Genomic DNA, 277,616 nt, shown 5'->3' with positions numbered 1-277,616 from the left:
TCATCAGAGCTGATGTGATCTCTCTGATCCTTGATGCGTCCCTCAGATCCTACCCTGGGACAAAGGGCAAAAATAAAATATGAATGAAAGACCAACTCAAAAGTGAAGTAATTAATGCTGTAGTTTGGCACATGTTGTGTCCCCTTTAAGTGGGGGTGTCTACTAATCTGGTCAATCAGATGTTGTGTCAGGATCCTGTTCTTCTAGTAACTGATTGATAGACTGTAAAAAGGTCAGTGTGGCTGTAATGTGAGCACATATACACACACACATTAAAGGTATGTATTGTCATAATGAATAGCTGTGAGTGCAGAGTGAATTAGTAACCGTGCTCTGAGGAGGGTTTATTCCGATCTCCTTCTTTGCAGGAATTGACGGATAGTTGGAAAATCATGGCCCGGCTTGTGGAATGTGTTCCAAATTTCTCCAACGGTCAGAATAAGGAGGTAAGGCTGGGATTAGTGTTTGCTCAGTAATTTACCAGCTATCTTACCAGGACTACATGCAGAGATCAATCTGAAGACACAGTAAGACCAACATTAGTTGAAGCTGAGGAGCTGCTGCTTATCGAGAGATGATTCCAAGATCAGCTTTCAAAATAAATTGGTGGATTTCAGGATTCAGACCAATTAGCTTCCTGAGTTGGGGATACATGAAATAGGCAGAATTTCTTCTCTTTTTGTTGTCACCCACTGATCCCTGTCTCTTGTGCTGGAGCATCCCAGCATAGCATGACACTGGTGATCATTCAGCCCATTAGAACCTGCCAGCTCTTTTGAAATGTTAGTCCTATTTTTCCTGCTACTTCCCGATGCAATTTCTTCCCTTTCATGTTTATATCCAATTTCTTTTTGAAGGCTAGTGATTAATCAAAACATTTAATCAACTGTATCTAATCTCTTCTCTCTCTTGTGGTCAAAAGAGGACAATTGCCCTCACCAATCGATTGAAGTTTCTACAAGCCCTCCTAAAACCTCTTCTAGTCAATCTGATCGAGAAGGAGAGGTGTGTGTGGTCTCAGAGGGTGAGGGAGTGTCAAGTCAGGCAGGAGATTTAGAGGGGATGTGACGAAGATGTCTTTCACCCAGAGGGGGCTGGAGATGTGCAATGCATTGCCCAAAATGGACGTTGAGACAAGAAACATCACAACCTTTAAAATGTACTTAGATGAGCAGTTGAAGTGCCATAACATTCAAGGCTATAGGCCTCATGCAGGAAAGTGGGACTAATGTAAATAATAATCCTGTATATTTTTGGCAGTATAGATTTGATGGACTGAAAGGCCCCTTGTGTACTGTACGGAGAGGGGATTGTCAGGCCACAGAAAGAGAGGGGGTTGTCAGGACTGAGGGGGAGGGAGGTACTGGTCAGGATCCAAAGGGAGAGGAAGGCTGTTGCCTATTGGAGAAAGAGGGAGGTTGCCATGTCCAGTGGTGGGTTTTGGGATTTCATGCCCCAAGTGGTGAGGACAGTGTCAGGTCAGGGTCCAAGGTATGTAAGGAGTTGGGGTAAGATATCATTGGAAGGAACCTGTGTAAGTCGAGGCTTTAGTTTAATAGTTACCTAGGAGTTAGAGAAGGTTGTTAATTATCTAATTGTTCCTGGGTAATTATTTGTCTAACTGCAGTGAACCCTCTAAACTCTCTGATTTAAATGGAGAATTTCTGAGAGTTACAGGCGCTGAGGAACTTTCAAATGCAATCTTCAATTTCCTGGGCAATTCCCTCAGAGTCAGAAGGGAAGTGCAAGGGCGGGGATGTGTGGTGCAGAAATCCAGACTTGGGAAGTAGCATCAACACCTCGGAGACAACTGGGAGGGACATGGGTTTAAGGAGGAATTTGGAGGGAGGGTGGAGTAGGGGGAGGAAGCGAAGTAGGGAGGGAGCATGGACAAAGACAGACAGAGGGGCAGAGGGTCTCCTGAGCCATGAACCTGCCTTGTCTCCCAATGCCACCCACACCTCTCTACACAGACCACACTCACACCGACACACCCACTCAGCCCCAAATCCACACCCCTTCCCACAAGCCTACATGCACACGCCCACACCCCCAACCATACCCCCACACTAACACCTACATCCCTACCCACAGCACATCCCGACCCAGACACCCACATCCACATATCAACACCCACTTCCAAATTGCATGCATTACCCTGTGCGTGATATCACATGTGATGCGTATCCGTGCGCAGGCCAGTTCCTGAATGAGCGCATGTAGGCAATTGTCCGCACTTGCAGCTGTCTGCAAACATTGCCTCAAAACAAAAGCAAAGAATTCTGTCAAGCCAATTTTCCTTCTGGGATTGGACTTATCCATATTAACATCATCTGGCACCATAATTACATACAAGGTGCCAACTAGATTTGTCGAGATAATGTGCCCAATTAGTATCTCTTTCAGGTTTTGTCAGTCTCTACATTGTTTTTTAAAGTGTTTTACCTGTAACTGTTCCTCTCCACTCTCTGAATAAGGCCTTTCCTGAATCCTCGCTGCTAGGTTATTGATGCCATCGCAGATGCTATTTCACGGACTAATGGCTGCTCTCTGTTGGATGTGGATCCTGGTCCGTCCACTAATCGGACGGTGTATACATTTGTTGGTTCTCCCGAGGCTGTAGTAGAGGGAGCATTGAATGCTGCACAAGTGGCCTTTGACCTCATCGACATGACGACACACAGAGGTGAGCTGGCAGGTGGCTGATTGTGGGGATCAGACAAGTGATGCCTGCCTAGTTGATCAATAGCACACTGGTGCTAAAGGAGGAGTTGAGGATTGAGGGCTTCTCCTCAAATTCTGTGCAATCCCCTGCAGTGTTTATAATGCAGCCTGGAGTTTGCTCCTCACTGACCCCTCCCCTCCACCCCCCAATAACACTGTGTTCCTTAGCATTCCTGTTCCACACAATCCTATGGACCCAAATTCACATGTATGTAAGTGCAAGCACAAGAATGCAATGTTTATCCAATAACTTACTTTAAACCGAAACAAATTGTGGCTAGCCCAGTGGGTGTGGTAAACTCTGACCGTACCTAAGCACAGAGTTGTGATCCTCAACAAATCTTGCAAGATAATAGTGATCTATCCTGTCTGTGATTAATTCAGGGTAAGTTTCCTGCACCATTGGGTGTATTGATTTAAATGGCTCTGTTTACACTCTCTCAGCAGACTGAGCTCAATGTGGCTCTAACTTAAGCAGTGTGTTGGTTTGGGTTTAGACCATTAAATGTGGTTTGAAATAAACACAGCAGGTTGAATCCTCCCATATTTTGATAAGCTGTCCTTTTCAGGAGGCTGGTTGGAAGGTTCTTTCTGTTGGACTGTGGGTTTATTTCTCAAACCAGTTTCCACTGCTCACCTCATTAAATATACCACCTGTGTCCATGGCAACCTTCAATCATGTGGTGTCAGAGGGGCAGGCCCTAGTGACCATTGTCACTTTACAGCAGAACCTATCTAGCCTCTCTTCTTCCCCGGCTCACTAGAGCAACACTCCTCTTATCTACCCATGTTTGTTTTATCTCTGTCTCTGGGCTCCCTTTGCATCTGTATGCTCACACCTTTCTTCCCCATCCCTAGTCAACAGTTCCTTTTTTGAGCTGCTATCAGTTCTGAAGAAGGGTCACAGGTCTCAACATTTACAATGTTTTCTCTTCAGAGGTGTTGCCAGACCTGCTGAGTTTCTCCAGCAATTTGTCCTTGTTTGTCCCAGATTTCTAGCATCCACAATTCTTTGTTTTATTTTAGTAAACTGAATTTCTGTCAATGGTAAATCCCCCCAGGATGCGGATAGCGAGGTAGTTCAGTAATGGTAACGCCATTGAATGTCAAAGGACAATGGTTAGATTCTGTTTTGTTGGACAAGAGTCATAGAATCACAACATCGTAGATGTGATAGTGATTTAGAATTTGAGAATTGAAAACTCCCATCTCTAACTTGGAATTAATCTGAATTTCTCCTGTTCTGAATCAATGTTTTAATATTGCTTTTGGTCTTTTCCAAATGCATAGTTTTGAATGGTTAAGAACTCCAAACTGTTTTGATTTTAATTTGACAATTTTTGCTCTTAGGTGAACATCCCAGATTAGGTAGTCTGGATGTTTGTCCCTTTATCCCAGTCCGGAATGTCGATATGGCTGATTGTGTTTGGTGTGCAAATGAGTTCGGCAAACGGCTTGCAGACAACCTGGAAGTGCCTGGTGAGTGCTTTTGAGAAAAACAAATGAGGATAATGATGGCCCATAAACTGGTGGGTGGGTGAGTATGTGTATGTGTGTGTATGTGGACTAGGAGGTCTGTGTGTAGGCCCAAATGTCAGAAGGACTGAGATGTATTGTGAATGTATTTATGTGTGAGAAAGAGAGGATGTTGTGAGTGTGTGTTTTTGTGGGAGTTTGTACGTGTGTATGTTAGTGTAATTGTGTGTGAGGGAGAGTGTGTGGGTGTCATTGGAAGTATGTGTAAGAGAGTTTGTAAATGAAAAAAGAAAGATTGCATATGTCTGTGCAATTGTGAATGTAAAAGAGAAAGGGAGAGTATGTATTAGTAAGTATGTGAGTGAGAAAGTGGGTGTGTTAATGTGAAAGAGTTAAAACGAGATTATGTGTGTATATGAGAGAGAGAGATTGTATGGAGCTTATCTGTGTGTTTATTAGTATGCGTGAGTCTCACAAGAATAAGATTGGACCACTCGGCCCGCCAGCCTGTTCTACTATCAGTCAAAATCCGATCGCCCAAATCTTACCAAATAAATATCTCATCCCTTTTGAAAATGTCAATGGCTCTGAGTCCACAGCCTGGTGGGGATGGAGATGGAGACGGAGACAGGTATAGAGATGGAGACAGGGATAGAGATGGAGACAGGGACAGAGATAGGCCAGGGTGGGATGGGAGGGTGGGAGGTGGTTGGGACAGAATTCCAGATTTCCACAATCCTTTGTGTGAAATGGTACTGCCAAAGTCCCTCCTTAAATCATTAAGCCCGGGATGCTTGGAATTTCGTTAGCTTGGGTGGCTGATTTGCAATACAGAGTGATGCCAACAGTGTGGGTTCAATTCCTGCACCAGTTGAGGTTACTATGATGTCCTATCTTCTCACCTTCACCCGTCAACTGAGGTATGGTGATCCTCAGGTTAAACCAATACTAGACTACAGTGGCTTTACTTCTATGATCATGCTCTTTATCCAAGATTCTCTTAAGAGAGGAAATAGATTCTCTATAATTTACCCAAATCCCTTTATCATTTTACATCAATTAGATCACCATCCCCACCACCAGTCCTTCAAGGAAACACAAGCCTCATCTGCCTGTCCCGATAATCCACCTCCCAACGCCGTGCCATTGTGCTTGACGATTGGTACCTGGAACTGAACTCAGGACCCTGAACGAAGCATAAGGCTCTGTGCCCAAATAGAGCACAGAACCTTCCCCTTGGTATTCCCCGACCACTGAAACCAAAATCTTTCCCTTCGCCTCCTCACCTATCCTGGTGTTGTTTTAGAACATAGAACATAGAACATAGAACAATACAGCACAGAACAGGCCCTTCGGCCCACAATGTTGTGCCGAACTTCTATCCTAGATTAAGCACCCATCCATGTACCTATCCAAATGCCGCTTAAAGGTCGCCAATGAATCTGACTCTACCACTCCCACGGGCAGCGCATTCCATGCCCCCACCACTCTCTGGGTGAAGAACCCACCCCTGACATCTCCCCTATACCTTCCACCCTTCACCTTAAATTTATGTCCCCTTGTAACACTCTGTTGTACCCGGGGAAAAAGTTTCTGACTGTCTACTCTATCTATTCCTCTGATCATCTTATAAACCTCTATCAAGTCACCCCTCATCCTTCGCCGTTCCAACGAGAAAAGGCCGAGAACTCTCAACCTATCCTCGTATGACCTACTCTCCATTCCAGGCAACATCCTGGTAAATCTTCTCTGCACCCTCTCCAAAGCTTCCACATCTTTCCTAAAGTGAGGCGACCAGAACTGCACACAGTACTCCAAATGTGGCCTAACCAAAGTCCTGTACAGCTGCAACATCACCTCACGACTCTTGAATTCAATCCCTCTGCTAATGAACGATAATACTCCATAGGCCTTCTTACAAACTCTATCCACCTGAGTGGCAACCTTCAAAGATCTATGTACATAGACCCCAAGATCCCTCTGTTCCTCCACCTGACCAAGAACCCTACCATTAACCCTGTATTCCGCATTCTTATTTGTTCTTCCAAAATGGACAACTTCACACTTGGCAGGGTTGAACTCCATCTGCCACTCCTCAGCCCAGCTCTGCATCATATCTAAGTCCCTCTGCAGCCGACAACAGCCCTCCTCACTGTCCACAACTCCACCTATCTTTGTATCATCTGCAAATTTACTGACCCACCCTTCGACTCCCTCATCTAAGTCATTAATAAAAATTACAAACAGCAGAGGGCCCAGAACTGATCCCTGCGGAACTCCACTTGTAACTGGACTCCATGCTGAATATTTACCATCTACCACCACTCTCTGACTTCGACCGGTTAGCCAGTTTTCTATCCAATTGGCCAAATTTCCCTCTATCCCATGCCTCCTGACTTTCCGCATAAGCCTACCATGGGGAACCTTATCAAATGCCTTACTAAAATCCATGTACACTACATCCACTGCTCTACCCTCATCCACATGCTTGGTCACCTCCTCGAAGAATTCAATAAGACTTGTAAGGCAAGACCTACCCTTCACAAATCCGTGCTGGCTGTCCCTAATCAAGCAGTGCCGTTCCAGATACTCGTAAATCCTATCCCTCAGTACCCTTTCCATTACTTTGCCTACCACAGAAGTAAGACTAACTGGCCTGTAATTCCCGGGGTTATCCCTATTCCCTTTTTTGAACAGGGGCACAACATTCGCTACTCTCCAGTCCCCTGGTACCACCCCCGTTGCCAGTGAAGACGAGAAGATCATTGCCAACGGTACTGCAATTTCCTCTCTTGCTTCCCACATAATCCTAGGATATATCCCGTCAGGCCCGGGGGACTTGTCTATCCTCAAGTTGTTCAAAATGTCCAACACATCTTCCTTCCTAACAGATATCTCTTCTAGCTTATCAGTCCGTTTCACACTCTCCTCTTCAACAATACAGTCCCTCTCGTTCGTAAATACTGAAGAGAAGTACTTGTTCAAGACCTCTCCTATCTCTTCCGACTCAATACACAGTCTCCCACCACTGTCCTTGATCGGACCTACCCTCGTTCTCGTCATTCTCAGGTTTCTCACATACGCATAGAATGCCTTGGGGTTATCCTTGATCCTATCCGCCAGGGATTTTTCATGCCCTCTCTTAGCTCTCCTAATCCCTTTCTTCAGGTCCCTTCTGGCTATCCTGTATCCCTCCACTGCTCTGTCTGAACCTTGTTTCCTCAACCTTATGTAAGCCTCCTTCTTCCTCTTTACTAGACATTCAACCTCCCTCGTCAACCAAGGCTCCCTCACACGACCATTTCTTTCCTGCCTGATCGGTACATACATATCAAGGACACGTCGTATCTGCTCCTTGAAAAAGTCCCACATTTCCACCACATCCTTCCCTGACAGCCTATGCTCCCAACGTATGCTCCTCAAATCCTGTCTTACAGCATCGTAATTTCCCTTCCCCCAATTGTAAAAACTTCCTTGTTGTGTGCACCTATCCCTCTCCATAACCAAGGTGAAAGTGACAGAATTGTGGTCGCCATCACCAAAATGTTCACCCACTAACAAGCCCACCACTTGTCCCGGTTCGTTACCGAGTACCAAATCCAATATGGCCTCCCCTCTGGTTGGACAATCTACATACTGCGTTAGAAAAGCTTCCTGGACACACTGCACAAACACCGCCCCATCCAATCTACTTGATCTAAAGAGCTTCCAATCAATATTTGGGAAGTTGAAGTCGCCCATGACTACGACCCTGTGGCTTCTGCACCTTTCCAAAATCTGTTTCCCAATCTGTTTCTCCACATCTTTGCTGCTATTGGGGGGCCTATAATAAACACCCAACAAGGTGACTGCACCTTTCCTATTTCTGACTTCAGCCCATACTACCTCCAGAGGCAGATCGCCCTCAAACTTCCTTTCTGCAGCCGTTATACCATTTCTAATTAGCAATGCCACCCCCCCTCCTTTTTTACCACCCTCCCTAATCTTACTGAAACATCTGTAACCAGGAACCTCCAACAGCCATTCCTGTCCCTCATCTATCCATGTTTCCGTGATGGCTACAACATCGTAGTCCCAGGTACCGATCCATGCCTTAAGTTCACCCACCTTATTTCTGATACTCCTTGCATTGAAGTATACGCACTTGAGCCCATCTCTGTGTCCGTAAGTAGTCCCTGTCAGTGCTACCTTCTCCACAGCCTCCCTACAGTCTTGGACATCCTGACACACAGCTAGCTTACTTGCTGGACTACAAGTCCGGATCCCATCCCCCTGCCAAATTAGTTTAAACCCCCCCGAAGAGTGCTAGCAAACCTACCCCCCAGGATATTGGTGCCCTTCTGGTTCAGGTGCAACCCGTCCTGTTTATACAGGTCCCACCTTCCCCAGAATGCAGTCCTATACCTGCATCTTTAGTAATTTATGTAATGTCTCTGTGCCATACAGGTTTTGACATTTAAATATTTGTCTTTTTCGGATCTAAAGTGGATGATATTTCTCTTCTCCACATTGAACTCCATTTGTCACAGTGCTCCCCTCGCAACTGTGACTGTTTATATCTTTTAGTAACTTCACAGAGTGGAATTCAATCCAGATAAATTCAAAGTGCTGTACTCGGTCAAGACAAACAAGACAAGAGGAACTTGGGAAGTACTGAGAATCGGAGTATGTGCATGTTCACTAGTCCTTAAGGTATCAGAGTAGGTGAATAAAGCATACTTGCCTTTATTAACTGAGGTGTAGGGTTTAAGAGTAGGAGGCTACGCTGGAACTGTATAAAATGTTGATTGAGCCACAGCTAGAGTATTGAGTACTGTTCTGGAATGCACATTCTAAAAGGGATGTGATAGCACTGGAGAGGGTACAAAGGAGATTTACCAGGATGTCGCCTCAGCTGGAGATACTCATTTATGAGGAGAGGTTGTACAGATTTAGGGCTGTTTTCCTTAGAGCCTAGGAGATTGACTGGGGACATGATTGAGATGTAGAAAGCTGTGAGGGGCATAGATATGGTAGACAGGAAGAAACCTTTCCCCTTGATGGAGGGATCAGTGACCTAGGCCATGGATTTAAGGTAAAGGGCAAAAGATTTAGAGGAAATGAGGGAAAACCACTTCGTCCAGAGGATGGTGGTATCTGGAACTCACTGCCTCTAAAGGTGATAGAGACAGAAACCCTCATAATATTTAAGAAGTATTTCAATCTGCAGTTGCAGTGCCAAAGCATACAAGACTTACGGGCCAAATGCTGGAAAATGGGATTACAATAGTAACTGGGCATGATGGGCCAAAAGATCTTTTTCTGTGCTGTTGATCTCTAGGACTCACAAATGTAATGTTAACTGTAGCTTTAGATAAACATGCCTCTTCGTTTGTGCGGGTTTCTGACATAGAACCCTGAAACAGGTCTCCAGAGACATCAACTATGACATTTACCCAGTTGATTGTGTGTATGTCATGTATGTGTGTGTGTCTGTCTCAGTGCCAATGTGTATGCGCATGTGTGTGTGTGTGTGTGTCTATCTGTCTGTTGCATCTGTGTGTGGGTGTTATTTGTGTACTTCTGCAAGTGTCTCTGTGTTGACACATGTGCTCCCCAGTTGGTCTCAAGCACAATCTGCTTGCTGTATATATTGACCTTGATTGTGACAGGGGAATGAGAGGATGCAGGGGCCTGGATACTAGCTAAACTATTTGCTGGGCCAGGGACACAGACGTACTCAACTCCAGAATAATATGGTCTCAACTCAATAGCTTTTGTCCCAGCTCCACTCTACCAACTGCCTAGAAGAAAATCCAGTAAAGAAACAGTAATATTTGGACATGAATGTACTGGTCATACTGCAGCACTGTCTGAAGTATACAAGGTATGGCGAATCTGTCTGCACCATTCGCAAGATTTATTGTTTTTTTTCTTTCTGGGCAGAATCTGCTGTGATTTTGCCACTGACCGAGTGTTTTATCTGATAGTGCAGTTGTCGTGGAGTCATAGAGATGGACAGCATGGGAACAGACCCGTTGGTCCAACTCATCCATGCCGACCAGATATAATAACCTAATCTAGTCCCACTTGGTAGCACTTGACTCATATCCCTCCAAACTGAAAATGTGTTGCTGGAAAAGCGCAGCAGGTCAGGCAGCATCCAAGGAACAGGAGAATCGACGTTTCAGGCATCAGCCCTTCTTCAGGAAGAAGGGCTGATGCCCGAAACGTCGATTCTCCTGTTCCTTGGATGCTGCCTGACCTGCTGCGCTTTTCCAGCAACACATTTTCAGCTCTGATCTCCAGCATCTGCAGTCCTCACTTTCTCCTCATATCCCTCCAAACACTTCCTATTCATATACCCATCCAGATGACTTTTAAACTTTGTAGTTTAAAAGCATCCTCCACTTCCTCTGGCAGCTCATTCCATTCACACACTACACTATGTGAAAAAGTTGCCCCTTAGGTCACTTTTATATCTTTCCCCTCTCACCTTAAACCAATGCCCTCTAGTTTTGGACTCTCCCACCCCAGAGAAAAGACCTTGTCTATTTATCCTATCTATCCTCATAATTTTATAAACCTCTGTAAGGTCACCCCATCAGCATCCAACACCTCAGGGAAAATAGCCCCAACCTATTCAGCCTCTACATATAGCTCAGATCCTCCAACCCTGGCAATATCTTTGTAAATCTTTACTGAAGCCTTTCAAGTTTCACAACATTCTTCTGATAGGAGGGAGACCAGAGTTACACACAATATTCCAACAGTGGCCTAACCAATGTCTTGTACAGCCGCAACATGACCTCCCAACTCCTGTACTCAATGCTCTGACCAATAAAGGAAAGCATACCAAACGCCTTCTTCACTATCCTCTCAACCTGCGACTCCACTTTCAAGGAACTATGAACCTGCACTCCAAGGTCTCTTTGTTCAGCAACACTCCCCAGGATCTTACCATTAAGTGTATAAGTCCTGCTAAGATTTGCTTTTCCAAATTGCAGCACTTTACATTTATCTAAATTAAACTCCATCTGCCATTCCTCAGCTCATTGACCCATCTGATCAAGATCCCATTGTAATCTGAGGTAACCTTCTTCGCTGTCCACTACGCCTCCAACTCTGGTGCCATCTACAAACTTACGAACTATACCTCCTATGATAACATACATAGAACATAGAACATAGAACAATACAGCGCAGTACAGGCCCTTCGGCCCTCGATGTTGCGCCGATCAAAGCCCACCTAACCTACACTAACCCACTATCCTCCATATACCTATCCAATGCCCGCTTAAATACCCATAAAGAGGGAGAGTCCACTACTGCTACTGGCAGGGCATTCCATGATCTTACGACTCGCTGAGTGAAGAACCTACCCCTAACATCAGTCCTATATCTACCCCCCCTTAATTTAAAGCTATGCCCCCTTGTAATAGCTGACTCCATACGCGGAAAAAGGTTCTCACTGTCAACCCTATCTAACCCCCTAATCATCTTGTACACCTCTATCAAATCACCCCTAAACCTTCTTTTCTCCAAAGAAAACAACCCCAAGTGCCTCAGCCTTTCCTCATAGGATCTTCCTACCATACCAGGCAACATCCTGGTAAACCTCCTCTGCACCCGTTCCAGTGCCTCCACATCCTTCCTATAGTATGGCGACCAAAACTGCACACAATATTCCAGAAGCGGCCGCACCAGAGTCTTATACAACTGCAGCATGACCTCAGGACTCCGGAACTCAATTCCTCTACCAATAAAAGCCAGTACGCCATATGCCTTCTTCACTGCACTATTTACCTGGGTGGCAACTTTCAGAGATCTGTGTACATGGACACCAAGATCCCTCTGCTCTTCCACACTACCAAGTAGTCTACCATTAGCCCAGTAATCCATCTTTTTATTACTCTTACCAAAGTGAATCACTTCACACTTAGCTACATTGAACTCCATTTGCCACCTTTCTGCCCAGCTCTGCAGCTTCTCTATATCCCGCTGTAACCTGCCATATCCTTCCTCACTGTCTACAACTCCTCCGACTTTCGTATCATCCGCAAACTTGCTCACCCAACCTTCTAACCCTTCCTCCAGGTCATTTATAAAAATGACAAACAGCAATGGTCCCAAAACAGATCCTTGCGGAACACCACTAGTGACGGCACTCCAAGATGAATCTTTGCCATCAACTACTACCCTCTGTCTTCTTCCAGAGAGCCAATTCCTAATCCAAACCTCCAACTCACCCTCAATGCCATATCTCTGTATTTTCTGCAGTAGCCTACCATGGGGGACCTTATCAAACGCCTTACTAAAATCCATATATACTACATCTACCGCTTTCCCCTCATCTACCTCCTTCGTCACCTTCTCAAAGAATTCAATAAGGTTTGTGAGGCACGACCTGCCCTTCACAAAACCATGCTGACTATCCTTGATCACATCATTCTTATCCAGATGTGCATAAATCCTATCCCTTATAATTCTCTCTAAGACTTTGCCCACAACAGAAGTGAGACTCACTGGCCTATAGTTACTAGGATTATCCCTACTCCCCTTCTTGAACAAGGGAACCACGTTTGCTAGCCTCCAGTCCTCTGGCACTACTCCTGTAGACAAAGAGGACACAAAAATCAAGGCCAATGGCTCTGCAATCTCCTCCCTTGCTTCCCAGAGAATCCTAGGATAAATGCAATCAGGCCCAGGGGACTTATCTATTTTCACCCTTGCCAGAATTTCCAACACCTCTTCTCTACATATCTCAAAGCCATCCATTCTACTTATTCGTGCCTCAGTATTCATATCGACAACAATGTCCTGTTCCTGAGTGAATACTGACGAAAAGTATTCATTCAGCGCAAAAGTAGTGGACCCAGCATCGATTCTTGTGGCACTCCACTGGTCACAGGCCTCCAGTCTGAAAAACAACCCTCCATCACCACCTTCTAACTTCAAGCCAGTTCTTTACCCAAATCACTAGTTCTCCCAGTATTCCAGGAGATCTAACCTTGCTAACCAGTCTACCAGGAGAAACCTTGTTGAACACCTCACTGAAGTCCATATAGATCACGTCCACCGCTCAGCCCTCATCAATCCTCTTCATAACTCAATCAAGTTTGTGAGACATGATTTCCCATGCAAAATCAGTCCTTGCCTTTTCACATAAATGTGAGTCCTGTCCCTCAGGATTCCCTCCAACAACTTGTCAGGCTCAACAGTTTATAGTTCCCTGGCTTGTCCTTACCACCTTTCTTAAATAGTGGCACCATGTTAGCAAACCTCCTCCTTCGGTACCTCACTTGTGACTCAATGATACAAATATCTCAGCAAGGGGCCCAGCAATCACTTCCCGAGAGTTCTCAGGTACACCTGATTAGGTCCTGGGGATTTATCCACTTTTGTGCATTTCAAGACATCCAGCACCTCCTCCTCTGTAATCTGGACATTTTTCAAGATGTCACCATCTGCTTCCCCACATTCTATATCTTCTATGTCCTTCTCCATAGTAAACACTGATGCAAAATCCTCACTTAGTATTTTCACCATCTCCTGCAGCTCCATATTTAGGCTGCCTTGCTGTTCTACTGGGTTACCCTTTTGTTCTTAATGTATTTATAAAATCCCTTTGGATTCTCTTTTTGCCAAAGCTATCTCATGTCCTCTTTTTGCTCTCCTGATTTCCTCAGAGTACAACGGGATCTTGATCAGATGGGCCAATGGGCTGAGGAGTAGCAAATTGAGTTTAATTTAGGTAAATGTGAGGTGCTGCATTTTGGAAAGACAAATCAGAGCAGGACTTATACATTTACTGGTAAGGTCCTGGGGTAAGCAGTATATTCCTACCACCTTTAGACTCTTCTAAGGATTCTCTCGATCTCTCCTGTCGAAACCTGACATATGCTTCCTTCTTTTCCTTAACAAAAACCTTAATTTCTTTAGTCATCCAGCATTCAGCCTTTCCTTTCACCCTGACAGGAATATACTTTCTCTGGACTCTTGTTATGTCATTTCTGCAGGCTTCCCATTTTCTAGCCATCCCTTTACCTGCAAACATCTGCCCTCAATCAGCTTTTGAAAGTTCTCGCCCAATTACATCAAAATTGGCCTTCCTCCAATTTAGAACTTCAACTTTTAGATCCTTTCTATCCTGTTCCATCACTATTTTTAAACTAATAGAATTATAGTCGCTGGCCTCAAAGTGCTCCCCCACTGACACCTCAGTCACCTGCCCTGCCTTATTTCCCAAGAGTAGGTCAAATTTTGCACCTTCTCTAGTAGGTACATCCACATACTGAATCTGAAAATTTTCTTGCACACATTTAACAAACCCCTCTCCATTTAAACCCTTAACACTATAGCAGTCCCAGTCTGAAACTAAAAATCCCCGACCCTAACCACCCTATTATTCTAACAGATTTGCTTCTCAATTTCCTGCTGACTATTAGGGGATCTAATAGTCAACATGTGCCTATTTTTAAATTTCTGCCTAACTTTCCATATTCTCCCTTCAGATTTCCAATCGTTTCCCTTCCTGTGTTATTAGTTCCAATGTGTACAATGACCTCTCTCCCAATGGTCCCTCTCACTTTTGAGAACATTCTGCACCCTCTCTGAGACATCTTTGACCTTGGCAACAGGAGGCAATACACCATTCTGATTTTTTGCAGCTGGCCGCAGAAATGTCTGTCTGCCTCTGACTGGAAAGTTCCATATCACAACTGACCGCTTGGAACCCAAGTATCCCTCATTACATTACAGCCATTCTTGGTACCAGAAACCTGGCTGTTCATGCTGCATTCCCCGAGAGTCCATTACCCCCTACATTTTCCAAAACAGCACACGTATTTGAGATGGGGCTAGCCACAACAGACTGCTGCACTACCTGCCTATTTCTCTTACCTTACCTGGAGGTAACCCATCTACCTTACTGTATTCCTGATGAAGAGCTTCTGTTTGATATGTTGACTCTCCTGCTTCTAGGATGTTGACTGACCTGCTATACTTTTCCAGCACCATCTCCAGCATCTGCAGTCTTCAGGTTTTCCTACCTGATTGTAGATGATGGACAGGCTTTGAGGAGTTAGGCGGTGAGGTTCCTCAATGCAGTATTCCTACCCTCTCGCCTGCTCCTGTAGCCACTGTGTTTATGTGCTGAATCCAGTTGATTTCAGACTATCTCTAGCTTCCTTTGTAAGGTATGGTTTGGCCACTATTCTCTTTGCACCCTTGCCAGACTGGGATAAATAATTTTTATTGTTCACACATTTGCTCTTTGAATGTTTGCCTTTGCCTATCCACCATAATATTTTCCAATCCATCACAGCCAACTCACACCATCATAGCTTCCTTTATTAAGATTCAGGACTCTATTGTCAGGACCTCACTCTCCATCCTGGGGAAGAATTCTATCATATTGTAGTGGTATTCTTCAAAGGATTGCTCACAATCTCTCATTACCAATTTTTCCTTTCTCAATACATAGTACTCAGTTTAAAATGACCTGTTCTGTAGTTATTTTCTCAATGGATTGATCCAAACAAAACATCCTATATACGCTCTAGGAATTCCTCCTCTATGGTATTTTGATTAAATGATTTGCCTGATCTATATGCAGTTTAAAGTCATCCATAATTACAGATGGTCCGTCACCACATGTAACTCTGGTTTTCTGTTTAGTGCCATTCCCAACATCACCACTACTGAGTCTCTTGAAGGTGTACTGTCATACTCACCATGAGACATAATACAAGATGGGCAGCTCCTCGTGAGGCTGGGTGGTGGGGGACACTCCTAAAGAAAATTCAGCTCACTGCTTCTGCAACTTGTGCTTATTCTAACAGCCCCTTTACTCTCCTTACAGTGTATTTATACGCAGAAGCAGCTCGTGATGAATGTCGGAGAACATTGCCTAGCATTCGTGCTGGTGAATATGAAGGGCTCCCGGACAAGGTACGGGAACATAGGAATTAGCAGCAGGAGTAGGAAGTTCTGCACTTTGAGCTTACTCTGCTGTTTTACATGATCATGGCTGATATTATCTTGGTCACAATTCCATTTTCCTGCCTGCTCCTTTTTATCCTACTTTTCATCAGAAACATATCAATGTCTTTCTCGAATCTGTTGATTGATTTTTCGTCAGTATTCACACTGGAAAAAGACAATGTTCTGGAAGAGAATACTGAGATACAGGCTACTAGACTAGATGGGATTGAGGTTCACATGGAGGAGGTGTTAACAATTCTGGAAAGTGTGAAAATAGATAGGTCCTCTGGGCCAGATGGGATTTCTCCTCGGATTCTCTGGGAAGCCAGGGAGGAAATTGCAGCGCCTTTGGCTTTGATCTTTATGTCATCATTGTCGACAGGAATAGTGCCAGAAGACTGGAGGATAGCAAATGTTATCCCCTTGTTCAAGAAGGGGAGTAGAGACAACCCAGGTAATGAGAGACCAATGAGCCTTACTTCGGTTCTGGGTAAAGTGTGGGAAAAGGTTATAAGAGATAGAATTTATAATCATCTAGAGAGGAATAAGATGATTAGGGATAGTCAACACGGTTTGCGAAGGGTAGATTGTGCCTCATAAACCTTATTGGGTTTTTTGAGATGGTGACCAAACAGGTGGATGAGGGTAAAGCGGTTGATGTGGTGCATATGGATTTCATATGGTTTCTCATGTAAGGTGTTTGACAAGGTTCCCCACATTGGGATATCGTACAAAATACGGAGGCATGGCATTGAGGTGATTTAGTGGTTTGGATCAGAAATTGGCTAGCCGAAAGAAGACAGAAGACGGTGGTTGATGGGAAATGTTCATCCTGGAGTTCAGTTATTATGGGATACTGCAAGGACCTGTTTTGGGCCACTGCTGTTTGTCATTTTTATAATGACCTGAATGAAGGTGTAGAAGAATGACACTAAGTTCGGTGGAGTTATGGATAGTGCTGAAGGATGTTGCAGGTTACAGAGGGACACAGCTAAGCTGCAGAGTTTAATGCAGAAAAGTGTGAGGTGAATTACTTTGGAGGGAGCAACAGGAATAAAGAGTACTGCGCTATGGTAAGATTCTTGGTAGTGTAGATGTTCAGACAGATCTTGCTGTCCAGGTACATAGATCGCTGAAGGTTGCTGACCAGGTTGATAGGGTTGTTAAGAAGGCATACGGTGTGTTAGCTTTTATTGTTAGAGGGATTGAGTTTTAGAGCCTCGAGGTCATGCTGTAGCTGCACAAAACTCTGGTGCGGTCGCACTTGGAGTATTGCATAGAGCTCTGGTCACCGCATTACAGGAAGGATGTGGAAGAGTTGGAAAAGGTGCAGAGGAGATTTACTAGGATTTTGCCTGGTATGGAGGGAAGGTCTTATGAAGAAAGATTAGATTAGATTCCCTACAGTGTGGGAACAGGACCTTCGGCCCAACAAGTCCACAGTGACTCTCCGAAGAGTAACCCACCCAGACCCAATTCCCTCTGACTGATGCACCTAACACTACGGGCAATTTACCTGACCAATTCACCTAACCTGCACATCTTTGGACTGTGGGAGGAAATCGGAGCACCCAGAGGAAACCCATGCAGACATGGAGAGAATGTGCAAACTCCACACAGACAGTTGCTGAGGCCGGAATCAAACCTAGGTTCCTGGTGTTCTGAGGCAGCAGTGCGAACCACTGAGCCACTGTGCCACCCTGGTAAAGGCTGTTTTCATTACAGAAAAGAAGGTTGAAAGGTGACTCAAATTCAGACATATAAGTTAATCAGAGAGTTAGATAGGGTGGACAGTGAGAGCCTTTTTCCTTGGATGTTGACGGCTAGCATGAAGAGACGTAGCTTTAAATTGAGGAGTGATAGATAAAGGACAGATGTCAGAGGTAGTTTCTTTACGAGAGAGTAGTAGGGGCGTGGAACACGCTGTCTGCAACAGTAGTAGACTCACCAATGCTAAGGGCATTTAATTAATTGGATGAAAATATGGATGAAAATGGAATAGTACAGGATAGATAGGCTTCAGATTGGTGCAACATGGAGGGCTGAAGGGCCTGTACTGTGCTAGAATGTTCTATGTTCTATGATTCTGCCTCCACCATACTCTGTGGCAGTGGGTTCCACAGATTCCCAACCCTTTGAGAGGGTAGGTTCTCCTCATCTCAGCTTTGAACCTACCTCCTTTCACTCTATATTTATGACCCACAAGGGGGGGTGGGGGCATCTGTTCAACATCCACCTTATCAATCCCCTTTCGCATTTTACACACCTCAGTCTGATCCTGCAAACTTCTGAACTTCAGCAAATATAAGCCCAAGCTATTCAACCGCTCCTCATACAACAGCCCTTTCATCCCTGAAATCAACCTTGTGAACCTCCTCTGAACTGCCTCCAATATCCTTTCTCAATATTCCAAATGTTGTCTCACCAATGCCTTATATAGTTGTAACAATACTTCTTTATTTCTATAATCCAGTCCTTTACAATAAAAGCCAGGATTCCATTTGCCATTCCATAGGCGGCACCTGCATACACACTTTCTGTGATTCATACACAAAGATACCCAGATCTCTCTGCACTGACACACTTTGAATCTGCTTCCCATTTAAATAATAATTTGCCCTTTAATTTTCCAGCCAAAGTGGACAACCTCACACCTCTCCACATCAAACCCCATCAACCAAATTCTGGCCCATAATGCAGGAAGGATTCAAGGCCACACATTATCCTAAGGGTGGGAGGGAGGGGTGTGCTTGAGCCCGCCCCACCAGCCAGCTGCTCCACATATTCGTCAGCCTTAAGTTCAATGCAGATTAATTCTCGGTCTCTCTCACTTTCTGATGCTTTCTTAGCTGATCACACTCCAACTTTTCAATAGGAAACTGTGCAGCTTCAACCTCCTCCTACACCTTCCAGGTTGACAGATTGGTGCAACAGTGAATGAGGGAATGCTGCATTGTCACAGCAGTCATTCCCAGGATAAGATGTTCCCAGATATGTTCTGATCTAACGGTCCAGAGGTGTTTATGAATCAGGTGGGACTTGAACCCCAGCCTCCTGTCTCATAGGTAGGGACACACGACACTGCACAACAAGAGCACCCAAGATAACAATTCAACTGAGGTCAAAAAACCTGTTCTGACTGGGTAGACATTAAAAATGTCAAATATTTGAGATTCTTAAAGAGGGGATGAATATAGATTTGAAAACCATGTTCAAGAAGGCCACTAGCTCTTGAACCAAACCGGGAGGCAAAAGATGAGTGGGAAAAGGCTGGTAGCCAGATGAGGCCTAGCCATTAGAGACCTATTTGTTTGTGGGAGCAGGCAGACAAACTGTCTACCAGTTTACCAGTCATAGAGGTCTACAGCATAGAAAAAAGGTTCTTTGGCCCATCGCGTCAGTGCCAGTTAAAAACAACCACCTAACTATTCTAATCCCACTTTCCAGCACTGGGCCCAGAGCCTTGTATGGCATGGCATCACAAGCGTACATCTAAATTTTTTTTTCAATTGTTATGAAGATTTCTGCCTCTATCATCTTTACAGGCATTGAGTTCCAGATTCCCACCACCCTCTGAGTGAAGCAGTTTTTCCTCACATCTTCTCTAAACCTTCTGCCCCTTACTTTAAATCTATGCCCCCCGAATCATTGATTCCTCCATCAAGGGGAAAAGTTTTGTCCTGTCTTTGCTCATTATAATTCTATACATATTAATCATGTCCCCACTCAATCTCCTCTGCTCTATGGAAAACAACTCCAGTCTGTTCAATCTCCAGTCCAATCTGGTAAATCTCCTCTGCACGTCCCTCCTATATTGTAGATTCCAGAACTGCACACAATACTCTCACTGTGGCCGAACCAACATCTTCCACAGTTCCAGCATCACCTCTTTGCTCTTAAACCCGATACCTTGGCTAATAAAGGCAAGTTACCATAAGCCTCCTTAACCACTTTGTCCACCCATCCTGATACTTTAAGGGACCAGCGTACATGCACACCAAGGTCTCTCTGATCATTGGTGCATCCCAGAGTCCTATTGTTCATCAGCTCTGATGGAAAGTGCACATAGGTGTCATTCGTTTTTGCCTGAAAACTGCTGAGTTCATCAAGAGAAAGTAAAGTGGCTCCATTCCACAGCTAGTTTAGGATGCAACTTGAATGTTCAGATGCTGTGTGAACATTGGCACCCCTTCAGCACAAATCTAAGAACATAAGAATTAGGAGCAGGAGTAGGCCATTCAGCCCCTCTCAAGCCTCCTCCATCATACAATCATGGCTGATCTCATCTCAGCCTAAACCCTCTTTTCCTGTCCATTCCCCATAACTCTTCAAAACATGACTAATCAAAAATCTATCTTAAATTTATTCTCCTTAAATTTATTCAATGTCCCAGCATCCACCACACACTTGGGTTTTGAATTCCACAGATTCATAACCTTTTGAGACCAGTAATGTTCCATTCTTATTTCTGTTTTTTTTAAAATGAGGGCGATCTCACAGAAAGTAGTTGAGGCCAAAACACTGATCCCTTTAGCCCCTAGAATTATATCCAACTCCTTCTTGAAAACATTCAAAGGGTATCATGTAGCATCGGTCGCCAGAGGAAGGGGAGGGAGGTTTCCGAGATGGTCCAGGTGAATTTGAGGTCGGGGTGGAAGGTGTAGGTAAAGTTGATGAACAGTTCAACCTCCTTGTGGGAGCACAAGGCAGTGCTGATACAGTCATCGATGTAGCAGAGGAACAGGTCAGGTGTGGTGCCGGTGTAACTGAGGAAGATGGACTGTTCCACATGTCTGACAAACAGGCAGGAGTTGGAACAAGGTACTGAGAGTTGGATGATCAACTTGAATGGCAGAGCAGGCACTGCTTCATTCTTCTTCCATTCCTCACTCAACAGACTGACTGGCCGACTCCCGCTTTTATTTTCTATATTTCCATGCAACAGCAATATACAAATTGACCAGGGAAAAAAACCATCAAACCAGAGTAGTGGGAGCAGTTTAGAATTTAGCAAAGGAGGACAAAGGGGAACCAGTCAGTGTAACGTCAAAAGTGTGGGAAATCCTAAGGTCCATTGTCAAAGTTTTATTCTGAGCATTTGAAAAACAGTGGCAGGATCAGATGAAGTCAGCGTGGACAATGAAAGGGAAATCATGTTTGACACACCTACAGGAATTCTTCAAAGATGTACCATGGAGCTGAATGGAGGAGTCAGTGGATATGGTTTATTTGGACTTTCAGAACACTTTTGACAAAGTCCCACGAAAGAGATTAGTGTCTAATATTAAGGTGCATGGGATTGTGGGTAAAGTATTGAGCTAGATAGGAAAGTGGTTGGCAGACAGCAAACATAACGTAGGAATGAGTGTGTTTTTTTTCCAATTGGAGAGTCGGGTACCACAGGGATCAAGGCTAGAACACCAGCTATTCACAAGATATATTTAATGATTTATTTGAGAGAAATAAACTTAACATGTCGAAATTTGCGAAGGGACTATTTGTTTTTTTTTCCCTCAGACTCAGATTTGCAGGAAGAACAATTAAGTGGTTCCTCAGTTGGGACTGCAGAGTTTGGAGGCTGTTTGTTCTTCACTGTTCCTGTCACATGGGCGGGTGGCTTTCTGTGGATCAAGGTCTTGGAGCAATTCTTGAAATCTCACTGGGGCTGGGATTGATTTGGAAAAGTTTGTATTTTTTTTCACTGGAGGCATCTGCAAGAAGAGGCTGAGGGAAGCCTCCTTTCCCTCACAGCCCAGTGGCATGTCTGTGTAATACAACAATTTGTCCTGTTACAGCTGAAGAATCCGGAGTGGAGTCCGGACTTTGGGAGCACGACCTTTGTCCCGCGCTGGGGAGCCACAGTGACTGGAGCCCGGAACTTCCTCATCGCCTTCAATGTGAATCTACTGAGCACGAAGGAGCAAGCTCACCGCATTGCCCTCAATATCCGAGAGCAAGGTCGAGGCAGGGACCAGGTTAGTGTCCTTCAACATTCGGTGGCAAGAGATTTTAGTGGACCCTGCAATAAGTTACAGAATCACTGAATGGTTATGGTGCAGGAGGAGGCGATTTGGCCCATCATGCATTCGCTGGCTCTTCAAATAAGTATCATTATCTATTGCCAATCTCCTACCTTTTCCCCACATCTCTGCGCACCATTTATAACCAAATAACAAGTGTCTTGAATGCCTCAATGGAGCCAACCTCCATTATATTTCCAGGCAGTGTAATCCAAGGAAATCTGCTGTCCCTACCCAGTCTGACCTACATGAGACTCCTGACCCACAGCAGAAAGGAAATGAGGACTGCCGATGCTGAAGATCAGACTTGGGATAGTGATGCTGGAAAAGCACAGCAAGTCAGGTAATATCTGAGGAGCAGGAGAATCGACATCAGGAATGATGAAGGGCTTATGCCCGAAACGTCGATTCTCCTGCTCCTGGGATGCTGCCTGACCGGCTGTGCTTTTCCAGCACCACACTATCGACTCTGATCTCCAGCATCTGCAGTCCTTACTTTCTCCTAGTGTATTCCACACCCTTACCACTCGCAGTATGAAAAAGATTTTCTCACATTGCCCATTGCTTCATTTGCATATTACTTTAAACCTTGTTCCTTTTATGAGTGGGAGCAGCTTCTTCCTCTGCACGCTATCCAGTCTGCTCATAATTTTGAGAAACTCTATCAAATCTCCTTTCACACTTCTTCTGTCCAAGGAGAACAGTCCCAACTTCTTTAACCTATCCTCATTACAGACGTTTCTCATTCTTGGAATCATTCTTGTAAATCACTTCCGCGATGCATTCATACCTTTCCTATAACAGCATGCAATACTCCAGCTTGTACAAGTCAGGAATATAAATGCCAGCCTCGGTGATGGTGATCGTGAAAAAGCCCACCTGGTTCCCTAATGTCCTTTAAGGAAGGAAATCTGCCATCCTTACCCAGTCTGGCCTACATGAGACTCCTGACCCACAGCAGGAAGGAAGTGAGAATTGCAGATGCTGAAGATCAGAGGCAGGATAGAGTGCTGGAAAAGCATAGCAGGTCATAGAATCTGAGGAGCAGGAGAATTGACATGTAGCAGGAATGATGAAGGACTTATACCCGAAATATCAATTTTCCTGCTCCTCAGATGCTGCCTGACCTGCTGTGCTTTTCCAGCTCCTGACCCACATCAATGCGGTTGACTCTTAATTGACCTCTGAGATTATCCTAGTTAATCATACAGTTCGAGGGGCAGCTAATGCCAGCATTGCCCACATCCCAGGAACAAATGAAGAGAAAGATCCCTTTAAAACAAATCTGTGTGTTCTTGGCCCCTCATAACAGACTGCATATGACATCCAAAAGTATCCAGTTTAATTTAAATAAAAGATGTTTTCCTGACAAAGGATTCATGTACGGCATCTGCACGTCAACCAATGTGCACATGCCAACATCATACCCATGTTATTTTTATCCAACACATAAAGTGGGAATCACAAGTCAGGGATTCACTGCTTTTCTCGCAAATCTGATTGTAAGGGTCATTGACTCAAAAGGAGTGGAACAGCATGTATAAATCCAAGGTATGGAATCTGATAGTCCAGCACTACATTGAGCCGCAGTATGCAGATAAAGGTCGGCTGTTACATCAGGCCCTACCCCCTCGACACACATGGTGTCAGATACATGGCAATCACAGCTATGTCATCACGGAGACCTCCATCAGGAGGCTGAAAGAGCCAGTGGTTAGGTCACAGGCAGAAATGTGCTGCTACATGTCAAAAGCCCTGACAAACTGGGGCAACAGAAGAACACACAGCAAGCTCTCGATTAACTCCCAAACCAGTAGGATTCAGCAAGCAAGGTGGGTCCCATTCTGGAGCTCAAGGGCTGGGGGAGGAGTGAAGCAGAGTGAGGAATGAAGGAGGAGTGAAGAATAGTGAGGAATGGAGGTGGAGTGATACAGAGTGAGGAATGGAGGTGGAGTGAAGCAGAGTGAGGAATGGAGGTGGAGTGAAGCAGAGTGAGGAATGGAGGTGGAGTGAAGCTCAGAGGTAGAGGGCATGATGTTTGAATATGAGCTGGGCTGCCATGAGGTGGGATAAAGACAGTGTTTCAAGAATGTCACATCAGATATTGAGAACCTGTGAGGGGAGAGCAAAGCAGAACTTGTTGGAGAAACTCAGAACATCTGGCAGCATCTGTGAAGTGAAAACAGGGTTAACGTTTTGAGTCTGATGACACTTTTTCAGAACCAAGAGTTCCCAAGTGTCAGTGTGGCTGAGGTGATAACTGTCACTGTTTCTGAGTTCAAACCTATCGCGCGAAGGTCTGCCTGAGAATTTATTGTAAGTTAACATTTTGAACCATTTTTGAGGTGTCACTTTCTGACTGATTGCTTGTGTTTTGCAGCCTGGACGTCTGAATAAAGTGCAAGCTATTGGCTGGTACTTAGAAGAAGCTAATATTGCCCAGGTCTCCACTAATCTTCTTGATTTCGAAGTGACTGCACTGCACACAGTATTTGAAGAAGTCTGTAAGGATGCCAAGGTACTGTGAAAAGCTACTCATACTGTCAATTGTGCAGCCTCAGTTCCACAGCTGCACAAAGTAAACTGCATTGTCAAGAGCATGTCCTCACCACTCAGACTATTTTTAGCAAAAACAAGAAACAGTGACGACAGGACTCACACACTTCAACTTCAAATAACATTTATCACTCAGAGTAATGGGATTTGAAAAGTGATTTGCCAGTTAGTACGCCATATTTCATGAATGAAGACAGGAGCTCCATTGTTGCTCTAATAATGTGCTGTCCTCCCCATAGGATTTAGATTTGCCCGTCGTTGGCTCTCAGATTGTTGGTCTCGTCCCCTTGAAATCCATAATGGCTGCCGCGGAGTTTTATATCAAGAAAGAAAACTTATTTATCCTTGAGGAAGAGCACAAAGTCCGACTGGTATGTGTGCTGACTGGAGATGACTTTGGTGGTGGTGGGAGGGGTGAGTGGCACTGGTTTGATGCCTATTCATATTAGCAGCAGTCATGCTTGAGAACCAAATGATTCTTAGATCCCCTTCCCAGCTCAGGAGGTTTTGGTAATTCACTTCAACTGGTTGCAGGCAGGTGCAGGGAAGCAGAGATTCTTCAGCAGTCAATGACCTGACCATGTCTGGGAAGGGAATCTAATCCTTACATTCGCATAAGCAGCACAGAAACAGGCTATCCAGCCTTTGTTCCCCACAAACCTCCTGAATCACACCTTCTTTAACTCTATCACCAGAGCCATCTATCAAGTACTTGTGTCAGTATATCTGTGAGAGAGTTCCCACAATGGCTGTGAGGAGGTTGTGTTTCTCTGGGTAAAGATGATTTTCCTGAATTTCCTCATGGACCTATTAATAAATAGTTAATGTTTACAACCTTCAACACTAGTGAAATCTTATCAATTCCCAAAACAAAAATCTCAGTGCTTTGTCTGTTTGTCATTATATAACTTATGTTTGTAAAGTTTGAGCACGAACAGGGGTCACTCAGCCCCTTGAGTGCATGCTAGCTCTGTTCAAGATAAATCAGTGGTCCCATTTCCTGAGCCTTCTCCTCTGCTATTTCTCTCATTTCCAATTTGAATGTCTCAATTAAACCTGCCTCCATTGTCTCTCTCAGACACAGCATTTGAGAACTTAACCATTTGCTGCGTAGGAACTACATTTTTCTGTTATCATTTTGTATTTTATCCATCCATGTTCCACTTGTTTCTTCTGATTCCCTTTGCCAAAGAGAACATTTCTTTTAACTGAATTCCAAACGGATCAAAATACCTTAGGATTTTAAAAACCTCCATCAAATCTCTCAATATACACTTCTCCAAGGAGAACAGTCCTAGCTTCCTTAGTTCATCATCATAACTGAAGTACCCTCATTTCTGGAAGCTTTGTCTCTGTGTCTTCTCTACACCTTCCTAAACCGATCAGTTTAACTTTTTAGTTGAGGCTGAATCAATGTTTTAGCAAGTTTCATTAAAACTTCCCTGTGTTTGATCCCGATTTTGAGTTATGAAGTCCAGGGACTGATATTCTTCTTGCCCATGTTCTCAAGCTTATTCAGTCACCTTCCATCATTTGTACTTATATACCCCAAGATCCTTTGGAAATGCCACCTTTTGTTTTGTGCCTCTTTATTCTTCTCACCGGTGAATATGAATGGTTTTGCATTGCTCTGCATTTTGTATCATCTGCCACAGGTCCCACAAACTCACCACACTGTCTATGTCACTCTGAATTTAATACCTTCTTCTTCACAGTTCACAGTGCTTCCTTGTGTCATCTTCCCTCACAGACTCTGTCTACCATTTGGCCACTGGATGTCTGTGCTCCTCCCCTGAGGCCACTATGTCCCACCTCGTTTGCCTTTGACCTGGTTCTGCTGCATCTCTACCCTAATCTTGGCGAAGAGTAACTGTCCTCCCTTTGTTTACACAATAATACACAGAATACTGATCACAGTTCTCAGGTGCATGTGACTGTCAAAGTTAGAGCAGCATCATCAGTAACATGTTTGCTTCCCATTATACTACAGCACCCACCCAAACCCCCAGCCCAAACCCCATTCCTCTTGGACTTTTCCAATTGGGGTGGCATGATGGCTCAGTGGTTAGCACTGCAGCTTCACAGCACGAGGGACCCGGGTTCAATTCCAGCCTCGGGCTGTGTGGAGTTTGCACATTCTCCCCGTGTCTGCGCGGGTTTCCTCCGGGTGCTCTGGTTTCCTCCCACAGTCCAAAGATGTGCAGGTCAGGTGAATTGGCCATTCTAAATTGCCCATAGTGTTAGGTACATTAGTCAGAGGGAAATGGGTCTGGGTGGGTTACTCTTCAGAGAGTCGGTAAGGACTTGTTGGGCCAAAGGGCTTGTTTCCACACTGTAGGGAATCTAATCTAATCTTTTCCAGTGTACATGGATTGCATTACTTCATATATAGAATGAGGTTACTATAGGCTATCCGACCATATTATATGTGAGTGGTACACTTCCATCGGACCATATCAGGTATATGTGGGATAACTCCATGCTTGCCATAATCAGCAAAGTACAAACCGATTTTTAAGATGCTACTGTTTTTCCTAACTCCATGTTCATTTGAACTGCACTCACCTTAGCTTTTTATTTCTGTTAAAAATTTGGGTGACTGAATGGAATTAGAATACTGGTCAGCCATGAAAACTCTAAAGAGGGGCTGAATGCTCTTCTCTTTGCGTTATTCTATGTTCTCAAATTCAGACTTCACAGTACACCAGTTATAGTCTAACAGGTTTATTTAAAACCACAAGCTTTTGGAGTGCTGCTCCTTTGTCAGGTCAAGTGAAGGGAGGTGCATAGGCACAAAATACATAGACGGAGAAATAATGACAAGATAATTCCAAGTAATTAAGAGTGTCAACAGATGAGTACAAATAGCGTGAGTAGAGTGTTGACAGGCTGAATAACAAGTCTTTGCAGGTGAATAAAGTGTTGACAGCTGAATAGCAAGTGAAAGGATGACCTATGAACTGATTAATTAAGGCAGGGAGATAATTACTAATTATCAAATAAAAGATGGCGCTCGAGACAAACTAAATGGCTGGGAATAACATGAGTAGGTATCAGAGTCACATGAAGAGGGTTAACCAAAGTAACAAGTAGTGAAAAACTGTACAAACTAATTAAGGTAGCGAGATAATTACAAGTAATTAGTAATCACTGGTATCTCCATATCTATGTTCCCAATAACAATGTGACTGCATCTAATTTGCTGCAGGTCATCAGCCGACTGGGCCTCGATTCTCTTGCTCCTTTCAATGCTAAAGAAAGAATTATTGAGTAAGTGATGGTGCTAATGAAGAATTAGTTTGCATTGTTTCGAAACAGAACGTGGAACTTTGCAGCAAGAAACGGGCCTTTCAGCCCAAGACGTTGTGTCAAACATGATGCCAGATTAAATAAATCTTTTCTGCCTGCCCTTGGTCCATATCCCTCCATTCCTTTTATATTCATGTGCTTATCTAAAATCCTCCTATCGTAGCTGCCTCCAACACCATCCCTGGCAGCACTTTCCACATGTCCACCACGTTCTGTGGAAAACAAACTGCCCCTCAAATCTCCTTTGAACTTTCCCCCTCACCTTAAATGCATGCCCCCTATTTTTAGGCATTTCAATTCTGGGGAAACAATTGTGACTGTCAATCCTATCTATGCTTCTCATAATTTTACAGACTTCTATCAAGTCTCCCCTCAGCCTCTGCTGCTTCAAAATAAAACAACCCAATTTTTCCAGCATCTCCTTTTAGCTCAAACCCTCTAAGCCAGGCAACATTCTGGTAAACCTCTTCTGCACCTTCTCCAACACCTCCATATCCTTCCTGTAATGTGGCGACCAGAATTGAATGCAATACTCTAAGTGTGGCCTTACCAAAGTCTTATAAGACTGCAACATGACATCCTGACATCCTGACTCTTGTACTCAATTCCACAAACAATAAAGGCAAGCATGCTATACGCCTTCACTACTACCCTACCTACTTGCATGGCTACGTTCAGGGAGCAAAGGACTTGATCCCTCTGTACATCAATGCGGTTCAGGGTGCTGCCATTAACTCTCGACTTTTTCTTAACGTTTGAACTCCCAAAGTACAGCATCTCACACTTACCCAGATTAAACTCCATCTGCCAATTGTCTGCCCACATCTGCAACTGATCTATACCCCACTGTATCCTTTGACAACCTTCTACACTATCTACAGCTCCACTGATGTTTGTATCATCTGCAAACTTACTAACTCACCCATCTACATTTTCGTACAAGTCATTTATACAAATCACAAACAGCAGAGGTCCCAGTATAAATCCTTGTGAAACACTACTAGTCACAGACCTCCAGCCCAAGAAACACCCACTGTGGGTAAGCAATTCTGAATCCACGCAGCCAAGTCACCATGCATCTTAATCTTCTGGATGAGCCTACCATGAGGGACCTTGTTGAAAGCCTTATTAAAATCAATGCAGACAACACTCACAGCTCTACCCCTCATTTATCACCTTTGTTACCCCCTTGAAAAGTTCAATCAAGTTAGTAAGACATGACTTGCCCTGCACAAAGCCATTCTGACTGTCCTTAATTGTGCCATGCTTTCCCAAATGCATGTAAAGTCTATCCCTCTCTCCAATAGGTTCCTAACCATCGATGTGAGACACCCCAGTCTATAGTTCCCTGGATTATCCCTATTTCCTTCTTGAATAGAGAAATAATGTTTGCTCCTTGCTGGTGCTCTGGGACCTCCCCAGTGGTTATTGAGAAATCAAAGATCCTGGTCAAGGCCCCAGCAATCTCCTCTCTGCATCTCTCAATAACCTGGGATAGATATCATCGGGCACTGAGGAATTGTCCATCTTAATGCTCTTCAAGAGACCCAGTACCATTTCTTTCTTGATCTCAAATAGCATATTAGCATTCTGCACACATCCTTCTCCTGGGAGAAATAGCATTTTGGTGACCCTGTCATGTTATGTAAAGGAACAACGAGCAAAGATCTGCAGTTGTTTGATGTGAGACTAGTCAAACTATAAGAATATACACGTGTTTCCCAAAATGTCATCTAAGCAGACCTCCTCTTTGAGTGTCATAATCCCTCAGTGAGATTCCAGAAGGAAAGACTGATAAATCAAACAAAATTACATTTTGTACACACCAACGTATCTGTCCAGTATCACCAGGACCCTCACTTCCAAGTGTTACCTTGGAAGTTTATCTGGTGCTTCCCTGGACAGGGAAAAGCAGGTCAATGGGTGACAAGAGACCTGAGGGTGTGGGAGGAGTGGGGAGAGGTAGGCCAGTGACAGCAGGGTTGGTACGTAGTGTAAGGTCAATGAGGAGAGGTGGGGTTGATGAGAGGAGAGAGTGTGGCTGATGAGGAGTGACTGGATTGGTGAGGAGGGAGTACGGTGGGTGACGTGTAGAATGGGGTTTTTTGAGGGGGAAGCATGTGGGTTGGTGAGCTTGGGAGAACAGCTTTTGTAACGCAGTAACGGTGGCACATTCTCTCAAAAATTTGCCAAGCCAAAACAAATGTCGAACCAGTAAATTGGCAATGACAAAAATAGAATTTGGAAAAGATGAGCATTAAAAGGTGCCAAGCAGCAGAGCTAATTAATAAAACAATTTTTGCATTTTTACTTAAGAAGGGGATATACTAAATCCTTATCAGCAGGGAGGGAGGACAGAGGTTGAGCTGAGGACACATTTGTGAAAGGTTCACTGGCCTCATCGAAAATTTGGGTGGGGGAGGGATTAAAACCGATTGGTCTTTTAGCCTGGGTTCTCATTCTGTCCCTGATCAGCGTCTGAATAGAATTTTGGAGCAGGAGGAGGGGAAGGAAGAGGAGGGACAATGTGTTTAAGCACTCAGCCCTGTGTATATATATATATATATTTTTGTGTATATGTCTGTGATTCTGTGTGCGTTTGTGTCTCTGCATGTCAGTAATAGAGCCACAATTATTTACAATGTACATTGCTGACTTTGATGAGAAAAGTGAATGTACTAAAGCTATGTCAGCAGATGACATAAAAACAGGTGGGAAGCAAGTGATGAATATGACACCAAGAGTGTCATGTAGACAGGTTTAGTGAGTGGGCACAAGCTGGACAGATGGAATATAATGTGGGAAAATGTGAGAAACTTTGGCAGGAAGAATGAAGAGCTGAGTAACATTTAAATGGAGAAGGCTATAGCCCAGAGGGATTTGAGAGTTCCTGTCTGTGAATCATAAAAGCTAGAATCCAAGTTCAGTGAGTAATAGAGAATGCAAATTGAGTATAAACGTAGGAAGGTTTTACTATTCCAGACCATTAGGGGGAAGAGGAGAGATTTACAGGATGTTCCCTGAGCTGGAAAGTTTCAGTCATGAAGAGAGATTATACACACCGAGGTTGTTTTCCTTAAAAAAGAGGTGATTGATAGGGGACATGATGGAGATGTATAAAATTATAAGGGATATAGATAGGGTGGACAGGAAGAAACTTCTCCCCTTGGTGGAGAGATCAATTACCAAGGGCATAGATTTAAGTTAAGGTGCAGAAAGTTTAGAGGGGATGTAAGGAAAAATGTTGTTACCCAGGGGGTGGTAGGAATCTGGAACTCACTGCCTGTATAAGGGCAGTAGAGGCAGAAACACTCATAACATTGAAGACATTTTTAGATGTACATTTGTGATGCTGAGGAATACAAGACTATGGACCAAGTGCTGGAAAATGGGATTAGAATTGCTAGGTAGTTATATTTGACTGGCATAGATGCAATTTACCAAAGGAATGCTTTCTGTGCTGTAGATTAGATTAGATTCCCTATAGATCTCTGTGATTCCATGACTATGTAGTTTGTGAAATCACAATATGATACATTCCCAAATCAATTTCAGTAAAAGAGTACGAAGGTTGATTGGAGCCTGAGAAATCAGCGATTACACTGACACTAGTTTATCAATGATTAATTGAGTGTTGTTGAAGCATGGAACATTATGTCAAATTTTCCTTTCCTATGCTCATTGGGAATGGAATCACAAAACCAAACCTCAAAGTGGGCCACAATTTAGTTGCCATGGAGAATTTAGCAAGGTACAGTAAACTGACAATCAAATTCAAACCAGACAGACCAGGGAATGTCTCCTTCCACACCAAAGTTACTTAGTTGGAAGAACATAGAGTCATAGAGATGTACAGCATGGAAACAGACCCTTCGGTCCAACCCGTCCAACATGTTCTTTGTATTTGCAAGGACAGAGCTCCATGTAAGAACAGAGCTCCATATATGAATATATGCAATTTCTAACATGCATAGTTATCTCTGTGAGCCTGACTGATCATGCTGAATTGCTGGTTCAAGTAATTCTCTGCATACTTTGGATTGTTCCACAAGTCCTGTCCAATTGCATATCTAACTTTGGACATTATGTCATTATGGGCTGATCTGTAAAAATGAAGCACTCTGCCTGTTGCAAACAGCGAAGGAACAAGAATATCCCCATCTACTACCAGTTGCATCACATCTGTCATAAATTGACCGTTTGATGGCTCTACGACCAATCCGATGTTATACAACCCTGTTTGATGACCTTTGTGGTTCACACACCAGAGTGATTATCATTGCCAATATCCGTCTGGGTTATTACAAGTAACATTAACAAAATATGCACCCAGCAGTTAGAAAGATTTTCAGTTTTTCAAACTAACAGTGTATTTTGTTTAGTTTACAACACTATTTTCGTAGATTGACGATTTTTGAGTATTCCTCGTGATTTGAGAAAATTGCAGTCATTGCGTTTCCCTGTTTTCACCAGATACATGGTGCAGGAGGAGCAGGAGAGTCGCCTGGTTTCTTTGCCTTTGCGGGAATTTATTAAAAATGTTGGAGCTCGGTCTGCAGCTCCTGGTGGAGGCTCCGTCACTGCAGCCGTGGCTGCCATGGTTTGTACATTAAAGTTTCCAATCAATCCTCAGTCCAAGAGGCAACTAGGCCTCAGCCCGGTGAATTGATGCTGGGATGTGTGTGCTGCCATGTGTGACACTATTGGTATGCTTCATTTATTGTAAAAGTGGTGGTGCCACATTCACAAAGACAGGACAGCATTCACAATTATTAATTTTAAAATTACCGATACTCAGTTTTTGAGTTTTTCAGTGATGTGTGTCAGTGACCAACGAACCAATGCCTCAGCAAAATGAGACACAATCGTTCTCACATAAAGACACATAAAATAGGAGGACTAGGCTATTCAGTCCTTCATGGCTGATCAGCCAACTCAATACTGTGGTCCTGCTTTCTATCCAAGCCCTTTGATCCCTTCAGCAACAAGAACTATGTCTGAACCTGCCTTGAAAACATTCAATGTTGTGATCTCAACCACTTTCTCTGGCAAAGAATTCCACAAGTTCATCACTCTCTGGGTGAAGAACGTTCTCCTCGTATCAGTCCTGACTGTCCTACCCTGTATCCTTAGACTGTGATCCCTAGTCATCGGAAACATCCTTCTTATGTTTACCCAATCTAGTCCCGTTAGAATTTTATAGGTGACTATGAAATCCCCCTTATTCTTCTAAAGTTCAGTGAATATAGTGCTAACCAATCCAGTCTCTCTTCATGCATCAGTCTGGTTAGTCTGGTAAACCTTTGATGCACTCCTCCTACAATGTGAAAATCATTCCTCAGATAAGGAGACCAAAACTGCACATGATACTCAGGTGTGGTCTCACCAAAGCCCTGTACAACTTCAGCAACATATCCCCACTCCTTACTCAAATCCTCTATGAAGGCCAACATACCATTTTCCTTCTTCACCATCTTCAGTACTTGTATGCTTAGCTTCAGCAGTGGGAGGAGAAAGATTTAAAAGGGACCTGAGGGGCAACTTTCTAACACAGAGTGGTGCATGTATGGAATGAGCTGCCAGAGGGTGCGGTGGAGGCTGATACAATTACAATATTTAAAAGGTATCTGGATGGGCACCTGAATTGGAAAGATTTAGAGAGGTATGGGCCAAGTGCTGGAAAATGGGACTAGATTAATTTAGCAATCTGGTCAGCATGGATGAACTGGACTGAAGGGTCTGTTCCATGCTTTACATCTCTATGACTGATACCTAGGTCTCACTGCATCTCCTCTTTTCCCAAACTCTCATCATTCAGATAATAATCAATGTGGATAACCTCACATTTATCCACATTACGTACTGCATTCGCCCATTCACTCTGCTTGTCCAATTCGTACTGGAGCATCTCTGGATGCTCCTCTCAGTTCACCTTCTCTCCCAACTTTGTGTCATCTTTGTTGCAACAAGAACTATTTTTTGCTATATCCTAATAGCACTGTCCTCCACTGATGCCATAGAAACCCTTAAGGATTTGCCTTGACACAAATAGATGTGCCTATTCCTCACCACTCCATTTGTGTCTCGCTGCTTGCCAAGAAGCATTTCTGACAATGAGAGTTTGGCCTCAGTGTCTCTGTACAATGGTTCTTGACTTCTGGGTCTCAATTGTTTCACTAGGGTGCAGCCCTGGGCTCAATGGTTGGATTAATGACTTACGGCAAGCGACAATTTGATCATCTGGATGGTTCAATGAGGAAACTGATCACTCCTTTCCATCGCACAATGAATGAGCTCATCACCATGGTGGATGATGACTCCAACGCGTTCAACAGCTACATGGTGAGTGGTGTACCAATAATCGATAAAGAAAATAAATTTATTTATTCTGGGTACAGTATTGCACCCAGTTCCAGTACACTTTTGGATCCAAAACTGGCTGAATGACAGGAGACAGAAGGTAGTGGCAGAAGGATGTTTGTGTTACTGGAGCACACTGTTGAGTGGTGTACCACAGGGATCAGTGCTGGGTCCCTTATTGTTTATGATATTCATAAACAATGTAGATGAGAATGTTGGGGGAAGGGGAATTGATAATTAAGTTAGTGCATGACATGAAGATTGGCTGGTGACTGACAGTGTGGAAGAAGGTCTTAGTTTACAGGAGAATATAAACAGATTGATCAGATGGGCAGATCAGTGGCAGAAACAGTTAAACCCTGATGGGTGTGAGGTGATGCACTTTGGAAAAAGTAACAAGACAAGGGAGTACAAAATGAATGGCAGGATACTAGGAAACTCAGAGGAAAAGAAGGATCTTGGAGTGTTTGTCCACAGAACCCTGAAGATGGCATGACAAGTTAACAGAGTAGTTGAGAAGGCATATGGGACACTTGCCTTTATCAGTGGTGGGTTAGATAATAAGAGCAGGGAGGTTATGTTGGAGCTGTTGAGGACTTTAATTCGGCCACAGCTGGAGCACTACAGGAATAATGTGATTGCACTGGAAGAGGGTGCAGAAGAGATTTACCATGATGTTTCCTGGGATGGAGCATTATAGCTGTGAAGAGAGGCTGGATAAGCTCAGGTTGCTTTCTTTGGAGCAAAGATGATTGAGGAGAGATCTGACAGAAATGTGTAAGATTATGAGGGGCCTGGGTGGATCGGATAAGGAGCAGCTATTCCCCTTTGTTAAAGGGTAAATAACAAAAGGCATAATTTTAAAGTGAAAGGCAAGGGCTTTAGTGGAGGTTTGGGGAAAATTGTTTTCACCCAGGGGATGGTAGGGTCTCAAATACACTACCTGGGAGGGTGGTTGAGGCAGAAAACCTCTCAACCTTTATAAACTACTTGGATGAGCACTTGAAATGTCATAACTTTCAAGGCTTTGGGCCTAGAATATAAAATGCAGAGTAGAATGCCTGTTGGCCCACACTGTTGTGCTGAACTTGAAACCAAGTTAAACTAATCCCTCCTGTCTGCCCTTGGTCCATATCCCTTATTTCCTTGCTTATCTAAAAGTTCCTCAAACATTCCTATTATAACTGCCTCCACCACCACTCCTGGCAGCACTTTCCAGAGTCCTACCACTCTCTGTATAAAACTTGCCCCGCACATTTCCTTTGAACTTTCCCCCTCTCATGCTAAATGCATGCCCCCTAGTATTAGACATTTCAAAACTGGGAAAAAGATTTTGACCATCAACCCTGTCTATGCTTCTCATAATTTTATAGACTTTTATCAAGCCTTCCCTCATTCTCTGCTGCTCCAGAAAAAGCCTGAGTTTTTCTAGCCTCTCCTTATAGGTCATACCCTCTACTCCAGGCAGCATCCTGCAGGACCTCTTCTGCATCCTCTCTTAAGCCTCCAAATCCTTTCTGTAATATGGTGACTAGAATTCAACGCAATTCTGGCCTAACCAAAGCCTTATAATGCTGAAACATGACATCCTGACTCTTGTACTCAATTCCCTGACTCAATTGCCCAATAAGGACAAGCATGCCGTATGCCTTCTTTACTACCCTATCTATGTGTGTGATCATTTTCAGGGAGCTATGGACTTGAACCCCAAGATCCCTCTATACATCAATGCTGTTCAGGGTCCTGCCATTAACTCTGTACTTTTCCTTTACATTTGATCTCCCAAAGTGTAGTAGCTCACAATTACCCAGATTAAACTTCATCTGCCATTTCTCTGTCCATGTCTGCAACTGATCTATATCGCACTGTATCGTTTGACAAGCTTCTACATTGTCCACAACTCCACTGATCTTTGTATCATCTGTAAACTTACCAACCCACCCGTCTATATTTTCGCCTAAGTCATTTACATATATCATAAAAAGCAGTGGTCCCAGTACAGATCACTGGGGAACACCTACTATAGACCTCCAGGCAGAAAAACATTCTTCTACCACTACCCTCTGTCTTTTATGGGCAAACCAATTTATGGGCAAACCATGTGGTCACATCACTGTGGATCCCATACATCCTAATCTTCTAGATGAGCTACCATGTGGAACCTTGTCCAAAGCATTACAAGAATGCATGTAGGCAACATCCACTGCTCTAACCTCATTGCTCACTTTCGTCACCTCCTCGAATAATTCAATCAAGTTAGTAAGACATGACCTGCCCCACACAAAGCCATGCTGACCATCCCTAATTAAAAATTATGCGATTTTTAACATTGTCTACCCACACCTCCACATCATGTCCCTAATTAGTCCATGCTTTTCCAAATGTGCATAAATACAAATCCTAAGAATTCTCTCCATTAGCTTCTAAATTACGAATGTGAGACTCACTAGTCTGTGGTTCCCTATTTCTCTTCTTGAATAGAGGAATAACATTAGCTACTTGCCAGTGCTCTGGGACCTCTCCAGAGGTTAATGAGGATACAAAGATCTTAGTCAAGATCCCAGCAATCTCCTCTCTTGCATCTCTCAATAACATGGGGAGATACATCAAGCAGTGGGGACTTATCCACCTTAACACTCTTCAAGAGACCCAATACCACTTCTTTCTTGATCTCAAAATGCCCCAGCATATTAGCATGCTCCACACTAATCTCACTGTCCTCCATATCTTTCTCCTGGATGAATACCAACGCAAAGTACTCATTTAAGATTTTGCCTACTGTTATGGACCAGGCCAGACCCCTCAAGACTTTTTAAGAAGGTAGCCCAGACCCTAATTTTGATAGTTGTTTTAAGCAAGTGAATAGTGGGTATTCCAGGAGAGAATCAGATGGTCAAACCACTTTGTTTTAAACAAAACAGAATTTATTTACAATATTACTGAATGAAACAAAAATGACAGAAAACAGAATACCAAATAAACTGTCCTATCCAAAAACACAACAGACTATCGCACCTTAATGATGCTGTTTCAAAATACTTGCAACAATCCCCATAAACATCCCTTGGCACAAAATGAAAAAAATCAAACAAGTTCTTACAAGGGAAAAGTCAGAGAGAAAGAGAGAGACAGAGAGAGAGTCCAGCAGCCTTTCTTTTCTCTCTCTCTCTCTCTCACACTCACACACACATATACACAGACACATATACACAGACACAGACACACACATACACAGACACAGACACACATACACAGACACAGACACACACACACACACAGACACACACACACCTGTATTAAAACCAACCAAAGCAGAGAATAGCTGAGCTGGGAGAACTGGCCACGCCCCTTTCATTAGACAAGTGTTTGTTTTTAAAACTTGAAAGCCTTCTGCCTGAGGAAATATCTCTTAACTATTATCAAATTGGCCCTAAAACCCATCCAAACTCAGACTTTTCAGAACCTGTGTTGTTTACAACCGTTCTGAAAAAGACCAATGACAACCTAACCTTGTTAAAGGAACAGTTTCATCACATCACATCCTCTGTCTACAAGCACAAAGTCCCTTCTTTATCCTTGAGCGGTCCTACCATCTTCCTAGTTATCCTCTTGTTTTTAATGTTTGTATAGAATACCTTGGGATTCTCTTTAACCTGACTTGCCAAGGTCTTTTCATGGCTCCTTCCTGCTCTCCTAATTCCCTGCTTGAGTTCTTTTCTGCTTTCTTTATTTATCTCACGGGCCCTGTCTAATTTTAATTTTCTAAACCCTACCTGTTATTTCTTTTCTCCTTTTGACTAAATTCACAACTTCCCTCATTATCAAATATCCCTTACCATGCCATCCTTGTCCTTCCTCCTTCCTGGAACATGCTGGTCCTGAACTCTGATCAGTAGGTCTTTGAAGAATGTCCACATGTCAAATGTGGACTTTCCCAATAATAGCGCCTCCCAATTAACGCTCTCTATCTCCTTCCTAATACTGGCATAATACACATTCCCACTGTTCATAGCTATCTCAAAACTTAAGGAGTTGTGATCACTGTTTTCAAGATGCTCTCCCATTGAAAGATCGATCACCTAGCCAGGCTCATTAGTCAGCACAAGATCCAGTATGGCCCCTCCTCTAGTTGGACTATCCACATACTGTTTCAAGAAACTCTTTTGGATACACTTAACAAATTCTGCACTGTCTAAACTTCCTGTTCTAGGGGAGTCCCAGTCAATATTGGGGAAGATAACAAGCCCCACTATGACAACCCTGTTGTTATTGCATCTTTCCATAATCTGCCTGCATGTTTTTTCCTCAATGTCTCAGTGGCTGTTAGTGAGAGGAGGGAGAGGTGCCACTTATTTTGAGCTCTACCCATATTGCCTCACTGGATGAGCTCTCCAATAAGTCCTCTCTGAATGCAGATATGACATTCTCCCTGATTAGTAATGCAACTCCTTCAACTCTTTTACCTTCCTCTCTATCTCATCGAAAACAATGAAACCCTGGAACATTGAGCAGCCAGTCCTGTCCCTCTCTCAACCCAAGTCTCTGTAATGGCCACAACAACATAGTCCCATTTACTGATCCAAGCTTTAAACACATCTGCCTTACCTATCATACTCATTGTGTTGAAATAAACATGCTTCAGTTCATTAGCACCATCATGTTCATTTACCTGTCTCTGCCTGTCCTCCCTTTTAGACTTACTGGTCCTTACATCTACCTTCCCCTCAATCCCTCTCCTTGCTGACCTACCTCTCTGGTTCCCAGCCCCCTGTCACTCTGGTTTATATTGATTTGGAGATGTCGGTGTTGGACTGGGGTGTGCAAAGTTAAAAATCACACCAGGTTTGTTTGGAAGCACTAGCACAGGGCAACCACCTGACGAAGAAGCAGCATTCTGAAAGCTAGTGCTTCCAAATAGACCTGTTGGACAACCTGGCGGTGTGTGATTTTTCACTCTAGTTAAAACCCTTCCAAGTAGCACTAGCGAACCATGATGTGAGGATTTTGGTTTCCCTCCAGTCTAGGTGCAACGCATCCCTCTTGTACAGGTCACCTCTGTCCAGAAGAGGTCACAGTGATCCAATAACCCGAAACCCTGCCCTCTGCACCAGCTTCTTACTCATGGATCCATCTGCCCTATCTTTCTAACCCGAGAGGTCCTGCTTTGCAGCTCTTTCCTTTCTCCCTGTACACTTTCCACAGGACTTCATCCCTCTTTCTACCTATGTCGTTAGTGGCAATGTGATAATGACCTCTGACTGCTCACCCTCCCCCTTGAGAATGTAATGCCACCACTGCACAATGACCTCTGACTGCTCATCCTCCCCCTTGAGAATTTCATGCCACCACTCAAGAGATATCCTTGACCCTGGCACCAGGGAGACAACTCACTGTGCTGGAGTCTCAAGCACAACCGCAGAAACATCTGTTTGTGCCCCTGAGTAGCAAGTCCCCTGGAACTATCACGCACTTGGACTTTCCCAACCCTGCTGTACCACAGAGCCAGTTGTGGTACCACAAGCCTGGCTGCTGCTGTTGTATTGTCCTGAGAGCCTATTTGCCCCCCCCATCCCCCAACGGTATCCAAAACAATACACCTATCAGAGAGGGGAATAGTCACAGAAGACTCCTGTACTACCTGCCTGCCTATCCTGGCAGTCACCCATCTACCTGACTGAATCTGCAGTATGACCACCTCCCTATAACTACTGTACATTACACTCTCTGTCGCCAGTATGCTCCCCAGTGGATCCAGCCGCTGCTTGGATTGAACACCGTGGTTTATGAGGAGCTGCAGCCAATCACACTTCCTGCAGACATTGTCGTCAGGGACACAAGACTGCTCCCTGATCGCCCACATCTGGCAAGAAATGAATACCATTGCCCTAAACGCCATCTTTGCCCCTTTACACCAAGAAAGACAAAAGAATCTTACCTTGCATATTTTAATCACTCAAGTTCAGTATTCACTTAAGCTCACACTTATACCAACTGGCACCACTTCTGTCACACAGCAGCCCCTCTCAAACTATTTTGTTAGTAACTTTCAATTATTTGGCTATTTAAATTACAATGCAATCTTTACAAATAGACCAAGTACCTTCCAGGCTACAACAAAATTTCTAACAGCCTCGCTCAAGCCTTTTCTCCTCTTTTTTTGATGAGGAGGTGCTGGTGTTGGACTGGGGTAGACAAAGTTAAAAAATCACACAAACACTAGGTTATAGTCCAACAGCTTTATTTGGAAATATTAGCTTTCAGAGAGCTGCCCCTTCGTCAGGTAACTAGTGGGGCAGGATGATAAGACAGAATTTGTAGCACAAGATGACTGGTGTTGTATGATTTTTAACTTTTGTTCAGTTAGAGGAGGGGGGGGAAGGATGGAAACACTACTGTTTGAGGTTTACCATTCCTTGACCCCCGGTTCAGTCGTGGTGACTGAGCTGACTTCTCCCAGATTGCTCCTCAGTGAAGTCTCTCTGCCACCATGTGTTGGGAGGGAACATGGGACTGATGTAAACAGCAGTAGAGTTTTGCCTTTACAGACTCATTGAGCTGTACTGTATGATTCTGTGATTCTACAGAGCTATGGGTATACAGCAAGGAGAGCAAATCCCACAATCAGCAAGAAAATAGTTACTGACATTAGTGGTTGGTTGGGTGGGAGCTGTGGGTAGCTGTGGAAATTTTATTAGTGGGTTCAGATGAGTTATCTGGGGCAAGGATGCAGGAAGCACATTCCAATATTGAAATACCCTGCAGAGGACCATTTTACCAGATCATTGGCATTGTGTTGATGGTACGCAGCTGCCACCATCTGATGGAGACGCCGTTAGTTAAACATGACACACACATAGGGGAAAGATAGTTAATGAAGTGGGTTTGATAAAATACAGTGGAAATCCCTCCAAAACAGCTCAAACATTACCAAAACAACATAAGATTTAGCCAATACGTCTACACTCTTCTAAGTGTCAGTAACCAGACACAGACTTTATTAAACTATTTACAAAACATGGTCAGCAACGACATGTTGCTCTAACCTGACAAACACAATCTACAGTTCCCAGGCAATCTGCCATTATTTTCACACATGCTCAGTAGCTCTCCTTAAAACTCTTTTTAGCCCTCTACACTACAATCTATACACTGAAGATTTCATTTTGCATTGCACACATAAGACCATAAGACATAGGAGTGGAAGTAAGGCCATTCGGCCCATCGAGTCCACTCCGCCATTCAATCATGGCTAATGGGCATTTCAACTCCACTTACCCGCATTCTCCCAGTAGCCCTTACTTCCTTGTGACATCAAGAATTTATTAATCTCTGCCTTGAAGACATTTAGCGTCCCAGCCTCCACTGCACTCTGCGGCAATGAATTCCACAGGCCCACCACTCTCTGGCTGAAGAAATGTCTCTGCATTTCTGTTCTGAATTTACCCCCTTTAATTCTAAGGCTGTGTCCACAGGTCCTAGTCTCCTCGCCTAACGGAAACAATTTCCTAGCGTCCACTCTTTCCAAGCCATGTATTATCTTGTAAGTTTCTATTAGATCTCCCCTTAATCTTCTAAACTCCACTGAATGCAATCCCAAGATCCTCAGCCATTCCTCGTATGTTAGACCTACCATTCCAGGGATCATCCGTGTGAATCTCCGCTGGACACGCTCCAGTGCCAGTATGTCCTTCCTGAGGTGTGGGGACCAAAACTGGATGCAATACTCCAAATGGGGCCTAACCAGAGCTTTATAAAATCTCAGTAGCACAATGGTGCTTTTATATTCCAACCCTCTTGAGATAAATGACAACATTGCATTCGCTTTCTTAATCACGGACTCAATCTGCATGTTTACGTTTGAGAATCCTCGACCAGCACTCCCAGATCCCTTTGTACTTTGGCTTTATGAATTTTCTCACCGTTTAGAAAGTACTCCATGCTTGTATTCTTTCTTCCAAAGTGCAAGACCTCGCATTTGCTCACATTGAATTCCATCAGCCATTTCCTGGATCACTCTCCCAAACTGTCTCGGTCCTTCTGCAGCCTCCCCACTTCCTCAGTATTACCTGCCTGTCCACCTAACTTCGTATCATCGGCAAACTTTGCCAGAATGCCCCCAGTCCCTTCATCCAGATCATTAATATATAACGTGAACAGCTGCGGCCCCAACACTGAACCCTGCAGGACACCACTTGTCATGCAGGCCCTTGTTGTCCTTTTAGCCTCAATATGTGTGTGTCAACGGAAACACAGGTGCTGCAATGACACACTGAGTTTGTGTTTGTTCAATGTTTTCTTCAGGCTGCCCTCAAGATGCCCAAATCAACCTCAGCAGAAAGGGAAAGGTAAGTTCCAGACATTCTGACTCAAACCAATTCAATATATTTTGTATTGGCATTATAATACACAATCTCTACTAACTCACTAAATATAATAACTAAGATCCAGTTTCAATTCATTTGCAAATGAAAGCTTATTGTATTACTGGTTTCAATCCCTTTGTCTCTGTCTCATCCTCATGAGCAAACTGATTCGGGTACACAATCCTTTATCCAAAATTCTTGGGGCCAGTTGTTTTTTTCGGATTTTGGAATTTTTCAGATTTCAGAATAAATGACGTTTTCACAGTGAAATTTTAAAAAATCCTACCGAACAGCAGACCGGCGTGTGACCAGTACAAGCGCTGAGACACAATGGATGCCTGCCAGTGCTAGGCCACGCCACCATGTCACACCCGAGTAACGTGCATCAAGTGAGTGTGGAGTTGGGTCACCTGTTCGCACGTCAAACAACCTTGTTATGCAAAAAACTTCATGAGACAAACTTCGGGTTTTGGATTTCGGATAAAAGATTGTGTGCCTGTACTCTAATAGTTGGCTGAGTTTCTGACACTCTGGATACTTCCTTAGTTGAGACATTCATTTTCTAGCAGGTTTACAGGAAGCCATGAATTCTGTTGTTTTGTGGATGTTGTCGGCTGGGCCAGTATTTGTTTCCCATCCCTAGTTGCCCCTAGATACAACTGAGTGTCCCCACTCAGCCATTTCAGAGGGCAGTTACGAGACAACCACAATGCTGTGGCCATGGAGTTACATGGAAAACGTGGCAGATTTCTTTCTCGATATGAAAATCATGGGACACTACAGCTGAGAGGTATTAATGCTAGGCTGTTAAACCAGCTAACAATCTGGTTACCTAGGTTTGAATCCTGTCAATGGTAGATGGTGGAATTTGAATTTGATGAAAATCTGGAATTAAGAGTCTCATGTTGACCATGAATCCATTACCAATTATTGGGGGAAAAAAACCATCTGATTCACTAATGTCCTTGAGGGAGGGAAACTGCCATCCCTACATGCTATGGCTGATATGTGAATCCAGACCCACAACAATGTGGTTGACTCTTAACTGCTGTCTGGGCACTTTGTGATAGGTAATAATGCTGTCCTAGCCAGTGACACCCTCATCCCATGAATGAATGAAAAAGAACACATTAGTGAAACTGTTGGTTTTTTTTCGACAATTGATGAAAGCTGTCATAATCACCATCATTGAGACTTTCACTTTCAAATTGAGATTCTTTTATTAATAATGTTTAGATTCCACTAACTGCTGTGATGGAATTTGAACCCATGTCTAAGAGTATTAGTCTGGGCCTCGGGATTACTAGCACAGTGAGATTGTCACTCATCCATCCCCTCCTCTATCTGCTGAGGAAATCGCACTGCTGCTGCAGAGAGATTCATGTGAAGATGCTGCTTAGCCTCACTCCTTGGGTTCCTCAGAAAAGTTGCAGCACCTGGGAGTTCATAATCATGTTCGCATTGTAACTGCTCCCATGGTGACCACCCCATGGTGACCAACCCCATAGTAACTGCTCCCATGGTGAACTCACATTTTGAACACTTCCATGGTGATCATTCCTATGATGACCGTTCCCAAGGTAACCACTCCTATTGTGACTATTTCCATGGTACCATGTACCCTGACAAGGTGGACTGAGAGAGGATGGTAATCCTTTCCAACCAATTGTGGGTGGCACGGTGGCACAGTGGTTAGCACTGCTGCCTCACAGCGCCGGAGACCCGGGTTCAATTCCCACCTCAGGCGACTAACTGTGTGGAGTTTGCACATTCTCCCCGTGTCTGCGTGGGTTTCCTCCGGGTGCTTCGGTTTCCTCCCACAGTCCAAAGATGTGCAGGTCAGGTGAATTGGCCACGCTAAATTGTCCGTAGCGTTAGGTAAGGGGTAGATGTAGGGGTATGGGTGGGTTGCGCTTCGGCGGGGCGGTGTGGACTTGTTGGGCCGAAGGGCCTGTTTCCACACTGTAAGTAATCTAATCTAATCAATGCAGTCTGCTGGTTGGTCAAAACTTTCATGATGGCCACACAGGTGCAGTAGATGGAAATTGGCAAGGCTCAAGTAATTTTGCCAAAACCTCTTGCTCGCTCGGTATGATGACTCTCATAAGTTCAAAATCTTCTTTATAGGTTAGAATCATAATGATCTACAGCATAGACAAAGATCCTATGGCCCATCATATCTGCTTCACTCAAAAGCAACCACCTAACTATTCTAATCTTAATTTTCAGCACTTGGTCCATAGCCTTGTCTACCTTGGCATGGCAAGTGCACATGTAAACTTCTGCCCCTTATTTTAAATTTATACCCACAGTCTTTGATCGTTCCATCATAGGGAGATGTTTCTTTCAACTATCCTATTTACGCCCCTCATAATTTTATAGATCTTAATCATATCCCTCTCAGTTTCCTCTGCTTTAAGGAAAACAATCCCAGTCCGTTCACTCTCTTTTCAGAACTGTAACTCTACAGCCCAGCAACATCCTAGTAAATCACCTCTGCACCCTCCTCTAATGTGGATGATATTCCTGAGGAGATTCTTGTTCGCTATCTCAATGCAGCGATCTTGATTCATTGGGAGAGGCCATACGTGTTGCCAAGAGGCCCCAGGAATGCGCCTGAGATGCAGGAATTCAGAGTCACTGTATCACCATCATCATACATCTCAGTTTGGACATGGCCTCTCAGAGCAGGATCAGTTTATAGTAACGTTGTCACCCCTCAATGTCACTGTCAGCAAACCCAGGCCCCTGAGTTGCCTCAGGCTCTCTAATGGTCTGTGCCCACGACCCCCATCTGCTACTCCCCTAATACAAAGCTGTCGATAGAAGTGGCAAAGCTGCTGTCTGAATTCGTGGGCCTGCTTCTCCCTCTTCAGCTTCCTCCTTCACTGGACAGCACCTCTTCAGAGTCATTGCTGGGCATTACCAGCCCAACGGCAAATCTTTCCTGAAGGAACAGAACCCAGGGCTCAGACCATTCCCATTATCTCACCACTCCCACAAACCCAATTCCCGGTCAGTTCACCCCCTTCCAAGAGAAAGGAACTCCTGAAAGGGGGAGTTTAATTCGGATCAATGGCTGCTTTGATCTGTTTTGGACGAGAAAGTAAATTGCCTCGCTGCATGACTGCTGGGTGGCAATGCCAACTACTACCACCTCTTTGCCAGCACTTAGTTAATCTTGACACCATTGCACCTCAGCTCACTCTGTATTTGAAGATCTTGCTGGGACTTCAGTTTACGTTGAGGTAGCTGGACAGGTTAGACGAAAAGACACCAGTATGCAAACAAGGGTTATTCACTTGGTCCCTTGAGCCATTGTGGATGATTCTGATTACCCCACATTCCCACCTATTGTGATAACCTTACAGCCACTTGTTTATCAAGAATCTACCTCTCCCTTCAAGAGTATTAAAGGACTCTGCCTCCACGAGCTATTCAGTAAAAGTTCCAATGACTCACGACCTTTCACCTGTTTTCTAGATTTCCCATTGGCAGAAGGGCCTCAAAGCAGAGGATACATAACCCTAAGCTGTTTAAGGCAAGGGGGAATGAACAAACAGGAATATGGGGAAAATCCCTATCCCAGAAAGTGGCTCTTCCTAAATTTTTCTCAAATGTTACAAATATTTAATGTGTGAAATTGGTGTGACCCCATACAGAGCATGAGATGAGGGGTCAATGAGGTTGTTCAGTTGTGACAGGGAAGGAGGGAGTTGTTAAAATGTTGTGAGAGAGACAGTTCTTGTGCCCATAACTGTCATAAAGATTTCTGATGTAGCCATCATGTGCAATGGCTCCTCAGCTCAGCTCTGATCCTGGAACTCCCCTGTTGGACAGTTGCCATTGCTAACTCAGAGCTCTCAGATCATATGGTCACCCTACTGTCTCACTGGGGGGCATGAGCCATAATTTGGAAACCCCTGGGGTTAGGATCTTGAGTGCACTACCCAGTGGCATGACAAAGACAAGGACAGACTCATCTGGGGCTTTCAAAAGAGGACCAACACCTGAAGATTGACCAGGAGTTGCAGGGAGATGGGGAAAGGTCAGGTGAGTAGGATTGAACCAGGTAATCTGTAATGGTGACCATAACAATTATCATTGCTTGCTGTAATAAACACCTAACTCCTTTTAGGGAAGGAAATCTGCTGTCCTTCACTCCAGTCTGCTGTACATGTGACTCCAGATCCATAGCAGTACGATTGACTCTGAAGTGACCTCTGAAATAGCCTCGCTCCATTTTGGGAAAGAAAGCCTCACTATGTGGCTACTGAGTGGCAATGCTATCACTCTTTGCTAGCACTTAGCAAACTATTAGGATGCCACTGCACCTCACCTCACCTGTAAAACCTGTGGTGTTGCAAAATAATGCTTGTGTTTTAAAACTCAGTTTACACTGAGGAAGCTGGACTGGGTAGATAAAGAGACACCAGCATGCAAGCAGGAGTGTGCCACTCGACCCCTTGAGTCCGATCTGTCATTCAATGTGGCTGATCTGATTCAGTGGCCACTCAGTTCAAGGGCAGTTGGAGATGGGCAATAAATGTTGGCCTAGCCGGTGATGCCCACATACCATGGACGAATTTCTAAACATTCTAGGAAAGTGGACTTCTGCTCAAATGGCTCATGTCATAAACTGCTGAGTTGTTGTCTTAATTCCTTTCTCAGGCGAGAAGCTGCAATGCAGGACGGTTTGAAGACAGCAATCAATGTCCCCCTGGCCTTAGCAGAGAAGGTGAACAGTCTCTGGCCTGTCTTAAAGGAGATGGCAACATGTGGAAACCTGGCCTGCAAATCAGACTTGCAGGTACACCTGGCTATGGGTGGGGTAGGCGTCTTTAAAATCAACGTGGATGTTGACTTTAAAATCAACTTTGGAACTGGGAGTATTTGGGGCCCCTTACAACATCATCATTAACCTCAAGGATATGAAAGACCAGGATTTCAGCACCAAGGTATGATAAAATGGAGAATACGGTTTCTAAAGGATGGGGAAATAAATTGTGAGAAGGCTAGGAACAACTGTTACAATTCCCAGATTATACCAATATTTTTACAATCCTGGACCAGATCCCATCCCTGAAATTTCATTACAATCTCGTTCAGGATAAGTAACGCTTTTTTTCCCTCTTTCACAATGCGGCTTTAAAATCAACACAATTTCCAGATGCAGTTAGTTCCTTCTGCGTCTTGTGTTGATTCAGCTTTAAAAGTGAATGAGAGACCCAGCTTTAACAAGTTTTGGTTGGTTCTTAACGGTGGTTACCTAAGTATATAAACAGGAGTAGACCACTGTGCACCTTAAGCCATCATTCAATAGGATCATAGCTGATATGATTACTGCATAATCTCAACCATCTTGATAACTTTTCATCCCCTCACTTATTGAGAAGTTATCTCTCCCTTAAAAAAAAAGAGACTGTCTCCATCAGCTTCTGAGGGACAGAGTTCCAATGACTCACAAGCTTCTAAGAGAAAAAAAAACCCACCTGATTTTGAAACATCGGCCCTTCATTCTAGAATCCCCCCAAGAAGAAACATCCTCTACACACCCATCCTATCAAGTCGCTTCAAGATCTTAAAGATCAACCATTGTGTCTGAGTGGAAGCTTCTGGTTTTGGGAGTTGTCTGGTTTTAAGGATATCAAGTCAAGTGAGGCATAGTGGTAATGTCCCTATTTCTGGGCCAAAGAATAGGGGTTCAAGCCCCACTTGCCCCAGATTAATGTTGCAGCATGCCTGAACAGATTTAAATGTTTGTAGAGTCAGCAAGTATGTTGGTTTTGGGCTGTCAAGTCCTATGAGCTTATCTAAGCTTGGAATCTGATTGAAATGGAAAGAATATTTTGGACATGCTCTCTGCAAGAAGTGTTCCCCATGGAGTTCCTCTGATATTTGAATTTGACCCACCCAGAGAACAGAAGACTACCCGTGGGGATAACAGATGTACCAACACCTCTTCCCACTTTGCTCTCAACTGTCTGTCTCTGTCTAGGTTGCTGCTAAAGCTTTGGAACTGGGAGTATTTGGGGCCCATTACAACATCATCATTAACCTCAAGGATATGAAAGACCAGGATTTCAGCACCAAGGTATGATAAAATGGAGATCACTGTTTCTAAAGGATGGGGAAATAAATTGTGAGAAGGCTAGGAACAACTATTACAATCCCAGATTGTACCAATATTTTTACAATCCTGGACCAGATCCCATCCCTGAAATTTCATTACAATCTCGTTCAGGATAAGTAATGCTTTTTTTCCCTCTTTCACACAAGAAAATAAATCTACAACATTCCAGTTTTAAACCATAAAAATAAACTTTAATGTACAATGTTAGAAAGCAAAACAAGCTAGGAGTTAAAACTCATTATCTAGCATTCAGTATTAACATTATGTAAATATTGGTTAATATGCAGAGTACACCAGATAGCAGATGTGGTCAAGATAGATCCCATGGATTCCTCAACAATAGCACACCCAGATGCTAGTGCAGCATGGTGGCTCAGTGGTTAGTGCTGCTGCCTCACATTGCCAGGGACCTGGGTTTGATCCCACCTCAGGTGACTATCTGTGTGGAGTTTGCACATTTTCCCTGTGCCTACATAGGTTTCCTCTGGTTTCTTCCTACAATCCAAAAATGTGCAGGTTAGGTGAATTGGCTATGCTAAATTAGCCATAGTGTGTAGGGTAGGTGTATTAGTCAGGGGTAAATGCAGAGCAGAGGGTCAGTGTGGACTTAAAGAGTCTGCTTCCACACTATACAGATTCTAGTGACACTGTAGGTTACCAGACCTCATTAAAACTCTACGTCTTCCAATTCTTTGCTGTTGAAGATCTTGCCTCAGAATTCCCACTGCAATATCTCCTATTCAACCTGGAGGGCTTCCTGTTTCTTCTTTGGCTGCAGTGATGGTGTAGTGGTAATGTGATTGGACTAATCCAAAACACCAGGCCAGTGTGTCAGGTGACAAGATTCAACCTTACAATGCTCCAATAATTGCTCACTGCCCAGCAGCTTAACATCTCATTCCACAATTGTGTCTCACTGATTAATTAGAGTCCAACCCCACCCCACAGAGCAAACAAACTACTCAGCTTAGGTAGGTTTGCACTGCCCTCAGTCTCTCTAAACACAAGTTGCTCACCTCCACTGATTTACAGCTGTGTATAGCCTTCTCTGGCTAGCTTTAAAAAAAAAGCCTGACTGAAGCCTAAAGCTTGAATTATTACTGTTCAAAGACTCTTGAACTTATTAAAACACTAAGCCAGCAATACCCACATCCCATGAAAGATGAAAAGAGAGAAAAATAAAAATAGCCCTAAGGGAATGTTAATAAATACTGCCAAAGCAATTATACCAGCTGGTCTCTCAATTAAAGAAGTCCAACAGAGGTTTGGTTTTAACAATCACTGACATCTGAAGCCAATTTGTTTTTCTGTTTAAACAGTGGGACATTCCCTCTCCAACTCCATTCTGATTCGCTTCCTGCTCTCTATACCCTAATCCCTCAACTTTCATAATGGGCTTTGCTTTCACATACAGGTAGTTTTTCTATAGTGCCATAGTTGCATTCTTGTGCAACCCCGCATCAAACAAAAATCACACAACAAAAATAGCACTTAAAGTGTTACTGATACAATTGCATTATAGCCTACACACATTTAAAAATTTCATGCTTTAGAAACAGCGTCTCTATTTGTCAATAGTGTTACAGCCAGTTCACATTGACGAAATGCATGTTATAGCAGAATGACCTGTACTCAACTGGATGTTTTTGCTAGTTGTGGTTACCAGTTAAGTCACTGTGATTTTGATGGTGGGCAGGCACTCTTATGTGTGTCTTAGCACTTTTGGGTAGACAAAAATAAAGAGTGCGAGTTTATGTTTGTGCCTGGAACCCCTTGGAAGGGGAGCATGTGGTGTTCACGAATGCTGTCAATGCCTTTAGAGAGGGATGGGCACAACAGGGATGCAGAGCTTTATTGTTCTTCCAATCTCAGTTTGATTTAGTCCCTTTCCACTTTCCCTACCTCTCCCTCACTTTTGATGGTTTGCATTCCCCATAATGGGATTTGGTTGTCATTATCTAATTGGCTGTACAGGTGATTTATTAGTGGTGGTTAACAGTTAAAAACAAAAAAAAAGTCTCAATGATTTGGTGATGGGGAGAAAACATTCAGTTATGTGTAAGAACACTATTAGATATATAAAACAAGAACAAGAGGTTTAACATGTTTCAGATCATGTTGTATGTGTATTCCATCAATTTGTGATTCCCACACCTTAGATTACAGCCAAAGTGGGGTGTGTTTGAATTCAACACTGAATTGAAATAGCTGTGCTTAGTTCAGATTTTCCAAATATGAAAATTAGGACTTGCTCGCTCTCTCTCTCCACTCTAACACCCCACCCCCATAGGCAAAAATGGTATCTGTGTGAAATAGATGCAGGACTTTCACATCCAGGTCAACACCTGCCAGTTTTAAAGATCCCAACTCTGCAAGACTGCCCTTCGGACTTAAAAGCAACTTAGTTATGCTAAATTTTTAGGAATCTCTATTTAACACAAGCTGGGTATTATATCCAAATCTGGGCACGACTCTTTAGGGAGGATGGCAAAGCCTCAGACGAATGACTCCATGGACAAGCATCTTCTATCCTGTAGGCTGCAAATGAGATTGTTCTCCTTGGAGCAGAGAAGGTTAAGGGAAACTCAACAGAGGTGTTCAAAATTACTGAGGTTTTTGTTAAAGAGGGACAAATAATTTCCATGGCAGCAGGTCAGAAAGCACAGTCTGAAGCCAATTGACATGGAATTGAGAGAACCTTGGCAAATAGATCAGAAACTGGCTGAGTAATAGGGCATGGAGGGTACTGGTAGAAGGCTGTTTGAGTGATGGGAGGCTGGTGTACAGTAATGTACTACAAGGATTAGTACTGGGACCCTTATTGTTTGATATATGCATAAATGATACAGGTGAAAATGTCAAGGAAATGTTAAGCAAATTTGCAGATGACACCAAGATTGATAGAGTGGTTAATAGAGAAGAAGACGGTTGTAGATTACAGGAAGATATAGATGGGTTGGTCAGATGGGCAAACAAGTTCAGATGGTATTTAACCCCGATAGGTGTGAGGTGATGCACTTTGAAGAACAAACAAGATGACAGAGTATTTAATGAATGGCAGGGCACTGGGTAGCTTAGAGGAACAGAAGGATCTTGGGGTAATTATTCAAAGATCCCTGAAGTGGGCAGAGCACATGCACAGGATAGCTAAGAAGGCATATGGGACACTTGTTTTCAACAGTCATGGCACAGAGTATAAAAACAAAGATGTAATGTTGGAAGTTGTACAGAGCATTGGTTAGGCCACTGCTAGAGTACTGTGTGCAGTTCTGGTCACCTCACTACAGGAAGGATGTGACAGCATTAGAGGGAGTACAGAGAGGTTCACTAAGATGTTGCCTGGGGTGGAGAACTTGAGCTATAAGTAGGGATTAGATAGGTTTGGAGTGTTTTCTTTAGAGCAGAGTGGACTGAGTGGGGACATGAGTGAGGTGTGTAAGATTATGATAGGTATGAACGGGTGAATAGAGAACAGCTGTTGCCTTGGTTGAGGGATCAAACATGAGAGGGCATAGTTTTGTGGTAAGGGGCAGGGGTTTCAGAGGGAATTTTGGAAAAAATGTTTTTCACTCAGCAGGTGGGGGAAGTCCGGATAGCATTGCCTGAAAGTTAGCGGAGGCTGGAAACTTTACAACTTTTAAAAATATTTGGATGAGTAGTTCAAATATCATAACATTCAAGAGTATGGGACAAGTGCAGGAAATTGGGATTAGCGCAATTTTAGTGGTAATTATGTTGATGAAAACTTGATGGGCCAAAGAGCCTTTTCTGCACTGCACGATTTTATGACAATGATAAGGAGAATTTTTTCTGCTCAGTCAATAGCTGAAACTGCATTGCACCATTGGAATCAGATTCATTAGTCTCGCAAATGGGTACTGGTTACATACAGGATAGCTGATGAGTTACTGCAGGGCTTTGCGGAGGTTGGGCAAGGGACAGCACACCAAGAAATGGTGGCTCCTTTATTCATCAGGATAATTAGGAGAACCTCCTGTGCAAGAACATATCTTCAATCATGTGTAGAACAGTGCTACGTGCAGGTTGATAGTTTGGTCTTGAATGTAATTGTGTCATGAGGTGGATGGAGATTTTAGGTGATTCCTTAGTTTGCAAAGATAGTGCATGTGCAAGGTTTTATCACTTTCCACCTGTTCACTGTCCTAGTGCAGGACACTCTGTGTGGTTTCAGTGTTGAAGAGCTGTCAGTGTAACCTTAGAAAGGTTAGCAGTTAACATTTTCTCTGCTTGTCCGCAGGCCAGAGCAAGGGCTCTTGACCTCCTGGAGGAGGCGAGACGAAACACAGTGCAGGTCTTAGAGCTGATGGACAAACGGAAGGAGTGAGAAATAAGCTACAACAGACAACAACATGGTTATGAACCATCCACCAGCAGTCCATAAGAGCACTCTTATCCAAAGTGAGAAAGAAGAGTATTCAGTGTAAATCCTTATGTTTAGCTGCAGTGTGAATAAAAGACTAATATTGCTCATAACGTGTACGAGCGTTTTTCTGCAAAACAGCAGCCTTTGATAGTGTACTCACCTCATGTGTTCTTGGGGTAGGTGTGGGTGGGGGCAGTTGGCGTTGGTGGTGACAGGTGGGAGAGGTCCAAAGAGCACCATAGTTCATTCACTCCTGTTCTGATGCTTTCAGAATATGTAGCACCAAAAGTACTGCTCCTTCAGTACTACTCCTTTACATTGATGGAACTGCAAAACAAATGAAGGTTACTGTGCCTAGTGAACCCATGGTGGTTCTTTGAAAGAGCTACCCAATTAATTCTGCTCCCCTCCCCTTTCACAAAGCCCTGTGTATGTTTCTCCTTCAATTTCATTTAGAAATTTATACTGGGCCCTATATCTTTGTCAAAACACTTTTGGCTTTCATTAGCAGGGGGATTGAGTTCATGAGCCGCGAAGCTATGCTGCACCTCTATAAAGCCCTGGTTAGGCCACACTTGGAATATCGTGTTTAGTTCTGATTGCCTCATTATAGGAAGGATGTGGAAGCTTTGGAGAGGGTGCAGAGGAGATTTACTAGGATGCAGCCTGCACTGGAGGGTGCATCTTCCGAAGAAAGGTTGAGAGAGCTAGGGATTTACGGGCGATGTCAGAGGTATGTTCTTTTCACAGAGAGTAGTGGTTGCGTGGAAAGCAGTGGTAGTAGACTCAGACACATACATTAGGGACATTTAAACAACTCTTGGATAGGCACGTGGATGATAGTAAAATGTAGGCTATGTAGGAAGAAAGTTAGCCACCAGGATACATGAACACCAGCTGGCCACAAAAAGACACTACCCTCTCTCCCTCGTAGTCCTACATACGGATGATAAAAGCCACCATTTCGACTGGGACAACACATCTATCCTGGGACAGGCTAAGCAAAGACATGCCAGAGAATTCCTAGAGGCCTGGCACTCCAACCACAACGCCATAAACAAACACATAGATCCAGATGCCATCTATCAACCCCTCAGAAAATGAACAGGAAATGACATCACCACAAACCCCAGGAACCCCATCCAGGAGAAAGATATAAATAGAAAGCAGGAGACAACAGCTTCACTTCACTTGGAGGTCGCCACTGACGATGTTACCTCGCCAGGTAATGAAATGTCTGGATATCAAACCTACAGCTCAGCAAGCAAACCTACACCCTGAACCTCAACCTGAGCTACAAACCTTCACAAATCTTGCAAAATGTAGGCTATGTAGGTTAGTTTGAACTTAGAGTAGGATGAAAGGTCGGCACAACATCAAAGGCCTAAGAACCTGTACTGTTCTGTTCTATGTTCTATACTGTATACAGTCCCGAGGGATCTTGATCAGATAGACGTTGAAAGCATATTTCCTCCTGTGGAAGAATCTAGAGCTAGGGGTTATCATTTAGAAATTATTTTCTCACACACCCACTCTCTTTCTCTCTCAATCTGTCTTTTACAGACACAATCTTTCACATATACACATCCTCTGTCACACAAACACTCTCACTCACATTTTCTCATACACAAACTCTCTCACACATACACTCTCAAACTATCTCTCTCACTCACACTCTCTGACCCAACCTGTCTGTCTCTCACACACACACACAGATGTATTCCTTCTGTTTTACACATACACTCATTCAATACTCTGCCCTACTTCTCCAGTATGCTTCAGTAGTCAGTACTTGTGTGCTTGGGTGGGAGTGTGGTCAAAGTTGGGCTATGTTTCCCAGTCTGCAACTGGCTGTCCAAACCAATAGCCACAAGGCATTGCTCCAGGATAATTGAATCTAGTCCCCTGTCCTGGAGCTGCATACTCACTGGGAACTGGTTTCCCAGCACATTGCGATACCCGAGAGAGTGCAGTGCTGCCCAAGACCACAAACCTTCCACTCCAAAAGTATAGGCGCTAGTGACGAGCACTGTTTTTAATCTTTCTCCTGGGCACTGGTTAGGCCACATAATTATAACCTCTCATGTCCCATCCAGATTATGAAATTCAGTTGTGTTCTCCCAGTGAAGTTCAATGAGGCATCCTTCAGCCATGTCATGTTCACTAGGTTATTGGGAGGAGCTGTGTTTAAGATGATCTACCAGTTTACTTTACAAAATGTATGTAGACATGGTCCAAAGTCCAGGCAAAGTTTGGTAGAAATTTGAAACACTCAGTTCCACAGACATTATTGCTGCCATCTCAACTGTTACATAGAACGTTACAACACAGTACAGTCCCTTCGACCCTCCATGTCATGCCAACCTGTGAAATTAATCTGATGCCCATCTAACCTACACCATCCCATTATTATCCATATGGATGTCCAATGTCCATTTCAATGCCCTTAATGTCGGCAAAACTACGACTGTTGCAGGCAGGCCGTTCCACGTCCCAACTACTCTGAGTAAAGAAACTACCTCTGACATCTGTCCTAAATCTATCACCCCTCAATTTAAAGCTATGCCCCCTTGTGTTAGCCTTCACCACCTGAGGAAAAAGGCTCTCATTATCCCTGATTATCTCATACGTCTCGATTAAGTCACCTCTCAACCTTCTTCTCTCTAATAAAAACAGCCTCAGTTCCCACAGCTTTTCCTCGTAAGACCTTCCCTCCATACCAGACAACATCCTAGCAAATCTCCTCTGAACCCTTTCCAAAGCTTCCACAACCTTCCCATAAATGCTGGGACCAGAACTGTACATAATACTCCAGGTGCGGCCTTGCCAATGTCTTCTGCAGCTGCAACATGACCTCGTGGCTCTGAAACTCAATCACCCTACCAATAAACACATGACCTCTTAACAACCCTACCCACCTAGGTGGCAACTTTCAGGGATTTATGCACCTGGACACTGAGAACTCTCTGTTTATCTACACTGCCAAGAATTTTACCGTTAGCCCAGTACTCTGCATTCCTGTTTCTTCTTCCGGAAGTGAATTACCTCACACTTTTTCACATTAAACTCCATTTGCCACTTCTCAGCCCAGCTCTGCATCTTATCTATGTCCCTCTGTAACCCACAATATCCTTCAGCACTACCCACAACTCTGCCTACCTTAGTGTCATCCGCAAATTTACTAACCCATCCTTCTACGCCAACATCCAGATCATTTATAAAAATGACAAACTGCAGTGGCCCCAAAACAGATCCTCACCACATTCCACTGGTAACTGAGCTCCAGGATGAACATTTCCCATCAACCACCACCTTCTGTCTTCTTTTAGCTAGCCAATTTCTGATCCAAATGCTAAATCACCCTCAATCCCGAAACTCTGTATTTTGTGCAATAGCCTATGTGGAACCTTAGCAAACACCTTACTGAAGTCCATATACACCACATCAACTGCTTAACCTTCATCCACCTGTTTTGTCACCTTCGCGAAGAACTCAACAAGGTTAAAGAAGCACGACCTACCCTTCACAAAACCATGTTGACTATGCTTAATCAAATTATTCTTTTCCAGATGATTATAAATCCTATCTCTTATAACCTTTTCCAAACTTCTTACCCACAACCGAAGTAAAGCTCACTGGCCTATAATTACTAGGGTTGTCCCGTCTCCCCTTCTTAAGCAAGGGAAAAACATTTGCTATCCTCCAGTCTTCTGGCACTACTCCTGTCGACAATGATGACATAAAGATCAAAGCCAAAGACTCTGCAATCTCCTCCGTGGTATCCCAGAGAATGAGATAAATCCCATCCTGCCCAGAGGTCTTATCTATTTTCAGATCTTCCAAAATTGGTAAAACCACCTCCTTGTCAACCACAATCCCATCTAATTTAGTAGCCTGTATCTCTGTATTCTCACTAACATTGCCCTTTTCCGATGTGAACACTGAAGAAAAGTATTCATTAAGCACTTCACCTAGGTCCTCAGATTCCACACACAACCTTCCACTGCTATCCTTGACTGGCCCTCATCTTACTCTAGTCATTCTTTTATTCCTGAGTTACCTATAGAAGGCCTTAGGGTTTTCCTTGATCTTATTCGTCAACAACTTCTCATGTCCCCTCCTGGGCTCTTCTTAGCCTTCTCTTTAGATCTTTTCTGGCTAACTTCTAACTTTCAAGCCCCCTAACTGGGCCTTCACGCCTCATCCTCACATAAGTCATCTTCTTCCTCTTGACAACAGCTTCAACTTCTTTTGTAAACCATGGCTCCCTCTCTTGACAACCACCTCTCAGCCTAATAGGTACATACTTATCAAGGATCAGCAGTAGCTGTCCCTTGACTAAGCTCCACATTTCAAGTGTGTCCATCCCATGCAGTTTCCTTCCCCGTCCTTTTGCATCCTAAATCTTGCCTAATCACATCATAAGCCTTTCCCCCAGTTATACCTCTTTCCCCGCAGTATATACCTATCCCTGCCCATTGCTGTTGTAAACATAACCGAATTGTGGTCATTATCGCCAAAGTGCTCACCTACCTCCAAATCTAGCACCTGGCTGGATTCATTACCCAGTACCAAATCCAATATGGCACCGCCCCTTGTTGGCCTGTCTACATACTGTGTCAGAAAACCATCCTGCCCACATTGAACAAAAACTGACTCATCTAAACTACGCGACCTATAATATTCCCAGTCAATATTGGGAAGGTTAAAGGCCCCCACAACAACCACCCTGTTACTCTCGCTCCTATCGAAAATCATCTTTGCTCTCTTTTCCTCTACATCCCTGCAACAATTCAGAGGCCCATAGAAAACTCCCAACAGGGTGACCTCTCCTTTCTTGTTTCTAACCTCAGCCTAAACTACCTCAGTGGATGAGTGCTCAAACGTTATCTCAGCTGCTGTAGTACTACTCTTGATTTACAATGCTACACTCCCCCTCTTTTACATATTTAAAACTGAGATTGATGGGTTTGAGCTAATCAAAGGGAAGATGGGATATGAGGCAAAGGTGTGTTTGTTCAATGATCTCATTGAATGGCAGAATGTGCTGGACGAATCAGATAGTCTCCTTCTGCTCCTCTATTCATGTCAGAGAGATTGAAGAAAGAATCTCTAGCATTCTGAAGAATGAGAGGTAATCCCTTTTAAAGTTACAAAATTCTTCCAGGGCATGACAGGATGGATGGAGATAGGATGCTTTCCCTAGCTAATGAATCTAAAACCAGAGGACATAGCCTCACATTGGGGCAGCACGGTGGCTCAGTGGTTAGCACTGCTGCTTCTCAGCACCACGGACCCAGGTTCGATTCCCGCCTTGGTTGACTCCCTGTGTGGAGTTTGCGTGGGTTTCCTCTGGGTGCTCCGGTTTCTTCCCACAGTCCAGGTGAATTGGCCATGCTAAATTGCCCATAGTGTTAGGTGCATTAGCCAAAGGGAAATGGGTCTGGGTGGGTTACTCTTCGGATGGTCGGTGCGAACTTGTTGGGCCGAAGGGCTTGTTTCCACACTGTAGGGAATCTAATCTAATCTAAAGGCAAACCATTTTGGACTAAAATAAAGAAGAATGCCTTCATTCATAGTGTGGTGAAATTTTGTAATCTACTGCTCTGCAGAAGCTCAATTATTAGACAGGGTTAAGAGATACATTTCTGGAGACCAATGACGTGGAGGGATAAGGGGATAGTGGGAATAATATGGTTAACAAATTGGCCATGATCTGTTTGAACAGTACAGTACACTTGATGGGCTGAGTGGTCTACTCCTGCTCTTATTTCTTACGTTCCAATCAAAGTTTCGTGATGTCTGAAGCTTAGAGACTGTAAACTTCTTTTAAATATCTGCCCCCGCCTGCCAAGAAAGGTATAAGTTGATCTTTGCCTCATTCACTGTTCAACGGATCGATTTAATACATGGAGTTTAATTCATGGATACAGTGAATTGTTGTTCGAGAAGCAATATTTTAAAATAATTTTTAAGATCAACTTCCTTTCTACAGTTTTTGGTTCAGTCTTCAGTTCTCTATTTTTCTTGTACCTCATTTAGCATTGGATGCACCCACTTCAACTATGTACAGTTCTGGTCACCACATTACCAAAGGATGTGGACGCTTTGGAGGGGGTGCAGAGAAGGTTTACGAAGATGTTGCCTGGTATGGAAGGTGCTAGCTATGAAGAGAGGTTGAGTAGGTTAGGTTTACTTTCACTAGAAAAAAGGAGATTGAGGGGGGAACCTGATTGAGGTTTACAAAATTATGAAGGGTATAGACAGGGTGGATAGAGATAAGCTTTTTCCCAGGGTGAAGGATTCAATAATGAGAGGCTTTCAAGGTGAGAGGTGGAAAGTTTAAGGAGGATACATGTGGCAAGTACTTCACACAGAGGGTGGTGGGCGTTTGGAACGCGTTGCCAGAAGAGGTGGTAGAGCAGGCACGGTAGATTCATTTAAGATGTGTCTGGACAGATGCATGAGTAGGTGGGGAGCAGAGGGATACAAATGCTTAGGAATTGACCAACAGGTTTAGACAGTACATTTGGATCGGCTCAGACTTGGGCCTGTTCCTGGGCTGTAAATTTTCTTTGTTCTTTAATTCACCCTCTTTCTCTCACACACAGTAACTCACTGGTGAAGGAAATACAGTGACGAGTCTATATTTCACTAACATTCAGGACATCCTACTACCTTCCCCATGCTGTTATTAGTTAGCACAGCCAGCAGCTGACAGTTCAAAAATGCTTTGGACAGAAAGCCGTGAGAACAAATCAAGTTAACTGGACACGCCATGAGGTAACCTGCTCCAGAAAATTCTAAACCAAAGAATACTTCAAGATTTTCTCATCTTCAAACTTAAATTAAAGGTGAAGACTAAATGACAATGCCTAGATAAGGGCAATCTGGAGATGTGGCATCATCCTAGAATAATACTACATAAGAATAAAAGAATACCAAACATATCCTATAGAAATACTCAGTTAGTGGTACAGAGCTTGAACATTGCTGAGAAAACAGACAGGCTGTTGAAACCTTTCATCTCACTGTCATCAGGACAGATGCAAGAATGACAAATTTCAAAGGGAGCAACAATTTACACTGCATGAGGAAAAGGTGCTAATTAGTTGATAAATGGTCTAAGAACAACAAAAATGATTTAGGTGAAGGAAACCATTAGGTTCTGTACTATGTTTAAGACATATTTCCTGCAGGTGGCAGAGTTATCCCTCACAGTTTTAAGGGAAATTTCAAAGAACAAGTTGATTGAGTTGGCAGGTAAACTGGAGGTGTATTACCTGGCAGATTTAGGAAAGCAAGGGATAATTGAGGTACTAGCATGGCACTTCAGCTTAGAGGAAATACAAGAGAGATCAAGTACTTCAGATAGTGAAACATCAGAGCCAGGTAATATACAGTTACAAATAAGGTGCTTTAAGCATGAGGAGAAAACAAAGGAACTGGAGAGGGCAAATAAAACAGAAGAGCAGAAAAAGACAAAGGAAAAAGCAGACAAAGACATAGAAAGGGAGAAGGCTGTGAACATGAAAAGACAGGAAACAGAAATAAGAAAACTAGAATTCAAAGTACAAGAGAGAAAGAAAACAAGAGAATATAAAGTCAGCTTAAAACAATGCAATTGTACCAGCAGATGCAGGCCCTGTTCGGGAAAATCTGAGGCATAACTAGAAGTCGAATAATGAAATGTATAAGCTTGTACAGGTCCTACCAACATTTAAGGAGTAGGATGTGGAGAAATTCTTCTTATCATTGAAGAAAATGTCTGGGATAAATTAGTTGGACAAACCTGGGTTCCCTCTGGGTGCTCTGGTTTCCTCCCACGATCTAAGGAAGTGCAGGTTAGGTGGATTGGCCATGATAAATTGCCCATAGTCTCCATGGATATGCAGGCTCAGTGGATTAACCATGGGTTACAGGGATAGGATGGAGTGGGTGGGTCTGGTTTGGATGTTCTTAATTCAGTTCTTCATTCGTTGGACCGAATGGCCTGCTTCCACACTGTAGGAATTCTATGATTTGATGAAAAATGGACTGGATATTACTTAGGCAGACTAATTTTCTTTTTATTCACTCATCAAGGTGCGATGGTCATATTTTCTCTTGGTGGACATGGTCATTGCCTGGCATTTGTGTGGTGTGAATCTTGTTTGCCACTTTCAATCCAAGCCTGGTTATTGTCTGGGTCTTGCTGCATTTGGACATGGACTGCTTCAGTACCTGAGAAGTCATGAATAGTGCTGATCATTATACAGTGAACATTCCCACTCCTGATCTTATGATGGAGGCAAGGTCATTGATGAGGGCGGCACAGTGAAGCCTCACAGCATCAGGGCCCCAGGTTTGATTCCAGCCTCGGGTGACTGTCTGTGTGGAGTTTGCACATTCTCCCTGTGTCTGTGTGAGTTTCCTCTGGGTGCTCCGGCTTCCTCCCACAGTCCAAAGATGTGCAGGTCAGGTGAATTGGCTATGCTAAATTGCCCATAGTGTTAGGTGCATTAGTCAGAGGGAAATGGGTCTGGGTGGGTTACTCTTCGGAGGGTCGGTGTGAACTGGTTGGGCCGAAGGGCCTGTTTCCACACTGTACGTAATCTAATCTAATCTAATCAGCTGAAGATGGTTGGTCCGAGGACAATACCCTGAAAAACCTCTGCAGAGATGTCCCTGGAACTGAGTTGACGGATCTCCAAAACTACAACCATCTCCCTATGTGCCAGATTTGACTCCAACCAGTGGAGAGTTTTCCACCTGATCCCCATTGATTCCTGAATGTTCTGAAAAAGTATTGTAGGACCTAAAATGTTAACATAGTTTTGTCTCCACAGGTGTTTAGTTTCTCTCCCACTTTCTGTTTTTGTTTCAGAATTTCAGCAGCTGCAGTCCTTTATTTTATTTTCACATTGATTCCAGTTTTTCTAGGGCTCCCTGATGTCACACTCAGTACAGTCTAGATGTCAAGGACAGTCACTTCAACTACAGAATGCAGTTCTTTTGTCCACGTTTAAACCAAGGCGGTAACGAGGCCAGGAGCTGAGTGGCCCTGGCAGAACACAAACTGAGTTACTGTACAGGTTGTTAAATGACAGGAATTTTATGCTTCGTTGTCAGAGGACTTTTCTCAGGATTATGACACTATAAAGAAGACAATACTGGCTAAATGCCTGAGGCAAAGGTTTCAGAATTTAAGGGAACAATCTATAATGTATTCAAGAGGGTTAAGCAAACTAATTTTGACAGGAAGATACAAGCATAAGAAGCTGAATCCACATATGAAGCTCTTAGATAAACTTTTCTTGAGGAATTTCAAAACTCTCTACTTTCTGTAATAACAACCATATTGAGGACCAACAGGTTGCAATATGGCTGATGGTTATGAACTAATTCATAAAACAAAGTGATTTTTTTCCATCATACTCATAAATTCTAAAGGAATAGAAAATGGGAGAGTGAAAGGAAGGCAGGTTGCCAAGATAAAGAATGAAGAGCTGAGAATGTCCAGAGGTCACCTCCTCAGATCAGAATGGAAAGTACTGAGGGGAGCGATGGAAATTGGAAGCTGAAGTGTTTCCATTACAACCAGGTGGGGCACATTCAGAATGCTGGGAGTTGAGATGGAAACCCATGGGACTTACTGGAGTTTGTAAGAATGAGGACGAAAAGAAAACTCAGAAGGAGAAAGCCATGGTGTAGATTGTAGTTTAACGACAACTGAGAGACCAGAAGTAGAAAATAGAATAGTACAGCACAGTACAGGCCCTACGACCAACAATGTTGTGCCAAGCATTTATCTTAATCTAAGATCAACCTAACCTACACACCCCTCAATTTACTGCCATCCATATGCTTGTCCAACAGTCGCTTAAATGTCCCTAACTCTACTACCACTGCTGACAGTGCATTCCACACATCCACCACTCTCTGCGTAAAGAACCTACCCCTGACATCTCCCCTATACCTTCCTCCAATCACCTTAAAATTATGATTCCTCATGACAGCCATTTCTGCCCTGGGGAAAAGTCTCTGGCTAGGTAAAAACATTACCTTGTCAAGTCACCTCTCTTCCTTCTTCTCTCTAGTGTGAAAAGTCTGAGCTCACTCAACATCTTCATAAGATAATCCCTCCAATCCAGGCAGCATCCTGATAAATCTCCTCTGCACCCTCTCTAAAGCATCTACATCTTTCCCATAATGAAGCGACCAGAACTGGACACAATATTGCAAGTGTGGTCTAACCAAAAGCTGCAAAAAAACTTCATGGCTCTTAAACTCAATCCCCCTGTTAATGCAAGCCAAAACAACATATGCCTCCTTAACAACCCTATCAACTTGGGTGGCAACTTTGAGAGATCTATGCACATGGACCCCAATATCTCAGTGTTCTTCCACACTGCCAAGACTCTTGACTTTATGCCTGTATTCAGCATTCAAATTTGACCTTCCAAAATGAATCACTTTGCATTTATCCAGGTTGAATTCCATCTGCCACTTCTCAGACCAGGTCTGCATCCTATCAATGTCTTGTTGTAGCCTGCAACAGCCCTTGGAAGGATGTTGTGAAACTTGAAAGGGTTCAGAAAAGATTTACAAGGATGTTGCCAGGGTTGGAGGATTTGAGTAATAGGGAGAGGCTGAATAACCTGGGGCTGTTTTCCCAGGAGCGTCAGAGGCTGAGGAATGACCCTATAGATTGTTAGGGGCATGGATAGGATAAATAGACAAGGTCTTTTCCCTCAGGTGGGGGAGTCCAGAACTAAAGGGCATAGGTTTAGGCTGAGAGAGGAAAGATATAAAAGGGATCTAAGGGGCAATTCTTTCATGCAGTGTGTGGTACATGTATAGAATGAGCTGCCAGAGGAAGTGGTGGTGGCTGATACAAGTACAGCATTTAAACCGCCTTTGGATGGGTACCTGAATAGGAAGGGTTTAGAGGAATATGGCCAAATGCTGGCAAATGGGACTAGATTAGGTTAGGATTACTGGTCAGCATGGACAAGTTGGACCAAAGGATCTGTTTCCGTGTTGTATATCTCGATGACACTATCTACACCACCGACCTTTGTGTCATCGGCAAACTTACGAACCCACTCTTCCACTTCTTCATCCAAGTCATTGATAAAAACAACATAGAACAGAGGCCCAAGAACAGACCACTGCACGACACCACTGGTCACCGACCTCCAGGCGGAATACTTTCCATCCACAACCACTCACTATCTTCTTTTGGCCAACCAATTCTGTACAGCCAAATTTCCCTGTATCCCATACGTCCTAACTTTCTGAATGAGCCTACTGTGGGGAACCTTATGAAATACCTTTCTGAAATCCATAGACATCACATCCACTGCTCAACCTTCGTCAACTTGTCTCATCATGTCTTCAAAGAACTCATGTGAGACATGACCTACCCCTTAACAAAGCCTTGCTGACTATCTTTAATCAAACTATGTTTTTCCAAATAATGCTTACCACAGACATAAGCCTGACTGGTCTGTAATTCCCAGGGAGTTCCCTATTCCTTTTCTTGAGCAGAGGAATAACATTCACCTCATTTAAGGCCTCCCCTACCTCTTCAGACACCAGGCACAAGTTCCCTCCACTATCCCTGATTGGCCCTACTCTCCCTCTAATAATTCTATTATTCCTCACATATACATAGAACGCCTTTGGGTTTTCTGTAATCCTTCCCATCAAAGATTTATCGTGCCCCCTCTGGCTGTCCTCAGTCCACTTTTGAGTTCTTTCTCAGCTAGCCTGAATTCCTCTAAAGCTCGCTCCTTAAACATTCTCCATTTCTTGTACTTGTTTCCAATTTATACTCCATAACTCCTGTCTAATAGCAGTATAATTTCCCCTCCCCCAATTAAATATCTTCCCATACTATCTGTTCCTATCCCTGTCCAGGTCTTTGGTAAAGGTGAGGCAGTTGTGGTCATTGAAATGCTCTCTCCTACTGAGAGATCTGACACCTGGCCTGGCTCAAGTTGGCCCTTTGGTCCAACTTGTCCATGCTGACCAGTAATCCTAACCAAATCCAATATAGCATCCCCCCCCCAGTCGGCCTATCTACATATTGAGTCAGGAATCCATCCTGGACACACTTGATAAAATCGGCTCCATCTGCACTAAAGACTTTCCAATCAATATTGGGGAAGTTGAAGTCATCCATAACAACAACTCGGTTACATCTGCACCTTTCCAAGATTTTCTGTCCAACATGTTGTTCCATCACTCTGTTGCTATTGGGGGGCATGTAGAAAACACCCAATTAAGTGACTGCTCCTTTCCTGTTACTGACTTCCGCCCATACTGACTTAGTAAACAAGCCTTCCTCAACAGCCTCCTTTTCTGCAGCTGTGATGCACTCTCTAATTAACAACTATACTCCCCCTCCTCCTTTAACCCCCACCCTATTCTTTTTACAACATCGAGCAACCATGCCTGCACCTGTGAAATCCATGTCCCCGTTATGGCCACAACATCATAGTTCCAAGTACTGATCCTTGTTCTAAATTCATCACTCTTATTCATTACACTCCTTGCATTAAAACACACACTTTAACCCACCCCTTTGCCCTATCAACTGTGTATCCTTCTTGATACTCTCTCTGCATTCTATTTCTGACCGTTCAATGACTAACCTCTCCTATGATCTGTGGCTCTGTTTCCCATCGCCCTACCAAATTAGTTCCAACCCTTCTGAAGTACTCTAGCAGATCTTCCATCCAGGACATTGGTGCCCCTCCAGTTTAAGTGCAACCTGTCCTTCATGTATAAGTCCCACCTTCCCCAGAAGATACCCCAATGATCTACATATCTGAACCTCCTGCACCAGCACTGTAGCCACGTGTTTAACTGCATTCGCCCTCTGTTGCTCGCCTCACTAGCACGTGGCACCGGTAGTAATCCTGAGATTACTACTCTGCTTGTCCTGCTGTTTAGCTTCCAACCTAACTCCCTGAAATCACTTTTTGGGTCCTCATCCCTTTGCCTGGCTATGTCATTAGTGCCAATGTGCACCACGACTTCTGGCTGCTCACCCTCCCCTTTCAGAAACTTGCAGACTTGATTAGAGACATCCCAGACCGTGGCATGTGGGATGCAACATACCTTCCGGTAGTCCCGTTCATGACCACAGAATCGCCTGTCCATTCCTCTATGAGTGTCCTACCTGTAGACACTGCTGTGAGTGGATAAGAAGCACCACAAGTAGCTGAGGCATATTAAAGGTTTATGATCAAAGGGAAAATAACCCCTTTCTCTTCAAAGAAGCAGCCAAGCCCATAAATATATGAAGGGACTACTCAAAGTTTCTTGCTGGGAAAGCATTTCGTTTTCCTTTTGGAGGTTTAATTGAAAACCAAAGTGTTGATAAATTGGATAGTTGGAGAGTATATACCAGTTCCATGGTACAAATACCAATTAGATTGTGATTTTGTTGTTGTTGTTGTGGTAGTTAAGAAATACTTGCAGTATAAAGCCCTAGGGAGATCAGCAGATGGAAGATTGAAGACAACAGAAACTGTGTGGACTTAAATTAATGTAATGTTTAATAATTGTGTTATTGGAGCATTACTTTTATAAAGTTGGGATCAGATCGTCATTACATAAGGGGCTTGGATTTGTTAATGGTTGTGTTTATTGTTCACTATTAAGAGCTGGAAAAATACATTGTTATTTTTCTTTAAGTAGTGGAAATTAGGAGTTCCCACTCACTCTCTAACACTATTAACAGAGAGCTTTTCTGGGTGATTGGCTTTAATTACCAAAGAGGTCCAACCTCCTCGTTGTAGCGGTCTGCTCCATCTCTTCAGCTTGAAGTGGGTTTTCCGCCATCACCTTGAAACCATCCCCACGCCCACAACCACTGATCACGTGCTCTGACTCGCAGAGCATGCCGGGGTAAAGGTCTGAAGTAGGTTTGCGGCGGAGGAGAGGAAGGGCGCGGGCCAGGCTGGGTAGAAGCCGGGTGAGGGTGCGCGGGGCAGGCTGGGGAGAGGGTCAGAAGTGAAGTGAAGGCGCGGGGCAGGCTGGGTAGAAGCCGGGTGAGGGTGCGCGGGGCAGGCTGGGGAGAGGGTCAGAAGTGAAGTGAAGGCGCGGGGCAGGCTGGGTAGAAGCCGGGTGAGGGTGCGCGGGGCAGGCTGGGGAGAGGGTCAGAAGTGAAGTGAAGGCGCGGGGCAGGCTGGGTAGAAGCCGGGTGAGGGTGCGCGGGGCAGGCTGGGGAGAGGGTCAGAAGTGAAGTGAAGGCGCGGGGCAGGCTGGGTAGAAGGTCAGGGATGGCGGCTGGTTGCAGGATCGGACCGTCGATTTTAAACAGCGACCTGTCCCGGCTCGGGGCTGAGTGTCAGAGGATGATGGACTGCGGGGCCGACTACCTTCACCTGGATGTGATGGACGGGTACTAGTTGTGTGTCGTGTGAGGAAGAGGGTTGTTTAGAGGAGGGTGTGGAGTGAAGGGTTTGCGATGCACAGGAGGGACCAGTTTGACTGGGGTTTTCCTGCTGGTTCCACCCGGGGATACTCCTCACAAACTGGGGGGTGGGGGAAAGAAAACTACTTTCCTATCAATCCATGTTTGTGTGTCCAATTAACTCTTGCTGTTATCGATTAATTCCAGAACAGCAGCAGGTTTTTCAGTTTCCCTGAATCCCATTTCCCTGAATCCCATTTCCCTGCCTTTCCCCTGTATCATCCCAATTTCGTTAAGGGCACAACTTCTACCATCGGGGAGAAGGAACAGAAGCCTGAACACACGCACCAGCCAGTTTCGTAACAACTTCTTATTAGAATACTGAATGGACTCTCAAACTCTTAACATTCACCTGTACCTGTGTTTTTGTTTTTGCCGCTGTTTACCTATTATTTACTTATCTGTGCTGCTTAACTCTGTGATCTGCCTGTATTGCACACAAGACAAAGCTTTTCACTGTGCCTCGGTACACGTGACATCAGTTCAGTTCAATTCAGTTGGAATGTACCTTCACCAGGGCCTAGGAAAGTATTAATCATTGTGACCTTGTATCCTTATGGAGCCTGGACTTGTGCACCACCCCCCTCAATGACTGCAGAATGTCCCCACATGTAAGAGTGACAGTGAGTGAGGTGCTGGCTCTTTCAGTCTCAGGTTATTTTACATCCACATTTCTTCAACAACAGATGCAGGAGAGAACCAGCCTGTGATTGGGGGAGTAGCTGGGAATTCAAGTGGCTGAATAAGTTATTGGGATTGGTGTGAGGGAGTCCAGTCCTCAGAGTGCGAGAAAGTGCTGACAGCATGGTCTGGGAGTGTGATGTCCAGTGTTAGAAAATCAAGGAGTCAAAAAAGTTTTAAATCTGTTAGTAAAGGCAATTAGGGACTGGCAATAAATGTTGGCTGGCCAACGATGCTCATGTCCCACGAATGAATAAGAGAGATCAAAGCATATTCAGCTCTCTAGGAGTCAGGGAAACTTAGTCTCTCTATTGCAAACGAATGCAAACTGTCCTCTAACTGCATAAGTTCAGGAGCTACTATGTGGGATAAATATTGTAGATGTCATTGTAACAAATAAGATTTCACAGCTTGTTTTTCCAAGTGACAGTCAGTTGGAGTTACCATGGGAATCAGTGCTTGAACTCCAGCTATTTGTATAATTTGTGAATAAGATGAGGGAACTAAATATAACATCAAATTTACAGATGATAAAGTTGGGTGAGAGGGCGAAGAGAATAAAGGAGAAAGGGAGATCAGGGGAATTTGGATGATCAGCCATGGTCAGATTGAATAGTGGAGCAGGTTCCAAGGGCTGAATGGATTACGTGTCCTGTTCTCCATGTTTCTATGAAAATTAACAATTGTAAGGTTTAAATCTTTGGTTGAGATTTAGAAGCAGTAGATCTTCCCATTTTGTAAATATGGATTGGAAATGCATCTAATGCACGTGAGGTTTGATCTTATCAGTCGGCATGATTGGCATGTTGGCTTTTCCTTTGTGTAGAAGTGTCACTTTGTGAATATAAGGCCTGTTGTTTTGTGCTAATTTGCATACTTTGGTGTTTAGGAAAGTGATGCTTTGTTTGATGGAGCAGTGATGATTATTGAGGATATTGATCAAATCTTCTAATGCTGCTTATGTATTGCACAGAATACATAAGGTACAGTTACTTTATGACTGCTTCACATAATCATAGAATCCCTACAGCGTGGAAACAGGCCGTTTGGCCCAGCAAGTCCACACCGACCCTCCGAAGAGTAACCCACCCAGACCCATTCCCCTATTCTGGTTATTCTATGTTTACCCCTGATTAATGTACCTAGCATACACATCCCTGAACACTATGCCAATTTAATATAGCTAATTCACCTGACGTGCACATCTTTGGATTGTGGGAGGAAACCCACACAGACTTGGGGAGAATGTGTAAACTCCACCCAGACAGTCGCCCGAGGCTGGAATTGAACTCAGGTCCCTGAAGCTGAGAGGCAGCAGTGCTAACCACTGAGCCACCTTACTGTACTATTGAGAAAGAGGCCCCGAGAAACAAAAACACAGCTTCTGAAAATCAAAAAGTAGCCTGTAAGAAGATTTCCAGAAGTATGAGCAAGCAAAGTTATTTTGACATGGGGCAGGGTTTAATAAAGTTGGTTGCACAATAAATGACTGTAATTTGCAAGTGGTCATGGTTGTAAAGTGTATCCTACTGAAACCAGTCATTTCATTGTGCTTTATAAATAGAGGCATAAGTACAAAAACTGTTGTTTTGCTGATTCTCAATAACACCGCTTAACCCCTTGTGTCTTTGATTTCTAATTCTGGGCACTAAAGGATTGTCCAGAGTTGTAGTAAAGGGTTTATAGAATCATATAATGCCTACAGTGTGGAAGCAGGTCGTTTGGCCCATCAAGTCTACAGTGCCCTTTTGAAGAGCATCCCACCCAGACTCACCACCCCCACCCTATCACGGTAAGCCTAAATTTCCCATGGCTAGTCCAAATATTATGGGTAATTTAGCATGAACAATCCAGCTTACCTGCATATCTTTGAACTGTTAGAGGTCTGCACTCCCCTGTGTCAGCCCACTGAATTTCTGCTGTACTCCTTCTCTGGCAAGTATATCCTCCCTTAGGTAGGGAATTCATAACTGCACGCAATACTCTTAAGTATTGGTCTCAATAAGGCCCGGTATAACTGCAGTAAGACGTTTCCATATTGGAACTCCAATCCTTTCGCAGTGGAGATCGATACACAATACTTTCCAAGTTGCTTGCTGCACCTACCTGTCTAGTTTAATTGACCAATAAGGACACCCAGATCTCTTGTACATTCATGCCACCCAAGGTATCACCATTTGAGTAATGCTTGGCCTTTTATTTTTCACACCAACATCACATTTATCCACGCAATATTGAATTTGCCATGTGGTTGCTCACTCATTCGACTGTCTTGATCATTTTGAAGCCTCCTTATATCTCCTGGCAACTTTCACTGTTGCCCAGTTTTGTATCATCTGCAAATTTGGAAATGTTGCATTTAGTTCCTTTTATCCAGATTGTTTATCCACTAATTATATTTAATTAGTGAATAGCTGGTCCCCCAACATTGATTCTGATGCATCCCCAGTAGTCTATGCCTGCCACCTATTCTCACTTTCTGCTTCTGAACTGTCAACCAGTTCTCAATCCATGCCAGTATATTGCCCCCAATCCCATATGCATTAATTTTACCTACTACTGTTTCTCCCTGATCTAGTAGTACATCTTCAAAAAATTCCAGAAGGTTAGTTAAGCATAATTTTTCTTTCGTAAACATATGCAGACTTCAAGATTTCCAATATTCTGTTATCACTTCTTACATAATAGACATAAGCATTTCCCCCACTACCGATGTAAGGCTAATGGGTCTATAATACTGTTTTCTCTCTCACTCCATTTTTAAAAAGTGTTTGTCACACTTTATTCTGCCGAAACTGCTCCAGAGTGTATTGAATTTTGGAAGATGGTCACGAATACATCAGGGTCATTTCCTTTATTATTCTAGAATGTAGATTGCCAGTCCCTGGGGAGTTTAACATTAATTTCTCATGCACTTTTTTTTATACTAATACTGATTTTCTTCAATTTCCCCTCTTCCACTGGATGGCAGGTTTCCTCATGTTTTTCAGAAAGTATTCATACCAAATTTTGTGAAGTCAGAACAAAGTATGTGCCATTTCTTTGTTCCCTATCATAAGTCCCTGGCCGAGCTCTTCCAGTACATTCGCAACACAAAAATCTTCTTGACAATGTCGAAAACTGCCTAGGTGTATCCTGTCCCGAAAAAGCAGAGCAAATCCAATTTGGCTAATCAGTTTACTTAAATAATGGTGCCACATTAAATAATGGGGGGGGGGGTGGCATTTTTGAGGGTTGACATTATAGCTGCATTTAAAGAGGATATTTCTGGAAATACGTGCAGGGAAGTTGAGTGGAACTGAGAAATAAGAAAGGGATGATCACCTTATTAAGATTGTACTATAGAAGTCAGTGGGAAATTTGAGAAAGGAATTTGTAAGGAGATTTCAGTTATCTGTGAGAATAATAGGATGGTAATGATAGGGAGTTTTAACTTTCCAAACGTAGACTGGGACTGCCATAGTGTTAAGGATTTAGATGGAGAGGAATTTAAGTGCGTACAAGAAAATTTTGATTCAGTATGTGGATGTACCTACTAGAGAAGCTGCAAAACTTGACCCACTCTTGGGAACCAAGGCAGGGGAAGTGACTGAGGGAGCACTTTTGAGGCCAGCAACCATAATTCTATTAGTTTTAAAACAGTGATGGAAAAAGATAGACCGGATCTAAAACTTGAAGTTCTAAATTGTAGGAAGGCCAGTTTTGATACTATCAGGCAGCACTGTTGCAACCAGTTCTGGTCACTGCGTTTTAGGAAGGATGTGGAAGCTTTGGAAAGGGTTGAGGAGAATTACTAGGATGTTGCCTGGTATAGAGGGAAGGTCTTATGAGGAAAGGCTGAGGGACTTGAGGCTGTTTTTGTTAGAGAGAAGGTGGTTGAGAGGTGACTTAATTGAGACGTAGAAGATAATCAGAGGGTTAGATAGGGTGGACAGTGAGAGCCTTTTTCCTTGGATGGTGATGGCTAGCACGAGAGGACAATAGCTTTAAATTGAAGAGTGATGGATATAGGGCAGATGTCAGAGGTATTTTTCTTTAGTAGTAGGGGCATGGAATGCACTGCCTGCAACAGTAGTAGACTCAACAACTTTAGGAACGTTTAAGTGGTCAATGGATAAACATATGAATGAAAATGGAATAGATAGGCTACAATTGGTTCCATAGTTTGATGCAACATCGAGGGCCAATGGACCTATATTGCGCTATAATGTTCTCCGTTTTATAAAAATTGATTGGGGACAGATGTTCACAGGTAATGGAATGGCTGGAAAATGGAAAGTCTTCAAAAATGAAATAAGAGTCTAGAGACTGTATATACCTGTTGGGGTGAAAGGCAAGGCTGGTAGGTTTGGGGAATGCTGGAAGACTAGAGAAATTGAGGTTTTTGGTTAAGAAAAAGAAGGAAGCATATGTCAAGTATAGACAGGAGAGACTGACTGAGTGAGTCCTTGGAGTATACCTAAGAGGGAAATCAGGATGGCAAAAAGGGGACATAGCTTTGGCAAATAGGGTTTTGGACAATCCAAAGGGATTCTACAAATACAAAAAGGTAACTAAGGAGAGAATAGCACCCCTCAAAGATTATCAAGGCAGCCTGTGAGGGGAACTGCAGGAGATGGAGATATTAAATGAGAATTTTGCATTAGTGTTTATTGTGGAGAAGGACATGGAAGATGTAGAATGTTGCGAAATAGATGGTGACATCTTGAAAAATGTCCATATTACAGAGGAGGTGGTGCTGGATGTCTTGAAATGCATAAAGGTGAATTAATCCCATGGACCTGATCAGGTGTAGCCGAGAACTCTGTGGGAAGCTAGGGAAATGATTGCTGGGATATTTAGATTATCGATAGCCACAGGTGAGGTGCCGGAGGTTGACTAATGTGGTACCATTATTTAAGAAGGGTGCTAAGGAAAAGCCAAGAGACTGTAGACCTGTGAGCCTGACATTGGTGGTGGGCAAGTTGTTGTAGGGAATCCTGAGAGACAGGATTGACATGTATTTGGAAAGACAAGGACTCATTAGGGGTAGTCAACATGGCTTTGTGTGTGGGAAATCATGTCTCATGAACTTGATTGAGTTTTTGAAGAAGTAATGATGAATTTTGAAGAAATTGAGGGCAGAGTAGTGGACATGATCTGTATGGACATGATCTGTATGGACATGATCTGTATGGACATGATCTGTATGGACATGATCTGTATGGACATGATCTGTATGGACATGATCTGTATGGACATGATCTGTATGGACATGATCTGTATGGACATGATCTGTATGGACATGATCTGTATGGACATGATCTGTATGGACATGATCTGTATGGACATGATCTGTATGGACATGATCTGTATGGACATGATCTGTATGGACATGATCTGTATGGACATGATCTGTATGGACATGATCTGTATGGACATGATCTGTATGGACATGATCTGTATGGAGTTTGACAAGGTTCCTTTTGGTAGAGCGGTTAGTAAGGATGGCATAGTGACTCAGTGTTCAGCACTGCTGTCTCACAGTGCCAGGAACCTGGGTTAGATTCCAACTTCGGGTGACCATCTATCTGTGTGGTTTGCATGTTCTCTCCATGTCTGTATGGGTTTCCTCTGGGTGCTCCGGTTTCCTCTCCACAGTCCAAAGATGTGCATGTTGTATGAATTGGCCATGCTAAATTGCCTGTAGTTTCAGGGATGTGTAGGTTAGGTGCATTAGTTACGGGTAAATGTAGAGTGATAGGGTAGAGGAATGGGTCTTGGGTGGGTTACTGTTCAGAGGGTCGGTGTGGACTTGTTGAGCCGAAGGGCCTGTTTCCACACTGGGGATTGTATAAGATGACTTGAAATACAGGGAGAATTAGCAATTTGGATACAGAACTGCCTCGAAGGTAGAAGACAGAGGGTGGTGGTGGAGGGTTGCATTTTAGACTGGAGGCCTGTGGTGTGCCACAAGGATCAATGCTAAGTCCGCTACTTTTTGTCACTTTTATATAAATTATTTGGATGTGAACATAGGAGGTAGAGTTAGTAAGTTTGCAGATAACACCAACATTGGAGAGGTGGTGGATGGCAAAGAAGGTTACCTCCGAGTAAAACAGGATTTTGATCAGATGGGCCAATGGGTCAAGTAGTGGCAGATGGATTTTAATTTAGATAAATGTGAGGTGCTACATTTTGGAAAGACAAATCAGGGCATGACTTGTACACTTAATGGTAAGATCCTGGGGAGTGTTGCTGAGCATTTGGAGTGCAGATTCACGGTTCCTTGAAAGTAGAGTCACAGGTAGATAGGATGGTGAACATAGAACGTGAAGGTGGTGTTCAGTATGCTTTCCTTTATTGGTCAGACAGTTGACTGTAAAGGTTGGGAGGTCATATTGCGGCTATACAGGACATTGGTTAGGCCACTGTTGGAATATTGTGTGCGATTTCTGGCCTGCTTCCTTTCGGAAGGATGTTGTGAATCTTGAAAGTGTTCGGAAAAGATTTACAAGGATGTTGCCAGGGTTGGAGGATTTGAGCGAGAGGGATAGGCTGGGGCTGTTTTCCCTGGAGTATTGGAGGCTGAGGGATGACCTTCTAGAGGTTTATAAAATCATGCGGGGCATGGATAGGATAAATAGACAAGGTCTTTTTCCTCAGGTGATCGAGTTCGTAGTGAGAGGGGGAAAGATTTAAAAGGGACCGAAAGGGCATCTTTTTCATGCCAAGAGTGGTGTGTATATGGAATGAGCTGACAGAGGAAGTGGTGGAGGCTGGTACAATTACAACATTTAAAAGGCATCTGGATGGGTATATGAATAGGAAAGGTTTAGCAGGACATTGGCCAAGTGTTGGCAAATGGGACTAGATTCATTTAGCAAATCATGGACAAGATGGGCCAAAGGGTCTGTTTCTGTGAAGTGATGGGAGGTGTCATCAACAGTGCTAACGAGCAGCACTTGCTCAGCAATAACCAGCTGAAAGATGTCTAGTTTGGCTTCTGCCAGGACTACTCAGCTCCTGACCTCATTACAGCCTTGATTCAACCATGGACAAAAGAGCTAGGAGTCCTGGCAAAACTGGAGTCAATGGGAATCATGGGACAAACTCTCCACGGTTGAAGTCATATCTGGCTCATAGAACATAGAATAATACAGCACAGAACAGACCCTTCGCCCCTCGGTGTTGCGCCAACCTGTGAACTATTCTCAGCTCGTCCCACTACACTATCCCATCATCATCCATGTGCTTATCCAAGGGTTGTTTAGATCTCCCTAATGTGGCTGAGTTAACTACATTGGCAGGTAGGGCATTCCACGCCCTTAACACACTCTGTCTAAAGTACTTGCCTCTGACATCTGTCTTAAATCTATCACCCCTCAGTTTGTAGTTATGCCCCCTCGTACAAGTTGACATCATTATCCTAGGAAAAAGACTTTCACTGTCTACCCTATCTAATCCTCTGATCATCTTGTATGTCTCTATCAAATCCCCTCTAAGCCGCCTTCTTTCCAATGAGAACAGACCCAAGTCTCTCAGCCTTTCCTCATAAGGCCTTCCTTCCAGACCAGGCAACATCCTGGTAAATCTCCTCTTCCACATCCTTCCCGAAATATGGCGACCAGCACTGTACGCAATATTCCAAGTGTGGCTGCACTAGTGTTTTGCAGCATGATATTGTGGCTCCAGAACTCAATCCCTCTACTAATGAAACCTAACATACCGTATGCCTTCTTAACGGCACTATCAACCTGGGTGGCAACTTTTAGGGATCTATGCACATGGACTCCAAGATCCCTCTGCACATCCACACTACCAAGAATCTTTCCGTTGACACAGTACTCAGCCTTCCTGTTATTCTTCCCAAAGTGAATCACCTCACATTTAGCTGCATTGAACTCCATTTGCCACCTCTCAGCCCAATTCTGCAGTTTATCCAAGTTCCCCTGCAACCTGTAACATTCTTCCAAACTGTCCACTATTCCACCGACTTTAGTGTCGTCTGCAAATTTACTAATCCATCCACCTATGCCTGCATTTATAAAAATGACAAACAGCAGTGGTCCCAAAACAGATCCTTGTGGCACACACTAGTAACCGGACTCCAGGCTGAATATTTTTCATTAACCACCACTTGCTGCCTTCTTTCAGAAAGCCAGTTTCTAATCCAAACTGCTAAATCACCCTCCATCCCATGCCTCTGCATTTTCTGCAACAGCCTACCATGTGGAACCTTATCAAAGGCTTTATAGGTTGTGGTTATTGGAGGTTAGTCATCTCCGCTGCAGGCCATCTCTTCAAGATTTCCTCAGGGTAGTGTCCTAGGTTAACCTGTTTTTTTTTTTGCTGCTTCCTCAATGAATTTCCCTCCATCCAAAGGTACGCAGTGGAAATGTTCACCAATGATTATTCAAGATTTGTCACTATTTGCGACTCAGATTTTGAAGCAGTCCATTTGCAAATGCATCAAGATCTAGACAATATCCAGGTCTGGGCTGACAAGTAGCATTCACTCCACTCATATACCAGGCAATGACTATCTCTAGTAAGAGACAATCTAACCACCGTCCCTCGAGATAGTGGTTTTACAATCACTGAATCTCTGACCAGCTGATCCCTTGGGATTAGCAACGATCAGAAACTCAACTGGAGTTGTCATAGAAATACAGTGGCTACAAGAGCAGGTCAGAGACTGACAATAACTCACTTACAAGGCCCATAATGGAATACGCCCTACTTGCAATGGATGGGTACAGCTCCAATCCCTATGTAGATTAAAATCACCCATGATTACAGTTGTACCCCTATTGCTTATGTCTCTCCAATGTCCTGTTTGATGCCTTCCCTTGCATCTCAGCTACTGTTTGGGGTCCTATGGAAACCACCACCAACAATGTTTTCTGCCCCCTGGTGGTTTTTTCACCTCCATCCATACAAATTCCACATTTTGATTCCTAATCAGCAATCCACCACAATCTCTTCCTGCATCTATTTCTTATCTATGGGCTGCACCTCCAATAGCTCGTGGGATTTAACATCTGACACATAGCTCGAAGTGCCACCACCTTTACTGTCTCTGAATGAGCTGACATTTTACCTGGGTATTTGCTACACAATAAGCAGAAATTTGCTCTAACTAAATATCAGGAAGAATGAAGCCATCATCTTAAATCCTTCCCACAAGCTCTAGTTGTCAGCGTCTAACTCCATCCTCTCAATTGAGAGAGTTTAAATGTAACCTGATATATTATTTAGTCCAGACATGAGCTTGTAGCCATCATTAACAATACCCCTCTTTTACTGCTCCCTCTGCACTCTATCTGCTTCTGAAACCTCTGAGCAAACATTTGTTTCCTTGAGGCTACAGCTCTATACTCCTTAGTAGCCCCTCACATGCAATCCTCTTGTGAATATATATCTTGCTGTATTCAGACGCACCAAGTCCTGTTCACCCTTGATCCCTGTACTCGGTGATGGTTTTGGTTCCCAGGTCTGCCTTGATTGTAAACTTATCGTTTCTTTGAATTTCAAATCCTTCCATGGAAGCAACCAAAATAATCTGCTCCAATCTGGTCCTCTTGTGCATTCCCATTATATATTGCTACACCACTACCTTCCGATACAAGCTTTTTGACTAAGGTTAACATAGTCTGCCTGAGTGCCCTTTTGATTTGTCGAGTTTTACTTGATGAGGTGAAGTATGGGCTCTGTGTAAGTTCATGTTGGAGTACTCTGGGCACATGTCACCCTATTAATTTGTGATTTGGAGATACTGGGGTGTACAAAGTTAAAAATCACGCAACACCAGGTTATAGTCCAACAGGTTTAATTGGAAGCACTAGCTTTCGGAGTGACGCTCCTTCATCAGGTGATTGTGATGAAGGAGCGTCGCTCCAAAAGCTAGTGTCTTCCAATTAAACCTGTTGGACTATAACCTGGTGTTGTGATTTTTAACTTTGATAAATTTGTGTTTTTCTAACTTCTATCTTATTCCTTCTGTGATCAATGATTTTACTAATTTCAACAGATAGGAGGAGCATTTGGGAAGAAATATTCATTCAATACACGAATTATCTTCTATTTAGTCGCAACTTTAGAACCACCAATTTAGGGTTTTACATTGAAACTCAGAATACTGAGAGACCTGCATAGAGTGGACATGGAGTAAATGTTACCACAAGGTTTCCACTGGGACACCAGGGCCAGCCTATCCAGCCATTCCTTATAACGCAAAGTAACATTTCTTGTAAATCTTTCTTGCACAGTTTCCAGTTTAATCTCATCCTTCCTATAGCGGGGCGACTAGAATTGTACACAGTACTCTAAATGTAGCCATACCAATGTCTCAACTGCTGCACATAATACTCTGACCTTCTTCACCACTCTGTCTCTCTGTGACACCACTTTCAAGGAACTACGTACCTGTACCCCTAGGTCTCTGCTTGACAACACTTCTCAGGGTTTTACCATTAACTGTGTAAGACCTGTCCTGGTTTTGTCTTGCCAAAATGCAACACCTTGTTTTTACCTGCGTTGAACTCCATCTGCCATTCCTTGGTCCACTGGCCCAGTTGATCGAGATTGTGTTGTACTCTTAGATATTCTTCTTCACTGTCCACTATAGCACCAGCTTTGCTATCGTCTGCAAACATATTAACCATGCTTCTGATATTCTCATCCAAATAATTTATATAAATGACGAACGACAGTGGAGGCAGCACGGATTCTTGTAGCACACTCCTGGTCTCGGGCCTCCAGTGTGAATAATAAACCTTTACCGCCATCCTCTGTTTCCTGCCATCAAGCCAATTTTGTATCCAATTGACTGGCTCTCCCTGGATCCCATGTGGTCTAACTTTAACCAGTCTACCATATCAAAGGCCTTCTCCTATTGTGTAGAAATATATGGTTGTAATGGTAAGGTGGAACTTTGAAAGTAAAAGACAGAAGCTCCTGGTGAATGGAGAGCAATTTGATTTAGTTGGCCTGGGATGGGTACTTTTATTTTCCCACTTATCATTTATATAATATATTATATGTATAAATGACTCTGGGCTAAGGAGTGCAGTTATGGAGTTTGTGGCTGAAAGAAATTAGATGTGATTGATCTGCAACATAAAAGTAGCAGGGTTCAGAAATACATTGAAATCTCAGTGGGTGGATGCTTGCCACGTGACCATATTATGTAAATAATCTGACTTGTTTAAGTGATTTCATTTTTACATGTATTTTATAGTGAGAAATATCAGTAAAATGCAGTGCAAAGCTTTCATTCATCACCACAATCCAGCTCTATTTTAAATAGTTTAAGAAAAACGAAAAAGTATAGCTTAAGGAGAAGTCCCATCTCCATTCCGCTGCCTCCTATGTGAGTCCTCAGCTGGCTCAGGAGCACCACCGCTGAGCACCACTTTGATCCTTAGGTGCCATCTTTCACTACTTGGGCACGCCTCACTGGCGTTGCCTCTGCCGATAAAGCAGCCACCAATTCCAGGTCCTGTGCTCGCCCTGCAAAAGTAAGTAATGGCTCACTCGAGTCTGTGCAGACTCACTCTGCTCCACTACTAATCCGTGCTGGGATAACTCAGCACTGTTGATGCTGTCTGAGTTCTTCAGAGAACCATAGGTACAAAAGCTAAGTAAGGAAGGAGAGAGTAAATAGGAAAGCAGATGAGCCCTGAGCTCAGGAGCCCTACTCCACCATCGTCTTGGGCGTCACCTAAATTGGAGGCAAAAATAGAAATTGCTGGAAAAGCTCAGCAGATCTGGCAGCATCTGTGGAGAGAAATCAGAGTTAACATTTCTGGTCAAGTGACACATTTCGGGTCTGATGAAGGGTCACTTGACCAGAAATGCTAACTCTGATTTCTTCCCACACGTGCTGCCCCGACCTGCTGAGCTTTTCTAGCAATTTCTATTCTTGTTTCTGATTTACAGCATCTACAGTTCTTGCAGTTTTTACTTGGTCCTAAATTGGAGGAATGATGCAGAAACATTGCAGCCTGGGGAGTGAAAATTTGAGTTCCTTCTAGGTAAAGTTGATGAGGCGGTTCAGTAAGCAAGTGCAACACTGATGCCACAGACATGAGGGAGAGGTGAATGGAACCTTTGAACGACATCCCTCTTCTATCTGAAATAAAGGTGGTTTGACTTTTCTAATATTTTTCTCTTTGAAAAAATAGGCAGTCATGTGTCTACCCAAAAGACTCTGTTTGTGAAAGCCAATTTAAAAAATGGCCCAAGGCAAATTACTTGGGGTTAATGCAAAATGTGTTAATGCATTGAAAACACAGGGAATTAGACACTCTCTCTTGGATGTCCAAGAGGACGGTATCAAAAATTGTATACTTAAAAGCAATTGCGAAAAGGTCATATGTTTGTCATGTAACTGAGGCAGCTACCAAGTTGGCTTTTGATGTCCCGGTCAGAATTTGTTGTTGCAGCGGATACCTGGAGTTATTAGCACCAGCTTGTGCGCAGTGTCTTTCACTAGTTTCCTTTGTTCAGAACTGACATATTGTCTTCTATTTCTTCGTATCTAGTCTTCTATTCCTATACTAGAATGCTCACACAATGGGAGGTGAGCCATGCCAGAGATGATTTTTGATTTGATTAGAATTACTGGAAGTGTCTAGAGCAGCCAACTTGCTCATTATTGCGTGGGCTTTTTTAATGGTTTTTTCAAATAGTTGCTAAATATATGTGTGGAGAAAGAGAACTGCAGATGCTGGCGATCAGAGTCAAGAGTGTGGTGCTGGAGCAGAAAAATAGACTTTTCGGGCATATGCCCTTCATCAGGAAACGTTGATTCTCCTGCTCCTCGGATGCTGCCTAACCTGACCACACTCAACTCTAAATATAGATTTTATTAGATTACTTAGTGTGGAAACAGGCCCTTCGGCCCAACAAGTCCACACCAACCCGCTGAAGCGCAACCCACCCAGACCCATTCCCCTACATTTACCCCTTCACCTAACACTACGGGCAATTTAGCATGGCCAATTCACCTAACCTGCACATTTTTGGATTGTGGGAGGAAACCGGAGCACCCGGAGGAAACCCACGTAGACACGGGGAGAATGTGCAAACTCCACACAGACTGAGGCGGGAACTGAACCCGGATCTCTGGCGCTGTGAGGCAGCAGTGCTAACCACTGTGCCACCCATATATGTCTATATGATAAAGTTTTTTTTAATCTGTTCATAACACTGACATATGGAATGTAGAAAACAAATCTGAGGAATCATACTTGGCCTTTACGAAACCATTGTTAGATCTGAGTTGGGTTATTTTGTACGTATCTGGGCTTCATGCTTTAGGGAGGATGTCAGACCTTGGGGAGGGTTTACTGGAATGGTACCAGAAATGAGGAACTGCATTTATATGGAGAGACTGGGGATGCTGGGATTGTTCTCCTTCGAATGGTTGGGCCAAAGGGCCTGTTTCCACCATGTAGGGAATCTAATCTAATCTAATCAATTAGCTGCACCTTTTGTTAGAGCCTAGTGAGAAACTGTTTGCTCTGACAAACAACTTGCTAGTCAGTGACCACTGATTTGAAGTGATTGGGGAAAACGATGTGAACTATTATCAGGCTAAGGGTTGGTAGTCTTTGGGACACCCCCTGAAAGAATGGGGGGAGTGCAAATTCCAAATTTTCACAAGACATCCACTTGAAGAGAAATCATTTGCAGGGTTGTGAGGAGAAAACTGGAGTGAGAGGGGAAATTGGACAGCTCTTGCAAAGAATTAATGCTGACATGACTGGGTAAATAGCATCATGCTGTCTTGTGAAACACCTTGCTTCAAGACTTGCTTTTAAGAACTTGTGTCCTCTCTCTTGCAGACATTTTGTGCCTAATATCACGTTTGGTCATCCTGTCGTAGAATGTCTTCGGAAGGAACTTGGCCAAGAACCCTTCTTTGGTAAGACTTCTGAGTTTCACTGTGGTGTTGTCAGTGATGTTTTGGAAACTGTGGCATATAGAAGTGTTTGGATGGGATTGAGGCCAGTTATTGTCAGCACCTGATAATGCAGCCTCACTGCAGTGAGCTACTTTCCTTCTTTGAAATTAGTGGGATGGTTTCCAAAAGTCCTAAGCATTTTGGACTTCATGCAGAAATGATGAAGGACATTATTTAATTGGACACTGAGCTGTTCATTGATAGCACAAAATTAATTCCTGTGGTCAGGAGGTTGCTGGGAGCCAGGTTTTCTTTGTCTCCTCAGAATATTTACATGCTCACTGCCTGACTACCCTGCAGCCACAGGAAGTTCATTCCAATTCAGGTATAAACTCACTGTTCAGAACTTGAAATCACAAAGCCACTAAATATTGAGATGCTTTCAAGCGATTAGCTCAGATTCAGACTTGTATACTCAGTGACAGCATCAAAAAATAAATTTGAACTCTTGTACCTCTGAAACTCCGAGTGAGGGCGACTGAGAGACAAATAGTGTCCTCTAAATGAGCAGTAAATACTGTTGAGTGCGAGTAATTGAGAAGAATGCCATCTTCATAATGAGAATAACCAGCATAAACACTTGCCAAATGCGAGGGACTGAGATAAATACTGACCCCAAGTGACAGTAACAGAGAATCCAAGTTGAAAAGTGGTGCTGGAAAAGCACGGCAGGTGCTTTTCATGAGAGGAGCAGGGGAGTCGATGCTTTGGGAATGTGATGAAGGGCCTATACCTGAAACATCGACTGTCCTCCTCCTCCTCCTCTGATGCTGCCCGACCTGTGCTTTTCCAGACAGGTATTGTCCCCAACTAGCATAACTGAAAAATAAAATTCTAGTTAGAGTACTGTCCCCTAGTCAGAGTAACTGAGGTACTGTCCAGAAGTGGGAGTAATGGAGAGAAAATGCTATCCCTTCGTGAGAGTAACAGAAATGCATACTGTCTCCAAATGGGAGTAACCGAGTTGCAAGCTGTTCTTTTGAGATATTAAATGGGAGAGCTATGTTATCCTCCTAGTAACTGTAACTGAGAGTTCTATGTTAGTCATCTGGCACATGCTATGTTGAACTGTATTATTCAACCCACATTTGGGATACGCTTTCTACACTTGCACCTGTTTCCTCACTTTTTGTGGAAGATTAAAGAGAATAATTTGACAATCAGACAACCTTGATTTTGAAAGCTGCCTAGTATTCTTTATAATTTTGTGGAATTTGTCCAATTGAGTTACTTGATTCCTTTTATTTAAAAATTGGGTTGAGGTTAAAATGTCCTTCGACCTTTGATTCTTGTGAAACATGTGACCCATGTTGTGTGGCAGGCAACATGCTGCACGATGGTACAAAGGAAGAACATTGAATTGTAATCAGACCATTCATTCAGAGCTGATTCTCTCTGGAATTGTAGCAGCAAGATGCAGCTCCCCAGTACCCTCTTATTTCTTTTAAACTTTGTCATAAGTAGTTCAGCAACAAAAGCAGGCCTGGTGCTTTGAATATGCCACAGGAATTTGTTGTGGTGTGTTGTTATTGTGTGGCTATTGTTTTCAGCAAGTTTCAAACAAGTACTTTTGGCTCCTGAATTAAGTAGTTGCAGTGCTAGCGCAGTCACTCCTTAACACTGATACACTTATTTCTGAAAGGTAAATAAATGATTGTATCTATTTACATTAGGATGATGAATTTTTCTCTCTCCTTTTGCTTTTGAAGCTTGTAACTAAAGTTGGGTAGGCCTCACTGGGAGTGGAAGAGGTTGAAAAACTTCAAACAAGTTCTGACATCATGCGGTATAGTACAAATGAACACGACCTTTGAATGTCGATTTTAAAATGACAGCAATGGGGAAGGGGCTAGGTTAGGCTGCGTCTGCCTACACTCAAGGCATTTTTAAAAAGTGATAAAAAGCCAGAAAACATTAAAACTACAAGAATTGAAAGTATTTTTAAATGTAAGAAAAGTGTCAATTAAAATAGATTTAATTTTTTTTTAAAACTGCTTTTATTGCGTGTGGTAGGGCCTTTAAGGAGTGTAGAGGAACAGAGGGATCTTGGAGTTCAGGGTCACAGTTTTGTGAAAGTGGAGTCACAGATAGACAGGGCAGTGAAGAAGGCTTTTGGCACACTGGCCTTCATCAGTCAGGGCAATAAGTATAGTAGTTGGGAAGTTATGTCACAGTTGTACAGGACTTTGAGGCTGCACTTTGAATATTGTGTTCAGTTTTGGTCACCTTGATATAGGAAGGATGTTATTAAACTGGAAAGAGTGCAGAAGGAATTTACAGGATGTTGCCTGGACTCAATGGTCTGAGTTATAGGGAGAGGTTGGGCAAGCTTGGACATTTTTTCTTTAGAGTGTAGGAGACTGGGGTGGGGTTCTTATCGAGGTGTATAAGATCATAAGAGGCATAGATAGGGTGAATGCACTCAGTCTTTTCCCCAGAGTTGGGGAATTGAGGATTAGAGGACATCAGTTTAAGGTTAGAGGGGAAAGCATAAAAGGGAACCTGAGGAGCAACCTTTTTTTTATACACAGAGGGTGATACACATGTGGAATGAGCTGCCAGCGGAAGTAGTTGAGGCAGATATATTAACAGCATTTAGACAAGTACATGGATCGGAGAGGTTTAGAAGGATATGGGCCAAGTGCAGGGAATGTGGTTAGCATGGAACAAACATTTCAGTCAGCATGGATCAGTCTCCATCTAAAGGACCTGTCTCTGTGTGCTGTAGGACTCTGACTCTATGTGCAGAAGAAGAGAGATCAGACTTGAGCATACACAGGCAGCAATTATTGTTGGATTGTTGTTGCCAGCAAATGTTTTGTTGCCAATTATATAGCTGTAAATTGTTTGTAGCCCAGTATGAGAAATGGGTCAACTAGGCTGCTTAAATAACTAACAATCTAATTCTAATAAAAATTATTAACACCAGGTTTAAGCTGTGCCAATACATACATCCTTGCTTGAAAAAATGCACACAGGCACTTTATGCTTAAGATCTGAAATGAAAACAAAATGCTGTAGAAACTCAGTGGGTCTGGCAGCTTCTATGAAGACAAATACAAAGCTAACAGTTTGAGCCCAGTGACACGCCTTCAGAATGAAAGGAGCTGGAAAATGTTGTATTTTATACTGTTGAGAGAGTGAAGGAGAAGCGGGTGGAACAGATAGTGACAGTTGTTAAATAATGGCAATGATTAAGAAATTAGATCATGGCTCGCAACAAAAATGTACCCAAGTATGACGCAAGGATTCCAGGAAAGAGATAAGCTAGCCATGGTTAACCGGGAAAGTTAAGGAAAGGCATCAGATTGAAAGAAAATGTACAATTTGGCAAACATTAGTGGTAAACTAAACAATGGGAATATTTTTAAAAACAAAAGTGGACCAAAAAAAGGAAAGGAACTTTGTGGCTAGCAAGTAATAGCCAAATGGATAGCAAGAGCTGCTTTTAAAATCATAAAAGGAAGAATGTGACTAAAATGAACATGGCCCCCTTGAGAATGAGGCGAGGGAAATAATGGGAGACCAGGAAATGGCAGAAAAGTTGATTAAATACATCTGTCCTCGCAGTAGAAGGCGCTAAATAAAAGAATTGCTAAATAATTAAGGGGCAAAAGGAGGAGAAGAAATAAATGCAATATCACCAGAGAAGAAGTGCTAGAGAAACTAATGGTGCTAAAGCCCAGTGAGCCCCTTGGACCTGGTGGGTTGCATCCAGGATATTAAAGGTAGTAGCAACAAAGACAGTGGATGCACTTGTTTAATTGGACACTGAACTGTTTGGTTTGATAGTGCAAAATTAATTCCTGTGGTCAGGAGGTTGCTGGGATCCAGGTTTTCTCTTTGTCTCAGAATATTTACATGCTCACTGCCAGACTACCCCGCAGCTCATTCCTATTCAGGTATAAACTCACTGTTAAGAACCTTGGAAACGTAATCACAGAGCCAAATCCTTCTAAGGATTCTTGGAAATCTGCCAGTGTAACCTGCTTATTCACAAAGGGAAGGAGACGAACCTGGAACTGTAGGTTTATTTTAAATCACAAGCTTTTGGGATGCTGCTCCTTCATGGGGTGAGGTGAAGTGCACAGACACAGAACTTGTAGACAGACAGATCAAAAGATCATACAAATAGTATGAGTGGAGCATAGACAGGTGGCATAACGAGTCTCTGCAGGGGATCAGAAGTGTCAGACGGTGTGTTTAAATTCCCTACAGTGTAGAAACAGACGGGATAGAGAGGGAGGTAAAAGGGGTGGAGGAGTTGTTTTACTGGTCAAAGAAGCTATCACAGCAGTGCTAAAGGAGGGCACTGAGGATGACCCAAGCAGTGAGGCATTATGGGAAGAGCTCAGATATAGGAAGGGTGTGGTAACAATGTTGGGGCTGTATTACAGGACTCCCAACAGTGAGTGAGAGATAGAGGTACAAATATGTAAACAGATTATGAAAGATGTAGGAGCAACAGGGTAGTGGTGAAAGGAGATTTTAATTTTCCCAACATTGACTGGGATTCATTTAGCATTAGAGCTCTAGATGAAGCAGAATTTGTAAGAACCATCCAGGAGGGTTTATAGAGCAGTATGTAAACAGTCCAACTGGGGAAGAGGCCATACTGGACCTGGTGTTGGGGAATGAGCCCGGCCAGGTAGATGAAGTTTCAGTAGGGGATTACTTTGGAAATAGTGTTCACATTTCTCTAAAGGTTTAGAGTATACATGGACAAAGAAAGTGTGGTCCTAAAGGAAGAGTGCTAACTTGGGGGAAGGCCAACTATAGCAAAACTCGGCAGGAGCTTGCGGATGTAGATTGGGAGCAGCTGTTTGAAGGTAAATCCACATTTGATATGTGGGAGACTTTTAAAGAGAGGTTGATTAGAGTTCAGGAGAGATATGTTCTTGTGAAAATGAGGGACAGAAATAGCAAGATTAGGGAACCATAAATGATGGGTGAAATTGTGAGACTAGCTAAGAGAAAAAAGGAAGCGTACATGAGGTCTAGGCAAATGAGACAGACAAAACTTGGGAAAAATATCAGGAATGTAGCACCAATCTGAAACGAGGAAGGAGTCACGATATGTCTTTAGAGTTGGGCGGAGAAATGGCAGATGGAGTTCAATCCGGGCAAATGTGAGGTGATGCATTTTGGAAGATCCAATTCAAGAGCGACCTATACAGTAAATGGAAAAGTCCTGGGGAAAACAGATGTACAGCGAGATCTGGGTGTTCAGGTCCATTGTTCCTTGAAGGCGGCAACACAGATCAATAGAGTGGTCAAGAAGGCATATGACATGTTTTCCTTCATCAGATGGAGTATTGAGAACAAGAGTTGGCAGGTCAAGTTACAGTTGTATAGGACATTGGTTTGGCCATATTTGGAGTACTGCGTACAGTTCTGGTCGCCACATTACCAAAAGGATGTGGATGCTTTGGAGAGGGTGCAGAATAGGTTCACCAGGATGTTGCCTGGTATGGAGGACTTAGCTGTGAGGAGAGGGTGAGTAGATTAGGATTCTTTTCATTCAAAAGACTGAGTTTGAGAGGAGATCGACAAAATTGTAAGAGGTATAGACAGGGTGGATAGCAAGAAACTCAATTACTAGGGGTCACAAGTTCAAAGTGAGAGGGGAAAAGTTTAAGGGAGATATGTGTGAAAAATTCTTTACGCAGAGGGTGGTGGGTGCCCGGAATGCATTGCCAGTGGAGTTGGTAGAGGCGGGCACGTGAGTGTGAATTAAAGACCTATATCTGGACACATTTGAATGGACAGGGAGCAAAGGGATTAAGACCCTTAGAAAATAGCCAGCAGGTTTAGGTAGAGGATCTGGATCGGTACAGGCTTGGAGGGGCGAAGGGCCTGTTTCTGTGCTGTAATTTTCTGTGTTCTTTGGAAGCGTATGGTGAGGTTATATGTAATGTGGCATAAACCCAAGACCATGACCAAGGCTGTCTTTATGGGTACAGAACTTGGCTGCCTCAATGCCAGAAACCCAGGTTCGATTCCAGCCTTGGGTGACTGTGCTGGCACATTCTCCCTGTGTCTGCGTGGGTTCCCTCCCACTGTTCAAGATGTGTGGGTTAGGTGAATTGCCCATAGTGTTCAGGGATGTATCGGCTAGGTGCATTAGTCAAGGTAAATGCAGAGCATTAGGGGAATGGGTCTGTGAAGGATACTCTTCGGAGGGCCGAATTGGACTTGTTGGACTAAATGGCCTGTTTCCACACTGTAGGGAATCTATGAAATCTATGATTCTGCATTGTTGTGTATTCCCTAAGGCCACCTTAGAGGAAACCTATTTGAAGATCAGAGGCTGGGATGTACTTGACCACTGAAATGTTCCCTGCCTGAGAGGGAGCATTCCTGTTTGGTGATTAGAGCACAGAACACTACAGTGCAGTATAGGCCCTTCGACCCTCTGGTTCCACAGACCGCCGCGACAATTTGAAGCCCATCTATCCTACCCTATTCCATTTTAATCCATATGTTTTTCCAATGACCATTTAAATGCCCTTAATGTTGGTGAGTCTATTCCTGTTGCAGATAGGGCGTTCCATGCCCCTACTATTCTGACATCTGTCTGATCACCCCTCAGTTTAAGGCTACGTCCCATCATGCTAGCCATCTACACCAGAAGAAAAAGATTCTCACTGTCTAACCTATCTACCCTCTGATTATCTTGTATGTCTCAATTAAGTCACCTCTCCACCACCTCCTCTCGATCAAAAGCAGCCTCAAGTCCCTCAGCCTTGCCTCATAACACCTTCCCTCCATATCAGGCCACATCCTAGTAAATCTGTTCTGAACCCTTTCCAAAGCTTCCACATTCTTCCTATAACGCAGTGGCCAGAATTGTACGCAATACTCAAACTCTGGTGCTGCTGCACTTTTACAGCTGCAGCATGACTTTGTGGCTCTGAAACTTGATCCCTCTACCAATAAAAGCTAACATACCCTACGCTGCCTTAAGAATTCTATCAACCTGGTGGCCACTTTCAATGATCTATGGACATGCACACTGAGATCTCTCTGTTCATCAACACTTCCAAGAATCTTACCATTAGCCCAGTACTCTTTATTCCTCTTGCTCCTTCCAAAGTAAATCACCTCTCACCTTTTTGCATTAAATTCCATTTGCCACCTTTCAGCCCAGCTCTGCAGCTTATCTATGTCCCTCTGTAATTTGCAACATCCTTTGGCATTATCCACAACATCTTAGTGTCATCTGCAAATTTACTAACCCATCCTTCTACACCCTCACCCAGGTCATTTATAAAAATGACAAACAGCAGTGGCCCCAAAACAGATCCTTGCATTACACCACTAGTAATTGAACTCTACGAGTTCATTTCCCATCACCAACCACCCCCTGTCATTTTTCAGCTAGCTAATTTCTGATCCAAACCACTAAATCACCCTCCATTCCATACCTTCGTATTTTGTGCAATAGCCTACCGTGGGAAACCTTATCGAATGCCTTACTGGAATCCATTTACACCACATCAATCACTTTACCCTCATCCACCTGTTTGGTTACCTTCTCAAAGAACTCTAAGGTTTGTGAGGCATGACCTACCCTTCACAAAACCACGAGGAGAAAGTGAGGACTGCAGATGCTGGAGATCAGAGCTGAAAATGTGTTGCTGGAAAAGTGCACCAGGTCAGGCAGCATCCCAGGAACAGGAGAATCGACGTTTCGGGCGTCAGCCCTCCTTCAGGCCTGTCTACATACTGTCAGGAAACCATTCCTGAAGAAGAGCTGAAGCCCGAAACGTCGATTCTCCTGTTCCTGGGATGCTTCACAAAACCACGTTGACTATCCCTATTCAACTTATTCCTCTCAAAGGTGATTATAAATCCTATCACTTATAGCGTTTTCCAACACTTTTGCCTGCAACTGAAGTAAGGCTCACTGGCTTATAATTACCAGGGTTGTCTGTACTCTCCTTCTTGAACAAGGGGACAACATTTTCTGTCCTCCGGTCTTCTGGCACTATTTCTGTAGACAATGGCGACATAAAGATCAAAGCCAAAGACTCTGCTATCTCCTCCCTGGCTTCCCAGGGAATCTGAGGATAAATCCCATCCAACCCTGGGGACTTGAACCATTTTAACACTTTCCAGAATTGCTAACGCCACCTCCTTGTGAACCTCAATCCCATCTCGTCTAGTAGCCTGTATGTCAGTATTGTCCTCAACAACGTTGTCTTTTTCCGGTGTGAATACTGACGAAAAATATTCATTTAGCACTTCTCCCATCTTTTCTGACTCTATGCACAATTTCCCACTACTGTCCTTGATTGGCCCTAATCTTACTCTAGTCATTCCTTTTATTCCAGATATACCTGTAGAAAGCATTATGGTTTTCCTTGATCCTATCTGCCAACAACTTTTCATGTCCCTTCCTGGCTCTTCTTAGCTCTCTCTTTAGGTCTTTCCTGGCTAACTCTCCAGCACCCCAACTGAGCCTTCACATCTCACCCTGACATAAGCCGCCGCCTTCCTCTTGACGAGATTCAACTCCTTTAGTAAACTATGGCTCCCTTGCTTGACCACTTCCTCCCTGCCTGACCGGTACGTACTTATCAAGGGCATGCAGTAGCTGTTCCCTGAATAAGCTCCACATTCCAACTGTGCCCATCCCTTGCAGTTTCCTTCCCCTTTCTTTGCATCCTAAATCTTGCCTAATTGCATCAGAGTTTCCTTTCCCCCAGCTATTACTCTTGCCCAGTGTTATATCCCTATTCCTTTTCACTGCTAAAGTAAACATAACTGAATTGTGGTCACTATTACCAAAGTGATCAAGTCTAACACCTGGCCAGGTTCATTACCTAGTATCAAATCCAGTGTGGCCTCGCCCCTTGATGGCCTGTCTACATACTGTCAGGAAACCATCCTGCATGTGTTGGTCGAAAATTGACTCCTCTCGAGTTCTCGAACTATAGTATTTCCAGTCAATATTTGGAAAGTTAAAGTCCCCCATAACAACTACATGTTACTCACTCCTATCCAGAATCATCTTCTCTATCCTTTCCTCTACATCCCTGGAACTATTCGGAAGCCTATAGAAAACTCCCAACAGGGTGACCTCTCCTTTCCTATTTCTTATCTTGGCCCATACTACCTCAGTAGACAAGTCCTCAGATGTTCTTGACTAACAATGCCACACTCCCCCCCCCTTCCCCCCCCCCCCCCCCCCCCCCCCCCCCTCTTTTAACACCTTCTTTGCTCTTACTGAAACATCTAAATCCTGGAACCTGCAACCACCATTCATGTCCCTGCTCTATTCATGTCTCTGAAATGGCTCCAACATCAAAGACTGTTGCGTAGTGTTCATTCATCCATTGTTGTAGAATCTGCATGGTCTCGCTAATATACCATGCCTCCTGACATCCTTGCCTGCAGCGTATGAGACAGATTACATTGTCCAAGTCAGGTGAGTATCTGCCATGTATGTGATGGATGGTGTTCCCACATGTATAGTAGCATCCATGCTGATGATCTGGCATGTCTTGTACAGGTTACCGTGGCAGGTTTGTTTGGTGTTGTGGTTGATGTTGCCGTGAAAGCTGGTTTTCTGAAGGTGAGACGTGGAGGTGAAGGGATGACCTTGGCAAGATGTTCGTCGTTATCTAGAATAGGTTGCGGGATGCAAAGAACATGGTGTAGTTTCTGTGCTCTGGGCAAGTACTGGACAAAGAAGGATACTCTATCGATCTTGTCTTGTGTCTATCTCCTGGGGAGATTGTTGCAGTTTTAACTGTGGCACGTCAGAACTGGCGATTTGATGAGTTTAGCACCATATCCCATTCATATGAGGGTGTCTTTCAGCACCTTTAGGTGGCCGTCACATATTTCATCGTGGTATATTCATCACTTTATACAGTTCGAGCATAACCTCCCTGTTGTTTGAGTCTCAGTCTATAATTGTATGTCTCCTTAACCACCTTGTCTACTTGACCTGTTATTTTCAGAGGATATGCATACGAAGGTCCCTCTGATCTTCAGTACTTACAGGGTGCTACAATTTATAATCTTTGTTTTATATTTGACTTTCCAAAACGCGTTTTATGGGTACCATATTTGAGGCAACAATGGAATGTCTTTTAGCTTGGATAGAAGATTGGCTAAGATGTAAGAGGCAGTTAGGATTCGGTGGGTTGGTGGGGGGTTGCATTTTCATGGTGGCAACTTGTAACTAGTGGAGTGACGCAAGGATCAATGCTGGGCTACAATTGTTTACAATAATGTTAATGACTTGGATGAGGAAAATGAATGTACAATAGCAAAGTTTGTCGATGACACCAAAAAGGTGGGAAAGTAAGTGATGAGAGTGGCAGAGTCTGCAGAAGGATATATAGACTAGACAAAAACTTGGCAGATGTAATGTCGGAAAGTGTGAGGTTACGCATTTTAACAGGAAGAGGAGAGCTGAATGTTCGTTAAATGGAGAAAGGTTGCAGAAAGATACAGCAGAGGAACTTGGGAGTCCTCATTGAATCACAAAAGCTCTCGTCTAAGTTCAGTGGATAATAGGAAGGTGAATGAAATCTTGGCCTGTATTTCAAAGGGAATGGAGTATAAAAGTAAGGTGGTCTTACTAAAACTACACCAGGCACAAGTCAGACCACAGCCTTGGGTCCCTTCTCTAAGGAAAGATGTTGGAGATCGGCCAGAACGTGTTCAATAGACTTTTACTGGGTAGGGAGGGACTTTCTCATGAGAGGTTGATCCTCTAGTCGTTAGAGTTTAGATGAATAAAAGGTGACCTTATTGAAACACAGAACAGTCCAGCACAGTCCAGGCCCTTCGGCCCTTCGATGTTGTGCTGAGCATTTATCTTAATCGAAGATCAACCTAAACTACACACCCCTCAATTTACTGCCGTTCATGTGCTTGAGCAGCAGTCACTTAAATGTCCCTAATGTCTCTGATTCTACCTCCACGCACCCATCACTCTCAACGTAAGGAACCTGCATCTGACCTCTCCCCTATACCTTCCTCCAATCACCATAAAATAATCCGTCGTAACAGCCATTTCTGCCCTGGGGAAAAGTCACTGGTTATCTATGTATGCCTCTCATTACCTTGCACATCCTGATCAAGTCACCTCTCTTTCTTCCTTCTCTCCAGTGTGAAAAGCCCTAGCTCACTGAACTTCTCTTCATAAGATAATCCCTCCAATCCAGGCAGCAACCTGGTAAATCTCCTCTGCACCGTCTCTAAGGCGTCCTTTCTATAATGAGACGACCAGAACTGGACACAATATTCCAAGTGTGGTCTAACCAGGGTTTTGTAGAGCTGCAGCAAAACCTCGCAGCTCTTGAACTCAATCCCCATGTTAATGAAAGCCAAAACACTATATGCCTTCTTAACACCCCTATCAGCTTGGGTGGCAACTATGTAAAGGGACCCCAATATCTCGGTGTTCCTCCACACTGCCAAGAATCCTGTCACCTCCCTCCAATCATCTGGTACGACCCTGTGGACAGTGAGGATGCAAAGATCATCACCAGAGGTGCGGCACTCTCCTTCCTCACTTCCCGTAATAACTTTGCTTATATCTGGTCCAGCCCAGGAGACTTTTATTTCTCTTGATGCTTCTCGAAATTTCCAGCACATCCACTTTGTTAATATCAATCAGCTCAAGCCCATTAACCTGGTCCACTGTATTCTCACTCCCAACAGGGAATACTGAAACAAAAACCTAATTTACGGCCTCCCCTACCTCTTCAGACACCAGGTACAAGTTCCCTCCCCATCCCTGATCGGTCCTATCCTCTCTAATCATTCTCTTGTTCCTCACATAAGTGTAGAACGCCTTTTGGGTTTTTCCTAATCCTTCCTGCCAAGGCTTTTTCGTGTCCCCTCCTAGCTTTCCTCAGTCCATTTTTGAGTTCTTGCCTAGCTACCCTGTAATCCACTAAAGCTGTGCCAGATCCTTGCTTCCTCAACCTTAAGTAAGCTTCCTTCTTCCTCTTGACGAGAAGCTCCTCTGCTCTTGTCATCCAAGGCTCCTTCACCTTACCATTCCTTGCTTGTCTCAGTGGGACAAAGTTGGCGCAACAAGTGCTCCTTAAGTAGCCTCCACGTTTCTGTTGTGTATTTCCTGTAGAACAATTGTTCCCAATTTATAGACCACAGCTCCTGTCTAATAGCAGTATAATTCCCCTCCTCCAATTAAATACCTTCCCACATTCTGTTCCTATCCCTCCCCATGGCTGTGGTAAAAATGAGGCATCTGTGGTCACTGTCACCAAAATGCTCTCCCACCGAGAACTCTGACACCTGGCATATAAGATCTGAAACATGTAAGATCCTTTGGAAAACTTGACAGGGTAGATATGAAAAGGTCATTTCCCTTCATGGGAGAGGCTAGGATCAGAGGGCATAATCTCAGTAAGAGGTTGTCCAGCTGAGAGAGAGAGAGAGAGATGAGGAACTTTGTGCGAGGGTGGTGAATTTGTGGAATTCTTTACACCAGAGGGCTGTTTCGGTCGGCCTTAAGTATATTTAAAGGCCAAGATAGACAGATTTTTATTGTAGAGTCATATAGCACGGAAACAGACCCTTCCAGTCCAACTCCTCTTGAACCAATCTAGTCCTGTTTGCCTGTATTTGGCCCATATCCCCCTCAACTCTTTCCTGTCCATGTATCCATCCATATGCCTTTTAAATGTTATAACTGTACCTGCCTCTGCCAGTTTCTCTGGTAGCTCATTCCATACATGTATCTCTGTGAAAAAGTTGCCCCTCAGTTACTGTTTAAGTCTTTCCTGTCTCACCTTAAACCTATGCTCTTTTTAGTTTTTGACTTGTCTACTCTGGGGGGGAGGGAGGGAAACCTTGGCTTTGTTGACCAGAATTGACTTTATCCATGCCCTTCATGATTTTACAAATCTGTATAAGATCACCCCTTAGTCTTTGACACTCCAGTGAAAATAGTAAGGGAAGTATATTGGGAAAAGACTGGAATGTGGAGTTGAGGATTATCAAATCAGCTATGATCTCATTGATGGACCAGAATTGTGGGCGGCACGGTGGTACAGTGGTTAGCACTGCTGCCTCACAGCGCCAGAGATCCGGGTTCTATTCCCGCCTCAGGCGACTGACTGTGTGGAGTTTGCACGTTCTCCCCGTGTCTGCGTGGGTTTCCTCCCACAGTCCAAAGATGTGCAGGTCAGGTGAATTGGCCATGCTAAATTGCCCATAGTGTTAGGTAAGGGGTAGATGTAGATGTAGATGTAGGGGTATGGGTGGGTTACGCTTCGGCGGGGCGGTGTGGACTTGTTGGGCTGAAGGGCCTGTTTCCACACTGTAAGTAATCTAATCTAATCTAATCAATGGATGGAACGGTTTTGCTTTTGCTCCTCCATCTTGTGGTCTTAAAATAGGTCACCTCTGCTGAGTATAAACCCATGCAAACAAGATACCAACATTGGGGGGTGTATAAGAATAGGACAGAGATCCAGATGTGATGTAGTTAAACTTGAAGTTGAGTCTTGATGGCTATCATATGCCTAGGCAGGAGTGCCCAAGTTATGCCTCTGTTTTGTTGTATGTAGAACCTCCCTTGCTTGAATACTACTGTGAGGGGGTGGTCAGGGGTGAGAGAGCTGAAAGTTGACCAGAGTTGACAAACACTGTTGTAAATCAAAGGTCATTCTCACCATTTCCAGTGTGCTTATTGTGTTAATTTACAGGATCCAGATTTATTGCTAGAATGAATTTTATAAGTATAACCTTTTTGAAACTATTGGTTGAAATGCTCCCTGCCATGGTGTCTTGCTTATTTTACAGATATGCATATGATGGTCTCAAAGCCAGAGCAGTGGGTGAAGCCAATGGCAGTAGCAGGGGCTAATCAATACACATTCCATCTAGAAGCAACAAATAACCCAGGACCACTCATCAAAGACATACGTGAAAACTGCATGAAGGTAAGTGTGGAAAAAATAGTGTTTGAGTTGGTATGAATCACTTCATTTCTGTCTGAGATTTCAATAAAGGGAATGCTGACTGTTGAAAATGAACTTTGTTAAAAAGCTATCAGTGAAGTCAGAGGATAGAGGACCACTCCCTCCAAATTCAGGTTATGGGCTGTTTAGAGCTGTACGGTTCTACACTTTCATATTGGAGCGCACGTCTATAATACTGCAGTGATTACCTTCCATTGCAGTACAGTATTTCTAATCTGGAATTACACCGAATATACTGAACACAAACAGACCAACCAGTACGTGCTGACGTTTATGCTTTACTCAAGCCTCCTCCCAGGTTTCCACATCTAAATCTATCATAGTAAGCATTTATTCCTTTCTCCCTCATATGTTTCATTAGCTTCTCTTTATATATTTCTATACTATTCATCTCAGCCACTCACACATACAAATTGCTTTCCAAATAAAATGCTTTTCTAAATTTCCTGCTTGATTTCTTGGTAACTACATTATGTTGATTTGTTTCTTATTTTGCTCTTCTTCACAAGTAGAAACGCTTTGTCTGTGCTCCCTAAAAGTATCGTCCATTATGTTCACCACTCCCATATGACGAGTGCTCCAGTATAACAGCTGTGTTAGAGTTGTAGTAAGTAAGCAAGCACCAGCATCACACAACCATTATTTATTATCTGTCCCTAAGTGAGCGAAGAGTAGTAAATGTACTGATGTTAACCATGATCACACCAGACTGCAACTATATCAAATCATTTATGGGATAGAAGGCCACTCTGCCCATTTGTTTCCTTCTGGCTTTCCACAGACCAATTATTCCCATTCCTCCATTCTTTCCCCATTGCCCTACTAGATTATTTCTTTCAACCACTGCTTTTCAAATACTTACTCCTTCTCAATTTTCTGTGTCTCCAAAATCTGCTGCTACCACAGATTCTCCTTCCTTAGTAAATACCAATAAAAATGACCTATAAAGGTATGCTGGACATATTGTGTACTAAACATAGTACTGGTGGGGACAGCAGTGTTATTATATAATACTGTAGTACACTCCTGGTGGGGTCAGATCTGTCACTGCATAACACTGGGGAAGAGTACTGATAGGGACAGAACTGTCATGTGTAACACTGGGATACAGGTACTGGTGGAGCTAAATCTGTTACTGTATAACGCAGAGATACAGAATTAAAGGGAACAGAATGTCTAAATCTCTAGACTATTCTGAGGATTACCTTGTTTATGTTCTCTTTCAAGCCATTTCCAAACACTTAATTTAGTTACAGCTCATGGCTGATATCCTGAAACTTCTCATTTATACCAGTGTCATCCTATACCTTTTCAATCATTCAACATATTTATTAAGATAAAGGCTGAACCCACTTTCTATCCTGTCCCACCATTCCACTAATACACGTTTAACTCCCATTATGCATGTGAATACTGCCAACTTGTGAATACTGCCAACCACCAGCTTAACAAAGGCATTTGCTCAGTTTAGCACCCAGGTATCACTAGATTCTTAAAGAAAATAATGAAGATCAGTTGGACCACTGTCCTTTGTGAAGAACAGCAGTTTGAATATGGGGTGTAAGAGGTAGAATGGGTGCTGTAAGGGATAAAGATTATGCTAATGTGTTTAGTACACAATTATGTCCAGTATACCTTTATAGGTCATTTTTATTGGTATTTACGAAGGAAGAAGAATCTGTAGTAGCAGCAGATATTGGAGACACACAAAATTGAGAAGGAGTAAGTACTTGAAAAGTAGTAGTTGAAAGAAATCATCTGGTAGGGCAATGGGGAAAGAATGGGGGAATGGGAATAATTGGTCTGTGGAGATAGTGGAGACAAATGGGCAGAATAGCCTTCAATTCCATAAATGATTTGATGTAATTGCAGTCTGGTGTGGTCCTGTTTAACATCAATATATATAAATGTATATATTACTCTTTGCTCACTTAGGGACAAATAACAGTCTAAGTGTGGTGCTGGTGCTTGCTTATTTACTGCAACTGTAACTAACAGCTGTTATACTGGAGCACTTGTCATGTGGGAGTGGTGAACATAATGGACAATACTTTTAGGGAGCACAGACAAAGAGTTTCTACTTGTGAAGAAGAGCAAAACGAGAGACATCAACATCATGTAGTTACCAAGAAATCAAGCAGGGAATTTGGAAAAACATTTTATCTGGAAAGCAATTTGTATGTATGAGTGGCTGAGAGGAATAGTACAGAGATATACAAGGAGAAGCTAATGAAACATATGAGGGAGAAAGGAATAAATGCTTAATATGATAGATTTAGATGAGGAAACCTGGGACGGGGCTTGAGTAAAGCATCAACATCAGCACGTACTGGTTGGTCTGTTTTGTGTTCAGTATATTCTATGAAATTCTAGATTAGAAATTTCACTTCTGGAACATTGGAATTAATTTGATCGAAGCAAACAGCCTCTAGTTTGATATTAAACTTTCTGCATTTAAACTGCTGTATCTGACCTGTGAATGAGTGGTCCTGGCTGCTAGGAGAAAGCTTCACTTTGGTACTTCATATAGAGCAAAATAAGCAAACACATGGAATTTATTTTAAACCCAAATGTAGGAAGTTTCTTGGTTCGCTCTTTTTCAAACAGTACATCCAACAAGGAGGACCAGAGTGGGTGTTATCTCTTCTAACTTCCAACAGAAGCCTTGTAGAACTGGACAGCACTCTATTAAAATAAGCAGTCCTTTATTTCACTGCTGCATGGACACACAATAGGTGAATAAACTTTCAAAACTTGATGTAAATCCAAACCCATATACTATGGCAATCACACTCTTAATATATCTTGTTTTCTTCCTTTTAAAGGTGGGGCTAGCAATTAAACCAGGTACAACAGTAGAAGACTTGGCACCATGGGCAAATCAGATTGACATGGCTCTAGTGATGACTGTGGAACCTGGGTTCGGAGGTCAGAAATTTATGGGTGATATGATGTCAAAGGTATAATTTCTATTTCATATGCTTGAACTTTTGTGGCCTGTCATGGTGTTTGATCAAAGAAGGAATTGGTTTAACATCTTAATAGATCCTATTACTATGGTTAGTATAAGTGGTTGCAAGATAATTCATTTTTATATCTGCATTAGGGCAGAAAAAAAGTCTTGCATTCGCTGTTACAAATCTGTTCCCATTTAGCTGTGGAACCTGTTTGCTGAAATAATTCCGTCCACTGGATTGTTAACTAGAAGAGATTTGGAACTGAAAGCCATTGTTTTGATTTTAGGTCCACTGGTTGCGAACACAGTTTCCTTCTCTGGATATTGAAGTTGATGGAGGTGTGGGACCAGACACTATTCAGAAATGTGCAGAGGTACTACTACACTGTGACCAAAAACTAATCTGGTACATAATCTGTATTTAATTACTTCAACAGGATGAATTTTTTCCATGTTCATTTTAGTAATGCCACCTTACAGGTCATCCATTACATGCTCTCAATGTCTGCAGTATAATGAGTTTAAGGTTATGGGTGTAGTACGCCAGATGGCTCCCTCGTTTTCTTCTCTGCTGAAGGTGATAAACTTGGTGGGGTTGTGAGTTGTGACACACTGACTCCATGTCAGCAGGCTTTGATGAGATGACCGCACAGACAATAGCGATCCTAATATACAGTGCACGTTGCTGCCTGAGTGGAGATCAGCTATCTGTGTGCGACGCAAATGTAACTGATTTCTAGTCAGATTTTCTGCAGATTCATAAAATACTTCCCTATCTCAAACTGAGCTTGGCATTTACCTTCACAGTCCCTATATCATGATTCTGCAACATAAATAAATCAACCGGTTTTGAATTAAAAATATAAAGTAGAAAATCAGGTATTTTTCAGGCTTATTGAGACTCTGTACTCTTTGCTGAAAATAAAAGCATGACACCATTCACAGATGAGCTCATCGGCTGACCTTGGGGTAGGGACACTCTCAAAGCTGTTAGGAAGCAAACTCCAGGATTTCGACCCAGGGACACTTGAACAAGAATTTATTTCCAAGCCATACTGATTTGAAGGGTACATACAAGTGGTGGTATTCCCATGTATCTGCTCCCCTTGCCCTTCTAGATATTTGGAAAGTACTATATAAGAAGCTTTAGTGAATTTCGACTGTGCATCTTGAAAATTGTATACACTTCCGCTACTGAGCATTGGCCAATCACAAACATTCATTCCCTCCATGACTTCACAGTATTCAATGCATACATAACAGATTTACCAAAAAAAAGAGCTTTGTTATGATATTGAACTTAATTCTTTCTTTCTTTCTTTCAGGCTGGAGCAAACATGATTGTATCTGGCAGTGCAGTCATGAAGAGTGATGACCCCAGATCTGTAATAAATCTGCTCCGCAATGTCTGTGTTGAAGCCATGCAAAAGCGCTGTCTGGACAGGTGAAATAACAACAGTGCGACTCCAGGAAATTCAATTGTGCTTGCTGCTGCTGGTGGTGGTGGTACAGGAATGAATTTCAAACACTTGTGTAAAACTAATAATTGTTAACCCAGCTGAAGCAGTAAAGAAATTCAGGTGGTTATATAAGCAGAGTCTGTGAACATAAAACTCTGACTGAAACATCTTCTATTGCTCTCTCTTTCTCTATACTCTTTGTTTGAATAAAAGCAAATAGCTATGTTATACTGTTTGTGTGTGATGCGGAAGCAAGAGCTGGTAATCTGAAGTAAAAGACCCTTGAGACAAATCCATCTGGTGAGAATTAGGAAGCAAGAAAGGAATGGTCACAGCATTAGGGTTAGTAATGTCATTTAACAGGATAATTTACAGATTGAGAATAAAAACATTTTCATGTGAAATTTTAGTTTTCCTTTGGGCTTTCACAGTGCAATGAATCAAGCATAATGTGGAAAGGGGCTCTAAATGAAACTGGCACTTTTTTTGAAGCCAGTTGAAAGCCAGAAGTGTCAGATTTTATTTCTGCAATGTTTTATAAGCAGGTCACCATTTAATAAAAAATGTAAACACCTAAAGTAAAATGTTATTCATCATTTTAATCCTACCCTCAAACCCATTTAGTAACAGTTAGTTTAAATCAATAGCTAACAGATGGGCGAAGACCATAGGAGCAGAAGGAGGCTTGAGTTTGCTCTGCTACTGACTTCCTGTAACCTTTGATCCCTTTACTAATCAAGAAATTTCCTCTGTCTTAAGTATACTCAATGACTTAGCCTCCACAGATTCATTGCCTTCTGGTTGAAGTAATTCATCATCCCTTCACTGAGGCCATGCCATTGGGTTCTGCAGGAGAGACGAGTGGAAACATTTTCTGTGTCCACTCTAGCTGTGCTTCTCAGTATTCAGGTGCCCTTACCTCATCTTCCAAAACACCAAGTACAGAAACAGTCCTCAGCCCTTCATTCTTGGGAAACATTCTTGTAAACCCAAGACAAGCACATCCTCCCTTAGAATCTATAACCTCAGAATATGATCAGTACAATCTGGAAGTGCCTAAAGGAACAGCATCTCATTTTCCACTAAGTTACCTTTAAACTGTTAGGACTCAACACTGAGTTCTGCAACTTCAGAACATGATCTTGGTGTTCTATTTCCATTCTAATTCTCTCTGCTCTTGTTGGCTTTGCTTGCAGCAGAGAGGACCCATTCACATTCTCCTTTCCACACTGATAATTTAAACCTATTTTATACATCAATCTCTCATTTGCCACTATTAACAATCCCTTTGACTTTTGCTCTGGGTACCCGCACTGTCTGTTCCACCCACACTCCTCTGATCCCTCCGTCAACTGCATTAAACTACTTTTCTTCCAGTTCTGAAGAATTAAATCAGACTCAAAATGTTAATTCTGTCTCTGCACATCGAAGTCTCCAGCACTTGACTTTGTTTTCTCAAGATGAACCTGGGATTGTTCTGGATCAGTAATAATTTATTAGCATAGGTCACAGGTTTGACTGTAAAAATGGTTAAAACACCAATTTTATTCTTCGATGCAAAAGTGAAATATTTCAACAGGTCAAACAACATCTTAGGTGAATATCTTTTGTCAGGACTGGCAAAAGAGGTAGAAGTAGTTTCAAAGTAAATACAGAGACAGATGACAGAAGAGGCAACAATAAAGGGTTGTTGAGAGGCAAATCAGTTGGCATTAAATAGGTCACACAAGGAGCGCCTGGAGTGAGAGAAAATGGGAATAGCAGAAGGAACAGCAATAAGTATGGCCCACAAAACAAGATTGGATATTGATAAAAATAACATTTCACCTGACATTGATCGAAGATGAGATGCTGTCAACAAAAAAAGATCATGGCACAGAAGGATTGGAGATAAAAGTTCATTAGAACTGAAACAACCTCATTACCTGATTTTAAAAAAAAAAATCAAAATGCTGGAAATATTCAACAGGTCAGACCGCAAAGGTGGAGAGAGAAACAGTGATGGACAAGTCTGTGACCGTGCACCTGAAACGGTCATATCACTGGGAGGTTTGAGATGTATGAACTGCACATTCAAAAACAGGTGCAACATGTTATACTCTCTGCCACAGGAGACCATGTGCTTGAAAAGTTAAATACTGGTAGAATCTAGGTTCAACTCCTAATATCTACTGGTAATAAATGGTGACTAAAATTAATTAGCTTCATGCCCTAAATTGAAGTGAAAATAAAATCTTCCCAAATTCCTGAATGCTTTCCCGTAATATCTGCTGAAAGTGTCAAAGTCTGGTTGTTAGGTGGAGCAAGGACCCAGCACAGTGAGGCATTCACAATCTGTAATTAGCCCTGAATGTTGCCAGCAGTCATGTATTGAATTATAACCACAAGGGAGACATTCTGGTCAGTCAACAGTCATCCAGGTCAGAATCCACACTTGCAGAAAGGGCAGGAACAACAAAGGTTTGCTCAACATTGATTAGGAGGAGGCTGCTTTCAAAAGATCAGTTATAAAAGTTACTATAAGTTACCTTATGATCATCCAATATTTTCTGTTTGTTAAATAAACCTCAGGTTTATCAGCACTACTTCGTCATATTGCTGTGTCCCCAGAGTGAGTGTTTACATTCTGTTTCTTTAGTAACTGTGTGTCCATTAGATGGTACTCTATCTGAACTGCCAGTGGCAGATGGTGATTGATTAGTTGAGCTATTCCCACTGAGTGCCAAGTTACACCTTGTAAGCGGCTGAGAGCCAACTTTACCACTTATAGCTCCTTGGGATGAGTTAAGTGTTTTGTCTCTTCGTCATTGAGAGGGAAAGTACGACAATTCCAGGGTAAAAAGACCTGGAAAAATGAAGAACAGTTCTCATTATAGATAATGATTTGGAGATGCCGGTGTTGGACTGGGGTGTACAAAGTTAAAAATCACACAACACCAGGTTATAGTCCCAACAGATTTAACTGGAAGCACTAGCTTTTGGAGCGCTGATGAAGGAGCAGTGCTTAGGAAGCTAGTGCTTCCAGTTAAACCTGTTGGACTATAACCTGGTGTTATGTGATTTTTTAACATTATACATTTACATTTTAACATTTACATATTTTCCATTACAACTTATATATTTAATAAGCTTCACAAAATTTTGAAACTACATCAAAATTATTTCAAGGAGAAAGTGAGGACTGCAGATGCTGGAGATCAGAGCTGAAAATGTGTTGCACAGTCCTGAAGAAGGGCTGATGCCTGAAACGTCGATTCTCCTGTTCCTTGGATGCTGCCTGACCTGCGCTTTTCCAGCAACACATTTTCAGCTCAAAATTATTTCACTTCTGTACATTTTGGGTAACTGAGTCTGACCTCTCACACCCATCTTGAACACATATTAGTAAACATTGTTGAATTCCAGAATTTAAAAAAAGTGCTTGAGAAGACTTGGACAGACAAAGAGCAATGTTAAAAATTAACTGCAGTTTAAATTGCCCAAATCTTATTTCAATAAAGGTATTTAACAGGCTTGTAATTTCATTACAACTATTTAATCTATACAAGTCATATTGACCCTCCATACATCAATCCAGTCAGTCCCACTCCTGCTAGATCACTGCAGCCCTTCCAAGTTTATTTCCTTCAGGTGTTGATCCAATTTCCTTTTCAAATCATTCATCATTGCCAATACACTGACCAACTAAGACACTATAGAATCTTTCATAAAATGTTTCAACATTCCTTCCTCTCAAACGGCTACAAATTAGTGACCTCTGGTTCAAACAAAGCAAATGTTAATTTTTGGTATTATTCAGTTCTCTGAATTCTGGCATACCATTAGAGTGTAACTCAAAGGGAAACACAATTTCATTAGAGTAGGATGGCAAGTTATATCCTCGTCATCAAAATGTATTGGCAGGCAAAATTAGGGAGAATCCCAAGATACTCTTCAAGTATATCAATGAGAAGAGAATAACCAGGAAAAGAGTAGGCACCAAAGAGAAAATCTGTGTGTGCTGCCACAGGACGTTGGGTAGAGTGTTAAACGAGAACTTCAAAGCTGTCTTCAATAAGGAGGAGTATGTATGTACAGATTTGAGGAAGAGGGACTGAGATGTTCTTGAGAAGATTGATACAGGGACTAAGGTATTGGAGGTTCTGGCAGGTTTGGAGGACTGTGTCCCAGGTTGCTGAAGGACAGGGGGGATAAAATTACAGGGGCCCTGACAAATTTTTAATTTCTTTCTGGTCACTGGAGGTTGTGCCAGAGGACTGGAGGATTGCTGATGGTTTTTTTTAAGAAGGGTGGTAGAGGTAGTTTCCTTACCAATGGTCTATCTGAGAAAATCGTGAAGCAGATTAATCTCTATTTAGAGAAGCAATGTTTGACCAAGGACAGTCAGCGTGTTCTTTTTCCATACAGGGTTGATATCTAACAAGGTAGTTGAGGCAGGTCACCTCAACCTTTAAAAACAACATGGAACAGCACTTGTAATGTCATAACTATGAGCCTTGTGCAAGAAGATGAGGCTAGTGTAGATTTAGTGTAGCTTTGGCAGTACAGACGTGATGGCCTGAAGGGTCTCTTCTATAATGCAACATTCTATAATTTGTTATAGTGGATTTTGCAAGATGTTGCTGAGGTGACAAATGGACCTAGTTTTGGAAGTACTAGAGAAGGCATAAAAGAATGGTGAATGGGGAAGTGAGGAAAGTCTGAGTATTGACAGTGAACAAGAAAATAATTGTCTTCCAAGAGATAAAGGCAGGGTTAAATTATATGTATGCTAACACTAAGGATATAGTGAACAAAATTGGGGAACTGGAAACAGAAATTGCTATGTCATATCCCCCTACAGCATTGACAGACACGTGATTCAAGCTAAAACAGGACTGGATACTTAACATGCCAGGCTTTTAGTAGAAACAAGGTGAGTTAAAGGGAGGTGGTGTAGCAGCCTTGACAAAGATAGTATCATCACCCTTGAACAGGATCTAGTTCCTGAATTAGAATCTATATGGTTGGAGGTGAGAAACAGAAGGGAGCAGTGGCTTTGTTGGGTATTTATTATATCTCTCCAAACAGTGGGGAGGAAGTAGAAGACAGCATTTGTCAGCAGATTATGGAAATCTGCAGAGCAAGTAGGGTTGCAACAGTTGGTGATTTCAATTACCCGAGGGTAGAGTTTGAAAAAGATAGACTGTCAGGCACAGGATGAGAGAAATTCCTGCAGTATGTGCAGGAGAACTTGCTAGAAGAGTACATTTCCAGTGCTGCCAAGGAGGCAGTTATGCTAGATCTGGTCCTAGGAAATGAGACAGGCCAAATGGAGAACCTCACAGTGGGGGAGCATTGGGGAAATAATGATCATAATATAATAAAAGGTTCAATGTTAAGTCAAAAAAGGATTAAGATTCCAGTCTAGAAAAGGTCAGATTTTAAGGTTCTAACAGAATATTGCGTGCAATTCTCATCTCCTTCCTATCGGCACGGTGGCACAGTGGTTAGCACTGCTGCCTCACAGCGCCAGAGACCCGGGTTCAATTCCTGCCTCAGGCGACTCTCTGTGTGGAGTTTGCACATTCTCCCTGTGTCTGTGTGGGTTTCCTCCGGGTGCTCTGGTTACCTCCCACATTCCAAAGATGTGCAGGTCAGGTGAATTGGCCATGCTAAATTGCCCGCAGTGTTAGGTAAGGGGTAAATGTAGGGGTAAGGGTGGGTTGCGCTTCGGCGGGGCGGTGTGTACTTGTTGGGCCGAAGGGCCTGTTTCCACACTGTAAGTAATCTAATCTAATCGGAAAGATGTTGTGAAACTTGAAAGGATTCAGAAAAGATTTACAAGGATGTTGCCAGGGTTGAAGGATTTGAGCTATAGGGGGAGGCTGGGCTGTTTTCCCTGGAGCGTTGGAGGTTGAGGGGTGACCTTATAGAGGTTTACAAAATTATGAGGGGCATGGATAGGGTAAATAGGCAAAGTCTTTTCCCTGGGGTCGGGGAGTCCAGAACTGGAGAGCATAGGTTTAGAGGAGAAAGATATAAAAGAGACCTAAGGGGCAACATTTTAACACTGAGGTGGTACGTGTATGGAATGAGCTGCCAGAGGAAGTGGTGGAGGCTGGTACAATTGCAACATTTAAGAGGCATTTGGATGGGTATATGAATAGGAAGGGTTTGGAGAGATATGGGCCGGAAGCTGGCAGGTGGGACTAGATTGGGTTGGGATATCTGGTCGGCATGGACAGGTTGGACCGAATGGTCTGTTTCCATCTCTTTGACTCTATAACTGGAGCAAATTGATTGCATTTTGGTGGATAAAACAGTGGATTTAAAAAAGGAATTTCACAACAGTATAGAGAGGTACTAAAATGGCTGACAGCATTCCAGTTATAGAGAAGTTTCGGATCCGGTGGGATGCATACAGTTAAGGGAGAAAATTTTGGAGAAGAAATTTCAGGCTTCAGTTCCAGGGGACTGGAACATTTCAAATTTGACACCAATATTAAAAACGTGCAAGGATAACTCAGGAACATACAGACCTGTCAGCTTGACATTAGTATTGGGAGGCCATAATATGGGACAAGGTAAATATATACAGAAAAAATAAGTTCATACTAGACGGTGCTTTGTCAAGGGCAGGTCATGTCTGACAAATTTAATTGAGCTCTTTGACAAGGTGACACAGGGTATAGTGCTGTGGATATGGTATACTTGGACTCTCAGAAAGCATTTGATATTATGCTATGTGGCAGATTGGTCAGTAAATTAGAAATGTTTGTGATTAAAGGGTCTTTGGCAGTATGGATTAGATGTTAGCTAAAAGATGGGAAACAGAGGGAGGTATAAATGTAAATTTGTCAGATTGGAAAAGAGTTGGAAGTGATGTTCCCCAAGAAGCAGTGTTGGGGGACCCTTGCTTTTTCTGATCTATATAAGATTTAAAAATGGGATGGTGGCAAAATCTCTAAATATCCAGATGATACTAACTAGGGAGAAGAGTGAATCGTGAGGATGATGCTGAGCAACTTCAAACAGACATTGACGAATAGGCAGGTACCTAGCAGATGAATTTCAATGCAGAGATATTTGAAATAATGCATTATGATACAAAAAACATGGAAAGATAATACAGGGTCAATGGCACAACTTTGAGGGAAGTACAGGAGCAGCCAGGCAAGTTGAATCAGTTGCTAAGACTGCTTATATAGGTTCCTAAATTTATAAAGTATAAATGCAAGAAAGTGATGCTACATCTCTACAAATCATGTTTGGAATGTTGTGTTCAGTTCTGGACACTTTATTTAACGAAGGATATTAAAACCCTGGAGAGAATTCAAAGGAGATTTACTAGAATGATAACCAGGAATGAAGGATTTTAGATACAAGGAAAGATGAGAGATTGGGCTTATTCTCCTTGGAGCAGAGAAGAGGTGACCTTACTGAGGGTGTTCAAAATGATGAACAATTTTGACAGGGTCAAAAAGGATATTCTGTTTCCATTACTTGGTATGGCAGTTAGAGAGCTAGGAGCAATAGGAGGAGAAACGTCTTTACTCAGAGTTGTTAGGATTTGGAATGCACTGCCTCGGAGAGTCATGCAGGGAGATTTCACTGGAGGTTTCAAAAGAGAGCTAAATATATATTCAAAAGTGATGAAATTAGAGACATGCAGAGATAGGAGGGTGGGATTAGCTGGGTAGCTCTTCTGGGAGACGGTACAAATATGATGGGTTGAATGGCCTCCTTCTAAACTGTAAAATCCTATGGTTCTTTTATTTAACAGAAACCGGAGATAAGAACAGTTGGTACCATAAATACTGACAAGCACAATTGGGCAGAATGACCTACTTCTATGCTGTATGTTATTCTATTGGTTTTCTCTTATATGCATACATTCCCATATTCTAGGATTAATGGGAGTGCAGATCAAATAGTTTCCGATCTGTTACGCTGATCGCATCTATATCTTGCTCGTGGTAAGGTGTATTATAATCAACATGACAATCATTATAGAGTCATAGAATCATACAGCACAGAAACAGACCCTTCAGTCCACTCAGTTCATGCTGAACATAATCCCAAACTAAACTAGTCCCGCCTGCCTGCTCCTGGCCCATATTCCTCCAAACCTTTCCTATCCATGTACTTATCCAAATGTCTTTTATACATTGTAATTGTACCCACATCTACCACTTCCTCAGGAAGTTCATTCCACACACGAATCACCCTCTGTCGAAGAAATTTGTCCCTCGTGTCTTTTTTAAATAACTCTCCTCTCACCTTAAAAATGTGAGGAAATCCTCCATTCTTGGGAAAAGACAACTCCCATTAACCCTAGCTATACCCCTCATTTATTTTATAAACTTCTACAAGGTTGCCTCTCAATCTCCCTACACTCCAGTGAGAAAAGTCCTAGCCTATCTTTACAACTCAACCCATTCATACCTGACAACACCCTGGTAAATCTCTTACGAACCGTCTCCAGCTCGATAATATCCTTCCTATATCTCAGCAACCAGAACTGGACACAGTATTCCAGAAGAGGCCTCACCAATGTCCTGTACAACCTCAACAGGTCTTCCCAACTCTGATACTCAAAGGACTGAGCAATGAAGGCAAGCATGCCAAATGCCTTTTTAACCACGCTATGTAATGCAAACTTCAAAGAATTCTTTACCTGAACCCCTACGTCCCTCTGTTCTACAAAACTAACCAAGGCACTACCGTTAATTGAACAAGCCCTACCTTTGTTTGTTGTACCAAAATCAATACCTTGCTTTTATACAGATTGAGCTCCGTTTGCCATTTTTCAGCCCATTGACTCATTTGATCAAGATCCCTTTGTAATTCTTTTCTAAATCATTCATGAGATGAGGGTGCACTGGCTAGGCCCAGCATTTATTGTCCATCCCTCACTGCCCCCAGAGGGTAGTTAAGAGTCAACCACATTGCTGTAGGTCTAGAGTCACATGTAAGCCAGATCGGGTAAGGATGGCAGTTTCCTTCCCTAAAAGACATGAGTGAACAGATGGGGTTTTCCAACAATTGGTAATGGATTCAGGGTCATCATTAGACCCTTAATTCCAGATGTTTATTGACTTCAAATTCTAACATCTGTCATGGCAGGATTCGAAACCAGGTCCAAAGGATATTATCTGGGTCTTTAGATTAACAGTCCAGAGAGAATACCAATAGACAAGCAACTCCCCAATTCCTCCTCCTAATCTTAGGGAGCCTTCTTCACTGTCTACTATGCCACCAATTTTGGTGTCTTCTGCAAACCTACTAACCATGCTTCCTATATTCTCATCCAAATCAGTTATCTAAATTACAAACAAAAGAGGACCCAGAACCAATCCCTGTGGAACACCGCTGGTCACAGGCCTCCAGTCCGAAAAGCAACCCTCCACCATCACTCTGCCTCCTGCTGTTAAGCAAATTATGTATCCAGTTAGGAAGCTCACCCTGAATCCCAATTGACCTAACTGTGGATGGATGAGCCATTCCATATGATGGATTTATGAAAAATGGACAATAAATAGGGATGCTAGGAAATTGAGACAAGCCTTGATCAAAGTGACTGCTCTCAAAGACTCTAGAATAAGCATGCTGCAGAATCTAGACAGACTGCAGCTGTAGACAATACAATGCACACTCGAATTTGGAATTGAATAGAATCAACCTGAATGCCATCCACAGGATAATTGGAACCTTGAGTTGTTTACCAGAAACGGGCACCTCACACTCTTATTTGGAGAGGGCTACCTGACCTAAGTACAAGAATCGCCACAACACCACCCTCAGGAGAAGTAACTCAAGACCAACTATTGTAAAGAGAAGACACCCTGGGACCAGTGGGAGAAGATGACCAGATGGTCATTGCCAGGTGGAGCAAGGCCAAGACCTAGTGTGGTGGCATATGATCAGAGTTAAGTTAAAGCACAAGCTAGTCGATTAGATTTATGTGTAAATTGTTAGTATTTTGTTGTTATGGTGCTGTGTTAAATAAATGAATATTATTGTTTACTATTAATAAAGAGCAGACTGTCAGTTTCTTTGCTAGATATAAGAGTTAAACACACCATGTGGCAGGCGCAACATAACTTTACTAATTAGCCAACCATGTGAGACTTAATTTTCCTTGCACAGAACCACGCTGACTAACCCTGAGCAATTTTTCCCTCTCTAAACCTTCATAAAACCTATCTTTTATAATCACCTCCAGCAACTGAAATTAGAAGTATGGCCAACAGACAAGATGCAGAATGTCTTTCTATAGTAAATCTCCTGTGACAATACTCAGTCAAAAGATGAGCTGTGTTGGATACTGGGCATAACTCACTTCACAAAGTGAACACAGGCAAGAAGTATGGAATAATACAGGAGATAATTCCAATAAAGTGCTTCTATTTTACGAGGTTTAAAAGGGTGAACATCAGGAGGACATTGGGTAATGAAGAGAATGTTGCCAAAGACCACATTAGCACAAAGATTACACTAACAGGTAAGAGAAACACATTTTCTCCAATCTACCTTTGCACTGGTCACTCCCTCTACAAGTAATCCTGAGGGTCGTCAGTCTGTGCCACCTCAGAAACACGGCACACTGAGCTAGTACGGTTGAGTTGGTTTTGAATTTCTGGAGAAGCTGGAGGATGAGGATTCAAATGCTCATCATTATTCTTACTGAAGGATGATGATCTAAAAGGAAAAAAATAAAGATTGATAAACTAAAAGGTTATGAAAAATGATTTCAAAATCAGGAAGAGACCACTTCCCTCGAAATAATACATTTGGGGGTGCAGTTTGTAAAGTTGGTGTGTCTGGAAATTTCCAATGACACAAAAATAGGAACATTGTAACAACTGTCGGCAACAGTTTAACATCGTACTTATAAGTCAAGAGAATGGACAAAACTGCAGCAAAAATATTTCAGACAACACCAGTCAGGCAACTGACCCTGGTTTAATGAAGACTGCAAGATAGCATCAGGCAGGAGATGTCAAGACCAGTGGCATGACAAGCAACATGTAATACACAGGGCTAAGCAAGAATAGAAAATGCCAGAGAAACCCAGCAGATCCAAGCCCTGCAGTCCTGCCACATCCAATCATGAACTGTAGTGGAAGATTAAATTACTAACAGCAGGGAGAGATTCCATTTCTTAATAATGGGGGAGCCCACACCATCCGTGCAGAAGACAATCTGCAGTCACAAGTGCCAACTGGATGATCCATCTCAGCCTCTAACAGTGGTCCTCAGCACTACAGATGCCAGTCTCCAGATAGTTTGATTTACTCCATGCAATATCAAGAAACGGCTGGAGGCACTGGATAATGCAAATTCTCTGAGCCTGACAACATTCCAGCAATAGTATAAAAGATATGTGCTCAAGGAAGTGCTGTGCATCTCAATAAGTTGTTCTCGCCCAGCTACAACTCTGTCTAGGTTTGTTCTATACACAAAAAAAGTGGGACAAATCCCTTTTCTCATAACCTTGCATATTATTTTTAGTAATCACCTAATGCCTCCTGAATGCCTCAACTGAACCACAATTGATGATTTACGTACTGGTTCATGGTATTTTAACGATCACTACACCTACATCTCTATTAGAAGGTACTTCATGTTTAAAGTCAACATGTTTACTATTGTTTCATCTTGATGTCAGTACACGATTAAGACTGTGACAAATCGCTCCATGAGATTTCCAATGTTATCTATGGCAGCACTTTGTCATACCTGACCCATCAGTGGGACTTAAATCAGCAGCAACATCAGTCTCTAAAAACAGAGACGTGACCACAGTCATGAGGACAAGTCCCATAAAGCAGCGACCCTAGTCAACTATGGAGGCATCATACAGCAAAAATGTATGCAGCCCAACAGCAAAAAAAACCTACCAGGCAGCAGCTGGGAACAAGCAACAAGTATCCCCACTAAAATCCTTCATTTTGAGGAAAACAAACCTGACTTGAAGTAAGGACACCCTGTATTTCTGCTTTCTAACATTTGTGTTCTATCCTTTCTCAGATCCAAAGTGGTGACTTCTCATTTATTGCCCGTCCCTAATTGTAGTTATTGTGATGAGCAACCTTTTTGAATTGCTGCAGTTCTTGGAGTACACCAAGGGTGTAGCAGAGGGAATGAGCTGTTCCAGAATTGTTCCAAGTCAGACAGTGAGTGAGTTGGTGGGGAACTTGCATGTGGTATTATTCCTATGGATCTGCTGCCTTTTGTTTCTAGATGGGAAAGGTCACAGGTTTGAAACATACTGTCCAAAAAGATGAGTTGCAAGATCACTCTATTCCCTAATTTGTAATCTCTAGTCATATGAAACTGTGTGTTAAATCTACAATTGCATGGCTGACTCCTGTAAATTCTTTAGAGAAGAGGAGATTGAGAGGGAACACGATTTGAGATATAACAAATTATGAGTGGCATAGATAAACATGAAGAAACCTTTTCCCCTGCATGGAAGCAGACCCTTCAGTCCAAGTAGTCCCACTTGCATATGTTTGGACCAAATTCCTCCAAACTTTTCCTTTCGCATTTATCCAAATTAAACTCCATCTGCCCCTCCTCAACCCATTGGCCCAATTGATCAAGAGCCCTTCGGAATCTTAGAACACCATCTTCATTGCCCGCTATATCAACTCTCGCGTCATCTGCAAACTTACTAACAATTCCTCCTAAATTCTCACCCAGCATCGATCTCTGTGGAACACTGCTGTTGTCATCAAGAACTCTTCATATGTAAATAAAGGGTGACTTGGTGATGGGACACTGGCCTCCACACAGAACTATTTCAGTAGCAAATAGAAGTAAACCTGTAGTCATCCAAAACTCCACTTAACTCATACCAATGACCAGGGGCAGAGATTCAAGGTAAGGGGCAGAAGGTTTAGAAGGAATAGGAGAAAAACATTTTCACTCAGAGTGGTGGGAAACTGGAACTCACTACCTGTAAGGGTGGGAGAGGCAGAAACACTTATGACATTTAATAAGTGCACTTATGATGCCAAAGTATCATAAACTACAGGCCAAGTGCTGGTGAATGAGAATAGGATAGTTGATTGTTTCTGACTAGCATGGACACGATGGGTCGAAGGGCCCTTTTCTGCGTTGTAGATTTCTATAACTCCATGGCATTCTTCTGTTTTAACATTGTGTAGAGGTCAGAGATGAAACAGAAACTTCAAGCAATCTTTTTGAAAAAAAGCTTCACTGACCCTTTGTTGGTCTGTGATTCCATAAGCACTGACAAGCCTTTGGTATTGAGTACTTTCCATAAGCACTGACTGCTCTTGGTACCTAGTACTCTACAAAGCACTGCCGGCCCTTGGGTATCTAGTACTCTTCATAAGCGCTGGCAGCCCTTGGGAGCTAGTATTCTTCAAACTCTGACAGCCCTTGGGTAGCTAGTACTTTTCATAAGCCCTGACAGCCCTTGGGGTAGCTAATACTCTTCATAAGAGAGAGAGTGAATTAATGCACTCACATGAGGGGAGGCTAGATGAGTGAGGTATCAAGGTTTGAGCTAAGCAAGGGATTAGCAGTTTTAGGAGATGAAAATCTTGAACAAAATGACCGCTTGCATTACAACTAAGTACGGTACCAACTTAAAAAGAAATATGTCAAGGACAGATGACAAAAAGAGATCAATAGAGAATAACAACACAGCAAACAATACTGGATCAATACACTTGCCTGTTCCCTCTTCGATGACATCGGCTCTGCTCCCACAGAAACCATCTTGCCTGCTCCCATTTTTCATGCTTCTTATGCCGTAAAGAAAATGCTTCATCTGAAATGTCTTCTAGCTGTGAATAAAGTGGAAGTTAACTAACAGAAATTAGAATCTTGTTTAATTAACATAAATTTGGTTAAAATGTCTGCACAAGAAAAAACATGAGAGTAAGGAAATAGAAAATAAAAGCAGAAGCAGCAATGACAAACAAAGGCAGGGGATGCTTATGTCCTCAGGCGACTGACTGTGTGGAGTTTGCACGTTCTCCCCGTGTCTGCGTGGGTTTCCTCCGGGTGCTCCAGTTTCCTCCCACAGTCCAAAGATGTGCAGGTCAGGTGAATTGGCCATGCTAAATTGCCTATAGTGTTAGGTAAGGGGTAACTGTAGATGTAGAAGTAGGGGTATGGGTGGGTTACGCTTCGGCGGGGCAGTGTGGACTTGTTGGGCCGAAGGGCCTGTTTCCACACTGTAAGTAATCTAATCTAATCTAATCAAAATAAATGCCAAGACATCAGTAGTTCTTGTCTAAGAAGGCAACCCAATTGGACAAGAGTTTCTGCCTCTCCAACCATATTAGGGTGGAAGTCTGGTATTGCAAATCTCCTAGCAGGACATCCAAAAACCACTGTCATGAAAATTACAGCTGAAATCGCTCAGCAGTTAGGGAAAACATTTTGCATTGAAAAGAACAAGAAAAAGCCCACTAGGTAGAGGGATGGTGGTTAATAGGGAGATGAAAATTTTTGAAAAAGGCTCAGATGGGTGATTAGTATTGATTGTACAGTTCGTAACCTGCTGGCACAATGACAGCAATAACAATGGTATAAAATATCAGGTGGGACCAATGATCTGAAAAAGGGTAGTACTACAGTAAAAGGAAATGTAACTGATCTAAATCAGCTTGACAGTTGCAGCATCAGCATCACCAGTATGATTGAGGGGTCATTGGTAAAAGTCACTACCAGTTATTGCAACTGTTGCAGTTGACTTCAAACATACCACTTCCCTTTGTGGGAGTCGTTCCTTCGATGGTTTAATGGGCACAATTCGCCAGCTGTTGATAGAAAGGAAAGCAAATTCAGTCAACAGATCCATGAACTGCACAAGACAGAAGTGAGCTATAGGTTTGTTGCTCTTGTGCCAGCTACTTAGTCTGTCTCCTCTGTCCTTTCCACAGCCCTGTGAATATCCCCACTCTTCAAATTTGTCTAATGCACTATCAAACATTACTGCTGAATTTGCATCCAACATCATTTAAATGCAGTGCATTTCTGACTATTCCGAGATTTACTGTATAAAACATGTTTCCTCATCTCCTCCTTGGTACTTTTGCTTATTTTAAATTTGTGCTGAGTAATAGAACCAGTCTGACTCAAGATTGGGATACAAACTCTAACCTCACACCTTTAAGACATTGTCTGAGCTGTGATGTCATCTTTTTTTTAAATAAAGCCTTAAGTTATCATGAGAATGCGACTTAAAAGTATTTCTGGGATTTACATATTAATGAACCAAACTCTGCAATCTATTCTAAAAGACAAACGACTGAACAACAATCTAGATTTGTTCAATATATCATTTCAATGGCATGACACTAATCTTTTGCCATAAATTCTGTATCTTATGGTCCTGCTTCACAACCACCTTATGAAGGAGCAGTACTCCGAAAGTTAGTGCTTCCAAATAAACCTGGTGGACTATAACCTGATGTTGTGTGATTTTTAACTTTTTCTAGTTTTACTATCACTTTTAAAACTGACATATCCTGAAATATATTGCTCCAAATCTAGGTCACTTTGTAACTATATCTCTATAACAACCATTAGGTCAAACCTATTCATTTCCATCTGTGCTATTGTAATGTCTGATTTGTTGAAAATGCTTGATGTTCCAAAATCATGCGATTAGCATTGAGATTATTGTAGCTTCACTTTATCTGCCTTTAGTCAGAAATGCCCATTACCTTTTGTTCATTTCGCGATCCATTCACTTTTTCTTTGGAAATGGTGCACAGTCTGGGCTTCAAGTTTTCAACTTTAAAGCCTTTGAGGATATGCAAGGATGGAACAGAATGGTACCAACCAGAGGAGTTATGTACAGAGATTAAGAAACTGACATCTGTCTCCTTAGAGAAATTAAGATTTAGGGAGGTTTAGGGGGTAATCAAAATGTAGTGAGGGCTCTCAGATACAGAGGGAGAAACTGTTTCCACTGCTGCGTGGGGACACACACTGAAGATTAGATTACATTACAGTGTGGAAACAGGCCTTTCGGCCCAACAAGTCCACACCAACCCACCCAGACCCCTACCCCTACATTTACCCCTTACCCAACACTACAGGCAATTTAGTATGGCCAATTCACCTGACCTGCACATCTTTGTGACTGTGGGAGGAAACGGGAGCACCCAGAGGAAACCCGCACAGACACGGGGAGAACGTGCAAACTCCACACAGTCAGTCGCCTGAGGTGGGAATTGAACCCAGGTCTCTGGCGCTGTGAGGCAGCAATGCTAACCACTGTGCCACCGTGCTGCCCACATGATGATTGAAAAGGAACCAGAGAGACATGAGAAAAGCTTTTAAATGCAGTGAGCTGCATTTAAGATGAAAACGCATTGCCTGGAAGCAGATTTATTAGTAACATGGAAGAAGTGAACTAGAAAGAAACAAAATAAAATTGCAGGCTGTTGAAGAAGATGGGAATACCGAATTGGACTGTTCTTTCAAAGAGGGAGCACGTGCATTGTATACTTCCCAGATTACATGATCTGATCAACAACCTAGTAACTCAGTCAGTGCTGAACATTATCCAACGACTGACATGAGAGAAAAGACGTTCACATTATGAAATAGCCTGTCATCACTCAGTGAAGGACGACGAGTTAGCAAAAGTGACTGCTGTCTAGAGATGGTGTGTGTATGTATACTTTACAATGAAAAAAATATATACTTAAGTTTCATGACCAATATGACTCAAAATAATCTGCTATAATGTACTGTTTTATATTTACTCAGGTTGTTCTCAAAGAGTTGGACTGGTTTAAAGTCAATGGTAATGTGAGGTTAAAGTTACAGCTTGAAACAATACTTGGAGAACTCTTGTGGTCCCTTAGTGCTAGCCTTCTGCTAAATACAACAATAAAATTGTTAATGAAATCTACCTTGGTGTAATTATTTCATTATACTGCAGTTTCTCGATCTTGGAGCTGGCAACCAATGACATCGGTATGACAATGTTATCAATATCGTAACAACATTCACTTTGCTGTTTTTGCCATGAAGGAATCTAGAATGGCACAATATAAAGAGCTTTTCATAATATATACAATAACTTGCTTTACTACTTCCCTGAAAACAACATTTGAGACTAAAATAGTGATGATGGTGACATAGCAAGAGTATAATCCTGTTAATTTTCTGCTGCACTTCTCTCCCTCACTAGGCTCAAGTTTTTTGCTACATTGCAATTCAATGAACACAAAACAATCATTTCATAATACACACTTCAATACTGTTGAAAAAGATATTCAAAGCTTTTTTAAAGCAAAAAAAAACCTCTTCTCATGTTGTTCTCCCTTTATACTGATATTTCTTGTGAATTGTTCTGATACATGTTTTGAGAAAATACTACTTTTCTTTTAAGCAATATTTAAACAACACTGTGCTCAATACTTCAACAAATAACTGATCACCATTGTGTGAAGACAGAAAATAAATACCAACAGACTATTTGGCTAAATATGGTGGCGAGGAAAATCCCATCCCCACTTGATGAAATCCAAGGAAAGTCACTAGATAGACTGAGAATTTCCAGTCTAGTTTCCCTTCCCTAGTGTGGAAATAACTAAAGATCATCTCTGACGATCTTTCTCATTTCAATTAAGTTGCATGCAGATCAGCAATGAAATCTGGAAGCAAATGATCCATGTGACTCACCTAATTACAAAAAGTCTTAATCAATTAGGTTACAGGAAATAAAAGTCTATCAATCAGAATCAAATTAACATATAAAGTGATCACATTTCATTTCTTTTCTTTAAAAGGGTATTTCTTTGCAAACCCAATCAATTCTTGTGGCTGCAGATGTGGTGATCCTTTGTATGGTCAATTCACAAGGACAATAACAATTCGAAGCTCTTAATTAATCCTGCCTAAGTTTATCCTTGTTGTTTCCCCTCAAATTCATCCTGACAAATAGTACATACAAAAAGCTACTTTGCCCGCTGGCTTGGATGAATTCATCTTTATACCAATCCCATCTAAAAATCATAGAGTTAACATAGAGATGTACAGCATGGAAACCGACCCTTCCGTCCAACCCGTCCATGCCGACCAGCTATCCCAACCCAATCCAGTCCCGTCTGCCAGCACACGGCCCATATACCTCTAAACCCTTCCTACTCATATACCCACCCAAATGCCTCTTAAAAGTTGCAATTATACCAGCCTTCACCACTTCCTCTGGCAGCTCATTCCGTACACGTACCACCTTCTGTGTGAAAAAATTGTCCCTTAGGTCTCTTTTATATCTTTCCCCTCTCACTCTAAACCTATGCCCTCTAGTTCTGGACTCCCCAATCCCAGAGAAAATACTTTGTCTATTTACCCTATCCATGCCCCTCATAAGTTTGTAAACCCTCAGCCTCCAACGCGCTAGGGAAAACAACTCCAGCCCTATAGCTCAAATCCTCCAACCCTGGCAACATTTTTGTAAATCTTTTCTGAACTCTTTCAAGTTTCACAACATCTTTCCGATAGGAAGGAGACCAGAATTGCACGCAATATTCCAACAGTGGCCTAACCAATGTCCTGTACAGCCGCAACATGACCTCCCAACTCCTGTACTCAATACTCTGACCAATAAAGGAAAGCATACCAAACGCCTTCTTCACTATCCCTTCTACCTGTGACTCCACTTTCAAGGAGCTATGAACCTGCACTCAGAGGTCTTTTTGTTCAGCAACACTCCCTAGGACCTTACCATTAAGTATATAAGTCCTGCTAAGATTTGCTTTCCCAAAATGCAGCACCTCGCATTTATCTGAATTAAACTCCATCTGCCACTTCTCAGCCCATTGGCCCATCTGGTCAAGATCCTGTCGTAATCTGAGGTAACCCTCTTCGCTGTCCACTACACCTCCAATTTTGGTGTCATCTGCAAACTTACTAACTGTACCTCTTATGCTCGCATCCAAATCATTTATGTAAATGACAAAAAGTAGAGGGCCCAGCACCGATCCTTGTGGCACGCCACTGGTCACAGGCCTCCAATCTGAAAAACAACCCTCCACCACCACTCTGTCTTCTACCTTTGAGCCAGTTCTGTATCCAAATGGCTAGCTCTCCCTGTATTCCATGAGATCTAACCTTGCTAATTAGTCTCCCATGGGGAACCTTGTCGAATGCCTTACTGAAGTCAATATAGATCACATCTACTGCTCTGCCCTAATCAATCTTCTTTGTTACTTCTTCAAAAAACTCAATCAAGTTTGTGAGACATGATTCTCCACGCACAAAGCCATGTTGACTATCCCGAATCAGTCCTTGCCTTTCCAAATACATGTACATCCTGTCCCTCAGGATTCCCTCCAACAACTTGCCCACCACCGACGTCAGGCTCACTGGTTTATAGTTCCCTGACTTGTCCTTACCACCCTTCTTCAACAGTGGCACCACGTTAGCCAACCTCCAGTCTTCCGGCACCTCACCTATGACTATCAATGATACAAATATCTCAGCAAGAGGCCCAGGAATCACTTCTCTAGTTTCCCACAGAGTTCTCGGGTACACCTGATCAGGTCCTGGGGATCTATCCACCTTTACCTGTTTCAAGACATCCAGCACTTCCTCCTCTGTAACATGGACATTTTGCAAGATGTCACCATCTATTTCCCTACAATCTATATCTTCCATATCCTTTTCCACAGTAAATACTGATGCAAAATACTCATTTAGTATCTCCCCCATTTTCTGCGGCTCTACACATAGGTTTCCTTGCTGATCTTTGAGGGGCCCTATTCTCTCCCTAATTACCCTTTTGTCCTTAATGTATTTGTAAAAACTCTTTGAATTCTCCTTAATTCTATTTGCCAAAGCTATCTCACGTCCCCTTTTTGCCCTCCTGATTTCCCTCAAGTATACTCCTACTTCCTTTATATTCTTCTAAGGATTTACTCGATCTATCCTGTCTATACCTTACATATGCTTCCTTTTTTTTCTTAACCAAACCCTCAATTTCTTTAGTCATCCAGCATTCCCTATATCTACCAGCCTTTCCTTTCACCCTGACAGGAATATACTTTTTCTGGATTCTTGTTATCTCATTTCTGAAGGCTTCTCACTTTCAAAAGCTGATTGGGGGCAGATGTTCGCAGGTAAAGGGACGGCTAGAAAGTTCTTGCCTAATACCGTCAAAATTGGCCTTTCTCCAATTTAGAACTTCAACTTTTAGATCAGGTCTATCCTTTTCCATCATTATTTTAAATCTTACAGAATTATGGTCGCTAGCCCCAAAGTGCTCCCCCACTGGCACCTCAGTCACCTGCTCTGCCTTATTTCCCATGTTACCTCAGCAATGCTTTAGCATCTTAAACAAATAAGACTGGCACAGACATTTATAGGTCAAATAGGATTAATCAGAACCTTGTGAATTAATCAGAATCATGGCCCTGTCAGACAAAGAATAAATCAGTATTAGTGCCAAAATCTGTTGGGAAAATTGCTGCTTCATCCTTGATATGGCTATATTGAAAATAAAGTTTAATTAATATATAGAACTGTACAGCACAGGAACAGGCCCTACAGTCCACAATGTTGTGCTGAACATGATGCCAAATTAAACTAATTCCTTCTGCCTGCCTTTTGTTTAGATTACTTACAGTGTGGAAACAGGCCCTTCGGCCCAACAAGTCCACACCGACCCGCAACCCACCCATTCACCTACATTTACCCCTGCACCTAACACTATGGGCAATTTAGCATGGCCAATTCACCTGACCTGCACATCTTTGGACTGTGGGAGGAAACCGGAGCACCCGGAGGAAACCCACACAGACATGGGGAGAATGTGCAAACTCCACACAGTCAGTCGCCTGAGGCAGGAATTGAACCCGGGTCTCTGACGCTGTGAGGCAGCAGTGCTAACCACTGTGCCACCGTGCCGCCCATATCCCTCCATTCCTTGTATATTCATTTGCTTATCTAAAAACACCTTAAAATGTTCCAATCTTAACTGCTTCCACCACCACCCTTGGCAGAGTACTCCAGACCAGGCAGCATCCAAGGAGTAGGAGAATCAACGTTTCGGGCATGAGCCCTTCTTCTCCTGCTCCTTGGATGCTGCCTGACCTGCTGCGCTTTTCCAACAACACATTTTCAGCTCTGATCTTCAGCATCTGCAGTCCTCACTTTCTCCTAGTGTACTCCAGACCCCTATCATTCTCTGTGTAAAAAAACTGCCCCTCACATTTCCTTTGAATCTTCCCCCCGCCTCACCTTAAATGCATGCCCCCTAGTATTAGACATTTCAATTATGTGGGAGGAAAAAAGATCCTGACCATCAACCTATCTATGCACCTCATAATCTTATAGACTTCTATCAAGTCTCCTTTCAGCCTTCACTGCTCCAAAGAAAACAACACGAGTTTTTTTAGCCTCTCCTTACAGCTCATTCCATCTCATCCAGCAGCACACTGGTAAACCTCTTCTGACCCTATCCAAAGCCTCCACATCCTTCCTAATGTGGCAACTAGATCTGAAAGCAGTATTCTAAGTGTGCCCTGACTAAAGTCTTATAAAACTACAACATGACATCCTGACTCTTGTACTCAATTGCACAACCATTAAGGCCATACATATGCCTTCTTTACTACCCTATCTACTTGTATGGCCACTTTCAGGAAGCTATGGGCTTGAACCCCAAGATCCCTCTGTACATCAATGCTGTTCAGGGTCCTGCCATTAACTCGATACTTTTCCTTAACATTTCATCTCCCAAAGTGCAGCACCTCACACTTACCCAGATTAAACTCCATTTCTCCAACCATATGCAACTGACTACGTCCCACTGTATCCTTTGACAACCTTCTACACTATCCACAACTGCACTGATCTTTATATTGCCTGCAAACTTACTAACCCACCCATCTACAGTTTCATCCAAGCCACTGACATATGTCACCAATAGCAGAGGTCCCAGTACAGATCACGAATCATGGACCTCCAGCCTGAAAACACCCTTGCACCACTACCCTCTGCTTTCTACGGGCAAGCCAATTTTAAATCCATGTGGCCAAGTCACCATGAATCCCATGCATCCTAATCTTTTGGCTGAGCATTCCATGAGGGTTCTTTCTCGAAAGTGTGACTAAAATCCACGTAAAGACCACCCACTGCTCTATCCTCATCAATCACCTTTGTCACTTCCTTGAAAAATGCAATCAAGTTAGTAAGATAATGAACTGCCCTGCACAAAGCCATGCTGACTGTCCCTAAGTAGGCCCTGCACAAAGCCATGCTGACTGTCCCTAAGTAGAATTCTCTCCAATATCTTCCCAACCACCAATGAGACACTCACCGGTCTAGTTTCCTGGATTATCCCTTGCCGGTCCCCTGGGACCTCTCCAGCGGCTAGCGAGGATGCAAAAATCTTGGTCAAGGCCCCAATAATTTCCTTTCTTGCCTCTCTCAATAACCTGAGGTATGTCCCATTGGACCCTGGGGACTTCTCTACCTTAACATCCTTTAAAAAACCCAACATTACTTCTTTCTTGATCTCAAAATGCCCTAGCATATTAGCATGCTCCATACAAATCTCACTATCCTTCATAAAAGCAAATTACTGCGGATGCTGGAATCTGAAACCAAAAGAGAAAATGCTGGAAAATCTCAGCAGGTCTGGCAGCATCTGTAAGGAGAGAAGAGAGCTGACGTTTCGAGTCTAACTGGCCCTTTGTCAAAGCTTGACAGAGCTTCGACAAAGGATCAGTTAGACTCGAAACGTCAGCTTTCTTCTCTCCTCGCAGATGCTGCCAGACCTGCTGAGATTTTCCAGCATTTTCTCTTTTGGTTTCACTATCCCCCATACCTTTCTCCTGGGTGAATACCAATGCAAAGTACTCATTTAGGATCTCACCCACATCCTCTACTGCCAAGCACAAGTTCCCTCATTTATCCTTGAGTGGTCCTAACATCTCCCTAGTTATCCTCTTGTTTTAAAGCATGTATAGAATGCCTTGGGATTCTCTTTGACCAGAGATTATTTCATGGCCCCTTACTGCTCTCCTAATTCCCTGCTTGAGTATATGATTCCATGTGATATACAGGAGAAATTGTTTCATTTACGCTACCTTCTTCCTTCCCGCATTGCAGTGGGAGGGATAAATTCAATAAAGAAACATACAAGGACTGAACAACAGCAGCAAGTTTAGGCAATTTTAATAAATTACAGACATGAAATCTTACGTCTTTTGTCTGCAAAAGTGGTCTTTGGCACAGTGTTGCTCTGGATGCCCGGGTATCTGTTGGGCTGGAACGTGGAGTTTGTTGAATAGGAAAAGAGACTGATGTCTGTGCTGATTTCACTAAAGTACCAGGAGTTTCTCTGGGATTTATCAGAGAACAGTGCCGTTTACTTAGAGCTGAAAGACAAAACGATGCACAGAAAATAGGAGAGATTATGTCATTATAATAGCAAGATTCTACAAAGCTATTTAACTCATTTGATGTTAGAAACTAGTGCCAGTACTCTTAAAACACCTATTCAGTAATTCTTAGTTGTGATTTATGAAGTTTACTTCATTTTAAATCTAAAACAATATAAGTTATTATGAAAAAATAAAAGTAAATGATTTTCAAATAAACCTTTCAACAGAAAATAAAATGGGCATTAAATATCATAAAGCAGATTAACTAGAAAGGGCCCAGACAAATTGGGAGATATTGTTTAATGTGGCAAAATGCAATACAGTCAAACTGGGGAGGGGAATTACAAAATCAGAGTTGTGAGTGTCTGTTCAGTGGAATTGAAAGGAGGATCTGGAGGAGTCATGGCCAGGGCAGAAATAAAAGGCAGAAAGTATAGCTTCAGAAATAGAGGCAAGAACAATCAAACAAACAAGTGTGCATTTTATATAGCCCCTTTCACAGCTTCAATGTGTGACAAAGCATTGCATAGCCAATTCATGATTCTGAAGTTATCATTTATATTGGCAAACAGGACAGCCAAATTGCACACAGCAAAGTTCCAAAAACAGAGACATGTGATGCTCAGGAAACTGAACAAACTCACGACCTCCTCTTTGATAAAACATTTCATCTAACAGACAACATTTCCAACAATACAAGATTCACTCAGTAATGCAGTGGAGTATCAGCACGGGTTATATGATTGAGTCCTATAGTGAGATCTTCTGACTCTAAGAAAATGTAAACACCAGTGTCATTTCATTTTTGTGCTTTTTAAAACATTGGCCTGAAATGAAAATAAATAGCTTTAAAACCGAGGATTAGAAGGATGGCTGTATGCGTTTAAAGTAAGAAACTTGATACCTAATGAGAACAGGAGCTCAGGGGTCATTCACACGTGAGGCTGATTGGCTTGTGGACTAGAGATCAATTATCAATGACAGTAGTCCTGAGTGAACTTCTTGAGGAAGTGCTGGATGTAGGTACAATTACAACGTTTAAAAGACATTTGTATAAGTACATGAATGGGAAAGGTCTGGAGAGATGTGAGGCAAAGAGCAGGCAAGTGGAAGTAAATAGTTTGGGATTATGGTCAGTTTGGACTGGTTGGACCAAAGGTCTGTTTTCATGCTGAATGGCTCTATGTGACTTGTCAGATAACTGAACATCTTCAGCTGTGAATAATAGAGATGCTAGTCAGACCTGGAAAGAAATCAAGTCTAGGGTGTAGGTTTGCTCGCTGAGCTGTAGGTTTGATATCCAGATGTTTCATTACCTGGCTAGGTAACATCATCAGTGATGACCTCCAAATGAAGCGAAGCTGTTGTCTCCTGCTTTCCAGTTATATCTTTCTCCTGGATGGGGTTCCTGGGGTTTGTGGTGATGTCATTTCCTGTTTATTTTCTGAATGGCTGATGGATGGCATCTAGATCAATGTGTTTGTTTATGGCGTTGTGGTTGGAGTGCCAGGCCTCTCGGAATTCTCTGGCATGTCTTTGCTTAGCCTGTCCCAGGATAGATGTGTTGTCCCAGTCGAAATGGTGGGTTTTTTTTTCATCCGTGTGTAGGGCAACAAGGGAGAGAGGGTAGTGTCTTTTTGTGGCTAGCTGGTGTTTGTGTATCCTGGTGGCTAACTTTCTTCCTGTTTGTCCTACGTAGTGTTTGTGGCAGTCCTTGCATGGAATTTTGTAGATGACGTTGGTTTTGTCCATGGGTTGTGCTGGGTCTTTTAAACCAGGTCTGCAGCAGCCAAGAACTCTCACTCTCTCTCTCTCTGTTCTTGACAGTAAGCACTTTAATCCTGATTAAGTCGACTTATCTTTTCTTCAGATGCTGAAATTTGTGACTTTGAATTGGACTAAGTCAGACTTTTCATAAGCGAACCAACCAACCAGTTTGCCTTCTGCAAACCAGGGAAGCATTTGGAAAAAGGGAAGTCAATCAGCAAGAACCCTAGCCCTTGAAATATTGTTATAAAAATCATCTTTATTCAAAAGTTTTCCCACTGCTCATGGTTTTCTCCCCCTATTCATTTTTATCTGTTGTGTGCAAGGTGAGTTCATAAGGGACTTTGAATTTAAATGTGTAGACTTTACTCAGTGTAATTGGCTTACCTGTAGCGAGAATTTAATGATATATAATAAATAATAATTCTAGTCAAGTACAGAAACCTGGCCTGTGTCTTTGATCAATGTGGAAGTGAAAACCAGGCAGTTTGGAAATTTTGTGTAGTTCTTTTTGTGAGAACTCTGTAATGCGCTATCTGGCAAATGAGTGAGTGAGAAGATAGATAACAGGTCACAAGTGTTGGCAAGTGTGAGAGGTCATAGAGATGTACACCATGGAAACAGACCCTTAGGTCCAACTTGTCCATGCTGACCAGATACCCCAACTCAATCTAGTCTCACCTGCCAGACACGGCCTATATCCCTCCAAACCCTTCCTATTCATATACCCATCCAGGTGCCTTTTAAATGTTGCAATTGTACCAGCCTCCCCCATATCCTCTGGCAGCTCATTCCATACACATACCACCCTCTGCATGAAAAGTTGTCCCTTAGGTCTCTTATGTCTTTCCCCTCTCACCCTAAACCTATGCCCTCTAGTTCTGGACTCCCCCACCCCAGGGAAGAAACTTTGTCTATTTACCCTATCCATGCCCCTCATGATTTTATAAACCTCTACAAGGTCACCCCTCAGTCTCCGATGCTCCAGGGAAAACAGTCCCAGTCTATTCAGCCTCTCCCTATAGCTCAAATCCTCCAACCCTGGCAACATCCTTGTAAATCTTTTCTGAACCCTTTCAAGTTTCACAACATCTTTCCAGTCAAGTGGAAGAGAAATATTAGCCTAGACAGAGAGAGTGAAAAAGAGAAAGAAAACAATTGCAGAGACACAAGGTTCAGAGGGAGTCAGACTCTATGGATGCAAGAAATAGATTATTTATTGCACTTTTCCCTCAACAGGGCATCCGCATCAGGCTAGGTACCAGTGTGAGCTGTGTACCGGCAAGGTTGGGTTGGAGTCAGTGTACAAGCTTCATGTGAATCTGATTTTTTTTTTCAAAAACATCATTCATGGAATGCAACAACCACTGGCTGGACCATCATTTATTGCACATTGCTAATTGCCGTGAGAAAGTGGTGGTGAGCTGACTTCTTAAACCACTGCAGTACATTTGGTGTAGGTACACCCACATTGCTGTTAGGATTACCCAGTAAGTGTTGTCCAATTGCAGAATCTAATGTTAAACACTGTTGCAAGTTTTACAAGAATGAGATGTTTGAGTATGGTCAGTGTGTTGTTGAGAAGACTTTAAGGGAAATGGTGTTGGATTTGATCTATCAGTCTTTGGGATAGATGGCCTACCTAACTGGAATCACACCAACATTGTCACTCATACACCACCTTATATGTAGGACAGGGAGACATCTTTATGGTTTGACGGCAATATCCTGCTAGAGGCAAATACCATTCATTTTGTTACTGCATACCTCATCTTCACCTGTTGCTCAAATCTTTCAAATACTTTGCCCTTCTGAGATAGAATAAGCACTTTTCAGGACTAACAGACCCCACCTGAGAGCCTTTAAGGACTTTGAGAGATACGTGGAGAGAAACCATCTGATAAGGGTAGCTATTATCATGCAAGATGGCTTTTAATGTGCACAGGAGTTTCATGTTTGCAGGGTAAAAATGTGACTGTGGCTTTATTTACAAGGTTGCTGATTAGGCCAACCTTACAACACATGAAACTGTAGGAATCTCACCATGAAGATAGGTTTGTGGTAAGGCACATAATTTGACTGTTCCACTTCAAATGTGAATTTAAACACAGAATAGAACTCATTAAGATGTGCAAGGATTCAAATACAGTAAATCTATAACCTACATATCAAAATATGCAAGAGATAAGTGTCATTCCAATGAAAGGATTTTTCATGGAAATTAAAGATGCTTGGAAAACTGGGCCTAGCAGGAATCCTATGGCAATGTCACCAATGTGGATTTGCATGGTGCTGTTACTAAACTTAACTGCACGAGTTGCTGAGTTTGCAAGTTCAATGATATTGATTCACACAATGGACGCAGGTCTAGATTGCCATGACATAATCCTGCAGTACAAATGTCTACAGCTTCCATGAGTGATAAATTAGTGAATAGGTCAGCAATGTCAAACGAGCACATATTCCATTGCTAGCAATATTCAAGTCCTATGTGGTCCTCATAAATGTGAAGGAACTCTTCATTACATCGGCAGAAAACTCAATTAAGGCTTTTCTACTCGGACAGTATGTGCTTGAGGAGGGAATTTCATGAACTTTGTCAGCAAATTTGCTTCAACACATCACATGGAAGAATGATTTAGGATTCCTTAGCTGAGAGGAATGCATTATTTTACCCTATATTCTCAAAAATGCTGTTATGTGAGCACAACAAAGTTAATTGACAATTTATGTCATTTGAAAGATAAGCATGAATTCATAAATTGAACTTACAATACTAGTGAAAAAAGTTGCTTCAAGTAAGGAGGGTGTTTTAAATGCAGCACAAATATGGCAACTAGAAAATTCAATGAGATCACCAATATAGGGATAGTTATTATATTTATTTCATTGTATTTCAGTGCTTTAACCAAAAGTTTTTCAAAACGTTTCCAGCTTATTACTATTATCAAGTTCAATTGCATCTTCACGATCGAATATAGGCTTTTCCATGTGCACTTCTCCTGTATCCTCAACAGAAGCCAAGGCACCATTTGGATCATTAGCAAAAGTCTCTCAGGAAGCATGATCATCATCTACTTGCAGGTTCGGTTCCTTAATAACTTGTTTCACCTTTTTCCCAATGATGTGTCACCTTTTTTGGCTACTTTTTTGCCTTTATATTCTCTCTGATTTTTGTCATAAAACATGTCCTTAAGTTGGTCTTGAGTGTTGCTTGGCATATTTTTCAACAATTGCAAGTTAACTCCACCAGGTGTTCTTCTGCAGCTGCCACCAATAATCATGAGTCCACAATTCTGCTTGACCTCGCTGTTTGAATCAGGCATTCTAATGATTTCTTCCACCCAAAAGTTTTAAATAACCATTTGAATCAGATCAGTTTTTGATTACTGAAGCCTGTAAGCTATTTCAACTGAGATCTTTTGTGGACTATCGCCTTCTTTAATATCATAGGTTTCTTTATAGTTCATTTCAAGCCTTTCCCCTAGCCTCTCCTTCACTGGCCTTTTTTGCTTGAAATTGCTTTGATTACATTCTGCCTGGTCTTTGATTTTCCTTCCGTCCTGTACAGAGAGTCAGAGTCATAGAGATGTACAGCATGCAAACGGATCCTTTGGTCCAACCCATCCATGCCGACCAGATATCCCATCCCAATCTAGTCCCACCTGCCAGTAGCCAGCCCACATCTCTCCAAACCCTTCCTATTCATATACCCATCCAAATGCCTCTTAAATGTTGCAATTGTACCAGCCTCCACCACTTCCTCTGGCAGCTCATTCCGTACACGTACCACCTTCTGTGTGAAAAAGTTGCCCCTTAGGTCTCTTTTATATCTTTTCCTCTCTCACCCTAAACCTATGCCCTCTAGTTCTGGACTCCCTGACCCCAGGGAAAAGAGTTTGTCTATTTATCCTATCCATGCCCCTCAATTTTGTAAACCCCTATAAGGTCACCCCTCAACCTCCGACACTCCAGGGAAAACAGCCCCAGCCTGTTCAGCCGCTCCTTATAGCTCTAATCCTGCAACTCTGGCAACATCCTTGTAAATCTTTTCTGAAGCCTTTCAAGTTTCACAACATCTTTCCGATAGGAAAGAGACCAGATTCTGCTTCTTGCTTGCTCGTTTCCTCCTCCTCTCACTGACGCTGCTTTGCTGTCACCTTTTTTGTCGGTGCATAATGAGTAGTCTCAGACTGTCACAAGTTCACATCAAAGCTTCCCTTCATTCCCAAAATTCCCAGCTCTGTTGCCACAATGTCTTGCTTTTGCTCACGTAACACAGAACTCCAAATATTAATTTTGCCACCGCCTACTTTTGCAGGATTTCCTGGCCCCGTAAAACCATCACCAACTGGACCAGAAGGCATGACCAAAAAGTAGGCTTTAAAAGGTAGAATGTTTTCACTATTTAAATACTTCTGACATTTCCTTCACCACAAGAGTCTCTCCTCATCACTGGAATCAAGATCACTCTCTTCACTTGAATTGTCAGATAGGAATTGCTCAAATCGAATGAAGATGGATAAGCTGGCATATCATTGTGTGCTTTAAAGGATGTAGTTGGACTGGGACCACTCCTGTTTGTGATATTATATAAATCATTTGGATGAAAATGTAGATGGGTGGGGTTAGCATAATTGCAGACGACATAAAGGTTGGTGGAATTGTGAATAGTGTAGAAGGCTGTCGAAAGATACAACAGAATATAGATCAGTTGCAGAAGGTGGCATGTGGCATGCTTGCTTTTATTGGTTGGGGTACTAAGTACAAGAGTTAGGATGTCATATTGCAACTTTGTAAGACTTTGGTTAGGCCACACTTAAGAGTATTGTGTCCAATTCTGCTCGCCACATTACAGCAAGGATGTGGGGCTGTGGATAGGGTGCAGAAGAGGTTTACCAGGATGCTGCCTGGATTACAGGGTATGAGCTGTAAAGTGGCTAGAAAAACTTGGGTTGTTTTCTCTGAAGCAACAGAGACTGATAGAAATCTTTAAACTTATAAGATGCATTGATAGGATTGATGGTCAGAATCTTTTTTCAGTTGAAATGTCTTATGGGGGCATGCATTTAAGGCAGGGGGGAGTTCAAAGCAGATGTGAGGGGCAAGAGGTTTTTTTAAAAATGCAGAGTGTTAAGAGTCTGGAACGGTCTGTCATGGGTTGCTAGTGGAGGCAGATACGATAATGGCATTTAAGGGACTTTTAGATAAGCACAGGAATATGCAAGGAATGGAGGGATATGGGCCAAAGGCAGGCAGATGGGATTAGTTTAATTTGTGTCATGTTCAGCACAACATGATGACCCAAAGGTCTCGTTCCTGCGCCGTACACTTCTATGTTCGACAAACTTTGAAAAAAAGCTGCACTTTCAATAGCAAATTCAACAATGGCATATTACACACCTGACAGCAGCTTTCCCAAAACTACCATTATGTCCTTACCAGCTACTTCCTCATTTGAATGTCTCCTCTTTCTTAATTCTTTAAGGGGCTTCCCCAACTCTGGAGTCTGTAACTCAGAAGCTGACTGGTCCCAGTGCTGTGTGAGCATCTTTGTATAATGGTTTTTCTTCACGTTAGACCCTGGATATCAATAAAAAATCTGGGTCATACGAACTAAGATACAAATATGATTTTAGAAATTCTACACAACCCAACCTACAAATTTCTACACAACCTAATATTAAACAATTTTAGATTAGATTAGATTAGATTAGATTAGATTACTTACAGTGTGGAAACAGGCCCTTCGGCCCAACAAGTCCACACCGCCCCGCCGAAGCGCAACCCACCCAACATCTACCCCTTACCTAACACTATGGGCAATTTAGCATGGCCAATTCACCTGACCTGCACATCTTTGGACTGTGGGAGGAAACCGGAACACCCGGAGGAAACCCACGCAGACACGGGGAGAATGTGCACACTCCACACAGTCAGTCGCCTGAGGCGGGAATTGAACCCAGGTCTCTGGCGCTGTGAGGCAGCAGTGCTAACTAGAAATCCTACACAACCTAACTTAATTACCATTAATTTTTACATCTGTCAATATTGACAAGCTCTTCAGGGACTTTTACATTATAACTAAATTACAACAACCTTCTGTACGCTGCCTCTGATTTCTATTCAAGCATCCTCTGCTAGAAATGCATTAATACATAGAGTTCTGGCACTTTGACACATTACACACTTGAACTACTAGACACTTGGGTAATCCCCCCTCCAGAGGGGCAGAACTTTACCCCAGCAAGGACCTGACACCATTAAAAACAGGGAATGCAGAAACACACTGTGCAAACCAGTAAACTTCAGAGTAGACAATAAGTTCCTATTGTAATATCATCCAAATCTGGCTACAAGAACATTACCAAACCAGCACCACAGAGTTAGCTATTTCAATATCAGGGCATTGTGCACATAAAGTGAAAATTATAATCTATAAAACAATTCAAAGAAGGTCTGCACAAATGACAGCAAACTATACACATTGCTCTCACCACCAGAGTTAGTCTCAAAGAGGATGTATGGTGCACACCAACCTGCAGAAACCTTTACAGGAATTGCAATTAAAAAAATTAGGAGAACCTGACAAATTTAATTTTCGTTATGACAATAATAACATTCAAAACAGATCAGTGATCCAAAATGTTAACCCAAATTGCCTCTGCCACACCTGCTGTGCACTTCTAGTGTTTTTTTATTTGTATTTCAAAGTCTGAGCGTCTGCATTATTTTGTTCTGGGATTCCAATTAAGTATTTGTGCCGTTACCTATAAAATTGCTTTTAAGAAAATGAATACATCAAAATGAAAAACTAAAACAGGCAAGTTCCCACTTACTGATTGAATCAAAGGTATTCTCACATGGGTGACTTTTACAGGGTGTACTGTTTGATAAGGAAGCCTTTAATTCATTAATTGATGGAAAAGGCTGCTTGTTCCAGTCTTCATTATGTAATAAAGATTGAACATGTACACTAACAGGCATATCTACAAAATGTTAAAAATAAGATCATTTCCTCAGTATATGATTTTATTTACAAGCTGTAAAAAAATGTAAATGCATTTTGTACACAATATCACATTACAATTGTGAATTCACTCTTTGGGTTCTAGATGAAGTTAAAATACTGCTAAACAAAGAAATATACAATAAGAACAATTAAAGGTAGCTGATTTACACTTTCAGAAGGGAGCTTCTGGATTCAAAATCAATCACTTTGCTGTAAAATGTCAGGCAGGTATCCCACTGCACTGCAATCTTTTCAATTTATTCTATCCTCCTTAGAGACAGTGCCTCAACTTACTCTATTTCCCCCTTAGACACCAAAGGGTTGGTAAACTTTGGCCTGTGGATATTCTCAAACGTAAAAAATGGAATGTGCTAGAATTCCTTTGATTGCATCTCAGAAGATATGCTTGGAATTACATAGAACCTTTTATTATCTTCCAGTATTTTGTAGCCAGTGAAGTATTTCTGAAATGTAGTATGTTGAAATGCAGGAAATAGCAGCCAATATGCACACATCAAGCTCCCACATAGAGTAATATGATAAATGTCTTGCGGCGTTGATTGAAGGAAAACATTGGACCAAAGGGCCTATTTCCACACTGTAGGGAATCTAATCTAATCTAATACTCTGAATAACTCTGCTTTCACTTGAGGTTGTAGGTGGCCTTATCTGAATGGAAAATGGAAAATGAATCAATAGCAATGGAGCCAGTGCTCTTCTATATACAAACTGCACCCAAATAAAATACAAATATTCAACAAAACTGTTCTAGTGAGATAGAATCATAACCTAGAACTAGAATGACTAGGGATTTTTAAAAATCCTCCACTTTGTAAGGACAGCTTTCATACAGAATGGTTAAGAGTCATGAGACTTAAAACATTAACTCTGCTCTCTCCCCACTGAGGGGAAAGTGAGGACTGCAGATGCTGGAGATCAGAGTTGAGAGTGTAGTGCTGGAAAAGGGCTCTTGCCCGAAACGTTGACTCTCCTGCTCCTTGGATGCTGCCTGACCGGTGGTGCTTTTCCAGCACTACACACTCTACTCTCTCTCCACTAATGATGCCAGACAAGAAGAGTTTCTCCAGCAATATTTGCATTTTCTTCAGATCTTCAACAAGTGCAGTTCTTTGTTTTATTAAAAACAAAAAAATTGTGGCTCATTGATGATTACTCCTTGGGAAACAACAAGTTAGCACTATGGGACTGAAAGGTTCATTTTGCATTTGGCTATCGTGGAGTTCAAATCAAGTGCCAGCACTAAATACAAAGAATGTTACTATTATTTCTACAATTAAACGACATCCATAATCCAGCCATAGCTAGGAAATGCTTGACAAAGAAAAATGGCTGCAATGTATGACGCTAGTGCATCATTTATCATTGATATTTGGCGAGCAATTAGCAGGGTTCATTTATCACAGGAGTTGTTGAAAGCAGAATCATTGCCAATTGTTTATGGCACTAAATCTGTCTTATTGCAAGCATCAAAGAAATAATTGTATTTGAACATCCCAAACTAATGGATAATCCTTGAATGATTTTGATAATGGTCAAGCTCTCTCAACAGTTTTCAACAGGGAAAAAAAACAGAAAAGTTCAGAGTGCAGGAAGACTGTTGCACTGGAATTTCCAAGGCATAAGACCATAAGAATTAAGAACAGGTGTAGGCTGCTTGGTTTCTCAAGCCTGGTTGCCATTCAATAGGTTGATCACACATCCCTCATGTCCACTTTCCTGCCCTTTGCCCATAATCCACCTATTGATTAAGAATCTGTCTCAGCCATAAGTACACACAAGGTATCCTGCTGCTGCAAGGCAGCAGTGTTTAGCACTAAGCCACTGTGCTCAATCTTAATCTCAGTCTTAAAAGTTGCAACTCTTAATTTTAAGACTAAATCCTCCAATTCTAGACTCTCCCAGGAGGTTAAAAACATCCTTTCAGCATTTACCCTGTCGAGGCCCTTAAGAATTCAAAATGTTTCAATGACATCACCTCTCATTCTTCTAAAATTCAATGAGTAGAGTCCCAACCTGTTTAGCATCAGTCCATAAGACAATCCATCCACACCAGGGATCATGCTAGTGAACATTCTCTGATGCTATGAAACAATGTCTTCAATGAAACAATGTTTTTAGACCGACCATATGATATGGGAGCAGAATTAGATCATTCAGCCCATCAAGTCTGCTCCATCATTCAATTATGGCTGATAGGTTTCTCAACCTCATTCTCCTGCCTTCTCCCTGGAATCCTTGATCCCCGGTTAGGCCACTGTTGGAATATTGCGTGCAATTCTGGTCTCTTTCCTATCGGAAAGATGTTGTGAAACTTGAAAGGATTCAGAAAAGATTTACAAGGATGTTGCCAGGGTTGCAGGATTAGAGCAATAGGGAGAGGCTGAACAGGCTGGGACTGTTTTCCCTGGAGCGTCAGAGGCTGTGGAGTGACCTCATAGAGGTTTACAAAATCACGAGGGTCATGGATAGGGTAAATGGGCAGTCTTTTCCCTGGGGTCAGGGAGTCCAGAACTAGAGGGCATAGGTTTAGGGTGAGAGGGGAAAGATATAAAAGAGACCTAAGGGGCAACTTTTTCACACAGAGGGTGGTATGTGTATGGAATGAGCTGCCAGAGGAAGTGGTGGAGGCTGGTACAATTGCAACATTTAAGCGGCATTTGGCTGGGTATATGAATAGAAAGGGTTTGGAGGGATATGGGCTGGGTGCTGGCAGGTGGGACTAGATTGGGTTGGGATATCTGGTCAGCATGGACAGGTTGGACCGAAGGGTCTGTTTCCATGCTGTACATCTCTATGACTCTAAATCAAGAACTTACCTCTATCTTAAAGATATTCAGTAACTTGGCCTCCACAGCCTTCCGCTGCAGTGAGCTCCACAGCTTCATCACCTTTCCCTCACTCTGAAGCCGTGCCCTCGGATCACAAAAACTCCTACTCCATGAAACATTTCCATGTCCACTCTATTCAGGCCTCTCAGTATCCCGCAAGTTTCAGTGAGACTCCCCCTCAACCAGGCAGTATATGACAAGCCCTTCATTCTTAAATAAGGGGACCGAAACCATACACAGTACTCCAGATATGGTCTCACCAACAACTTGCACAGTTGCTGTAAGACTTCCCTACTCTTATACTCCACCCTCTAAGGGCCAACATTTTATTAGCCTTCCTGATTATCTGCTGCACCTATGTGCTCAATTTCTACCTTTCACTGAAGTTCTACGGGAGAATGCTGGAGCTGGTGAGATTGAGGAAGAGAAGGTACAAATGAGTGGATGTAGAAACCAGATGCATCAGGAGATTTCAACCCAATTTAATGAAATGCTGAAGGAGTGGATGACAGGCACTGAGTATTGAGATGGAACTGTATCTGCACTATGCAAAATTGACAACATTAATGGAAGATTTTGTTGCAAGTAGGAAATACAAAAATCAATTAGCTTTTTATTAAATGACCAACATTGCATTGCATAGCATCTGTACTGCTCACATTTGAGCATATGGATTAACTGAAAGGTCAAAGGTCGATTATGTTTTTCCATTAGCTGTTTTACTTAAATTGCTGAATCCAAACTATTGTAGTAGGCATGGATTGTGATAAACTGAACAATAGTGAAATCTATCAAGCAGCAAAAATCGTTCACCTGAGAAATATTTAATCTCAACTGAAAAATTATATGGCAAAATCTTCAATAATTCAACATAAACCTTAAGATATACAATTGCAACATCACACATTTGTTACAGAACTTTTCTGAGCCTATGGGCACCACAGTGCATTCAAATGACAGAGGTACCTGGATACTAACATTTAGGTTGCAGTCACCAGACAGAGAGGAAATGGGTGACCACCAGACAGGTAACAAGGAAATCTCCCCTGTAAAGCCTTTCTCTCCCTCAGAAAACAGGGAGAGTGATGACTTTTCTTTAGAGGCATAACACTGAGGCTGGTCCAGCTGCTTTAGGGGCTGTGAACAGAGAGAGGAAAAGAAAAAGAGGGGGAGAAGAGACATGTGAAAGGACAGGAATGGTAGGGGAATCATGAGTAACGGGAGTAGATAGACACATCTGTCTACCATAGATGTGTCACCAAACCGGTACTTTGTTTCCCGTATATCAGGTTCAAGGACATCTGGAATGGTTACAGGACATTCTGAAGGGGGAGGGTAAACAGGCCTAGTCACAATTCATGTTGGGACCAATAACATAGAAGAAAAAAAAAAGAAATGACATTCTGTAAGCAGACTTGAGGGAGTTAGGTAGGAAATTTAAAAGCAGGACCTCAAAAGTTACATAGTAGTATAAAAATAGAAGGATAGAGCAGAGTATCATAGAATCATACAGCACAGAAAGAGACCTTTGGGTCCAAATAGTCCATACTGACCAAAATCCCAAACTAAACTTGTGCTTGGCCCACATCCTTCCAAACATTTCTTATTCATGTACTTCTCCAAATGTCTTTTAAACATTAGAAGTGAACTGCATCCACAACTCCCTCTGAAAATTCATTCCACACATGAACCACTAAAAAAAGGGCTTCTTTTTATTGAAATGTCTTTCTCCTCTCACCTTAAAAATATGCCCTTGAGACTGGACATTCCCCACCCTAGGGAAAAGACACCTGCCACTCACCTTATCTATAGCTCTCACGATTTTGTAAATCTCTATTAGGTCACACCTCAACCTTTCCATGCTCCAGTCCCAGCATCTCCCTATAACTCAAAACCACCATTCCCAGCAACATCCTGATAAATCTCTTCTGGACTCCTCCCAGGTTAATAATATCCTTACTAGTAACAGGGCAACCTGAATTGGACACAGTACTCCAGAAAAGGCTTTGCCAACATCCACTACAACCTGAACATGAGATCTTGATTCCTGTATTCAGAAGGTCTGAGCAATGAAAGTAAGCATGCTAAATGCCTTCTTAATATGTGACGCAAACTCCAAAGAATTATGTACCTAAAACCTTAGGTCCCTCTGCTCTATAACACTACCAAGGTCCTACGTTTAATTGTATAAGTCACGCCCTTGTTTGTTTTACCAAAATGCAATACCTATTTATCCAAATCAAACTCCAGCTGCCACACCTTAGCCCCTTGACCCAACTGATCAACATCTCTTTCTTCACTGACTACTAAATCATCAATTTTGATGTCATCCACAAATTTACTAACTATGTTGTCAACCAAATCATTTACAGAAATGACAAACAAAAAAGTGGAGCTACCACCGATCTCTGTGGAACCTCATTGGTAACAGGCTTTCGACCCAAAAAACAACCTTCACCACCATCCTCTGTCTCCTAGCAGAAAACCAATTTTGTATCCAATTGGCAAGCTCACCCTGAATCCTACGTGATCTAATTTTACTAATTAGTCTGCCACATGGGACCATGTCAAAGGCTTGACTAGAGTCCAAGTAAGCAATGTCTACTGCTCTGCCCTCATTAACCTTCTTGGTTACTTTCTCAAAAAACTCAATTAAGTTTGAGAGACACGATTTTTCTCACACAACACCATGCTGATTATTCCTGATCATCTCTTGCCTCTCCAAATGCATATAATTCCTATCTTTCAGAATCACCTCCAACAGCTTACCCATTACCAAAGTCAGATTCACAGTTCCCAGGCTTCTCCTTACATTCCTTTTTAAACAAACACACAACCTTAGTTGAATCACTGAATGGAGAGATTGTTGCAAGGAGGGCTTTAGGTATTGGAGGAACTGGGACCTTTTCCAGGAGAGGGTGAACAGTACAGTGAGGCTGGGTACATGTGAACTGGAATGGGATCACGTCCTCACAGAAAGTTTGCCAAAACTGTTGGGTGAATTTCAACTAGACTGACAGGAGGGGAGATCCTGGCAAGCAGATCTTAAGGGGTAGAAGCAGAGTTATAAATAAAAGTGCATATGGAAGGCAGAGGAAACGTAGTCTTGATAAGAAAGTATCGAGTTTAATAAGGCTAAATCGAACATACACTTTAAAGCAAGGAGCCCAAGGAGTAAGATATACAAGCAGAGGGCACAGATAAGCACATGGCAGTGTGATATCATGGCTATGACCCAGGCTTGGCTGAAAGATGAACATGATTAGCAACTCAACATTGCTGGTTATTGAGCATTCAGACGAAGGACATGGAAGGGCATGCAATATTGATTAAGGAGCAACTAAAGCAGTGAGGAGGGATGATGTAGAAAAATAGAAAATAGGAGGAGAAGGCCATTTGGCTGTTTGAGCATGCTCTGCCACTATGATCATGGCTGATCTCCAACTGAAAAGCTTTTTCCCATATGTCCCCCACATCCTTTGATCCTTTCAGCACCAAGTTCTATATTCGATTCCTTCTTGCAATCATATAATATTGTGGCCTTGACTGCTGTCCATGGTAGTGAATTTCAAAGGCTCACCACTCTCTGGGTGAAGAAATGTTTCCTTAGTTCTAGTTGGTTTACCCTGTATCCTTGGATGTGACCCTGGTTCTAGACATCCCTGCCATAAGGAAAAACTCCCGTAACATCTGTTATTTGTGATAATATAATTTTTTTGGATGAAGATGTAGGTGGTTTATTTGTTTTTATTTATTTATTGGGACACGAGTGCCAATGGCTGACCAGTCGCCTGTTCCTAGATGCCCTTGAGAAGGTGGTAGTGATTTACCTTCTTGAAACCGTTGCAGTCCATGTAGGTACCTTCACAATGTCATCAGGGAAGGAATTCCAAGAATTTGACCCAGTGAAAGAACACAGATATAGTCCCAAGTCAGGATGATAAGTAGCTTGTAGGGGAACTTACAAGCGGTGGCATTCCCATGTACATGCTGTCCTTGTCCTTCTACATGGAAGTGGTTATGGATATAGAGTTGTTGTCATCTAAGGATCTTTGGTGAATTTCTGTAGTGTATCTTGTATACAGTACAAACTGCTGCTATTGAGTATTGGTGGTGAAGGGTGTGGATGTCTGTGAATGTGGTGCCAATCAAGTGGGCTGATTTGTCGTGGATGGTGTCAAGCTTCTCGAGTGCTGTTGGAGCTGCACTTATCCAGGAAATTGGGGAGTATTCCATCACACTCCTGAATTGTCCTTCAAAGATGATGAGAGGCCTTTGGGGAGTCAGGAGGTAAGTTATTCGCCACAGTATTCCTAGCCTCTGACCTGCACTATATTATAGCTGGTGAGTCCAGTTCAGCTTCTGCTCAATGGCAACCTCCAGGATGTTGACACTGAGAAATTGAGTGATGTTAACACCATTGAATGTCAAGGGGCAAAGGCTAGATTGTCTCTTATTCGATTCAGAATCTGTTGTATTTGTTGAGTATGTAGGTCACATCCTTCTCTGATCATCTGGCACGTCTCCTACATTTTGGATGAGTTAAACATTATGGTGAGACCCTCCCCTATCTCCACTTACACTTTGTCATCATCATAGAATCATAGAATCCCCACAATGGGAAACAGGCCATTAGGCCCAACAAGTCCACACCGACCCTCCGAATAGTAACCCAGCCAGACCCATTCCCCTACCCTATTACTCTACACTTACCCCTGACTAATGCACCTAACCTACACATCCCTGAACATCATGAGAAATTTAGCATGGCCAATTCACCTAATCTGCACATCTTTGGATTGTAGGAAGAAACCGGAACACCTGGAGGAAACCCACGCAGACACAAGGAGAACGTGCAAACTCCACAGAGACAGTTGCCTGAGACTGGAATCGAACCTGGCGCTGTGAGGCAGCAGTACTAAACATTGAGCCACCGTACTGCCCTGCCATCATAAAAGCCATCATACCAGGTGACACAGCTACCCTACACACAGTCAAGACTTTCCAGTACATCCTTACAACAATTTTCATCTTATTCATTACCTCTTCCATCACTACTCCCACTAACAGTAAGTTTGCAGACAGCAGAAAAATTGGTGAATTTGTAGATATTGAGGAAGGCTGTCAAATGCTGCAGAGGTTGGCAAATATTGTAGTTGGAAAGCTGGCTGGAGAAATAGCAGACAGAGTTGAACTCAGACAAGAGTGAGGTGATAAAATTTGGGAGGTCAAATGCAAGAGGAAAGTACACAGGAAATGTCAGGAAATCATGAACATTGATATACAGAGTGGGATCTTGGATTGTAAATCCATAGATCCCTGAAAGTGGCAACATAAGCAGTTAGATGGTAAAGAACGCCTTCACAGGTCAGAACGTTGAATATAAAAATGGGCAAATCATGTTGCAGCTGTATAAAACTTTAGTTAGGCCACATTTGGAGTCTTGGGTGCCATACTGGTCACCACATAATAGAAAGGATATAGAGGCTTTGGAGAGAGTACAAAAGAGGTTTACCAGGATGTTACCTGGATTGGAGTGTATTAGTATAAAGGAGAGGTTGAACAAACTTGGATTGTTGACACTACAGCTTCAAAGGTTGAGGTGCAACCTGGTAGAAATATATAAAATGATGAGAGGCATGGATAAAGTGAATAGTCGGAGCGTTTTTTTAAAAATACTATGGGAAAAATGTTTAAGATGATTTATGAGGCAAGTTTTGTTTTTAAAAACAGAAAATGGTAGGTGCCCGGAACCTGCTGCCAGGAGAGGCAGTAGAAGCAGTAACAGTTAAGAGGCATGTGGAAGACAGGGAATAGAGGGATATGGACCATGCACAGGAAGACAGGATGTTTTCAGACTGCCATCATGGTCAGCAAGATGTTGTGGGCCAAAGGACATCTTCCAATGCTGAACTGTTCTGTTTTATAAATTAAGCCTGTCTAGTCCTGTTAGACATTTATAGATTTCTGTGAGACTCCTCTCTTCTAAACTCCAGCAATTATAATCCTAATCAAACCAACCTCTTATACATCAGTCCTACCAAATGAGGAATCATTTTCTGATGAAGGGCTTATGCCCGAAACGTCAATTCTCCTGCTCCTTGGAAGCAGCTGACCTGTTGCGCTTTTCCAGCACCACACTCTTGTAAGTAGGAATCGGTCATGTAAATCTTCACTGCCCTCCTTGTGTAGCAAGAGCATCCCCTCCTCTGGTAAGGAGGCCAGAACTTCACACAATATTCTGGCTATGGTCCCATCTTTACCGCCTGCTGCACCTGCTTACATTTTCAGTGACTGGTATACAAGGACACACTGTTGTCACACATTCCCTTCTTTCAATTTATAGCCAGATGATAACCTGCCTTCCTGTTTTTGAAATCAATTATTTATCGCACATATCCACATTATAGTGCATTTGCCCAATATCTCAACTTGCGCAAATCACACTGAAGCATCTCTATCTCCTCATGCTTACCCTTCCACCCACAGAATCATAGAATCCCTACAATGTGGAAACAGGCCAGTTGGCCCTATAAGTCCACACTGACTCGCCAAAGAGTATCCCACCCAGACCCATTCCCCCTACAAACACTGATTCCCATCAGTTCCTCCCTCTCATCAACATTTCTGGTATGCTATTTCTGTCCTTGTTTGGAAATCAGCCATTTCTTTGTTTTCCATTCTAAATCCCTCTACATGATTAGATTCCCTACAGTGTGGGAACAGGCCCTTCGGCCCAACCAGTCCACACCGACCCTCGGAAGAGTAACCCACCCAGACCCGTTTCCCTCTGACTAATGTACCTAACACTATGGGCAATTTAGCATGGCCAATTCACCTGACTTGTACACCTTTGAACTGTGGAAGGAAACTGGAATACCCAGAGGAAACCCATATAAATCACGGGGAGAATGTGCAAACTCCACACAGACATAAGCATAAGCCCTTCATCAGAAAATGATTCCAAGCCAAGGGTGGAATTGAACCCAGGTCCCTGGCGCTGTAAGGCAGCAGAGCTAGCCACTAAGCCACCGTGCTGCCCCCATCTGATCATAAGGATCCTATGTTTGTGTTCACCAATTTTTTTCTCTCCACATGCTGTGTCTATTAAAACTTCAACGTCAATTTTTATCTTCTGAACAAGGATCACTGAATCTGAAATGCTGACTCTGCTTTAATTCCAAAGATGCTGCCAGACCTGCTGAGTTTCTCCAGGAATCTGTTTTTATTTCAAGTGTTAAGCATCTGAAATTTTTTTTTTGTTTAGTGGTTACACTAGAATTGTACAAATGCTGCTGAGGCCACAACTGGAACACCACCCCAGGTTGGGGTTATGTTCCTTGGAGCATCAAAAATGTTGAGGGGGGGCATCACAAAACCACAGAATCCCTACAGAACAGGAGCAAGCCATTCAGCCCATCGAGTCCACACTGACGCCCCCCCCCCCCCCCGCCGAAGAGCATCTTAAGCAACCCATCCCCCTACCCTATTCCTGTAACCCTACAATTCCCATGGGTAATCCATCCCTTCACATCCCTAGGCACCAAAAGCAACTTAGCATGACCAATCCAATTCACCCACACATTTTTAGAATGTGGGAGGAAATCAGAGTACCTGGAGGAAACCCACACAGTCACAGGGAGAATGTGCAAACTCTACACAAACAAACAATCACCCAAGGGTGGAATTGAACCCAGGTCCCAGGTGCTGGGAGGGAGCAGTGCTAATCACTGAGCCACCATGCTGCAACTTCAAAGAGGTATGCAAGATTGAGGGCAAAGATAGGGCAGATAGGAATACAATGTTGCCATTAGTAGAAGAGTCAATAATCAGGAGTATAGATTTAAGGGAAGAGACAGAAGGCCAAGAGGAGAGTTGAGGAGACTTGTTTTTAAAACACAGAGGATGACGGAAATCTGGAACTCACTGCCTGAAAGGGGAAGTTGAGTTAGGAACTCTCAGCCTTTGCTGACCAGTACAAACACAATGGCGAAATAGGTACAATGGCTATTTGGATGATGCACTATTGGCATATTGTTGTGTAGTACAATACCTTAGCCAGAATCATTAGATTTGGTGAAAATGCAAAGTTAAATACAACAGAATAAACTGGAAACATTTCGAATACTCAAAAGAATAAAAAAGGTACAGTACTTTGAAAAAAACTTTTGTAATAGGAAAATATTGCTACATAACCAGTCTTACCAGAATGGAGTGGCAATACTGGATGAAAACAGGGGTCCAATACAGCCACTTGTTCTTCCAGTGTCATCTTTCTTGGGTCTATTGCATCAGTTGTGCTGTTAGGACCACACATTTCACAGTAATGTTTACACTGTGCAGGTGTCACCTGTTGAACCTGGAAATGTAATTACTAGTTTAAAACAATTTGGAAAACAGCAATTTCACTTACATATTTTCATCAACTGGACTCACAGCAGATGACAATTTGAACCAAGCCAAATGTTCAAAGGAGTTACTGACCGCAACTTAGGAGGAAGGAAAATCACTATAAATTTTGTTCATTGCCAATATTCCACTGAACTACATTAATGTTCCCATTGAATGTAACCATTTTCATTATTCACAATAAGGAAAGAGATAGTGTCCCTGAATAATAATTTCCTTGCAGTTTATCTTTTCATGTAGTGTACTTCAATCGGCATTTATAAAGAAAACAGACTTTCATACTGTCAGATATCCTAAAGTAATTGATAACCAAATGAATTATCTGGCATTGAATAATTGTTTTATGGCTAAATATTGCAGTCAATTTATACAAAACAAAGTCCTGACACTAATGAGAAAGATTATGAGTTCACCTATTTTAAAATGGTATTGTATAAGGGATTACACAAACAAGAACACCAGAGGAGCTCCCAGTTCCTTCAAAATGTGCCTAAAGGTTTGCTGACATCTCTTCAATAAGCAAGTGTTCTTCTTTCAATAACTCATTTGAAAGTAATACCTCTAACGTACAAGAGAAATTGCTGGAAAAGCTCAGCAGGTCGGGCAGCATCCGTGGAGAGAAATCAAAAGTTAATGTTTTGGGTCTGGTGACCCTTCCTCAGAACTGATGATGGCTAGGAAAATATTGGTTTACTTGCAGAAGTAAGGGTTTGGGCTGGCCAGGGGTGTAAGGAGAAAGCGTTAGGTGTGGATAGAGCCCAAAGAGAGAGAAGAACAATTAGACTGACAAAGGAGTGGATAACGATCTGCTTGGAGGGTGAATAGCTGTTAATGGCAACTAGTAGTGACTAACAATGGATGACATGTAATAGGAGACTATATGATAATAACGCCTGGTTGTAGAGATTGGGGTGAGGATATGGGAGAGCTTAAGCCCCAAAGTTATTGAATTTGATAATTATTCCGGAAGGCTGCAGGGTCCTCAGGCAGAAAATGAGGTGCTATTTTTCCAGATTGTGCTGAACTTTGCTTGAGACAGAGATACTGGTCAGGGAGCAGGGTGGTATGTTGAAGCGGCAGGCAACTGGAAGCTTTTTTGCAAACAGAAAGCAAAGCAGTCAGTCACTTCGTCTATGCTTCGTTTCCCCAACACAGAGGAGCAAATGCAATAGATTAGATTGCACGAAGTGCAGGTAAAGCACTGCTTCACTTGGAAGGTGTTAGACCTCATGTCTTCCAATGAAATTCCCAGGGTGGTTTCAGGAGATCTTTACTGCAGCTTTCATTTTTAGTACAGCTTCATTTCTCCAGAGCAATAAGTTCAAGCTTACCTCAGCACTTTACTTGATGCAGTTTAACTGTTGATAGTCCTTAACCTGAAGGAAGTACTGCCACAGTCAGCAATTTGAACATAAAAAGTTCTGTTATAACACATCTTTCGTTAACGTGAATTGGCTGTAATGCAATTGGGTGAATAGGGAACACTTCAAAAACGCAAACTTTTGAAGTGTGGGTTGGCTATAACTCAATTACATCGCCAACACTAAGTATATTTGTATTATGTGATCTGTGTATATTGCAGGGTTGTACAAGGACGTAACGATCACCTAATAGTACAACTACTTGTATTTCTAATTAATCTAACCTTATTGCTGAATGACAAGGGGATGGACTACAGGCCTGTCCATCTATGATTTCATGATGTTACCAGACTCTCTCACTGGAAGGAAGAGTGGGTGAGGGCTGAAGTACGGGAGATGGGTCTGACCAGCCGAGGACCCTGTCAACAACAGTGCTGGGGTATCCTCGATTGAAGAAGAAGGTGGACATTTAGGCGGCTCCTTGTTGAAGTTTGCATCATCAGAACAAGTGTGACAGTCTCGGAGGAACTGGGAGAATTGAATGGAGTCTTCACGGGATGAAGGGTGCGAGGACATATAATCCAGTAAACTGGGAGTCATTGATTTAGCGTGGATATTGGTGGCCAGTCTATCTCCAGAAATGGGAACAGAGATGTCGAGGGAGGGAAGATTCAGAGATGGACCAGGTGACGGTGAGAGCAAGGTGGAAATTGGAAGCGAAACTGATAAACTTTTCCAATTCACGACGCAACACCGATATCATCGAAACCACCGGAGAAAGAGTTGTGAGTGGGGGTTGGAATAGGACTGGAACAAGGAATGTTCCACATACACCACAGAGACAGGCATCACTCGGGTCAAAGTGCCACCCCTCTGTTTGAAAAAAGATTGCTCAGGGTGAGGACAAGCTTGGCCAGGCAGGAGGCAGGGTGGTGGATGGAGACAGCTCAGGTCTTTGTTCCAGAAAGAAGCAGAGAGCCCTGAGACCACCTTAGTGGGGGATGAACATGTAAAGGGATTATACATGCAGAGTAAAGGAGGTGGCAGCTAGAGCCTAAAACTGGAAATTCTGAAACTGGTGTAAAGCATCCAAGATATTGCAGGGATGTACTAGAGCAGGGAAAAAAGACTGAGTCAAGGTAAGAAGAGATGAGTTCAGTGGGGCAGGGACCAGCAGAAATAAAGGACTACCCAGGCAGATCCAGTTGATGAAAGTTGGGAAGGAGGTAGAAGTGAGCTGTGGTGCAGAGGTGTAACACCTGTCAGTTTACTTGCTCCCACCTCACTATCTCAGGGGCCATACAGACCTTTACCTGTGCTTCACACAATCTAGTCTACTACACTCACTGCTGACAATCTCTTCTACATTGGGGAAACAAAGCATAGACTAGGTCACTGCTTGCTTTTTGTTCGCAAAACAAAAAAAAACTGGAGCTTGCAATTACCTGCCACTTCAACATACCACTCTGCTCCCTCGCCAACATCTCTGTCTCAAGCTTTCTACAATGCTCCAGCAAAGCTCAACACCTCATTTACTACTTGGGGACCCAGAAGCCTTCCAGTTTCAATATAACGTTCAATAACTTCAGAGCTTGATCAGAAATCATACAACATCAGACTATAGTCCAACAGGTTTATTTGAAATCAACAGCTTTTGAAGGGCTGCCCCTTTATCAGGTGCAGTGAGAGAGAAGAGCACATAGACCCAGAGTTTATAGGCAGAGAGATCAAAGGATCATACAACTGGTGGGAGTGCAGTGTCAGATAATAAGTCTCTGCAGGTGACTAAGATTGTTAGACGGTGAGTAAAGTTTCAACAGCTGAATAAAAAGCGAAGGAATGACCTATAATCTGAATCAGTGAAGCAGAGAGATAATTACAGAAAATTAAAAATAAGGTGGTGCTGGAAACAAAATAAATGACCTGAATAACGTGATTGGTAGAAGAGTCTAACCAAAGTAATAAGAAATTCAAAACTATACAAACTAATTAAGATAGAGAAATCAGAATTTATCAAGATGATGGTGTCAAAACAGGTCAGGAAGGAAGATTTTACAGATACACAACAGTGTGGTGGGGTCTCATGCAGCACAACATGAACCCAAGATCACAGGTGAGGCCATCTTCACGGATACGGAACTTGGCCATCATTGGCTCTGTGATACGGCGTTGTTGTGGATCTCGAATTCCGCTGTAGTGGATGCTTGTTTGAATATCGGGGTCTGAATGCCCCCGACTGCTGAAGTGATTCCCAACTTGGAGGGAACATTCTTGTCTGGCGATTGTTGAGTGGCAGAACCTTCTGCATATAAGCTGACATTTTCTTAGCTACCATCAGTTCTGAGGAACACGCACTCGACTCAAAACATTAACTGATTTCTCTCCAGCTGCTGTCAGACCTGCTGAGCTTTTCCAGCAATTTCTATTTTTGTCTCGGATTTTCAGCAACCGCAGTGCTTTCAGTTTTCCTCTAATGTGCAACTCCCTTAGTGTTGTAAATGAAGAATACATCTGGAAGATGTGCTTATGCCCTTGCATTTGTGAGGGGAGTGATGTATGAAAAAAAAACTCAACGGTAGAAACAATAGACATTGTCAAACTACACAAATTTATTCTATTGATAAAAAGAAAAAAAAGAAATAAAAGCAGATCACTGCAGAGTGGTTTATGAAGATAACCAATGACATATTAACAATGGTTTAGTTGGTCTCATGAAGATCATGACAATGAAAGCAAAATTTATTTACTTCCATAAAGATCAGGGCTGATTCATTTTTAAAAAACCATAGATGCTGGAAATAAGCAAGCCAAGTAGTATCTGCAACCACCAGCGATAGCTATAGCTTCAATGTAAAACTTCAATCCCCACAATGTAAATGTGGGGTTACGTGGATAGCGCGGGATGCTCTTGAGAGGTCAGTGCAGACTCAGTGGGCCAAATTACCTCTATCTGCTATGTAGGAATTTTGTAATTCTATGAAATAATTATTATTTTTATTGTAAACTTCAATGTAAACTCAGGAATCTCCTCTCAAAAGGTCAGCACCTCTCTAACCTGGAGTTCCTTTAAATGTAAGTCTTTGACCAAGCTTTGGTACATCTTTCCTCACATTACAGTATGTCTCAGCATGAAAGCTTGCTTTATTATACTCCAGTGAAGCATCTTTTGATATTTTGTTAAAAGCGCTACCATGGGGTGGCACAGCAGTTTGCACTGCTACCTCAAAGCGTCGGGGCATGGATTCCATCCACTCTTCGGTGACTGTGTGGAGTTTGCACATTCTCCCTATTTGCAGGAGTTTCCTCCAGGTGTGACAGTTTCCTCCCACAGTCCAAAGACGTCCACGTTAGGTAGATTGGCTAAACCAAATTGCCTTGTAGTTTGCAGGGCTAGGTCGGTTAACCATGATAAATGTGGGGTTACGTGGATAGCGCGGGATGCTCTTGAGAGGTCAGTGCAGACTCAGTGGGCCAAATGACCTCTATCTGCTATGTAGGAATTTTGTAATTCTATGAAATAATTATTATTTTTATTGTTTGGGAGAACCTATTCCAGACATGGGTCCAGACAGAGAATCTGAAATGTTAGTTTCCCCATTTTATTGGGACACTGCTTAGCTACTGAGGTTAACTTCTAAATTTTTCATTTCAAGAGTCCAGTTTCCCAGCCAGTTGATGTCATGTCTAATCACATTCACCCACCATGTTTCCACATCCATTCATGTCATTCTCCTTCACCCTCCCACCTAAACTAATATGGACTATTGACTATTTCTGCCTCAACCACACATCAAGCATCTTAATCAATGTGCTGTATCCTCCCTGGAGGTCAATACTGAACTCTTCACCCCTGCTAACGGAGTTGTTAAGATTCCATGTAGTGTTTCCAGTTTTCTTTCTCTAAAAAAAAATAGATCATCCCAGCCACCGACCTTAGTGAATCTTGGAAATCTACTCACAGAAATTCTGGAAATACCCAACAGAGGAGTCAGCATTTGAAACATGGTTTTGGGGTGTGCATTCTTTCATGAGTGCTGTCATCCAGTCTATTCTATTTTCAGAAGTTGACTGCACTACCATCTAGTTACAGCATTTGCAGGTTTTATTTCTGTTAATTCAAATTTGCAATCTTAATCCTCAAGTTTACGTTGCTGCCTGTTGCGAGACCCCGTCCCTAAAAACCCAGACGCTAAACAGCAAAAAAAATCAGGAGTAGAGTAGCTTGGAGAACTGGTTTTTTTTATAATTTTAGATTTCATTTCATATATATTAGAAGTTTAATTTGTCTGCACATAAGTACTCAAGAAACTCATGTCAAAATTGCTGAACTGAATGTGTACAATTAAGTTGCTTACAAATTATCTTTGTAAACAGTTGCTACCAAGGAAGATACACATAGATAAGAGAATTAGAACAAATTTGTAATTTAGACTCCAAATTTCCTTTCTTGATGTTTTGCCATTCACGTAATGAAGGAAGTCAGGTTTAATTAACTGTTTAGTGAGTTGGCAGGAGGAGCAATTTCCAGTAATGTCAATTGCTGCAAAAAGCCCATTCATGAATTATACTGTTTCCAGGGTAGCAAACATGCGTGCAAGCTTCCTAATGGAAATAGTCTGGCATTTGCTAAGTAATACTACACTAGACAAGTTCTTTTTAAATATCTTTGGGGTTTAAATTCTTCCACTAGCTCACTGTACGATGTCCTCAGTTTTATATTAAATTAGCACAAAAGGAACATCAGCAGTTTAGCACCAAGAAAACTAAATTCCTGTGTGGACTCTATTTCAATAACATGAGATGCAAGGCAATTTTATGGAAAAAAACACATTAGAAAGCAACTGCCAAATCTCATTCAGTTATCAGACCTGTGGATCTAACTTGCAAAGAATGAAGAATAATAGAACAGGCCCTTCGGCCCTCCAAGCCTGCACTGACCCATTTTGCACATCCCTACTAAAAATTAATCTTCACTTACAGGATCCACATCCCTCTATTCCCTTCCTATTTATGTATTCATCCAGGTGTCTCTTGAATGCTGCTATTGTGTCTACTTCCACCACCTCCTCCGGCAGTGTACTCCAAGCATTCACCACCCTTTTTGTGATAAACACGCCTCGTACATCTCTTAAACTCTTCCCCCCCCCCCCCCCCCCCACCACCCTCCCCCCACTTTGAACATATATCCGATAGTAATTGACCCGTCCACTTTGGGGAGGCTGCCTCATACTTTCCACTCTATCCATGCCATTCACAATCTTATAAACTCCAATTAGGTCATCCCTCAATCTCCTGCATTCCAGTGAAAACAGACCCAGTCTGGCCAACCTTTCTTCATAGCTAAAATCCCCAGACCTGGTAAAACATTTTTGTACCTTCCAAAGAATCCACATACTTCTGATAGTGTGGAGATCAGAACTTGGCTATCCTTACAGTCAAAGTCCATTCCAATGAAAGTAAGCATGATTCTGTCATTCACTGTATAATATCCACCTGTCACCAGAGACGGAGTATAAGTAGCATTTTAAATCAGCAGGAAAGTGAATATGTCAAATAACAAAATAAGCAGGTGTGGTTATGCACAAAGGTAGTTGCAAGGGTATTGTAGAAGCCTTACCCCACAATATGTAGTATAATCGGAACATGCAAAAAGATGACATGAATTACTGTGGATTTGAAAATGCAGGAGTATTTGCTTTCGGCTTCTCTTCATCTCTTTGTCCTTTGTGGTTAATTATTGCTTCCTCCCAATTACCACCAATGGAAGAGTTTCACTTGACAGCAAGTTGTACACAACGTTGATCAGCTGTTAGTACAACAACAGTGTCTATCAGCCGTTCTGACGACAGGTCATTAACCCAAATGTTAACCCTGCTTGCTTGCCACAGATGCTGCCAGACCTGCTGAGTTTCTCCAGCAATGTCTGTTTCCGTATCCACAATTCTTTGTTTGTTATATATAACTGTACATTTTTTTTTGCCAAACATCTGACTAAAGGAGGAGTGGAAGCTACGTAAACAAAACTGCTTCGATAACTGCTTTATTGCCACAAAGGACAAGGATTTATTTCAACGACATAGATAGAAAGAGGGGTGTACTAAGTCCTGTGGAGTGAGTACAGGGAGTTAGGAAAGACACTGAGAAGCAGGATCTCAAGGGAGTTAAAATTAAAGTTAATGCGCCAAAAATCTCACTAGCTATTTAAGTCCCCAAGATAAAGTTCATCAAGACTTGTCAACCCACAGCTCCAAAAATTTACTCAAGTTTCTGATAGAGTCAGAGTTATACGGAATGGAAACAGACCCTTCGGTCCAAATTGCCCAGAGGTTAAAGATGTGTGGGATCCAAGGTGACTTGGCTGTGTGGATTCAGAATTGGCTTGTCCATAGAAGGTAGTGGTGGAAGGGTGTTTTTCAGGCTGGAGGTCCAATGCTAGTGGTATTCCATAGGGATCCATTGGGAATCTCTGCCATATGTGAGATATTTATATACATACACGTAAATGACTTGGATGAAAATATACATGGGTTAGTTAATAAGTTTGCAGACTACAGAGATTGGTGGGGTTGTGGACAGTGGAGAAGGTTGTCAAAGGATACAGTGGAATATAGATCAGTTGCAGATATGGACAGAGAAATCACAGATGGAATTTAATCCGGGTAAGTGTGGAGGTACTACACTTTGGGAGATTACATGTTAAAGAAAAGTATACAGTTAACGGCAGGACTCTGAACAAAAATCTTGGGATTCAAGTCCATAGCTCCCTGAAAGTAGCCACACAAGTAGATAGGGTGATAAAGACGACAGGTGGCGTGCTTGCCTTTATCGGTCGGACAATGGGAGTACAAGAATCAGGATGCCATGTTGCAGTTTTATAAGACTTCGGTTAAGCCACAGTTAAGAGTATTGCGTTCAATTCTGGTCACCACATTACAGGAAGGATGTAGAGGCTTTGGAGAGGGTGCAAAAGAGGTTTACCAGGCTGCTGTCTGGATTAGAGGATGAGAGCTATAAGGTGAGGCTAGAAATACACAGGTTGCTTTTGTCTAGAGTGGTGTAGACGGAGGGGAGACTTGGTAGAAGTTCATAAAATTATGAAATACATAGATAGGTCTGTGAGTCAGAATCTTTACCCCACAGTTGAAATGTATAAAACTATGGGGCATGCATTTAAGGAGAGAGGGGGAAAAGTTCAAAGGAGATGTGAATAGCAAGATTTCTTTTTAAACAGTGTAGTAGGAATCTGGAACACATTGCCAGGGATGGTGGTGGAAGCAGGTACGATAGGGGCGTTTAAGAGATTTTTGGATAAAAATTTTTGGATTTTTGAATATGCAAGGAATTACAGGAAGAGGACCAAGGGTAGCAGAAAGTATTAGTTTAATTTGGCAGCATGTTTGGCACTACAGCATGGGCAGAAGGGTCCATTCCTGTGCTGTACAGTTCTATGTTCTATAATTAGGAGAAAGTGAGAACTGCAGATGCTGGAGATCAGAGCTGAAAATGTGTTGCTGGAAAAGCGCAGGTCAGGCAGCATCCAAGGAGCAGGAGAATCGACATTTTGGGCGTAAGCCCTTCTTCAGGATTCCTGAAGGAGGTCTTATGCCCAAAACGTCGATTTGCCTGCTCCTTGGATGCTGTCTGACCTGCTGCGCTTTTCCAGCAACACATTTTTCAGCTATGTTCTATAATTGTTCTGCAGAAGAATTCAAGGAGTTAATCACAGGAAAGCTGTGTCTTCGAACAGAAAGTGAAGGCCAAAAGTAAAAAGGAACAAAGATCCTACTGCTGATAAAGGCGGCAAGCTGCAGACTTGCAGTAATCTGGACAAAAGAGTCTATTGAATCATCAATAATGTCACACTACAAACTTGAAAGAGAGAAAATTGTATACAAATACACTAGAACAGGAAGCAGAACTCTGGAGAAAACTTTGAATAAAGGTCGAAACCTGGACACTTCCAGATACAGACTACTGTTGATGGAATCATGGCCAGGTTCCACTATTAATCAGGTAATAGCCAAGTTGGGCTGAGAGGCTTAACTTAAAGGGTCTTATTTTGGTTGCTACATGCAATAAGTTTAAATCTTTGCTTCAGTACTTGATTATGAGATTTCTTACTAAGTAGCTGCTTTAAAAAAGTAACGTGTGGCGATTTACATACAACAGAAGTAACTCCTGCTGTGTCATAGCTTAACTTGCAGTTTCCATCAAATGGAAAAGCAGCTAATCAGACAGCATCATTGACAGTCTCGTCCCTAATCTGTGTTAATATCCAACAGGGCTAAAAGATATCAAGAGTGGATTCTAACTGATTTGTTCTACCTCAGTAGAAAATAATTGGGCCTGTGCAGGTCAATACAAAACATCTTCAATAGAAAGAACCACCAGAGGTAAAATGTGACTTGCATTGAGATGTCAAGTCATATAGTGTAGAATGTGAGAATCAAACCTTTGACACTAAAGTGCCACTACAAACCTCAAAAGCCCCAAATAAAATTCAACAAGAGTTGATACGCTTTAACCTCTGCTTGGAAATAAATGTGAGCCATCAACAGAAGACAAATGCAGGTTAACACTGTTCATCCCCACAAAATAATTTTCCTGCTACTACTAAACATCAGTGCAATATCAAAGTATCAGACAGATGTCAGATAGATTAACAGTTCCTCAGTAGTAGTTGAGACAAGGTGTCAATTTCAGTTCCATTTATCTGCCTTTGCAACATGCCATTAATACTATGTCTAACAAATTTGGGTGAATCTCAGAACTCAAAGTTCCAACTGTCTTTCCCATTTTGGGTCAGCTTTCCCAGACCTTCATTAAAGGAATGGTGAGAAAGAGCTTCCTGATTTCACTCCTGAATGGGTCTCACTCCAATTGAACTCTTCCATCCAAAGACATTAGATTGCGTAAACACATTACCTATTAAATTTTTAATATTTTCAACACCTTGATCAGGTTCTGGATTAGTGGTGCTGGAAGAGCACAGCAGTTCAGGCAGCATCCAAGTAGCTTCGAAATCGACGTTTCGGGCAAAAGCCCTTCATCAGGATTCTGATTGTTGATTTCCAACATTACAGCAAATCAACTTTCTAACAGCAATGTGATAATTACCAGATAATTTGTTTGTGTGATATTCATTGAAGGTTAAATATTCACTGGGACACAGAATAACATGTTCTTCTTCAAAATAGGACAGATTGGCATTTGCTTTAAGATCACATTACACCAAGTTTGCATCTCTGACCAATTACTCAGTCCCAATGAGCACTAATTTTGGTTTGTAAGTTCATTAGATATAGGAGCAGAATTAGGCCTTTTAGCACATTGAGTCTGCTCCATCCAATCTTGTTTGCACCCTCCCTTGTAGCACTAGCAAACCTGGCTGCCAAGGTATTGGCCCCCCTCCAGTTCAGATGCAACCTGTCCCTCTTGAACAGGTCACCTTTGCCTCAGAAAACATCCCAATGATCTAAAAATCTGAATCCCTGCCCCCTGCACAAATTTTTTAGCCATGTATTCCTCTGGCATATCATCCTGTTATTTCCCTCACTAGCACATGGCACTGGAAGTACCATATGTACTAGAGTAATAGTCAAATTGTTTTGACTACTTCTTAAGGTTCAACTGTTATATGGATACAATTTTTGAGGGGCTGAAATTCGTGCCCATCAAAATTCAAACCGTATCATTAGCTGAAGCCCAATTGATCTCTAGACGAATAAGGAAAACAAATGAATTTTGGTAATTCTAAAAACCCAAAGCAGAACACAACAGTCAGTGGACTGGAAGACTGGGAGTGGATCTGAACAACCGGCAGACTGGAAAGCTGGAGCTGAACGTGACACCGGCACACTGACTAATCAACATTGATCCATTATCTGGGAAGAACTAGGGTCAACGTTTACACGAGATATGGAAAATTCCAGATTATTTAGCCAAAAATAGGGAGTTGATTTTTACATGAGATCGACTGAAACTTCAGTATATACGATAATCCAGAGATTACCGCCGACTAAATCCTGGTTTTTATCTTCTTTTCTATCTCTCTATAATCATTCTGCAGGACCTCATCCCTATTTCTACCTATGTCATTTGTGCCGACGTGCACAATGACTTCTGGCTGCTCACCCTCTCCCTTCAGAATGTTCTGCAGCGCCTCCAAGACATCCTGGACCCTGGCACCCGGAAGGCAACACACCATCCTGGATTGCTGTCTGTGGACACAATCTCCTGTCTCTCTTCCTAACTATCAAATCTCCTATCAGTATCTTTACCCTTTCCCACTGTGCTCCAGAGCCCATCATAACGACACTGACCTGGCTTTCCCCTGAATGGAACCCCACCCACCCCAAACTGTACGTAAAAACAATATATATCTGTACTTGTTCGAGGGGAATGGCCACAGAGGATTCCTGCACTCTCAGACTACTCCCTTTTCCTTTCCTAGTGATCACCCAGCTACCCTCTGCCTGCACCAGAGGTATGACTACCTCACTGTGAGAAACAAAGCCCACTCACTTCAATAATTTCAGTCCGAGACAAGATCTGAATCAATAGTGTCATTTATTTTACACTTGCAAGTGGGTGCGATGTCCACTTTCTCAAGGCAAGGGACATACACACACCAAGTTCAATTCATACATAACATTTATATGATTTGATGTCTATTGTTTTACACTGCTCCCTCCCCTGCTTACATCGTCCACTTCCCTAAGACCGGCCCCCATTACCCCTGTTTACCTTATCCGGCCTTGTCTGTGACAAAATGCTTATTTCTGGTCTCACAAGGCTGTTTGACCTCATCCTGTTGTAGGTCATTGTTAGGCATATTCTTTCTTCATCATTATCTACCCCCTTCATCTGTGCCTTTCCCGAGGCCGTTCTGATCCCTATGACCCTTTTAATTGGGGTTTGTTCCTGTGTTTTTGTAAAAGTGGGAAGCACATGTTTATACCTGCTGTTTGTACAGGTGTATCTAGCTTAACTTCATCCTCTCACAACATCTTATCTATTTGCCCACCATGCCTACTATTGTTCATTGGCACATTTCATTCTGACATACAATTTTAGCTAATACAAAAACAATTATATATTTCCTCCACATCGTTTCCATTCTTGTTGACTCAGCTCTTGGCTAAAACAATTACACACTGGTGTGAGTTCATTTTACTTTGTAAGATGGAATTGCAGAATTGCAGAAGTAACATTAATTTACCTATATCCCACAATTTCCCCCTTTTCTTTAATTACCATTTGTTATCTTCTGCATTTTTCTTTTAGGGGCACCTGTTTCATCTAGGCTGTTTCAATCAGTCTTTGGGTGAGCCCTCGCATACAGCAGCCAATGGCTACTAATGATACAGCAGCCAATGGCTACTAATACCCCGACTACTACTATTAGGGAAGTAAGGATAGAAACCACCACCCCCTTCCATTTCCCAAACCATCTTTCCAGCCATCCTACTTGTCGCATAAAGCTGTTCTGATATTCCTTTAACCGCATCTCTTGTATAATTTATAAATCGCTGTTGATTATAGAAAATGTAATTTATCCAATCTACATTTTTATTAATTGTTACCCACCAAAAGAGAGCTGACTCAAAGCCTGCTGCAATCTGGTTACGAGCCTTAAATTCATCCGGTACTCCCCTAGGGACTCCTACCGAATCAAGATAAATTCTGTCATCGAAAGAAGTGTCTAACAGTAATCTCTTACCCCTTCCCTTTTTCCCTCCTATCTTTTCCTTCTCAAATGCCAGGGTAAATGGAATTGCCAATTGTACAATTGCACATATCCCTCTCCAATCCGGAGGTAGCGTGGGTCTCAATATTTTGCCTCCACAGTCCCACCACAGATCCGCTCAGGGAACCTTTAATGCTGAGTAGTTCCCTCCCTTCTCCATTTCGGTGACATTCTTAATCTCTGTACATAATTTCAGCTCCCCCAAATCTTTCGACCGACTTATACCTCGTCTACACACACGATGTGTGATTTCCAACTGCAGCAGAAAACAGGGGGGGAACTTTTACATCTTTCTTCTCCAAGGGAGGGAACATCAGTGATAGGGAGGTACAATTCCTATCATTCCATGCAGTCTCATCCTGATACAGGGCTATCATACATTTCATGCCCTTCCTGTCTCGCTTCCACCCGAGCGGAAAGGGAACCACCTGGGCCACTGGCCGACCGGAGGCACATGCATAGCAATTGCTCTTGTTCAGACTTTTTACAGTATACTTTACCCATTCAACCCAGGCATTTGCATCCCCGTACCCAGTTTCTATTTCAATGGTCTGTTTCAAGTCCTTTACCTCTATAAATTTTACTACTTTAGGATCAGCGGGAGGGGTGAAAGATTGTATCTTATTACCCAGTAGTTCTACCCATTTTCCCTGTCCTACGCTAATTCAAAAACAATAGCCCAAGAAATCCTTCCCATTTGCTTTCATTTCTATCCCAAACATTTCACTTCATTGTATCTCATAGGTGCCCCCCCACCCCACAGGATTGTTTCGTGCCATGTGGTTTTCCTTATCATTAGGTATATTGGGTTACACTTTTTATCGGGACAATCGCGAGCTGGTCGGAAGGGGGTCCGGTGTACTGTGACGAGACCATTATACTAAGTACCATCCCCAAGGCCATCCCCATAGGACTTAAGATGTATCTCAGAGCTGCGGTACTGTCTCTGATTATTTACATCCCCACAATTTACTAAGCTGCATACATCAGCGTCTATTACTTGTGGATTATCAGACTTGGGGACCGTTAATAATACATATGAAAATGATATTTGACAAAATCCCAATACTAAAAGGGCTAGCATCATATCTCTAGCAGCATTCCCAGTATTCTAAACATCATGCTGAATATACAATCTTACAGAAATAATCCCGCGCTCGCGTCGCCACTGTATAATCAGTTACTCAAAGTCTCTTTAGCCTGAGTTTCAGTGAATCTTGCGTTGATTCGGCTGTCCAGACTTCTTCCTCAACTGGAGGGTCCACTGGCCCTTTGATCCGAGTGTAGTGAGTCCAGCCTTTCTCTGCTGTCCTTATCGCTGTTTCAGTGGTCAAAAGAGCCTGGTAATGGCCCTTCCCAGTCCGGCTGCAATTTAGTCTCTGTCCATGATTTTACTAAGATTCAATCGCCCGGCCGGATGGGATGAATGGTGAATTCAAGGGGTGGAGTCTGTGCCAATAAACCCTGTTTCCTGAGGAAAGACAAAGAGGAGGACAAACCCAGTATATACTTCTTTAAAAACAAATCTTTAGTTTCGGGACTTGGCAATTCTCCATTCGTTCCCAAGTAAGGTAATTCAAATAAGATGTCATAGAGGGATAGTCCCAAATCTTTCCTTGGGGCTGTTCGTACTCGCAAGAGAGCTATAGGTAAACATTTGATCCAAGGGAGTCTGGTTCCTATTATCAATTTAGAGAGCTGTCGTTTGAGTGTTTGGTTCATTCTCTCAACCTTTCCTGATGATGGCGGGTGCCACGGAGTATGGAACTCCCAGGAAATTCCCAACCCTTTCATTACCCCTCCCCGTAACACTTTAGAGGTAAAGTGAGTTCCTTGGTCGGAATCAATATGGTTCACGAGCCCATATAGGGGAATTATGTGCTCCAATATTGTTTTAGACACTCCACTCGCAGTGGCGGTAGCTAGGGGGTATGCCTCAACCCAACCAGATAAATGATCTACTATGACTAGCATATATTTTAGTCTCCCTACCCTGGGGAGCTCAGTATAATCTACTTGTATACTCTGGAAAGGTCTCAGTCCTGGGTCTCTTCCTCCTGGGGTCTGTTTTCTCAAGACTTTCTTATTTACCTTTTCTGCATATGATACATCCCTCACATATTTGTTTAGCAATTGTATATATTCCTTTACATCCATATTCCCTAAGAACCAAATCACACATTGCTTGTACTCCCCAATGGCTGCCTTGGTGTAGGACAGCCATAATCTCTCGCATCATCATTTTGTTCAACATTCTCCTTCCATTAGGTAACATCCAATGCCCGTCTGCTGTTTTTACAGCCCCTAAATCTCTCAATTCTTTTTCTCCGCTTTCAGTAAATATAGGAGTTTCCCGAGGACCTGGGACAGTAGGTATTAGGGAATGAATCACCACTTCTTGTGGGTTCAGGGCTGCTTCCTTAGCCACTTCATCGGCTAATCTATTTCCCCTAACCTCTGGTTCATTTCCTTTCTGATGACCATTTACATGCACTACTGCTATTTCTCGGGGAAGTAATAGGGACTCCAAGACTCGTTTAATCAATTCTTCATGTACTAATTCTTTCCCTCGGCTATTGATCAGCTGTTGTTCCTGCCATATCTTACCGAAAGTGTGCACAACACCAAATGCATATTTAGAGTCAGTGTATACTGTTCCCTCTTTATTCTCTAATGCCCTAAGGGCTCTTTCCAATGCATAGAGTTCACAAGTCTGAGCTGACCACCCATTTGGCAACCGTCCTCTGCCAAGGGACAAGCCCAAAAGGCATCCTTTAAATCTATCACACTAAACCATTTGTGGTCATGAGGGATCTTACTTAATAACGTAGAGGGGTTTGGCACCCTGGATGCCTGATCTGTACTATTCGATTTAATGTTCTCAAATCCTGCACCAATCGATAAGTTCCATCGGATTCCTGCACTGGTAGTATTGGGGTATTATAAGGAGACATACATGGCTCCAACAGTCCATCTCTAATCAATCCCTCAATTACTGGCTGCAGTCCTCGTTTACCTTCTATGGAAATGGGATATTGTCACTCACAGACAAAGTCCCCTTTCCTTTTTTTTTAAAATTTACTTCAAGGGGAGGGATCTGTAGTTTTCCACAATTCCCTTCCCTAGCCCATACAATAGGGTCTATCTCTCTCTCCACATCCTCTGTCAACATTGCCTTTTGTACAACTAATTCTTTTTCCTGAATTCCAATCCCCAGTCCTAAGAGGATAATTAAATCTCTCCCTAATAAGTTACTTCCTATATCAGGGATATACAGCAGTTCCGCTGTGACCCTATCCTTAGGACCTTCTTTCATCATAGGTTCAAATACTGGAACAGTAAATCCTTCCCCTTTTTACCCCCGAAACAGTAATTGACCGTGTTGGCATTCCTACTTTCTTTGGTTTAAAATTCAGCGATGACCGTGCTGCCCCCGTATCTATTAGGAAGACTACCTCTTCCCTCCAGGGTCCCACCTTCAGGTTTATCAAGGGTTCCTGGTGGGTCCCCGGGGGCAGGAACCCCTGACACCCCTATACTTCATCAAAATTCATAAGCGGAATTGCCCTCTCTTCCCTTTTCAGAGCAGGACACTCCCGCTTAAAGTGCCCTATCTTTCCGCAATAATAGCATCCTGCCTGTGGGGACCTCCAGCTCTGCCCCTGTCACTCGAACCCTCTATCAAACGCTCCCCCTTGTCCTCTCTGTCCGACATGCTGCCACCCACCGCTCCGGTTGGTCACTATTGGTTCCATTCTTTTCTTAACTACCTCATCAACCGCAGCTACCATCATTTTCACCTTCTGTTTCTGTCTCTCATCCTCTCTCTTTACAAACACTTTCTGTGCCTCTCTTAACAATTCATCTAATGGCTTTTCACTCCACCTTTCTATTTGCTGTATCTTTCTCTGTATGTCTGGCCATGCCTTTGTCACAAAAATGTACTTTCAAAAGGCCCTGTGCCACTGGGTCCTCAGGGTTCATTCCAGAATATTTCCACATCAAGTCTCTTAATCTCTGCAAAAAAAAAAGCTGAAGGAGTCTCATCTTTCTCCTGTCTAACTTCAAAGACTTTAGTCAAATTCTGTGACTTCGGAACTGCCTCTCTTATACCTTTTAGAATCAGGTCTTTCAATTCCTTCATTTCTTCTCTATGCTCCGGATTTTGGTTTTCCCACTGGGGGTCTCTGAGGGGAAACTTCACCTCCCCCTGTCCAGCATCCCCATCTCCAATGGGGTGTTCCCTGTCCCATATTTTAATGGCTGCTCCCCATATAAGTCCCCTTTCTTCCCTAGTAAATAGTATATTCAAAATAGACATTAACTCAGCCCAGGTATACAGACTGGGCCCCAAAAATTGATCAGTTTGTTCAGACAACCCTACCGGATCCTCAAACAGGACCTTCATTTCTTTTTTTTTAAATGTTCTGACCTCCCCACTGCTGAGGGGGACACTTACAAACCCAATCTCTTTGTCCCCTATTGGTACCTCCCCTTTTTCTTTTTTTTAAAGAAATATTGCAATATTTCTAGCTCCCCATAACTTCAAACACCAATTCATCAATTCATGCTTGACTAACTTTAAAGCCTGTTCCAAACTTGTAAATATATTTATATATTTACGTTCATTTATTCAGTATTTAATATTCAAAATGTAGAATGCATACAGTTCTCAATTTTGAAATCCACTGTAATCACCCAGTTTTAGTCCCTTAATTTAAATCCAAAATTAGTTTTCTTAAGTAGTCCTGACCAATCATTGCTCAATTACAATACTATAGGTCGTGAAATAATCAGAGCTGCCTTAAAATTATTTGTCAATTCAAGTTTTAAAAAAAATTTCTAATGCATGAACAATGGCCGAATCCAAGGTCACAGATATTAACCATAGGATCTTGTTTTTACTACAATCTAATGTTGAACTGAAACTTCAGTTGTCCTCCATAAATCGCTTTTATGTAAAGATAAAAGAGATTAGTTAGAAACTGATAGTAAGGCAGTCATGACCTGTAAGAAGAACAGGAGTTATCATTCTTTTTTTTTCATAATCTCGATAGAATCCTTAACCTTTAAAGAAATCATGTTAAGTTTCCATAATAAAAATCAGATTCAAAACAGTCCCGGAACTCAAGCTCCAGGGAATAAAACGCAAACATTCAATCACCAACAAACAAATGTGCATTCAAACCAAATCACAAAGGGTTAAACTTTCTACCAGCTGTACAGCTCTTTTCATTCTCTCTCTCTCTCTCACTCATTGACAAATAAATTCAGATATTTACAAACCCAGTCTTTGTCCGACCTGAATCTTTGGCCAAAAGAGGCGGGACGAAGAATGGATTCCTTAGTCCATATGAAGCAACAATATTTAATCATCTTTTTCCCCTGTACAAGTATTATTTTGCCAATTCCACAACATCCTCCCCAAAGAACTTTCTGGAGGTATGTTGTAATGGACCCCGCCTCCAATTCCATTGCTTTTTCCTTCTTTTGTTTTTCCCGGAGGCTTTTTCCTTACCCACGGCACAACCCATATTGAGTTCCTTCGTTAGTCCCTTATTAACTACTAAAACTCAATCCGGGCCACCAAGGCAATACTTAAAAGTCAGGTTTCTTACCTTGGTCTGTGCACAGAGTTGCCTGGCCCCTTTGTGCCGTATTGTCTATCGAGCTCCTATCACTGTCTGATTCAGATGTCTCTCTTGTGGGATTCGTACCAGTCGCCCAAGGGAGCAGACCAAACCAGGACACGAGACCGCTCCTCAATGGGGAACGGGACACGTCTTCCCAGTGTCCAAGGCCAGCCACTCCCCCCGGTGATGGAAGAAAATCCCGGACGAGCCCCCAATTGTGAGAAACAAAGCCCACTGACTTCAATAATTTCAGTCCGAGACAAGATCTGAATCAATAGTGTCATTTATTTTACACTTGCAAGTGGGTGCGATGTCCACTTTCTCAAGGCAAGGGACATACACACACCAAGTTCAATTCATACATAACATTTATATGATTTGATGTCTATTGTTTTACACTGCTCCCTCCCCTGCTTACATCGTCCACTTCCCTAAGACCGGCCCCCATTACCCCTGTTTATCTCTTGCCTTATCCGGCCTTGTCTGTGACAAAATGCTTATTTCTGGTATCACAAGGCTGTTTGACCTCATCCTGCTGTAGGTCATTGTTAGGCATATTCTTTCTTCATCATTATCTACCCCCTTCATCTGTGCCTTTCCCGAGGCCGTTCTGATCCCTATGACCCTTTTAATTGGGGTTTGTTCCTGTGTTTTTGTAAAAGTGGGAAGCACATGTTTATACCTGCTGTTTGTACAGGCGTATCTAGCTTAACTTCATCCTCTCACAACATCTTATCTATTTGCCCACCATGCCTACTATTGTTCATTGGCACATTTCATTCTGACATACAGTTTTAGCTAATACAAAAACAATTATATATTTCCTCCACATCGTTTCCATTCTTGTTGACTCAGCTCTTGGCTAAAACAATTACACACTGGTGTGAGTTCATTTTACTTTGTAAGATGGAATTGCAGAATTGCAGAAGTAACATTAATTTACCTATATCCCACACTCACTAAAACTCTTATTTATTTTAAACAGTTAAGGTCAGAATTATGGAAAGTTGACTATAATAGTTTGTATTTATGTAACAGCTCAATAAAGTACTTCATGCAGCGCATTGCTTTTGTTGCTCACTGGCAGTAACGCAGATAAACTTTAAAGGTCAGATTTATGCTACAAATTTAAGTATGCAAGTGCTTAGTTAAATTATTGCACTGACATAGGAAAAAGCTTTATACAGGGTATTAAGAAAATTTACTAACATTACCTTTTGGAACTCCTTTCTGCAAATGATAATTGAAAGTAGACAAACTAATAATTAGATATCTGGGATTGACAGATTTTTCTTAAGAGAATAGGACAAAGGTCATAGATGAGCCACGACCTCAGTAAGTAGCTGATGAGGCTTGAGGGCTAAATGACTTACTTCTGTTCTTAACAATAAGTTTATATTGCCACTCAAACATGAGCTCCAAGCCAATCTTGAAAGACATCAGGACTAGAAGGGATTAAAAAAAGTGTATTGAGATACTGGGACAATGTCAATTGTACAGAGAAGACTAAATAAAGATTTAGGAAAACAGAATAATTCATTTTAACAAAATAAGCGGAGAAACACTATCTTCCGGAACCGGAAAGCCGTGAAAAAGGAGCCATCAATTGAAAACGATCACGGAACCCGCAGTGATTCCTGAATCAGCCCAGAACAAAAATGTAAATTTCTTGTTGCTCACTTTATAACACTAATTATCTCTGCCTACCTCAAGCCTACACTTTCATGACTTCTGGTCTTCAACTCTGCTTTCTGTCATCAAAACACCTTCATCACAACTCTAGCAGAAAAGCCCTCAGCCATATTCACCCTACTCTCTGAAACTCCCTACCTGCATCCTTGTGTGACTGGATTTCATTTTTCAATTAGAAATTCATTTAACAATGTATCTTTTCAATTAAATTTCAATCAGCCTCAACACCGAATTCACCAGTTTCCAAATCTCCCCAATCCATCCTAGATCCAACCCTCTGACTCAGCATTGTCCTCCTGACCTGGCCTACTTCTCCATCTTCCTTCCCACTGACCTATCATAATTACCTACCTGTATGCACCTATTGCCATCCCACCTACCTTCCCCCAGTCTCACCATCTCTCTCTCTCTCTCTCTCTGCTACCTCCCCATCCCGCACCCCCCCCCCCCCCCCCCGCCAACCATCCCACCCATTTACTTCTCAGCCCCCTCCCCAGTTCAGATGAAGGGTCCTGCCTGAAATATCAATTCTCCTGCTCCTCGGATGCTGCCTGACCTGCTATGCTTTTTCCAGCACCACACTTTATTGACTCTGACTCTCCAGCATTTGCATTCCTCACTATCTCCTGGTCAAAAGGAGTACAAATAAAGCAGGCAGGTTTGTCCTGGATGGTGGTGAATTTGAGCTGTTGGAGCTGAACCTATTCAAGCATGTGGAAAATATTTTAACATACTGCTAATTTATGCTTTGTATATGAACAGGCACTGGAGGACAGGAGGCAAGTTACTTAACAGATGCCTAGTCTGTGTCAAAAGTGTGGGGCAGGTCAGGCAGTATCCAAGCAGGAGAGTCAATGTTTTGAGCACAAGCCCTAGTTTGTGACCTGCTTTTGTAAGCCAATGGCTGGTTCACTTCAATTTTTGGTGAACGGTAACCCCTAGGATGCTGCTGATTGAAGATTCAGCGATAGTAATGCCATTGAACATTCAGGTGATATGGTTAGATTCACTCTCACTGAAGATAGTCATTGCCTGGCACTTGTAGTGTAAATGTTACTTGCCATTTGTCAGCCCAAAACTGCATGTTACAGTTTTGCTGCATAAACTGCTTCAGTATTGGAGTCGTGGTGAATGATGCTAAGCATTGTGCAATCAGTGAATATCTCAAGTTCTGACCTTATAAAGGGGAGGTAATCAAGAAGCAGTTCGTCTCAATCATCATCATGAGGAACTCCTCCAGTAATGCCCTGAGGCCAAGATGATCAACCATCTTCTTTGCTAGATAGGACTCCAGCCAGCACAGAGCTTCTCTCCGCCTCCTGATTCCCAGTGACTCCAGTTCTGCTATCACAGTAATCTATAAAATGCAATTGGTAAAATACTTGTGCTTCTACTTACAGTTACAAAAAAACTTTAATTAATCTTTTTGGCAAAAAAAAAGCCCAGATAATTTAAATGATTAGATACTTACTTTTATTTCTAATCCTGGCTCAAATCAGCTTAAACTGATAAGAAGGATGTCTCCTTCATCTATTGTCCTATTGGGAATTGATTTGGGAAGTTTTAAAGTTTGCACATCATGCATACAGGCCCACAGTTGAAAACGACTCATCATTTGACTTGAGATACCTCAAATGCGTTTCAATTTTAATGCACACAAAATTCACAAATTAACCTGGTAGATTCAACCACAAAACAAACTCTTTCTTAACTTAGTTCAACTCACTCGTTTGCTAGTGTCATAAACACAAGAGAGAGGTCTGTGCTTATGATGCATCCGGAGGGGCCTGGTTTTGGCTGATGTGTCATCCACAGAAAGAGGTCGCTGTGTAGTCCTGTCTGGATGCTCTGTTTTAGGCTGATAGTCCTCAGAACCAGAGCAGTTTGAAGAGCCAGACATGTCATCACCTAAAACACTAACAACCACAGTTATTTTTATAATGTGACTATTAGACAACGTAACAAAAACACTGGCTTTTGTGAACTGCTTCAAACAAATAATTTTCCACAAAGTCAACTGTAGCAGCTAGAGATACAACAGTAAAAGAGGTGGTGAGCTTTAGCCTTAAGGCGCTGCCTACTCATCGCTTTGCAAAAACAAATTCTTTGTGCATGCTGAAGCCCCACAATAATTCAGATTAACTGTCCATGGCTCTGCTCGAACCATAAACAAATTGGGATTAGGAATCTTTTCAAATCTTTGTATGGATGGAACTTTCAAAACAAATTCTACAACTTTCATGAAGAGTTAAACATTTCAAAGAACACTACAGTACCGAACAGGCCCTTCAGCACTCCAAGCCGGTTCTGACACATTTTGCCCTTCCATACTTACAGGATCCATATCCCTCTATTCCCTTCCTATCCATATATTTGTCCAGGTGCTACTTGAACGTTACTATTGAGTCTGCTTCCACCACCTCCTCTTGGCACTCGCCACCCAGTAAGAGAAAAATATGCTTTGCATATCTCTTTTTAAATTCTCCCCAACCCCATCACGGAGCAGTGTCCCATAGTAGCTGACACATCCACTCTGGGAAACAGCCTCACACTTTCCACTCTATCCATGCCATTCATAACCTTGTAAATGTTTATCAGTTTGCCCCTCAATCTCCTGTGTTCCAGTGAAAACCAACCCAGTCGATTCCACCTTTCTTCATAGCTAAAATTCCCATACTATGCAATATCCTAGTAAACCTTTTCCGTACCCTCTCCTGAGCATCTTTCTGGTCGTGGGGTCACCAGAACTGTGTGCAATACTTCAAGTGTGGCCTAACTAAAATTTTATAAAAGCTGCAGCATAACTTGCTTATCCTTATACTCAATGCCCCTTCCAATGAAGGTAAGCCTTCCATCGGCCTTTTTTTAAAAAAAACTACCTTTTCAAGTTACACTCTCCCCTTCAGTGATCTGTGAACCTGCACACCCAGATCCCTCGCCATATCAATACTCCTAAGGATTCTGCTATTCAACGTATAATTTCCACCTACTCTTGACCTTCCAAAATGCATCATCTCACGTTTGTCCAGATTAAACTCCATCTGCCATTTTTCTGCCCACACCGCCAGCTGATCGATATCCTGCTGTATCCTTTGATAACCCTCCTCACTGTCCACAACTCTACCAATCCTTGTATTGTCTACAAACTTACTAATTAAACCAGCTACATTTTCCTCCAAATCATTTATGAAGACCACAAACAGCAGCAGTCCCAGCACAGATCCTTGTGAAACATTAGTCACAATGCTCCATTCTGAAAAGCACCTTTCCAATGCTACTGTCTCTTATAACTGAACACAGAACTGGTTCTTCTTGCCAGCTCACCCATGATACCATGTGACTTCACATTTTGTACCAGTCTGCCATGAGGGACCTTGTCAAAGGCCTTACTGAAGCTCATGAAGACATCAACCGCTTTTCCCTCAATCAACTTCATTACCTTCTCAAAAAACTCCATTAGGTTAGTGAGGCACACCTCCCCCACATAAAACCTTGCGTCTATTGCTAATAAGTCCATTTTCTTCCAACGTGCACAGATCTTGTAAGAGAATCTATTCCACTAAATTTCCCTACCACTGACATGAGACTCATAGGCCAGTAATTTCCTGGAAATTTCCCTGCTCCCCTTAAACAGTGGAACAATTTTGGCTATTCTCTGGTCCCCTGGGACCACACTTGTGGTCAAAGAGAATACAAAGACGTATTCATACACATTCACCTTCTCTATCCTTCTATTCCTACTCACTCGCGCATGGCACCAGCAGTAATCCAGATGTTAATATCCTTGAGGATTTTTAAAAATTCCTGCCTAAATTTCCTGTATTCTCTCCTCAGAACCTCACCCTTTTCCTATGTCATTAGTTCCAACATGTGCAACGATCTCCTGCTGGTCCCTCTCCCCTTGGAGAATATTCTGCACCCTCTCAGAGATATCCTTGATCCTGGCACCAGGAAGGTAACAAACCATTCTGATGTCTCATTGTTAGCCGCAGAAACATTTGTCCATGCCTCTGACTAGAGAGTTACAATCGATTGCTTGAAATCTGACGTACCTCTCACTATATTAGAGCTAGTCTCAGTACCAGAAACCTGGCTATCATTGCTACATTCCCGAGTCCATCCTATGGTTTCTAAAACAGCACACTTGTCTGTGATGGGGATAACCACAGGAGACTCTGTACTACCTTTCATGAAGGTAACCCATCTACTGGACTATATCTGCGGTTCTGCTACCTTCCCGAACCTGCCATCCATCACATCTAGCTCCTGTAAATTTCCCCATTACCTCTAACTGCTGTTCCAACTGATCCATGCAATTTGATAGGATTCACAACCAAAGACAATTCCTCCAGACATAAACCATCAGGAACATGGAAACTCTTCTTAACCTTCCACAACCAACAAGAAGAGCACATCACTCTACTAAAGGTCACCTTGTCACCTTAACAGAAAATAGCACATCTCATTGCTCTAAAAACACTGCTCCAGAATAACAGTACCATTGTTTTATATTTTTAAAAGTTTAATCAAGAGCCAGACCTCAAAACATCACAGAAGAAATTTTTTTTTAAAAGAAACGCCACTTAGCTGTCCCTGTTGTGCCCCCCCCCCCCCCCACAGGTTTCTCCAAGGATAGCTGTGAATTTCATTAATCATTTATTTTTCATACAAGGAACTCCAGTGGCCAGAGATACTTGAAACCAACAGAAACAAACAGTCAGATGTGAAGATTCACTTTTTTCTTCCCACTTCCCATATCGTACCTGCTTTCTCTCTCCCTCTTTTATAAAACAACATGCCATTAGTTTAATCTCTTCTTTTCCAAAGTTTCAAAACAATGCAATGCAATATCTTATAAAACCATGATTACCGCTCCAAGAATGCAAAGAAATCAGTTCGAAGTCAGAAAATACTTCAGAAAAGGAACAGCTGTTATAACCACAATTTCTTTTCCATCCTGCATTTTGGATTACCCAGAATCGAGAGAGAATCCTGGATGCTTGGGTAGCAGATAATGGCATTTTTACAATATTGTGCATTTCTGTTTTTCCTACTAATGTGAATAACCTACACTTCTCCGTACTGAATGCCATTTAAAGTGTGGCGTACTGGTAATGTCCATGGACAAGCGATAGACTAACTTCTGTGATATATTTAAATGACTTGGATGAAAATTTAGATAGGTGGGTTAGTAAATTTGCAGACAAAGATCAGTGGAGTTATGGATAATGTAGAAGGTTGTCAAAAGATACAGCAGGATATAGATCAGATGTAGATATGGTTGGAGAAATGGCAGATGGAGTTTAATCCGGGTTAAGCGTGAGGTGCTGCATTCCGGGAGATCAAATGTTAAGGAAAAGTATAGGTAATGGCAGGGCCCTGAACAGCACTGATGTACAAAGGGATCTTGGGGTTCAAGTCCATAGCTCTCTGAAAGTGACCACACAAGTTGATAGGGTGACAAAGGAGATATGGCTTGCCTTTATTGGTCAGGGAATTGAGTACAAGAGTCAGGATGTCACGTTGCAGCTTTATAAGACTTCGGTTAGGCCACACTTACACGTACTGCATTCAATTCTGGTCACCGCATTACAGAAAGGCTTTGGAGAGGATGCAGAAGAGGTTTACCAGGATGCTGCCTGGATTAAAGGGAATGAGCTATAAAAGGAGAGGCTAGAAAAACTTGAGTTTCCTTCTCTAGAGCAGTGGAGGATTGAGGGGAGACTTGATAGAAGTCTTTAAAATTATAAGAAGCAAAGATATGGCTTATGGTCAAAATCTTTTTCCTCCCCCAGAGTTGAAAGGTCTAATACTAGGGGACATTCATTTAAGGTTGGGAGGTGGGGAGTTCAAAAGGAAATGTATAAAAGCAATTTCTTTTTATATAAAAGAGTGGTAGGAGTCTTTACCTGGTCTGCCCTACTCTTAACTGCCCTTTGAAATGGCTTAGTATGCCAAACAGGTCAAAAGCAACAAAGGATTGGCAATAAATGGTGACCCAGACAGCCAAAGCCTATATCCCACATCACACTCACTTCCACATGAATCATCTGGAAACTTGGAAATGTTACATTTAATACCCACATTTACATCGTTGATATATTGTATACAACTGGGATTCCAAGCACAGAACATGAAAATGACCCATTCATTCCTACTGATTTCTGTCCATTGTGTCTGCCATTCAGTTCTCAATCTATACCAGTATAGTCCCTTCAGTCTCTCATGGTCAAATTTTGTAGACCAACATCTCGTGTGGGACTTTATCAGAAACTGAAAATCTGGAAATGTACCATATCCATCACTTCCCCATTTTCTAATCTGCTAGTTACATCCTCACAAAACTCCAACAGGTTTGTTCAGCATGTTTTCCCTTTCATAAATCCATGTTGACTCTGCCAAATTACTTCCCAATGTCTTATTGTCCCATCGTTTATAATAAATTCTAGCATTTCCCTACAAACGATAACAAGTCTATAGCTCATCTTTTCCTATCCTCCTCATTTCTCAAATTTCATAGTACCCCTTGTGTGGAAACAGGCCATTTGGCCCAAATGGTCCACACGGACTCGCCGAAGAATAATGCACCCAGGCCCCATTACACTATCCTATTACTCTATACTTCCCCTGACTAATGCACCTAACCTACACTCCCTGAACACTGGACAATTTAGCATGGGCAAATCACCTAACCTGCACCACTTTGTGACGGTGGGAGGAAACCAGAACACCCGGAGGAAACCTGCAGACACACAGGGAGAATATGCAAATTCCACACAGACACTTGCCCAAGGCTAGAATTGAACCACAGTGCCTGGCACTGTGAGGCAGCAGTGCCATCCACTGAGCCACTGTGCTGTCCTGTTTGCCACATTCAAATCTGTGGAAACCATTCCAGAATCAATAGCAGGTGCACAGGTCATCTTTAAAAACTTTTATCTCTACAGCCACCTCTTCTAACACTCAAATTTAGATCAACAGGTCTAAAGGATTTATTTACTTGATATCAGAAACTTTTTTTTTTAAAAGAAAACTTTTGTTTACACTCGTGCCTAGATTTGCCATTTTGAGAGAGAGGCCTTTTTGTATTTTCCTCTTTGAAGGCGTTGGAAGATTTCTTTTATCGCTGACATTTCCTTATTCCCTATTATACATTTTCATAATGTATTTCCTAATAGACACTCAATAGTTTTGCCAGTCCTTTGATTTTAACATATCAATAGCAGCATTTACAGAAGAATGTAACATTTCTTGCTAGTTTACACATTCTATTTTCCCTTTCTTAAATCTTTTCTTAGTGCAGATTTACAGATTCTAAAATGCTCCCAGCCCTCAAGATTTTTGGCCACTTTATTTGCCTGCTCACCTTATTTAACAGAATAAAAGCAAATTACTGCGGATGCTGGAAAATCTCAGCAGGTCTGACAAAGGGTCAGTTAGACTCAGAACGTCAGCTCTTTTCTCTCCTTACAGATGCTGCCAGACCTGCTGAGATTTTCCAGCATTTTCTCTTTTGGCTATTTAAACAGAATCTTTGATTTCTTGCATTAACCACAATTGGAACACTTCCCCTTTTCAAACTGGGTTACTGCACATGAAAGGAATACATTGCTATTGTAAACTTTAAACGTTAGCCATTTCCTCTATCTGGAGTCATGCATTTTAAACATAGCTTCCAATCCCACAATAGTCAATTTGCCCCTCAAGTCTTCATTATTTCCTTTGCTTAGAATTAAGCCTAAGTTTTTAACTGAAATACATTATTTTTGAACTTAGTGTGAAACTTACCAAAATATGGTCAGTCTTTCCTAAAGCTACCTTTGCTAGATTATTAAATTAACCTTTATTCATTGTACTTTATGAAATCTAAGATTGTCCCTAGTCAGTTTCTCAACATATAACTCTTAAAAAAAACTCTACATACATTTCAAAAACTTTTACCTTTACAATTTTAGTTCAGTTTGCCCAGCCTATGTAGATACAGATTCTCCAAGTTTACTGCACTGCCCTCAATTCTCTACTTTATACTGAAATTACATTTCCACTGCTGTATAGTGGCCTAAAAACATGTCCCACTAAAGATTTCTCCCTCTTGCTGTTTCTTAGTTCTTCTTAAACTGATTCTACAATGTAAACTTTAGAACTAAGGTCATCTCTCACCGCAGCTGTAATACCTTCTTTAAGAGCTACCCTTCAAATCTTTCTCAGCTACATGTCCTTCCTGAATGTCACATATCCTTAGCTATTCAGGTTGTAGCTTTGGTTTCCTTGTAGCTATGTCTCTGTGTGGAAGACCTGATAGCTCCTACAAAGTTCTCTCTCTAAACTGACAATTCATCTGCTTTATTCCGAATCCTATGACTATTCTGAAACAGAGCCTTCACTCTGTTCGTAAATGGTCTTTGAAAACTCTGGCCTAAGACAGGAAAAGTTTCTGGCTGTAAGAGCTGCTCCTTTTTTTGAGGTATTTTAGGTGCTGGAGGTGATTTCCTCGAATTCCAGGAGCAGCAATTACTATTTTATATGTTGTTGCATGGTTTTGGAACTTCAGGAAAAAAAGTCAAAACAACAGCAGTTTAAAGTGGGAGAAGAGCAGACAAAGGAAGCACATAGTGAGGATAGTGCGGGGGCGGGGGGGGGGGGGGGGGGAGAGAGAAAGAGAGAGAGAGAGAGAGAGATGGACATCGGAGTGCATCTGGGAAAATTAACAAACAGTGAAATTCACAACTAATCTTGGAGGAAATGTTGGGCGAAGTTCACAGCACAGAATCAGATAAGTTAATTGTTGTTTTAAGTCTGTCCAAGAGAAAGGCTGCAGTATAGAGTATAGTGGATTCTTTCTTGATTATATGTTTTTGGAGATAAATCTCTTGATTAAACTTAAAATATAAGCCATAGCTATTAATTTAACCTGGGGCAGTGTTTGTAGAGGAATAAGACGTTGTTATTTTCTGGGTCTGTAGATTGTGAGGGAGCAAAAATGGCCTTTGCACTGATATGTACTTCTTGTCAGATGTGGGGGTTTAAAGAGAGTTTAAGGATTACTGCGGATTATATCTGCCATAAATGCTGTTGGATCTTATCAGATCAAATGGATTGGTTGGAGAGACAGATAGAAGCAATGAGGAATTTGCAACAGCAACAGTATGTGATGGATGGCAGTTATAGGAAGGGGAGAAAGTCTCAGATACAGTGACATAGATGGGTTAACTCCAGGAAAGGTAAGAGAGGTAGGCGCCTAGTGCAGGAGTCTTTTGTGGATATACCCATTTCAAACAGGTATGCGGTTTTGCAAAATGGAGGAGGTGATGGATTCTCAGAGGAACGTAGCACAAACAGCCAAGTTTCTGGTGTTGAGACTGGCTCTAATGTAACGAGGGGGAAGCCGACAAACAAGAGATCAATTGTGTTAGGGGATTCTGTAGTCAGAGGTCCAGACAGACATTTCTGTGGCCAGCAGAAAAAAAAAGCAGAGTGGTGCGTTGTTTCCTTGGTGCCAGGATCAAGGATGTCTCGGAGAGGGTGCAGAATGTTCTCATGGGGGAGAGGGGCCAGCAGGAGGTCATTGTCCACATTGGAACCAATGACATTGGAAGGGAAAAGGTTGAGACTCTGAAGGGAGATTACAGAGAGTTAGGCAGGAATTTAAAAAGGAGGTCCTCAAGGGTAGTAATATCTGGATTACTCCCAGTGCTACAAGCTAGTGAGGGCAGGAGTAGAAGGATAGAGCAGATGAATGCATGGCTGAGGAGCTGGTGAATGGGAGAAGGATTCACATTTTTGGATCATTGGAATCTCTTTTGGGGTAGAAGTGACCTGTACAAGAAGGACAGATTGCACCTAAATTGGAAGGGGACTAATATACTGGGAAGTTTGCTAGAACTGCTTGGGAAGATTTAAACTAGTAAGGTGGGGAGCTGGGGGGGGGGGGGGAGGGGGAACATATGGAGATAGTGAGGAAAGAGATCGATCTGAGACGGGTGCAGCTGAGAATAGAAATGAGTCAAACAGTCAGGGCAGGCACGGGACAAGGTAGGACTAATAAATTAAACTGCATTTATTTCAATCCAAGGGGCCTAACAGGGAAGGCAGATGAACTCAGGATATGGTTAGGAACATGGGATTGGGATATCATAGCAATTACATGGCTCAGGGATGGGCTGGACTGGCAGCTTAATGTTCCAGGATACAAATGCTACAGGAAGGATAGAAAGGGAGGCAAGAGAGGAAGGGGAGTGGCATTTTTGATAAGGGATATCATTACAGCTGTGCTGAGGGAGGATATTCCTGGAAATACATCCAGGGAAGTTATTTGGGTGGAACTGAGAAATAAGAAAGGGACGATCACCTTTTTGGGATTGTATTATAGACCCCCCAATAGTCGGAGGGAAATTGAGAAACAAACTTGTTAGGAGATCTCAGCTATCTGTAAGAATAATAGGGTAGTTATGGTAGGGGATTTTAACTTTCCAAACATCGACTGGGACTGCCATAGTGTTAAAGGTTTAGATAGACAGGAATTTGTTAAGTGTGTACAAGACAATTTTCTGATTCAGTATGTGGATGTAGCTACTAGAGAAGGTGCAAAACTTGACCTACTCTTGGGAACTAAGGCAGGGCAGGTGACTGAGGTGTCAGTAGGGGAGCACTTTGGGGCCAGCGACCATAATTCTATTCGTTTTAAAATAGTGATGGAAAAGGATAGACCAGATCTAAAAATTGAAGTTCTAAATTGGAGAAAGGCCAATTTTGATGGTATTAGGCAAGAACTTTCGAAAGCTGATTGGACGTAGATGTTTGCAGGTAAAGGGACAGCTGGAAAATGGGAAGCCTTCAGAAATGAGATAACAAGAATCCAGAGAAAGTATATTCCTGTCAGGGTGAAAGGGAAGGCTGGTAGGTATAGGGAATACTGGATGACTAAAGAAATTGAGGGTTTGGTTAAGAAAAAGGAAGCATATGTCAGGTGTCGACAGGATAGATCAAGTGAATCCCAAGAAGAGTATAAAGGCAGTAGGAGTATACCTAAGAGGGAAATCAGGAGGGCAAAAAGGGGACATGAGATAGCTTTGGCAAATAGAATTAAAGGAGAATCCAAAGGGTTTTTACAAAATATATTAAAGGACAAAGGGTAACTAGGGGGAAGAATAGGGCCCCTCAAAAGATCAACAAGGCAGCCTTTGTGTGGAGCCACAGAGAATGGGGAAGATACTAAATGAAGACTTTGCATCAGTATTTACTGTGGAAAAGGAAATGGAAGATATAGACAATAGGGAAATAGATGGTGACATCTTGCAAAATGCCAGATTACAGAGGAAGACGTGCTAGATGTCTTGACACGGTTAAAGGTAGATAAATCCCCAGGACCTGATCAGATTTACCCAAGAACTCTGTGGGAAGCTAGAGAAGTGATTGCTGGGCCTCTTGCTGAGGTGAGGTGCTGGAAGACTGGAGGTTGGCTAACGTGGTGCCACTGTTTAAGAAGGGAGGTAAAGACAAGCCAGGGAACTAAAGACCGGTGAGCCTGACCTTGGTGGTGGGCAAGTTGTTGGAGGGAATTCTGAGGGACAGGATGTACATATATTTGGAAAGGCAAGGACTGATTCGGGATAGTCAACATGGCTTTGTGTGTGGAAAATCATGTCTCACAAACTTGATTGAGTGTTTTGATGAAGTAAAAAAAAGATTGATGAGGGCAGAGCAGTAGATGTGATCTATATGGACTTCAGTAAGATGTTCGACAAGGTTCCCCATGGCAGACTGATTAGCAAGGTTAGATCTCATGGATTATAGGGAGAACTAGCCATTTGGATACAGAACTGGCTCAAAGGTAGAAGACCTTTGGGTGGTGGTGGTGGAGGGTTGTTTTTCAGACTGGAGGACTGTAACCAGTGGAATGCCACAAAGATCGGTGCTGGGTACTCTACTTTTTGTCATTTACATACATGATTTGGATGGGAGCATAAGAGGTATAGTTAGTAAGTTTGCAGATGACACCAAAATTGGAGGTGTAGTGGACAGCGAAGAGGGTTACCTCAGATTATAACAGGATCTGGACCAGATGGGCCAATGGGCTGAGAAGTGGCAGATGAAGTTTAATTCAGATAAATGCGAGGTGCTGCATTTTGGGAAAGCAAATCTTAGCAGGACTTATACACTTAATGGTAAGGTCCTAGGGAGTGTTCCTGAACAAAGAGACCTTGGAGTGCAGGTTCATAGCTCCTTGAAAGTGGAATCACAGTAGATAGGATATAGTGAAGGCGGTGTTTGGTATGCTTTCCTTTATTGGTCAGAGTATTGAGTACAGGTGTTGGGAGGTCATGTTGCAGCTGTACAGGACATTGGTTAGGCCACTGTTGGAATACTGCGTGCAATTCTGGTCTCCTCCCTATGTTGTAAAACTTGAAAGGGTTCAGAAGAGATTTACAAGGATGTTGCCAGGTTTGGAGGATCTGAGCTACAGGGAGAGGCTAAACAGGCTGGGGCTGTTTTCCCTGGAGTGTCGGAGGCGAAGGGGTGACCTTATAGAGGTTTACAAAATTATGAGGGGCATGGATAGGATGAATAGACAAAGTCTTTTCCCTGGAGTTGGGAAATCCAGAACTAGAGGGCATAGGTTTAGGGTGAGAGGGGTAAGATATAAGAGACCAAAGGGGCAACTTTTTCACACAGAGGGTGGTACGTGTATGGAATGAGCTGCCAGAGGATGTGGTGGAGGCTGGTACAATTGCAACATTTAAGAGGCATTTAGATGGGTATACGAATAGGAAGGGTTTGGAGGGATATGGGCCGGGTGCTGGCAGATGGGACTAGATTGGGTTGGGATATCTGGTCGGCATGGATGGGTTTGTTTCTATGCCGTACATCTCTATGACTCTATAACTGCTGCACACAATCAAGTTTGCCTTCAGTGTCCTTTCCAAGGCATACTCTTAGTAATGTTAATTACCTTTATTGTTGCTTTGCTCTATTTCCTGGTCATTTCCCTTTAACTTAATCTTTCCCCTTTATTTAATACAAACCCCTTCTTACTTCCCTGGATATATACCTCACTAGAACACTGGGCCCAGCAGCGTTCAGGTGAAATCTGTCTAACAACGCAGCTCCTGCTTTCGCCATGTGGCTCTGAGCTAAGAGACCTAGGTTCAAGTCCCACCTGCTCCAGACGTGCTAAACAGGTTGATTAGAAAACATCCACCAGCCACATGCTTCCCTGTTTGGCTAGTGGTTACAATTACAATGGCTCAGTGGTTAGCACTGCAGCCTCAGCGCCAGGGACCCGGGTTCAATTCCAGCCTTGGGCGACTGTCTGTGTGGCGTTTGCACATTCTCCCAGTGTCTGTGTGGGTACTCTCGTTTCCTCCCACAATCCAAAGATGTGGTTAGGTAGATTGGCCATGCTAAATTGCCCACAGCGGTTAGGTTCATTAGTCAGAGGCAGATGGGTGTGGGTGGGTTGCTCTTCGGAGGTTCAGTGTAGACTTGTTGGGCCGAAGGGCCTGCTTCCACACTGTAGTGAATCTAATCAGCACTCTCAATGTTATGGCCCCAGTTTGATTCCTGGTCAGGGTTATATGCTGTTGCATTGTTTTGGAAAAGGGATGATCACTTTATCAGGATGTATTATAGACTCTCTAATAGTCAGAGGGAAATTGAGAAACAGATTAGTAAGGAGATCTCAGTTATCTGTAAGAATAATATGGTCGGGGATTTTAACTTTCCAAATATAGACTGGGACTGCCATAATGTTAAGGGTTTGGATGGAGAGGAATTTGTTAAGTGTGTGCAAGAAAATGTTCTGATTCAGTATGTGGATGTATCTACTAGAGAAGGTGCAAAACTTGACCTACTCTTGGGAAATAAGGCAGGGCAGATGACTGAGATGTCAGTGAGGGAGCAATTTGGGACGAGTGACCATAATTCTATTAGTTTTAAAATAGTGATGGAAAAGACCAGATCTAAAAGTTGAAGTTCTAAATTGGAGAAAGGCCAATTTTGACAGTATTAGGCAAGAACTTTCAAAAGTCTAGATTAGAATGGTGCTGGAAAAGCACAGCAGTTCAGGCAGTATCCAAGGAGCAGTAAAATCGACGTTTTGAGCAAAAGCCCTTCATCAGGAATAAAGGCAGTGAGCCTGAAGGGTGAGGGTGGGGAAAAGTAGCATAGAGTACAATAGGTGAGTGGGGGAGGGGATGAAGGTGATTAGTCAGGGAGGAGGGTGGAGTGGATAGGCGGAAAAGATGGTAGGCAGGTAGGACAAGTCATGGGGACAGTGCTGAGCTGGAAGTTTGGAACTAGGGTGAGGTGGGGGAAAAGGGGAAAATGAGGAAACTGTTGAAGTCCACATTGATGCCCTGGGTTGAAGTGTTCCGAGGCAGAAGATGCGGCGTTCTTCCTCCAGGTGTCTGGTGGTGAGGGAGCAGTGGTGAAGGAGGCCCAGGACCTCCATGTCCTTGGCAGAGTGGGAGGGGGAGTTGAAATGTTGGACCACAGGGCGTTGAGGTTGATTGGTGCGGGTGTCCCAGAGATGTTCCCTAAAGTGCTCTGCTAGGAGGCGTCCAGTCTCCCCAATGTAGAGGAGACCGCATCAGAAGCAACGGATACAATAAATGATATTGGTGGATGTGCAGGTAAAAAACTTTGATGGATGTGGAAGGCTCCTTTAGGGCCTTGGATGGAGGTGATGGAAGTGAGGGAGGAGGTGTGGGTGCAGGTTTTGAAATTCCTGCAGTAGCAGGGGAAGGTGCCAGGATGGGAGGGTGGGTTGTAGGGGGGACGTGGACCTGACCAGGTAGTCACGGAGGGAACGGTTTTTGCAGAAGGCGGAAAGGGGTGGGGAGGAAAATATATCCCTGGTGGTGGGGTCCGTTTGGAGGTGGCGGAAATGTCAGCGGATTATTTCGTTTATGCGAAGGTTCATAGGATGGAAGGTGAGCACCAGGGGCATTCTGTCCTTGTTATGGTTGGAGGGATGGGGTCTGAGGGCAGAGGTGCGGGATGTGGATGAGATGCGTTGGAGGGCATCTTTAACCACGTTGGAAGGGAAATTGCAGTCTCTGAAGGAGGCCATCTGGTGTGTTCTGTGGTGGAACTGGTCCTATTGGGAGCAGATACGGCGGAGGCAGAGGAATTGGGAATACGGGATGGCATTTTTGCAGGAGGTAGGGTGGGAAGAGGTGTAATCCAGGTAGCTGTGGGAGTCGGTGGGTTTGTAAAAAATGTCAGTGTCAAGTCGGTCGTCACTAATGGAGATGGAGAGGTCCAGGAAGGGGAGCGAGGTGTCAGAGATGGTGCAGGTAAATTTAAGGTCAGGGTGGAATGTGTTGGTGAATTTGATGAATTGCTCAACCTCCTCGTGGGAGTACGAGGTGGCGCCAATGCAGTCATCAATTTAGCGGTGGAAGAGGTGGGGAGTGGTCCCGGTGTAATTACGGAAGATCGACTGTTCTACATAGCCAACAAAGAGACAGGCATAGCTGGGGCCCATACGTGTGCCCATGGCTACCCCTTTGGTCTGGAGGAAGTGGGAGGATTCGAAGGAGAAATTGTTAAGGGCGAGGACCAGTTCAGCCAGACGAATGAGAGTGTCAGTGGAAGGGTACTGTTGGGCAGGTCGGGAGAGGAAGAAACGTAGGGCTTGGAGGCCCTGGTCATGGCAGATGGAGGTGTAGAGGGAAAGGATATCCATAGTGAAAATGAGGTGTTGGAGGAGGTGGAGGGCGTGGGTGGTGTCTGGAACGTATGTGGGGAGTTCTTGGACTAAGGGGATAGGACAGTGTCGAGGTAGGTAGAAGTGAGTTCAGTGGGGCAGGAGCTTGCTGAGACAATGGGTCGGCCAGGGTGGTCTGGCTTGTGGATCTTGGGAAGGAGGTAGTCCGGGAACCCCACACTGCCCGGTTCTATGAGGTTGTAAGCTGTGGGTGGGAGATCTTCTGAGGGGATGAGGTTCTGTATGGTCTGGGATATGATGGTTTGGTGATGGGGGGTGGGGTCATGGTCGAGGGGATGGTAGGAAGAGGTGTCCTCGAGTTGGCGTTTGGCTTCAGCGGTGTAGAGGTCAGTGCGCCAGACTACCACTGCACCCCCTTTATCTGCTGGCTTGATGGTGAGGTCAGGATTGGAGGGCTGCACGTTGTGAGGGTGAGAGGTTGGAATGGAGGGGGGTGGGGGTGGGGGGGGGGAGGAGGGGAGGGGCGGGTAGACAGGTTGAGGCGATTAATGTCCCAGCGGCAGTTGGAAAAGAAGAGGTTGAGGGCGGGTAATAGGCCAGCAAGGGGTGTCCAGGTGGATGGAGTGTGTTGGAGGTGGGCAAAGGGGTCCTCAGAAGGTGGGCGGGAGCCCTGATTGTGAAAGTAAGCTCGGAGGCGGCGGAAGACGTGTTCAATGTCACGGCTTGTATTAAATTCATTGATACATGGGCAGAGGGGAATGAAGGGGAGTCCCTTGCTGAGGACTGATCGTTCATCCTCAGTGAGGGGGAGGTGTGGAGGGATGGTGAAAACTCGGCAGGGCTGGGAGCTGGGATCTAGTGTGGGTGTGGAGCTGAGAGTGGGGGCGGAGCCTGTAACTAGAGTGGGTGTGGTGGTGGGGGGAATGGGGGTGGAGTTATGAGCAGGGCTGATGTTCCCCGCAGGGTTCTGGGGGGACAGGGATGGTGACAGTGGTATCTGTGAGAGGCGTGTCAACAGAATGCAGGCAAGTGGCGTTGGTGGGGGCAGAAGTGGTGGCAAACATGGCAGTAAGCTGGGGCGGATGTCACTGAGTGTGTGACATCAGCGATGATGTGAGGGGCGGAAGTGATGTCACATATAGTGCATGAGGAATTGAGAGGGGTGAAAGTGGCTGTGGAAGCGGCCATGTTGGGGGCAGAAGTGACATCATTTTTACCAAGAACTTTCAAAAGCTTATTGGGTGCAGATGTTCACAGGTAAAAGGGATGGCTGGAAAATGGGAAGCCTTCAGAAATGAGATAATGAGAGTCCAGAGAAAGTATATTCCTGTCAGGGTGAAAGGAAATGCTGGTAGGTATAGGGAATGCTGGATGGCTAAAGAAATTGAAGTTTTGGTTAAGAAAAAGAAGGAAGCATATCTCAGGTATAGACAGGAGAGATCGAGAGAATCCTTAAAAGTATAAAGGCAGTAGGAGTATACTGAAGAGAGAAATCAGGAGGGCAAAAAGGGGACATGAGATAGCTTTGGCAAATAGAGTTGAGAATCCAAAGGATTTTTACAAATACATAAAGGACAAAAGGGTAAGTATGGAGAGAATAGAGCCCCTCAAAGATCAGCAAGGCAGCCTTTGTGTGGAGCCACAGGAGACATGGGGGGATACTAAATGAGTATTTTGCATCAGTGTTTACTGTGGAGAAGGACATGAAAGATATAGAATGTAGGGAAATAGATGGTAACATCTTGAAAGATGTCCATATTACAGAGGAGGAAGTGCTGAATGTCTTAAAACTCAAAAGTGGGTAAATCCCCAGGACCTGATCAGGTGTACCCTAGGACTCTGTGGGAAGCTACAGAAGTGATTGCTGGGCCTCTTATGGAGATATTTGTATTATCGATAGTCACAGATGAGGTGCCGGAATACTGGAGGTTGGCTAACATGGTGCCACTGTTTAAGAAACATGGTAAGGACAAGCCAGGGAACTAAAGACCAGTGAGCCTGATGTCAGTGGTGGGCAAGTTGTTGGAGGGAATCCTGAGGGACAGGATGTACATGTATTTGGAAAGGCAAGGACTGATTAGAGATAGTCAATATGGCTTTGTGCGTGGGAAATCATGTCTCACAAACTTGATTGAGTTTTTTTTAAGAAGTAACAGAGGATTGATGAGGGCAGAGCAGTAGATGTGATCTATTTGGACTTCAGTAAGGCGTTCGACAAGGTTCTCTTTGTCTATTTATCTTATCCACGCCCCTCATGATTTTGTAAACCTCTATAAGGTCACCCCTCAGGCTCCGACACTTCAGGGAAAACAGCTCCAACCTATTCAATCTCTCTCGTTAGCTCAAATCCTCCAACCCTGGCCAACATCCTTGGCTTATGCCCGAAACGTCGATTCTCCTGTTCCTTGGATGCTGCCTGGCCTGCTGCGCTTTTCCAGCAACACATTTTCAGCTCTGATCTCCAGCATCTGCAGTCCTCACTTTCTCCTCAACATCCTTGTAAATCATTTTCTCAACCCTTTTAAGTTTCACAACATCCTTCTGATAGGAAAGAGACCAGAATTGCACACAATATTCCAAAAATGTGACCTAACCAATGTCCTGTACAGCCACAACACTACCTCCCAGCTCCTGTACTCAATATAGGGAAACCTCGATTATCCGAACGTGATGGGCAGATAATTCATTATTTGGTTAATCGATTAAATGCCTTTCCTCTGAGGCTCGAAGTTCTTAAAGTCTGCTCCTTGTTCAGGAGACTGCAGCAGCACACAGCGCCCCCCCCAATCCCATCCAACACAGCCCCACTCAACCCCACCACTCCCTCTCCGGAACAGCCGGACTGGATACCAATCACAAGACTGCTGCTCCTGCTCCTGCTGTCTTTATGGGCGAGTCTCCAAACACACACACACTTTTCCTGCAACCTTTTGACAGTTTCCACATTTGCCCTGTACAGGTGGGGGGGATTAGTGTAACCTCTCTGTAGAACCCCAGGGAAAGTGTGGGGGGGAAAGAGAGGATGAGAGGTCAGTCATTTGGAGATGGTGCCTGTTTAAATCACGGGAAACAAAACACTGTTGGAAACACGTCTTTGATGTCATGTTTCTATTGGGACCTCGAGATCTCCTTTGGATAATCCGATTTTTGGATAATTGGTATTTGGATAATCAAGGTTCCCCTGTACTCTGACCAATAAAGGAAAGCATACTGAATGCCTTCTTCACTATCCTATCTACCTGCAACTCTACTTTCAAGGAACTATGAACCTGCACTCCAAGGTCTCTTTGTTCAGCAACACTTCCAGGACTTTACCATTAAGTGTATAAGTTCTGCTAAGATTTGCTTTCCCAAAATGCCGCACTTCACATTTACCTGAATTAATCTCCATCCGCCACTCCTCAGCCCATTGACCCATCTGTGCTGTCCACTATACCTCTAATCTGGTGTAATCTGCAAATTTATACTTTACCTCTTATGCTCACACCCAAATCATTTATATAAATGATGAAATGTAGTGGACCTAGCAGCAATCCTTGTGGCACTCCATTGTCACAGGCCACCAGTCTGAAAAACAACCCTCCACCACCATGTCTTCTACCTTTGAGCCAGTTCAGTATCCAAATGGCTAGTTTTCCCCATATTCCTTGAGATCTCACCTTATTAACCAACCAGTCTCCCATGGGGAACCTTGTGGAACGCCTCACTGAAGTCCACATAGATCACATCTACCGCTCTACCCTCAATTTTCTTTGTTACTTCTTCAAAAAACTATTCAATCAAGTTTGTGAGACATGATTTCCCATGCACAAAGCTATGCTGACTATCCCAAGTCAGTTCTTTTCTTTCCAAATACATGTACATGCTGTCCCTCAGGATTCCCCCCAACAACTTGCCCACCACTGATGTCAGGCTCACTGGTCTACAGTACTCTGGCTTGTCCTTACCACCCTTCTTAAATAATGGCACCACGTTAGCCAACCTCCAGTCTTCCGGTACCTCGCTTGTGACTATCGACGATACAAATATCTCAGCAAGAGGCTTAGCAATCACTTCCCTAGCTTTCCACAGAGTTCCAGGGTACACCTGATAAGGTCCTAGGGATTTATCCACTTTTATGCGTTTCAAGACATCAAGCACTTCCTCCTCTGTAATGTGGACATTTTTCAAGATGTCACCATTTATTTCCCTCCATCCTATATCTTCCATGTCCTTCTCCACAATATACGCTGATGCAAAATACTCGTTTGGTATCTCCCCCATGTCCTGCGACTCGACACAAAGGCTGCCTTGCTGACTTTCAGGGACCCTATTCTCACTGCTGTTTGTCATTTTTTAAAAAAGACCTGGATGAGGGCGTAGAAGGATGGGTTAGTAAATTTGTGGATGACACTAAATGTCAGTAGAGTTGTGGATAGCGCTGAAGGATGTTGTAGGTTACAGAAGGACATAGATAAGATGCAGAGTTGGGCTGAGAGATGGCAAATGGAGTTTAATGTGGAAAAGTGTGAGATGATTCACTTTGGAAGGAGCAACAGAAATAAAAAGAGTACTGGGCTAATGGTAAGATTCTTGGTAGTGTAGATGAGTAAAGAGATCTCTGTGTCCACGTACGTAGATCCTTGAAAGTTGCTACCCAGGTTGATAGCGTTGTTAAGGCATTTGGTGTGTTAACTTTTATTGGTAGAGGGATTGAATTTCAGAACCATAAGGTCATGCTGCAGCTGTACAAAACTCTGTTGCAGCCAAACTTGGAGTATTGCATACACTTCTGATCACAGCATTATAGGAAGGTGATAAGCTTTGTTGCAGGCAGTGTGTTCCACCCCCCTACTACTCTGAGTAAAGAAACTACCTCTGACATCTGCTCTATGTCTATCACCCCTCAATTTAAAGCTATGTCCCCTCGTGCTAGCCATCACCATCTGAGGAAAAAGGCTCTCACTGTCTGCCCTATCTAACCCTCTGATTATCTTATGCCTCTATGAAGTCACCTTTCAACCTTCTTCTCTCCAACAAAAACAGCCTCTTAACTGTGTGGAGTTTGCACATTTTCTCCATGTCTGTGTGGGTTTCCTCCAAGTGCTCTGGTTTCTTCCCACAGTCCAAAGATGTGCAGGTAAGGCAGATTGGTCATACTAAATTGTCCGTAGTGTCCAGGTTAGGTAGATTAGGCATGCTTAACATGGGGTTACAGGGATAGAGTAGGGGGCTGGATCTGGGTCTAGGTGGGATGCTCTTTGGAGAGTTGGTGGAGGTTCAATGGGCCGAATGGCCTCTATTGTTCTATAGGTTTAAGATAAAAGAGAAAAAGTTTAAAGGAGATGGGAGAGGCAAGTTGTTTTTTTACACAAGGGTAAGTGCCTGGAATGCACTGCCAGAGAGGTGCTGGTAGAAGCAGATACAACAACGACATTTAAGAGATGATTTGGTGATGCCGGTGTTGGACTGGGGTGGACAAAGTTAAAAATCACACAACACCAGGTTATAGTCCAACAAGTTTAATTGGAAGCACACTAGCTTTCAGAGCATTGCCCCTTCATCAGGTGGCAGTGGAGGGTTCAATCCTAACAGAATTTATAGCAAATATAAACTATATAGCAAATATAGTGTGATGTAACTGAAATTATACATTGAAAAATTGATTATCTGTTAAGCCTTTCATCTGTTAGAATACAGTGATAGTTTCACTTCTTTCACGTGTAAATCACAAAACCTTTTTTTAAAAAAGTTGCATTCTCGGGTTAGCTGTTAACAATGGTGATAGCCAGACAATATGTTGAAGGTGTTAGTCCCCTGTGTTCTCTGTCTATACCATGATGTTTAGATTGATTCTAATCCAAAAAGTGAGATAACAGAATTTCACATGAATGCATGCAGTTTTTGAGCAAAGTACAATGTAACCCTGAAAGTACAAATTCACCCCACAAAATATATGTGTGCATGTGGGTGTGTGTGTGTGTCTGTCTGGGTTTGGGGTTGTGAGTGTGAGAAAGTGTGTGTGTGTGTGTGTGTGTGTGTAGTGAGTGTGTGTGTGTAGTGAGTGCAGAGTGTCTTAAGTCTGTGAGGGGGTGCATGTGTGAGTGTGGGAGTGTGTGTGTCTGTAAGGGTGTGTGTGGGTGTCTGTGTGCCCGTCTGTGTATGTGTGTGTCCGTGTGTATATAGGAGTGCGTGTGCGTGTGCGTGCGTACAGTGCAATAGTAGTCACCTGTAATGTGACATGAATCCAAGGTCCCATTTAAGAGACATCTTGATAGAGACATGTATAGGCAGGGTATAGAGGGATACGGACTGCTACAGGCAGACGGCTTTTAGTTCAGAAGGGCATCAAACAATGGCAAACTTGGTGAGCTGAAGAACCTGTTCTTGTGCCGTACTATACTCTTTGTTTTCATTTGTCAAACAAATTCTTGTTCATAAAATGGTGTTAAAACTGCCTCATCTTACAAATGTTTTTGTTTCCTTCATAACAGATTTCTATCAAGAGCAGAGAGAGAGGTTGGACCGAAGGGTCTGTTTCCACACTGTATGACTATCTATTCTCCAAGATTAACACTACATAACTAAACTCCAGCAGTCTTCCAGGAAGGTTCCTCAATAGCTATCCTGACAACAAAAGCTTCAAATTATCCTGTTCTAGGTAGGGCAATAACACAATAGCCTCAAACTTACACACTCCAAAATTTAGGATCAGCATAGAGGATCTGGGACCATCTTGGATAGACTAAATGACTTTGAAGTTATAAACTCAAGCTCATTATGTTTTCAGCTCAAATACATGCATTTTTGACCCCCTACAAAGAATTAATCTAACACCCAAACAGTTTTTAAACTCGCTTGCATGGATCAGTAATCCTAAAGAGGAACACTTGATTAAAAATTACTTTGGCACAACCATGACATTCAGTGCTACCAATGAAAGCAACTGCTTGTTAATCGCATTCCTAACTAGGAAATACGCGAGTGAAGCAGAGAGAAACTAACATTCTTACCTGTAGACAAGGCCATCATGATGCCTGCATCTCTTCCAGGAGACAGGAGAAGAAGCAGGTGACAAATTGAGTGGAGGGATCAAACTGTTGACTGATTCGGTTAGCTGTGCAGTCTGCAGACAATTAATAAATAATAATGTTTTCAAACTCTTAGTATGATTCAGTGCAAGTGAAGTAAATGCTAATCCAGCATTTTCCCCTTGAACTATCTTTAACCTGTAGTTTAACTGGAAGACAATCTTACAGAACTTAGTTTCTCCATCTCAATTATTTTACATGCCTTTGTTTAATAGATTGAGACTGTAACATTACTGGCAGTTCAAGCTATCAACAAGTTCCAGCTTTAACTTTGTTTTCTACCTGTTTATCTATATTCTTTAGAAGCAGCAAAGGGCTGCTTGGTGTTATTTCCAAATTGCATTCCAGAGCTGAATCCTTTATCTCCACAGGTGTTTTATTATCCTTGGTTGCAGCTAATAAAGCTGCAGCTTCTGTCAACTCCATCTGCTTTTCGAGAGCGTCTTCAGAAAACTAAGAAGCGTCCAGAGTCACTGTTTCCTAGACAACAATTAAACAAAATGATTGGAGTTGGGAAACATTGCTTCAAGTGAGTTACTCTGCTAATGAATGAAAGGAAACCTTCAAAACCTCATTCTGAAAAATGAAACATCCTAACGACAAATGATAGATTACATAAACTATAAAAAATATTGTGGGCGGCACGGTGGCACAGTGGTTAGCACTGCTGCCTCACAGCACCAGAGACCTGGGTTCAATTCCCGACTCAGGCGACTGACTGTGTGGAGTTTGCACATTCTCCCAGTGTCTGCGTGGATTTCCTCTGGGTGCTCCGGTTTCCTCCCACAGTCCAAAGATGTGCAGGTCAGGTGAATTGGCCGTGCTAAATTGCCCGTAGTGTTAGGTAAAGGGGCAAATGTAGGGGAATGGGTGGGTTGCACTTCGGCAGGTCGGTGTGGACTTGTTGGGCCGAAGGGCCTGTTTCCACACTGTAAGTAATCTAATCTAATGGCTACTTGTGTGGTCCCAGATAAGGTTTGATTAAAGATGACATATACTTCAGGCCTTGTCTTGTTCTCATACAATGACCTCAACCATATTTTCCAACAGGAATCACTGGGTAATGAGCAGTATTAAAAGCCCTTAAGGGTTCTTAATCCTAAATTCTGAGTGTTTTGGGGTCTGCATGGAGATATCAAAAATACTACAAATGCAGCATACCTGAATAGTAGAGTGCACAGTTATAAAGTCAGATGTAAATTGTTAGGGCACACAAAGGGAATTTCACTTAAAAGGTGTTGCAACTGAGTATTAATTTTTTTTAAATTGGCTGAATATTAAAAAAAAACAGCTGGTTTTAAATTACAGAACACAAATTTGTACATATAACCCATACAAAATGGGTTAATGGTCTCAGATCAGCTGGCATGGATACAATGTTAAACATTTGCTTTTAAATTTAAAGCAAACTGCTATTTCCGCTGGTTCTCTATTTTACCTTTGCAGCACATAGGTGCTTGTAGATTTTCTTTATTTGACGTATCCTATACTCTAGTTCTGCTATCTGGGCTTGAAGCCATGTCCACCGGCTTGCAACTTCAGCTTAATCAATGATCCATCTCCTTTCTGACCTGTACTTACTGTAAAACAAAATTGTTTATAATTTCTTTTTGACCGATTTAACAACTTACCAACCTGGTCTACACTCAATATTTGCATTGCTTCATCTTAGAATATCAAATTGTTGTCCTCTAAGGTCATAAAGAGAGTTATTAATATGTATCAATAATACTATGCACAATTTGGATGCTGAAACATTATTCCTCTCTCTGCAAATGTGATCAAAATATTAGTTAATATTGCAGTCAAGGAGGTTAAAACTTCATCATCCTTGGCTGCTACCTAACCAAAACCCTGGTTAAATTACTTTTGAGCTTTTCACACAATTCCCCACGGCTCAAGTTGCTCATGGTATAATTTTATCTCAGGATCTTGGTGGCATTCCTGATATATTAATTTTTGTTTTGTCTTACTTGCTTGTATGCCGTTCTTCCAAAAAATACTATTCTTTTAACTACACAGCCTTGAATTTGTGAGTAGAAACTTTTAAATATATTGTATTTAATTGAAGTCTTTGTCACAAACTTCCATATGGAATAAATAGCAAGCCACAGGAAACTAGGTGGGTTCACAAAGATCATCCAATATTATGTTTGCACCAATTCTAGTACAACATAACTGCAATGATCTTTTCTAAATTTTGTCAGCGAAAAATAATTGGTTAAGTCGCACTATATAACAAGAAACCAAAAACATTGGTAAAGTACAAATTACCAAGAAACAGAAGTAGGCCTTTCAGAACCCCAAACCTGCTCTACTCTTTAATAATGTCATGGTTGACCTGAATGACCAGAATGTAGATTTGAGGTTACAATTTCCAATAACATTTCATCATTTGATTAAAAGCCTGCCCATCTCTGCCTGAGGTATATTCAAGGATTCTGGTTCGACCATCTTTTCAAGAGACAAAAAAAAAAGCCTCATGTTTTAAATGGGTGACTCATTCATGAACAGTAGCCCCAAGTAATAAATTCAAGAAAAATCCTTGCCACATCCAGCACCTTGTATGTTTCAATTAAGTCAGCTCTTACTTTCTAAACTCCAGTGAATACAGGTCTGGCCTGACCAACCATTCCTCATGAGAGAGGATCCACCATTGGCAAGCAATAGTGTAGGGAACCTTCTCTGAACTTCTTCCAACACATTTGCTTCCTTCCTTAAGGAAGGAATCCAGTAATGTACATAGTACGCCAGATATGGTTTCAACATATATATTGTATAACTGAATAATAACCTCCCTCATTTTGCATTCAATTCTTCTTACAATGGTATTCTATTTGCTTTCCTAATTACTTGATGAGCCACAGTACCGATTGGTGTGGCACACCACTTGTTACATCTTGCCAAACAAAAAGACCCAGTTATGTCTATTTGCTACTAGCCAATATGTGACTGCTACAACAACATTAGCTTTTATTTTAGGCATTTGCTTTTGATCTTTACTTCACATTTTCAAATGACCTCCTGGAAATCTAATTACAGTACATTCCATTCCATTCCACTGTCTTCCATTTAGCTATGTTATGAAGGTGTAAGGGGTACAGTACCTTTAAGAGAGTTAAACGCTAGCAGAACTACCTGATACAGCACAGAGTGTTCTGAATACGGAACAATGTAACAATTGGTCGAAGTGCTAGATTCACTGGGTTGCCTGGACATGACAAAACAAATTCAAATTCAGCCAGTCAATTTAAATTATACCCCAAAAACAAACCTCCAATCAAGTTTGAATTTAGTATATTGACGATATTAAAACACAAATGAAACTAATCTGACGCTTTGGTCTTTAAGACCAGGAAAAATTGAACAGTTGAGGGAGAACTGCCAAAAGACCAACAGATGTAGGCTGCTAGTCAGAACTCTGACGGGTACCTGTCTAGAGGAGGAGTTTGCACAGAGAAAAACATCTACACCGTCCTGGAGAGCAAATCGACAGAGGAAGATATAAAGAGATTTGACCGCTGGCTGGTTTTGAAATCTGAATTTCAATAAATCTTAATTGGGTGTTTTAATCAGAATGGTGTTTATAGAAGGGAAAGGGAGGTGTAAATAATTGTTAGTTAATTATTCTCGTGATATTTTAAGAATAAAGTTGTTAATTTTTACTTTAAATAGTTCTTGGCCTCTCGAATTTTCGCAGATTACTGCATGGGATAGATCTTTTCTGCATTGCTGGTTTAGAACATAGAACATAGAACAGTACAGCACAGAACAGGCCCTTCAGTACACGATGTTGTGCCGACCACTGATCCTCATGTATGCACCCTCAAATTTCTGTGACCATATGCATGTCCAGTAGTCTCTTAAATGTCCCCAATGATCTTGCTTCCACAACTGCTGCTGGCAATGCATTCCATGCTCTCACAACTCTGTGTAAAGAACCCGCCTCTGACATCCCCTCTATACTTTCCTCCAACCAGCTTAAAACTATGACCCCTCGTGTTAGTCATTTCTGCCCTGGGAAATAGTCCCTGGCTATTGACTCTATCTATGCCTCTCATTATCTTGTATACCTCAATTAGGTCCCCTCTCTTCCTCCTTTACTGCAATGAAAAAAGTCCCGAGCTCAGTCAACCTCTCTTCATAAGCTAAGCCCTCCAGTCCAGGATGCATCCTGGTAAACCTCCTCTGAACCCTCTCCAAAGCATCCACATCTTTTCTATAATAGGGCGACCAGAAATGGACGCAGTATTCCAAGTGCGGTCTAACCAAAGTTTTATAGAGCTGCAACAAGATCTCACGACTCTTAAACTCAATCCCCCTGTTAATGAAAGCCACAACACCATATGCTTTCTTAATAACCCTGTCCACTTGGGTGGCCATTTTAAGGGATCTATGTACCTGCACACCAAGATCCCTCTGTTCCTCCACACTGCCAAGAATCCTATCCTTAATCCTGTACTCAGCTTTCAAATTCGACCTTCCAAAATGCATCACCTCGCATTTATCTAGATTGAACTCCATCTGCCACCTCTCAGCCTATATCTGCATCCTGTCAATGTCCCGCTGCAGCCTACAATAGTCTTCTATACTGTCAACGACACTTCCAACCTTTGTGTCATCTGCAAACTTGCTGACCCATCCTTCAATTCCCTCATCCAAGTCATTAATAAAAATTACAAACAGTAGAGGCCCAAGGACAGAGCCCTGTGGAACACCACTCACCACAGACTTCCAGGCACAATATTTTCCTTCTACTACCACTCGCTGTCTTCTGTTGGCCAGCCAATTCTGTATTCAGACAGCTAAGTTCCCCTGTATCCCATTCCTTCGGAATGAGCCTACCATGGGGAACCTTATCAAATGCCTTGCTGAAATCCATATACACCACATCCACAGCTTAACCCTCATCAACTTTTCTAGTCACATCCTCAAAGAACTCGATAAGGTTTGTGAGGCATGACCTGCCCCTCACAAAGCCGTGTTGACTGCATTTAATCAAGCCATGCTCTTCCAGATGGTCATAAATCCTATCCCTCAGAATCCTTTCTAACACCTTGCAGACGACAGACGTGAGACGGACAGGTCCGTAATTGCCGGGATTTCCCTATTTCCTTTCTTGAAGAGAGCAATTACATTTGCCTCTCTCCAGTCCTCAGGTACGACTCCAGTGGAGAGCGAGGATGCAAAGATCTTTGCAAGTGGCGAAGCAATTGCATTTCTCATTTCCCAAAGCAGCCGAGGACAAATCTGGTCCGGGCCTGGCAACTTGTCAATCTTAATGTTTGACAAAATTTTCAGCACATCAGCTTCCTCTATCTCTATCCATTCCAGCATGCACACCTGCTTTTCAAAGGTTTCATTCACTACAAAGTTCATTTCTTTCGTAAAGACAGAAGCAAAAAACTCATTTAGGGCTTCCCCTACCTCCTCAGACTCCACATACAAATTCCCTATGCTATCCCTGATTGGCCTTACTCTTTCTTTGACCATTCTCTTATTCCTCACATAAGTGTAAAATGCCTTTGTGTTCTCCCTAATCCGTTCTGCCAAGCCTTTCTCGTGCCCCCTCCTGGCTCTCCTTAGACCATTTTTGAGATCCTTCCTCACCTGCCTGGAATCCTCTAGAGCTGAGCTTGACCCTAGCTTCCTCGACCTTATGTAAGCTACCTTTTTCCTTTTGACAAGAAGCTCCACCGCTCTCGTCATCCAAGGTTCCTTTATCTTACCCCTTCTTGCCTGTCTCAGAGGGACATATTTATTCATCACTTGCAACAACTGTTCCTTAAACACAGTCTCCACATGTCTATAGTGCCTTTACCCATGGAATTGCTCCCAATCCATGCTTCCAAACTCATGTCTAATCGCATCATAGTTTCCTCTTCCCCAATTAAATATCCTCCTATTTTGCCTAATCCTCTCCTTCTCCATAGTTATGTAGAATGTGAGGCCGTTGTGGTCACTATCTCCAAAATGCTCTCCCACCACAAGATCTGATACCTGCGCTGGCTCGTTTCCGAGCACCAAGTCTAGAATGGCCTCTCCCCTCGTTGGCCTGTCAACGTACTGAGTCAGGAAACCCTCCTGAACACACCTTACAAAAACAGCTCCATTCAAATCTTCTGCTCGAAGGAGATTCCAATCAATATTGGGAAAGTTAAAGTCACCCATTACAACAACCCTACTTTTCTAAAATCTGCCAACCTATGCTTTCTTCCATCTCCCTGCTGCTACTGGGGGGCCTGTAGTAAACCCCTAACGAGGTGACTGCTCCCTTGCTGTTCCTAATTTCCACCCATACTGACTCGGTAGGCAGATCTTCCTTGACAATGGAAGCTTCTGTAGCTGTGAAACCCTCTCTGATTAGTAGTGCTACACCCCCTCCTCTTCCCCCCCCCCCCCCTCCTTATTCTTTTTAAATGCTCTAAACCCTGGAACATCCAGCAACCATTCCTGCCCCTGAGAAACCCATGTCTCTGTTATGGCCACAACATCATAGCACCAGGTACTGATCCATGCTCTAAGTTCATCACTTATTTCTGATACTCCTTGTGTTAAAGCAAACACACTTCAACTGATCCCTGGGTTCCTTCCCAGGAAAATTCTTCCCACTATCTGGTCTACCTCTTGCTATTGTCTCATCTGCATCAACTCTCACCTCTGGTATACAGCTCAGGTTCCCACCCCCCCTTCCATACTAGTTTAAACTCTCTCAAACTACTCAAGCAAACCTTCCACCCAGGACATTGGTCCCCTTCCAGTTCAGATGCAACCCATCCTTCTTGTACAGGTCCCACCTTCCCCAGAAGGCATCCCAATTATCTACATATCTGAAGCCCTCCCTCCTACACCTGCTGCGCAGCCACATGTTAAGTTGCACACGCTCCCTGTTCCTCGCCTCGCTATCTCGTGGCACCGGTAGTAAACTAGAGAAGACTACTCTGTTCGTCCTGCTTTGCAGCTTCCATCCTAACTCCCTGAAATCACTTTTTATATCCTCGATCCTTTTCCTGGCTATATCATTAGTGTCAATATGTGCCTCTAGTGTGTGCCAATATAGTGCCAATTTAAATTAAGCAGGAGGGTTTACCCCATGTTATAACAGTTATAGCACGTCTACTTTCTTAAAAGAACTGTAACAGATATCCTTGTTGCAATAGGCCAAGTGCTGGAAAATAAAGATTAGAATAGTTAAGCGGCTATTTTTTAACCAATGCAGACCTGATGGGCTGAAGGACTTCTGTCTGTGCTAACTACATGGTTCAACATGTTTTCTCTTCCCCAAGATTATGTAAATTCTTATTACCTTGAACTCAGTGTCCTGCTGGAACTTCTTTCATGACAGATACTAAACTAATCTGCCTGTATTTTCCCAACTCATCTCTCTTGCTTTTTCAATGGAGGATTCAGCTAGAATGGAACCTTCCCTGAATTTAGGGTGTTTGGGAAAGTTAAAATGAATGCGTTAATAATCTCAAGAGCTATGCAAGTCCTTAGGATAAAGTCCATCACAACCTAGGCACTTGTCAACCCACAGTTCCAAACACTTACTCAACTTTCTTATAGAGTGGATCAGTTCTACGACATGGAAAACCGACCCTTTGGCCCAACTTGTCCAGAAGAAAAAGATGCACGGAAACCGTAGTGATTTGGCCACGTGGAATACAGAACAGAAAATGAAGATATGTGCAGCGCAGGAACAGACCCTTCAGCCCAGGACATTGTGTGGAATATTATGTCAAGGTAATCCCTTCTGCCTGTCCTTGGTCCATATCACACTATTGTTGCATATTCATGTGCTTATCTAAAAGTCCCTTAAACACCCCTAACACCACCACCAATACATTCTAGACTACCACTGGGTTAAAAAAAACTTGTCATTCACATCTCCTTTGAACTTGTCCCCTCACCTTAAATGCATGCCCCCCAGTTTTAGGCATTTCAACTCTGGGGAAAGATTCTGACCATCAAACCTATCTAAGCATCTCAATTTTATAGACTTCTATCAAGTCTCCTCTTACCCTTTGCTGCTCCAGAGAAAACAAGTTTTTCTAGCCTCTCCTTCTAGCTCATACCTTTAATCCTAGCCGCATCTACATTTTCATCTCTCTGCACTCTCTCCAAAGCCCCCACAACCTTCCTGTAACATGGCAACCACAAATGAATGCAATACTCCAACTGTGGTCTAACCAACGTCTTACATAGCTGCAACACAATATCCTCATTCTTGTACTCAATTTGCCAACCAATAAAGGCAAGCATGCCATACACCTTCTTTACCACCCTATCTACTTACGTGGCCACTTTCAGGAAGCCATGGACTTGAACCCTAAGATCCATCTGTACAACTGTGCTGTTGAGGGTCCTGCCACTTTTCCTTAACATTTGATCTCCCAAATGGCAGCACCTCACACTTACCTGGATTCAACTCCATCTGCCAGTCCTCTGCCCATAACTGCAACTGATTCATATCCTTCTGTATCCTTTGACAACTTTCTACATTAATCACAACTCCATCGATCTTTGTATTGTTCGCACACTTTAGCCCACCCATCTATATTTTCATCCAAGTAACACCACTATTTATGCCCCTCCAGCCTGAAAAACACCCTTCTACCACTACCCTCTTCCTTCTACAGGCAAGCTCATTCTGAATCCACACAGCCAAGTCACCGTGGATCCCATGCATTTTAATCTTCTGGATGAGCCTACCAGAAGGGACCAGAAGAAAGCATAAACAATATCCATGTAAACATCCACAGCCGCAGAAGTTTCAATAATCCAAGAAACTGAAACCCTGCCCCCTGCACTAGCTCCTTAGCCACGCATTCAAATGTCCTAGTTTTCTATGCCTTGCCTCACTAGCAAATGACACTGGGAATAAACCAGGGATTACTACCCTCAAGGTCCTGATTTTCAGTCACTTTCCTAACTCCCTGTATTCATTCCACAGGATCTCATTCCTCTTTCTACCTCTGTCATTGGTACCAATGTGCACAATGACCTGTCTACTCACTCTCCCCCTTAAGAATTTCATGTAACCATTCAGAGATTACCTTGACCCTGGCACCAAATGAGGCAACACAGCATGTTAGAGTTTTAAATTTGGTCACAGAAGTATCTGTGCCCCTATATAGGGATCTCCTACCACTATCTTGCCTGACCCTGCTCTACAGCAGAGCTAGTTGTAGTGCCACAGACCTGACTGCTGCTGTTATACCCCAGAGAGGCTATTCCCCCCAACAGTATTCAAAACTGTATATCTGTTTTGAGAGGGGAACAGCCACAGGAGACTCCTGAACTACCTGCCTGCCTCTCCAGACAGTCATCAATCTACGTGACTGAACCTGTGGTGTGCTTAACTCCCCGTACCTAGTGTCTATCTCACACTTTGTCCCCTCTTTGCTCCTCAGTGTGTCCAACTGCGGATCCAACTGAACAGCGTGGTCTGTGAGAAGCTACAGCAGAAGCTACAGCTAGTCACACTTCCTGCAGAATAGTTGTCAGGGACAATAGACTGCTCCCTGATCTCCCATATGTGGCAGAAGGAGCACACCAGTGCCCAATCTGCCATCACTGCCCCTTTACACTAAAAGAGAAGAGAAGTTCACCTTGCTCACCTTACTTGTTCACAGTTCTCAAAGTGGAGTCACAGGTAGACAGGGCAGTGAAGAAGGCTTTTGGCACACTGGGCCTTCATCAGTCAGGGCAGTGATTGTGTGGCTCACTCCGCTGGTCAGTCATAGAGTCCTCCAGACAAGCCCTTTGGCCCAAACTTGCCCATGTCAACAAAAACATCAGGCCACACTATCCCCATTTGGCCCATATCCTTCTAAATGTTTCCTATCCATGTATTTGTCCAAATGCCTTTTCAGTGTTATTAATGTACCCGCCTCAACCACTTCCATCGCAGCTCATTCCATGTACGTAATGCACCCTGTGTAAAAAGGTTGCCCTTCAGGCTCCCCTTTTTTTTCCGCTCTAACTTTAATCTGACGCCCTCTAGTTCTCGATTCCCCGACACTGGGAAAAAGACTGAGCACATGCACCCTATCCATGCCTCTCACGGTCTTATACACTTCTTTAAGATGACCCCTTGGTCTCCTACACTCTAGAGAAAAATCATCTTAGCTTGGTTAACCTCTCCCTATAACACAGACCATCAAGTCCTGACAACATCGTTGTAAATATCTTCTGCACTCTTTCCAGTTTAATAACATCCTTCTATAACAAGGTAACCAAAACTGAACACAATATACTAAGTGCAGTTTCACCAACATCCTCTACAACTGTAACATAACTTTCCAACTTCTATACTCAATGCCCTGACTGATGAAGGCCAGTGTGCCAAAAGCCTTCTTCACTGCCCTGTCTACCTGTGACTCCACTTTGAGAACTGTGAACCTGAACTCCAAGATCACGCTGTTCTACTGCACTCCTTATGGCCCTACCATTCACCATGAAACTACTACCTTGATTTCACTTACTAAAATGCAAGACCTCACACTTAACTATATTAAACTCCATTTGCCATTTCACAGCACGTTTCCCCAGCTGATCAAAGTCCTGCTGCAATTTCTGATAACCTTCCTCACTGTCCACGATACCACCCATTTTAGTGTCATCAGCAAACTTAATCATCATTCTTTGTACATTCTGATCCAAATCATTGATATAGATAACAAACAGTAATGGGCCCAGCACCGACCCAAGGCACTCCACTAGTCACAGGTCTCCAGTCTGACAAGCATCCCTCCATTATTACCCTTTGCTTCCTACCAACAAGCCAATTGCGCATCCAATTTGCCAGCTCCTCCTAGATTCCATGCGCTCTAACCTTCCACAGCAGTCTACCATGTGGAAACTGATCAAAGGCCTCACTGAAATCTAGTCACTTCAAAACAACTCTAACAAATTTGTGAGGCAAGATCTCCAATTCAAAGCCATGCTAACTACTCCTAATCAAACACGTCTTTCCAAATGCATGTACATCTTCTCTCCCAGAATCTTCTCAAATAACATACCTACCATAGATATTAAGCTTGCTGGTCCATAGATTTTTTTTTCTTTGTAATCCTCTTGAATAAGGGCACAACATCCAGTCTTCCGGGACCGCACCTATGACTAACAAGGATGCAAAGATAATCAGCCAGGGCACCCTCAATTTCTTGTCTAGTCTCTTGCAGTTCTATTGGATATATCTTGTCTGGACCAGATTTATCCACCCTCATACATTCTAATACATCCAATACCTCCTCTACTGTGAATAGAACTGGCACCAAGGTATCACCACTAACTTCCAAGTCTTCAAGTCTTTCTCTATGGTAAACACAGAAGAGAAATATTCATTGAGGACATTTCCCATCTCCTGTGGTTCTGCACATTTACATCCACTTTGGACCTTGAGGGGTTGTGGTGACTGAGCAGACTTCTCCCAGAATGCTCCTCTGTAAAACAAAGTCTCTCTGTCACCCACATGTGCACCAGGAATTAATCCCTTTCAACTCCATAAAAGGGTATTATTTTCTCCATTACAACTGTGAACATCCATCACCACACACCCCTACTCCAGTAGGATTCAATTGGCTTGCCCAAAGAAAGCAAAAAGGTATTAGTGGAAGGGTATTTTTCTGGCTGGAGGTTCATGACTAGTGGTGTCCCACAGGGATCCATACTGAGACCTCTGCTGTTATATTTATATATATATATAAAAATATATGACTTGGATGAAAAAAATAGATGGATGGATTATTAAGTTTGCAAACAATACTAAGATCAGTACAGTTGTTAATAGCTTATAAGGTTGTTCAAAGGATAGAATGGGATATAGATCAGTTGCAAATATGGGCACAGAAATGGCAGACAGAGTTTAATCTGGGAAAGTATGGAGGTGCTGTACTGTGGGAGATCAAATGTTAAGAAAAATGTAATTTATGGCACGACCCGGAATAGCATTGAAGTACAGAGAGACCTTGGGGTTCCAGTCCATTGTTCTCAAAGTGGCCATGCAAGTAGATAAGGTGGTAAAGAAGGTACACTTGCCTTCATTGGTCAGTAGAAGAATCAAGATGTCATGTTGCAGGTTTAAAAGATTTTGCTTAGGCTACAGAGTATTGCGTTCAGTTCCCATTACCACATTACAGGAATGATGTGGAGACTTTGGAGAGGGTGCAGAATAGGTTCACCAGGATGCTGCCTGGATTACAGGGTTTGAGCTATAAAAGGAGAGACTAGAAAGACTCAGGTTGTTTTCTCAGTGGTGGTGGAGGCAGAGGAGAAACTTGATAGAAGTCTTGAAAATTATGAGGTGCATAGATAGGGTTGACAGTCAGAATCTTTTTCCTCCCCCAGAGTACCAATTGTTAAAGTTCACTTGAGAATGTAACTTTAAGAAAGTTCTGCATCTGAAAGATTTACAAATGAAAGAACTGAAACCAACCTGTTCATTCTGAAAGATGAGAGACTTAACAAACAAACAATCCAGGTCTTTTTCAATATATAATTTCAGTTACATCACACTGTAAACTTTTGCTATAAATGGTGTCTTACGATCTGATACTCCACAACCACCTTATGAAGGAGCAGTACTCCAAAAGCTAGTGCTTCTGTTAGAGTATAACATGGTGTTGTGTGATTTTTAATCCAATTCATGTACCCATCCCAATGCCCTTTAAATATACCCACCTCTACCACCACCTCCTCTGTCAGGTCAAGTTTAATACCTGTTACCTTAACCCCAATAACAGATTTTAGCATTTAATTCAAGACGGATAGTAGGCTTGTTAGCCTATGATTCCATGTTTCTTTGTCCTCCTTAATTGAACAGCAGGTTCTATTTTCTATCTATCAAGAATCTGGGCTTTTTTTAAAATCAGATCAAAACAAAAAGGGATCCGTGTATCTACATGCACGTCTTTTTGAACGCCTAGGACATGCAGCCTGAAGTTCTAGTAATCTGTTCGGTGCAAGTTACATTAATTTCTCATGCACTATTTCACCATTAAACATTAATGGTGGTTGAAGTTTCTGATTCTCATCAGACTCTTGGTTCCCTATAGTTCTGATATGTAGCTTTCTATCACAGAGGCCAAAGATAAGTAATTTATCTCACTGCTGCCAACATCACAGGATTAGTGTCACTTTCCAAAGTGGGGATTTCTATGAGTGACTTTGTACACACAGTTCCAGACTCTGTTTAGGGGGCAACAAGCACCAGCAGAAAAACATTTGTCCAATGGAGGAAAAAAAGCAGCACAAAAAGAAGAGGGAACCACTCCCAGAACAGAGATCAACCAGCATACTCCATTCTTTTTTTAAAAAACTATTCCAAAACTGAAACGCCCAGAATTACAGACAGCTACTGTCAAATGTTAAGTACTAAGGTAAGTGCACGGTTAGGATAGCAAGCGGACATGGGTATCAAGGCTCAAGTTGACAAGGGGCCGGGTAAATGGAGTGTTTGGGTAAGATGTGGTCAGTGGGAGACAGGAATTTTGGGGCGCTTGGTGCTCATGTCGTCAGGTCCTGCAACAGCACAAATGGAAGAAAAAAAAAGGTTAGGTGTGGAAGTGGGAGCATTTGGGCCCCAGCAGCAGGTTAAAGCTCCAGTACCAACAAGGTGCCAGATCCTGATCATAAAAAGGAGGACTGGTAAGAGTGTCAGATCTGGTGGTAGGCTTGTCAGGTCAGGGTCTGAGGGAGACAGAGAATGTGGGAAGGTGTAGTTGAAAGGCTTGGATTTAAGTTAGAATCATAAGACCATAGAATCTCTACAACGTCGAAGCAGGCCCTTGGGTTCATCGCGTCCATCGCGTCCACCAACCCTCGAAAGGGCATCCCACCCTGACTCTTGGATCTCTAGTTTTGGGAGATTTCTTGTATCTTCCTCAGTGAAAACAGAAAAATAATTTAGGTTCTCTGCCATTTCTCTGTTACTGACCATAAATTCTCTTCAGTCTGCCTGCAATGGATCCACATCCATTTTAACCAACATTTCATTTTCAAGTACCTTTATGAACATCATCAACACTATGAAATAAATCACCTTTTCAAACTATGTGGATGGCAAAAAGGAAAGCACAAAGCTAGCTGGTAAAATTGTGTCAGAGAAGAATGGTAGGACTTGAATCCTAATCACAAAGACAACAGAATACATGACTTGGCTTTTGCTACTTTCAACTTGATGTAACAGGAGCAGTCGTTGGAGTTCCAGTTTATTACAAGTCAAAGGATCCAAATTTATACTCACCTTAACTGATTTTCACAATAACAGATGCAAATAAGCCAAATTATAAGCTTGTTTGTTTATTTCCCAATTGCCTGTTTATATAGTCATCATTTTCAAATTCAAGCCAATTCACCAAACATGCAAATATCTAAAATACACAAGAGAGATTCTCAAAGTTCTGAGGTACAGGGAATGATATTTTAAATGGCTTCTAGAACAGATGCTTCCCCATTTGGATCAAATTTTAAGGACGGTTCTATGATTCTCCATGATGGACAATTTAAAGCACCTTTGTGTGAAACATTTCATAATTGTTTGATGGCTGTTATAACGTCACATGCTGACTTTTCAGGTTTTGTTTGTTTTCCTCTACATCTATGGTAGCAAGATAATGGATTAGCAAAACAAACAGCAGCTCCTGAAAAATCTTGACTGATTCCTCATCACTAAGCACAGGTGCATTTTTGTTCGTTTTTGCACCACAGTAAAATATCTACACATTCAACCATCATGTTTTGCAATCAGCCACTGTATAAAATTGCACATCAACTGAATAGATTAGATTAGATTACATTACAGTGTGGATACAGGCCCTTCGGCCCAACAAGTCCACACCGACCCGCCGAAGCACAATCCACCCATAACCCCACATTTACCCCTTACCTAACACTACGGGCAATTTAGCATGGCCAATTCACCTGACCTGCACATCTTTGTGACTGTGGGAGGAAACCGGAGCACCCGGAGGAAACCCACGCAGACACGGGGAGAACGTGCAAACTCCACACAGTCAGTCGCCTGAGGCGGGAATTGAACCCGGGTCTCCGGCGGTTGAGGCAGTAGTGCTAACCACTGTGCCACCGTGCCGCCCACTACATGGAAAACATCTTCTGTCAGCACAAGCACTTTAAAAATGTTCACCAATTAGCTGCATAAAACAAAGTTTATGGGAGAGAAACATACACAAATGCTCAGAGATACATCAAGTAGTATAGAATGTTGCAAAAGCAGAGTATGGCCCATTTGTAGATCAAGCTTGCACTAAATTAGTAAAGAGAACATGGCTATAATTCTGTTACACTTCTACAAGTGACAAATGAGCAGCTAACAGTTATAACTACATTTCCCTGAACCAGGCTTTAAAAGGTGATATGCAACAGGACCAGCAAGATAAACCTAATTTGCTACTCAAGTTTCAACTGTTAACGTAGGCAACTTCTGAACACAGATGAGGGGTTAGGGTTTCCCAAATTTGGGGTAGAACCCCCAGTGGGTAGCAATGGTCACCAAGGAACTCTAGCTGAATTCTAAGAGTTATGCTCCAGCTCTAACAGGGCCCATATTCACAGCTCCACTTCACGGGGCGGCACAGTGACACAGTGGTTAGCACTGCTGCTTCACAGCGCCCGAGACGCGGGTTCAATTCCCGCCTCAGGCAACTCTCTGTGTGGAGTTTGCACATTCTCTCCGTGCTCCGGTTTCCTCCCACAGTCCAAAGATATGTGCAGGTTAGGTGAATTGGCCATGCTAAATTGCCCCTAGTGTTAGGTGAAGGGGTAAATGAATGGGTCTGAGTGGGTTGCTCTTCGGAGGGTCAGTGTGGACTTGTTGGGCCGAAGGGCCTGTTTCCACACTAAGTAATCTAATCATAACTCTTGCCCTCAGTTCAAAATCAGGGGGTGGTGACAATTTAAGTCTCAAAGTAATAGTGGGAGCAAGTTTGGGCAGCAGTGCACTAGGCATTGGTTCAGTAAGTGGAAGTATAAAACAAAAAAAAAGTCTGAAACATCATAGAACAAGCGAGACAGCGACTCAGAGACAGACAAAGCGAGGACCTTCAAATCATTATAGATTACAGAAATAAAGATTGCACATCCATTCTGTTCATTCTCGTCCTGTATCACTGCCAAACGTCAGAATCATTGCAACGTCTCTAAATTGCCAAGTCAATTAAAAATGGTTATTCAGCAAACTGCTCCAGATTGCAAAAAACCCCCAAACTGCCCCTGACATTGAATTTCAATGTTCCTAAATGCTCTAACTGATAGCAGGCTGTCTAGAAAGAAAAGAAACCTCAAGTCTCTGTGTTATGGTTTATTTTTCCAAAATACTTTTACTGAAATACTCTACCCCAAAAGGAGATGTAAAAGATCAACTCCACCAGTGTAGCAATTTATACCAACTTTTCAAAGTACAACTTAAATGCATTTATCTGAAATAATTTTGCCTGGGTTGGATGCTCTTCAGGAGGATCAGTATGGGCCGAATAGCCTGCTTCTACACTGTAGGGACTGAATGGAATGGCAAATCCAACTGGTGTCTTTCAAGTGGTTGTCTACATTCTCATCTGGAGGGTATCAAACTACATACAGATAGACACTAACGACAGAGCAGTACTGAAGAGTCAGTACAATGATGACACTTCTTGTAAAGCTGAACCAGTAAAAAGCAGCGTAAATGCAATCAGGTTACGTGGAAGGAAAACACAAATATCAATGTACAATTTACCTTTCTGCTCCATAAAAATCTCAATTCCCACCAATATTTAGAATCCAAACATTGAGAACTAATCCAAGATTTTTGCCATAACGAGTATTATCCCAGAAACAGATTACTCCATGAAGACAAACAAGAATTTTGTTTTATCAGTTTATACCCAGTCTGGTTATCCTAATTTTATTATTGTTGAGCTAAGGCTTCTATTCAGCTCAGTGTCTAGAAATTAAAGTCGTAAACACGAGAATGAAATTAAAGAAGTTTAATCATTCACCTTAACTCCTGGTCGAACAATTCAGACTTTTCCTCATCATTCAGTCCTCTTCACAGTTATAAGCACAATGTTTTCTTGATCTCTCAAGAAAGAGATTTCAAAGCAGAATTCAAGGTGCTTTCTGACCAAAGTACAATACAGATTCAACGTACTGACTGAAGAGTTATTGTCTAAATGTTTTCATTTAAGGATCTGCTCCTCGCCCATAACCCAGCATGGTCAGAGTATATCATCATTCTCTTTCAGCTTTTCTTGCAGCTGGTTTGTATTAACAACTTTGGGGGGTGGGTGGTGGAAAGAGATGTACAAGGAATAATATGCATTAATGCATTAATTTCTGTTGTTATACCACCTACAAGTGGACAGAAATATAACAAGAAAAACTTTTGTGAACGGTGATCAAGATAAAAACGTAGCCATGTCTAAAATTAAGGTATCGAATCTGAACAAATTTACAGGGAGAGTATAAAATTATACAGTTTAGTCAAGAACACAGACACAGCACTTTCAGGGGGTAGCAGCAACAGACAGGTCAGTGGCACTGTGACCAGCTCTGCAGCTCAGAGTGAAAGGGTGCAGTCAGACGGAAAGTTACTAATTGGAAACTCAAATTGTGAAGGGGACAGAAATAAGATTCTGTGGCCGCAGAAGAGACACCAGGAAGGTGCCTTGCCTCCCATGGTCAAGGATATCTGAGGAGTTGCAAAACATTTTGAAGGGGGAGGGTGAACAGCCAGTGGTCACTGTCTACCCATGTCAGTTGTACTGACGTACACAAAAGGTCCTGCGAAATGAGTATATGGAGTTAGGTAAGAAGTTAAAAATCAGGACATCAAGGAAGTGATCTCCAAATTACTCCCAATGCCATGCGCCAGTGAGGATAGACATAGAAAGATAGGCCAGATGAATGCAAGGCTGAGGAGTTAGTGCAGGGTTTTCAGTTCTTGGATCATAGAGATCTCTTCTGGGGCAGAAGTGACCTGTACTTGGACTAGAGGGGACCAATATCTTGTGGGGAGCTTAGCTAGTGTTACTTGGGAAGCTTTACACTAGTTTGGGAGAGGGATGGGACTCTGAAGAGGAAAGGGCCGTTAAGAAGACAGAGGAAAATACATTAGCCATCAAGAGCAAGTTTACTATTCAGGATAACCAAGGGCACAGTAAAGGGAGGGAAAAGTCATCCGGTTTAGAGTGCATTTATTTCAAAGCGCGAAGCCCGATTGGTAAGGCAGATGAGTTCAGAGCATGGATTGGCTGTAGGGACTGGCATATTATAGCCATAACAGAAACATGGCTGAAAGAAGGGCAGGACTGACAGCTCAATGTTTCAGGATACAGAAACTACAGGTGGGATAGATGTACAAGTATGCAAGGAGGGGGAGTTTTTTTTTTTTTTTTTTTTAGATTAGATTACTTACAGTGTGGAAACAGGCCCTTCGGCCCAACAAGTCCACACCGCCCCGCCGAAGCGTAACCCACCCATACCCCTACATCTACATTTACATTTACCCCTTACCTAACACTATGGGCAATTTAGCATGGCCAATTCACCTGACCTGCACATCTTTGGACTGTGGGAGGAAACCGGAGCACCCGGAGGAAACCCACGCAGACACGGGGAGAACGTGCAAACTCCACACAGTCAGTCGCCTGAGGCGGGAATTGAACCCGGGTCTCCGGCGCTGCGAGGCAGCAGTGCTAACCACTGTGCCACCGTGCCGCCCTAGTTGCCCTATTGATTAGGGAGGATAGAAGAATATCCTCTCTAAACACTGTTGTTAAGTGGTCATCAAATGAGACCATATGGTTAGAGCTTAGAAATAATAAAAGCGATGGTCACTTTGTTGGGACTGTATTACAGACCCCCAAAAAGCCAGTGGGTAAGAGGAGCACACGTGTAGAGAGATTGCAGATACCTGTAGGAATAACAGTAGTATTGGTTGGAGATTTTAATTTCCCTGTATTGACTAGGCCACCCAGAGTATAAAAGGCCTGGATGGGCTGGAATTTGTCAAATGTGTCCAAGAAATTTCCTATCAATATGTGGAGGGCCTGCACTCAGGAGGATGCAACTCTTCGGCAACAAGGTTGGGCAAGTGACTAAGTATCAGTCAGAAAGCACTTTGGGTCCAACAACCATAACTCTCAGTTTTAACGTAGTTATGAATGAATATAGTACCCGTCCACAGGTTGAGGAGCTAAACTGGAGAGGAAACGATCTTGGGGCCATTAGGGCAAGATCTAGCGGAGGTCGGTTGGATGAGTCTGTTTTAAGAAAAAAGGAATGATTGGCAAATTGGAGGCTTTTAAAAGTGAGATAAAGAGTACAGAGACAGTGTGTCAGGGATTCACTGGAGCCCAAATTAGCTTAAACTTAATGTAGGTCTTTTTCCTGACCAGAACCTCAGTATCCCTCGTCAGCCGGGGTTCCCTAAACTTGCCAGCTTTTCCTTTTACCCAAACAGGGACAGTACCCTAAACAACATAGAAACAGACCTTTTGGTCCAACTCGCCCATGCTGACCAGATACCCTAAATTAATCTAGTCCCATTTGCCAGCACTTGGCCAATATCCCTCAAAACACTTCCCATTCATGCACTCATCCAGTTGCCTTTTAAATGTTGTAACTGCTCCACCCTCCACTACTTCCTCTGGCAACTCATTCCATACACACATCACCCTCGGTGTGAAAACATTACCCCTTAAGTCCCTTTTAAATCTTTCCCCTCTCATCCTAAATCTATACCCTCTAGTGCTGCACTCCCCCACCCTAAGAAAAAGACCTTGTCTATTTAAGAGGGAAATCAGAAGAACAAAAAAGGGTATGAGATGGATCTGGCAAATGAGGTTAAAGATAATCATAAGAGATTATAAACTTACAAGAAGAGTAAAAGGGTGGCTCGAGATATTTTAAATGAATATTTCTCCTCGGTGTTTACTGAGGAGAGAATCATGGATGCTAAGGAAATAAGAGAAATAAGTTGGGATGTTTTGGATTGCATATTTGCAGCCTTAAAAATGCATTAAAGGTGGATAAATCCCCTGGGTCTGATCAAGCCCATCATCGGACATTATGGGAGGCGAGGGAAGGAATTGCAGAGGCCCTTGCAAAGATTTTTGCTTCATCTTTATCAACTGGTGATGTTCCAAAGACTGGAGGGTGGCTAATGTTGTTCCATTGATTAAGAAAGGTAGCAAAGACAATCCAGGGAACTACTGGCCAGTCAGTCTGATATCAGTGGTAGGCAAGTTGTTGAAGACGAAACTGAGGAACACGATCAATCAATATTTGGATAGTCAGGATCTGATTAGGGATAGTCAGATTGGATTTGTGCGCAGGAAGTCATGTCTGACAAGTCTTTTAGAGCTTTTCGAAGAGGTAACCAAGAGGATAGATGAGGGTAGGGCAATGGATGTTGTCATGAAGGTTAGATTGCATGGGATCCAGGGAGAGCTAGCTAACTGGACTGAAACGTAGCTCAACGGTAAGAAGCAGAGGGTGATGGTTGAAGGTTGTTTCTCAGACTGGAGGCCTGTGACTACTGGTGTGCCCTTTGGTCGGTGCTGGGACCTTTGTTATTTGTTATTTACATAAATGATCTTGATATGAATGTACAAGACATGATTAGTAAGTTTGCAGATGATACAAAATTAGGGAGGTATCATTGATAGTGAGGAAGGTTTTCAAAAATTACAGAGATCTTAAATCAGAGGAGCAAGTGGACTGAGGACTAAAGTGCATTTGCCAGTACAGATAAGTGTGAGGTGTTGCACTTTGGAAAGTGAAATCAAGGTAGGACTTATACAGTAAATGGTAAGGTCCTAATGAGTGTTGTGGAATAGAGGGACCAAGGAAGACAAGTACATAGTTAGTTGAAAGCGGTGTCATAGGAAGACAGGGTGTTGAAGAAGGCATTTTGTGTGCTGGCCTTCATCAATCAAGGCATGGAATATAGGAGTTGGGATATTATGTTACAGTCGTATAAGTTATTGCTGAGGCCATATTGGGAGTATTGTGTACAGTTTTGGTCACCCTGTTATGGAAAATACATAGTTAAACTAGAAAAAGAGTGCAAAGATGATTTACAAGGATGTTGCCGGGACTAATAGGCCCACGTTACAGGGAGAGGTTGGCCAGGATAGGACTCCCTTCCATAGAACGTAGGAGAATGAGGATGACCTTATTGGAGGTGTATAAAATTATGAAAACTAGAGGGCATAGGTTTAAGGTGAGAGGGAAAGATTTAAGGACCTGAAAGGCAATTTCTTGATGCAAACAATGGTGCTTATATGGAATGGGTTGTGATAGAAAATGGATGAGGCAGGTACAATAGCAACATTTGGATAGGTACTTGGATGGGAAGGGTTGAGGGGGTAGTGGACCAATTGCGAGAAGTTAGAACTAGGAGTGGGCACCATGGTCAGCATGGACCAGTGTGGGCCAGAGCGAGAGTGAGTATGTGTATGTGTACATAAGAATGAGAGCTTTCTTTCTCTGTTCTTTTTAAATTACTCATCTGTTTCAAATGATTTGTTTCACATCTATTTCATATAATGTCAAAAGGATCTTCACACAAAAGTCAGAAAATCACTTCCTGGTGTACAATTAATTATATTTTGCAAAGCTGAATCAATTACATACAGACAAAATGGTTCAATTTTACCAAGTTAGTAGAATTGTTTCATGTTAACAGCTGGACAAAACTATACAACAAGTACCATATTACTGAGAAATTACCAGATCACAATCATGGCAACTTACTTGTGTCATTGAATCCAATTTCATTGTGATTTTCATTCAATTAACCCTTATAAAAGTTAAAATGTATGTACCCATATGCACCAGTCCACTTTTTGACAAAACATGAAAGTTACACCATTCAAGCACTTAGATTAAAATAAGCACCTGAACATTATTATTCAAATCACACTGCAGATAATCACATGATGTTAAGCTCCACAGAACAACTTTTCTGAGAGCGCTTCCCTATTGTTCATCACACCTGGAGTTTATCATTATTAAGTGGATGCTCAGCAGTATCACAAAAGTTCTGGTAAGTAAAGCACGACTCACATGGCACTTATTTAAATGAGTGTTCCTCAATCAGCTTTAAAACAAAACAACCAAATTTCCATTTCTTTTGACTTCAGAGCAATTGCAGCCAATTCACTTTTTTAGTTGTCCATAAGATATGGGTATCATCATCTCGGCCAGCACTTATTGTGCACTCCCTATTGCCATTGAGATGGCAGTGGTCTTCGCGAATGAGAGGGCATTACACCCATTGTATCTGCAGAATTACCCTAACCAATTTTGGTTAGCTCATCATGACTATATATCACACAAATATAGATATCCCAAAAATGTATCCTATTCTGATGATACGAAAAACTTATAATAGAAACCGTACTACAATAAATCAGTAATTCAAAGTTCATAAAATGTTCACAGAAATGATCATTTTTTTATACACTAAACCATTTGCATTTATGAAGCCATTATATTCAGTCAAAATGATCTAATTTACAGGGACCTCTCCCTTCCCAGAGAATTTGTGGAAGATTTTTTGTAAAAACAAGTTCAACAAGCACACATGCTTCTGCTTTGATTTGCATCTAATTCACTCAGCTGATGTCTAAAATGACGACAGTATTAACAATTCTACTTACAATGGCATATTTCTATTCAGTGCAATCTCTTCGCTGTCTGTATCCTCTTCAGTGCTACTGCTGGTTGCGTCGGAATCCACACTTTCTTTAACGTGCAAAAGCAATGCTTTTGAAAAGGACACGTACTCATAAGAATTCAGAATTGATTGAATTTGAAATGAATCCAGTGTGCACACCACTGTGCTTTATTCCAAAAGGAAAGACAGTCTCAGTATTTGAAATGTCAATTTTGCTTCTTCTTGCCTGCTTTTCAAGCTAGCACTTCATAAAATCCTGAACTTTGCAATTAATTTGACGCTCAACATGCTTTGCCTGGATGAGTTGCAAATGCTTTTTAAGTCGGCTAGACTTTTTAGCTAGTTCTTGCTGTCTGCTAAGGCACTCAAACAGCTGAGTATCAATTTTATTTTTCCTTATACTTGTGGAACCACGAAGTTATTTTTCCTCGTTTCTCTGCAGGATCAATTGCCTGGTACTATTCAATAAACTTTCAAACTCAAAGTCATCCCGTGCTGGCACTGCATCCCAAGTTTTGTTTGCTTTGACTGGTTTCAACATGACTTTTTGATTTGAAGTCATGCCACCAGCACTGTTAAGGGTCATTGAAACAGAATCACAGGCCAATTTCACTTGAAGAGCAGTGCTTAACATGCCCACACACTCCAAAGCATTTCTTTCTGGAAGTTTAAGTCTTTCTTGTCATGATTACTACTACTTAGCTCTCCTTCAGGTAGAGAATACATTCAGCTAGCTTTAGAAGCAGATACTTGTTTAGTTCTATCACAAGATAAATCTTTGGCAAGAATAACAGCAGAGCTTTTGCTAAACAATGTCTTCCTAATATTTAGTTTACAGTTTAAAGACAGTTTGTCCAGTAGAGTATTAGGACTAGTTAACCAGGCTGCATTGCTTGGAATTGCAGAATGAACAGTTATAGATCCATAAGGTACATGTTTCAAATCAGGTGCATCACTGCCAAGCCCATATGTTGCAAATGGATATGCAAGTTGAGACCAAGTAGACTGTGTGTTACACTCTCTATTCAGCTTCTGCTCTTCTTCATGGAAGAATGTATCAGGTTCAATGGAACTGGAAGATAATGAAGACGATAACAGCTGGAATCCATGTGGCTCTGTGGCAGTTTCAGTGAGAGCAGGAGCCATTGTAACCATACAGTGTTGTCCCAGCAATCCCACTGCAATAAAGATATTGCCCCTACAGAACAGATGAGTAAAAAAAAGACACCGCGAAATATTTGAAGCCATTGCCTTACATAAAATATGTAAAGCCTAAATTACAAAGATGATTCTAGAATTGTCCTCTACACAGCATGAACTCCAACACAATCTTAGGTACACAAAAATAATTTCAAAAGAAACCATTACATCTAGTCAATTTAAGTCACCTGGCTATGTTATATTTTAAGATTTAATTTTTAAGTATATGTCTTCTAAGCGACCAAGTGTTCCTGGTGTATTTTTTAAATGGAGTTATTGGAGATAATATTTTTGTTAACTTTACAAGTGATAATTAACTTCAAATGCAGAAAGATAAATTTTTCACTATGTTGAAAGTATGATACTCTAAACAAATTTATTCAAAATGGGAGACTTTGCCTTGGTGGAAAGATAGGGCTGCAGGTGTTGTGTTAGAAAATGTTGAGGGGAGAGTTAAGAGGTGCTTAAAGTCAAGAGATTGGATAGTTAATGAGGAGAAACTACTTTCAGTGGAAAAAAAACCCAAGACATTTACAATGAGCAAAAGATAAGCATGTCTTAAGGATGACCCTATCTGAACAATTAGTAGAGACAGATTTAATTGCAGCTTTCAAACATGAATTGGACTGCTTACAACTCAAAAGTTAAGAAAAAACAATCACAACACCAGGTTTAATTGGAAGCACACTAGCTTTCGGAGCATCGCTCCAATTAAACCTGTTGGACTATAGCCTGGTGTTGTGTGATTTTTAATTTTGTACACCCCAGTCCAACACCGGCATCTCCAAATCATGACTACAATTCAATAGGTATTTTGAAAAACTGGGAAGCACAATAGACCAATTGCTTATTTCCATGCTGCAAGATTTCAACAACTGAAACTGAAATAACTTAGTGGGCAGCACGGTGGCACAGTGGTTAGCACTGCTGCCTCACAGCGCCAGAGACCCGGTTCAATTCCCGCCTCAGGAACTGACTGTGTGGAGTTTGCACATTCTCCCCGTGTCTGTGTGGGTTTCCTCCGGGTGCTCCGGTTTCCTCCCACAGTCCAAAAATGTGCAGGTTAGGTGAATTGGCCACGCTAAATTGCCTGTAGTGTTAGGTGCAGGGGTAAATAAAGGGGAATGGGTCTGGGTGGGTGCGCTTCGGGGGGGGGTCGGTGTGGACTTGTTGGGCCGAAGGGCCTGTTTCCACACTGGAAGTAATCTAATCTTGTGAGAAATCAGACCAGACCAAAAAAGGCACCTCACGCTGAAGCAATTAAACAACGTTCCAAATTCCATTTGGCAGTGTAAAATAACTAAATCGTATTGATCTGCAATCAATTTCAAACCAACTACTTGAATGAATTCATCCACAAGCGTATAGGAAAAGGCATTTAACAACATGGAAAGAAAACCATTAATGATTGAGCATCACTGTGCTGAAAAACCCTTGGCCTTTTATGACAAAAAGTAGAAAATTAGAAGGGTTTGGCAAATACTACAAGACACTAGTCAGACCACAGGTGGAGAACAGTCAACAGTTTTGGACCCTTTTCTAAGGAAGAGGATAAACATAGGAGACAGTCCAGAAAAGATTTGTTAGGTTGATGAAGGAGCTGACTTATGAGGAGAAGTAGAGCAAGTTCTGTACTCATTGAAGAATTAAAAGAATGAGAGGTGATCTTAAAAACATCAGATTCTTGGGGGACTTAACAAGGTAGATGCAGAAAAGTCATTACCCATTGTTGGAAAATCTCAGACCAGAGGACATCATCTCAGTATGGGGTTATCCTTTTATGGCAGGAATGTGGAGGAATTTCTTGACAGGAGTGGATCTGTGGAATTCTTTACTGCAGTGATGTTGAGGCTGACCCATTAAGTATAGATGAGATTGAAACAGATTGTTCATCAGCAAGGGTTATGAAGATAGGGCAGGAAATTAGAATTAAGGATGATCAGATGTACCATGATCTCATTGAACGGCAGAGTATACTCAATGGACTGAGCGGTCTATGTCTTATGGATATTTCTGGGAATAGGCAACACTGGATTGCCAGACAAAACAGACTAAGACAACCCTGACAGAGGGGTATCTGACAGATGAATTTCAATACAGACAAATCAAATTAACATTTTTATAGGAGTAACGTGGAAAGACAATCCAGTTCAATGGTACAATTGAGAGTACAGGAGCAGAGGGACCCCAGGGTTCAAATGTGATTGAGACCAGTCAAATTTAAACAATTAAGGCAGATTATAGGATTCTTTGGGTTTCTAAAAAAAAGTGTATAAAATAAAGGAAATGATTGGTCAGACCACATTTCAGTATAGAGTTTAGTTCTAGGCACCTTTGAGCAGATGATTAGGAGATAACTTTGAGGTGTTCAGAATGAACAAATTTGATATGGCAAAGGAGGAAATTCTGTTACCACTAGTAAAATTATCAACAGAGCTGGGAGTGAGCCATAGAAACTCTTTCACAGTTGTCAGTTGGAATGCACTGCCTAGGAGAGTGCTGAAGGCTGTTTCCATATGAGGTTTCAAATAAGCAGGTACATATTTGAAAATAATGAATTAAGAGGGCTAGAGATTGGGATTAGCTGGGTCATTCATTTAGAAGCCAGTGCTGACATGATGGGCTGAATGGGCTTTTACTCTCCTGTAAAATTCCATGATTCTGTGTGCCTGGATTTTTAAAAATAGTTGTACTTGTTTCTGTCTGTATGAACTACATTTAACAAATCAAATTAAAACTGTGATATTTTCAAAGTTCACCATGTAAATCAAAGCAGTCAAAATTTGTCACCTCTCCAAATGTTGTTCTAAATATAAATTAACTAAAATTTCTTCAAAGTTCACACCATTTATTCTCCGAAATTTAGAGACTATTTCTGCCAGTAGGGCAGTTGTAGAATAAAGGAGTCCTCAAAACTACATTTTGGGGTTATTTCAGGGCTCAGTGAAAACCTGGAATTCTTCATCTCAAAAAGCTGACGAGTAGAAAAAAAAAATGAAGATGTCAAAACGCATTAACAGTTTTTTTTTGCTAGGCATAGCAATTTTCAAACAAAGAAAAATGTTTGAACCTCCAAACTAATACACAAACATTTTAAAATTTGTGCAGCAGAAAGGAAACATTCTCTTAAAAGTATGAGTTATGAAGGAGGAAAGCATTACAGGTTCTCCCTGACAGATTTTTTAAAAAATAGTTTGTAAAGTTGCTTTTAACGTTCACATCATTGAAAATGGACATCCTAACGTTAATAATATTTCAACACATTTAATCTGCCTTTGAACGATGCTTCTTAAACAGTCTCTTGACTGGAACACTACTATGAAAATAACAACAGCAGACTTTGGGACATGATCAAAAGTAATAAAGTATAATAAATAATAATAACTTCCAAATCGCTCACTACCAACTTCTTGTGTTTGTTGTTATCCCCACGTTTCCCCTCCCCGTGGGCACCCTTACAGGCCCATCGACGACAGGCGGGCGGGGACATGTGGTGACATCATTATGATTGACGTCCCCCCCCCCATTCAGAACCAGGTTTTGCCCACACGATGTTCACCGCCTGCCCAATTACCGCAACGGCCCCGGGGAAAGGGGCGGGGCCCAGCTACTGCCACTAACCACCATAGAAGCAGTGTACATGTGAAGGCTCCACCCCCACCCCATCATGTGCACAGATGGCAGACTGACCTGCTCAAAAATAATCACCCCTCCTTTACAAGCACTTGTGCCTAAGTAAATCTTAACTCGGGATCCTTTTTTCTTTTGAAAAATTCAACCAGTCGCATTTACATTATCATTGATCTGGGGAGTTAACTGTGTCTCTGGTCACAGAGACTGCCCGACCTGCTCAGCACTTCCTTTTTTGAGTTCAAGGACTCATTGTTTAGATAACATTTTTAAATGAAGAAACTGGGCTACCCCAGCAACCTGTTCTGCTCAACAAAAGTGTCGAAAATTAGGAATTATTGGCAGTATTAGTATACATACAGTAGAGATATGTAATGAAACTTCAATCTATACACATACATTTATAAAGTTTGCACTAACAAATGATTAACTAGACAATTCTATCCTAATGACTATGATAACACATCTACTTCAGCTTCCACAGCATCTTGTTTTGTGTTTGGCAAACAATTTAAGATGCTGTAAAATATACAAATCGTTTTAAAGACCACACTCTAAACTGTGGGCAATAATTTGATAGTTATTTGGAAATAAGAACTTTCTCACATGTTCAATGTATCTGAAAAAAAATGCTACAGCTGCTCGATTGATACTTACAATGAAGATATTGGCGTGAGGAATTGTTGCAGAGACCTCCTGCCGACCATAGTTACACTGTCATAGTCATAGAGATGTACAGCATGGAAACAGACCCTTCGGTCCAACTTGTCCATGCTGATCAGATATCCCAACCCAATCTAGTCCCACCTGCCAGCACCCAGCCCCTATCCCTCTAAACCCTTCCTACTCATATACCCATCCAGATGCTTTTGAAATGTTGCATTTTGTACCAGCCTCCACCACTTCCTCTGGCACCTCATTCCATACACACACCACCCTCTGCGTGAAAACGTTGCCCCTTAGATCTCTTTTATATCTTTCCCCTCTCACCCTAAACCTATGCCCTCTAGTTCTGGACTGCCCCAACCCCAGACAAAAGACTTTGTCTATTTATCCTGGCCATGCCCCTCATGATTTTATAAACCTTTATAAGGTCACCCCTCAGCCTCTGACGCTCCAGGGAAAACAGCCCCAGCCTGTTCAATCTCTCCCTATAGCTCAAATCCTCCCTATCGAAGTTGTTCAGGCTGTGACTTGGGTATACCAAGGGTAAAGTGTGAAGGAATGGCCCCATCGTACATAGAAATGGAAAAGGTTCTTCCAAGATCATATCCAAATTGAAATATTTTTCTACCTGAAAAAAGGACAAAAATCTCAATTGAAACTCATTAACAGCCTTTAAAAAAAGACCGCAATATGCTGAGATTCCTGATGAAGGGCTTTTGCCCGAAACATCGATTTCGAAGCTCTTTGGATGCTGCCTGAACTGCTGTTCTCTTCCAGCACCACTAATCCAGAATCTGGTTTCCAGCATCTGCAGTCATTGTTTTTACCTCTGCATATTATCGAAGTTTATGACAACATCATATTTAAAATAAATTATAGGGCCAAGTACTAACGAACAGCGAGAAAGGTCGCTGCCGAGGGTTTTACTCATAATTTCGTGTCTTGGTTGCTTTGACCTGTGTCCTTGGACAGTGAATTGTGGCTCAATGATAAGTAACGAATTTCTTCAGATTCCGTTAAAGAACAGGACATAAAACCTTTAAAATCCATTCAAATTATTCGTTCTACAGCTTGATTCTGATCAGAGCCAATCTTCCAATGAACTGGAAAATACACCAGTCTAAATCAATAAGAATATTTCATTTTCAATTACGAAATGTATTACACCACATTGGACCGTGGTGGTCTTTTTGTATACACAACATGCCACCAGGTGGAGGAGCAGAGTCTACTTTATGTTAGCAGGTCAGGTGGCAAGGAATGTAATCGCAAGGTGGCAAGCGAAGTGCTTTCAAGTCAGCACTGCAAACCAAGATCATCAGTCACCATGAGTTAAGTAAAGCTGGGAATCAAAAAGGTTATTGGAATTACATCATTTACCAGGGGAGGAATTGAACATAATGTTTTCTTTGGCTGTACAGGGTATTGCCGAGAGTGTGGTGCTGGAAAAGCACAGCAGGTCAGGCAGCATCCAAGGAGCAAGAGAATCGAAATTTCGGGCAAAAGTCCTTCATCAGGAATGTACAGGGTATTGGTGAGAGCATATCTGTGGGCAAGTTTGGTTTCATTTAAGGAAGAATATAAATGTATTAGAGGCAGCTCAGAGGTGGTCAACTAGATTGATATCCAGATTGAGCAGGTTGTCTTGTGAGGAAAGGTTAAACGGCTGGGTATGTTTCACCTGGAGCTCAGGAGAATGCGGAGTGACTTGATTGAAGTGTATACGATTCTGAATGATCTTGACAGGTCAAGGTGGAAAGGATATCTCTTGTGGTACAGTCCTGAATTAGTGAGCACTATTTTAAAATTGGTGGGTGGTGGGGTCACCCTTTCAAGACAGAAATGAGAGGAATTTTATTTTCTTTCAGAGGTTTGTGAGAGTTTGGAACTCTATCACAGAAGGTGGTGGAGTGTGGGTCATTGAATATTTCCAAGGCAGAGGAGAACAGATTTTCATTAGGAAAGCAAATCAAAGTTTCAGGAACAAATTACTGCAGAAAATGGAAAATGGCACTGAAAGAAACCAGTGCTGGAGATCACAGTGGGTAAGGCAGCAAGTTAACAATTGCTGGAGAGAGAGCAAGCTAAGTTTTGAATTTAGATGACTCTTCATCAAGGTTATTTGGTTAGATGCGAATGTGGAATTCAAAACATGAACAAATACCCATTATCTTAATAAGTAGCTGAGCATGGGAGGCTGAATGGTCTACTTCTGCTCCAATTTTATGTTCATACCTGTGCACAACCTTAAAGTTGTCACCCATCTCAACCTGACCTCTATAATCAACTTTACATACTCTACCTAGCCCAAGAGAGGGATTAAGCAGAAGCTCAAGGCCTTTTGCAATTAGCTTGCACCTTCAGCCATTAACTACGTTACTAAAGGAGAGATTGTAATGCAGTTTCATTTTATGCACCTTTTAGTTTAATCAATTAATCTTAGAATTGTTTCAATGCAGAAGGAAGACATTCAGCCCATCATATCTGTACTGGCTGTCTGAGCATTTTAACTGATTGCCCATCTTCCGCCTTTTCTCGATAACCCTGCACATTGTTTCTATTTAAATAATTATTCAGTGGTCTCTTGAAAGTCTGAATTGAACTGCCTCCATCACTTCCAGGCAGTGCATTCAGACCTAAACTGCTCACTGTGTAAAAAGGTTTCTTCCACACCTTTCATTTATTTATTTTGTAAATCTCTCTAAAACTGAGCTGTTTCCCCATCCTTTTACGGAAGTATCTCCCTATCCCACTCTGTACATACTCCTTATGATTTTGTAAACCTCTATCAAATGTCCTCTTAGCCATCTGTCATTCAAGGAAAACAGTCCCAATCTCCAATCTAACTCATAACTGAAGTGTTTGATCGACGGAACAATTCTCATTAACCCTCTTTGGACTTGCTCCTGAGCACCCAAATCCATCCTATGCTGTGGTGCCCAGAACTGTACACTATGCTCCATCTGATCTCTCACTAGTGTTTCTATATATTAATCATAATCTGCCTCCTTTTGTAATCTATGTCCCTAATAATGGAACCTAGAATACTGTATGTTTTACTAACAGCTCCATCTAACTGCACCTTCAATGACCAATGTGTATATGTAGCTGAAAATGTGTTGCTGGAAAAGCGCAGCAGGTCAGGCAGCATCCAAGGAACAGGAGAATCGGCGTTTCGGGCATAAGCCCTTCTTCAGGAGGGCTTATGCCCGAAACGTCAATTCTCCTGTTCCTTGGATGCTGCCTGATCTGCTGCGCTTTTCCAGCAACACATTTTCAGCTCTGATCTCCAGCATCTGCAGTCCTCACTTTCTCCTCAATGTGTATATGTACCCAAGTCTCTCTTTGCTCATGCATACCTTGCACACAAACATAGTGCAGTATTATTCATTATTGTCCAACTAAAACAGTCCTATTCAAGTTAACTGTTGTAGGGAAAAACACCAGTCTCGGAGTCAGAATTGGGGTTCAATACCAGAGTTTATTGCACAAGGAAATACTGGTGCTCTGGGGAGAGAAAGACACCAACAGCACAGTGGTCAGCTGCGAATCTTCTCTCGACCCAGAGCACATTTCAAGAAACTTTTATGCACCTTGTGATACAATAGGTCACTGATGAGATTATGTCTTTGTAACATGGTTTGTTTATGGCAATCATTGCAAAATCATTGATAGTTTTGATAAAGTCTTTGTCAGTTCCAGCGCAGCCTTTGTTAATTTCCGTGTGGTCATTGTCAGTTTCAGTGTAGAAATTGTCAGTTTCAATGTTTGGGAAATCCATTGCTGTAGTAATGGGCGCTAATCACTCTTCCTGAGTCGGACGATTACTGCAGTGCTGGCTATTAGAATTTCATGTTGAATCTGTATCAAACTGTTAGCATTTCTATAAGAGGTGGTGGCTAGACCCAGACACTTCGGCAGGCCGTGTTTGTAACCCACATGTATTCTGTCCCCCACCTGCCTTAAACTAATCAACTGGGTTGTGAGTGCATTGTGCTGGTATTCTGGTGGCCCCAGGCAGTGTCTGTATGTGCACTGCTGTTTCTCTCCTTATTGTGATCCAGCAGCCATCTTGTGTGTCCGTGGGCCTAGTGTCACCCTGTGCCATCTCCCTCTTCATAACAAGTAGCCTTTTAGTTCGACATTGCACAATTCTGTACACCTTTTTCTTGAGCTCTCTTCTCATATCTGGACTAAATATATTTCTTTTATACTACCATTCAACACTTCCCTAAACTTATTTTCTACTTCCTGTCCTGTATCAACTTTACCCTGGCCCACAGAATGGTTACATGATGGGAAATACATTAGCAGGTGTTAAAGAGAGGTTATTTCGCAGCACCATCAACAATAATTCATTACTACATTATCCTTCCTCATTAAACTGCTAATTAAAGCAATTTTAATTTGGTTGAAGCAGAATATTCAGTTTTATTCAACTTGTCGATTTGAAGCCTCTGAATCTTAGCTACATATTCTGGCAGATTCTTTCTTCTCTATATATTCCCAGGATTATAGCCTTTCCTTTTACTGGAATATTAGCACTGTCTACAGTTGTACAATTGCTACTGTAAAACCAAAAGATACCTGTGACTTTGGAAGAGTGTGGAATATTTTAATTAAACAAAAAGGTGGCAAGAGATAACTCCCTTGTCTTTCAGGCAAGAAACAGCACAAACATTATTCAGTTCAAAATGTTCTCTCCAGATATCATTCAAAATGAGAAGAAATCTAAAATTGTACCAATTTTAGTTGTTTTTGTAGTTTAAGATAAAGTTTCACAACCATTATGCTCTTCTGAAATTTTAGTTCAAATCTATGAATTAACCTCAAATCTATACTCCAACTGTACGATTAAAGCTACTATACTTGGAATGAGATATCAAAATGATGTCCCATCTGCATCATTTTTTTCTAGGTGCAAGCTAGAAACACAAGGAGATCTGACACATCCCTGCTTCAAACACCACCAAAAAACCCATTCACTGGTCATTCTACTTCTGATGATAGGGCATCAACCTGAAATGCTAATTCTGTTTCTCTCTCTGCGTGTTCTGCCAGGTCTACTGAAGTACTTCCAGAATGTTCTGTTCTTATTTTACTGGTCATTTATCTGGTTGCTGTTGTGGAATTTTGCTTGGTTGTCAGTCTTGCCTGTAGTCAAACGTTTGCTGCAGTCAAAAGTAACTAATTTATGCTGAGCACTTTGGAACATTTGAGACACATGATCCAACACCATAAAACATAATTCTTAACTGATAACACAAAAACCTAAAACTAAAATAATCTTTATTTGGCAACTTGTAAATATTGCCGTAGGTATAACTCTTAGTATTTCAAAAGATTAGTCATTCATCAATTCAGTTTTCCTACTGTCATTGACTTCACAGACTCACTTAAACGTTCGGTATTTCTTATCAAACCATGTATCTGAAGCAATATAAATTGTGAAAATTCTAAACCATATGACTGAAATTCAGTATCAATAATACTGAGAGCAAAGGTCTACTTCATTGGAAATGCTGTTCCTTCTATTACAATTGAACTGTATCAATTTTATTTACATTATAAATAGTCTTTACATCTTGAGATTGCTGTGAGGTGCAAAACTGAAGATACAAAATACAATAAGTTGGTTTATTTAATTTCAATGAATTTAGATTTATCAAATGGAGCATAACTTTTAATAACTTCATTCCCAACACCAAAATTTAAAACAGTATTGTTTCTGGATATTAACCTAAATCTGGTACAAAGACTGATAAACATATTTGACCTCAAGTCAACTTTCAAGTATGCATTGCCTCCATAAGATACTATTTAAATTAATGTTGATATATTTTGGGATTGTCTTTAATTTTGGTAATATTAAAGGCTCATGTTACCTTTCTTGAAGTCTGATTGACAACAAGCTTGTGTGTTGATTATGAAAGGACAGATTGTTTTACTGTGAAGAAGGTGATTGCACTTTGAGACAGTGGCAATAATCTGTGAGCTAATAGTGGATGGAGAATGTATCTTCAAAAAGGTGTTGAAACTTTTGAGTTGTAAACAGTTGTGCTTTAAACTCTACTCATTTCCAAGATAAATGATGGTTGTGGACTTAACACATCAGCAATTGCACCTGGATACAGTGCCCATGCAATTCATATTGCCATGGTAATGGGCTTTGAGAAAGGAAGAGTACAAAGAAAGCCATTTTGACATTGAGTCACAGGCTTTCTCAAATGTAGGACCAGAAGTAGGCCATTCTGCTCTGCCAATCATTGAAATCATAACTGACCTGATAATCCTCAGTCCACACCTGCCTTTTCCCCATAACCCTTGATTCCTTTACAAATCTCAGCCTTAAATATACTTAATGATCCAGCATCAACAGTCCTCTGAGGACTTACGATGCTGTAAGACAGGATTTGAGGAGCATACGTTGGGAGCATAGGCTGTCAGGGAAGGATGTGGTGGAAATGTGGGACTTTTTCAAGGAGCAGATACGACGTGTCCTTGATATGTATGTACCGATCAGGCAGGAAAGAAATGGTCGTGTGAGGGAGCCTTGGTTGACGAGGGAGGTTGAATGTCTAGTAAAGAGGAAGAAGGAGGCTTACATAAGGTTGAGGAAACAAGGTTCAGACAGAGCAGTGGAGGGATACAGGATAGCCAGAAGGGACCTGAAGAAAGGGATTAGGAGAGCTAAGAGAGGGCATGAAAGATCCCTGGCGGATAGGATCAAGGATAACCCCAAGGCATTCTATGCGTATGTGAGAAACCTGAGAATGACGAGAACGAGGGTAGGTCCGATCAAGGACAGTGGTGGGAGACTGTGTATTGAGTCGGAAGAGATAGGAGAGGTCTTGAACAAGTACTTCTCTTCAGTATTTACGAACGAGAGGGACTGTATTGTTGAAGAGGAGAGTGTGAAACGGACTGATAAGCTAGAAGAGATATCTGTTAGGAAGGAAGATGTGTTGGACATTTTGAACAACTTGAGGATAGACAAGTCCCCCGGGCCTGACGGGATATATCCTAGGATTATGTGGGAAGCAAGAGAGGAAATTGCAGTACCGTTGGCAATGATCTTCTCGTCTTCACTGGCAACGGGGGTGGTACCAGGGGACTGGAGAGTAGCGAATGTTGTGCCCCTGTTCAAAAAAGGGAATAGGGATAACCCCGGGAATTACAGGCCAGTTAGTCTTACTTCTGTGGTAGGCAAAGTAATGGAAAGGGTACTGAGGGATAGGATTTACGAGTATCTGGAACGGCACTGCTTGATTAGGGACAGCCAGCACGGATTTGTGAAGGGTAGGTCTTGCCTTACAAGTCTTATTGAATTCTTCGAGGAGGTGACCAAGCATGTGGATGAGGGTAGAGCAGTGGATGTAGTGTACATGGATTTTAGTAAGGCATTTGATAAGGTTCCCCATGGTAGGCTTATGCGGAAAGTCAGGAGGCATGGGATAGAGGGAAATTTGGCCAATTGGATAGAAAACTGGCTAACCGGTCGAAGTCAGAGAGTGGTGGTAGATGGTAAATATTCAGCATGGAGCCCAGTTACAAGTGGAGTTCCGCAGGGATCAGTTCTGGGCCCTCTGCTGTTTGTAATTTTTATTAATGACTTAGATGAGGGAGTGGAAGGGTGGGTCAGTAAATTTGCAGATGATACAAAGATAGGTGGAGTTGTGGACAGTGAGGAGGGCTGTTGTCGGCTGCAGAGGGACTTAGATATGATGCAGAGCTGGGCTGAGGAGTGGCAGATGGAGTTCAACCCTGCCAAGTGTGAAGTTGTCCATTTTGGAAGAACAAATAAGAATGCGGAATACAGGGTTAATGGTAGGGTTCTTGGTCAGGTGGAGGAACAGAGGGATCTTGGGGTCTATGTACATAGATCTTTGAAGGTTGCCACTCAGGTGGATAGAGTTTGTAAGAAGGCCTATGGAGTATTATCGTTCATTAGCAGAGGGATTGAATTCAAGAGTCGTGAGGTGATGTTGCAGCTGTACAGGACTTTGGTTAGGCCACATTTGGAGTACTGTGTGCAGTTCTGGTCGCCTCACTTTAGGAAAGATGTGGAAGCTTTGGAGAGGGTGCAGAGAAGATTTACCAGGATGTTGCCTGGAATGGAGAGTAGGTCATACGAGGATAGGTTGAGAGTTCTCGGCCTTTTCTCGTTGGAACGGCGAAGGATGAGGGGTGACTTGATAGAGGTTTATAAGATGATCAGAGGAATAGATAGAGTAGACAGTCAGAAACTTTTTCCCCGGGTACAACAGAGTGTTACAAGGGGACATAAATTTAAGGTGAAGGGTGGAAGGTATAGGGGAGATGTCAGGGGTGGGTTCTTCACCCAGAGAGTGGTGGGGGCATGGAATGCGCTGCCCGTGGGAGTGGTAGAGTCAGATTCATTGGCGACCTTTAAGCGGCATTTGGATAGGTACATGGATGGGTGCTTAATCTAGGATAGAAGTTCGGCACAACATCGTGGGCCGAAGGGCCTGTTCTGTGCTGTATTGTTCTATGTTCTATGTTCTATAAAGAATTACGTAAATTCACTACCCTCAGAGAACCAAGTCCCCCTCATCTTTGTCTTCAATGTGCATACCCTTATTCTGGGATCATGTTCTCTTAAATCCCTACTGTATATTGCAATAATGTCACTTCTCTATTCCAAAAGTAGAAGTCCAATCTACCCAACCTCTCCTCATAAGACAGTCTCTCCATACCCAATATCAGCCTAGTGAACCTTCGCTGGACCACCTCCAATATCAGTATATTGTTCCTTAGATAAGGGGAGTAAAACCCTTCCCTATATTCCAGCTGCGGTATGACTGGTGCCTTGTATAGTTTTCAACCCACTACATTCACACTAGTCAAAAACAACTATCTAACTATCCTAATCCCATTTTCCAGCTCTTGACTTTTGTCCTTGTATGCGTTAGCATTGAAAGTGTAAATCTAAATACTTCTTAAATGTTATAAGTGATTCTGCTTCTACCACCCTTGCATGCAGTGAATTCCAGATTCCCACCACCCTCTGAATGAAAGTGTTTTTCCTCATATCTCCTATAAACCCTCTGCCCTGACATTTAATCTATGCCCCGGTTATTGATCTCTCCATGAATGGAAAAGTTTCTTCTTGTCTACCCTATCTATGCCCCTCATAATTTTATACAATTCAATCATGCCCCTTCTCAATCTCCTCTGCTCTAAGAAAAACAACTTTACTATATCCAATCTCTCTTCATAATTAAAACTGTACAATCCAGTCAACATCTTGATAAATCTCCTCTGCACTCTCTCTGGTGCTATCACATCCGTTTTATAGTGTGAATTTCAGAACTACACATAATACTCTTGCCGTGGCTGAACTAACATTTTATACTGTTTTAGCATAATGACTTTGTTCTTAAACATCATGTCTCAGCTTATAATGGGAAATATCCCATATGCCTTCTTTACCACTTTATCCACCTGTCCTGATACCTTAAGGGACCAGGGCACATGCAAACCAAGTTTCCTCGGTGCTTATCTATAGATCCTTGAAAGCAACAGGCTGGGTAGATGGATAATTAAGTTAAATACAAGAACTGCAGATGCTGGAAACCAGAGTCTAGATTAGAGTGGTGCTGGAAAAGCACAGCAGGTCAGGCAGCATCTGAGGAGCAGGAAAATCGCTGTTTTGCTTTTGCCCGAAACGTCGATTTTCCTGCTCCTCAGATGCTAAGATGGATAATTAAGACAACACATGGGATACTTGCCTTTATTAGCCAAGGGATTGAATACAAGAGCAGGGTAGTTGTAATGGAGCTGTGTGAGATGTTAGTTCGGTCTCAGCTGAAATAGTGTGTGCAATCACCACAGTAAAGGAAGAATGTGATTGCAATGTACAGGGTGCAAAGGATATTCACCAGGATGTCACCTGGGCTGGAATGATTCTTCTATGAAGAGAAATTAAATAAGTTTGGTTTATTTTCCATAGAGCAAAGAATGCTGATGGAGAACCTGAGGTGTACAAAATCCTGAGGAGGATAGGTAGGGTTGATAGGAAAAACCTTTACCCTTAGTAGATGGATCACTTACTAGGGGGCAAAGATGTAAGGTAAGGGACTGGAGGTTTAGATGGATTCAAGTGGCTGGTGAGTTTCTGGAACCATCATAACACTTAAGAAGTGTTTAGATGAACATTTGAAGTAACACAGCATACTAGGTAATGAAGTAAGTGCTGAGCAATGGGATTAGGTTAGATAGGAGCTTGATGATCAATGCAAACACAATGGGCCAAAGGGCCTGTTTCAATGTTGTAGCATACTATTAATTTGTGAAATTTTGGCAGGAACAGTAAGAGTGAAGTATAAGATATAATAGTGAGAGACTGAAGAGTGCTGAGGTTCAGCGGGATCTATGCATGAATCGCATAAGGTGAGTGTGCATTCACAATGGTATTGTTAATTATGAGAAGACGTGAACACAAAAGTGGGAAGCCTATGCTTCAGTTTTATAGGGCATTAGTGAGATTTCATCTCAATACTGTCTGTACTATTGGTCTCTTTACTTACGGGTGTAATTGCTTTTGAAGTAGTTTAGGGGGAGTTTAATAGATTAATACCTGAATTAGTCAGGTTGTCTTATGAGGAAAGGTTGGACAGGCCAGACTTGTAACCATTGAAGTTTAGAAGAGTAAGAGGTGACTTGATTGAAACATACAACATACCTGAGGGAGCTTGACAGGGTGAATCTGGAGACAGCATTTCTTCTGGTTGGAGAATTTAGAACAAGGGTTACTGTTTAAAAATTTGGGGTCACCCATTTAACAGAGATAAATAATTAATTTTTCTTTGAAGGTTGAGTTTCTTCGCAACTGTCTTTCCAAAGAGGAGTAGATTGAACCTTTGAATATTTTAAAGCAGGGGTAGACAAATACTTGATAAGAAAGGTGAAAGTTTATTGGGGTAGATTGGACTATTGAGTTCTGGTTAAAATCAGGTAACTTTTCAGAAGGGCAAAAGAGGCTCAAGGGACCTCCTAATTGGTGTGTGCGCATAACATACAATAAACCTTTTTTTTCTGCATAAAATAAGTAAATGTAAGTATCAATGAATCTTTAATTTGAAGTGTAAGTGAGTTAGGAATGGAATATCAGTAATTAGTTGGGAGAGAAACAAATACTGTGTACTACTGCCACTGTTGTTTGTAATATACATAAATGATCTGGAGGAGTGTATAGATTATCTGATTAGCAAGTTTACAGATGGCACTAAGATTGGTGGAGTAGCAGATAGTGAAGGGGACTGTCAGAGAATGCAGCAGAATTCAGATAGATTGGAGAATTCGGCAGAGAAATGGCAGATGGAATTCAATCTGGGCAAATGTGAGGTGATGCATTTTGGAAGATCCAATTCTAGAGCAAACTACACGGTAAATGGAAAAGCCCTGGGGAAAATTAATTACAGAGAGATCTAGGTGTTCAGGTCCATTGTACCCTGAAGGTGGCAACACTGGTCGATACAGTGGTCAAGAAGGCATAAGGCATGTTTTCCTTCATCGAAGGGGATATCGAGTGCAAGAGTTGAATCATAGAATCCCAACAGTGTGGAAACAGGCCCTTTGGCCCAACAAGTCCACACCGACCCTCCGAACAGCAACCAACCCAGACCCATACCCCGACCCCATTATTCTACATTTTACCCCTAACTAATGCATCCAACCTACACATCCCTGATTACTATGGGCAAATTAGAATGGCCAATTCACCTAACCTGCGGATCTTTGGAGGAAATCAGACCACCTGGAGGAAACCCACACAGACACGGGGAGAATGTGCAAACTCTACACAGATAGTCGCCCGAGGCTGGAATCGAACCCAGGTCCCTGTGCTGTGAGGTAGCAGTGCTAACCACTGAGCCACTGTGCCACCCTCATATTACAGTTGGCAGGTCTCATTACAGTTGTGTAGGACTTTGGTTCGGCCGCATTTGGAATACTGTGTACAATTCTGGTCACAACATTACCAAAAGGATGTGGATGATTTGGAGACGGTGCAGAGGAGGTTCACCAGGACGTTGCCGAGTTTGGAGAGTGCTCGCTATGAAAAGAGGTTGAGTAAATTAGGATTTTCATTAGAAAGACAGAGGTTGAGGGGGGACCTGATTGAGGTCTACAAAATGGTGAGGGGATGTGGACAGGTTGGATAGCAAGAAGCTTTTTCCCAGAGTGGGGGACTCAATTACTAGGGGTCACGAGTTCAAGGTGAGAGGGGAAATATTTAAGGGAAATATGCGTGAATGTTCTTCATGCAGAGGGTGGTGGGTACCTGGAACGCACTGCCAGCGGAGGTGATAGAGGCAGGAAAAATAGTGTCATTTAAGATGTACCTAGACAGATACATGAACGGGCAGGGAACAGAGAGATACAGATCCTTGGAAAATAGGCAACAGGTTTAGGTAGAAGAACTGGATCAGCACAGGCTTGGAGGGCCGAAGGACCTGATCCTGTGCTGTAATTTTCTTTGTTGTTTGTTATATAGTAAAGAAAAAAGGAACAGATCCTTCGAGACCAATAAAAGAGGAAGGCATTAAACCTCCTTCCTTTTCAAGAAATAAATTTAAATTGTAAAAAAAATTGAAATAAACTAGTAAATCGCAAAATAGTTTCACGACAATGGTCATGAATGGTGATCCTGCTGCTGGAGGGAGTAACCATAAATGTCTCAAAGACATCAAGGAAGTTCAGATCACATCCACAACATCTCCTGTGGTTTCCTCCTGGTCAATTTCCAAAAAGATAATGGGATTTCAGAGCTCCTTTGTTAACTTGCTTTGATTCTGTGGTTGCTCAGTCAAATAAGACAAAGACTCAAGTCAGTCACGTGGTGTACCGATTAATTCCTCATTCAATTTCACACCATAAATATGAGAACAACTGAAACAGATCTAATCTTTTCAAAAGCAAAGAGTAAATTGCTATTGTAACTTTGTGCACTTTCATATTTATTGAGATGTGACAACAACATTAAATTGGCTTGATAAATTTTACTACGTGACAATATTTTGATAAAGTCTTCTAGGAGAAAGTGAGAACTGCAGATGCTGGAGAAGGGCTCATGCCCGAAACGTCGATTCTCCTGCTCCTTGGATGCTGCCTGACCTGCTGTGCTTTTCCAGCAACACATTTTCAGCAATATTTTGATAAAATCAAGAACGTTAGTTTGCTCATTGCTGCAGCGGAAGTATCATTTTTAACTATAGCAGAATATTTTTCTATTTCCTGTATAATTTAGCGAATAAATGATTTATTTTTAAAAATTGTATGCACATCATTAGAAAAGTTTGCATTTATTACCAATTAAATTGCTCCAAGATTCTGGTGGTTGCAACCATGAGAAGAGAGTTCATGAGTACTCTCTTAAAATCTCCAATTCTGGCCTCTCAATAAATGTTTTTTCTTCTTCTTCTTAGCACACAGCTATCACACTTCAATTAAACTTAGTTAACCAGATCAAAAATGGAGAGCGAATTCCAAGGTTTTCTTTAGCAAAAGAGCGTGGAGTTTTATACCCAAAAATAAAGCACACCAACAAATGCACACACAGAAACATAGGTGATGAGCTTAAAAGGGGAGGGAATGGTATCTGGTACAGACAGTGAGGTAAAAAAGAGTTGTCATTTACAGGGTTTTTTAAATAGCCTTTGAGTTGTGAGAATGAACCCCAACTCTTACTGTTTAGCTGTATCTTATCTCCATAATGACAAGACAGTTGATGTTCTTACTTAATCATTACTGTTTTTCTGAAGCAGCTAGTGCCTGAGCATGAGAGAGAGAGAGAGAGAGAGAGACAAAGAGTCCATTCCTCCTGATCTCTACCTTGCTGCTGAGGATCAGCCATTGATAAAGGTCCACTTGTGTCTACCTGAGTCATTAATTTTTATTTCAAATTTCAGATACCTTCACACCTTCTTTGATTTAATAGGTTATGATGCAAGTGAGCTGAAAAATGTGGTGCTGGAAAAGTGCAGCAGGTCAGGCAGCATCCAGGGAGCAGGAGAATCGACATTTCGGGCATAAGCCCTTCTTCCTGAAGAAGGGCTTATGCCCGAAACGTCGATTCTCCTGCTCCTTGGATGCTGCCTGACCTGCTGCACTTTTCCAGCAACACATATTTCAGCTCTGATCTCCAGCATCTGCAGTCCTCACTTTCTCCTATGATTCAAGTGAGTAAAACACAAGAGGTACTAATTTCTTGACATCTCAATGAGTTTTACTGCCTTGTGAACAAAACGGTTATTCCAGAGTTAAAAAACACACAATACCAGGTTATAGTCCAACAGGTTTAGTTGGAAGCATTCAATCTGTTGCACTATAACCTACTGTTATGGATTTTTAACTCTCTCCACCCCAGTCCAACACTGGCTCCACCACATCATGGCTATTCTAAGGCAGCCAAGTTCATATATTCCATGTGGGTTGGCTGGACTTGTCAGGTGATCACAGCAGTCCTTTTTGGTTAGCAGTTTCCCTTACAAAATCTTTTTTTTTGCTCCATAAAATCTCTGGTCATGAAAATTGAACGTTGATAGTTATTTTCACTACAATTGTAACAGTGGTTTGCTCCAATTGTTAAGATCATTCAGAAGGCAGTTAAGAACCAATATGCTGTTCAGATTTCACATCAAGTTCAAGCCAGACTAAATTCTGCAGCTCTCCTCCTACACCAAAGAACACTTGTGAATTAACATATACACAAATTAAGCAGGAATAGGACACTTGAGCCTGCTCTGCCTTTCAAAATAGTCGCTGATTACTCCACATTCTCTTTCTTAACAAGAATCTATCCAAACTTGCCTTAAAAATATGCAAAGATTCTGCTTCTGTCACCTTTTCAGGAAGAGACTTCCAAAGATTCATAACTGAGAAATCTTTTTGCCTCATCTCTATCTCCAATGGATGACCTCATACTTTTAAACAGTGACTCCTAGTTCTAGAGTCTCCCACAAGAAAAAACGTCCTGTCCATATCCAGCCTGTCCAAACCCCTCAGGATTTTATATTTCAATAAAATTGACTAGCCACTCAACTTTTCCTCATAAAACAACATGCTCATTCTAGGTACTAGTCTGGTAAACAGCCAAACCTTTCAACACAGTTATATCCTTCCTTAAATAATGGGACCAACACTGCACAATACTCCAGATGGGGTCTCACCACTGTCGTACATGTAACTGAAGTATAAACTCTGTATTTCTAGATTCAATTACCCTAGCAATAAGTGATAATGTTCTTGTAGCTTGCCTAATTACTTGCTGTACCTTCACACTATCCATATGGAATTCTGCACACTCACCTCAGAGCTCCATAACAGTTAGATAGTACATTTACAGTCATAGAGATGTACAGCACGGAAACAGACCCTTCAGTCCAATTGGTCCATGCCGACCAGACATCCTAAATTAAGCTAGTCTCATTTACCCATACTTGCCCGTATCTCTCTAAACCCTTCCTATTCATGTACCCATCCAGGTGCTTTTTAAATATTGTAATTATACCAGTCTCCACCACTTGTTCTGGCAGCTCATTCCATATGTGCACCACCCTTTGTGTGAAAATGTTGGCCCTTAGCTTCCTTTTAAATCTTTCCCCCCTCACAGTAAATTTATGCCCTCTAGTTCTGGACTCCCCCAACCCAGGGGAAAAGGTCTTGACTACTTACCCTATCCATGTCCCTCATGATTTATAAATCTCTATAAGGTCACCTCTCAGCTTCCGATGCTCCAGGGAAAATAGCCCCAGCTATTCAGCCTCTCCCTATAGCTCAAACCCTCCAGTGTAGCAACATCCTTGTAAATCTTTTCTGAACACTTTCAAGTTTCATAACATCCTTCCTATTGGAGGGAGACTTGAATTGCACACAATATTCCAAAACTGGCCTAACCAATGTCCTGAACAACTGCAACATGACCTCCTGACTCCTATACTCAATGTTCTGACCAACAACTAAATGCCTTCTTCACTACCTGAGACTCGACTTTCAAGGAGCTATAAATCTGCACTCCAAGGTCTCTGTTCACCGACACTCCTCAGGACTTTACCATTAAATGTACAACTCCTGCCTTGATTTGCCCTTCCAAAATTCAGCACCTTACATTTATCTAAATTAAACTCTATCTGCCACTCCTCAGCCCATTGGCCCATCTAATCAAGATCCCATTGTAATCTGAGGTAACCTTCTTCACTGTCCACTACACCTCCAATATTTGTGTCATCTACAAACTTCCTAACTATACCTGCTATGTTCACATCCAAATCATTAATATGAATGACAAATAGCAGTGGACCCAGTACCGATCCTTGTGGCACACCACTAGTCACAGGCTTCCAATCTGAAATGCAACACTCTACCACCACCCTCTGTCTTCTTTCTTTGAGCCAATTCTGTATCCAAATGGCTAGTTCTCCCTGTATTCCATGTGATCTAACCTTGCTAACCAGTCTACGATGAGGAACCTTGCCGAATGCCTTGGATGCTGCCTGACCTGCTGTGCTTTTCCAGCACCACATTTTTCAACCTTGTCGAACACCTTACTGAAGTCCATACAGATCACATCTACTGCTCTGCCCTCATCAATCCTCTTCATTACTTCTTCAAAAAACTCAATCAAGTTAGTGAGATATGATTTCCCATGCTTGTTGTTGTGCCACCTAAATGTACAATTTCATATTTTAGCACATTATAATCCATTTTCTACATCTTTGCCCACACACAACCCAGCCCTTTTTAACCTCCTCATGTCTTCTTCACAACTTCCTATCCAAACCATCTTTTTGTCATTAGCGAATATACCAACTATACCTACGATCCTTTCATCCATTTATATAAATTGTAAAATGTTGAGACTCCAGGACAGAGTCCTATGGTATACCATTCGCTGCATCTTGCCAATAGAAACTGGCCATTTATGCCTACTTTGTTTAATGATAGTAAGCCAATTCTCTATCCATGTCAATGTATTAGCACCCACACCATGTGCTTTTATTTCATGTAATAACATTTGACCTTATCAAATGCCTTCTGGAAATCTACCAGTACATCTACCAGTTCCCCTTTGCCACCAGAACACAGTACTTCTTCACTTTCACAAAACCATACTGATGCTGATTGATTACCTCAAATGTTTCTAAGTGCCCTTCTGTAATATCATAGAGTCAGACATGTACAGCACAGAAACAGACCCTTCAGTGCAACTCGTTCATGCCAACCAGATATCATAGATTAATGTCATCCCATTTGCCAACACTTGGCCCATATCTCTCTAAACCTTTCCTAATCATATACCCATCCAGATGCCTTTTAAATTGTACCAGCCTCCACCACTTCCTCTCGCAGCTCATTCCATACACACACCCCTCTGCGTAAAAAAAGTTGCCACTCAGGTCCCTTTTAAATCTTTCTCCTCTCACCTTAAACCTATGCTCTTTAGTTTCAGACTTCCCCAACCCAGAGAAAAGAACTTGTCTATTTACCCTATCCATGCCCATTGTGATTTTATAAACCTCTGTAAGGTCACCCCTCAGCTTCCGGTGCTCCAGGGAAAATAGTCCCAGCCTCATCAGCCTCTCCCTATAGCTCAAAACCTCTGACCTAGGCAACATGCTTGCAAATCATTTCTGAACCTTTCAAATTTCACAACATGCTTCCTGTAGTATGGAGGCCAGACTTGCATGCAGTATTCCAATAGTGGTCTAACCAATGTCCTGTACACCCGTAACATATCCTCCCAACTCCCATACTCGATGTACTGACCAATAAAGGCAAGCATACCAAATGCCTTCTTCACTATCTATCTAACTGTGATTCCACTTTCAAGAAACTTTGAACCTGCACTCCAAGGTCCCTTTAGAACATAGAACAGAGCAGCACAGTACAGGCCCTTGAGCCCTGATGTTGCGCCAATCTTTTATCCTACTCTAAGATCAAACTAACCTACAATATTTCAATTTACTATCATCCATATGCCTATCCAAGAGTTGCTTAAAGGCCCCTAAATGTATCTGACTCTACTACCACTGCTGGCAGTGCATTCCAAGCACCCACCACACTCTGTGTCAGGAACCTACCTCTGACATCTCCCCGAGCCTTCCCCCAATCATCTTAAAACTACTCCCCTTGTGATAGCCATTTCTGCCCTGTAGAATAGTCTCTGGTTATCCAATCTATCTATGCCTCTCGTCATCTTATACACCTCTATCAAGTCGCCTCTAACTCTTCTTCCTTCCAATGAGAAAAGCACTAGCTCCTTCAACCTCTCTTCATAAGACATGCCCTCCAGTCCAGGCAGCATCCTGGTAAATCTCCTCTGCATTCTCTCTAAAGCTTCCACATCCTTCCTATAATGAGGTGATCAGAACGGAACACAATATTCTAAGTGTGGTCTAAACAGAGCTCTATAGAGCTGCGGCATAAGCTCACAGCCCTTAAACTCAATCTCCCTGCTAATGAACGCCAACACATGATACATTTTCTTAACAAACCTATCAACTTGGTTGGCAACTTTGAGGGATCTATGGACATGTATCCCACAGTCCCTCTGTTCCTTCACAATGCTAAGAATCCTGCCTTTAATCCTGTATGCTACATACAAATTCGACTTTCCAAAATGAATCACTTCACACTTTTCCAAGTTGAACTCTATCTGTCACTTATCAGCCTATTATCAGTTATCAGTTCTCCATCCTGTCAATGTCCTGTTCCAATCGATATCAGCCCTCCACACTGTCCACCATTCCTCCAATCTTCATGTCATCAGCAAATTTACTAACCCACCCTTCCACTTCCTCATCCAAATAATTTATAATAATCACAAAGAGCCGAGGTGCCAGAATAGATCCCTGCAGAACACCACTGGTCACTAAACTCCAGGCTGAATACTGTCCATCTACTACCACCTTCTGTCTTCTACTGGCCAGCCTTACATTGTAGTGGCTAGCACGAGGGGACATAGCTTTAAATTGAGGAACAAATTAAACATAAGGTAGGTTCTTTACTCAGAGAGTAGTAGGGACATGGAATGCCCTACCTGCAACAGTAGTAGACTCGTCAACTATAAGGCATTTAAATGGTCAGTGGATAGATACATGGATTATAATGGAATAGTGTAGGTTAGATGGGTTCAGATCAGTTTCAGAGTGGGCGCAACATCAAGGGCCAAAGGGCCTGTACTGGGCTGTATTGTTCAAAGTTCTATATTCTGAAGTGTTCCCCCACTGACACCTCAGTCACGCACCCTGCCTTATTTCCCAAGAGTATGTCAAGGTTTACACCTTCTCTAGTAGGTCCATCCACATACTGAATCAGAACATTTTCTTGTACACATTTAACAGATTCTTCTCCATCCAAGCCCTTAACACTGTGGCAGTCCCAGTCTATATCACCACCATAACCACCCTATTATCTCCTCACAAATTTGTTTCTCAATTTCCCACTGACTAATGTGGGGGTCTATAGTATAATTCCAATAAGATGATCATCCCTCTCTTATTTCTCAATTCAACCCAAATAATTTCCCTGTACATATTCCCAGGAATATCCTCCCTAAGTACACCCATAATGTTATCCCTAATCAAAAACACCACCTCTCCTCCTTTGCATTCCTTTTAATCTTTCTTACATATATTATTGTTCTATACCCTGGAACATTAAGCTGTCCAGTTCTGTTCAGTCCTGAGCCATGTCTCTAATAGCTATGATATCCCAGTCCCATCTTCCTATTACTCCCTGAGTTAATCTGCCTTACCTTTGCTTTGAAATAAATGCAGTTTAATTTATCAGCCCTACCTCGCTCTCCAGTTTGTTTGACTTACTCTTTTTCCCAAGTGTACCAGCCTCAGACTGCCTTCCTTCCTCACTATTTCCTTGGGAACCTCCCTCACAACCACTTACTAGTTTATATCCTTCAAGTAGCCCTAGCAAATCTCCTTGCCAGTATATTAGACCCCTTCCAATTCACAATTGTCTTCAAATGTCCAAAATGTTTTTTAAAAATCCAAATGTCTTCAATAATAGTTCCTAAAATTTTCCCATGTTACATGTTAAGTAATTCGCCTGTAATCTCTAGTTTTCTCTTTCTCTCCCATTTTTTAACAAGAACCTTCCCTGAATCTAGGCAATCTTGGAAAATTGAAACCAATGCATCAACTACCTTACTATCCACTTCTTTTAAGGCTTTCAGATGAAGCCCATTAGGGTACGGGTACTTGTCAGCCCACAGCTCCAACAATTTACTTTGAGATATTTCCTGATAATGATAACTTTCTTGAGTTCCTCCTTCCCAACCATTTCTTGATTTAAAGTTATTTTAGAAATATTACTTGAATCCTTCATAGTGAAGTCTGATACAAAACGCCTGTTGAATTCACCTACCTTCTCCTAACTTTCCATTAATACTGTAATTCCTCAGACTCATTTCCTAAAGGGCCAACATTCACTTTATTAAGACTTCTCATTTTTAAGCTCCTCTAGAAACTCTTATTATTCTTGTATTCTTAACCAATTTTTGTTTAAACATACTGTAAGGTTGGTATTATCTTTAAACCTCCTAGTTAATGAACGATGGTGTGCATCCTACACCCACTTCCACTACTCCCCCCCCACCGCCCCCCCCCCGCCCCAACCTTGTCTCTACTCTTTGTTTGACCATGTCTCCTGAAATTTAATGTCATCCACTCACTATTAAGTTTTACAACCCTCTCTATTTCCATCATTATGCAGCTCACGAAGACATTGGTCCCAGTATGGTTCAGGTATTGACTATCCCAATGGTATAGCCTCCACTTTCTCCAGTATTGTTCACTGTTAGAAGTACAGTATAGATCCCCAAGACTCAAACAGTTCATTTCCAGAGTTAATTAAAATTAGATTTAATTGTGATTGTCTATTGGATTTTGTACTGAAGAGCTGAATTCTCAAAGCCTTGAGACAGCAGTGGGCACTGTGGGAGTTGGAGTGCATTATTTCCCCAACCAACTCCATTTTTAATTAATTCCTTTCCTCTTCCCTATCCATTTGCTGGTTATTGCATTGCCCTTGGTGGGCAGTGCCTGTAGTTTGTTTAATTAGTGATATGGTGAATGTTTATTAAAAACAAGAGCTCTCCCCCACCTCCAATTCCATTTTTATTTAGTACCCTCCCTCCTTCCCTTTTGTTATTATTGCACTGCACCTAGTAGGTAGTGCTTATAATTTGTTAATAGTTTAGACTCAATAGTGGTCTACTTAAAAAAAAATGAGCTGAGTTCTCAAAGGCTGTCATGGTACAGTGGTAGTGTCCCTGCCTCTGGGCCAGGTGGTCTGGGATCAAGTCTCACCTGCTCCAAAGGTGTGTAATAACATCTCTGAACAGATTGATTAAAATAACTATAAGAATGGAGTTCTTGCAGGGACTAGAGTGCATTATCTCCCTCTCCAACACCATTTTGTTTTATTTTTCCCCCAGTATTGTATTTGGTTTTGGGGTAACGATAATCACCCGGTGGGTGATTTTGTAATTTCATTCATTTGCTTTATTTTAGAAAAAAGAATGGAGTTCTTCCCCACCGGGGTTGGCTTCTGACAGGGAAAGGGTCTAAAAGTAAAAGGTGGAAACTGCACCTAAATTATAAATTTACAATTAAACTCTCGGAAATTAGTCTTTGGCTGTCTAACTCAACATACAGCTACAGATGTATGTAACATGGTAGCAGAGGGTTAACCTCAATCTCTTCAAGTATGAACATTGAAAAAAAGCAGAAGGTAATTCATGATTCTGACAGAATCACAACTCCTGATGTTTGTTTTTATAGTGAAATATCTAAGTCACATGTCAGGATCATGAATTATAACTGCCCACTGGTCTTTTTGGAGTTGCAGCCATATGAGCAGTGGAATAAGAAGGTAGAGATATGAACTCAGGTCATTTCTTTAACCAAGAACCAAGGTATGGGGTTGGTTTTATCCTTACCAGGGAGGAGTGAAATTCAAACTGTTTTCAAAACTGGATCTAACCTGCCTGGATATCAAAAAGCAATTGGAGATTCTAATACAATTTATGTTCAGAATTTACAAAAAGAATGACTGTTGGAAGCCTATGTGGTGTACCCAATCTTTTTGCTAAATTTAATAAGATGGGCAATCGGTCCATGGACTAAAAGAGTTTGAGATGTTATATAAAAGGCTAAAGAAATTTAATCTTGAAATACCAGAGTTGTTCTCGAATGAGAGAGATTTATGGACGGACTTTTGATTTTGAAAGGTATTCATTTTCATGGTAATAATCCCTCTTGTGAACAAATAATAGCTGTCTTATTTTTGTTAGGGAGATAATCATTCTAACTAGCTTTGCAAGACATGTTGACAGCTCCTCAGTGTTACATGAAATTGAATACTCTACTTCCAAAGTCTAAGAGAACCCAGTCACGGGTACCTTTGTAACAATGGAATTGCTGAAAGCCACTGGAGGGAATAGGGAGACTGAAGGAATATGCATAATTAGGTTGGTAGCTGACAATAAAATGAATCTCAGTATTCAACAGGGGATAGTTAATAGATATCTCCAGTGTGACTGTAAATATCAGTGTCAAGAATTATCCAAAGTTAAGGAGTCAAGTATTTGAAGCAACTCATGAAACAGATGGTTCTGAAAGTCATTTGAGAAGGATGGACAGCAAGAAAATACTGTGTTAGTAGCCAAAGACTCAAGTGAGACTACAAGTATCTTGGTTGTTGATTTATTTAATTTTGACATACTAGATAGTGGCTGGCATCAATTGGCTGAATCTTTATTTGGAAATGCTAGGCAAAGCAGACAAAAACAAGGTCAAAGTATATGAAAGCTCTACTCATGTTTTAGATTTAGGGGTGATAATTTGTTACCATCTTTAAAAGAGAGTGGCCTTTCCTGTGAAAGTGCAGGACACCATCATTTCATAAGCACTACTGTCATCCAGCATGAGACACTGTTATTACTGAGTAAGTCTTCAATGTAAAAAGCAATGCAAAAATCAGTTGCATATGGAAAATGTCAAAGTAATGATAAAGTTTGTAAGATAAAGTGGTAAACTTGCAATTCACTGGATACAGACATTATTGTCTTCTGTTGAGTTTGGCATGAAGAGAACCAAGAAGTGTTGTTGATTTCTGCAGACAAGAGACTGGTTGATAAAAAGAGGATTATATGAAAATTGCATGAACACTGTGCTCATCTATCTTCACAAAAGTTAAAGTGGTTGTAAGAGAATGTCATAGTTATGGATAAAGAATACAAATCCCTTGTCAAGCAGGTCACGTTGTATTCTGATACATGTTTTAAATACTGAAAAACAAGATCACACCCGGTTGTAGTGTTCTTTTAGCTCCAGAACTTAATGTACTAGCAGCCGTGGATCTGAAGATATGGGACAAAGTTTGGAATATCTATCTCCTATGTTTTATAGCTATGGTGACTAGGTTTGGCATTGAGAAACATTTTGACTATGGGCTATAAGCCTAGTGCTGGAATGTGGGAGTAGAGTAGATCTAGTGCATTGTTGGTGATGTGAATGAGATGGACCGAAGAGCCTCTCAGTACTGTATGACTCTATCTTAAAAATGTGTTGCTGGAAAAACACAGCAGGTCAGGCAGCATCCAAGGAGCAGGAGAATCGACGTTTCGGTCAAAAGCCCGAAACATCGATTCTCCTGTTCCTTTTCAGCATATTTTTCAGCTCTGATCTCTAGCATCTGCAGTCCTCACTTCCTCCTGTATGATTCTATGCCCATTTCAATAAACAATAAACACTATAGCGGACAAAGTCCTAGAAAAGTCGGTAGGCACAGGCCTCTATTATCAATTTCCAAATATATTGTGGATATGCCAGTGTTGGACTGGGGTGGACAAAGTCAGAAGTCTCATGACAATAGGTTATTATCCGACAGGTTTATTTCAAATCACAAGTTTTCAGAGTACTGTTCCTTCATCATGTGAAACCTCCTTCCCCAAAATAATAGAGGGAGAGCATTAGAAATTGCATCATTAGATAGTTTCAAGAATGGAATTTTTCAGGAAGGGTAGTTAGAGTCATAGAGTTAAAGAGTTGTACAGCACAGATAGTTCGGTCCACTGAAATAGATAGTTCAATCCAACTCATCCATGCCAACCAGACATCCTAAGTTAATCCAATTCCATTTGCCAGTATTTGCCCCATATCCTTCTAAACCTTTCCTACTCATGTACCCATCCAGATGCCTTTTAAATGTTATAATTGTACAGGCCTCCACCATTTCCTCTGGCAGTTCATTCCATACGTGCACCACACTCAGTGTAAAAAAAGTTATCCCTTAGCTCTCTTTTAAATCTTTTCCCTCTCTCCTTAAACCTATGCCCTCTAGTTTTAGGCTCTTCTATCCTGGGAAATAGACCTTGGCTATTCACTCTATCCAGTCCCCTCATGATTTTGTAAACCTCTAAACGGTCACCTGTCAGCCTCCGATGCTCCAGGGAAAATAGACCCAGCCTATTCAACCTCTCCCTATAACTCAAACCCTTCAACCCCGGCAACATCCTTGTAAATCTTTTCTGCACCCTTTCAAGTTTCACAACATCTTTCCCATTGCAGGTAGGCCAGAATTGAATGGCAGACCTAACCAATATTCTGTACAATCCCAACATGATATCTTAATTTCTATACTGTCTTATAAAGGCAAGCATATCAAATGTCTTCTTCACTATCCTGTTAAACTGCAAATCCACTTTCAAGGAACTATAAGCTTGCACCCCAAAGTCTCTTTGTTCAGCAACATTCTCAGGCCCTACCATTATTTCAAATCACAAGCTTTCAGAGCACTGCTCCTTTATCATGTGAAACCTCCTTCCCTAGAATAATAACATTAGAAATTGCATTATTACACAATTCCAAATATGGCATTTTTCAGGAAGGGTAATTAGAGTCATAGAGTCAAAGTGTTGTATAGCACAGAAGATGGTGCTGTGTTTAAGTCCTGTTCCAATTTGTCTTCCCAAAATGCAATATATCACACTAAATTGAACTCCATCTACTACTCCTGTTGTTTTCTGAGATAACTTTCTTCATTGTCCACCACACCACTAATTTTGGAATCATCTGCAAACTTACTAACCATTCCTTCTACATTCACATTCAAATCATTTATATAAATGACAAAAAGCAGCAGACCCAGCACCGATCATTGTGGCAGACTGCTAGTCACAGGCCTCCAGGCCATAAAACAACCTTCCACCACCCCTCCACTCTCTTCTAACCTCCAATAAATTTTGTATCAAATGGCTAGCTCTCCCTGGATGCCATGTCCTCTAACCTTGTTAAGCAGTCTCCCATGCAGAATATTATCGAACACCTTGCTGATGTCCATAGACACAATATCCACCACTCTGCCTTTATCAACCTTTTTTGTCAGTTCTTCAAAAAACTCAATCAAGTTTGAATAGCATTAAAGTGGATAAGTCCTCAGGGCCCAATGTCACCTATCCCAGGTTATTGAGAGGGGCAAGAGAGGAGATTGCTGGGGCCTTCACCAAGATCTTTGTATCCTCATTGGCCACTGGGGAGATCCCAGAGGACCAGTGAGTTGCTAATGTTCCTCTATTGAAGAAGTGAAATAGAGATAATCCAGGAAACTATAGACCAGTGAGTATCACGTCGGTGATTGGGAAGCTATTGGAGAGAATTCTTAGGGACATGATTTACGCGCATTGAAAAGATCATGACCTAATTAGGGACAGTCAGCATAGCTTTGTGCAGGGCAAATCATATCTTATTAACTTGGTTGAATTTTTCAATGAGGTGACAAAGGTGATCGATGAGGTTAGAGCAGGGGAAGTTGTCTACATGGATTCTAGTAAAGCTTTCTTCAAGGTCCCTCATGGTAGGGTCATCGAGAAGATTAGGATGCATAGATCGACAGTGATTTAATTATGTGAATTCAGAATCGGCTTGCCCATGGAAGACAGAGGGTAGTGGTGGAAGTGTGATTTGCAGGCTGGAAGTCCATGACTAGTGGTATCCCGCAGAGATCTGTACTGGGACGTCTGCTGTTTGTGATACATATAAATGACTTGGATGAAAATGTAGATGGGTGAGTTAGTAAGTTTGCAGATGATACAAAGGTCAGTGGAGTTGTGGATAGTGTAGAAGGTTATCAAGGATTCAGCAAGATATAGATCGGTTGCAGATATGGGCGCAGAAATGGCAGATGGACTTTAATGTGAATAAGTGTGAGGTGCTGCACTTTGGAAGATCAATTATTTAGGAAAATGGCAGGACTCTGAACAGCATTGATGTGCAGAGGGATCTTGGGGTTCAAGTCCATAACTCCCAGAAATTGGTGGTAAAGGAAGCATATGGCATGCTTGACTTTATTGGTTGGGGTATTGAGAACAAGAGTCAGGATGTCATATTGCAACTTTATAAGACTTTGGTTAAGTCACACTTAAGAGTGTTGTGTTCAATTCTGGTTGCCACAGTACAGGAAAGATGTGGAGGCTTTGGACAGGGGGCAGAAGACGTTTACCAGGATGCTGCCTAGATTAGAGGGTATGAGCTAGGGTGAGGCTAGAAAAACTTGGCTAGTTTTCTTTTGTGTGGTGGAGCCTGAGAGGAAAGTTGACAGAAGTCTATAAAGTTATGAGATGCTTAAATAGGTTTGACTGTCAGAATTTTTTTCCCAGAGTCGAAATGTCTCATACTAGGGACATGCATTTAAGGTGAGAGGGGGAAAATTCAAAAGAAATGTGAATGGCACTTTTTTTTACCCAGTGGTAGGAGTCTATAATGCGCTGTTGGGGCAGTAGTGATGGTGGAGGCAGTTATGATAGGGGTGTTTAAGGGACTTTTAGATAAGCATATGAATATGCAACAATGGTGTGATTTGGACCAAGGAAAGGCAGAAGGGATTACCTTAGCATCATGTTCAGCACAGTGTCCTGGGCCAAAGGGTCTGTTCAAAGCAGACATGAGGGGCAAGTTTTTTACATAGAAAATGGTAGGATTCTGGAACGCACTGCCATGGGTAGTAGCGGAGGCAGATATGGTAAAGGCATTTAAGGAACTTTTAGATAAGCACATGAATATGCAAGGAATGGAGGGCTATGGACCAAGGGCAGGCAGAGGAGATTAGTTTCATTTGGCACAACATTGTGACCCAAAAGGCCCATTCCTGTTCCATGTTCTATAAGTTGTTGAGACACAATTTCCCAATCACAAAGCCATGTTGACTATCCCTAATCAGTCCTTGCCTTTCCAAATACCTTAAAATACTGTCCTTTAGAATCCCCTCCAACAACTTACCCACCATTGACACTCACCGAACTATAGTCCCCTGGCTTTTCCTTACCACCTTACCATCACATGAACAACACACCAATCTTCCAGCACCTCACCTGTAGCTATCAATGATAAAACTGTCTCAGCAAGGGGCCAAGCAACCTCTTCCCTGGCTTCCCACAAAGTTTGAATACGCCTGATCTGGTCTCAGGGATTTATCGACCTTTATGTAATTTTTAAAATCCAGCATCTTCTCCTCTTTAATATGCACGTGAAATACTCATTTAGTATCTCACTCATCTCCTACGGTTCAACTCATAGCCCGCTTTGTTGACCTTTAAGGGGCCCTATTCTGTACCTAGTAACTCTTTTGCCCTTAAATTATTTGTAGAATCTCTTTGGCTTCCCCTTAACCCTGTTTGCCAAAGCTATCTTCATGTCCCCTTTTTGTCTCTTGACTCAACAGAGCACATTTGCTGCTGAAACTCTGGCTTTTGCTGATGCTGTTAAGATGGCAGTCTATTTTACAGAATCCCTATAGTGTGGAAGCAGGCCATTCAGCCTATTGAGTCCACATAGACCCTTCAAAGAGCATCCCACCCCTCTGTCTTTGTGGATCCGCTCCTGGGTCTGGTTCATGTTGGCCAGTAAGAGATCAAGCAGCAGGTACTGAAGGGGGTCATAGTTGCCGACTGCTTGCACCTCTTCCACAGATACGCTAGCGTCCACCAACTCTCTCGATGCCTTTAGAGAGAGGTGTGCACCACTGTGGGTAGAGTGCTTTATCTCCACTTTCAACGCCAATTTGATTTAGTCCCTTCCTGCTCTCCTTGGCGTTCTTGGTGATATTACATTGCCTTTAACGTGTCTCTGCATAGAAACTGAACAATTGAAAAGTATAATAGTAATAAACATTAATAGTTAGTTAAAGGAGAACCAGTCAGTGTGATCTCTCTGGATTCCCAGAGGGCCCTTTACATGGTGCCACAAAAGTCGCTACTAAATAATGGTATTAGGGAAAAAGTTAGGGTCATGAATAGAGGATTGACTGACTGGCAGAACACAGAGTATGAGGGGAAAAGGGTCTTTTTCAGGATGGCATCTGATGACTGGAGTTCCACAAAAGTTAGTATTGGAACCACCGTATATATTAACAATCTGGATGAATGAACTGAGGGCAATGTTGCTAAGTTAGCAGATGACACAAAGGCAGGTAGTGTTGGGGAAGTAGGGAGGCTGCAGAATGACTTGGACAGGTTAAGAGAGTGGGCAAAGAAGAGGCAGATGGAAGATAATGGAGGAAAATGTGAGGTTATCCACTTTTGTAGGAAGAGTAGAGGTGTGGACTATTTTGTAAATGGGAAAGGTGTTATGGACTAGACCAGATTCCCTCAAAATGTTTTAGAAAGTAGCCTAGACCATTATTTTTAAAGGCAAATATGAAGTGCCTGTTCCAGGTGAAATGCGACTGGCCAAGTTACTCAACATTAATCAAAACACAATTTATTTAAACACGAGTTAAAATACAACCCGAAAAAGAGGAGATTAGAAGAACTTAACTCTAATGGAAAACTTCACAGAAAAATAGATACAGTAATTTCCAACTCTGTTGAGACCCCAATAGCTCCTGTTGCTACTGAAAAATAATAAAACCCAGAAATCTGATTCTGTGAGAGCTGGCCACACTCATACAGGTTGTCAAAAAAACCCAAGGTTTTCCAAGTTGTTTACTCAAGTGATCTTCAGTAGTCAGCTCTCAACTTCTGCCTTACAACCTCTCTTTTTTAAAAAAAGGACAAAATAACTTCCTAAAGTGACAAGATCATCACAAAGGTTTCAGAAATCAGAAGCACGAAGGGGCTTAAAAGTCCTAGTTCAGGATTTTTTTAAGGTTCATATAGAGGTTCAGTTGGCAGTTAGGAAGACAAATGCAATTAACATGAATTTCAAGATGGCTAGAATACAAGAGGATTGAGACCTGAGACTGTATCAGGTTCTGGTCAGATTGTATTTGGAATATTGTAAGCAGTTTTGGGCCCCATATCTAAGTAAGGATGTGCTGGCCTTGGGAGGGGGTTCAGGGGAGGTTCACAAGAATGGCTTGAACTGGGATGAGCAGCTTTCCAAATGATGAGGATCTGAGGAGTCTGTACACGACAGAGATTAGAATGATGAGGGAAGATGTCATTGAAAGTGACAGAACACTCACACATTAGATTACTTACAGTGTGGAAACAGGCCCTTCGGCCCAACAAGTCCACACCGCCCCGCCGAAGCGTAACCCACCCATACCCCTACATCTACATCTACCCCTTACCTAACACTACGGGCAATTTAGCATGGCCAATTCACCTGACCTGCACATCTTTGGACTGTGGGAGGAAACCGGAGCACCCGGAGGAAACCCACGCAGACACAGGGAGAACGTGCAAACTCCACACAGTCAGTCACCTGAGGCGGGAATTGAACCCGGGTCTCCAGCGCTGCGAGGCAGCAGTGCTAACCACCGTGCCGCCCACAAGACTTGGGGATATCTATTGACACTTCCTCCTCTCAGGGCTTAGATTATTTACAGTGTGGAAACAGGCCCTTCAGCCCAACAAGTCCACACCGACCCGCCGAAGCGCAACCCACTCCCCTACATTTACCTCTTCACCTAACACTACAGGCAATTTAGCATGGCCAATTCACCCTAACCTGCACATTTTTTTTTGGATTGTGGGAGGAAACCCACACAGACACAGGGAGAATGTGCAAACTCCACACAGAGAGTCGCTAGAGGTGGGAATTGAACCCGGGTCTCTGGCGCTGTGAGGTAGCAGTGCTAACCACTGTACCACCGTGCCGCTTCTGTTTAGATAGAGTGGATATGGAGAAGATGTTTCCACTGCTAAGAGAGACTAGGACACAAGAACATGGCCTCAGAGAGAAAGGATGACCCTTTAGAACTGAGATGAAGAGAAATTTCTTCAGAGCTGAAAATGTGTTGCTGGAAAAGCGCAGCAGGTCAGGCAGCATCCAAGAAGCAGGAGAATCGACATTTCGAGCATGAGCACTTCTTCAGGAATCCTGAAGAAGGGCTCATGCCCGAAACATCGATTCTCCTGCTCATTGGATGCTGCCTGACCTGCTGCACTTTTCCAGCAACACATTTTCAGCTCTGATCTCCAGCATCTGCAGTCCTCACTTTCTCCTAGAAATTTCTTCAGCCAGAGGATAGTTAATCTGTGGAACTCATTGCTGCAAAACTCTGTGTATATTGAGTATATTTAAGACACAGACAGATAGATTCTTGATTAGTAAGTAGTAATTTAAAGTAGGTTATAGGGCCACCTTTAAACTTCCCTTTTATGCATTTAATTACACAAATTCATGTTGGATAACCAGAACCTTTAGAGTCTCAACTTGGAAACTATTTTAAAATCTAGAATCCTATATAGACTTGAGTGTCTCCATTCCTTTTGCTTGCTGAGCTGGAAGGTTTATTTCAGATGTTTCGTCACCATACTAGGTAACATCTTCAGTGAGCCTCCGAATGAAGCACTGGTGGTGTAGCTCACTTTCTATTTATAAGTTTGGGTTTTCCAAGGAAACCCAAACACATAAATAGAAAGCGGCTACACCAGCTAGAAATGAAAAATAAAGACCCTGGCACGAGACTTTAACCACGCTGTAATTCATCTATTTCTGGGAACAAATGTATCCCATTCTGTCTAAAGAACCATTAGCATTTTGGAAAATTACTTTTTTTTTGTCAATTTGCATGTGTCCAAGCTGCAGTTCTCCAGAAGCTCTTCAGTAACTCACTCACAGGTCCATTCTTCATGTCTGAGCCGAGACATTGTCAGTCAAAATCAATATGCAAGGTAGAATATGGAGTAGAATTCATACACAAACGTACTTTCCAGCAAAAGTCACTGGACGGCAAATAGGAGCAAGAACCGTGGTGGATTGCTCCCTCTTGGATAAGAGGTACAGATGGGATGGTAAACATGATAACCAGTAAGACACATTCTAAGAACTTACCTGATACCTCAAGTTAGCTATTGGGAACTTTGAGATTTCAGCGGTCTACATGAATGGCATATTTACTCAATGCATGATCATATCAGTAAGTATTCGTTTCAATTCAAATATTACACTGAGCTAAGTAATGTTATGCTGCATGGTTTAAAGTCAATAATCTCTGCCACATTTTGAGTACTAATATTTAAATCTATTACAGTTCGATCAGTTGAGTATTAGTTTTAAAATAGTGATGGAAATAGATACACCAGATCTAAATGTTGAAGTTCTAAATTCAGGAAAGGCCAATTTTGATGATATTTAGCAAGAACTTTCAAAAGCTGACTGGGGGCAGATGTTTGCAGGTAAAGGGACGGCTGGAAAATGGGAAGCCTTCAGAAATGAGATAACAAGAGTGGAGAGACAGCATATTCCTGTTAGAGTGAAATGAATGGCTGGTAGGTATAGGGAATGCTAGTTGACGAAAGAATTGAGGATTTGGTTAAGAAAAAGAAGGATCTATCCAGGTATAGACAAGATAGATCAAGTGAATTCTTAGATGAGTATAAAGGCAGTAGGAGTATACTTAAGAGGGAAATCAGGAGGGCAAAAAGGAGACCTGAGATAGCTTTAGCAAATAGAATTAAGGAGAATTCAAAGACATTAAGGACAAAAAGGTAACTAGGGAGCGAACAGGGCCTCTCAAAGATCAGCAAGGCAGCCTTTGTGTGGAGCCACAGGAAATGGGGGAGATACTAAATGAGTTTTTTGCATCAATGTTTACTGTAAGGAGAACATGGAAGATATAGAGTATAGGGAAATAGATGGTGGTATCTTGAAAAATGTCCATATTCCAGAGGGGGAAGTGCTGAATGTCTTGAAACACATAAAAGTGGATAAAAGATGAGCCAGTGTGCTGAGGAATGGCAGATGGAGTTTAATTTAGATGAATGTGAGGTGCTGCATTTTGGGAAAGCAAATCTTAGCAGGACTTATACACTTAATGGTAAGGTCCAGGGGAGTGTTGCTGAACAAAGAGACCTTGGAGTACAGGTTCATCACTCCTTGAAAGTAGAGTCACTGGTAGATAGGATAGTGAAGAAGGTGTTTGGTGTCCTTTCCTTTATTGGTCAGAGTATTGAGTATAGGAGTTGGAAGGTCATGTTGCGGCTGTACAGGACATTGGTTAGGCCACTTTTGGAATATTGCATGCAATTCTGGTCTCCTTCCTATCAGAAGGAAACTTGAAGGATTCAGAAAAGATTTACAAGGATGTTGCCAGGGTTGGAGGATTTGAGCTATAGGGAAAGGCTGAATAGGCTTGGGCAGTTTTCCCTGGAGCGTCGGAGGCTGAAGGGTGTCCTTATAGAGGTTTATAAAATCATGAGGGGCATGGATAGGATAAATAGACAAAGTCTGTTTCCTGGGGTCCAGAACAGGGAGCATAACTTTAGGGTGAGACAGCAAAGAAATAAAAGACACCTAAGGGGCAACATTTTCATGCAGAGGTGGTGTGTGTGTGGAATGGGCTGCCAGAGGAAGTGGTGGAGGCTGGTACACTTACAACATCTGGATGCGTGTATGAATAGGCAGAGTTTGGAGGGATATGGGCCTATAGTTAGCTGTTGTTTTCTCCATGGCATTACCTCATCAGAGTCAACTTGCTTACCAATCAGCATCTTTTTACCTTGTAACATAAGTTGTTGAGATTGTTTAAAATTTTGCATCCTTGTATTTGTCCAGATGAGTGCAAGTTGAAAAACTGCAGCAACATGTCTCCCTTATCAGGAATATGTATAAATCTTTAAAATTTGGAGGTACCATTCATATAGCTGTCAATCTCAACCTTATCTCATGACCAGATCCTCAGCCTTAGAGAAAAAAATAAAAATGCAAATAATTTCCTAAATGGTGAAAGATTGGGAAGTGCTGGTGTGCAAAGGGACTTGGGTATCCTTGTTCATGCGCCACTGAAAGTTAATATGCAGGTACAGAAAGCAATTAGGAAGGAAGATGACATGATGGCATTTGCAAGACGATTTGAGTACAGGAGGAAAGGAGTCTTGTTGCAATGGATTTGAACCTTACTAAGAACTTATCTAAGCATTATACCGTTTTGGATACTTGTGGGGGGACGACTTACCAGGGGTAAGTGACGGGGCTCAGGCCTCTGGCACGGAGCCTGTCCCCGCTACTCAGAAGGGAAGGGTGGAGAAGAGCAGAGCAATAATAATTGGGGACTCGATAGTTCAGGGCACAGATAGGCAGTTTTGTGGGAACGAGAGAGACTCACGTTTGGTATGTTGCCTCCCAGGTGCAAGGGTACGTGATGTCTCTGATCGTGTTTTCCGGGTCCTTAAGGGGGAGGGGGAGCAGCCTGAAGTCGTGGTCCATATTGGCACCAATGACATAGGTAGGAGGAGTGCTGAGGATGTTAGACAGGCTTTTAGGGAGCTAGGTTGGAAGCTCAGAGTTAGAACGAACAGAGTTGTTGTCTCTGGTTTGTTACCCGTGCCACGTGATAGAGAGTCGAGGAAAAGGGAGAGAGAACAGCTACAGGGATGGTGCAGGAGGGAGGGATTTTGGTACTTGGATAACTGGGGTTCTTTCTGGGGAAGGTGGGACCTCTATAAACAGGATGGTCTGCACCTGAACCTGAGGGGCACCAGTATCCTTGGGGGGAGGTTTGCTAGTGCTCTTGGGGGGGGTTTAAACTAACTCTGCAGGGGCATGGGAACCCAGACTGTAGCTTTAGGGTGCAGGACCTGGAGTGTAGGGAGGTTAGGAATATGGCATCAATCTTAAAGGAGGGTGCCTGTAAACAGAAGAGTGGCTTGAAGTCTGTATACTTTAATGCCAGAAGTATACGTAATAAGGTAGGTGAACTTGCAGCGTGGGTTGGTACCTGGGATTTTGATGTTGTGGCTATTACGGAGACATGGCTAGATCAGGGACAGGATTGGCTGTTGCAGGTTCCAGGGTTTAAATGTTTTAGTAGGGTCAGAGGTGGGGGTAAAAGAGGGGGGGGGTGTGGCTTTGCTTGTCAAATATAGTATTACAGCGGTGGAAAGGAAGATGGACGAAGATTTGTCATCTGAGGTAGTTTGAGTTGAGGTTAGGAATAGGAGAGGTGAGGTCACCCTGTTAGGTGTCTTTTACAGGCCTCCTAATAGTCCTAGAATCGTTGAAGAAAGGATTGCGAAGATGATTCAGGAGAAGAGTGACAGTAATAGGGTGGTTGTTATGGGGGACTTTAACTTTCCTGATATTGATTGGGAAAGCGAGAGCTCAAGTTCGTTAGATGGGTCAGTGTTTGTCCAATGTGTGCAGGAGAGTTTCCTGACACAATATGTAGATAAGCCAACAAGAGGTGAGGCCATACTGGATTTGGTTCTGGGTAACGAACCAGGCCAGGTATTAGAACTAGAGGTAGGTGAGCACTTTGGGGACAGTGACCACAATTCGGTGATTTTTACTCTAGTGATGGAGAGGGATAAGTGTGTACTACAGGGCAAGAGTTATAGCTGGGGGCAGGGAAATTATGATGCGGTGAGGCATGACTTAGGATGTGTGGATTGGAAAAGTAGATTTCAAGGCAAGAGCGTAATTGATATGTGGAACTTGTTCAAGGAGCAACTATTGAGTGTCCTTGATAAGTATGTACCTGTCAGGCAGGGAGGAAAGGGTCGTGTGAGGGAGCCGTGGTTTAATAAGGAATTGGAATCCCTTGTTAAATGGAAGAGGGCGGCCTTTGTAAAGATGAGGCGTGAAGGTTCAATAGGGGCGATTGAGAGTTATAAGGTAGCCCGGAAGGACCTGAAGAGAGAGCTAAGAGCAGCAAGGAGGGGACATGAAAGGTCCTTAGTTGGTAGGATTAGGGAAAACCCTAAGGCTTTCTATAGGTATGTTAGGAATAAAAGAATGACTAGGGTAGGAATAGGTCCAATCAAGGATAGTAATGGGAAGTTGCGTGTGGAGGCTGAAGAGATTGGGGAGGCACTGAATGAATACTTTTCGTCAGTATTCACTCAAGAACAGGACATTGTTGTCGATATGAATACCGAGGCACGAATAAGTAGAATGGATGGCTTTGAGATATGTAGAGAAGAGGTGTTGGAAATTCTGGCAAGGGTGAAAATAGATAAGTCCCCTGGGCCTGATGGCATTTATCCTAGGATTCTCTGGGAAGCAAGGGAGGAGATTGCAGAGCCATTGGCCTTGATTTTTGTGTCCTCTTTGTCTACAGGAGTAGTGCTAGAGGACTGGAGGCTAGCAAACGTGGTTCCCTTGTTCAAGAAGGGGAGTAGGGATAATCCTAGTAACTATAGGCCAGTGAGTCTCACTTCTGTTGTGGGCAAAGTCTTAGAGAGAATTGTAAGGGATAGGATTTATGCACATCTGGATAAGAATAATGTGATCAAGGATAGTCAGCATGGTTTTGTGAAGGGCAGATCGTGCCTCACAAACCTTATTGAATTCTTTGAGAAGGTGACTAAGGAGGTAGATGAGGGGAAAGCGGTAGATGTGGTATATATGGATTTTAGTAAGGCATTTGATAAGGTCCCCCATGGTAGGCTACTGCAGAAAATACAGAGATATGGCATTGAGGGTGAGTTGGAGGTTTGGATTAGGAATTGGCTGGCTGGAAGAAGACAGAGGGTAGTAGTTGATGGCAAAGGTTCATCTTGGAGTGCCGTCACTAGCGGTGTTCCGCAAGGATCTGTTTTGGGACCATTGCTGTTTGTCATTTTTATAAATGACCTGGAGGAAGGGTTAGAAGGTTGGGTGAGCAAGTTTGCGGATGATACGAAAGTAGGAGGAGTTGTAGACAGTGAGGAAGGATGTGGCAGGTTACAGCGGGATATAGAGAAGCTGCAGAGCTGGGCAGAAAGGTGGCAAATGGAGTTCAATGTAGCTAAGTGTGAAGTGATTCACTTTGGTAAGAGTAATAAAAAGATGGATTACTGGGCTAATGGTAGACTACTTGGTAGTGTGGATGAGCAGAGGGATCTTGGTGTCCATGTACACAGATCTCTGAAAGTTGCCACCCAAGTAAATAGTGCAGTGAAGAAGGCATATGGCGTACTGGCTTTTATTGGTAGAGGAATTGAGTTCCGGAGTCCTGAGGTCATGCTGCAGTTGTATAAGACTCTGGTGCGGCCACATCTGGAATATTGTGTGCAGTTTTGGTCGCCATACTATAGGAAGGATGTGGAGGCACTGGAACGGGTGCAGAGGAAGTTTACCAGGATGTTGCCTGGTATGGTAGGGAGATCCTATGAGGAAAGGCTGAGGCACTTGGGGTTGTTTTCATTGGAGAAAAGAAGGTTTAGGGGTGACTTGATAGAGGTATACAAGATGATTAGGGGGTTAGATAGGGTTGACAGTGAGAACCTTTTTCCACGTATGGAGTCAGCTATTACAAGGGGGCATAGCTTTAAATTAAGGGGGGGTAGATATAGGACTGATGTTAGGGGTAGGTTCTTCACTCAGCGAGTCGTAAGTTCATGTAATGCCCTGCCAGTAGCAGTGGTGGACTCTCCCTCTTTATGGGTATTTAAGCGGGCATTGGATAGGTATATGGAGGATAGTGGGTTAGTGTAGGTTAGGTGGGCTTTGATCGGTGCAACATCGAGGGCCGAAGGGCCTGTACTGCGCTGTATTCTTCTATGTTCTATGTTCTATGTTCTGTTATGCAGAGTTTTGATCTCTTACCAAGGGAAGGATAAACCTGCCATGGAGGGGGTGGAATGAATGTTCATCAGACTGATTCTTGAGATGGCAGGATTACCCAATAAGAAGAGATTGAGAGACTAAGCCTGAATTTTGTAGAGTTGGGAAAAATGAGAAGTGACCTCACTGAGACATACAAAATTCTAAAACACTCAATGTGGGATTTGCAAGAAGGATCTTTTCCCTTTGTTGGGTGTCTAAAACCAGAGAACACAGAATAAAAAATAGGCCATTTACGTCAGAATTAAGAAAGACTTTCTTCACTCAGAGGGTGATGAACTTTTGGAATACTCGACAGACAGGGCCTTGGAGGATCAGTCATTGAGTTGGTTCAAGAAAGAGGCTCATCATGTTATAGATATCAAAGGTATCAAAGGATATGGGGATAGTGTTGAGGTAAGGATGAGCCACAATACTGCTAAATGGCATAGCAGGCTTAATGTGCCTGCTCCTATGTTCTTGTGGGCCCATATTGAATTCCAGGTCTTGTCAAAGTGGATTTTCTTAGGGGAAGCAACAGCCTAGTGGTATTATCACTGGACTGTTAATCCAGAGAGTCAGCTATTGTTCTCGGGACCTGGTTCAAATCTTGCCATGGCAGATAGTGGAATTTGAATTCAATGGAATATCTGGAATTCAGAGTCTAATGATGACCACAATTCCATTGTCACTTCTCAGAAACACCCATCTGATTCATGAATGTCCTTCAGGGAAACTAACTGCCATCCTTACCCGGTCTGGCCTCCATGTAATTCCAGATTCACAGCAAAGTGGTTGCTTCTTATCTGCCTTCTGGGCAATTAGAAATGGGCAATAAATGTTGGCCAGCTAGCAACACCGTCATCCTGTGGATGAACTAAATAAATCAATATTCAATTTTTAAAATTCATGATTGTAGATGCAAAGTTTTTAGAAATTGCTTTTAAGCAACAGGAAGACAATAATGAGTAAAGGACAAAATTATATAATCAAAATCAATTTCCTGAAGCAAGTTCTGATTAGGGCAGGCAAGGCAGTGCAAAATGTGAAAGTCTCAACAGCAAATTATCTAGCTGACTTTATGGTTTGTAATAAAATGAAGGAGATGGAAAACAGAAAGAGGAAAAATTGAGGGGCAGAGAAGAGCAATATGTAAAATTTCTCTGACAAAAAAAGCTTCTGTACAGTCTAATGAAATGCTTTCTTGTGTTGAACTTTCTTTAAAACTACATGGTACTGGCTAGTCAATTTTTAAGGTGTAGTCCATGGATTTCTCTTCATGCAACTTAGTGGATGATTTTAAATAATTAGCTGTTGTTTTCTCCATGGACATTACCTCACCAATCAGAGTCAATTTGCCAATCAATCAACATTTTAGTAATTAAAAAAAAGTAATTCCAGAAAAATATTCCCGTATTGCTTCCTTATTTGAGCAAGATGCTGAAGCATTTTTTATATGATTAGTCATCTAACTACATATTACAGCAAACAGTTCAGGAGGTGGACTTGCCTTGTGGCTGATGAACACAGAACTTGCCACTTCCTCACATTCAGTTTCACATAGTTTAATAATACAGTTTATACAGCACTGATCTGCACAATCAATTAAATGTAAGCTAACTACACAAAACAAGTTATTTTGGATAGCTGAATTCTGTTCCAAGTTCTCACATAGCATTGCACAACACTATCTCTGATGTGACATTCATTACCACTAAAATCAATGACCCCTCTGAAAATGTCACTTTCAAAGATTTCAGTGAGAGTGAAGAGCTTTATTGTGGCTGTGTCTTGTTAAACTGGAGATGGCAATACTAGATGTTAATCAATGCTTAAACCAAAATTGTTGCATTCTCCAGTGCCAATAACCCACATCTTAAAAGCAAAATAAAGTAGGAAACTGCAAAGAAAGCAGCTCACAACAAACTCCTGAATGCTCGCACCGTAAGAAGCCATTTAAAAAGTATCAAACTGTGAAGAAATTCTGACTAACAATATTTTGCCTCCATTTTATTTTATTCCATTTCTATAAACACGGTGAGTGCTTTAACTAAAACAAAAGCCAAACAAACTGCTGAACCAGAGGAGATACAGAGCTTACATTAAGGATGATGAAACTGATGTAAGATTATGAAATTAGCTTAGAATGATGGCTGGCTGCTCCCATACATGTTCCCAGCTATTTAATTCTACATTACTGACAAATATTTTTAAAACTTCAATTTATCAGCAATGTATTTAAAGCCTTCTTTTCTCAGTCACTGCAGCACAAAAAATATAGCTATTAGATAGAGACGCTCGATAAAGGTTACTGCAGGAAACCATTTAGATAGTACGACCTTGAGACACTAAAAGCTCTCAATAGTTCCATAGTAACAAGATATGAGAGGCCTCTCTGTTTAAACATGTAACTTTTAAATATTATTTATTGGAGTGCTGTCCCTGTATTTTTCCCTCAATATTCTGGGTAAAAACCAGAGAGTGGTGGGCCTGTGGAATTCATTGCCACGGAGTGCAGTGGAAGCCGGGACGCTAAATGTCTTCAAGGCCGAGATTGATAGATTCTTGTTGTCTAGAGGAATTAAGGGCTACGGGGAGAACGCTGGTAAGTGGAGCTGAAATGCGCATCAGCCATGATTGAATGGCGGAGTGGACTCGATGGGCCGAATGGCCTTACTTCCACTCCTATGTCTTATGGTCTTATGGTCTTAAAAACAAAACAGTCTAAAGTAGATTATGACTTGAAACTTGTTTGAATTACTGGTGTCATATGCGTACATTTTAGATTTTCTTCCATCAAAGCATTGTATTCACTTGGCCAGATTTGACTTGATTTTTTTGTGAACTACCAAAACATTTGCTTCTGCCGTGACTGCAAGGAAGAGGAGGTGTCGCTGCAAGCATGTCATGCACCTCAGATTTCCTTCCTGTTAGATACCATTTGCCCCATCAGATTTTTTTGTCTTAAACTTTTCTAGTTAAAATATTTATTCTCACATACTCAAAATTCTCCAAAAACATTTCCTCCTTTTATGAAGTTTTGTCGATTTTTTAAAAAATATTTAACAATTGTTAAGATTTGTTTTGGGGAGGGGGGGCAAGGGGAAGGGGAACATAAGTTAAAATGAACAAATTTAATGAATAAAGTAAATAAATAATTTGTTTGTTTTGTTTTAGTTAATAAATAAAGTAATTATCAAGAAGATTTCACTTTGTAAAGATTTTAAATTAATCAGAATGAATGCCAATTAAACCTTTTATCAGGAAGGGCTTATGCCCGAAACATTGATTCTCCTGCTCCTCGGAAGCTGCCTGACATGCTGTGCTTTTCTAGCACGACACTCTCAACTCTGAGCTCCAGCATCTGCAGTCCTCACTTTCTCCTCCCTGGGGGACTCTACTACATACCTTCTGCCATCCTGAAAAATATTAGTTGACTATTAATCTCTATCACTTAATACCTAAATACTGTCCCTTTTATACCATGATCTATGGTGTAGCAGTGTATTAAACATCTTCTGGAAATCCATGTGCAAATCACATAAATAATGTCACTATCATTAAAACTTTCCGTTACCACTTCAAGAAACTCCAGCAAGTCAGTTAAACACAATTTCCCCTTTCAAATTCTGTAATGACCTACACTAGCTCCTGGTCTGACAACTCTCCATTTCTAAAATTCTCCATCGCTCCACAACCACAATCATTTCTGTGATCTCCTCCAGATGGCACTCCTGTCAGATCCCTGTTGTGCTGCTTCCAATGCAAGGACAATCACATACTTAAAGTGTGGTCTCACAAAGCCCTTGTATAATTGTGGCAAAGCTGTGTTATTCTCATATCCCAGTCCCCTTGTAAGAAAGGGCATCCATCTTAACCTTGATCCATTAGTTGTAGGATCACACAGCTCTCAGTCGAGGAGCAGGAGAATCGACGTTTCAGGCATAAGCCCTTCATCACAGCTCTGTATGTCGCCTGCAGTTTACTTAGCATGCAGGCATAGAGAAACTGCATTTGCATTGTTCCTTTGCCATTATTTTGCATTAACATTGCAAATGACCTTAATGTTCAGTGTGGAAACATTCATATTAACTTTGTTTAATGTACTGTAGTACTTTATCTCGTCCAACTAATGCTATTTGGAAGCAACCTCAGTTTCAAGGCTGCTCCCTTTATTGTGACTTGTGCACCTAGATTCTTAGAGATCTACGACATGGTAAAAGGCACTTTGGCCCATTGCGTCCATGATTAGAGTGGTGCTGGAAAAGCACAGCAGGTCAGGCAGCATCCGAGGAGCAGGAAAATTGATGTTTCGGGCAAAAGCCCTTCTTCCTGATGAAGGGCCTTTGCCCGAAACGTCGATTTTCCTGCTTCTCGGATGCTGCCTGACCTGCTGTGCTTTTCCAGCACCACTTTAATCTAGACTCTGGTTTCCAGTATCTGCAGCCCTTGTCTTTACCATTGCGTCCATGCCAGTCAAAATCAACCACTTAAGCCTTCTTATCCCATCTGCCAACACTTGGTAGCCCATAGCCTTGGCATTGCAAGTACACATCTAAATACTTCTTAAATGTTATGAGGATTTCTACCTCTAACATCCTTACAGGCAGTGGAGTAAAACTAGAGTTCATGAGAATAAGGAGGAAAGCTCATCGCAAAGGAAGACAGTTGTGGTCGTTAGTGGTCAAAAATCTCAGCTCCAGGACAAATCTGCAGGAGTTCTTCAAGGGAGTGTTCTATCCCCAGCCATCTTCAGCTGCTTCATCAAAGACCTTCCCTCCATCCTAAGACTTGAAGTAGGGATATTTCCTGGTGTTTGCACAATATTCAGCGCCATTTGCAACTCATCAGATAATGAAGCAGCAAAATCTGGACAACATTCAGGTTTGTGCTGTTAATTACATTTGCACCATGAATGTCAGTGAATGAACATCTCCAAAAGCGAGATTCAAATCCTTGTCCTTTAACATATATTAATGTATGTAAAATGTATGTTCCAATCAGTGAACCTGCACTGGGTTTATTTATCAGAAAATGAATTGACCAGGTATACAGATACTGTGGCCAGAAGAAGTCAGATGGTTTGAAATGGCAAGTAATTTATCTCCTGCCTGCTAAAAGATATATTTCTGTTCACTATCTAGAAGGTACAAGTTAAATGTGTGATGGAATAGTCTCCAAGTGATTCTTCGTGACTCCAAATGGATGAATGCAATTCCAACAACATGCAAGAAGCTTGAGACTATCTAGGACAAAGAAGGCTGACACACCACCCACTACATTCAACAGTCATTCCCACCACAACAACACATCTCATAGTGTGCATCATCTACAAATTGTACTGGGGCAATACACCGAGGCTTGTTTCGCAGTAACATCCAACCCCCAATGTCTATAATCCAAAAGGATGGAAACATGTGGAAACTCTACCACCTAGAGTCATAGAGTTATACAGAATGGAAACAGATCCTTTGATCAAACTCATCTGCACTGACCAGTATCCTAAATGTATCTAGTCTCCTTTCTCAGTAATTTGGCCCATATTCCTTTAAACCCTTCATATTCATTGGCCCATCCAGATGCCCTGTAAATGTTGTAATTGTACCAGCTTCTACCACTTCCATACAAGTACCATTCTCTGCATGAAAAAGTTGCCCCTCAGATCTCTTTTAAATCTTTCCCCTCTCACTTACGTCATCTAGTTTTGGATATTCCTACCCCAGGGGAAAAAATCCTTCGTTATTCACCCTATCCATGCCCCTCATGATTTTAAAAATCTCTATCGGGTCACCCCTCAGCCTCTAACACTCCAGGTGAAAAAAAGGCTCAGCTTATTCAGCCTCTCCCTATACTTCAAACCCTCCAATCCCGGCAACACCCTGTATGTGAGATCCCCTCCAAGCTACAAACCATCCTGATTTGGAAATATAACATTGTTCCTACACTGTTGCTAGGTCAAAATTCTGGAAATCCTTTGCTAACAGCATTGTGGATGATTAACAATGCCCCAAACCTTCACCCCCATGATTGCAGCAATTCAAAAAGGCAACTCATCAAGTTCTCAAGGGCAATTATGGATTGACAATTAACGCTGACCTAACCAACAACACACACACACATTCAGTGAATAAATAAAAATGTCCATGACGTTCACGACTGCAGATGGTAGGAATGCAGAGCTCAGATCTGTTCCATATTACTTTGCTCTGTCTAGTGCATGCTGCTTTCACAGTTTGGTACAGAAATAATCCTGTGTTGTTGCTTCTCTAGATTAACACCTCATTTTTAGGAATACCTGGTGTTGCTTTCTGGGAAAACCTCCTGCACTCATTGTTGAACCAGGATGATTCCCTGAATTAATGTCGAGTGGGGCCAGAAGAACTTCTGAACAATTTTGCTGCTTCTGCTGCTGCTGATCTCACAAATGGCCAGTTTTGAGTGGCCCTATCTGCTCAAAATTTGTCAACACAATGGAAGTGCCACATACTCTGACCCTCAATGTGAAAACGTAATTTCTCCTTAAATGGAGAACGGAGTGGTCAAGACCACCAATACTATTGTAGACAGACGCATTGGAGACAGGCAGAATGGTGAGTACATGATCCAGAATGTTTTTCCCTCTAGTTGGTTTCCTCAACAGACCGGGTTGAGCAGCTATATCCTTTAAGATTCAACTAGCTCAATCAGTAGTCGTGATACTAAACGAACATTGAAGTCTTTCATTCAAAATACATTATGTGCACATTCTACCCTCAGTGCTTTCTCCAGTTGGTGCTCAACATGACAGAGCACAGGTTCATCCATTGAAGGGGACCAGTAGGTAATAATTGCTGAAGGTCAGGGGAAAACTTTCGGTTTTGGAGTCATACCTAGCATATAGGAAAATGGTCATGGTTGTTGGAGGTCAGTCATCTCAGCTCCAGGACATCTCTGGAGGAAGTCCTCAGGGTAGTGTCCTAGGCCCAATCATCTTCAGCTGCTGAGAAACTGTAACTTATCTATCCAAAAGTTGTTGCTAGGTTGTTTTTCAGCCCAAAAGCACTTGGTGCCACCTTGATTCCTGGAAGTATCAAATCCAGCTTCTCCAAACATGTAACCAAGTGAACATCACATAGATTCACTTTCAACATTTGAGTTATTTAAAAAAAAACAACTGATTCATTCTCTGCAACACAGCAGTGTCAAAACTTCTGAGTTTTTTTCCAATTTATATTCTGAAAAAGGATATGTAATCCTCACAGTGGTAACATCACACAAATGAAGTAAGAAAAAGCTTTCTTGGCCATGTTTGACTAGATGCCATAAGACTTTACATTCATAGAGTCCAGATTCAATGTCGAGGGCTCCCAGGTCAACTCCTTTCTGACTGTATACCACTGTGCTGCCAATGGAATATGATATACCCAAGAATGATGGTGGTAGATACCAACAAAGAACATTAACAGCACAGAAACAGGCCCTTCGGCCCTCCAAGCCTGTGCTGATCCAGATCCTCGATCTAAACATATCGCCTATTTTCTAAAAATCTGTATCCCTTTTCTCTCCAGCCATTCATGTATCTGTCTAGATACATCTTAAATGATGCTATCGTTCCTGCCCCTACCACCTCCGCTGGCAATGCGTTCCAAGCACCCAGCACCCTCTGAATAAAGAACTTTCCACGAATATCTCGGTTAAACTTTTCCTCTCTTACTTTGAACTCATGACCCCTAATAATGGAGTCCTCCACTCTGGGGAAAACGTTTCTTGCTATCCACCCTGTCTACACCTCTCATGATTTTGTAGACCTCAATAATGTCCCCCCTCAATGTCCTTATTGACAATGAAAATAATCCTAATCTACTTGTGTTGTTTAGGACATTGTCTGTAAGGTGTAATTCCACGAATATAATGTCAGGTAGTTCCTCATCTGGACTGTAGCCCGAATATGTTAATAAGGAAGACTTTACAGGGTCTCTATGACTGGCTCTGTCTTTATTATTTCCAGTCCCTAGGTTGAGGCTGGGTAATCTGTTCCATTTCAAACATTTTATACTTTGTTGAGGTTTAACAAACTGAATGTCTTGATAGGCCATTTCAGAGGAAGTTAAGAATCAACCACATTGCTCTAGGTCTGGAGTCATATGTATGTCAGAGCAGGTCAGGATGGCAAGTTTTCTTCCCTGTTTGGTTTTTTTATAACAACCAACAATGTTTTCATGGGTAGAATTATTGGGAGAAACTTTATATTCCAGAATTATCTATTCAATTTTAAACTTCAGCAGCTGACATGGTGTGATTAAACCCGTGTTCACTGTTGGATTATGAGCCCAGTGATTTTACATACAACTAATATGACCACCTAAGGACTACATATATGTGTTCAGAATATAAAGTGGGGGAAAAAATGGAAATTTTGACACAACTATGTTGCAGGAGATGAATCAGTTTTTTTTTTAAAAACAACTCATGTCAAAAGTGAATTTACGTGATGTTCACTTATTGGAGAAGCTGGATTTGATACTTCTGGGACTCATGGCAGCACAAAGCATTATTGGGCTGAAAAACAACCTGGCAACAACTTTTGGATAGATAAATTGCAGTTTGTCACAGAACTGAGAGGGGGCAGTTCCACTCAGATCTCCAGAAAGTCTGCAAGCCAACACAGGTTGCTATCTCTCTCCCTCTGAGAGTGGAAGAAAACCAGCACATAAAGACCCCAAAAGGAAGAACTTCTAACTTACGCAAAGGCCTATGTCCAACTGACCAGACACTGAATTGAGGATCTTCTGCGATCAACAACGATGTGATATCATCACCACAAACCAAAAACACTGTGAAAAAGTCATGTCATTCCATCCTTGTTGTTTGGACTCTCCTTACATGGATTTTTTTTTCCTTTTTTATCTATGCTTCCACCCATTATATTTCAGCAGAACGGTCCTGATTGTCCTATTTATGAATGAGCATATCAATGTTTGGATTTAAAGGGTTATAGTTCAAGTTTGTGTAGTTAATAGTCTGTTTTTCCACTTGTCAAAGGATAAGCTTATTTATAATAAATACATCTTGTATTCTTGTTTGATCAATTAAACTTGGTGGGGGATTGTATTCTCCTGGACAGCAATCAAAGTCAGGTCAATTAACTGTCTTTGTGATGCAGTTGTTTATTTATACACTTATGGCAGCTCGTAACGTAGTGATGCTTGATTATCAGTGTTCTCTCCCCATCAGGGTCGACACCATGTTGCATAAGGTATTTGGTTCTGAAAGGTCTTGTAGAGTCATAGAGTCACAGAGATGTCAAGCACGGAAAGAGACCCTTTGGTCCAACTCGTTTATGCCGACCAGATATCCCAATCCAATCTAGTCCCACCAGCGAGCACCTGGCCCCTATCCCTCCAAACCCTTCCTATTCATATACCCATCCAGATGCCTTTTAAATGTTGCAATTGTACCAGCTTCCACTGCTTCCTCTGGCAGCTCATTCCATACCCGTACCACCCTCTATGTGAAAATATTGCCCCTTAGGTCCCTTTTATATCTTTCCCCTCTCACCCTAAACCTATGCCCTCTGGTTCTGGATTCCCTCACCTCAGGGAAGAGACTTTATTTATTTATACTATCCATGCCCCTCATGATTTTATAAGTCACTGTAAGGTCACCCCTCAGCCTCTGATGCTCCAGGGAAAACACCCCCCAGCCTATTCAACCTGTCCCTATAGCTCAAAATCCTTTCTGAACCATTTCAAGTTTCACAACATCTTTCCGATTGGAAGAAGACCAGAATTGCACGTAATATTCTAAAAGTGCCTAACCAATGCCCTGTACAGCCACAACACGACCTCCCAACTCCTGTACTCAATACTCTGACCAATTAAAGACAAGCATACCAAACGTCTTCTTCACTATCAAATCTACCTGCACTTTCAAGGAGCTATGAAACTGCACTATTTGTTCAGCAACATTCCCTAGGATCATACCATTAAGTCTATAAGTCCTGCTAAGATTTGCTTTCCCAAAATGCAGGGCATCACATTTATCTGAATTAAACTCCATCTGCCACTTCTCAGCCCATTGGCCCATCTGATCAGGACTCCAGTGGAATCTGAGGTAACCCTCTTCGCTGTCCACTACACCTCTAATTTTGATGTCATCTGTAAACTTACTATTTATACCTCTTATGCTCCCATCCAAATCATTTATATAAATGACGAAAAGTAGTGGACCCAGCACCGATCCTTGTGGCACTCCACTGGGCACAGGCCTCCACTCTGAAAAACAACCCTCCACCACCATCCTCTGTCTTCTACCTTTGAGCCAGTTATGTATCCAAATGGCTAGTTCTCCCTGTATTCCATGTGATCTAACCCTGCTAACCAGTCTCCCATGGGGAACCTTGTCGAATGCCTTACTGAAGTCCATATAGATCACATCTACCGTTCTGCCTTCATCAATCCTCTTTATTACTTCAAAAAACTCAATCAAGTTTGTGAGACATGATTTCCCACGCACAAAGCCATGTTGACTATTCCTAATCAATCCTTGCCTTTCCAAATATATGTACATCCTGTCCCTCAGGATTCCCTCCAACAACTTGCCCACCACTGACATGAGGCTCACTGGTCTATAGTTCACTGGTTTGTCCTTATCACATTTTTAAACAGTGGCGCCATGTTAGCCAAACTCCAGTCTTCCGGCACCTCACCTGTGACTATCGATGATACAAATATCTCAGTAAGAAGCCCAGCAATCACTCCCCTAGCTTCCTGCAGGGTTCTAGGGTACACCAGAACGGGTCCTGGGGACTTATCCACTTTTATGCATTTCAAGACATCCAGCACTTCCGCCTCTGTAATATGGACGTTTTTCAAGGTGTCACCATCTATTTCCCTACATTCTATATCTTCCATGTCTTTTTCCACAGTGAATACTGATGCAAAATACTCATTTAGTATTTCCCCATCTCCTGATGAGCCACACAAAGGCCGCCTTGATGATCTTTGAGGGGGCCTATTCGCTCCCTAGTTACCCTTTTGTCCTTAATGTATTTGTAAAAATCCTTTGGATTCTCCTTAACTCTATTTGCCAAAGGTATCTCATGTCCCTTTTTTGCCCTCCTGATTTCCCTCTTAAGTATACTCCCACTGCCTTTATACTCTTCTTAGGATTCACTCGATCTATCCTGTCTCTACCTTCCTTCCTTTCCTTAATCAAACCCTCAATTTCTTTAGTCATCCTGCATTCCCTATACCTACCAGCCTTTCCTTGCATCCTAATGGAAATATACTTTCACTAGACTCTCATTATCTCATTTCTGAAGGCTTCCCATTTTCCAGCCGTCCCTTTACCTGCGAACATCTGCCCCCAATCAGCTTTCAAAGGTTCTTGCCTAATACCGTCAAAATTGGCCTTTCTCCAATTTAGAACTTTTAGATCTGGTCTATCCTGTTTCATCACTATTTTAAAACTAATAAAATTATGGTCGCTGACTCCAAAGTGCTCCCCCACTGACACCTCAGTCACCTGCCCTGCCAAGAGTAGGTCAGGTTTTGCACCTGTAGGTACATCCACATATTGAATTAGAAAATGTTCTTGAACACACTTAACAAATTTTTCTCCATCTAAACCTTTAACACTATGGCAGTCCCAGTCTATGTTTGGAAAATTAAAATCCCTGATCATAACCACCCTATTATTCCTACAGATAACTGAGATCTCCTTACAAATTTGTTTCTCAATTTCCCTCTAAGTATTAGTGGGTCTATAATACAATCCCAATAAGGTGATCATCCCTTTCTTATTTCTTAGTTCAACCCAAATAACTTCCCTAGATGTATTAGTGAGTTTTGAGAAGATTTATAGCTCAGGTTGAGGTTCTGGATGTAGGTTTGCTCGCTGAGCTGGAAGGTTCACTTCCAGACATTTCATCACCATACTGGGTAACATCTTCAGTGGGCCTCTGGGTGGGGGTGGAAGTGGAGGTGGATAGGGATCTCGGAAATGACTGTCAGACTACTCAGACCCCTTGGCATCATGGTAGCCCACAAACCCACCAACACACTAAAACAGCAACTAATGAACTATAAAGACCCTATACAGACAACAAGCAAGACTAATATTATTTACAAAACACCATGCAAGAACTGTAACAAACACTACATTGGACAAACAAGCAGAAAACTAGCCACCAGGATACATAAACATCAACTCGCCACAAAACTACATGACCCACTGTCACTAGTATCCTTACATACAGATGTGGAAGGACACCACTTCGACTGGGATAACACATCCATCCTAGGACAAGCCAAACAGAGACACACACAAGAATTCCTGGAAGCATGGCATTCCAGCTGGAACTCTGTCAACAAACACATCGAGTTAAACACCATCTACCACCCCCTGTGAAAAATAACTGGAAATGACAACATCACAGGAAATGACATCTTGGGAAATGATGTCACCACAGGAAACAACATCACCAACTCAAAGAAACCCAAACATATAAATAGAATCCAGGCGTTATCAACAGTGCTTCGCCCGGAGGCCCACTGAAGATGTTACCTAGTAGGGTGACAAAACATCTTGAAATGAACCTTCCAGCTCAGCGAGCAAACCTACATCCCTGGATGTATTTCTGGGAATATTCTCCCTCAGTACAGCTGTAATGCTATCCCTTATCAAAAATTCCACTCCCCCTCCTCTCTTGCCTCCCTTTCTATCCTTCCTGTAGTAATTGTATCCTGGAACATTAAGCTGCCAGTCCTGTCCATCTCTGAGCCATGTTTCTGTAATTGCTGTGATATCCCAGTCCCATGTTCCTAACCATGCCCTGAGTTCATCTGCCTTCCCTGTTAGGCCCCTTGCATTGAAATAAATGCAGTTTAATTTATCAGTCCTACCTTGTTGTCTGCTTTGTCCCTGCCTGCCCTAACTGTTTGACTCGCTTCTGTTCTCAACTGTACCACTCTCAGATTGATCTCTTCCCTCACTATCTCCCTGGGTCCCCCCTCCCCCCACCTTACTCATTTAAATCCTCCCGAGCAGCTCTAGCAGATCTCCCTACCAGTTTATTAGTCCCCTTTCAATTTAGGTGCAAGCTGTCCTTCTTGTACAGATCACTTCTACCCCAAAAGAGCTTCCAATGATCCAAAAATGTGAATATACCTGCTCCTCAGCCATGCATTCATCTGCTCTATCCTCCTATTCCTGCCCTCACGAGCTCATAGCACTGGGAGTAATCCAGATATTACTACCCTTGAGGACCTCCTTTTTAAATTCCTGCCTAATTCTGTGTAATCTCCCTTCAGAATCTCAATCTTTTCCCTTCCTATGTCATTGGTTCCAATGTGTGCAATGACCTCCTGTTCAACCCTTTCCCTCTTGAGAACATTCTGCATCCTCTCTAAGACATCCTTGATCCTGGCATCGGGGAAGCAACACCCCATTCTGATTTTTCACTACTGACCGCAGTCTGTACCTCGGATCAGAGAGTCCCCTAACACAATTGATCTCTTGGAACTCGACATACCCCTCGTTGCCTTAGAGCCAGTCTCATACCAGAAACTTGGCTGTTGGTACTACGTTCCCCTGAGAATCCAGCACTCTCTACATTTTCCAAAACAGCAATACTTGTTTGAAATGGGGATAGCCACAGAAGACTCCTGCACTAACTGCCTACCTCTCTTACCTTTCCTGGAGTTAACCCATCATTGTGACTGTATCTGCGACTTTTCCCCCTTCCTATAACTGCCATCCATCACACCTCCTTGCTGTTGTAAATTCCTCATTGCCTCTAACTGTCTCTCCAACCGATCCATTCGATCTGATAGGATTCGCAACCAACAGCATTTAGAGTCATAGAGATGTACAGCACAGAAACAGACCCTTCGGTCCAACCTGTCCATGCCAATCAGATATCCCAACCCAGTCTAGTCCACCTGCCAGTATCCGGCCCATATCCCTCCAAACCCTTCCTATTCATATACCCCTCCAAAAGCCTTTTAAATGTTGGAATTATACTGGCCTCCACCACTTCTTCTGGCAGCTCATTCCATACACATACCACCCTCTGCGTGAAAATGTTGCCCCTTAGGTCTCTTTTATATCTTCCCCTCTCACCCTAAACCCTCTAGTTCTGGACTCCCCCACCCCAGGGAAAAAGGCTTTGTCTATTTATCCAATCCATCCCCTTCATGATCTTGTAAACCTCTATAAGGTCACCCCTCAGCCTCCGATGCTCCAGAGAAAACAGTCCCAGCCTGTTCAGCCTCTTCCTATAACTCAAATCCTCCAACCCTGACAACATCCTTGTAAATCTTTTCTGAACCCTTTCAAGTTTCACAACATCTTTCCAATTTATTGCAGATATTACAGATAACGGAAATCTCCTGACAAATTTGTTTCTCAATTTCCTGCTGTCTATTGGGGGTCTATAATACAATCCCAATAAGGTGATCATCCCTTTCTTATTTCTCAGTTCCACCCAAATAACTTCCCTGGATATATTTCTGGGAATATCCCCCCTCAGTACAGCTGTAATACATCCCTTTTTCAAAACTACCACTGCCCCTCCTCTCTTCTCTCCGTTTCTATCCTTCCTATAGAATTTGTATCCTGGAACATTAGGTTACCAGTCCTGTCCATCCCTGAGCCACGTTTCCGTAATCGCCATAATATCCCAGTCCCATGTTCCTAAACCATGCCCTGAGTTCATCTGCCTTCCCTGTTAGGCCTCTTGCATTGAAATAAATGCATTTAATTTATCAGTCCTACATTGTTCTCTGCTTTGTTCCTGTCTTCTCTGACTGTTTGATTTGCTCCTTTTCCTAAGTGTACCAGCCTCAGACTGATCTCTTTCTGCACTATCTCTTTGGGTCCCACCTCCCCACCTTACTCATTTAAATCCTTTTGAGCAGCTCAAGCAAATCTCCCTGCCAGTATATTAGTCCCCTTCCAATTCAGCTGAAATCCCATCCTTCTTGTACAGGTCACTTCTACTCCAGAAAAGATTCCAATGATCCAAAAATGTGAACTCTTCTCCACTGCACCAGCTCCTCAACCACACATTCATCTGCTCTATCCTCCTATTCCTACTCTCACTGGCTCATAGCACCAGGAGTAATCCAGATATTACTACCTTTTTTTTAATTCCTGCCTAACTTTCTCTATTTTCCCTTCAGAATCTCATCCTTTTCCCTTCCTATGTCATTGCTTCCAATGTGGACAATGACCTCCTGATAGTCCCTCTCCCCTTTGAGAACATTTGAGAGACATCCTTGGATCCTGGCACCAGGGAGGTAACACACCATTCTGATTTTTCACTGCTAGTTGCAGAAACTTCTGTCTGCTTCTGACTAGAAAGCCCCCTATCACAATCAATCACTTGGAACCTGAAGTACCCCTCATTACATTAGAGCCAGTCTTAATACCCAAAACCTGGCTAGTTATGCTACATTCCCCTGAGAGTCCACACTTGTTTGAAATGGGGATATCACAGGAGTCTCCAGCACTCCCTGCCTACCTCACCCACCTTTCCTGGAGTTAACCCATCTACCTGACTGTATCTGCAGCTTTTCTCCCTTCCTGTTACTGCCATCCATTACACCCCCCAGCCCTTGTAAATTCCTTATTGTGTCTAACTGCCACTCCAACCAATCCAGGAATTTGACCCAGCAACAGTGAAGGAGTGGCAATATATTTCCAAGTCAGGATGGTGAGTGATTTGGAGGATGGTGTTGATGGTGGTCTTCCCATGTAACTGCTGCCCTTGTCCCTATAGATGATTGTGGTCATGATTTTGGAAGGTGCTCTTTGAGGATCTTTGGTGAATTTCTGCAGTGTATCTTGTAGATAGTACACATTGCTGCTACACAGTGTCAGTGGATTTTCGTATTATAGTACCAATCAAGTGGGCTACTTTGACCTGGGTGGTGCCAAGTTTCTTGTGTTGTTGGTGCTGCACCCATCCAGGCCAGTGGGAACCATTCCATCACACTCCTCATTTGTGCCTTACAGGTGATGGACAGACTCTGAGGAGTCAGGAGACAGATTACTCGCTGCAGTATTCCTAGCCTCTGATCTGCTCTTCTACCCACTGTGTTTATGTGGTGAGTCCAGTTGAGTTTCTAGTAAATGGCAATCCCCCAGGATATTGATAGTGGTGGATTCAGAAATGGTAACCCCTTTGGTTAGCACTGCTGCCTCACAGCACCAGAGAGCTGGGTTCAATTCCCACCTCAGGCAACTGTCTGTGTGGAGTTTGCACATTCTCCCCGTGTCTGTGTGGGTTTCCTCCCACAGTCCAAAAATGTGCAGGTTAGGTGAAGTGGCCATGCTAAATTGCCTGTAGTGTTAGGTGTAGGGGAATGTAATCAGATCCAGTTGAAGGTCTCAGTATGAGCTATATGTTCCAGGTGATGAATTTTAAGTGGGTGGCACAGTGGTTAGCACTGCTGCCTCACAGTGCCAGAGACCCGGGTTCAATTCTCGCCTCAGGCAACTGTCTGTGAGTAGTTTGCACATTCTCCCCGTGTCTGAGTGGGTTTCCTCCCCACAGTCCAAAAATGTGCAGGTTAGGTGAATTGGCCGTGCTAAATTGCCTGTAGTGTTAGGTGTAGGGGAATGGGTCTGGGTGGGTTGCTCTTCGGAGGGTCAGTGTGGACTTATTGAGCTGAAGGGCCTGTTTCCACACTGTAAGTTATCTAAAAAAAATCAAAATGTCATGGCCCTGTGGTTAGACTTTCTCTTATTTGTGACAGTCATAGCGTGGCATTTGTGTGGCACCAATGTTATTTGCCAGTTGTCAGCCCAAGCCTGGATCTTGTCCAAATCTTGTTGTATTTGAACATGGACTGCCTCAGTATTTGAGGAGTCGTGAATGGTGCTGAACATCATGCAATCATCAGTGAACCTTATGATGGAGGGAAGATCATTGATGAAGCAGCTCAAGATGGTTGGGCCTAGGAAACTACCCTGAGAACCCCAAGATATTTGAAATCATCACACTTTAGGCTTGGAGAGGTGCATTCTCATTTAAAATATCTCTAATGTTCAAAGATATGACTGCATGCCCCTGGAACAGGTGGGACTTGAACTCTTGCTATACAGCTTGATGGAAAACCGTTTTGGCTAATATTGTGCAAAACAAAAATCAGCTGTAAATGTTGCTCACAACATGCATGCACACGATTTGGCTCCTGGCTAATTATTCCCAGTTCTTTACAGACCATATAACTATATAATACTACCTAACATGATCAGCTAAACCCCATTTAGGTGCAGCATCAAATAGGTGTCTTTGGCATGATAGTGAATACTGAATCTTACAATAGCCGCTATGGACAACTGCTGTGTTCTGGGAGGACTGCAACCTGCATACCTCATCCTTTAAATTGAAACATAGGACCAGAATTAGCCTAGTCAGCCCATCAAGCCTGCTCTGGCACTTGAGGTCATGGCTAATCATTTACTTCAATGCCTTTACTCATGCCACCCCCAGATCCCTTTCTGTCTCGAACTCAATGATTGAGCTTCCTCAGCCTTTGGGTGGATAATTCTAAAGATTCACCATCCTCATCTCAGTCCTAAATGGCCTGTCCCTTTGGATCCCTATAAGAATTTTGTAAGTGAAGAGATCACCTCTCATTCTTCTAAACACCAGAGTATCCAGGCTGTCTCTTCAATCTCTCCTTGTAACACAATCCCTTCATCCCAGGACTTAGTTTTATAAACTACCATGACATCCCCCATATGGTAAGTATATCCTTCCTTAGGTAAAGGAGACCAAAGCTGCACATAATTCTGTAGCTGCAGTCTCGTCAGTGTTCTATGGAATTGAAGCAAGACCTCTTTTTATTCCTGTACTCAACTTCTCGTGCAATAAAGAACGATATGCCACTTGCCTTTCTAATTGCTTGCTACATCTGCATGCTAGCTTTCAGTAACCCAAGAATAAAGACACCAAGTACAATAAGTTGAAAAAAAGGCTTATGTGAGATATTGGAGAAAGCCAAGGGGAACATCGAAATTGCGGAGTGAAATTTAAAAGGATACTAGAGAAGCAAAGACATTAAAGTATATTGATTATTTCCAAAAATGTATGAAATGAGCAAGAAAATAACAATTAGGGTAGGGCCAATTAGAGGCTAAGATATCGTATATGTGAAACAGAAGACTTGGGCATGGTTCTTAATACTTTCCATCTGTTTTCACAAAGAACAGTGAAAAAGCAAACACAGTTTGAAGTACTGACTAGTGTAAACAAAGTGAGAGAGGAAATGGAAAACTGTTCAGAGTCCTGGAAAATGTACAAGTGCCTTTTTCTAACACTTTCTAGTTACACGCTTATTGCTGAAGATATAGGTGGTATCATTTTATAAAAAGGACCAAATTAAATTTGCAGTCAAGTCAGCTTCTCCTCTGAGATGGGCACATAATTAGAAAACTTTCTGACAGACAGTATGGTTCATACTTCGATAGTCATGGACTTATGCCCAAAATGTCAACTCTTCTGCTCCTCGGATGCTGCTGTGCTTTTCCAACACCACACTTTTTGTCATGGATTAATGAAGCATGGAGGAGACATGGGGTTATGATGTGTATGGAAGGCTGCTTCAATGCTTTCATGGGATGTAAGCATTACTCAGTGCGCCAGCATTTGTTGCTTATCCTTAATTGCCCTTGAGAAGGTGGCAGTGAGCTGCCTCTTGAACTGCTTCAGTTCTGGGGGCGCAGGGAGACCCATGATGCTATTAGGGAGGGAGTTCCAGGATTTTGACCCAGTAACAGTGAATGAATGGTGATATATTCCCAAGTCAGGATCGCATGAAACTTGATGGGGAACTTGGTCTTCCTATTGCATCTGCTGCTTTTATCCTTAAAAAGGATAGAGGCCACAGGTTTCGAAGAAGCATTGGTGAATTGTTGCAGTGCATTCTGTACACATTGATGCCACCGTTGTGATTTATGTGAATGCTTCAGTCATACTTGTTGCATGACGCGTTAGGCTCCTACATTGTTGAGGATGGAAATATTTGTTGAGACTCCTCCTCCAGTGTGATGTTTAATAGTCCATCAGCATTCCCAACTGTTCTGAGGAAGGGTCACTGGACCCGAAATGTTAACTCTGAAGTCACTCCACTGATGCTGCCAGACTTGCTGAACCTTTTCAGCAATTTATGTTTTTGTTTTTGCTTTCCAGCATCTGCAGTTCTTTCAGTTTTTACCATTCACAAATGAATGTGGCAGTACTGCACAAATTAAATCTAATCCATGGGTTGTTGGATGGCTTAGCCATATCTCATGCATGCTGCTTTCATGGTTGGGCCCATAAGTAGTCTTATGTCTACAACATAAGACTGTGGAATGATACCTCATTTCCACACCCAGTGTTGTTCCTAATTGGCCTTCCTTTACTCTTCATTAAATAAGAATTTATCTCCTCGCTTGGTGATAATGGTAGACGACAGAGAATACTGGCTATGAGGCTTCAGATTATAGACAGATATAATTCTACTGCTGATGGTCCATAGCACCTCTGTGATCCCCAGTTGCTCAATGCATTCAAAGCCTGTCCCATTTAGCTCAATGAATACCACACAATGAGGGACTCCTCAATGTGAAAACCGAACTTTATCTTCACAAGGACTGTGCAATGATCACTCTCATACACCTCCCACACATACACCTCCCACAATCATACCCACGCATACACCCTCTCACAGGCTTATACCCCACCACACACACACTTTCTCACATACACTCACACACTCACTCTGTCATTCCTGCACACGCACACATATAGGCTTATGAGGTGAATTTGTATATGCAGAAACATTCTATTTTGCTCAGAAAATGCAGAACCTGCAAGCAGTCAATGCAGGTAGTCAATCCATGTAACATTTTGTAAATTCCACTTTGGAAATAGAACCAGTCTGACTCAAGACTGGGATAAAGACTCACTCTAACCTCACACCTTTAATGCTTTGTCTGAGCTGAGATGTCACCTTTTGTTATAAAACCTTAAATTATCTTAGGAATGTGACTTAAAAGAAGTTCTGGGATTTACATTTTAAAGAATCAAAATCAGCAAACTCATTCTAAAGATGAAAGACTTAACAATCTAGGTTTGTTCAATGTATTTGGGCGGCACGGTGGCACAGCGGTTAGCACTGCTGCCTCACAGCGCCAGAGACCTGGGTTCAATTCCTGCCTCAGGCGACTGACTGTGTGGAGTTTGCACATTCTCCCTGTGTCTGCGTGGGTTTCCTCCGGGTGCTCCGGTTTCCTCCCACACTCCAAAGATGTGCAGGTCAGGTGAATTGGCCATGCTAAATTGCCCGTAGTGTTAGGTAAGGGGTAGATGTAGGGGTATGGGTGGGTTGCGCTTTGGCGGGGCGGTGTGGACTTATTGGGCCGAAGGGCCTGTTTCCACACTGTAAGTAATCTAATCTAATTATTGCATCACTGTAATAAATTATATGTCCTGCTTCATAACCATCTGATGAAGAAGCAGCGGTTTGAAAGCTAGTACTTCCAAATAAACCTGTTAGACTATAACCTGGTGTTGAATGATTTTTAACTTTGTCCTGCAATACTGTCACAGACAGATTGGTGAGGATGAAGTCAAGTAGTCCCTTTAGTTCCCTCACCACCTGCCACAGACCCAGGCTAGCAGCTACATTCTTCAGACACATCATCCACTAGTGGTGCTACTGAGCCACTCCTGATGATGGCTATTGACATCCATAAACACGCATTACTGCAGTTAGGTTTTTAGTATCAATTTAGAACAAGAACATTCCAGTTGAAAGTGGTATTTAAAGACAAGACTGAGGTCAATTGTTTTGGTGATTACAGGATTCTTACTCAGTTTTGCTCGCAAAGACAGGATTGGGGGTCAGTTGCATTGTTAGCAATGGCTGGGTGTGGTTGTGTGTCCAGGACTCGGGGCCACTTTATTGGAATTGCACTGTTCTGTTGGTGTTTTTGGAACAAGATAATTCTCAGTTTCTTCGAAGTTGGTCACTTTGGCTTGCTTGACCACCAACGTTTAGATTCACATGAGTTTGGACTTGAGGTTTCCCGTTTGGATCAGTCACCAACAGACAGTAGTGGAATCCATTAGAGACACGGAGAGAAAGCATGCCTGTTTTAAGGAGTTCCTTTAAGTAAGGTGGTCGCCCACACTTTGCATATAGCAAAGGACTTTAGCCATAACTTCAGGATGAATTACCCACAATTTACAGGACTACTACTAGTTACAGAACATTATGTGTGTAATGTCATACTATCCTATCAAGTACAGATCAGTAACTTATTGTCATAGGAGACATTTCATCGGCTGGAGCCTGTTACTCCAAATTAGAACATGGCTGACCGTCAACCTCAAAGATCGATTCCCTTATCTTTTGATATCATTGAATATGTTTCTAGTAATCACTAGTTTGAATTTACTCAATGATTGAGACTCTGCAATGGAGAATTCTAAAGATTCACTACCCCCTGCGTGAACAAATTTCTCCTCATCCCAGTTTTAAATGGCTGGCATTTTATTCTGAGACTGATCTCAAACAAAAAAACACCTTGTTTCTTGAAATCTATTTTACTGCAACAATTGCTGCAGAACATCAGGAAGTTTAAAAACTCAACTGGATGAGACTCAATGGAGACCAAGTCAATACAGTAGTCACATAATTGATTGGAAGTCTGAGAAACTCATCTTTTCTGAAGGAGAGAGGTAAGTCTTTTTCCAAATCCCCTAAGAGAGCAGAGTCATCACAACCTGTACTTGATGAGAATTAAAGCACAAGCAGTTTTTTGACATGTTATGTGTCTTTTTTTTTTTAAGTACACTGTACAGACTTAATAAAGAAAGAGAGTCATGTGTGGGGTATAATCTGGATATACAGCCACAGAGTGGCCACTGCGATTTTATTGGATGTTGACAGCCACGTGCACTTTCCAACTGTGTCAAACATCATGGACAAACTGAGTAGTTCTATCCATCAGGTTTGTCACTGCAAATTTCAATGTTATTTCTGTTCTTCCTCATTTTGTTGTTTGAAATACAGTCCATTGGATCCAAGTAAAAAAAAGTGATTCTTGCACAGTCCAAACAAAAGGAGATTACTCGCATTGGTCAGAAAGGCACAAGTTCCACGATGTAATGTCCTGGCCCTGTCAGATGTTCAGCCATTTAGAACCACAGGCACCAATTCTGGAAACAAATGACAAATAACATGAGTGATGAAGTGGAGTACTGAACCAGTCACTCAAACTTGACTTTAAAAGCATCAATTTCCTATCTACCACTGCTCTTCCGCCACAACTACAATAATCCCTCTTTCCCTCCAAAATGCAGCAAAGTCAGCACTTATTTCCCATCCCTTAATGCCCTTGAACCGAATTATGTGCTGGGCCATTTTGGTGGGTAGTTAAGAAAAGGCAGTCATCAGATTGCTGTGGTCTTGAATCACATGTAGACCAGATCAATAAAGATGGTAGATTTCTTTCTCTAAAAAAGGAAGGGTATTAGTGACCCACGTGAGTTTTTATAATCATTAACAGTGGTCATTATTTGATTAGCTCTTTATTCTAATTTGTATTTACCATCTGCTCAGAATTCTGGATTACCAGTCTAGTGATATTACCACTGCTTTACTCAGATTCATCACCATTCCTAATCCGTGAGTCATAATCAATGAACTCCTAATTAATTGTTCATGGGAGATATATTCACCACACCGATTGTGAAACTCATTAAAAATGCACATCACCACCTTCTGCATGACAATTAGAGATGGTAATAAATGCTGACCTTAGCCTGTCACCCCTATCCTGAAAACAGTGAAGAACATTTCAAACAGATCTTGCCTCTTGACCCTGCTCAAGTAATTTTCACATTTAGAATGGTTTCAATGTCACCCATCATCGTTATAGAAACCATTTGGCCATTTGGCCTATTGCATCCACATCAACTCTCTGAAGGGCATTCCAGCCAGACCCAGTGCCCCATTTTATCCCCGTAACCCTACACTTAACATAGCTCATCTACCTAGCCTGCACATTACGGATAATTTAGCACAGCCAATTTACCTGACTTGTAAATCTGAACTGTGGGGGGGGAAACCTGAGTATTAGGTATGAACCCGTGCAGTCATGGGAAGAACATGCAAACTCCACTCAGACCGTCATTGACCCAAGGATGGAATGAACCCTGGGTCCCTGAAGCTGTGAAATGGCAGTGCTAACCACACAACCACCACACCACCCTTATAATTAACTTTTATACATCAAGTTTAATTGTGGCAGCTTAAACATTTGCTGACTGGATGGGTGGAGGGGGGTATTATTTAAAACTGCCACAATTAAACATGTAGTGCCATTGGACAGGAACCTAAAACAGACTCACTGTACAAGAATAGTGGCAACTTTCTGCCCCAAGACCAAATCTTGTTCTCTTTATTCCTCCCTCTCATGTCTCCGTATGCCCAAATACTTTTTTTTTAAAAAAGTAGTAAAATGTGGGTTATTTATTCACTCAAACAGGTCTTTCTGGATATTAAATATAATGTTTCAGAGTTAGGTTTGCAGAATAAAATGGCTACCAGTGATCAGTTGGTGCACAGTAAAACAAATCCAACTACTACTGGGAAAGAAGAAATTGTACAAATTTAACCAGGCAATGAATATAAAACATGCAAAATGCATACCATGGGGATCCATTTTAAATGGACATGATGTGTTTGACAAAAGCTGCCAAAAGGAAATGAAAGTTAATAACAGAACAGAAATAAAGATTCCAAAATAAATTTGAACAAATTGCAAAAGATGACAGAATTATGGGAGATGCCCAATTTTGTTAAAACACCTACCCTCATAGTTAATGCAGCCGTTGGCATCTTCTTGACCTGCCATTAGTTGTTCTACCTGTTCCTCTGTCAGCCTCTCACCTAGGGTATATAAACAGATCACTGTATTAACATCTCCCTCAAAGCAAACAATGCTCTTCTTCACACAGGTTCAGTCCAGTGGTCATAACCCTCACGACTACTCTCCCCATTCCTGGAAATTTTTAGAACAGTGCCTCGGCAAAATGGAGGTGTTTCATTTCAATGTCCAAAACAGGCCAGGAAATAAAACAAAAATGGAAATTGCTGGAAAATCTCAGCAGATCTGGCAGCATCTGTGGAGAGTTAGTGTTGAGTTCAGTGACCTTCCTCAGAACTCCGTTAACTCTGGTTTTTCTCCAGAAATGTTTCACATCTTCAGGACCCACAGTCCTTTGTTTTATTCCAAGAAAATAAAAGCCTTACGTTACAGACTGACATAATTCTCAGCAACTAAAGAAAACTGTCACACAAAGAAAATAAAATAAAAAGGTGTGTGTTTAAAACAAGTAGTTCACACAAATTCCAGACTTCCAGGAGAATACAATGCAAAGAGTATCTGCTCACAGAGCAGGGAGGCAGGTGAAACTTCATGAACAGCAACATCTAAATCAGGTTATGTAAACATCCTATGACACTGAAGCAGAAGCAGGTCACCCAGCCCATCATGTCAGCTCTACCATTCAATGAGATCATGATCATCTCCAGCTCCACTTTCCTATCTTTTCCTCATAGCACTTGACCTCCTTACTGACTTAAAGTCTGACTGTCTCAGCTTTGAATGTACTTAAATGATACAGTTTCAGCAGCCCTCTATGGTAAAGAATTCCTCAAATTTACTACCCTCAGAAAATTCCTCCTCATCTGTGTTAAATCTTCAGCACTTACTCTGAGATGTTGCCCTCTGATCCTAGACTCTTCCACATGGGGAAGCAATGTGTCAGCATCTACTCTTTCAAGACCTCTAAGAATCTTGTATCTCAATGAAGTCACCCATCAACCTCTAAACTTCAATAAGTACAAACCCAACCTATACAAACTCTTCCTGTAAGAGTCACACTATACCTGGTATCTGCCTTCTCTGGTCAGTCTGCAATGCTACTGTATATCTTTATTTAAATTTTAAAAAAGGGGCCAAAAACTTTTAACAGTATTGCAACCATGGTTTTAATATTTTCTT

At 42.3% G+C, this 277,616-nt stretch overlaps 4 protein-coding genes and 1 pseudogene across 13 annotated transcripts in view; 2 read left to right on the top strand and 3 right to left on the bottom strand.

Annotated features, from left to right (window-relative positions):
• The first annotated feature begins 224 nt into the window (after positions 1-224).
• ftcd (formimidoyltransferase cyclodeaminase) lies at positions 225-53,399 on the top strand. Of its 7 annotated transcripts, XM_072578724.1 has the most exons (15): positions 225-278; positions 369-446; positions 2,503-2,686; positions 4,075-4,203; positions 16,043-16,131; positions 21,960-22,139; positions 24,565-24,702; positions 24,980-25,111; positions 27,949-28,010; positions 32,523-32,649; positions 34,230-34,391; positions 42,711-42,754; positions 47,444-47,582; positions 48,771-48,866; positions 53,164-53,399. In XM_072578724.1, the coding sequence occupies exons 2-15, from the start codon at positions 393-395 to the stop codon at positions 53,248-53,250; spliced, it is 1,623 nt and encodes a 540-aa protein (XP_072434825.1). In that variant the 5' UTR covers positions 225-278; positions 369-392; the 3' UTR covers positions 53,251-53,399. The 7 variants fall into 7 exon arrangements, with proteins under 7 accessions (XP_072434825.1, XP_072434824.1, XP_072434829.1 ...); XM_072578723.1 differs by lacking the exon at positions 225-278 and having other exon boundaries at positions 299-446; XM_072578726.1 differs by lacking the exon at positions 225-278 and having other exon boundaries at positions 2,478-2,686.
• Positions 53,400-67,526: 14,127 nt separating this feature from the next.
• rpe (ribulose-5-phosphate-3-epimerase) lies at positions 67,527-101,011 on the top strand. 3 transcript variants are annotated; one of them, XM_072578718.1, is made up of 6 exons: positions 67,527-67,687; positions 82,273-82,352; positions 96,189-96,328; positions 99,193-99,327; positions 99,611-99,729; positions 100,649-101,011. In XM_072578718.1, the coding sequence occupies exons 1-6, from the start codon at positions 67,566-67,568 to the stop codon at positions 100,662-100,664; spliced, it is 612 nt and encodes a 203-aa protein (XP_072434819.1). In that variant the 5' UTR covers positions 67,527-67,565; the 3' UTR covers positions 100,665-101,011. The 3 variants fall into 3 exon arrangements, with proteins under 3 accessions (XP_072434819.1, XP_072434818.1, XP_072434820.1); XM_072578717.1 differs by having other exon boundaries at positions 67,528-67,687; positions 99,611-99,697; XM_072578719.1 differs by lacking the exon at positions 67,527-67,687 and adding an exon at positions 70,214-70,232 and having other exon boundaries at positions 99,611-99,697.
• Positions 101,012-103,365: 2,354 nt separating this feature from the next.
• Positions 103,366-211,212, bottom strand: kansl1l (KAT8 regulatory NSL complex subunit 1-like). Its single transcript, XM_072578716.1, is given in 18 exon segments — positions 103,366-103,556; positions 103,559-103,628; positions 111,299-111,327; positions 111,330-111,466; positions 114,476-114,588; positions 115,515-115,569; positions 117,679-117,803; positions 123,980-124,155; positions 131,371-131,511; positions 132,768-132,917; positions 143,995-144,148; positions 166,360-166,549; positions 187,296-187,408; positions 187,656-187,853; positions 188,812-188,953; positions 210,041-210,171; positions 210,173-210,714; positions 210,717-211,212. Coding segments are annotated over 18 exon segments (3,153 nt in total).
• LOC140481737 (phosphorylated adapter RNA export protein pseudogene) lies at positions 128,848-130,295 on the bottom strand (annotated as a pseudogene).
• A 63,221-nt stretch (positions 211,213-274,433) lies between the features above and the next one.
• LOC140481953 (myosin light chain 3, skeletal muscle isoform-like) overlaps positions 274,434-277,616 on the bottom strand; it is a 23,730-nt gene continuing 20,547 nt past the window's right edge. For both annotated transcript variants that reach the window (XM_072578713.1, XM_072578714.1), the window contains exons 5-7: positions 276,422-276,499; positions 276,260-276,302; positions 274,434-274,764 (exon numbers count right to left, since the gene is read on the bottom strand). In XM_072578713.1, coding sequence (XP_072434814.1) covers positions 276,274-276,302; positions 276,422-276,499 — 107 coding nt within the window. In that variant the 3' untranslated portion in view covers positions 274,434-274,764; positions 276,260-276,273. The remainder of the gene's footprint in view (positions 274,765-276,259; positions 276,303-276,421; positions 276,500-277,616) is intronic.

This window comes from Chiloscyllium punctatum, chromosome 10 (genome assembly GCF_047496795.1).
Source record: "Chiloscyllium punctatum isolate Juve2018m chromosome 10, sChiPun1.3, whole genome shotgun sequence".
Taxonomy (NCBI): domain Eukaryota; kingdom Metazoa; phylum Chordata; class Chondrichthyes; order Orectolobiformes; family Hemiscylliidae; genus Chiloscyllium; species Chiloscyllium punctatum.
This window is presented reverse-complemented; position numbering and strand designations above follow the sequence as displayed.

Bases quoted from the DNA above. Each gene is read 5' to 3' on its own strand.
- ftcd (XM_072578724.1), top strand. From the start codon at position 393: ATGGCCCGGCTTGTGGAATGTGTTCCAAATTTCTCCAACGGTCAGAAT. The intron at 4,204-16,042 runs GTGAGTGCTTTT...CTCTCCTTACAG, and splicing joins AGACAACCTGGAAGTGCCTG to TGTATTTATACGCAGAAGCA. The intron at 22,140-24,564 runs GTTAGTGTCCTT...TGTGTTTTGCAG, and splicing joins AAGGTCGAGGCAGGGACCAG to CCTGGACGTCTGAATAAAGT.
- rpe (XM_072578717.1), top strand. From the start codon at position 67,566: ATGGCGGCTGGTTGCAGGATCGGACCGTCGATTTTAAACAGCGACCTG. The intron at 67,688-82,272 runs GTACTAGTTGTG...TCTCTCTTGCAG, and splicing joins CACCTGGATGTGATGGACGG to ACATTTTGTGCCTAATATCA. The intron at 99,698-100,648 runs GTACTACTACAC...TCTTTCTTTCAG, and splicing joins CTATTCAGAAATGTGCAGAG to GCTGGAGCAAACATGATTGT.